The 272,244-nt window shown below is 50.4% G+C and overlaps 7 protein-coding genes across 31 annotated transcripts; 3 read left to right on the top strand and 4 right to left on the bottom strand.

Annotated features, from left to right (window-relative positions):
• Nucleotides 1-11,581: 11,581 nt before the first annotated feature.
• WDR31 (WD repeat domain 31) lies at nucleotides 11,582-28,939 on the bottom strand. Of its 6 annotated transcripts, none has more exons than XM_059142553.1 (10): nucleotides 28,841-28,939; nucleotides 22,265-22,411; nucleotides 21,668-21,800; nucleotides 20,117-20,191; nucleotides 19,209-19,353; nucleotides 18,380-18,480; nucleotides 16,449-16,516; nucleotides 15,298-15,439; nucleotides 13,517-13,679; nucleotides 11,582-11,780 (listed from the first exon to the last, which is right to left on the bottom strand). In XM_059142553.1, the coding sequence occupies exons 2-10, from the start codon at nucleotides 22,309-22,311 to the stop codon at nucleotides 11,620-11,622; spliced, it is 1,035 nt and encodes a 344-aa protein (XP_058998536.1). In that variant the 5' UTR covers nucleotides 22,312-22,411; nucleotides 28,841-28,939; the 3' UTR covers nucleotides 11,582-11,619. The 6 variants fall into 6 exon arrangements, with proteins under 6 accessions (XP_058998536.1, XP_058998537.1, XP_058998538.1 ...); XM_059142554.1 differs by having other exon boundaries at nucleotides 22,265-22,408; nucleotides 28,841-28,932; XM_059142555.1 differs by having other exon boundaries at nucleotides 22,265-22,408; nucleotides 28,823-28,892.
• Nucleotides 28,940-37,207: 8,268 nt separating this feature from the next.
• BSPRY (B-box and SPRY domain containing) lies at nucleotides 37,208-56,164 on the top strand. 2 transcript variants are annotated; one of them, XM_059141153.1, is made up of 6 exons: nucleotides 37,208-37,427; nucleotides 40,934-41,032; nucleotides 48,908-49,138; nucleotides 50,261-50,283; nucleotides 53,843-53,967; nucleotides 55,171-56,164. In XM_059141153.1, the coding sequence occupies exons 1-6, from the start codon at nucleotides 37,251-37,253 to the stop codon at nucleotides 55,695-55,697; spliced, it is 1,182 nt and encodes a 393-aa protein (XP_058997136.1). In that variant the 5' UTR covers nucleotides 37,208-37,250; the 3' UTR covers nucleotides 55,698-56,164. The 2 variants fall into 2 exon arrangements, with proteins under 2 accessions (XP_058997136.1, XP_058997134.1); XM_059141151.1 differs by having other exon boundaries at nucleotides 37,209-37,427; nucleotides 50,258-50,283.
• Nucleotides 56,165-57,145: 981 nt separating this feature from the next.
• On the bottom strand, nucleotides 57,146-60,031 carry HDHD3 (haloacid dehalogenase like hydrolase domain containing 3). Its single transcript, XM_059141158.1, has 2 exons — nucleotides 59,739-60,031; nucleotides 57,146-58,412 (listed from the first exon to the last, which is right to left on the bottom strand). Exon 2 carries the CDS (start codon nucleotides 58,249-58,251, stop codon nucleotides 57,496-57,498), a length of 756 nt encoding a protein of 251 aa, XP_058997141.1. The 5' UTR covers nucleotides 58,252-58,412; nucleotides 59,739-60,031; the 3' UTR covers nucleotides 57,146-57,495.
• Nucleotides 60,032-65,016: 4,985 nt separating this feature from the next.
• Nucleotides 65,017-80,819, bottom strand: ALAD (aminolevulinate dehydratase). Of its 4 annotated transcripts, XM_059141156.1 has the most exons (13): nucleotides 80,708-80,816; nucleotides 80,093-80,133; nucleotides 74,496-74,684; nucleotides 73,550-73,600; nucleotides 72,987-73,083; nucleotides 72,518-72,653; nucleotides 72,333-72,416; nucleotides 72,155-72,243; nucleotides 71,823-71,878; nucleotides 71,635-71,722; nucleotides 71,463-71,549; nucleotides 70,810-70,939; nucleotides 65,017-70,205 (listed from the first exon to the last, which is right to left on the bottom strand). In XM_059141156.1, exons 3-13 carry the CDS (start codon nucleotides 74,606-74,608, stop codon nucleotides 70,144-70,146), a joined length of 993 nt encoding a protein of 330 aa, XP_058997139.1. In that variant the 5' UTR covers nucleotides 74,609-74,684; nucleotides 80,093-80,133; nucleotides 80,708-80,816; the 3' UTR covers nucleotides 65,017-70,143. The 4 variants fall into 4 exon arrangements, with proteins under 4 accessions (XP_058997139.1, XP_058997138.1, XP_058997140.1 ...); XM_059141155.1 differs by lacking the exon at nucleotides 80,093-80,133 and having other exon boundaries at nucleotides 80,708-80,819; XM_059141157.1 differs by lacking the exons at nucleotides 80,093-80,133; nucleotides 80,708-80,816 and adding an exon at nucleotides 80,057-80,081.
• Nucleotides 80,820-85,581: 4,762 nt separating this feature from the next.
• POLE3 (DNA polymerase epsilon 3, accessory subunit) lies at nucleotides 85,582-88,034 on the bottom strand. Its single transcript, XM_059142784.1, has 4 exons — nucleotides 87,899-88,034; nucleotides 87,711-87,796; nucleotides 87,374-87,492; nucleotides 85,582-87,098 (listed from the first exon to the last, which is right to left on the bottom strand). Exons 1-4 carry the CDS (start codon nucleotides 87,962-87,964, stop codon nucleotides 86,926-86,928), a joined length of 444 nt encoding a protein of 147 aa, XP_058998767.1. The 5' UTR covers nucleotides 87,965-88,034; the 3' UTR covers nucleotides 85,582-86,925.
• Nucleotides 88,035-88,168: 134 nt separating this feature from the next.
• Nucleotides 88,169-122,443, top strand: C12H9orf43 (chromosome 12 C9orf43 homolog). Of its 7 annotated transcripts, none has more exons than XR_009346497.1 (15): nucleotides 88,293-88,591; nucleotides 90,466-92,138; nucleotides 92,241-92,391; nucleotides 96,165-96,243; nucleotides 98,259-98,359; nucleotides 100,008-100,074; nucleotides 101,009-101,163; nucleotides 102,284-102,434; nucleotides 102,806-102,866; nucleotides 103,151-103,221; nucleotides 103,449-103,536; nucleotides 105,461-105,540; nucleotides 106,224-106,290; nucleotides 109,895-110,020; nucleotides 122,320-122,443. XR_009346497.1 is itself a non-coding variant. In XM_059142783.1 (15 exons), exons 2-14 carry the CDS (start codon nucleotides 91,988-91,990, stop codon nucleotides 106,283-106,285), a joined length of 1,341 nt encoding a protein of 446 aa, XP_058998766.1. In that variant the 5' UTR covers nucleotides 88,293-88,591; nucleotides 90,466-91,987; the 3' UTR covers nucleotides 106,286-106,290; nucleotides 109,895-109,996. The 7 variants fall into 7 exon arrangements, 6 of the variants coding, with proteins under 6 accessions (XP_058998763.1, XP_058998766.1, XP_058998762.1 ...); XM_059142783.1 differs by lacking the exon at nucleotides 122,320-122,443 and adding an exon at nucleotides 105,894-106,017 and having other exon boundaries at nucleotides 109,895-109,996; XM_059142782.1 differs by lacking the exons at nucleotides 109,895-110,020; nucleotides 122,320-122,443 and adding exons at nucleotides 105,894-106,017; nucleotides 106,500-106,639 and having other exon boundaries at nucleotides 88,398-88,591.
• RGS3 (regulator of G protein signaling 3) lies at nucleotides 122,382-242,293 on the top strand. 10 transcript variants are annotated; one of them, XM_059142767.1, is made up of 23 exons: nucleotides 122,382-122,499; nucleotides 137,948-137,998; nucleotides 139,833-139,891; nucleotides 141,097-141,191; nucleotides 142,144-142,212; nucleotides 150,499-150,559; nucleotides 151,668-151,758; nucleotides 152,375-152,430; nucleotides 159,300-159,381; nucleotides 160,142-160,247; nucleotides 161,464-161,815; nucleotides 162,652-162,691; nucleotides 167,872-168,068; nucleotides 170,277-170,360; nucleotides 175,563-175,674; nucleotides 181,532-181,575; nucleotides 188,208-188,330; nucleotides 227,109-228,044; nucleotides 235,660-235,724; nucleotides 239,211-239,312; nucleotides 239,703-239,764; nucleotides 240,381-240,547; nucleotides 241,343-242,293. In XM_059142767.1, exons 1-23 carry the CDS (start codon nucleotides 122,397-122,399, stop codon nucleotides 241,526-241,528), a joined length of 3,243 nt encoding a protein of 1,080 aa, XP_058998750.1. In that variant the 5' UTR covers nucleotides 122,382-122,396; the 3' UTR covers nucleotides 241,529-242,293. The 10 variants fall into 10 exon arrangements, with proteins under 10 accessions (XP_058998750.1, XP_058998754.1, XP_058998751.1 ...); XM_059142768.1 differs by lacking the exon at nucleotides 122,382-122,499 and adding an exon at nucleotides 124,031-124,188; XM_059142771.1 differs by lacking the exons at nucleotides 122,382-122,499; nucleotides 227,109-228,044; nucleotides 235,660-235,724; ... (2 more) ...; nucleotides 240,381-240,547; nucleotides 241,343-242,293 and adding exons at nucleotides 123,972-124,188; nucleotides 192,723-195,799.
• The last annotated feature ends 29,951 nt before the right edge of the window (nucleotides 242,294-272,244 follow it).

Genomic DNA, 272,244 nt, shown 5'->3' with positions numbered 1-272,244 from the left:
TAAACAGGGGAGGGAAAGCAGTTTTAAAAATGGGGTGTGACGTGCAAGCCAGATTTTGTAAAACAACACAAAGGACCACGAGGCAAAACGTTGCATCTCTGGATGATAAGCTGGCTGGTATTGTCATTTTCTTTTCATTTATAGTATTCTAAATTTTTACCAATGAATATGTATTGTGGACTTTCATTAATAGGAAAATTCACTTGGAAAGTCAGTGTGAGTTTTCTGTGGCCAGAAAATCCAGAACTCAAAAAGGAAAGCAGCGAGGGCGTGTAAGTGATCAGTCAGGATGTTGCAAGCATTGAAAGAATAACGAAATAAACCATGGCCCTGTTCCAGGCCACCGATCGTAGAGTGAGCAAATGCATTATCACAGTGTCCCCGGGTGGTCAAGGCTAGGGAGGATTTTACAAACAGTGGAAAATTTTTTCAGGAAGATGCCCAGGAGAGATAGTGAGGCATCTCAGGAATTTGAATTGAACTAATTTAGTTCCTGCTTGGGGGGATGAGGTCAGCCAACCGGAAAAGCACCTCATCTAAGCAGTACCTGGGAGCCGGGTGAGCGAGGAGTCATGAGACTTGGAGCCCCGCCAAGGTGTGGAGTGGAGGCACAGGGCGGCATGAACCCGTTAGGGAGGAAGAGGCAGCAGAAGGCAGTAGAAGGCCAGTGGAGGATGGAGAAAAGGCAGATTTTAGCCAGGTGACGACCAGTGTTCAGCAAGGGCCGAGGGCACATCTCCTTGTAGGGCAGCACGTTGTCAGTACTCAGAACCTTGCCTTAGGCCCGTCCAGAATTGAGGACAGTCGCAGCGGCTACGACATCACCTGCAGATTGTTCAGAATGCTGACTCCACACCTACTGTGTTTTAATTTGGATCTTTACAAGATCCTTAGAAGATTCGGGGACATGTGATAAGTATGATGAGTCCAAATTTAGGAGAAATATCCCCAGTATATGCTCCTTAGCTCATCGTAATTGCATGCATGATTTGTTACATTCAGCTTCATGAAGACTTCGCAAGGACATGAGTCCAGGAGGAAAGTGTCCTGGACAGACAGGGCTGGGTGAATCCCACCTGGGAACGGGCCTTCCCCTGCCTTTGCCTTAGGCAGCATCTGAATCTGTTTTCTAAGGTCACAATCCCTTTCACAAAACCTTTGTGGCCAGATGTGTTTCTGAATTCAGACTTTTCATATTTTAGGACAATGATATGGTGCATTTACCAATATATTAAGTAACTCTCCCAGTGGGATCTGAGTTAGCATGCTAGGATCAAATGTTTTAATATTCTGAAATTTATGATACTGAAATATTAAATATAATAAGGCCAGGTCAATTCTGGTGCCAAATTTAATGAAAAAATTTTGTTTTCAGAGGGCAGGGATTTTATATATATTTTTTTATCTTTTATTTATTCGTTTATTTTTTAAAGTAGGCTCCATGCCCAATGCTCAAGTTCACAACCCTGAGATCCAGAGTCATGTGCTGTACCAACGGAGCCAGGCACGTGCCCCCAGAGTGCAGGGATTTTAGAATTGTGGATAAGCGTTATAAACTGTTTTATTATCTTGTGTTTAGAATGTATCAAACCATCAGAAACATTCAATGGTACCATCTCCCAGTTCTAGTTAACTTCAGACTTAGCAGGAACTGCAAGACTTAGCAAATCTTTCAACTATAAAATAGTTCTCATATTTCCTCAAGCAGGTCACACCTGGCTTTCTTATTCCCAGAACCCAGGGGTCTCTGTGAAGAGCAGTTGGATTTTGGTGAAGGGAAGAGTTGGTCCCAGCTAACAATGAGGTGAAATGTCACAGCAGTGGTGGGAACCCAGGGCCGCCAAGTCCCGGTCCTGTGCTTTCCTCCCGCTGTAGGCAGTGTGCACAGTGCGCATGCGCTCCTGGGCAGCGTCCCCCCGCCCCCACGTCCTCATGCAGAGGACAGGCTCCGGCTGGAGGCTGAAGATTAACACGCCCCCACACGTTCCACCTGCTGTGTGTACAAACAGAACGGAGACTGGTCCGTTCTTTCCCCAGCTGGACTGTGAATGACACCTCTCATCTTTCCATCCCCCAGACTTTCAGCCACGTCAGGCTGGAGGTGATGGGTCCTCAGAAAGTCCTCCGTGTGATTCCAGTCATCACACGTACTCTGAAGCCTTTCTCCAAGGAAGCCCAGCCAGGAAGACGGTGACAAAGAGTCTGCTGAAGGCTGTTGGGACAATGAAGGTCCAAGGAGTTTCTAGGAAAGTCTCAAAAGTCTTCTCCAAACTCCAGGGGAGAAGGCCCGCGGGCCAGGTTCCATCTAGGCTCTTGGAATGACACCCTGCTGACGCTGACAGAGGGACCCTTGTGGGCCTTCGAGTGTCGAAATCCGGAAACCGGGGACGCCTGGCTGGCTCAGTCAGTGGAGCACAGGACTCCCGATCTTGGGTTTGTAAGTTCCAGCTCCACGTTGGGTATAGGGATTTTTCAAAAATAAAATACTAGGGGCACCTAGGTGGCTCGGTGGGTTGAGCCTCTGCCTTCGGCTTTGGGTCATGATCTCGGGGTCCTGGGATCGGGCCCCGCATGGCTCTCTGCTCGGCGGGGAGCCTGCTTCCTCCTCTCTCTGCCTGCCTCTCTGCTTACTTGTGATCTCTCTGTCAAATAAATAAATAAAATCTTTAAATAATAATAATAAAATAAATAAATAAAATAAAATACTAAAAAAAAAAAAAAATCAGGAGGGGCACCTGGGTGGCTCAGTTGGTTAAGCATCTGCCTTTGACTCAGGTCATGAACCCAGGGTCCTGGGTCAAACCCCACATCAGACTCTCTGCTCAGTGGGGTGTCTGCTTCTCCCTCTGCCTCTCCCCCTGCTTGTGCTCTCTCTCTCTTCTTTCTCGCTCTGTCAAATAAATAAAATCTTTAAAAAATAATAAATAAACTTAAAAAAAAAAATCTGGAAACCAGAGGCCTCCTTCGTCTCCGGGGTCGCAAACATCATTTCTGCTCGTTTTCAGGCCGCATAGTCTCTCATTTTCGTCTGTGCTGCGGTCTGTGTCTGTGCGGTTTCCCTTCTCTTGTGGGAGTTTATTCTTTAACTCCTTTTGTAATACGTGTCCAATGTAAGAAAATGAAGAAACTGAGATGAACATAATCATCATGACATTTGGAAACAAAGCAAGGCGCTATTTTAGGGATTCTGCCTGAATCCTGTACCATTCCTGGTGACAGCTCTGTGGGGCGGTGCTATTATTGTATGATTCCTGTTCTGCAGATGAAGGTGTGAGACACAGAAGAATTAAGGCACTTGCCCCAGGAGCTGAGCAAAGAAGTGGCCACCTGGGGTTTGACCAGGCAGCGTGGTGTCGGAGTCCACACCCTTAACCACCACGCCTCTTTATAAGTACTTTTATTTTTATTTAAAGATTTTATTTATTCAACAGAGGGAGAGAGATCACAAGTAGGCAGAGAGGCAGGCAGAGAGAGGAGGGGAAGCAGGCTCCCTGCTGAGAAGAGAGCCCAATACTGGGGCTTGATCCCAGGACCCCGGGATCATGACCTGAGTGGAAGGCAGAGGCCTTACCCCACTGAGCCTCCCAGGCGCCCCTATAAATATTTTTAATGTAAATTTTTTTCTTTAATTACTATAAATACATGTGATATCAAACTGTTTGATGGCCTTTCTCCCATTTATCATGTTTTTTTTTTAAAGATTTTATTTATTTATTTGACAGAGAGAGATCACAAGTAGACCGAGAGGCAGGCAGAGAGAGAGAGGGAAGCAGGCTACCCGCCGAGCAGAGAGCCCGATGCGGGACTCGATCCCAGGACCCTGAGATCATGACCCAAGCCGAAAGCAGCGGCTTAACCACTGAGCCACCCAGGCGCCCCTCCCACTTATCATGTTTTGACATCATAAAATAGTCTTCTACAACCTCTCCTTCAAAATGAAAGTGTTCCTGCTTTTTTATTGTAAAAGTGATAAAGAAAATTTATGTATTTCCTTGTCTGTGCACAAAGCATCTCCTCAGGGTTACACTAGATGCTGGGAGCACTGGTTACCTCCGGAGGGAGCCAGATGGAAGGCAGACACAGAGGACAGGGAGACATTTTGTCCTATAAATTTCTGCACTCTTGACTGACTATGCGAATGTAGTGCCTATTTCCAAAAATAAGTAAGTTTTAAAAATAAGACTGATTCATCTTCATTGCAAAAAAAAAAAAAAAAACCAGAAAGGCATAAAATAGGAAATAAATTCATCTTTAAAATTCAATACCCAGAGATAACACTGCTAACATTTTTTGCTCTATTTTTTCCAGACCTTTATCGATGAATATACAGACACATCCAGATTTATTTTTACCAAAATGGGATGATGCTGTGTGGTGCTGTACTATTACCTGTGTTATTCCCTTAGGGCAAAACATGGACAACATTTTAGTTTAGTTTAAGATTTTATTTATTTGACAGAGATAGATACAATGAGAGAGGGAACACAAGCAGGGGGAGTGGGAAAGGGAGAAGGAGCCTTCAAACTGAGCAGGGAGCCTGATGCTTGATCCCAGAACCCTGGGATAATGATCTGAGCCAAAGGCAGACAGACACTTAACAACTGAGCCACCCAGGTGCCCCGCAGCCTCATTTTAAATGTCTGCATGGTTGTTAAGTCATGTGAAGTTGGCCAGTTCCCAAAAGATTATTTCTGGATGAACTGAAAAAGGTCAGCACCTGGACATGCAGTGGTCTCTGACACCCATTCCCATCACCCCGAGCCTAGGTTTTTGAATTTGCTGTATTCCAGACCTGGGGAGATCACATCTAGGAAAGGACTGGACGTTCTTTCTGTTCGTGATGTTTAACCGACGTCACTTATTCCATAGGTACAAATACTTTCTACCTGCCCCTGTCCCTCAGTCTTCATGAACCCCGCTGCCAAGACACCAGTGAAAGTAGAGGGCTCGGGCAGGAAGAACCAGTCAGCCTGTCCCAAGACCCGTGTGTCCCACCTGGACTGTGCCACATACCATGTGCTCTTTGGCAAGTCCCTTTCCTTCCCTGCAGGACAAAGGTAATAACCTGCACACTGCCTGTCTCACAGTGTTATTTTATTGGAAGACTCCAGTGAAATTATGATTGCAAAAGTAGTATGTAAGATATACAACACTGTATACATTCAAGCTTTTATTGTTCAATTGTGGCCTCTGAACCGGAGATGTCAAGAAGAAATGTAGACATCAAAACCAGTTGGTCCAGCTTCTAACACTGGCTAATGGAGCTAACAGTCCTGTGTACCTTCCAACACTCTACACACTCATCTTTCAAACCGAGGGTTGCAAAGCATAAGAACACAGTGTGGGCAAGTGTACAGAACAAGTGAGATCTGCCAGCTCCCCACCAGCGGCTGGGAATGGGAACTGAAACAACCTTTTTTTTTTTTTTTTTAAGATTTTATTTATTTATTTGACAGACAGGGATCACAAGTAGGCAGAGAGGCAGGCAGAGAGAGATGAGGAAGCAGGCTCCCCGCTGAACAGAGAGCCTGATGCGGGGCTCAATCCCGGGACCCTGAGATCACGACCTGGGCAGAGGCTTAATCCTCTGAGCCACCCAGGCACCCCTGAAACAACTCCTTTGAAGAAGAGCTGGTATCTACCCAGGCAGCCGCCCCTGGGGCCCAGAAAGGCCCTCTGCTGGTTATACAACGATCATAAAAGCATGCCTACATCACCACATGACACAGCGTTAGAATGTTCAAAGTAGCACTACTCGTTAAGACCTCCAAATTACCAACACCCTTATGCCCATCAGTAGTTAATGAATTATAACACTGGCCCGTGATCGAAGCTGTCCGGCCATGAGCTGGAGTTGTCATCAACTACATAGGACAGGCTGCCTCCATCCCACAGATGTGCTGAGCAAGAAAAGCCCGAGCCAGAATAAGAGCACATGATTCATTTCACTTAAACCTATTGCTGCATAACAGGCTACCCCAAAACTTAAGTGTCCTCAAGCACCAATTTGCTATTTTTCATGATGGTGTGCAGTTTCTCTTCTGATTTCATCGGCGGTGGCATTTGGCAGGCTCCGAAGGTGACCTTCATCAAACACCTGGCGCTGCTCAGTTCACCACGTGGCTGGGTCACCTCCCTGACAGGCAACAGCTTTCCAAGACAGTCCAAGGGAAGCCACAGGCCTGCTAAGGCCCCACCTACAAGTGCACAGTGTTTGTTCCTCTGCATGTATTTATCTTTAAGATTTTTATTTGGGAGAGAGTGTGAGCAGGGCTGGGGGGAGGTTAAGCAGAGAGAGGGGGGCACAAAGAGAATCTCAGGCAGACTCTGATGAACGTGGAGCCCAATGTGGGGCTCAGTCTCACAACCCAGATCAAGACCTGAGCCAAACTCGAGTCTGACTCTTGACTGACGGAGCCTCCCAGGTGCCGCTGTTCCGAGCTCTGCATTTCTATTGGTCAAACTGAGCCAAAAGTGCGAATTCAAAGGGTGGGCTAATAGGTCCAACCTAGTGATGAGAAATCACCTTGCAAAAGGCCACACGTATAGGGAAGGAAGAAATCTGTGGCTCTAATTCCCATCTGCCACAATACAGTATGACTTCGCGTATATAAAGAAGAAAAGCAGGCAAAACCGATTTATGCTGCTATAGATTCCTTGGCCGCTAAGCCTGGAGAGGAAGATGAGGGAGACCATCTGCGCTCTGGGATGTATTACACTTCCTCATCTAGGTTCTGGTTGCTAGAGTGTGTTCAGCTTGTGGAAAATCAGCAAGCTCTAAACTTAAGGCATCTGAAATTGTTTATGATTGTGATCGTTGAGTGAAAAGTTAAAATTATATATAGTGGCTTTAAAAGAATGAAGTTCAGGGGCGCCTGGGTGGCTCGTTTGGTTAAGCGTCTGCCTTTGGCTCAGGTCGTGATCTCGGGGTCCTGGGATCGAGCCCCATGTGGGGCTCTCTGCCCCTCCCCCATTTCTCTCTCAGGTCACAGTCTAGCTTCAGGGCTCCTCTCTTGTTTGTCCATCATCTTGTCCTTGTCTTCACAGCTGAAGCTCTTACTGGTAGTCTGCATTCCAACTAGTGGGAAGGGACCCAGAGGGCTAATCCCAGACAAACACATTCCTTTGGAGCTAATAAAAGAGAAGTTACACACATCACTTCCACTCACAATCCACTGACAAAAAGTTATGCTCATGGCCCTGCCTAGCTGGGAATGGAGGCTTAGCGGGACAGCCTGGGCCAAAGTGGGCCAACTTCAGGAAACGGGTAGCCGTCTGCTGCACTTTTCACGATGAAGCTTTTCTTCACTCATTCTGTTTTCACAAGGCTACCAGAAATAGCTAAGTTCTTTTTTCACAGTGTTGAAAGATTAAAAACACCAACTGACCTGAGTTCTATACTTGTAATTCCCGTGTCAAAATCAAGGCTGTTACAGACTGGAAATTTCTGCTACTGTCAACTGGGAGATCAGGAAGTATTTCTTCAGTGACTGTGAACTCAAAACCCCGGGGGAAGTTTCTTTAGTAATCATTGCTCAGATATCAAGTGATGAATCACTGAATTCTGTTCCTGAAACCAGTATCGCAGTGTATGTTAACTAGAATTTAAGTAAAAAAATCTTTAAAAATCATTGTTCAGAAAAATAATGATAATGGTGACTTGTCTGATACTTTTGTGATACCAGTGATATCCACTGTATTACAATACTTTAATAGCTCATAGCTATTGTATTTTTTGAAGTTTTTTTTTTATATTTTATTTATTTATTTGACAGAGAGAGAGAGACCGCAAGAGAGGGAACACAAGCTCAAACACAGAATGAGAGAGGGAGAAGCTGGCTTCCTGCTGAGCAGGGAACCCGATGTGAGACTCAGTCCCAGGACTCTGGGACCATGACCTGAGCCGAAGGCAGTTGCTTAATGACTGAGCCACCCGGGCGCCCCTAAAGTTTTTTTTTTTTTTTAAATATTTTATTGATTTATTTGAGATAGAACAAGAGAGGAGTACAAGAAAGGGGCAGAGGGAGAAGGAAAAGCAGACTCCCCGCTGAGCAGGGAGCCGAATATGGGGCTCCATCCCAGGACCCCGGGATCATGACCTGAGCTGAAGGCAGACATTAAACCAACTGAGCCACCCAGATGCCCCTGTTTTTTAAAGTTTTATTTGTGTAATCTCTGCACCCTGTGTGGGACTCGAACTCAGGACCCTGAAATCAAGTCACATGCTCTTCTGACTGAGCAAGCCAGGTGCCCCACCTGGTAGCTATTTTCAAGAAAAAAAAAATATTTTGAATACAAATTGGGACTTGAATTATAGACAGCCTGGATTATGTATGAAAAAGTGGCATTCAAAATGGTATCTTTTCCAGATCATTTTTAACCTTTTGGTAAAATCAAAGATCCTCTTGTAAGACAGTTTCACCCACCCATAAAAAGGTGTTAATAATCATGAAACATTTTCCTGAAATATATATATGTATATATGTTTTATATTTTTAAGTATCTCTCTACCCAATGTAGGGCTTGAACTCCTAACCCCGAGATCAAGAGTCATACGCTCCACCGACTGAGCCAGGCAGGTGCAAATATATTTAACTTATATAAGTAAATCCATAAATTTCTTTAAGTTTTAAATATATAATTGGCCAGATTCCAAGGGATTATATACTTTCCTGGAAAAAAAGGTCAACTGCCTTTGGAAAGTTCCTCTATATGATTTTACAGGGGTAGCCTTTAAAACGAAGTATTCAGGGGCGCCTGGGTGGCTCAGCGGGTTAAGCCTCTGCCTTCGGCTCAGGTCATGATCTCAGGGTCCTGGGATCGAGTCCCACATCGGGTTCTCTGCTCAGCAGGGAGCCTGCTTCCCTCTCTTTCTCTCTCTGCCTGCCTCTCTGCCTCCTTGTGATCTCTGCCTGTCAAATAAATAAATAAATTCTTTAAAAAATAAAATAAAATAAAATAAAATGAAGTGTTCAATAAATGTCCAATGAGCAAATTAATGCATTTTAGTAGCTGGTAACTTAGGTGCTGAGAGTACCTGATTAGGGCATGTAAGACTGAAAAAACCTATATAAATATTTGCATTTATTAATCTGTTTTCCACTTAAAATGCACAGAAGAGGAGGAGCACCTGGGTGGCTCCGTCAAGGGTCTGCCTTCAGCTCAGGTCATGATCCCAGGGTCCTAGGATCAAGCTCCTTGTCAGGTTCCCCACTCTGTGGGAAGCCTGCTTCTCCCTCTCCCACTCCCACTATTTGTGTTCCCTCTCTCGTTGTGTCTCTGTCAAGTAAATAAAATCTCAAAAAGAAAAAAAAAAGCCCAGAAAAGGAATTTTTACATCAAACAAATGCGTAGAGTTTAGGGAAATAAATTAATTGCTAATAGAACCCTGCTAATTTATTCGATTTTCTCACATGTACATTCCCTCTGTTCCCTTTCTCTGGGACACCCTCCCAACCCACTCCCTTGGATTTTCTGGTTACCGCCTGCCTCCTTGCTACAAGGGTCAGCTGTAGCACTAACGGTTCAGCATACGCTAGGATTTTCTCGGAGATATCTGTGTACTGTTTCTGGGCCCCTGGCCAGAAGGATCTCCTTAGAACCAAAAAGTTAATAATGGTCTAGAAAATACACAAACAGTGTCATGATCTATGAATTTCTAAAATGAACTCTGTGACATCATGCGAAGACAAAGGAGTGGGAAGGAAGGTATTCTGGCTTTGAGTCGGGCAGTCCCTGGTTCAAATCTCTCTTTTCCTCATTAGTACAGTGGTATCCCTGCCTGTCAAATCTCAGTTCTTCCCCCTTCCCACCTCCCCGTGTAACCTTGGGCAAAGGACTGAATGTCCCTGGGCCTCAGCCTCCTCCTTGCCCTCCTGGGATAGCCGAGGACTGTAGCGAGAATAAGCGTACTCAGCCGGCTGTAGGTTCTCTGGGAAGGAGCTCCTCTCCCGCCAACCCCTGTCCTTCCAGAGCTCAAAGATCCATAACCTAAGGAATCAAAGGGAAGCCGTACAAGGACTAAAGCTTTACAAGTAAGATCTAAGGAGAATGTGAGAAGGAATGTGTTTGGTGAGAGGAGTGTTTAGTCCTGACAGAGAGCAATAAACAACTATGACCAGCCTTTGTAAGCACCCACTTCCTTGCTTGGCATTCAATACACTTTTACGTAGGGGGCGCCTGGGTGGCTTAGTGGGATAAGCCTCTGCTTTTGGCTCAGGTCATGACCCCAGGGTCCTGCGATCAAGCCCTCTTGTCAGGGCTCTCTGCTCAGCGGGGAGCCTGCTTTCCCCTCTCTCTCTGCCTGCCTCTCTGCTTACTTGTCATCTCTCTCTGTCAAATAAATAAAATATTAAAAAAAAAATACACTTTTACCCAGTGATCAGGCAGTACTATGAGGAATGTACGATTTAATTAATATGGAAACTGAGATTTTGTAACAGCCAAGATCATTCAGCTGAATGTGGAGATTCAAACTCGGATCCTCCCACAGGGAAGCCAGCCCCACGAGGGGCACGAGGGATACAAGGACAATGGCTATCAGCTGCTGGTATCAGGGACAGGCAGGGGCCAGAGAAGACAAAAGTGCGGAAGTCTTTGGCTAGGACTCGCTGCTTTATGTGTGGCATCTCCTGAAGACGGGGCAGACTCTAAGTTCTTGGAAGGAAAATGGGCATGTGAGCACCATGCCGGGGACAGATGTCCTGGGGGCCGCACAGGCTGATCTGAGCACCGAGTCCCTCCTCACCAAAGAGCTGGCCTACAGTTGAGTCTGTCCCTCTGTTCTACATTCTTTTTTTTTCTTTTTAAAATCTTATTTATTTATTTTAGAGACTCTCCAGCAGACTCCCTGCTGAGCATGGAGCCCGACGTGGGGCTCGATCCCATCACCCAAGATCATCAATCAAGCTGATTGAGAGTTGGATGTTCAACTGCCCGAGCCCCCCAGGTGCCCATCTACATTCTACGGTTGTCAAAGACTCCCGTTGGCCTCATACTGGCTGTCCCTAAGAGAGTTTATATAAAATGACATAAAAAATACTAAAATGTACGAATGACGTTTTTGTAGCCTTAATCTCTAGAACCTCTCCACTTCCTTGTGCACAAAACAGGTGAGACAACTCAGCTTCAGGGCAAGGCCCTTGGTGGTCAGCATTTTCAAGCCCCCTGGGGTCTAATTTTCATGCACTGGGCTGGGAAGCACCACCTGCATTTGCAGCCCCTCCCCGTGGAAGCCTAGACTTCCTCACCTTGCAGAGGAGCAGTGACTGCAGCGGAATGTCACGTCCACAACCCATGTCCTCTATGGAGCGGCGCTCCCCTCTCCCGTCTGGGTAACTGTGAGGCCACCCAAACAGTCTCTCCCCCAGCAGCTTTTTCTTCTGTGGAGACACAGGTCAGTCTGATACACTCCACCCCATGTTCGGACTCTCAGACAGAGACCTATCATGTTTCTAAGCTGCACCTGGACTTCTGTTGGCCTTGAACCCTGACAGACCTTCTGAGTGGACGGAAGCAGAGTATTCCACATAGCCCTCCCCACAAGATCACAGGGAAACACAAAGCCACACAGAGAAAGGACGGGCCACGTTTGATATTGTCAGTGCGTGCCTCCTGGCCTCAGAAGGCTGCCACTTCCTGCAGCTCCAGCCCTTGGCTGCGCTCCACTCTGAGCAGGTGAATTCCTTTGTTGAAACTTGCACACAGTAAGGAGATGGTGTCACCAACAGCCAGAGAAGTCAAGGGTCCTGATCCATCCAGGGACAAGGTGAACAGGCAGGCTGTGGGGGGAAGAGGGAACCAGCAGCTCAGACCAAGGGCTCAGGGTCATGGGACATGAGGTCTCTGAGAAACCCGTGTAAGCAAAGCATGTGCTCTGTGTCCAACCCAGGTAAGAGCCTCATCGCCTGCTCCAGAGGACTGTGCACCTGTGGGGAGGTGAAAGTCCGGGCAGCCACAAGGCTTCAACTTCAGAGAATGGCATGTGGCCCAAACAAGGTGTGTATCCCTTAAAATCCTGTTCAGACAGCCGGGACCTCGCCTGCAAGGCCATGTGAACACACGGCCCTCAGTTCCCACCTGCCCAGAGAACAGAGCAGGGGGCCAGGGCAGAGGAAAACAGACAATGCTGATCTTCAGCTGCTGGCTTCTGGGGTCTTGCTCCCTTCAAGACAAAGGAGATTGGGACCTGAAGGGGAGTCTGTGGCCTTCCAGCTGGCCCGGTCTCCCTTGGTCCCTGTCTCCCCTGAGAACCCTACAGGTGCGCAGCTGGAGGGCAGGGCAACACTTTCAGACCTTGTTCTCCCTGGTGTCAGGCTTATGAACTTTGAACCTGACAGCAGCTGCTCTTCCCAGCTCCCACAGCTGTTCCACGGGGCAGCTGGAAAGGGCACCTGCAGCGGGCACAGCAGGGCTGTCCTCCCTAGGGAGGTATGGCTCACGAACCATAGACATGATCTCCCATCTTTTCTCTGAGTGGGCTACCCTATCCTTCCCTGCTGGGAGCTGAGTTTCTGTAACATAACTATAGGAGGGATTTGTTGTGAGATTCTTTTTTTTTTTTTTTTTAAAGATTTTATTTATTTATTTGACAGACAGAGATCACAAGTAGGCAGAGAGGCAGGCAGAGAGAGAGGAGGAAGCAGGCTCCCTGCTGAGCAGAGAGTCTGATGTGGGGCTAGATCCCAGGACCCTGGGATCATGACCTGAGCCGAAAGCAGAGGCTTTAACCCACTGAGCCACCCAGGCACCCCTGTTGTGAGATTCTTTAATTTAACACTATTCCTATGTCCAACAGAACCCCGGGTTCAGCACAAAGTAGTCTGAAGGCAGTGGGGTGCTGGTAAGGCAACTTTCTGGAAGAAAAAACCAGCCACCTTTACTCATAGCATTTGCCACCTTTTGTGGTGAAAATATTCCCACTATGACCATATTAGATATTCCTGAATATTTAACAATCAGCCAGTAGCAGTGGGCTCTGGCATACCTCACTGAGGACTTGGGGGAGCTGTGTTCCCTAAAACATCTTTTTTTCTGGAACTTTGGAGTTCATGACCTGACTGGGATCTCAAACCTGACCTGTAGCATCAAGACAGGGCAGTCTGGGTAGACAGTGCTTACTCTACCTCACCCCCACCATGAGCAGAGACTCTCATTTTTAGTCCTTAAAAAATCAATTTGAAAATGACAATTCTTGTCTCCTTTTCCAGGCATTTTGAGCATCACACATTAAAACCTGATGAAGAACTTTGGGTAGCAAGAACAGTAAGAACCAAATATATTTGAGTTCTCAGGAGTGAGTCTGTACAATGTGGTAGTGGGGCTCACGCAGTGAGGGCCTCTAGCAGGAGGTTCAACAGAATCCTGGTATCTTAGTGTCATCTCTTAACCACTAGGGGCCTGGAGAGTGGCAGAACATGGCTGTCTTTGTATTTGCTGAGCAATGGAAAGAGAGAGTTTCAAGGATGCTTTTAGGACACCATGTGTCTTTGAGAAGCACCACCAGCAGGCTCCTTACCTCCAGTGTCTTGGTTCCAAATCTTCACTTTGCAGTCATGGGATGAGGTAGCAATTATAGGCATCGAGGCCAGCGCTCTTGGTAGAAAGACACAGGATGCAACAGTCTGGAAATGCCCCTTATATTCACATATTCTGTTTCGTGTCTGCCTTAAGTCCCACAGCTGTAGAGGAATGACATAGGTTAGCTCATAAACACGTATTTCCCCAGCTTCACACATGCTGCCCTCACTGATTTCCACCCACCATCTTCTCATGATCCACCTGTGTCCCCCACTTACCTCCTCATGGAGCTACCCCTCATCTTCATCCATCCCATCCACACACCAAATCACTCACCCATCTGGTAATTATTTTAAACATCAACGATCTCAAACAACCCTGGGTAAGGGTGTGCAGGGAGGGTTGCTGCCTTCCTCATTAATGTCAGGGCCGGGGAAGTGAAAGCTCCAAGTTCTACAGCATGATGGGACAGTATGGCATTGCCTACTTTTTTTTTTTTTTTTTTTTTTTTAGTTTTTTATTTATTTAAGTAATCTCTACACCCCATGTGGGGCTCAAACTCACGATCCCAAGATCAAGAGTCTCATGCTCTTCTGACTGAGCCGGCCAGGCGCCCTGGGGGTGCCTACTTTCTAGCACAGCTCGGCCTCTTGGCCTGTGGGTTCTGTGGAGACCCCATAGTTAGGAGCACCTTCTCATAAGCACACAGAGGCGCAGACCTTCTGACTGATTGCCTCCACGCTGAACCTTGGTATATGAAGATGAGACCCTCCAACAAAGGAGGTGACAATGCTGCCAATTACACTCTTGTTGACACAATCAGATCACAGCTAGAGAACAAGGTTCAGGGAGGAGAGCAAACCGAATTGTGTCCAAAATATAATGAAGTCACTGGGCACCATGTTAATTCAGGAGAACAACATCCAGAGAGGAGAGTGATCTGAACTGTATCTGAGAAATAATGAAACCACAGGACACCGCATCAGTTGTAGGGGCTGGAAATGCTTAGCTTGGGGAAGAGGTGTTACATCGATAGCCTGGGGATTCCGTGCCTCAGTGCACCACTTCCTAGAGGTGTGGTCTTGTGCAAGAGACTTCAACTTGCCATGCCTCTGTTTGCTTATCCGTAAAATGGGAATTATAATAGAACCTAATTCACGAGGTTGTTGTAAGGATTAGATGAGACAGTGCATGTAATGTGCTCAGGCCAGTGCCGAGCATGGACTGTTTGGTACAAAGGGAGCTCTAATTGTTATATTTGGACCAGATGCTCCTCTTAGCCTATATTCTACAGTGAGGAATCCGAGGTACTTTGGAGATACACTGCAATGTAATCCAAAATTAGGTGCAAGGAAAGGTATATAGGTAAGGGTTGGGATGGGCCATCGACCAACACTGGTGCCTAAGACTCCCTGAAGAGCTTGAGCCTCCTGTACCTTGACCCCAAGTACAATGGGAAGACATTTGGCTCTTCAAATAGTCCCTCCCCTCTGTAAGCTCTGCCGGAACTAGGGACATTAGCAAGCTGGTTCTGTGTTTAGCACCTTCCTATCTTAACTCTCATCCCATGCCTCTGTCTACTCTCAATCGGAAAGCCCAAAGCTAATGGAGGTTTCTTGAGAGATGAATCCGGAGTGCAAAGGCTCACTTACAGTATGCACTCGGAATAGGCCTGAGCCATTAGCAGAGCTGGCCTGGTGGAGCCCAGGATTGGCCGGAGGTCAGAGGAAGCACTTTGCTCATCAGCAGCCGGGCCCCCAGACACCGACACTCACTCACCGTGGCTTCGCAGCCTTCCCCTCCAAAGCCGTTGCTGCAGGAGACACACTTGTGTCCATCCTCACTGACCTCGCAGTAGGTCTGAATATGCTGCTTTGCGGGAAATACGTGAGCCACCTGCAGCCCCCGGCTATCCCATAACCTGCAAGAAACGAAGCAATGAGCCTGTGGTAAATGTATCGGACAGACCCACTAATGTAAACTGCAGCCCTCCGCGGCTCTGGCCAGTCAGATGGAATGTCATGGTTCACCTAAAAACAGGAGTATGAACCAGATCAACCTTGGAGACACCAAAGCTGCCAGGAAATAGCCAAACTGAATGACATCTGAGTTCTTTCTGTTTTGAGACCCACTTAATAGGAATCTAGACCAAGCATCGTAACCGTACAAGTTAATTTGTTAATTTGGCCCTTTAGGATACTGCTTTCAAGGGACATGAGGATATTTCTGTGCCTGTGACTTAATTGCTTTAAAAGATAGTTATTAGGATCCAGAGGAGCCATCACCATTCCAGAATCAGATACAAAAGACTTGCAGGCCTTGGCCTACTGGGCCGCGGGGTCCACAGGGAGTGTCTTATTCCGCTTCTCGTCTCATTTTCCACCTCTTTACCTCATTCTTCCTGTTTTCTGAGTAGAACGAATCTCTTCTGAGATCCAGAGTTTCTCGTTGTGCTTTCCACTCAACAAGTCACTTCATTTGACTCTAATGACGAGGATCCGACCCCACTGGCCCAGACAAGGCTTCCCCTGAGGGCTGGGTGCTTGAGAACATCCGGCCCCCAGCAGGGGAGGAAAATGGAGCCAGGCAGGCAGCTCAAAGCGGGGGCAAGCCAATGACGGGGACTGAGCTCAGATTGAATGTGTTCAAACTGGGGGCGGGGGGGGGGGGGCAAGGGTGGGGTCAGAGTCAGCTGCTTCAGAACCATCCAGGACAGGGGCTCTTTCCTGGCCTGACTTCCTGCCATTCAGCCTCTACCCAGACAGTCCAGGGATCCATGCCAGAGACCCCAGCCCCAGCAAGGGGCAAAGGGGCAAAAGGCCCTGGGAAGGCACAGCAGTGTGGAAAAGCAGAGGGAAAAGGGAGTCATATAAGCTTGGGAATCACAAACCTTCACCAGAAACACCTTCATGGCTGCTCAGTAAGCCCACCTGATGGTTTTATCTTCAGAAGTCTGTAGTACATATGGTTCTTGGGGGACCCAGCACAGGTGAGTGACCTGGAAAAAGCAAAATTTTCAAAACTTCTCCATACCAAGTCGCTCTTCTATGGCAACTCCTGTAAACCGTGCTAAATGGTGTCTCTCCACTTCTCAAGGACGCTGACTCGTACACTCGACTTGGAGGGAGGCTGTGTTTTCGTTTTTTTAAGATTTTATTTATTTATTTGACAGGCAGAGATCACAAGTAGGTAGAGAGGCAGGCGGTGGGGGGTGGGGAAGCAGGCTCCCTGCTGAGCAGAGAGCCCGATGCGGGGCTTGATCCCAGGACCCTGAGATCATGACCCGAGCCGAAGGCAGAGGCTTTAACCCACTGAGCCACCCAGGCGCCCCAGGCTGTGTTTTGCAGATGCCCCCCACTCATGCTCTACTGGACGTCCCTGAATCAGCAGCAGCAATGGTAGTGGCCAGGCCAGTGGTGAGTACCAGAATGCATGCGGGCGCCCCCACTCGTGGTGGAGATCTGCTAGTGACTGGCAGCCACAGAAAGCAGCACCCCCCCCCACCCCGTTCTATGGTGGGACCACTGAAACCCTAGTCTAAGGCCTCACAAGGTTCAGGATGCATTCTTTCTTTCTTTTCATCCCTATGACCCCCTGCTGGACAGACATGAAACAGTTTTCAAAATAACCCAAGGAGACACAATTTTCTTCTAGCAACCTCCACAAATATGGAGGGCATAGAGTGAGCATACCATACCCTGCCAGGGACAGTTGTGTTCAAAACTGGAAAAGATGACCACGAATGATAGTTAATGACCACTGAAGGAACACCTATCATGTCAAATCATGATATAAATGAAGACACTGACACTCTAAGTGACTTTCTCAGAGTAACTCAGCTAAAATGTGATGGCTCTTGGGGCGCCTGGCTGGTTCAGTTGATAGAACATGTGACTATTGATCTCAGGATTGTGAGTTCAAGCCCCATGTTGGGTATAGAGATTATTTTTTTAAAAAAAGTAATGGGGGCGCCCAGCTGGCTCTGTTGTTAAGGGTCTGCCTTCAGCTCAGGTCATGATCCTAGGGTCCTGGAATTGAGCCCTGCATCAGGCTCCCTGCTCTGCAGGAAGCCTGCCGTCTCCCTTTCCCACTCCCCCTGCTGTGTTCCCTCTCTCACTGTGTCTCTCTCTGTCAAATAAATAAATCAAATATCTATTTTTTAAAGTGATAAATCCATAATTTGAAACCAGGTATGACTGACCTCAAAGGCTGTGGAGTTTATCTACCAGCCTACTCCCAGAAAACATTGGTCTTCATAAACACAGCAAATTATACATAAAGCAAAGGGTCCTGCTTGTTTCTCTGCACATCAGCTATGAGATCCTGGAGGACAAGGATGGTGTCTTAGGCCACTAACCCTGCTCCTAGCACAGCAGATATGGAAAAACACATTTTGAAGGAATAAATGAACACACCACTTAAAATTCCAGTATGAATTAGAAGAGGTATTCTCTGGAGCAGAAGACTTTATTTATTTATTTATTTTACGATTTTGTTTATTTATTTGTCAGAGAGAGACTGAGGACAAGCAAGGGAGCGGCACGCAGCGGAAGAAGAAGACCTCCCACTGAGCAAAAAGTTGGATGTGGGACTCAATTCCAGGACCTTGGGATCATGACCCGAGCAGAAGGCAGATGCTTAACCACTTGAGCCATCCAGGCGTCCCTGAAGCAGAAAACTTTAAAGAGATCACCCAGCCTGATAACCCTGAGAGGCCAGAGTCTGACAGAGTTCAGGGTGAGTAGTAATGAGGCGTCAAGCCTCTACTGCCCCATGTATCTCCTGATCTCTCTCACAGGCTCTTTGCCTCACCACATGCTCCCCTCTGCTGTCCCACTCTCTACCAACTTTGAGTTCCTACCAGGTTCCTGGAGATGGAAGCTCTATCCATACACTGTCCAGTCCCAACGTCCCATAGGAGCAGGGTGTTGTCCCGGGAGCCAGTGCACAGCTGTGACGAGTCTGGGGGAACAAGAGAAAGATGGTCCATGAGATGGGCCTGGTATGGGGCTTTTCAGAAAGTACAACGAGAGGGCGCCTGGGTGGCTCAGTTGGTTGAGTGTCTGACCCTTGGTTTTGACTCAGGTCATGAGCTCAGGGTGGTGAGATGGAGCCCTGAGTTGGGCTCCATGCTCAGTGGGGAGTCTGCTTCTCTTCTCCCTCTCCCATTGCTCTCCCCTCCACATCCGCTCACACACTCTCTCTCTAAAAATAATCAATCTTGGGGCACCTGGGTGGCTCAGTGGGTTAAAGCCTCTGCCTTAAGCTCAGGTCATGATCCCAGAGTCCTGGGATCGAGCCCCGCATCCGGCTCTCTGCTTAGCAGGGGGCCTGCTCCCCCATTCTCTGACTGCCTCTCTGTCTACTTGTGATCTCTGTCAAATAAATAAATAAAATCTTTTTAAAAATAAATTTCAAAAAATAATCAATCTTAATTAAAAAAAAAAAATAAAAGAGGTGCCTGGTGGCTCAGTTAGGCATCTGCCTTCGGCTCAGGTCATGATCCCAGGATCCTGGGATTGAGTCCCATATCCAAGTCCTTGCTCAGTGGGGAGCCTGCTTCTCCCTCTGCCTGCCACTCCCCCTGCTTGTATTCTCTCTCTCTCTGATAAATAAATAAATTTTAAAAAAAGAAAAGAAAGAAAGAAAGAAAATACAACAGTGTTGGGTAGAGCTCTCTTTGACTTTACCTGGACTCACAGCCAATCCAGTGACCACCATGGCATGGCCAGAGAACTGTTGCCTTGGCTGGGCGGGGCCACGCAGGTCCCACATCCTGGCTGTCCTGTCTCGAGAGGCGCTAAAGAACAGGCTGGATCCGTGAATACAGGCTATCTGCTCAAGAGAGAAAAAAGCCCGGGTGTGCTTGTTTGATTGGACTTGGAAATGGGCAACAGGCCCGGGGCTGCAGGTGTCAGAGCCTGAGGCTCTCCCCCGGCCCTGTTGGGGTGGGAATGCACTGCATGTGGGCATCAGTACCCTGCCCTGCGCTGGGAGCTGTGCAGGTGACGGAGTCAGTTCTTGAGGTGGATTTCAGGGAGGGGAGTTGTAGAGACCAGCATTCGCTATCATCTTGGCTGGAAACTTACTCTGCCCCGTAATGCTTTTTTAACAAATTAATTATTTAACTGTTGTTGGCTTTTTAAAAAATTCCCCAACTAGACTAGAAGGTTCCTGAATATAGGGATTTTTTCAATTTATTTATTTATAAATGAATTATTATATATTATTATATACATCATATATCATTATTATATATAATAAATTAGTGAATAAATGTTATCGTAAATGAATATTTATTATATAAATGAATAAATGTTATCATTTCTTATTTTCTAGCTACAGTAAACACACAGGCTGCCTTCAGCACCTGTCCCCATTGAGTCAGGATGGCAGGGAGAATTCTTTATTTACCACCTGAGCTATTGAGGGCTCAGTGACAAAATAAAAATCATGTCTATATGTCTCTAGCAATAGCTAAGGGAATGGTTCACTCTGCTTTTCCTTTACCGCATCAGATGAAGCCCTTGCATTTTCTTAAGACTGAATATCCAATCACTCTAACTTCCTTCCACAATAATGATCATTTGAGAATTACCTTCGTGACCTCTCGTTCATGTCCTCTGAACCTTTTCACCACATCCCCGCTCTTCCAGTTATAGGCCACCACTGTCTGTGGAGAGTCATTAGAGTCATTAGAATCTCTGTAATATTTTAAGTGACTTTTTATTTAACTAAAACAAGCCTTTACTTCATTATCTACCTAATGTCTCTCTCTCTCTGTCAAGGGTCTTGCATTAGGGCTTTATTTTGTAACCCTTATCCTGTCCCCTACACTGACTTTCTTTTCTTCCTCCTGACTAGTGCTCTGTCTCTCTCCAAGGCAATGGGCCACTGCTCTGAGCCTCATTGATGGGTTCAGGAGGACACTCCCCAAGGGGAACAGACTCAGCCTGAAGGTTCTGGTTGTCTACATGGGATTAGCGTTTTTCCCTCCTAATTGTATTGTTCTTCTTTTTTTGTGTATTTAAAAAATTTGTCATCTTAAAAAAAAAAAAAAATTGTCAGGTGCCTGTGTGGCACAGTCAGTTAGGCGTCCGACTCTTGGTTTTGGCTCAGGTCGTGATCTCATGGCTCATGGGACTGAGCTCAGCACAGTGGGCCCCGAGCTCAGCAGGGAGTCTGATTCTCCCTCTGCCTCTCCTCCTCCCCCCAACCCCTGCTCTCTCTCTAAAATAAGTAAAATAAATTAAAAAAAAAAAAATCCACGAAATACAGTATGAAAATGAGAGGAATTAAAAGAATTAACATTTCTGCTTCCAGTGTCCCAGCTGCGGGTCCTGTGATCGATGCGAATATGGGAGGGGAAGCAATCAGATGCAGCTGGTACTGGGAGAAGGACAGAAACACAAAAGAGAGAAATCATCATGTTCACCACTGTTGCAATTTTGACAAAAGAGCAGCATAAAAAAGACTAGAAGTCTCCTTTTTTAAAATCTATCTATCTATTTATTTATTTATTTAATTTATTTGAGAGGGGGAGAGAGAGAGCACACAAGCAAGGGTGGGGGCAAAAGGAGAGGGGGAGAGAATCTCAAGCAGGCTCCAGCTCTCCACTAAGCGTGAAGCCTGATGCGGGGCTCGATCTTACCACCCTAAGATCACAAACTGAGCTGAAATCAAGGGTTGGTTAGGGTTAAGCAATCCTAGAGTTAAGCAAGGGCTTCACCGACTGAGCCACCAAGACACCCCAAGGAAGTCTCCTTTTGTTAACAACTAGTTCCTGTGTCTGTGTGTGGGTATGAAAATGGCTTGGTCAGAATAATACTTGTCAATTATAAGAAGCATGTGGGCGGTCTGGCACATCACTGAAGATCTTACCACCGAAGCCTCACAGCTTCCCTGGAAGGCTGGCATTCTCATCCCCATTCCATGGATGTGGAGACTGAGGCTCACGAGCAGTAAATGACTTGCCCAGAGGAACAGGAAGAGGCAGAGCAGGGACTTAGAGCCAGCCTTCCTTAGTCTAAAGCCTATGGTTTTACACTACTCAACCTTGTTGCCAGAAATGCAGAACCAGCATTTCCTTCCCCAACATCTTCCCTTCTCCACAGTCAGCTGGTTCCCTGGGAAGCACAGCAAACCCCACCTTATCTTTTCCTCCAGAGACACACAGGTCTGAGTTCAGAGCAGCAACGACAGAGACACTATCCGCGTGGGCTGGGCCATACTCCAGACAAGCTTTAGTTTGAATTCTCTCCTCTAAAATCCCGTCAGGCCTGCTGAAGAGAGGATGGCAAATGAGAGGCCCCGGGGTACGGAGTGCAGTGGGGTAAGGGGAAGACGGGGCAGGCTATGGGAGAGGCCAGGCGGAGGAGAAATCTGGGCAAGGAGTACAGAAGGGCGACCCACGGCCATTGCCAGAAATGGATTATCAATGCTGAGCACGCTCAGAACAGCCGAAGGACTAGAATCCAATAAAGGGGAATCCTGAAGCCAAGAAGCCAGGAGTCTTTGCTCACCTGGAGCTTATTCCCAAAGATACCAGGCCAGGCATCCCAAAAATGCCAGGCCCCTCTCTGTGGGGCTGAGGACACTAGCTAATCAGCTACTTCTCACCCAAAAGAAAACAGACCGAACTGTTCAAGGAAGGTCATCAGGAATCGCTCTGGGCCTTCTCTTTCTTTAGTAGAGAGTTTTAATGTGACATGATAAAACGTGGGATGCCAGTGTCAGATGGCCATACCTGTATTTGTAAGTGCTGTGTTTGAGTTTGCTTTGCAGTTTCCCCATCGCTGCACAGAACCTACACAAAACCTTGTGAGAAGGAGCTCGTTTCAGATGCAGCTGAGCAGTGGCATCCCCTGTGGTTGCTGGAAGTTGTCTGTCCCTGCTTAGTGAAAAGAATACATACTGTTAATGTCGTTAGGCATGACAATGGGAGTCTGGTGACCTAAAAATAAAGCCTATTTTATTTATTTATTTGACAAAGAGCGAGAGAGCACAAGCAGGGGGAGTGGTGGAGGGAGAGGGAGAAGCAGGCTCCCTGCTCAGGCAGGGCTCCATCCCAGGACCCTGAGATCCCGACCTGAGCCGAAGGCAGATGCTCAACTGACTGAGCCACCCAGGCCCTACAAGCCTTTTTTTTAAAGACTAATCCATTGTACTCATTTGCTTTTCCTCTTTTCTTTGACTCTTCCCATGGCCCTGGGAATGTACCCTCCCATAAAGCATTAGCAGATCAGGAAAAGCAAAAACAAAACTAATTTTAAAACTATAGAGAGGTTTCTTGGGGTGCCTGTGTGGAGTGGCTACTTTAATAAGTAGAGAATCTCCTTTTTGGACAACAAAAAAGTTCTGGAACTAGACAGTGGACATTGTCTATGTACTAAATAAGAGTAAGTTTTATGTTATATGTATTCTACCACAACAAATACTAGGAATATGTATTTGAAACTAAGAAATAATTTTTACCAGTATAGCTTCTTGGAAAGGAAGAGCCTTAGTTATTCCTAGCTTGCTCGGTTTTTTTTTTTTTTTTTTTAATAATTTCATGTGACACTTTTCTAAATCAGTGTGCCAGGTCATTGGGTTATTCTGTAGTAACAATGAGTTAAAGGGGCACCTGGTTGGCTCAGTCCATAGATTATGCAATTCTTGATCTCAGGGTCATGAGTTCAAGCCCTATGTTGGGTATAGAGTCTACTCTAAAAAAAAAGAGAGAGAGAGAGAGAGACGTGAGAGCTGATACAGGTAATGATCTAGACCAGTACTAAACCAGTGTGGATTCCTGAGACCCTTTCAAGAAGTCTGCCTCTCCCTCTGCCTCTCCTCCCTGCACCCCCAACTGGTGCACGCATGCGCTCTCTCTCTCTCTCTCTCTATCTCGTGTGTGTGTGTGTGTGTGTGTGTGTGTGTGTATTCTCAAATAAATCTTAAAAAAATAAAATTATTATTTTGGGAGGTATAAGGGGTAGAGGGAGAGAAAGAATCTTTTTCAAAAAATATTTTATTTATTTGAGAGAGAGAGAATGCGAGAGAGAGCATGGGGGGTGGGAGGATGGTGGGGAGGAGGAAGAGGGAGAAACTGACTCCCTGCAGATAGGAGGTGGAGGCGGGGCTTGATGCCAGGACCCTGAGATCATGACCTAAGCCGAAGGCAGACACTTAACCAACAGAACCACCCAAACTCCCAGAGAGAGAGTCCTAAGCAGGCTCCAAATTCAGCACAGAGCCAGACAGGGGGCTCAATCTCACAACTCTGGTATCATGACTGAGCTGAAATCAAGAGTCGAATGCTTAACTGTCTGAGCCACCCAGGCGCCCCAGGAAAGAGCCAGCCCGGCTCTACAGGAATGACCAGAATGGTCTACAGGAACAACAGCAGGGAAAACTCCCAAATATTCTCAGTGATACCATGAAAAGACAGTTTTCCAGAAGAATTTCAGCGTACATTTTGAAAAGCTGCCAGAACCGACCTCCAGACAAGACAGGTAGCCGTACAGAAGCACAGTGCAGTGACAAGAACGGTGTGTCGGGAGCACCAACAGCCCTGGGCTCCAGCCCCAACTCTCCCTCATCCCACTGTGTGTCCTTGGGTTCCTCCATTCCCTGCTCTACACCTCAGCTTCCCCATCTGTAAATGACACCAGACTAAATACTTTTTAGCAGACTGTGTATTCCATGAGAGGAAGGAGTCTATCATATCATACTCCTCTTTGTACCTCCAGTGGCTTGCACAGTATGGCAAAAATATTTCTTGTTAAGTAGTGTGAATCTAAGGTCCCTTCCAGTTCAGACATTCTAAAATTCTCTATAATAAGTATATGATATGCTGCCAGAAAACATTCCAGGATAATTTTCAAAACTCTTGGGATGTTGTACTGCTTATAGACAGATGGAGGTTGCTGGGCTGCCTATCTGTAAGCATAGCCCATTTTTCAACATTACCATCAAACTAAGGACAGGTGCCATCCATAGATCTAGGTCACCAAAAACAGCAGATGCTATAAATGGACTGGCTTTACTTAACACTGATTGGATTCTTAGCTGATATCTTCAGACAGCCGCCATATTTCCCATCTGAAGAGCACTCACAGGACGCTCTAAGCAAAAGATAACTTTTAGAATTATTTACCCCCAAACCAATATGATCTTCTGGTGAGCTGCCATATTTAACGCTTTGTAATGTTTATCCTTTGGAAAATGGTTCAGGCAGCAACTTCCTAATCTCTGTAATTACTGAAAAGACGCTTAAATTAATCTCTTCTCTGAGCATATGTCTGCACTGAAAGAGATTCACAAGGTAAATAAAGACCTTGTTAAATGAAAGAGATTGTTAAGTGTAGCTTTCCCTCACAAAGAAAGAAATATCTTACAAAATTCCAAGGTCATATAACTGGCACATTTCCAACACTTAGGGAAAGTATACCATAATGTTAATTATACATCTATTTTTATTTTCACTTATTTAAGTAAGTTCTACACCGAACATGGGGCTTGAACTTAGGACCCCAAGATCAAGAGTCACACAATCTACCTACTGAGCCAGTGAGGTGCCTAGATATATCTATTTTTTTATGATATACAAAGTAAGAGGGCATGTGGCTGGCTTGGTCATTAGAGCATGTGACTCTTAATATTGGGGTTATGAGTTTGAGCCCCACATTTGGTGTAGAGATTATTAAAAAGAAAATTTTTTAAGATTTTATTTATTTATTTGACAGAGAGAGATATAGCGAGAGAGGGGACATAAGCAGGGGGAATGGGAGAGGAAGAAACAGGCTTCCTGCCGAGCAGGAAGCCCAACACAGAGCAGGAAGCCCAACACGGGGGCTGGATCCCAGGACCCTGGGATTGTGACCTGAGCCAAAGGTAGATGCTTAATGACTAAGCCACCCAGGTGCCCCTTAAAAAGAAAATCTTTAAAAATGTGTGTGTGTGTGTGTGTGTGTGTAAGTATAGGTATATATATGTGCTACTTTATTTTTTTAGATTTTTTTTTTTTTTTAATTTGAGTGAGAGGGCCTGTGTGCATGAGCTGGGGGGAGGGGCAGAGGGAGAGGGAGAAACAGACTCCCCATCGAACAGGGAGCCCCAATGGCAAAGTGGGGCTCGATCCCAGGATGCTAGGATCATGACCCCAGCTGAAGGCAAATGCTTAACCCACTGAGCCACCCAGGCACCCTATTATTATTATTTTTAAGGATTTTATTTTAAGTAATCTCTATACCCAGTGTGAGACTCAAACTTACAAAACCAAGATCAAGGGTCACACGCTCCACCAACTGAGCCAGCCAGGCGCCTCCAAAGTAGGATATATTTAAATACTTAAATATATCATTAAACATTTTTATTTTACTTAAAGTGCTTCTGTTCAAAAATTTTCAGAGCTGACTGCTACTGTTTTTCTGCGAAAAAGCCAATGTCACCTGCTTAAAATAGTACTTCAGTAAGTATGAATCACAGAATTTGAGATGGAAGAGCTTTTCAAAATCATCACTATTAAACCCTTAATTCAAAGATCTGAAGAACCAGGGCAGAAACATTATCTGTTCAGAATTCTAACTAGGTACATCTCTTGACTTCTGGTCTAGAGTTTCCCTTATAAACATCTCCAAAGAAGAAACAGTTTTACTGCATTTTAACAAATCTATTTTAAAAACTTGAATAAATAAATTCTAATCACCAACTGACAGTGTAGCTTATTCTATAACTGAAGAGCAATACAGAAGAGTCAGGTAGGGTTGCCTGGGTGGCTCAGTGGGTTAAAGCCTCTGACTCGTCTATGTAAAATGGAATAATATCTCTCACTGGCTTCTGGAAGGATTAAAGATAGCATGTACCAAGGATTATTCTAAATGCTTTATATTTATTAACTCTTTTGATTTATTCCACAAGCCTCTGAGCTAGATGCTGTTATTGTCTTTGTTTTGCAGATGAGAAAAGTGAGGTGCAGAGAGGTCACATAACTTGCCCGAATTTACAAATAAGTTGCAAATAAGTGGCAAGAAGAGCTTGCTCTCCATCAGCATAGTATACTGCATCTCTGCAAAAGCTTGTGCACAGACAGCCCTCAGCTGCACCTGGCCATTGGCATGAGTGACAGCAACTGAAAGGAGCAATTTCTGCCAACTTGACCCTTAATACCATGGTTAACATACACATATTAAACATACATAACAAATATACACAGAGAATATTTACAAATGGGTTTATGAGTCTGAAGGACATGAAGTTGAAGCCAATTATGTCTCCTGCCCAGAGTGATTGATCACACGAAGGCTAAGAATTCATTAAGTTGGGACGCCTGGGTGGCTCAGTTGGTTGGATGACTGCCTTTGGCTCAGGTCATGATCCCGGAGTCCTGGGATCGAGTCTCGCATCGGGCTCCCAGCTCCACGGGGAGTCTGCTTCTCTCTCTGACCTTCTCCTCGCTCATGTTCTCTCTCACTGTCTCTCTCTCAAATAAATTAATAAAATCTTAAAAAAAAATTCATTAAGTTATACATTATATACCAAGGCAATTTAAAATCTCAACAACAAAGTATACATACTGGGATAATATTCATATAGTTGTTATTTCTTTTTTTTTTTTTAAGATTTTATTTATTATTTGACAGAGAGAGAGACAGCAAGAGAAGGAACACAAGCAGGGGGAGTGGGAGAGGGAGGAGCAGGCCTCCCGCTGAGCAGGGAACCTGATGCGGGGCTCCATCCCAGGACCCTGGAATCACAACTTGAGCCGAAGCCACCCAGGGGCCCCTATAGTTGTGATTTCTTATGAGTAATCTAAGCAGTGAAATTCTACTCAGTTATCTTCCACTGTTTATACTATGAACATGTAATCTACTTTCGAGGAGGGACAGGGTCTTATTCATTTTTGTATCTGAGCTTAAAGCATAGTCTGGGACAATGGATGCAAGGCAAATATCTGTGGAATGAATGAATGGATGGTATATTAAGGTAAAGAGTCTGTTTGGCAAGAAGGCTTTTTTTTCTTTTAATGTAGGCTCCAGGGATGCCTGAGTAGCTTAGTAGGATTTAGCATAGGACTCTTGGTTTTAGCTTAAGTCCTGATCTCAGGGTTGTGAGACTGAGACCAAGTGGGGCCCCAGGGGTCTGGCTTGGTACCCAGCATGGAGTCTGCTTGTCCCTCTCCCTCTGCTCCTTGCACCCCTCCCCTCCCCACTCATGTTCTCTCTCAACAACAAACAAACAAGTCTTTAAAAAATAAAAATAAGGTAGGCTCCATGCCCAACCTGGGGCTTGACCTCAAGCTACGGTGAGCTCAAGGAGTTACATGCTCTGCTGACTGAGCCAGCCAGGCGCCCTGTAAGCTTTTGAAGGGCCCAACAACATAAGGGTCCTTCAAAATTGCCCAACAACAGATCATTCAGGGAACAGTTACCTGGGTTGTCCCAAATTTCAGGTCAGGAAAGGCTGGAGAGGGCTTAGAAAAGCCGTAGACTCAGTTATGGCTCTGGAATATCCTTGTTGGTTCCAGAAGAAACCTGGCCTAAATCTGAATTCCAAGACCCATTTCTGCCCGAATTTGCTTTCCATACACCGTAAGATACCCCACGGTCACCTTAAACATAACTCAGAGGATCCTCTTTTAACTCTCCAGTGCAGTATTCCTCGAAATACTCCAGCATAAACCCAACTGTTATTCTCCGCGAAGAAAGTGGGACTCGGAGGGTTGTGACTTGCCAAAGATCACACGAGGCAGAGCTAGAGTACCAGACCTCATTTCCCTAGACTCCTGGTCCAATCAGTGTTCACGTACATGCTGATTGCATATCGCCCTCCCTCCCCGCAAATCTTCTGCGCACAAGGCATCACACCCAACGTTTAGATACAAACAAAGCCGCACTGCAAGCACTGGAAGATGTTCTGATTCGACACTCTAATGGTGCAGATGGGGAAACTGAGGCTCAGAGTCTCCCAGGGAATCAGCACGAGGTCAGAACTTCCCAGGTTGCCCCAAGCTGGGGGACAGCCTGTGTAGTTTTTCCTTCCAGGCTCTTAGATCACAGACGTCCCCCGTCCTATCCATGTGGACTACCAAACCTTATTTTCTATATGGGAGAGGGGACGGGGGAGGCGGGGTGCGGCGCAGTTCACCCAAGACCGGGCTGGGACGAGGGTTGGGGGCGGGGGGGAGTAGGTGTGGCACCACCCAACCCAAGGCCAGCCCTCGATCGAACTCCGCGCTTTGACCAGGTGCGCGGCTGCAGGTGCGCGAGGGCTCCCACCCCTCCGCCCGCCCCCCAACCCCCCACCTGCACCCCTTACCCCCCACCTTGTGCTCCATACCCACCGGCGGGCTGGCGGGGCCGGGAGCTGAGGCCGGCGGGGGGGCAGAGTGGAGGGCGTCCGCAGCCACCACGCACCACAGCCTCCCGCGCCTCCGCCCCTAGCAACGAGGCGCGCGTCGCTAGGGCAGGAGTCCCCGAGAAAAGCCTCCGGACGCTCTCCCCGCCCCCGAACCCCAGTTCCGTTCGCGGGACGTCTCCCGGAGGCCGGGCCCAGAGCGCCCAGCTCTGTTTTCTGACGGGATCGATGCGGTGGTGAGGTTCCAGAGAAGGGGACGGTTGTGCCCCCAGACCGTGCCCCCCAGGGGAATCTATGTAATGCAAGAAAAGCGGTACCACCGTAATAGTCGCGGAGGAAGTACTGAATAAATGTCATATTTTAAATAATTATTCGCTCAGATGGAGTAATGTTATATTACTTTGGAGTTTTCTGTGATTCAACCTCGTGATGCCTCTTTTGGACACTTCCCCAAGTCCACACCCACCACCACACACCCACACCCCGGCGCCCCAGTCTCTCCCTTCCTCCTTCCTCCCTCCCTCCCTTTTTCTTTCTTTCTTTCTCTCCTCTTCTTCTCTCCTTCTTTCTTTCTTTCATCAGACTGTTACAGCCCAGGACCACAGCAGAGAACCCTCAATACCTTCATGATATCCAATGGGAAGACGGTCCCAGAAACCAACAGCAGCTGCGGGTACATTGCTTCCAGACTAAAGTCTACTCATTTCTGTATTCCTAGTGAACAGGGTTTGGTGTAGAGTAAGGGTTTGTTGAATGTTGAATGAGGAAATGAATGAATGAATGAATGGGATCTGAGCCAACATTTCTCTTGCACCTAGAAGGGACCTGCTGCTGCCTGTCTGATCTCCCACCAAAACTGCCTTCAGTGAAGACTTGTGGAGTTTCTGAAAACTGGGTGCCTGTGGGAACAGGAATAGGGTTGGTAAGAGAAAATTACCTTCACAGAATATTAGGGCTGGCTACTTGGTCTGTCTTCCCATGCAAAGAGGCAAAATCCTCACAGCATTCCTGATGGGGGTTCCTTTAGCTCCTGTTGATCTCCCTCGTTGATGACTCACTCATTACTTTCTGAGTCAGTGTCCTGTTGTTTCTGACAGGAGCTGGGATCTACCCCCCACACAAGACTGATCTTAGTTCAGAGCTGAGGGCTCACCCTACTAGCTTAATCTCTTTTGCCTACAATAACCTGGCAACATTCAACCAGGGGAGAGTGATTGTTTTGCCCTGAGACACTGGGCTAGGCTCAGTGCAGTTACAGATTTGACTTGTCTGATCCCTGCCCTCAAGATTTCCCAGCTCCGAGGATGCAGCTCTTACGGAAGATGCTTTAGGCTTAAGGCACCTGAGACTCCCAAACTGGTATCACTAGCCAGACTTCTCCTTACACCTGTATATCCACCTGCTTTCTGTCCATCTCCACCTGGCTGTGACTCATACTGAAAATATCATCTTTGTCCCCAAACCTGTTCTTCCTCTTTTCCCTCTGAATGCTGGGCACTCACCAGTCACCCACGCCAAGGATCTTGGAGTCATCTGTAACTTTATCCTCTCTTCCTTGTTTCAGAACAAACCCCAAGACTTCTTAATTCTTCCCCTGAAATATCCTTTAAAAAAAAAAAAAAATCTGTCCACTTCTCTCTACCCACCATCGTGGTTCAGGCCAACATCATGCCAGAGTGTGATGGCCACGAGCTCTCTGTAGCTTTTCTCATCTCATAACTTATTTTGACCAACAGAATGTGGTGAAAGTGACATTGTCTACTTCCGAGTTTAAGCCACAAAGAGGTTTGTAATCTCTTCTCTCTTCTTCTTGGAACACTGCCACCATGGGAAGAAACATGTCTCATCTGTTTAAGACACAGAGCCCACCCAATAGCTAACACCACATGGCAGACATGTGAGTGAGAATATCTTAACCATCCAGTCCTAAATGAGCCATCAAATGACTGCAAACACACAAGTAACCATCAGAATAGCCCACCCGAACCCAGCCCAATTGGCAACCCACAGAATTGTGAGCAAAGAAACAGCTTCATTTTAATCCACTAAGCTTTGGAGGTGGTTTATTATGGACCACAGATAACTGATATTCAAGATAAAATCCAAATTCCTTCCCTAGGTCAGTAAGACTTGGTCTTTATCTCTTTAGCCCATCTTCCCCCTTTGGCCCCCACACTCTAGGTTTCAACGGTCTAAACTACTTGGAGCTTCTTGGCTCCCCTTCTGTTGCCCTTGAATCCTTGTGCATAGTGTTTCCTCTGCCCAGGGCATCTCCCCTACATTCCCACACCTGCATGTCTAACTATTAACCACAGCTTAGAGGCCATCTCCCCCTCTACCTTCAGGTCTTCCCTAACTCGGTGTGATTTTCCATTTACTGGTTTCGCTCACTTGACTTTGAGCCCCATAAGGGCAGTGACCGAGTCTTACTTACACCCGTGTCTATTGCTGGTGTCTAACACAGGGTCTAGCCCAGCACTCCAATAGAACTTTCTGGGATGATGGAATGTTCTATGTCTGCACTGTCTGTAGATGAGCTGACCCCAAGTCACATGGGGCTATTGAGCCCCTAAAGTGTGGCTAGAGCAATTGAGGAACTGAATTTTCAATTGTAAATTTTTAAAAAGACTTGTTTATTTATTTATTTATTTGAGAGCAATAGTGAGATAGCAAGCAAGCACCGAGTAGGGGGGTAGTGGCAGAGGGAGAGGGAGAAGCAGACTCTCTGCTGAGCAGGGAACCCCCTGTGGAGCTCGATCCCAGGACCCTGAGATCATGACCTGAGACTCAACCAACTGAGCCACCCAGGCATCCCTAAATTGTATTTAATTTGAATGTAACTTTAGTAGCCACCTGTGGCTAATGACTATGGTATTGGACCAGACAGGTTTATCACACAGTAGATGCTCATTGATTATTTTTTTTTAATATTTTATTTTTTTAGGGGCACCTGGGTGGCTCAGTGGGTTAAAGCCTCTGTCTTTGGCTCAGGTCATGGTCTCAGGGTCCTGGGATCGGGCCCCACATCAGGTTCTCTGCTCAACAGGGAGCCTGCTTCCCCTTCTTTCTTCTTTCTCTCCCTGCCTCTCTGCCTACTTGTGATCTCTCTCTGTCAAAATAAATAAATAAAATTTTAATATTTTATTTTTTAAAGTAATCTCTACACCCAATATGGGGCTCCAAATTATAACCCCAAGATCAAGATGCTCTACCAACTGAGCCAGCCAAATGCCCCACATTGAATATTTCTGAATAAACACCCAAAAAGACGACAATCATAGACAGCCAATTAAGACACAAGGTAGGGGGTGCCTGGGTGCCTCAATGGGTTAAGCCGCTGCCTTTGGCTCAGGTCATGATCTCAGGGTCCAGGGATTGAGTCCCGCATCGGGCTCTCTGCTCAGCAGGGAGCCTGCTTCCTCCTCTCTCTCTCTCTCTCTGCCTGCCTCTCTGCCTACTTGTAATCTCTGTCTGTCAAATAAAATAAATAAAATCTTTAAAAAAAAGAAAGACACAAGGTAGATTGGTATGGATGGAAGCAACATAACTCTCATTTTTCATTCACTCGGCCTAACATTGCCAACACCTCCAACCCTGCCTTGTGTAATCTTAATTATTGGCTCTTTACCTCCTGAGCTGGTTATTCTCTCCCTAACCTCCCCAGTTTGATATTGTCCTTCCTGTGAAATGGGATGGTCCTAAGAGCCCCCTGGAGACTGATCTCATTCTGTCCAGACTGGTCAGACCCAAGCAGAGAAGACTCTCTCCCCGGGGCCCTGGACTTAATCACATGAGAACTGTGTGGTCTAAGTTTCTCCACACTGGCAGGTGGCCAAGCCCCTCTTAAAGGTGACAGTTGAGGCTGTTTCTGCCAAAGAAAGTCACACAGAAAAGAAGCCACAGTGTTGATAGTCCTCTTGCTACTCCTTATAAGAACTCGTACAAGCCCAGGTCAGATGACTTCCAGTCCTGTCACCAGAGACTTTGGCGGCCTCAGGGTCTAAGGAGGAAGGAGTCATGGGGACAGGGCGAGGTGGGATCAGCAACAGGCACGGGCCTCCCGCCGACGGGCAGAGGAGAGCTGGGTCTGCGGTTGAAGAGCAGGCCTGAGGGAGAATAAATGCCAGGGAGATATAGTCCTTTTCAACAGACTTTCCCCAAATATTCACTACCCAAAAAGTTAAAAAAAAAAAAAAAAAAAAAAAGGACAACCCAAACTAAATAGCAGAAATAGACAATTGAGAAGTCTGGTTACAGGGCAGAATGTACAGATGGTCCCAATTTTGTCAAAATAAACACATTCTGTGGGGTGACCGATTGGGTGGAGGCGGGTGGTGAGAGGGTTCACCCAGGGCAGAACAAAGGAGATAGAAGTTTTTTGAATACATTGCAGGGAGCAGCAGGCAGGTGGTGGTGGGAGGGGGAGCTACAGTTAATGGGGCGCAAGGAAGTATGGGAATGTGGGCCCAGTTGTGAGTAGCCCATTGGTCAGCTGGGGCCTAGGGGTCTCCTGAGGTGGGTCGCTTACGGAGCCTGTTTGCATTCAGCTGGTGGTCACTGTGGGCCCTTCTGCCTTGCTCAGGTTCCCACTGCTCAAGCCTGCAGCCTAACAGCCTCCTGGACATAGTCCCAGACACATTCCACCTACCTTATACATAAGGGCTAAAGGCTCCTCTACCATGTTTGTGAGGATCTATATATTTGTAGCACCTTTTCAGAACACAAATTCTGTATGGTTCCTTGGTGAGGGCGCGAGCAGGGTTCAGGGCATAAAAAAATTTTGCACTTCCTAGTTCCTCTGCTAGGAGAGCTCCTTCCTCAGACCTTCTCATGGTTTGCTGGCTGCTCTCTCCCGTGGTAGTGCTACTCTTCCCAGAGACAACCTCCATCGCTCTTTCTAGATCTGCACCTCCCTCAAGCCCTCTGTATGCCCGAGTATGTTTCATACAGCTTTTCTCACTTCCCAGCATTATATGACCGGTTTCTTTATTTTGTTTGCTCAAGAGAGTAGACTTTGTTCTCCTTTATGGTTGTATCCTCGGCATCTTAAATATGGCCTGGCGCATAGGTAGACAGTCAATAAATTTGTTGAATGACTAAAATGTAACAAAAGAGGGGCGCCTGGGTGGCTCAGTGGGTTTAAGCCTCTGCCTTTGGCTCAGGTTGTGATCCCAGAGTCCTGGGATCGAGCCCCACTTCCGGCTCTCTGCTCAGCAGGGAGCCTGCCCCCCACCCAACTCTCTCAGCCTGCCTCTCTGCCTACTTGTAATCTCTGTCAAATAAACAAATAAAATCTTTAAAAACAAATACAACGTAACAAACGTGTCCATTCTCTGTCCCCAGCTTGGGGTGTTCCGCCTAAGCCCTTAAGTTCAAGTACAGTTCTCCCAACTCCCACCAAGGATCCAGAGGTCACTTTAGAGCATCAGCTTTTAAACTTTTTGACCCTCTGAATAGGAAATACATTCCCCAGTGCTTACACGTGTACATGTTTATGAAAATGAAACAGACAAAAAAAAACCTGTACGAGGAGCAATTTTTTCTTTTCTTTATTTTTCCTTTTCTTTTTTTCTTTCCTTCCTTCTTTCTTTCTATCTTTCTTTCTTTACCTTTCCTTTTGTTTAATGCTGCTCTTCACTCCTGGAATAGATTTCACCACCTGCTAAAGGGTCCCCCTTGCCTTACAGCATTTCCAGGAGGGGTCAGAAACTTCATTCGTGGTCTAGCCTCAGGGCAACTGCTACACTTGCATATTCCTCCTTCCACCCCAGAATTAGTGGATGAGAATCTTATCAGAAAGTGTGAATGCTTAACCTTCCCTCTCCCCCAACAGTCCCCAGACTCTGGGTGATTCCAAAGCCTGACAAAGCCTAAGAGCCATCTTTTGGGAGTTTCTGAGTATCCAGAGGCTTCTGGTGGGGACTTGTGTCAGGCACATGCACATTTAAGGGAAGGGGCTGATGCTTCAGTCCTGAGTAGCAGTACAGATGACCTTCACTTTATTTATTTATTTTTAAATATTTTATTTACTTATTTTTGAGAGCACAAACGAGCCTGAGGGGGGGGTGCAGAGGGAGAAGCAGACTCCCCTGAGCAGGAAGCCCAATGCAAGGGCTCCATCCCAGGATCCTGGGATCATGACCTGAGCTGAAGGCAGACACTTAACCAAACCAGCAACCAATGATCCCCACTTTATAAAAGTAAATCCTTTTCCACCTAAGCCCCTGGCAATTCCTAGTCCTCTGCCTGGAAGTTCTTCTGGTGACTTTCCTGCTTGCCTGACTCCAGCCCTTGAGGGCCACTGCCTGCTCCAGGGGCACACCCAGTGAAGGGGCCCTGCTTTCCCTGAGGACCTTAACCCCTACTCCTCCCCGTGCTCTCCACAGTCTCTTTTCCTTCACACAAAATCACTTCTGTTTTCCCTGTTCTTACCAGAAGGTTTAAGAGCCCTCCCATGCCCAGCTCTTAGAACAAAAAATTCTAACCACAATTGCTGGTTAAGGTGGCCCATTTCCAGCCCCGCCCCCAGAAGAGAGTATGAAGCCTTCACCCTCCCACTAGAAACGACTTTTGATGCCAGGAATGCTGCACTCCCCTTGCCAAAGAACTTTACACTGTTTACATTCTGAAACCCTGCTACAAAGCCTCACACATACAATAAAACATTTTTTAGCCCCTACTGTATACCATACATCCAAACTCAGCACTTTCAGACAACACCTCATTTAATTTTTGAAGCAGCCCTCAGAGGTATATAGTATCCTCACTCCCATTTTAGAGATGGGGTAATTGAGGCCCAGAGGAACTAAATGATCAGACCCAGGTCCTGTGGTTTAAGGGGAGGAGCTCTGGGGCTGTCAGCCGCCCTAGCCCTCAAGGGCTGAAGCTGCAGGCGCTGACAGAAGGGAATCTTTCTCTACCGTTTGTGCAGTTGTCACTTAGAGGGACCTTGGGGTAGAGGTGCCTTGGCCCCCAAGTGCTGCGGGATGCATTGCTGCTTCTCTTTAGGGTTGGGTTTTCACAAGTGTCCACTCCTGGTGAATTTAGAAGAACTTCTGACCCCCAAGGCCTGGCCCCTTCTCCCTTTGGCTGAGTTCTCTCCTCAGGCCTCTGCCAAGACCTTCTAAAATAGAATTTGGGGACTGGGAAATAGCATTCTCCCTGTATGCCCAGGCTGGCTGGACTGGAGCCCCAGTAGAGGGTTTAATCTGGGCTTACACTGATTTATGAGATCCTAAGAAAAAAAAGCCCCAAGGCAGCTCCAGCACTTATCCACAGTGGCTTTTTCTGGGGATGGGTGTTACATCGATGTGTTTATTTGCATAGCCTCTTTTGTTCAATAAACATGCATTAGGTTTTTTAATCAATACTCGTTATTTAAAAAGTTTCAAATGAGGAAAATTTGACTGTAAATACTTCGGGGAAATCAGCCTAATACAGATGTTCCTCACTGGACCTTAATATGCAATTAAAAAATATTAACCATATTAGCTACAAATCAAGCTGCCTGAATTCCAATCTCATTGCTGTCAATTAGCAACTGTGACTCCCTGCAAGTTTCTTAACCTCCATAAAAATGGGGATCAGGGGGCGCCTGGGTGGCTCAGTGGGTTAAGCCGCTGCCTTCGGCTCAGGTCATGATCTCAGGGTCCTGGGATCGAGTCCCGCATCGGGCTCTCTGCTCGGCAGGGAGCCTGCTTCCCTCTCTCTCTCTCTGCCTTCCTCTCCCTCTATTTGTGATTTCTCTCTGTCAAATAAATAAATAAAATCTTAAAAAAAAAAACAAACGGGGATCATACTAGTACTTTCCTTGCGTTATTAACAGACGCTCAGCAATTGCAGCCGCTGTGTGTGCTCCGGGTCCTGTTTAATCATTTAAGTCACAGCACAAGTCTGTGGGGGCAAGTACCGACGCTATCCCCATTTTACAGCTGAGGCCACTGAGGGTGCGCTGCCTGTGAGCAGGGATTTGAGCCCAGGCAGCCTAACACCAGAACCTATCTGCAAGCTACTCGTCAAGAGCTGCCTGTCAAAAAAGGGCTGCTGTAGCCCATCATAAAACGCTTTAAGGCGCTTACTAAAAGTCTGGCGCTTAATAAGTGCTCAATTAAGTTTGCTACGGTCACATTAATACTCGGAGTTTTACGGTTGTCCTAAAACTAACACGCATACATGGCGACTTAATTCAGCAGAAAAATCACAGAGCTGGCTGAGGCCGGTGGACCCCGCGCGGGAGTCCCGGCGAGCGCCCACCCGGCGACAGCGAGTGCAGGCGGGCAGGAAGCCGGGGTGGCCAGCGCGCCCGGCCGCCTGCCCGGGCCCGGGGGCGGGGTCGCGGAGGCTCCGCCCCGCAGTCACCTGCGGCAGGTGGAGCGCGCGGCGCGGGGCGCTCGGCCATGTCTGCGGAGAGCGCGGGGCCGCCGTCCGGGCCGCTGTGCCCCGAGCACGGCCAGGCTCTGAGCTGGTTCTGCTGCTCCGAGCGACGGCCCGTGTGCGCTGCCTGCGCGGGGCCCGGCGGCCGCTGCCGGGGCCACCGCATCCGCCGGGCAGAGGAGCGCGCGGAAGAGCTGCGGGTGAGCGGGCGGGGGCGCCGGAAGGCGGGGCGGGGGGAGGAGAGGGGAGGCTCTTGAAGGGAGGGGACGCCGTGGCGGAGCGCCGAGGGGGACCCGGCGGGGACCCGGCGGCAGGTCCGGGGCCCAGACCCCGCGGGGGTGCTGGCCGTGGAACTAGGCAGTTAAGGGTGGGGCCTTTGGAGTCATGGGGACGTGAGTTCGAATCCCGCCTCCTCCCCACCTCGCTCGGAGTCTCGTAAGTCTCAGAGCCTCAGCGCCCTCATCTGTAGGGCAATAATAGCGCGCATTTATTGGGGTGGTTGTGCGAGAGACCCAAGATAATGGGGGAAATGCTCTGTAGTCTACCACATAGTGGCGGATCCAGCTGCCCACTCTTCCTCCGTTGCATCTGTCGAGGGGTGAGAGCCAGGCCTGGCCTTGGGCCATAGGCCGCTGCACGTCCTGGGACGACGTGTGCCCCACGTCCTGCCCCGGTGGAAGCTGACCTGAGATAAAGCCCGGCCCTCCTCCCTCCTCAGCCCCTGGGCTCAAAGCCCCTCCCCCCGTCCACCCTTCAGGTTTCCCGGTGAGGTGATTTCTTTTCCCTTTTGGGGTTGGCCTTGACTATACTCCAAACTGGCTCGACCTGGGTAAACGGAGGGGGTGGGGTGGATCTCAAGAGGTTCTTGTTGGATCTCTTCCCCTAGAGTTCCTCCTCACCTCCACTCCAGTTACCTCCAAGCTGTCACCTTCGTCACCACCTGCCCCTGATCTGACACTGGGGAGTCCAAATTACCCTGCGTCTTCGTCCCTCCTTCCATCCTAGTTGCGGTCCCTGGGGATTTCCTTGCAATTTGATTAAGCCGCTTGGTTTGCCCAACCTTACCCGAGTGCTCTGCCCACCTGTGAGGCCTGAGGGCTCTCCCTGGGGACTCAGACTGCAGGGTAATAAACTCACCTAGCTGACTGGCCAGGAGGGATTCGCTTACTCAGTGGCACACCCGAAAGCTCCTGGCTGGTCCTACCTGTCACCACTACCCATCATCCATAGTAGTGAGGAAAATAGGCTCAGATAATGTGATATGATAAACTTGCGTAATGGTGGAAACTTTGCAAGTGCCATAGCACTTCAACGTCCATCATCTCACTCCATTCGGACCAAACTTTGGAAGTGATAGCCTACCTCCATTTTACAGATGAGGAAACTGAGGCCCAGAGCAGACCGATCACTCCTCCAAGGATTCTAATATTCAGGAACTGGATCAAAGGAATCATTAACTTGGTCAGACAAAACCACCTCTTGGTTCAGCGGAGGGAGGAAGTGGTGCGAATGGGTGTGAGAATGCAATAAAAACTTAAAAAAAAAAAAAAAAAGTTGCCACCAGAGCAGAATCCTAGTGGTGGAAGGGCATGAAGGCTGGGGCAGGGTGTCGGGGCAGGTGCTTGATTCGGAAAGCCTCTGTCCAGGGTGTCTTCCCGGAACCCTACTGAGGTCCTAAGTATGTTCACCTCTTTGCGTGGAGGGAGGAATTTCTTTACTTCTCTTCTTTCTCCAATTTTGAGTATCTTATGACATTTACATACTCCTTCTGTCATCCCTCTAGTGGCAAAGAAATTTTGCCCCAGGGAAAGATGGTTAGCATTCACAACTTCTCTCTTACCTTCGTGGTTCTTGTCCTGTCGCTTTTTCTAAGTTACACTGGGTTTCCTTCGTACTCTGGTGTGTGCTGATCACAGCTTCCTCGAAGCAGCTCCGTTCTTTTACTCAGTATTTGGAGCAGAGAAGCATCAGATGGAATTCCTGACTGTGGGGCAGGAAGGATTTGCAAGGGTCTCCTAGAAGAGGAGCCCAGCTGCCTTTTGGCAGACGGAACCGGGGCAGAGCTCTGAGGGGAAGCCATGGAGGAGCTGTTGGCTAGGAAGGAGTCATGTTCACGCTCCTGGAGAAATGGAGTAGAAAAGCAGGCGCCTGGCAAGTCACCTCTCTGGGGGCTTCAGTGTTTTCATTTCTAAAAGTCTCCCCTGCTCTCCTGGGGGAACGCACCCAGCTCTGGCCGATGTGAACCGTGGCACCTCTTGTGGTCCCAGAAGTGGATGTTCATTCATTCAGCAAATATTTATCCAGGGCCTCTATGTGTAGAAGAAACTTTCTTCTAGGTAGTGGCCCATAGCGAACAAGTCAAAGGTCATGGTGCTCGTGTTCCAGCCATGCGGGGAAATATACAAAACAAGGAAACACACCCAGAAGATACAGGCAGAGGTGTGATAAATGCAAGAAAGAAAAATAAGCAAAGTAAGGGAATGGGCTGTGAGGGTGGTCAGGAAGGGCTTCTGAGGAGGTGACCCTGAATGGAGTGGGGGAGGGGACTTGCATATAAGTGGCTATACCCCTTTATATATCCAGAAGACTGCTGGCTGCCTAGGAAGCAGCAGGTGCAGAGATACTTTTGTCAGAAAAAGTTTGGTGTGTTTATGGGACAGAAAGAAGGCCAGTGTGGAGAGTGCTAGGAGGTGACATTGGCACAGTAGGCAGAGTCCCATCAGACAGGGCCTTGTTGGGTAAAGTGGGATGCTTGATCTCACTGTGAGTGTGCTGGAGAGCCATTGGAGGGTGTGGAGCAGGGACATGACTGGACCTAATTTCTCTCCTGTGAGAGATAATGGCTGTCTGGGCAGAATAATAGGAGTAGAGGTGACCAGAAGTGGCCAGAGGAGAGAGAGAGAGAGGAAAAGAGAGGAACTGCCGAGTCAGGGCTGATAGGACTCACTGAGGGATTAGATACATGCCGGTTTGGAGAGTAATCCCAGGGTGTGGGGTTGGGGTAAGGAGGTTGATGATTGCTAAAGAATGGGGACATCTTAGGGAAGGGCAGTTTGAGAAGCCATGTTCTTCTGCTGAGGTGTAGAAAGCCAGGGAGCTGGGTCAGAAGGAACGCTGAGAGCATGTGCAGGAAAGTGATTATGGTGATGGACCACGGATTTTAGGAGAAGGAGGGAACTGAAGCCACAGAGTGGGTGATAGACATTGAAAAGTGGTAAGACTAGGGGCGCCTGGGTGGCTCAGTGGGTTAAGCCTCTGCCTTCAGCTCAGGTCATGATCTCAGGGTCCTGGGATCGAGCCCTGCATCGGCCTCTCTGCTCAGCAGGGAGCCTGCTTCCTCCTCCTCTCTCTCTCTCTGCCTACTTGTGATCTCTGTCTGTCAAATAAATAAAAATAAATTAAAAAAAAAAAAAAAAAAACAAAGAAAAGTGGTAAGACTAACATTTGGGTGGCCTCAGCCGAGCTGAAGGATGGTTGGACTGGGGAATCTAGAGTTAGTTATCTGGAAGGATAGAAGTGGCAGGGTGTGGGCCCCTTAAATGAAGAATTTGAGAGTGCTATAGTTCTCAGTAATAGCAAGGTCTGGGATGTGACCCTGGGTGCAAGTGGCTGAGGTGGGATAAGAGGGGGGAAATCACTGGGATGGTGGGATGGAGTGGATGGATCAACATGGAACCAGACACCATGGGTGTCCTTTGCATTGCAGAACAGGATCGTGGACCAGTGTGAGAGGCTGCAGATTCTGAGTGCCAGCATCACCAAGTATGTCGCCGAGGTCCTGCCAGAGAAGAACCAGAGAGCGGTGGTAGGTAGTTCTCCTTCTCCTATGCTCCGGACTCCTCCTAGGATAAGACTCCAGCCTCCAGAGTGTGGACCAGTCTGGGATCCCTTCCCAACCTCACAGACTCACTGTGCTTGCTACTAGAAAAGCTGGATGCCCGGGAAGGTCGGTTTCCCATCTCTCTGAGCTGTGCTCTTACCATCCGGGCAGAGAAGACGATTCCTGGGACCACACTGGGGCAAATACTGCTGGAAAAGGACTTTTTTGGGGTAAAGGATCAGGAAGGGTAGCATTCTTCCACCATCTGAGTATGTAGTGGTCAGCCCCTAAATTAGAAAATAACCTCTGGACTTGGACGTGGAGTATTCTTTACGACAATCTTTATGCAGTAGGTGGCAGTTACAGTCCTATTGACAGATGGGGAAATGGGTCACCTAGAGGTTAACTGACTTGCCCCGGGTCCACAACCTCCTGCCAGAGTCAGATCCAGGGCCTGGATCTTCTGACTCCCAGGCCAGTGCTCCTTCTGCGACCCCCCTCTGCCGATCCTTTATCTAAGTGACCCCACTGCCACTGCCACCTCCTCACTCTCAGCTATGCCCCTCACGGGTCGGGACTGCGGATTTCTTTCAGGACATGCCATCCTTCCTTCCCCAGCATGGACAATGGTGCAGGCTTGGCACGGTCTTAGTCAAGGTTCTTTTGATTGTGTAGAATGAAACCCAGTTGAACTAGCTTGCGCAAAAACAGGGAATTTCCTGGCAGGATACAGAAGCCTCTAAGAACCTGAAGGAGAGAAGAAGCTGCCAGGAGGCCAGGCAGCTCTTCTGTGCTCAGTCCTGCATCTCTTAGCATGACCATTCCTCTCTCTCTCTCTCTCTCTCTCTCGCTCTCACTCTTTTTCTTCATCCTTTTTATTTTCTCGCCTTGATGGCGCTGGCTATGGCCCCAGTACAATATCAAAAGAAGTAAGGGTAGCAGATGCAGACTTCAAAGGGTACACTCACAGTGTTTCGCCGTTTAACGTCTGTGAGCACCCACCACATACCAAGCACCCTTGTGCTCTATGCTCGAGATTCCACAGTGAACAAAACATATGGAAATTCCTGTTTTCCTGAAACTTACATCGTTAGCCGGGGCAGGTGGATGGGTAGGGAGGGGAAGGCCAATAATTAAATACATGCTATGTCAGAAGGTCGAAGGTTTTATGGAGAAGTTCAGCACAGGAAGGGGGACGTGCTTGTTGGGAACGGGGTTTGTAATTGCATACGCTGTGATTGGGAATGACCTAAGTAAGGGTTGATATTTGCACAAAATTTACAGAAGGTGAGGGAACAGACCAGATATCTGAGGGAGAGTTCTAGAAAGAGGGAATGGCAAGTGCAAAAGCCCGAAGGAGGAGCAGCAAGGGGGCCTCTGAGCTGGAGGCAGAGTGAAAGAAAGCTGCAGGAGGTGACGTCCGAGAGGCAGGGTATGGGGGGAGCTGCATAGTATCCTCGCTGGCCATACAGGGGCTTTGCGTTTAGTTTGGGTAAAGTCGGAAGTCTTTCGAAATTTCTGTGCACAGTAAGATTATATGACTTAAGATTAAAAAGGAACACAGTGGGGCACCTGGGTGCCTCAGTCAATTAAACGTCTGCCTTCGATTCAGGTCATGATCCCAGGGTCTTGAGATTGAACCCGCATCAGACTCCTTGCTCAGTGGGGACCTGTTTCTCCCTCTCTCTCTACCAGCTAGCCCTCTCACTATCTCTCCCTCTCTCCCTGCTGTATAAATAAAATAAAGTCTTTAAAAATAAATAAAAATTAAAAATTAAAAGGAAGACTAGCTACTATGTTGAGAAGTGACAATAGGTAAAAGCAGGGAGAATGATTAGTAAGCTGGTGTCATAACCCAGATGAAAGACAAGAGTGGTTTAGACATGAGTGATGGTGAGAAGTGTCTGGATTCTGTGTTTGTTCTGAAGGGAGAAACAGCAGAATTTGCTGATGGATTGGATGTAGGCAAGAAAGAAAGGTACAGGAAGGGGGGCAGAATAACTGTTAACTTTTTTTTTTTTTTTTTTCTTAAAATGCCTTGATTTGAGAACTGGAAGGATGAGGTAGCCATTTACCAAAGTGGGGTAAGACCACATGTAGAGTGATGGTTGACAGGGGAGATTTGGTGTTCAGATGTGGACATGTTAAATTTGAGACGCCTGTTAGATATCCCAGGGAAGATGTTGAAGAGGTGGCTGGATATGTGTAAGTTGGGAGAGGGCTAGGCTGAAGACAGATTCCTTGAGTGTATAAATGAGTGATATAAACTGAAAGCCACAGGAAGGGATGAGATCACTAAGTGATTTAAGTATAGATAAGAAAAAAGCAGGGATCCAAGGACGGAGCTCCAGAGCACGGTTAACCATTAAGAAGATAGAAGGATAGAAGGAGGGTGCCTGGCTGGCTCAGTCGGAGGAGCCTGGGACTCTTGAGCTGAAGGTCATGAGCTGGAGCCCCACATTGAAATTAAAAAGAGGAAGAGGAAGATGAAGATAGGAGGAATCAGCAAAGTCGACCAAGAAGTCACCAAGTAAGGTGAGAAATGAGAGTGGGCCATTGGATTGAAAAACAGGTTCATCAGTGGAGATTATGATGGAGGGAGTGTCTTGTAGAGTGGTGGAGTGGAAGTCTGATCCGAGTGGGTTGCAGAGAAAACAGAAGAGTAATTCGCAAGAGTTGGCACAGCCAACACTTGAGGAGCTCTGCTGTAAGAAAGGAGCTGAGAAATGGGATGATAGTCGGGGGGGATGGTATTGGATCAAGAAGGTATTTTTAAGATGGGAGAAATTATTCTGTGTATGCTGGTAGGCATCGTCTGGTAGAGAGGAGACAATTAATGGTGAAGGAGAAAGGGGGAAATGGAGAGGTAGCTGGAGTTAAGAGCCTGGGCATTCACGCGCTGAAACGGAAGGCAGAGTGTAGGGGCGCACGTGCAGATACAGGGGTAGGTGATGGGCAGAGCTTGTGTAAGTTCTCTTCTGATTGCTTCTATTTTCCATTATTTATCATGTTTGCTGCAGGCTCTTAATGATGCCATTGGTCAGTTTATAGATATGCTTTATTCCCCATCAATCAATTGCCAAACATGACAATACATTAATACATGCTAAACCATCTTGAATTCCTTCTAGTAAGCTTGATCATAAGTTTTTTTTTTTTTTCACTTTAAATTTTGAGGTAATTGTAGATTCACATATAGTTGTAAGAAATGATCATAGAGCCATATCCCCTGTGCCCTTTGTCCAGGTTCCCCTAATGATTACAGGTTACCTAACTGTATAGTACAGTATCATAGCCAGGACATCGACATCCGTACAACCCACCTTATGCACATTTCAGCAGTTTAACCTGCACTCTGTCTCTGTGTGTGTGTGTGTATTTAGTTCTGTGCAGATTTATCTCATGTAAATTCGTGTGATGTCTCCCACAGCCAAGATAGAGAACAGTTCCATTGTAAGGGTCCCTCGTGCTACCCTCTTTTTTTTTTTTTTTTTTTATTTTTTTTTTATTTTTTTTTTTTTTTTAAAGATTTTATTTATTTATTTGACAGAGAGAAATTACAAGTAAGCAGAGAGGCAGGCAGAGAGAGGAGGAAGCAGGCTCCCTGCTGAGCAGAGAGCCCGATGCGGGACTCGATCCCAGGACCCTGAGATCATGACCTGAGCCGAAGGCAGCGGCTTAACCCACTGAGCCACCCAGGCGCCCCTCGTGCTACCCTCTTAACACTGAGCTCCCTCCTCTCCTTCCCCTTATGTTACCCTTATACAAAATTTCTAAGGTTGGATTGCTAATCTTAGTTTGGGGTTTTGGGTGTGTGTTTCAGGATTTTTGTGTCTATACTCAAGAGTGAGATTAGCGTATGAATTTCATATTTTGCGTAGTCTTTATCAGATTTTGGTGTTGAGGTTCTATAAATCTTATTCAATGAGTTGGGAGCTCTCTGTTTCCACTGGAGGTGTTTGTGTTAAGACTGGAATTATCTATGCCTTGAATAATTGGTGACACCTCCTGTGAAACTAGCTGGGATGGTGTTATTTTTGCAGGTGAATTTTTTTTTTAAGATTTTATTTCTTTATTTGACAGAAAGATCACAAGTAGGCAGAGAGGCAGGCAGAGAGAGAGGAGGAAGCAGGCTCCCCGCTGAGCAGAGAGCCCGATGAGGGGCTCAATCCCAGGACCCTGGGATCATGACCCGAGCCGAAGGCAGAGGCTTTACCCACCCAGGCACCCCTTTGCAGGTGAATCTTAACTACTGATTCATTTCCTACCATGACTAAAGGGTTCTTTCTTTTTCTTTGGTTTTAGTAATTTTTTTCAGATAAATTATGTATTTTGTCTATTTTTAAAGTTAATGGCATAACGTTGTTCTTAATCTTTTTTTTAGATATTTATTTAAGAGAGAGAGAAAGTACAAGTGGGGAGTGGGGGAGGAGAGAGAGGGAGAAGCAGGCTCCCCGCTGAGCAGGGAGCCTGAGGTGGGGCTCGATCCCAAGACCCTAAGATTATGACCTGAACCAAAGGCAGAAGCTTAACCAACTAAGCCACCCAGGTGCCCCCCTAAGTTTTTCTTAATCTTGATTAAAGTTGCCACTGGCTTGTCTATTTTGTTAGTCTTTTCAAAGAACCAGCTTTTAGTATGTTGATCCTCTCTTTTGTATCTCTTTTTAAAGTTTATTTTTTTCTAGTGATCTCTATACCAAGGGGCTCGAACTCACAACACCAAGATCAAGTCACATGTTCTTCCAACTCAGACAGCCTTAAAAAAAAATCTCATTATTATTTCCTCTTATCTTTTTTTTTTAAGATTTTATTTATTTATTTGTCAGAGAAAGACAGAGACAGAGAGAGCATGAGCAAGGGCAGTGGCAGGCAGAGGGAGAAGCAGGCTCTCCACTGAGCAAGGAGCTGATGCAGGACCCAAGTCGAAGGCAGACACTTAATTGACTGAGCCACCCAGGTGTCCTTTCCTCTTTTTTTTTTTTTTTTTTTAATTTTATTTATTTACTATTTACTTGACAGAGAGAAAGCACAAGCAGGGGGAGTGGCAGAGGGAAGGCAGATGCCTAACCCACTGAGCCACCAAGGCGCCCTTAGGCATCCATTCCTCTTATCTTCATAATTTTTTTCCTTCCGATTTTTTTGGGGGTGGAGATATATGCCATTGTTATTTAACTCCCTCGGCTGAACACAGTCTATTAAATGTAGTCTGTCTTCTTTCTCAAGGTCAGCATTTAAGCCGTATATTTCCATCACAAATGTGATACGATATTTTCATTCAGTTATAAGTATTTTTAAATGTCCATGATGATTTGTTATTTTACTATGTGTTATTGGAAATAGGTTTTTAAATCTCCAAATGTATGGTTTTACTTTTTAAATTATCATTGTTTTTTCTTTTCCAGTAATTTCTAACTTAACTTCATTGTAAGTCTGCATATCAGTTGTTTGAAATTTGTTGAGACTTGCTCTATACCCTAAAGCATGGTCACTTTATGTAAATGTTTCACATTCAGATCTTTTCCATACTTATTAATTTTTTTATCTACCATATTTACTGAACGTTGGCAGGGAGCATTTATAATTTCATATCATGCTGTAGATTTGTCTATTTTTCCATATAATTCTGTCTTTACTGGGCTCATAAGTTTAGAGGAGTGTAAAATTCTAAAATAAATGCCAAGCTGCATTCAGGGCAATAGAGTCTGAGCTCTGGATTACACCGGTTTTCAGTTTCCTTTCCACATTTGGACTCCAGGGGATTTCCTTTACTTAGCTGCCAGAGCAGCTTGACTTTTAAAAGGATGCTTTGGGCTATTTTTCCAGCATTTCTGTGCTTTGTTTTAGGATACCGTTTAGTTTATTCTGGCATATCTTTGGAAAAGGAAATTTTTTTTTACTCTGTCGCGCTTTACCAGGAATGAGTCGAGAAATGTGTTGAAATTGATTACAGTCTTCTCGTGAGAGAGTGTCTGCTGCATCTTGGGCCGGCGTCTGTTCTTGGTCCTGCTCATAGACGTAGTACAGACGTGGCTATGGACACCCACCCCTGTGGGCAAGCAGCAAGGTGGGATAGAGAGAACAATAGCTAATGTTGTTGAACACTTCTGTGCTGGGCTTTGTTCTGTTTACTTTGTATATATTAACTCATTTAATCTTCTACAATAATCTCATAAGGTAGGTACTATCATTACCCTCATTTAGCAGATTAGAAAACTGAGGCATAGGAAAGATTAGTGTTCAGCATCCTACGGAGAGTAAGTGGATTGGTTAAGGTTTAAATCTAGGCACTGTCTGTCTCTAAAGCCTAACTTCCTGGGGCGCCTGGGTGGCTGAGTGGGGTAAGCCTCTGCCTTCGGCTGAGATCATGCTCTTAGGGTCCTGGGATGGAGTTCCATGTCTGGTTCCCTGCTAGGTGGGGAGCCTGCTTGTTCCTCTCCCTTTGCCCCTCCGGCCCATGCACTGTCTCTCTCTCTCTCTCTCTCTCTCTCAAATAAATAAATAAAATCTTTAAAAAAATAAAGCCTAACTTCCTAACTCGTGTTTTATGTTGGCTCAGGGAACACTGAAGTTGGAGTCAGAACTAACTCGTGGGTTCACTGAGGCCACTTAGGTTCACTCTCTTCCTGTCCCCTGGGCAAATCATGGGTCTCAGTTTCTTCTGTAAAGCAGGGGTCATTACCCCCTTCACTGTACAGAGCGGGTGTGCATGGGCAGGGCACAAAGAAAGCTGTTGGCAGTCCTCGACATTCGGCACGAAAGAGACTGTTCTACCTCTCCCTTGTCTGGCAAGACTGCAGGTGTTTCATGCAACATTTGGAGAGGATCAATTGTCAGATGGCACTGGGGGAAAGAGAATCGTGTTGGACTGAGAGTCCAAACAGCTGGGTTCTAGTCCCAGCTTTGTCCCTGACTTGGCCTATGAGCGCTACCAAGAGATTTTTGACTTGATCAGAGGAAACTTTCCCCTCAGTCATTCAGTGACTGTTTGAGGACCTCCTGTGTGCTAGACCCTGTGCTGACTACTAGGAGGGCCATGTTAGCTAACCCGGAGGGGATGGCATACCTCTGGCATGAATAAGAAGTCTACCACGGAAGCCATTGGAATGGACAGATTTAGGAAAGAAGATTTTTTTCATTCAGACATAATCAGAATATTGACTGGACTACTGTTGGCATGGATCCTATTGATGGAGAAGACTTTGTAGGGTCTTTCACTCTGTAATTCTCTAATTCTCTGACCTTGATCCCTTGGCCTTGGTATTCTCGACTATGAAATAATTAGTTCTAGTTGGTCCCTAGACCGTGCCCAGCTCTTCCATTCTGTGATCCTAAATCTAAGATATGACCTGGTTGTCTGAATCTCACATTTCTTTACCCTAAACCATATTTGGGAACTCTTCTCTTTTTCTTTTCTTTTTTTTTTTTTTGAGAAGGTATAACTTCTTTTTTTTTTTAAATTAACAGATAATGTGTTATTTGCCCCAGGGGTACAGGTCTGTGACTCATCAGTCTCACACAATTCACAGCACTCACCATAGCACATTCCCTCCCCAATGTCCATCATCCAGCCACCGCATCCCTCCCACCACCCTCCACTCCAGCAACCCTCAGTTTGTCTCCTGAGATTAAGAGTCTCTTATGGTTTGTTTCCCTCTCTGGTTTCCTCCCATTTCATTTTTTCCTCTCTTCCATATTTGGGAACTCTTAAGGCTGGAATGGCGTAAGCACTGTTCCTTCCACGACTGTGCCTGTGCCAGACATGGCTAATCAATCCCAGCACTCCTTCCTACTGAGCCCAGATCCTCTTAATCTTGACTGGGGCTTGGCTAGGACCCGATTCCCTGTGTTATCCCTCACCAGAGCACGGCCAGCGCGGCGCGGGAACTGGTCATCCAGAGGCTAGGTGTGGTGAGGAGTTTGTGTGAGAGCGAGGAGCAGCGGTTGCTGGAACAGGTGCATGGTGAAGAGGAGCGGGCCCACCAGAGCATCCTGACACAGCGAGTCCACTGGACTGAGGCGCTGCAGAAGCTCGACAGCATCCGGACCAGCCTGGTGGCCATGCTCACCCATCTGGATGACCTCCAGCTGATTGTAAGTCAGGCAGGAGTGAGGACACAGCCAGTGGACCAGACACCCCAAAGTCTAAAACATCCAGAATGTGTATTGGTAGGAACTGGGTAGATAAGGATAATTCAGAGCAGGGATGAGGCAAGGAAATAAAAAGGGAAATAAAACTAAATGGATTTTTTTTTGGGGGGGGGGGCACCTGCTAACCATTCTTTCAATAGTGAGTAAATATTTGCTGAGTGTCTACTATGAGCCATTGTGCCCTGGGGTGGGGTGACAGGATACAGCTGTTAGCGCCTCACAGCCTTCCGAAGCAGAAGAATACCTAAACTGATAGCGGAGAGTTATGTGTTCTGGCAGAAGACATCACTGGGAGACAGAGACCCCGCAGTCCAGGCTTGTAGGTGGCAGGGGTGAGGGGCAGCTTCCTGAATGAAGTACCTTTGAAGCTGGTGCCTGACAGGTAAAGAGGAGCCACTACATTGAAGGAAGTGGGGAGCTAGAGACAGGGCTAAGAAGCAGAGGAAGGGAAAAGCCCGGGGATCCCTAATTGGACTGCCCAGAAACGACCGTGGGTCATACTTTCTATAGAGATAAGTACTGCAGAGTACTTTCTATAGAGATGCAGATGCTTGCGGTTTTAATGGGACAGTCTGACGTGTGAGGAAATATGCCAGCAGAGAAATCAGAATGTGGAACAACAGAGCTGTTCTGCCGTTCAAGTAGAGCAGTTTCCATTGCTGCCCTAGATTGTGCCTTCACCAGGTCCCACAGCTTCCGCGTCAGAGCACATTCTGTCCCAAACTGGGACGGTCCCAGGAGAAGAATCAGTAAGCGTCCCAGCCATCCCAGAGCTGGCAGTCTGCGGGGGTGGCAAGGAGTTGGTAAATACGGGGTCCTGTGAAGGAACCGCAGGATGCCCCGGGGTATGGGAGCCAGTGATCCAGGCGATCCATTCTCAGTGTGCAGTGAGAGCTGTGTGAAGAGCCCAGAGAGCTTTGCTTGGGGTCTTAAAGCAGGAACAGAATGTTTTGTCCCAGAGATTGCCCACATGGCACCCTCCTTGCCAGTCGAACATACTTAAGTTTTGACTTCCTGCTGAATTCCTGGTCCCCAGCCTGATTCTGTTTTCTTTTCTTACAGCAGAAGGAGCAGGAGATTTTTGAGAGGTGAGTATGGCTCTGTCATTTGCCTGGGCAGACGTGCAGACTGTTGCCCACAGGCCTGTAACTAGTCCGTGGCATTCAGGCTCTGCTGGTCTGGGGAGAAAGCCCACTGTGTGCCGTCTGGCTGCGCGCCTGTCCCAGAGCCATGAACGGGGGTCTTCCTGCGCCTAACTTGGAGACCTGGTTTAGATCCCTGGGCCGGGGTCATAAAAGAAACACTTAGCAATGGGAGGCTTGCCAAGGGCTTTCTGAATGTTATCCTGCTACAAAATCTCTAGTCCCCTGTTGGAGTGTTTTACACCGCCCCCCCCACCATCTACAGATGAAAATACCGAGGCTCAAAGAAGGGCAGGGACTTGCCTACGACCCATAGCTGGGGCGCAGACCCACACCCCACACCTGTCCCATCACCCTTTTCTCTGCCTCAGTCCCCCTTTCCCTGAGAAAAGAATCTTTGAAACCTAGGTGTGCATTACCACCGCTCACAGTTTGCATTTTAATGAAGCAGTATTAAAAGCATTTCACCAGGCTCTCCCAGGTCCTGAGAGGCTGGGAGCCAAGAGCCCGAGGAAGTGGCCAAGAGGATGTAATTTGCCAGGCAAAGAAATTAAATTCTTGCAGCTTCTGTGAGAGATTTCAGAGCTATATCTGGGGAGCACAGCCCATTCTTCTTAGCTGTTTTTATACTTAAATTTCAACAGTAATACATGTGCATGGGAGAAAGAGAAAACAATGCCATCAGTATAAAAACCACTGAAAATTTAAAATGTCTTGGGGCGCCTGGCTGGCTCAGTGGGTAGAGCATGTGACTCTTGGTCTCAGGTTTGTGAGTTCAAACGCCACACTGGGTGTAGAGATAATTTAGGAGAAATTTTTTTTCCCCCATTCCCTTCCCAATCCCATTCCCTGGAGGTGATCAGCTTTAACAGTCAGTGATGTATCTTGTGGGACTTCCCTATGTAAACAGGGTCACGGGAGAGTATGATTGGACTTGTCGACCTCTAAAAAAATATATATATTTTTTAACACACTAGGGATTGTTTTACTGCTTGCTGTTCTATAACTTATCAGGCTCTCTTGGAATCTCTCCGTGTCAGTATGTATAGATTTACCTCACTCTTTGGCAAGTCTGTGAAGGCTCCCCTGGTGTGGATGACCCCAGCTTTATTTTACAGTTTCCTTTAAAGGCTTGGCTTATTCCTACTTTTCCCCTCTTAATCTTTCCACACTTCTGCTAGTCTTCTCTTTCTCCTTTATCTTCTTCTGAAACCATCCTGTTTTCAATTTTAAGCTGTTCTGGTTTTTGAAAAAAAAAAAACTTAATCTTAAAATTTTTTTTTTAATTTTGGTATTTTGGTATGTTTCAAATGTAGAAAAAAATTGGAAAATAGTATAAGGAGTTTCACCTAGAAATTCTAATTGTTAGTATTTTGCCACATCTGCTCTCTTTCTTGGTCTGTTTGTCTCTTCCTTCCTTTCTATTTAACAAATGAATATGTGGCACTAACTGTTTCCACCCTATTTGAGAGTAAGTTGCAGAAAGTGAGACTTTTTAGGTCTAAATACTTCAGCATCTTTCTTTCAAGAACAAAGACCATCTCTTACATAACTATAGTGTCACTATTAAGCTCAGGAAATTACTGTTGATGTGATACTATTATCTAATACACAGTCCATATTCAAATGTTGCCAGTTGTGCCTGCAAAGTTCTTAACGGTGTTTGGTGTTGTTTTTTTTTTTTTTTTTTTTTTAAGATTTTATTTATTTATTTGACAGAGAGAGATCACAAGTAGGCAGAGAGGCAGGCAGAGAGAGAGAGAGAGAAGGAAGCAGACTCCCTGCTGAGCAGAGAGCCCGATGCGGGACTCGATCCCAGGACCCTGAGATCATGACCCGAGCCGAAGGCAGCGGCTTAACCCACTGAGCCACCCAGGCGCCCCTGGTGTGGTTTTTGTTTTATGTTTTTTGTTTCCTGATCCATCTGGAATTCCTGATTTAATCTGGAATTTATTCCTTAGCCTTTTAAAATAACAATAACGGCAAAATACTTTAAAAAAAAGATTTTAATTGTCAGAGAGAGCAAGAGTGAGAGCACAAGCAGGGGGAGCGGCAGGCAGAGGGAGAAGCAGGCTTCCCTGCCAAGCAGGGAGCTAGATGGGGGATTCGATCCCAGGGCTCTGGGATCATAACCTGAGCCGAAGGCAGATGCTTACCCGACTGAGCCACCCAGGCATCCCCACGAGTTTTCCCTTCTGAACCATGAGGTGCTGGACCACCTGGTTGTCTAGACTCTAGCGTCTGCAACTGGCCTCAGATTTGCCTTGGCTTGACTCAGCACTGCCAACATACGTTCCTCTTTTCTCCCCGCCTGATGGCTGGGGCTCCTCCAACCCCAGATGCAGTGCTTCGAGAAAGTGGCAACAGACCCTCTCTTGTCCTGACCACAAAGAGCCTTTGTTACCAGAGCCTGCTCTCAGCGTTTCTAGGGCTCTGTTCACCTTGCACTTCCCAATCCAGGCCAGCCACTGGCAGTCTTGCAAAGGGCTTGCATCCATGAGATGTGACCCACTCTCTCTCCCTGCTCCTTCATTATGGGCAGAGTCAGGAAATTAGGGAAGAGTGTGCTCTCAGAACCCAGTTCAGAGATCTGCAAAGCTCCTTGGCAAACCCTTATTTTGCCCTATTCCGCTTTGATCATTTTCATTTTAAATCAAGGGGAAAATTACGTTGAACAGTGCCTGGATGCCAGGCTGGATTTGTTCTGTTTTTGCCTGGAGTCAGAACTTGAACGCAGCTCCCCTTTTTAGCTGAGTGCTTTCTTTGAATCTTTTTTCTTTCCTGTCAAATGGGATAACAGCCCTCTCCCAGGTTATTGCAAAGATTACGCGAGAATAGAGGGAACTGGATACTTAATAAATGGTCATTCTCCCCTCCTAGGCATCTTCTGTTCCTATATTTCCTCCAGCCCAACCTAGTGCCTCTGTGAGCTGAGGAGAGGTGGCTATTGGGAGCAAAGCACTGGAACCAATTTATGGTTCGGATGATAATTGATAGTCCCTTCTTGTGGGATCCCTCAAGGATATTTGCATTTTAAGAGCAGAGGAGTGGCTGTACCTTCTTACTGAACCAGTAGGTTTTGGAAGGAGGCGGGGTTTTCACCACATAGGACGGGGGGGGGGGGGGGGGGGGGCTGGTGCATGAGTGGCTCAGGTCCCGTCCCTGCTCTGCTGCTAACTTCGAGACCTAGCAGGTTGTTTCTCCCACAGAGGGGACCAACTCCAAGTTCTAATACTGGTACCAAGTATTTACCTCCCTGGAAATTGTCTGCCTCACTGGAATTAAAGCCCCTGGAGGGGGTGCACAAGGGGAAAGCCCAGCTTCCTGTTTGGCTCAGGCCTCCTTTTAGGGGGCTCTTGTGTGGGGCCTGGCTGCCAATCTTGGTGTCACCCTCATGGGAAGATGATTTTACTCCTGTCCCTTTCCCATCATCCTATATTGATCCAGATCCTTTCCAGAACCTTCCTGAACCTGTTTTTTGTTTTGTTTTTCTCCCCTCCACAAGGACTGAGGAGGCAGAGGGCATTTTGGATCCCCAGGAGTCGGACAAGTTAAACTTCAATGAGAAGTGCATTCGGAGCCCACTCCTTACCCAGCTCTGGGTGACAGCGGTTCTTGGGTCCCTCTCAGGTTAGGAACTGTTAGGGCCCAGCGCCAATGGGAACAACTGGGTGGCTGGCTGGGGTGTGCTGCTGGGTCACACCGGGGAGCAGAACATTTGGCACGGCAGCTAAAGCAAACAGTGACACTAGATGAGGCTTGTCATTCGTAAAGCCAAGGTGCTGGACAGGCTTGGGGCAGCTGGGTCCTTCCTATGTCCAGACCAAACTGCTCTGAGGGCTTTAAGAAAAATCCGGTTCGTTTAAGTCCCAGCTCTGTCCTGCCCGAATGGGACAGCTTGGTATTATTTCTTGGAAACCGAGTTTCTCTTTAAGAAGGTACAAGTGCTGGAGGGCATGTGGAGTGAGAATTGAGCTGCCTAGGTTTGCCTCACTTACTCCCTCACCAGACACTGACTCAGGCCAGCTGTGGCCTGGCACCGTGCTGCGTGCTAAGGCCATGGGGCTGAATGCGGCCCGCCCTTCTACCTGCAGGGATGCCCACTCAGTGCGGAAGTTCTCCAAGCAGAACCCCCAAGCTAGGTGGCAGCTTCTGTGCCCCTGGTTGGAGTGTTCGCACAATTCACAGAGAGGTTAGGGTCATGGGTTGACTTGTTCCTCAATTTTTAGCCCTCCTCCCTTGTGTGTCAGCCTTCAATGTCGAGTTTAAGCTCTAGCTCGTCCTCTCTGGATTCTCTTATCAGAGAGTGCCTGATTTGCCAGCAGTCCCATTTCGTGAGTTGTTGCAAAGTACAGATCTGATGCTTCCTAGCTCCCAGGGGCCGTGCCCCAGGGACAGATCCCATCTGGGGGCCGCAGAGAGGCTCAACGGGAATGCTCTCTGATCAGTGCTGGCTGCTGGATATGGGAACAAAATGCCAGGTCTTCATTCTGCCCTGCCACCAACTAGGTGTGTGACTTTAGGCAACTTGCTTCCCTCTGGGCCCTCTTTCCAATTTACACATGAGGGTCTCAGACTAGTAAGAACTATCATCACGGCCACAACCTGGTGAGCACTTACAAATGCTCGGCACTTCAGATCCTCACGCCCACCCTGTGATAAGTCCGACTGATCCCCATTTTACAGATGAGGCGACTGGGGCTCAGAGAGAGGAAGTGGCTTGTGCGAGGTAGCGCACTGCCAGGGAGTAGGGAGGAAGCCCTTTGCAGCCTGATAGGGCCGGGTTAGGGCTGAGGGTGGGCCTTGGGTGACTCGGAGACTTCTTCCTGGCAGGCACGGAGGACGTGCGTATCGACGAGAGGACCGTCAGCCCCTTCCTGCAACTGTCAGATGATCGAAGGAGCCTGACCTTCAACGCCAAAAAGTCCAAGGCCTGTGCAGATGCCCCTGAGCGCTTTGACCACTGGCCCAATGCCCTCGCGGCCACGTCCTTCCAGGCTGGGCTGCACATCTGGATGGTGAACGTCCAGAACAGCTGCGCCTATAAGGTGGGTGTGGCCCTGGGCCAGCTGCCCCGCAAGGGCTCCGGCAGTGACTCTCGTCTGGGCCACAACACCTTCTCCTGGGTCTTCTCCCGCTATGACCAGGAGTTCCGTTTCTCACACGACGGGCAGCACAAGCCCCTGGGGCTGCTGCGCTGCCCCAGCCAGCTGGGCGTGCTTCTAGACTTGCAGGCGCAGGAACTGCTCTTCTACGAGCCGGCCTCCGGCACGGTGCTCCACGCCCACCGCGCGCCCTTCTCGGGGCCCCTCTTCCCAGTCTTCGCGGTGGCTGACCAGACCATTTCCATCGTACGCTGACCCGCGGCCACCAGGAGCCCCAATCTAGCCCCTGCCACGCCTCCAGGCCGTGTTCCTACCCAGCGGTCTCTTCCCCAAATGTTGCCTCTGCCCAGGGGGCTGCTTGCGGAGGGGGAAGGGTCTGTCCTGTTTCAGGTCTGGCTTCAGCGGGGACCTGCTGGCTATCTGTGGGGAGCCTGCTACCCCCTGGGCCTTGGGCTCCCAAATCCACCAGGCATTTGCCCCTCTGAGGGCATCTTGTTCACTGCGTCATGTCTGGCATCCAGCACAGGGTCCGGTGCCTACTGGTTGTGCAATAAATATTTGGCGAGCGAACGGCTGGATGGAAAGGTGCCTGGGTGTGTGGTAGAGTCTTTCGAGACGCACCGCAGGGCGACCTGGGGTGAGGCCTTCAGGCCCCACACAGCTAACGGAGTAGGAGGGCCCCACGTAGGGAACATGTATGTTAGTAAAGATTGTAAAAGGTTGAGTGTCTTCCATGTCCTCTGTGGGTGATCGCACAAATCCCCCAAGTGTTAGGTCACATCTTAAGAGATGCAACGGCTAGAAAAGAGAGCCCTTCCTCACCCTCTTCCGCCCGCCCAGCACAGCACACCCAGCCAGACGAGCCTTAAGACGGTCCTGGGCCCTGCATTGCTAGAACCAGGGCAAGCCCCTTCCTGCTCTCTGAGGTCACGTTACAACAGTGGTCCTCACCATTCCTGTTTTATCTAGGAACAAAGGCAATCTTACCTACAACTTCAGGCCCCTGGGCTCAAAGATCAGTGTCAGAGCCCTCCCCGCTCTTCAGTTTGCTCAATAATTTACTCCAAACACTGGGTAGATCAAATCCAGTCCACAGACCGAATGGCAGCTTTTTTGGTTGAGATGACTTCTGAGGCCCTTGCAGCTGTGACAGCACAGCTCACAACCCACGTCCCCACTGCCCGCTACTTAGGAATTAATGTCACCTGGGCTTTGCACCAAACCCAAGGAAGAGAGACCCGGAAGTATGGCCTAGTCTGAGAAGAGCCTCCCTGCCCTCACGTGGGCACAGTCTCTGCCCAGAAACCTTGGTCAAAGACCATCTTTTTACTCGGCACTTGAAGGCCCCCCTTATGCCTTGCTCCCCAAACTGCCCATCTAACTCAGGCACCCTCAGTCTGCAGTTCATGGCCCTCCTGCCAGGAATGCATCTTATTCCTCTGCCCACTGAATGTCACTGCAGTTCGGGGCCACTCTGGGCCCTCCCTGGCTGTTGGCACCAGAACACAACACCGTGTATGTGCCTGGCAGTTTTATGTATTAGGGCTCTAGTAAGATCTCCCATAACAAGGGAGGGCCCTGCTGCTAAAACAAAGTTTGAATGTGCCTGATTCTGAAGGTCATTGGGCCCTCAGTGAATCTTGTAGGTGAGGAGGGTGGGAAAGACACAGGTGTGATAAATAAACCACGGCAGAGGCGAGAAGCAGGGCTCAAAGGGCTTTTTTTTTTTTTTTCAAAGATTTATTTTATTTATTTATTTGAAAAACAGAGATCACAAGTTGCGAGAGGCAGGCAGAGAGAGAGGAGAAAGCAGGCTTCCCGCAGAGCGGAGAGCCCGATGCGGGGTTTGATCCCAGGACCCTGGGATCATGACCCGAGCCGAAAGCAGCAGCTTAATCCACTGAGCCACCCAGGAGCCCCTCAAAGGGCCTTTTTAACGGCTTTATAGTCAGAGCGCATTTGGACGCCGGAAGGAGAGGGGCAAAGGCCAGATCTCAGGAAGGAAGGCGCTCTCAAGCTCCAGAGTTTGCTGGAGCCACTTCCCTCATCAGACTTAAAGTTCCAGAAGTGAGCCCTGCAGGCGGTCAAGGGCAGGCAGGAGATGGGACAATGAGGGGAGGAGGCATTCTTGGGGTATAGAACCCTTGACTGCAGGGTCCAAAGGCTCTGGGCCAACCACCAGGAAGCTGCGCATACCTACAGCCTGTGACCCCTTATAATCACAGTGATAACTGTCCCCAATATGGGCTGCTACTGCCGGGTCCACTCGAGCAAGCCGCAAAGCCTCGTGGAAAATCCGGGGGTCAGGCTTGGGCCAGCCGGCAGCCTCAGAAGTCAGCACAAAGTCAAAGTGTTCCCGCAGGCCCAACCCCCTCAGGATGCCCTCCAGTCGCTGGTCGAAGTTGGAGACCACCGCCAGCCTCAGACCTCGTTTTCGGCACCCTCTCAGGGTGGCCTCGGCCCCCTCCAACACCTGCCAGGTGCCGGGCTTACAGAAGTCCTCGTATAGCTGCTCAGCGATGGGGGCCACAGCCTGGGCATCTGGAACGCCCGCGAGGTGGAAGGTCTGTGAGACCACATCCAGCCACCACTGGCGGGAGGTGAGGCCTTGGCTCAGGCCGTAGTTGGGGAAGCTGTGGCTCTGAGTCCTGTAGGCCTGCCTGAAGGCACGTCCCAGAGTGGCGGCCTCCACCTCCAGCCCGTGGGCCCGGGCCTTGGTGGCATATTCTTCTCCCACGGGCTGGCGCAGCCGGAGCAGCGTGTCCTTCACGTCCCACGTCAGCAGTCGTATCTGTAGCCGATGTGCCATGGGCCTATCAGAGGGGGGCAAGTCCACCCCGAGTCTGCCAGCGGCTAGAGAGAAACTGAGCCGGACGAGACCACGCCCCCACCCTGCACACCCAGCCTAAAGGTCCTCTCTTTCCATGCCTCGTGGGTCAGAGCTGTAGCACTTCCTCAGAGCAGAAGATCCTGCAAGGAGATGGCAGTGAGGTGGAAGTTCAGGCTTTGAAGTCAGAGACAGACTGGGTTCAAATTCTGGCACCACCCACTCACTGTGTGACCCTCCAAGTGTCACTCTCTGAGTCTCTGTCTCCTGACTAAAGAGGAACACAATGTGCCAACCTCACATGATTGTTGCATTAAATGAGATCATCCATTCATTCCACAAATTTCTGGGCACCTACTATGTGCCAGATGCTAGGGAACAGGATAGATTTCCAGCCCTCCTGCCATTTACACGCATTAAAGAATAAGAGACGCAGATATCAAAGAACTATATAAACACTGAAGTATAACAAAGTCAACGTGTGCCATAAGGATATAAACCCAGGGATCCCATCTAATTTGTGTTGAACTTCCTAAGTGAAATTTCAGTGGAGATCTGAAGAACGACTATGCAGAAAATGGAGGTGGTCAGTGTTACTGGCGTTAGAAACAGCAAGTGCAAAGGCCCTGAGGTAGGTCAATGGCAAGTCTGCTGCTTTGGGTAGACAGGGCCTGCTGTGGCAGGGCCTTGTTGGTCAAAGTAAGTTAACAATTATGATTGTTATTACTATTGTTAACGATACCAAAGACACAGGGTCCTTGCAGACCATGTGACAGACCCCTTGTTTATCAGGGAAGACTGAGCCAGAGAGGGGCAGATACTAGCCTAAGGTGCACAGCCAGCACCAGATCCCAAACTTCCAGACTGGCCAGTGCTCCCTTCTACTGCATCATGCTTAGACAGATTTGGTTTTTAAAACAATCTGATTTGGGTAGATCGGTACAGAACAAGGCCAAAGGCAGACAGAGCAGCCAGGTCCTGTCTCTAAGCCTCAGGTTTGTCTTTACGGGAGGTAGCAAGCTCTGCCTAAGTGGAGAGCCAGTAAAAGGATTACTGACTCAATGCCCAAGAAACAAGTCCTCAGCCTGTTGTTCAGGGACTGGATATAGCTTCTTGTCCCACACAGTTGATTCCAGACAATCTCAGGGTAGTTGAAATCTGAGGGTCCAGAACACAGCCAAGTTACTGCTAAGGAAGGGAGTGGCTGGTGAATCTAGGGGCAAGCCGTGGAGGAAGTCTGACAAGGAAATGAGTTTAAGTCAATCCGGAAATTAAGGAGAGCCATCCAAAAACCCTCTCACTTTCCTGGTGGGTAGATGGAGGCCCAGCGAAAGCCACGCAGGGAGTCACTGACACAGCTAAGACTAGAGCAAAGAGCTTTGGCTCCCGACCGACAGCATTTCCCATTTCTGGAAGCTGGGGCTGAGCCTCTGGGCTGCAAGCCTAAATTTCTCGGCCTCCCTCCTCACCTCCAGGGCTCGATGGCGACAAAGTCCAGGTAGCCCGCTGTTAGAGCGACATCTCTACAGCTGCCGTTTGCAGCGTGACCTTGGGCATGACGTGGCCGCGGCCTGCCTCCTGGGGCCCCTTCCCAGTTCCGGCGCGCTCCGACCGCTCCGCGCGGACCCCGGGCCCCCAGCCTCCCGGGATCAGAGCCCAGCTGGACCGCAGAGAAACCGGCCCAAAAGAAGCCGCAGCCGCACGCGGGCTAGAGAGAGCTACGCAGGCGCTCCGCCGCCCCGACGGAGCAGGAGGCCCGCCCCCTCGTGGCCCCGCCCCGGCCTCGTAGCCCCGCCCTGTCCCCGCCCTCCCCTTTCCTCCTCCCCCTGTTCCCTTGTCTCTTCCCTGCTACAGCCCACTCCGTTCCCTCCCGTCGCATTCTCACCTGCCACCCCGCCCCTGGCGCCCTAGGTCACCCGCCTTCCTGGTCCTTTCCGTCTCTTTCTCTGCCAGAGCGTGAGACCCACACCCTCTTGTTGCCTGTCCCGCCTCCTCCTCTCTGCACCCCGTATCTCTGGGTTACCTTGCACCCTCCCCTCCCTTTCTGCCTGCCCCGCTCTCGCCGTCTCTCTTTTTCCCTCCTTTCTGCGCTTCCTCCTTTGTCCTCCCAGACCCCTCCGCCCTCCTCGGATCCAGACACCCCTGAGAAGTCCTAGGCTGACTTGGGAACGAGGGAATCGGGGTCCCGGCCTGGCTTGCTGAGTGCTGTGTGGACTTGGGCAAGGCGCTGCCCCTCTGTTTTGAGTCTCCAGTTAGTATTGGAAATAATTACTTTCATTTGGAAACTTAGTAACCCAAGACATTCTGCTAAGGGTAGAGTCCTTTGCAGTAATCTAGCTTTTTTTTTTTTTCTTTTGATATGAAAATAATCATCTTCAAAAATGTTTTAAAATACAAAGTAAAAAGCGAAAGCCCAATCTCACTCACTTCTCATTGAGCATCTGTCTGCTCTGTGCCTGAGCGGGGGGGGGAGACGGGATTCCTGCCTTCATGGAACCCGAGAGGGGTAGACAAAGACCAAGTAAATATACAAGATTTCAGATAGCGATGAATACTATAAAAGCAATAAATCAGAATGGCGCCTTGAGCAGTGTGGCGCCTCTGGATCAGAAGGTTAGGGGAGGGGCAAAGATCTGAACCGCAGCCAGGTGAGGATTAAGGACGGGTACTTCAGGTTAGTAAATAAGAAGAAGAGCAAAGGTGCTGGGGCCCCAGCCCGCTTACTGAGCAAGGGCGGTGGACCCAGGAGGTGGGGAGATGAGGGCGGACCTCTGGCCCCCAACTCACTCCGCAGGGGTTGTTGTAGGGGGCACTTTGGGTCATTATGCCATTTTCCTAGGAGCACACAAACATGCATATATTTCTTTCTTCCTTCTTCCCATCCCCCCTCCCTTCCTTTTAAGCAAAACCTCCTCCTATATTCTAAGACTGGCCTGTTCATTTCATTCAAAACTGCCTCATCCTCAGTGGGCCCAGGCCTGGGAGAAAATACAAAGTGTGGAGACACAGACCTTAGGCCAGGAAAGGAGAGCTTGACTCCAAAACTCATTTCAAGCAGGATTCCTACAAGTGGGAGTGGAAAGGGTGAATGGGAGGTCAGAGGTCCAGCTGCGTTTCACAGAACAGGTTTGAGATGGTTCAGGTTCCAGGGTCACCTAAATCCAACTCCTCAGATTCTGGTCCCAGTTCTGCCATCTGACTCTCTGTGCACCCTTCACTGAATTCTTTTCCTTTCTGGGGCTCAGTCTCCAATCTGTGAAATGGGGGGATTGAACAAAATAACTTCCAGCTGAAGTCCAGGGCAGCTTCTAAGCTAATTTCCAAATATGATTAACTTTGTCCGTGGAAACTAATTTCCTCCATATATAAATAGAGCATCCTTACGTCAAGGTTAAGTGAGAGCGTGTCAAAAAGCTCTTTGAGAAGTAGATGATTCTTGTTTATTTTTTAAAAGATTTTATTTACTTGAGAGAGAGAGAGAGCACACAGAGGGAGAGGGAGAAGCAGACCCCTGCGGAGCAGGGAGCCTGCCAGGGCTGGATCCCAGGACCCTGGGGTGAGGACCAGAGCCAAAGGCAGACGCTTAACCAACAGAGCCACCCAGGTACCCCACATGATTCCTTAAGAAAAAATTTTAGGGAAACCTGGCTGGCTCAGTCAATAGAGCATGAGACTCTTGACCTCGGGGTCATGAATTTGAGCCCCACACTGGGCATAGAGATTACTTTAAAAACAGTAATAATAAAACAAATTTTTATGTGAGTATAGTTGCCACACAGTTTCATTAGTTTCAGGTGTACAACATAGTGATTCAACCTCTTTTATACATTCTGCTCTCAAGTATAGCTACCATCTGTCACCATACAATACTATTACGGTAGCACTGACTGTATTCCCCGTGCTGTAAATTTCATCCCTGTGACGTACTCCGTACCTGGATGCCTGTATCTCCCATGTCCCTTCACCTGTGTTGTCCATCTGCCCAGCTCTGGAAGATGATTCTTTTCAGATAGTCAAGTCTCCTGAGAGGTTAAGGGTTTGGTTTGGTCATATAACTATCTCAACCCCGGGCTCCTGTTGTACACAGCTGGCAAGTCCATTATAATCCATGCAAGTGTGCCCTCTGGAGTTGTGACCCTGATTTGACTTTCACAGGAAAGCCAATGACAGGTCCCCACTATTCTGAAAACAAGCTTCTTTCTGATTTGCCAGTTCAAATATGGGTACACTTGGGGAGACTGGCTGGCTGAGTTGGTTGAGTGTGTGACTCTCGACCTCAGAGTCATGAGTTCAAGGTGCACACTGGGTATAGAGCTTACTTTAAAAAAAAATGGGCACACTTAATGGGTATAGTTTATCCCCTACGTCAGATGACAGGAATTCTCCTTGGAGGTTTTTATCCCTTGATCTACCCTGTGTGGCCTCTGACATGACTGCTCCTGGAGACACCTGCCATGTCATTTTACTGAACACGGCCTTTGGTCCACTTCTCTTTGAGGAAGCCAAGCTTCTTATATGAGGCCTTTGCCCTTGAGAATCTCATACTCACATATAAGTACACATGGGCTGGGGCCAGCAGACACATCTTCCTTTACTTTAAAATCTTTCATTTACTTAACATATTAAAATGTATCATAGAGAAAAGTGCAAACAAGTTTACATATCCTTGAATTTTTACAAAGTGAACATACTCCTACAACCAGTAGTCCAACCAAGAAAAAGCATTTCTAGAACCCTAGAAACCTGGTCCACTGCTTGCTTTACCCCTACAAAGGGTAACCACCATCCTGACTTCTAATTACATAGTTTAACTTGTTTTTGAATGGATTATAAATGGAATAATACAGTATACACTCCTTTGCCTTGTTTTTTAAAAAAAGATTTTAATTATTTTTCTATTTGAGAGAGAGAGAGGCGTCCCTGTCTTGTTTTCTACTCAAATTTTATTTGTAAGATGTATTCATGGGGGCACCTGGGTGGCTCAGTCAGTTAAGTGTCTGCCTTTGTCTCGGGTTATGATCTTGAGGTCTTGGGATTGAGCCCTGCATTGGGCTCCCTGTTCCAAAGGGAGACTGCTTCTCCCTCTCCTCCCCACTCATGCTTTCTTTCGCTATTTCTGTCAAATAAATAGATAAATAAAATCTTAAAAAAAAAAGATTTATCCATGTTGCTATGTGTACTTGTAGGTCATTCTACCTATAACATACCATTATATGAATATACCACATTTTATTGTGTTTGGTTTTTAGAATTTGCTTTATTAAAAAATTTTATTTCAGAGACAGAAAGAGGGAGAGAAAGAATGAGTAGGGGGAGGGGCAGAGGGAGAGAAAGAATCCTTAAACAGACTCCCTGCTGAGCAGGGAGCCCCACACAGACTTGATCCCAGAGATCATGACCCAAGCGGAAACCAAGATCCATTTAACTGACTAAGCCACCTAGGTGCCCCATATTGTGTGTGTGTGTGTTTTTTTTTTAAAGATTTATTTACTTGTGAGAGAGAAACAGAAGTGGGAGAAGCAGAGGAAGAGAGAATCCCAAGCAGACTACACATTGAGCCCGAAGCCTATGCTGGGCTTGATCCCACGACCCTGAGATCACGACCTAAACTGAAACCAAGAGTTGGATGCTCAACTGACTGTCCTACCCAGGTGCCCCGTGTGTGTGTGTTTAAAGTAAGCTCTACACCCAACATGGGACTTGAACTCATAACCTGAAAATCAAGAGTTGTGTGCTCTGCTAACTTAGCCAGCCAGGCTGCCCACCACCTTTTACCGTTGACGGGCATTTGGGTTATCCAGTTTTTGGTTATGGCGAGTTTCAGAAAACGTCGATAGGAACGTTCTTGGGTATGTGTGTCTTTGGGTGAACACAGGCACACATTTCTATTGGATGAATTCCTGCATGTGGAATCCCTGGGTCATGAACTACATGTATGTTCAACTTCAGTGGACAGGGCCAATTTTCTGAGGTGGTTGTGCCAGTAATGTCTGAGTTCCTGTTGCTACACATTCTCAACTGTTGGCATTGTCTCTTTTTAGAATTTCAGGCACTCTGATGGATGTATGGTGGTATCTCATTGTGCCCTTTTTTTTTTTTTAAATTTTATTTATTTATCAGAGAGAGAGAGGGGGAGAGAGCAAGCACAGGCAGACAGAATGGCAGGCAGAGGCAGAGGGAGAAGCAGGCTCCCTGCTGAGCAAGGAGCCCGATGTGGGACTCGATCCCAGGACGCTGGGATCATGACCTGAGCCGAAGGCAGCTGCTTAACCAACTGAGCCACCCAGGCGTCCCTCATTGTGCCCTTTTAAAAAAGATTTTATTTATTTATTTGACAGACAGAGATCACAAGTAGGCAGAGAGGCAGGCAGAGACAGGGAGCAGGCTCCCTGCTGAGCAGAGAGTCCAGTGGGGGGGCTCGATCCCAGGAACCTGAGATCATGACCTGAGCCGAAGGCAGAGGCTTAACCCACTGAGCCACCCAGTTGCCCCGCTTTTTTTTTTCTTTAAGATTTATTTATTTAGAGGGGGAGAGAGTGAGAAGGAGGGGTAGAGGGAGAGGGAAAATCTCAAGCAGACACCCTTCTGAGCATGGAGCCCAACCCAGGGCTCAACCTCTTGACCCTGAGATCACAACCTGAGCTGAAACCAAGTTGGACGTTGAACCCACTGTGCCACCCAGGGGCCCCTCATTGCGGTATTAATTTGAATTTCTGTTGACTAATGGAGACAATGACTTTTCATATATGCATTGGTCATGTTTTCATTTATTTTTATTTACACAAACAGCATGAATACACCCTTGTTAGATATATGACTATAAAAATGCATCTGAAGCTAAGATAACACATGAAAAGCTGAAGTCCCCTTAAAATTGATCCCTTCCCCGGGTTTGAGCACTGGGCATGGAGTTTAGAGACCTGAATTCCAGACTTGGTTTGTCATTGGCTTGTGTGAATTTGAACAAGTTCCCTTTCTGGGTCTGTCTCCCATCTTCACAATGAGTGTTGAGTGTTGAACTAGACCTCTCTGAAGACTTCTTTGATGTTCTGACCATTGTTTCTGTAGAGGTTACAAAACTTCACGTGGTGGGGAAGCCATTTGGCCCCATCTCCATCTTACCCTTTTCCCTTTGTAACTGAACCCCTGAGTTTAGCTGAGCCCATGGCTGCCCCCCTAGACTCTAGCTCCCAACACCCCATATACAACTAGGTGTGGCCATGTGACTAAGGTCAGATAAGAGCATATGGACAGAAGTGTTATGTGCAACTTCCAGGTTGTGACCTTATAAAGAAGCATCATGTCCTCCACTTGGCCACTCTCCTCTTTCTGCTGACTGAAGAGAGGAGCTAGTGGTGGGAACTGGACTTGCTATCTTTGACCACAAGATGGAAGCCAAGATGTGTTGAGGAGGACAGAACAAGGCAGGAACCAGGACCCAGCACACCATGTAGCTGACACGATCTGGACTGCTTGGAGAGAAACATTTCCACTTTAACTATCATTATTTTTGCTTATTATGACTACTGAATTTGAATCCTGACTAATACAGAGTAACTGGGGACTCACTTTAAATTGACCAGGTAGGGTTTTTGAGAAAGCAATGAGGAAGCCACAATCTTAGCAATAAAAAGGAGACTACCACACAGATTTGAGGGAAAGGCATTCCAGGAAAAGGGGACCTGCAAAGCTTGGAGACTCCACCAGACTTCTGTGTAACGAGGTAATGAAGCAGACCTGGTCAATTATGGTGCCGTATCTCACATGCCAAGGATTAACAGTGATTAAGAGGCTGGTCATGTGACATGAGCAGGGCCAATCAGAGACCTCCAGACATTTGTCATGATGACAGGAAATGATCTTTCTTTGGGATTCTAAGTCATAAAGATCATGTGGCTGTCAAGTGGCAAAAGCCATCTTAGAATAAAGCCAAGCTGAGACAAATATGTAAGAACTAGGAAGGGACACAGCCTCCATGACAGCCTATAGCCCTAGACCCCACCACACCTGACCTTGCTGAAGTCCAGTTATAAAGACAATCATTTCCTTTTTTTTGCTACTCAACTGGATTTCTGCAACTTGCAAAATATGTGGAATGACAGAATATGGGGTATGGCAACTCACATGCCCTAATTCATGGAACCGGCAGAGTCCATGTGGGGTATGGGGCAGGTCAGGATTCCTCCTTTCCTAGTTGGGAAATTGGTAGTAAAGTGGTGGTTAAAATGCCTGTTTGTTGAGACCCTCAGCCGTATGCCCACCGAGGCTATAGTTTTAGGGGTCATAATAAAAAAGTGAGGTCGGTGGAACATAATGGCTATTTGTTGTGGCCTCCAGGAAGGTCCTATAAGACACAGACAAGCTACTGTCTAAGCAGGCACATCATAGGGAACTAGTCAAGTCTCACTGAGAGATCCTGAATGCTCCCCAGTTGTCTGTGATGCTTGGAATTCTGAGAACATGCCTTGCCAATTGCAGAAGCTGTGTCCTCTCTCTGCACAAGCATAAAAGTACCACTAGTGAGAAGAGGGCACGCAGCAAGAGACAGGGACTGAGAAGGAACAAGATCCCCCAGGACCGCCCACACCCTTCCAGCTTTCCTGCCTGGCCATTGTCTGTACACAAAACAAGGGGCTGGAACACTGACTGGCATCGCCAGTGACTAATCCAGACTCCAGAGGGCGCCACGTCACACAGACCATAATGCCTGAGGCAATTCAGCCCTTGGTGTACCCCATTATAACAGCATCATGTTAGGTCCCTAATTTGGCAACTGTTTATTGGGAGATGGTATGGCACAGGGTTAAGTGTAGAGGCCCTGAAGTTGAACTATGTGGGCTCAAATCCTAGCTCTGATGGCTCAGTGACAGGGTTCTGAACCCAATTCTGCCATAAACTAGTTGAGGGGCCTTAGGTGAGTCATAAGCTCTCTAGATACAGCTCCCTCATTGCAGACCCAGGCTAAATTTAGGACTCCCACTCTACCCTCTCTTCCAAGCTTTCCCATCTAGGATATGTCCTACCAGCCACCAGGACTCAAGCCAAGTTCATCCTTCCCATCTAATCTACCTCCTCCCACCCTAAAGTCACCACTGGAGTCCAGGTTACACATTTTCCCATCTGCACTTCGCCAGTGCTGTCAAATGTTTTCATAAAACGCAAAACCAAAGCGAGTTGTTCCACTGCTTAAAATCCTTCAAATGGCTTTTCTCTTGGAATAAAATCTGGAAAGGCTCCCCATCTTCCATAAACATGGCTTTTTGAGTCCTGCCTGGTTTGGGCCTGCTCTCTCTCTCCCTTTCCAGTTCAGGCCATCTCTTCCTTCATGCTTCACTCTGCTGCAGCCACATCTGCTTTGTGTTCTTCCAGCTCACTCTAGAGAGTTCCCTCTGCCCGGAATGCTCTTAGCTTGGCTGCTCATCCCTCAGGTCAAGGCTTCAATGAGAGCCTCTCAGGGAAGCATTTTCTGATCCTTCAAACCCAGTCAGGTCCTGGTGACCTCCTTCACAGCACCTGTCATCCCGTCACTGTGACACAATCTGCCTCCTGGTTCTCCTCAGGGAGACTCCTCCTCAGCCCACTTAACGTTTACTTCTGGGGGTCTGGTCACATGCAGCTGTCTGCCTCCCGTAGGGTTTATACCTAAAGAGCAAGGTCTGTCTCCTGTCTCTACGCCTACAAGAACCAGGCTCCACATTACCTTGGCAATGATGAGTCTGGGATGGCCCTGAAGAATCTTCCCTTCCCCACTAACCAAAAATGAGCTCAGGGACCGGGGGACCGAAGGGCCAGGAGACAAGAAGCTAAGAAGCTAACATGACCAAACATTCTGGTCTGGTCAGAGCCCTGAGGCCCATCAGTGACTCATCTCCCATTAGTGTTGGGGCCTTCAGGTGGGAGTTACAGGCTCAGGCTCCTTGGAAGGTGAAGCTTTATTTATGCCTCTTCAAGCCCTGATTTTGACTGGCTACCTCCCCAAATGCTGAGGACAGGGTGAGATCAGGTCCCCAGTCAGCTGCAGCGCTGAGGAAGACAACAGGGAGTCAGAGGGGACTGGTCTCACTAGAGGAGCTCTGCTGGGGGTTAAGAATTCTACATTTTAAAATGCATTGTACTGCTTAAGGTCGGACTTGAGCTTGCTTTGGCCCTAGATTTGGGATTTGTAACTCTGCAGGTGGGCCCTTTAGGTAGGGCCTTAACTTTTACTACGGGAGACATGATGTGAGTCTTGGAAGAAAGCACTCATCCAGGGGCTCAAGCCAGAAACCCATGAGGCCATCCTTGTTTCTTCCTGTTCCCTGGTTAACAGTTCAGGTAAAACTTGCTCATTCTGGCTCCAGAACATATCCTGAATACCTCTACTTCCTCCTCTCCCCACTGCCACCCCAGTCCAGGCCACTGTCGATGCTCTGTGGGGTCTCCAAGAGCCTCCCAACCAGTCTCTTTCTTGCTTACCCTTCCCTTTTTGCACAGCAGCAGAGCGTGAAAAAGTGGAACACACATAACTTCTAGTTAAGAATCCTGCAGATCGCTTTCTACCCAATGCCAAGTAAGACCGAGCTTCCTACAGGTAGGCCTGCAGAGCCTACCTTTCCAACCTCCAGTCCTATCACCCCCTCTGCTTCCTCACCCCGCTCCCAGAAGCTCTGCCAAGCTCCTCCCACCACAGGACCTTTGCACAGTTTGTGTAATTCTTGTGGCTTCTTCTGCCTTTCCCTCTGCTCTCTGGAAGGATCCTTTCTTGTCCCTCAACCTCAGGGAGGGCTTCTGGACCACCCTCTCAAGAGACACCCTTGGTTGGTTATTCTGTCAAGCCCCTTTCTTTCCCTCAAAGCACGAATTACAATTTGTAATTGCTTTGTTTTCTTATTGTCATCTGTCTCCTGTTCTCCCTGCAGTGATTCCACACAGAGAGACAGGCTGAGATCCATCCTGCTATAGCCCAGTACCCAGCACTGTGTCGAGGCACCAAGCAGATGTTGTCAAAAATTCTCTTCAACAGAAAAGCCTTTCTGGGGGCGCCTGGGTGGCTCAGTGGGTTAAGCTTCGGCTCGGGTCATGATCTCAGGGTGCTGGGATCGAGTCCCGCATCGGGCTCTCTGCTCAGCAGAGAGCCTGCTTCCTCCTCTCTCTCTCTGCCTGCCTCTCTGCCTACTTGTGATCTCTCTCTGTCAAATAAATAGATAAAATCTTAAAAAAAAAAAAAAAAAAGCCTTTCTGGCTTCTAGTTCTCCAACAGTCAGGAACTCTCTACTTGCTTCTCAATTTTGATCCTCAGGCAACGTTTGTGCTCATTAACAAGTTAAGTCTTCTTTGGGTCTATGGCTGAGAACAGAACAGGAGAGCTCAGGTAGCCTGCCAACATGGGCCTGTGTGGGAATCACCTTCCAGTGGAATTGAGGCACATCTCAACTCTAAACCTGGAGATGTCATTCTAGGCCTCTGTCCCGGTGCCCAGCTCTGGTGCCAGAGGCCTCGGGGTTTCTGGAGCTTTTTATGATACAAGATGTCACTTGCCCTCCTATACCCCTAATGCTCCAAGCCCCTCTGTGAGGCCCCACCAAGCCTGAGCCCTTACCTCCTGGTGGCTTTCAAGCTGAGGCCACACCAAGAGGAGGAGCTGGGGTAATGGAGGTGAGCCTCGGGGCTGAGCCAGGGGAGGGATGGGGAAGGCTGGGGGAGCCCGGGAGGCTCGCGTGGTGAGAGGGCGCAGGCTGACAGAAAGCCCCCAGGGCTGCTGGGCGCTGGCCAGCACGTGAGTAGGAAGAGGGTGTGAGGGCACAGTTCTAAAGCAGCATTTACTTTGGTTTTCACTTCTCCAATGCCCCGGGACCTTTGAAAAGTTCTAGCTATTGGTCTTGTGCACGGCCGCCATCACTCCTCCTTCAGCCACTGCAACAGCTGAGGCGTGTAGTAAGTGATGATGATGTCGGCACCTGTGGGGGGGACAGAAGCAGGAAGCGGGGAGGGGCCAGGCATCAGCTCTGGGCACACCTTCAGGGAGTCCAGGGCCAAGGAGGGGGCAGGCGGCTACCACGAAGAGGCACAGCCCGCGGGTGTCACAATGTTAAGGCTGAGCCTGCGTGCTGTGTGACCCTAGGCAGGTCATTCTCTCTTGCTGGGCCTCAGTTTGCCAATGTATAAAACACAGAGTGGGAGGAATGAGTATGTTGTAAGGGCCCTTCCCGTGCCACCCGCACGCCAACACCACCGGCTCCTGTCTGTGGAGTGATGAGCATAGGCCTGTGACCCTTATCATCGCCCGCAGTTCTCCAGACAACCCGCCTCGGCTATTTGGTCCCCGGTTTGCAGACAAGGACACTGAGTGCACGCAGCTGGCTTGGCTACAGTCTCAACACCAAAAAAGTCACCCGAGGGCTCTGTTTTCTTCACTGCTGCTGCACGTTTGCTCCTGCAGCTCCACGGCCCCTCCTGGTATTTCCAGGCACAAGACTCCAGGCTGTCTCATGACTTTATTTCCCCACAAAGTGCCCATCAGCCCCATGCGCAGGTCAGAAAACCCCGGCCCAGCCTGTTTACCTGCGCGGCGGAAGGCGGTCATGGCCTCCAGAACAGCAGCCTTGAGATCAAACGCCCCGGCCCGGGCTCCGTGCCACAGCATGGCGAACTCTCCGGAAACGTGGTACACGGCAAGAGGGAGCTCAGGGTGCTGCCGAAAAGCAGGGTGGGTGGACAGGTGGAACCTCCCAGAGTGACCCTTCCGCCTTGCCCAACCTGTGAGCATCTGGAGCCCCGAGCTCGGTGTCACTACGGTTGGCAGCCAGGCCCAGCCTTTTTTTTTTCTTTTTAAGATTTATTTATTTTAGAGAGGGGTGGGGGCAGAGGGAGAGAGAGAATCCCAAGCAGACTCCCCGCTGAGTGCGAAGCCTGATGCTCCATCCACTATCTTGAGACCATGACCCGAGCCAACACCAAGAGTCAGATGCTCAACCGACTGAGTCCCCCAGGCGCTCCAGGCCTCCCCACTCTTGAACTGGGAAAGCCCAGTGGTTCAAAGGCTCTGGCCAGCCCTGGGGCAGATGCCCATAGTGGTTCCTGGGCAGGGATGCGGTGGTAGGATTCCTGCTCAGGAACCCAGACAGTCTGTGGTCTCTGAGTCTGAGACCCCAGAGCCTGTGGACAAACTCACTCCTCTCCCTGGGCCCCGGCTTCTCTCTGCTCTGCCTGCTCACCTTGTCCTTCACCTCCCGCACGATGTCCAGGTAGGGCATTCCCGGCTTCACCATGAGCATGTCGGCTCCTTCCCGTACGTCCCGGGCCTAAGGGTTGAAATACTGTGTAGGGAGTGCCCAGGAGGCAAGATGGGAATGGCCCAGCCAGTGGGCTCAAGCTCTGGTCACTCACCACTGCTCGGAGGGCCAGGCCTCGTGCTCCCGGCGGCAGCTGGTAGCAGCGGCGGTCTCCAAAAGCTGGGCTAGACTGAGCCGCGTCCCTGGGAAGAGGAGGCATCAGCGAGTGGGCGGGGGTGGGGGTCCAGCTTTGGGTGAATGGGTGAGGGGTTTGAAAGCAGGCCCCTGCCAATCCCCACTCACCGGAAAGGTCCGTAGAAACAGGATGCAAATTTGGCACTATAGCTCATCACTGATACCTACGGGGAGACAACGGGGGTCAAGGTTCAGACATCCCAGGGTGGAGAGACAGGGAGAGGAAGATTGTACGCTGGGAAGCAGAATGCCTGTGGTCTAGTCCCATTAAAGCTCTGGGCCTTGATTTTCCCATGTGAGATGCAGAAGCTGAGATGGATCTCAAAGACCCCATCCAGGGCTGTTTTCACTTCCATGACTCTAGGCAGGTGTAGGGTCAGGGATGGTCCGGACTCTCTCTGTGCCTTCCCCCCACCCCTCGCCACACTCCCCACCCCTACCCTGTTGCCAAGTCCATGGGCCATCAGGGCCTCCTTGATGGCTTCCACGCGTCCGTCCATCATGTCCGAAGGGGCGACCACCTGACATCCTGAGGGGTAGAGGGTGGTCTTCAGAACCCCGGGAGCCTGCTATCCACTCTGACCCGGAGTTCCTCCTCTCTGCCCATGGCTCACTCACCTGCCTTGGCGTAGGCCAGGGCCACTTCTGCCAGCCGCTGGCGGCTCTCCTCTGCCTGGAATGCCCCATTCTTGCTCAGCAGCCCTGCAGGACAGACAGCTGGCTTTGGGGGAGCATCTCAGTCCCTGGCCCATCCACCCCGGAGGAGGACTAGGAGGGGTGGGAGGTGCAGGGAGGGAGCTCACCACAGTGGCCATGAGAGGTGTAGGGGCACAAGCAGACATCGCAGGCCACCAGGAGGCTGGGGAAGGTCTTGCGCAACAGGCGGATGGCTTCGATCGCCGGAGAGTCCTCAGAGTCGGCTGCAGAACCCCGCTCATCCTAGTGGCAGGGGAAGGACAAAGAGGTACGTCTGCTATGTGAGGCCTTAGAAAAGCAGGAACCAGACCAGGGAGACCAGCTCCCTACACGAGGACATAGTAAGGACTGTCCCCATTTTGCACAGGGCACTTGACCTGTCCAGTCAGGGTGTCACACCCCTACTTAGCTTTCTGTCCCTATGCGGGTGCTGTCATCAGGCAGGGGCCATGTCCCCTCATCCTCGCCCCAGGGCCAGCACAAGGCTGTAATGAGGGCACTGTCTGTACGTGAGCTCAGCTCACCCTCACCCGGCCCTCCCTGTCCTCCCCTCAAACTCTGCTTCTGATTCTCCACCTTGGGGACCCTGCTAGGGACTCCAAAGACCAGGACGCAGCGCAGGCCCTCTTCCACCAGGGGCTTCAGCATCTCTTCCAGCCGGTTCACCCCATACCTGTGTGGAGGGGGAGCAGAGGGGCTGAAATGAGCACGTGGCAGGCAAGGCTCCCCGCACCTCACCACCCCCCACGCTGTTAAGAGCCAAGTTGCACATGGCACCAGGAGAGCTCAAGTCTCACAGTACAGAGAGGGGTGGGAATGCACCCACCAAACAGATGGGAAAACGAGGCCCCTAGAAGCAGAGCTATGGAACTCAGCTGTGGAAGACTCTTACTGAACTCCCACTGGCAGCTCAGCTCTCCTTTGCAAGGGACTCGGCTATGACATCTCTGGTGATGAATGGGTAGCTCATTCCTTTATGTGGCTGTCTCTTCTAACTCGGGCCCTGAGAAAACTCTTTTCTCTACGGAGCTCAAGTGAGGTTCTCCAGATCTTCTACCTCTTGGGTCTGCTTCCTGGCACCTCCAGCTGGGAACTCTCTCCCTCCTTCCTCCCCTGGCCCTCCCCACCACGTCTCCTACCTGGCCACTCCTGGGAGGCTGTCGATGGGCTGTACATCATCAGGAACGTCCCTGCAAGAGCGGGGGGGGGGGGTGGGGATGGGGGTGGGCTATGGATTAGGAGCCGTGGGAAGGGCCAGTAGTGAGGGCGTGACTGGGAGGGATGGCTGGGGAGATGGGAAGGTGGATGGAGGGAGGAGGTTGGGGTCCAGTGTCTGGTTCCCTGCCTGGCCAAGCCCAGGGCCTGAAATAATAGGAACAACAAGAGTGACAGTGACAACAGAGGCAACGGGACAAAAAGAACACTAATCATATGAAGGAGTCCAGTGGCTATGGACTTGGGGTTCTGAAGTCAGAAGGTCCTCTTTGCCTGCGATCCCAGCCACTTGCTGGTTGGGTGACCTTGGCCCAGTTGTACCATCTCTTTGAGCCTCAGGCCCTTCATTTGTCTTTGGATGGGTTTGTTCATTCATTCAACGAACGCTGAGTGCTTATGATGCACAGGTACTATTTACTCTCTGGAGACACAAAGTGAGCAAAATGGACACAAATCCCTGCCCTCGTGGAGAGGGCAGTCTAGGGGACACTATCCATACTTTCTTCCCATGACAACTGTCAGGACTGGAAGAGATAATCCATGTACGCTGCTTAGCACAGTACTCAGTATACAGCAAGCACTCAGTGTCAGCCACTGCTATGATGAATAATCATGACTGCCACTGCGGACACGTACATAGCTCTTTGCAATCTACAGAACGTCTTCTCAGCTTCTGTCTTCTCGCAAAAGCTCAGGATGGCAGGCCAGGGTTAAAATCCTTATTTTCCAAATGGGAAGACTTGAGTTCTTTTCAAGGTTTGTTTGGTTCTGAAGACTGTTGTCCTGAACTCTCTCTCTCTCTCTCTCACACACACACACACACACACACCCCTGGCAGATCAGAGGCCTGGACCATTCCTGGGGACTCACGTGACAAAGATGGGGTAGATGAGATTGGAGGCACTGAGGGTTGTGGTGGCTGCCTGCCAGGCGCGAAGCAGTGGGTGGAAGTAGCCGCTGTGCAGAACTGATTGGGGCTGCATGGCAGCGGACAGGGGCAACGTGGAGGCAGGCTGCTGGGCACTGTGGGCTCCTGGGGCGTTGGCTGCACGCTCAGCTCTGAGGTGGGAGGGCAGAGAGCAACAAGAAGCATGTCAGACACGGCCCCTGTCCCCAGGAGATGGTCCCATACCCTGCCTGTGCTCCTCCCAACTCTTGTCTCCACCGTTCTCTGGCCTGCGCTGGCCAATCCCTGCTGGTCTGTGATAAGGTTAAGTACAGGAAGGGACATAGGCCCCTCTGGAAACTTTCTTAGCTATCAGAATCAAATAATCTAAGATTTTAGCTTGTATATTTTATGGTTTCTTTTTCTAAAATGACATTTCTCTAGCAATTCAATACATTTTATTTATTTATTTATTTTTAAAAAAAGATTTCATTTATTTACTTGACAGAGAGAAAGATCACAAGTAGACAGAGAGGGAGGCAGAGAAAGAAGAGGAAACAGGCTCCCCACTGAGCAGAGAGTCTGATATGGGGCTTGATCCCAGGACCCTGAGATCATGACCAGGGCTGAAGGCAGAGGCTTAACCCATTGAGCCATGCAGGCGCCCCAGTACATTCTTTTTTTTTAAGATTTTATTTATTTGACAGAGAGAGAGCCAGTGAGAGCAAAAACACAAGCAGGAGGAGTGGGAGAGGGAGAAGCAGGCTTCCTGCTGAGCAGGGAGCCCAATGTGGGGCTAGATCCCAGGACCTTGAGCCAAAGGTAGATGCTTAACTGACTGCGTCACCCAGGCACCCCTAACACAATTTTTAAAAAATATTCTATCAAAAAAAAAAAATCAATCTGTGATGGGTTAGAAATTAGTATGAGAAGCTGACACTTGAACTTTGTTCATTCCATGAAAAAATGTGTATGTGCTTGGCAGGAATTTTAGATAAGGAGCAAGAGAAAAATCGCCAGTAATTCTATCTCTAGAGAAAAAGGTAATTCTACCTCTAGAGAAAAGCACCGTTAACACCTGGTACAGAGACTTCTTGTACCGCACAACACACACTAAGAGGATTAAATAGCAAGGGCCTGACAGACATGGACAGACAGACAGACAGACCCCCTAGAGGGGGACCACAGGCAGCCCTTTTTTCCAGTCTGAGTGCCCCCTGCCGCTCCCCAAGCACCAGCCACACTTGGCCACTCTCTGGATCGCCCCCACTCCCCGGTTCGCACCCCTCCACCCTTTATCCAAAAGGTTCGTGCTCTCCGCACCACCTCCTCACCCCTAACTCCTATCTGGTGGCCCCCTTCCCTCTCCTGCTGAAGCTTCTCGTGCCCAGATCATAATCTCTCTTACATAACAGCTCTCTGTGGTGCAGCGTTGGTGGTATAGTGGTGAGCATAGCTGCCTTCCATAACAGCTCTCTGTGGATACATTTCAGCTCATTCCAGGAGACAGAGCTTCTGCAGGGCATGGTCCGCGGTAAGCTCATTCCTGGACTCCCCTGCCCCCCAACCCCGCCTGCGGGGTAAATATTTAACTACATGAAGTACAAGACAGTGCACCCTAAGTGCCAAACAAGCGAATGTAAGACAGAAGGAAGCTGGGGCGTGCACGTGTTTCTTGAGCACCTACTGCGTGCCAGGCCCTGCCAGGCACCCGTGCACGTGAGTTCGAAGCCCTACATGCCCGGGCAGGTAGGGCTGCTGGAGGCTGTCTCAGACAGGAGCTGCCCCAAGTGAACCATGAGTCCCAAGGCAAGTTTGGAGGTTGGAAGAAGCTTGTTGGATGAAGGCCGGGTGTGGGAGGGGTGGCTTCAACTTTGTTTCTCAGATGAGCGGGTTCGGCTTGGCAGAGGAAAAGGGGAGAGTGTTCGCTCAGGAAGGGAAGAAAGGGGCCAAGGTGGGGAAGGGGGAACGGGCCGTGGGCTACTGTGAGGACTGAGGAGGCAAAGGTGATGTGTATACCAGGGAGGGAGGGGACAAGAGGAGGCCAGACTTGAGGACAGGGAAGATGAGGAGGGGGTGGGGGAGTGGCCTGCTCAGAGCCTGGCTTTAGGCAGATAATTTTTTTTTTTTTTTTAAAGATTTTATTTATTTATTTGACAGAGAGAAATTACAAGTACATTGAGAGGCAGGCAGAGAGAGAGAGAAGGAAGCAGGCTCCCTGCTGAGCAGAGAGCCCGATGCGGGACTCGATCCCAGGACCCTGAGATCATGACCTGAGCCGAAGGCAGCGGCCCAACCCACTGAGCCACCCAGGCGCCCCTAGGCAGATAATTTTTGCAGGCAGAGCAGAGCTGAGCCAAGGAGCAGAGACACTCGAACAGGAGTGGGGAGGGGAGGAAAGGGAAGGGCCATCGTAAGGCAGCCAAGAGGCAGTCTCTTGGGGCAGAGGCTCTGAGCTTGTGTGACCCAGAGGGCAATGGAGACAGAGACAAGGCAGGAAGAGGGTGGTTGGGAGCTGAGCTTCTGGAGGTGCCTGGGGGAGATACCCAGTAGCCAAGTAGTGGGGAGAAGGAGCCACCGGTGTCTCCTTGTATGAATGGGACCTCAAGGCAAGGACTTTTTCGAGGTTACACTTAGTGAGTTAAGAGGCTAAAACAGCAGGCCTGTGAGCCTGATGTGTCATCTCCCAGGCAGGGAGTGGGGAATGGGGGTCCCCTAGCACACTGATAAGGCCTTTCTCTCCAGTCTCTCGGGCCCCTTTAGTGCCCTCCCAAGCAGCTCAGGGGCCCACTTTTATCCATCCTCCTCCTTGGCAGGGTTGGTGTTATCAGGAGCCACACAGGGACCCACCCTCCTACCACACCCCCCTCCTGGCGCCAGCCGCATCATCTGACACAGAGGCAAGTCAGGTCTCCCCAAAGGTGTCCAACCCCCAGATGAGCATTCAGTCATCTGGGAGACAGAAAGTCCTGAGTGCCCATTTTGTGCAAGGTTGGTGGTCGGGGTCTGCTAGGGGTTAGCTCAGCTCAGAGAGGTTATGTCCCTTGCCCAAGACCACACAGTTGGTGAGCAAACGAGCCTGAAATTGAATCTGTTCTAGACAATGAGTACAGGGTCTTATCTACCATACCCCATAATCCTGATGAAGACTTGGTTCCACAAGCATCTCTCTACGTCTATTATCCGCCTTGTGGGTGGGAGAGATGGAGAATACACGAGAGGAAAATATACTGTGACGTTATGTGCTGGGCACTGGACTAGGTACTTTTAGATTTTATTAATTAATTAATTTTATTTACTTATGTGACAGATCACAAGTAGGCAGAGAGAGAGGAAGGGAAGCAGGCTCCCTGCTGAGCAAAGAGCCCAATGTGGGGCTTGATCCCAGGACCCTGAAATCATGACCTGAGCGGAAGGCAGAGGCTTAACCCACTGAGCCACCCAGATGCCCCAGGACTAGATACTTTTATATATATTATCTCATTTCACTGCAGAGACTGTTCCAACTTTCAGTGATAAGTAAATGGAGGCTCTGAGAGGTTAAGTGACTTGCTCCATGTCATTCTGGAGAGTCAAGTTGGATTTTGAACCTGCCTCTGATTCACTTCCCGGAGAACAACCTCTATAGCAGGACCCTGGCTTCTGGAATTCAAAGCTACATTCTAGTGGCCTCAGCTCCCCATCTGTTTTAGAAGGCTGGGCAAGCACAGGCCTCCTGCTTATCAGAAGCAGCAGAGCAGGGCTGCCTAGGAGCTCTGCAGCCCCAATTTTACCATGGGGAACGGAGGGGGGCAAGGGAGAAGGGTGAGAGTGAGAAGGAGGCTTGACTAGGGCAATTCTACTTGCATCTGTTTAGTTTTAGGGTTTAGGGAGAGATCTGCTTTGAGAAACGGGTGTCAGTGCTGAGAAAAAATTTAAAACGTTGAAAATCACCAATCCTGTTCATTTCTTAGATTCTCAAGTGGAAAATGAGGTGCAGAGAGGCAACAGGACTTGACACTGAGCAGTCAGTCAGGTGCAGAGCTGGCCTTGACCATGAGTCTCCTGCCTTCTAGTCCAGTGCCCTGTCACCTCAACCACACACAGTCATTTTGTTACAACAGGCACTTAATAAATAAAATAAATAAAACGGTCCCCGAGCCAGAGCTACCTGTTTGCAGAGCCAAATCCATGCCAAGGCTCTGCTCTGCAAACAGTCCCTCAAGACTGGGAGATTTCCACACACTTGGGTTTGGGGGGCATTTCTTCCAAGTTAAGGGAGCCTCCAAGCCACAATCCTGTGACACCTCACTGAAGACATGCTCACCCACATGAGAACAGGTTAGCTTAGCTGGAAGGCAGGACAGGGCGGTGCAGAAAGAACCTTATTTAGGGGTCACACAATCCCACGTCTTTTCTGTGCTATGTGACTTTGGGCAAGGCTGCTGGCCTTTCAGAATCTTTATTTCATAATCTATAAAATGGGAATGATACTATCAACTTGCAAAGCTGTGGAAATCAGATTAGAGATAGGAGGTACGTGCCTGGCATCAGGGAGCAGCCCAGTGAACATGTAGCTACTTTTATCACAAGGAGCAGAAGGGAGCTGGAAATATCACCCCCTACCCCAAGTCCACACAGCTGTGCCTTCTGCTCCACTCCCAGGAGGGAGAACTTTCACTCAAACCTGGTCACCGCAGGGTCTTCCCAGATATCTCAGGTGGTGTCCCTGTCTTCCAGCAGCTTCTGTGGTGAGAACTAATCTGGATAGATGCAGAGGCAGAGGGGTGGACTAGATGCTATCTATGGGAGGGCCTGTGTCTCCAGGGGTCAAGCATGGCTTCCTGAGAAAGGAAGGTTTGCAGACTGATTATGAAGGTATCTCCTTCCTTAGAAGGCAACTTCCCCAATCTGGGAGTAACTATGTTGGGCCCCAAGAGCTGCCACTGTGGGAAGGAGGGTTAGAAGGAGCTGCAAGGCCTGAATGACACCCCCACCACCACTATCATGCTGTGCTCTGCTGAGGATTTCAGAGGCTGTGCTCTTGGTACAGACGGCTGGGAGCTGCTGCCAGCTCTGGCAGTCCCGGCTGCTAGCTGGGGAGGAGGCAGTCAGGAGGGCCACCTGTGGTGGAAGGTGACCAAGGCTGAGAAATCCAAAGCCCCAGAAGGGCCCAGGATAGCAGCTGTCAGGCAGTTCTGAAAGGGGACCAACTAACTCCCTGTTTATTCAACCCGCATTTCCTGAATCGCTACCCATTGGTCTGCCCCAATGCTAGATACAGGGGTTAAAGAGAAGCATGAGACCCAGGCCTTGACCTAGGGCTTTGAAGAGCCCAACCTTTTCTGGGTTTAGCCATCTGGAGCTATAGGGAGAATCTGCCAGTTCCAGACTCCTAGAACATCTTGGCTAAATGGATCCTTAAAGCTTGTTGATTACATCATTGAAATTGATGGTGAAACTGGTCTCAGAGAAAGGCAAACACTAGCTCAAGATCAGGCAAGAGGTCAGCGGCAGATCTGGGGCTAGAATCGGGGTCTTCAGAAGCCCAGTTCTCAGTACACACCTTGATACTTCAAGTAGATTTCAAAGCTGTGCTTACCAGCAGAGGTGGGCTTGTGGAGAACTCTGGCTGAAGGGGGGCTGGGGGAGGAAGGAAATAGAATGTTGACTCTGGACTTGGCTGCAACTGGCAGCCTGATGGCTAAGTATAGGTTTTGGACTCTGCAGACGTGTGTTCAAATTCTGATTCTGTCACTTTCTAGCTGAGCGATCTCAGTTTCTGCACCTGGTAAATGGCGATTTGAACGGACCGCAAGGTCTGCTGTAGACTTAATGGGCCAATGGATGTGACCTATGTTTAAGTCTAGCACAAAGCGTCTGTTACTGCCTTCACTTCCCTCCCCTGTCCTTCGAGGCACTTTGGGCTCTGTACTGATGGAGAATGCCCTAGGCGTCTCCAAGGGAATGGACCCCAGAGAGGGGAGGCAAAGCCCAGAGGCGAGCCCCCAAACGTACAGCTACGCGGGGACCCCAATCCCGACTGCAGCAGGGCAATCTAAGACTCCAAACGGGGGCTCCACAAGGACTCTGTCCCCGGCTGCACCGCCGGCGCTTCAGGCGCGCACGGCACGTTGGGACCTGGGGACAAGAGACTCTTGGTGCCACAGTCCCCTCCTCCAAGTCCGCCATCTCCCCGAGTCCGCTCCCCACTCACCTGGTTCCTCAAGGGCTCCCAGTTGCTGCTCCCGCCACCACCGTAGTGCGTTCTACTCTCCCGGGGCCCACGTGGGGGCGGGGCGGCTCACCCGGAAACAGCTCCCCCCCCTTGCAGCCCGCCCCGACCAGCGTGCAAGCCACACCCCCTGCGAGCACTTTGCCTGCGGGCTGGTCAACTCGGGCCGCGGCTCCGCCCACGCCCCCTCGAGGCCTGGCCAATCGGGTGTGCGGAAGGGCGGGCGGGTCCGCGCCCAGCCCCTCTAGGGGCCAGAACTTGAACGGCGGAAGGCCCACCGGAGCCCACGTTGGGGCGCAGGGGCGGTGCGGGCGGGGTCCCTGTGAGTCCGGCTCCGAAGCGATTACACTCTTTGGCGTCCTCCTCTTCCCAGCCTAGCGCATACTTGGCGGTGGTTAATTGTTGAAAGAATAATCGGGTGTCAAGGACATTAAAACAACACCTTAATACCTAACACAATAGCTAAGTTCATTTTTGCAGACTGAGTATTTTAAAGCTGTTGAGTTCAGCACCAGGCTGCCTTCCAGGTTTTCAGAGAAAATTAATTCCAGAGTAATTACTCAGGGCCAGCTCTGTGCCATGGATTGAGAGATGTGATGTGAAAGACTCCGGAAAAGCTCTTGAGTCTGATAGGGGCATCAATTTGACTAAAGGTCTGTGCAGGGGCCGGAGGGAACTGGTGAGGCTTTTGGGGCTTGGGTGACCTAGTAGTATTGGGAGGGTGAAGTAGGGGTGTAGATCCGTACCCTAGCCGAGGAATGCCTTTATAAAGATGCATCAGGGATTGGAGAAAAACTGACTCTGACTTGCTGAAGAGGCCAGTGGGCTGGTTATTACACTTCCTCTAAGATTTTATTTCTCAAAATTGGTACTCCAAACCTGTTTTATACCTCTTTATATTTCAAGTTAAAGCGGCAGAAAGGCTTAATGCGTGCTAGGGAAATATGACCTGTGTAATTTCCAGCTACTAGAGTTCTGATCTGTGGTCAAATAAGGGAAATGGTGGAAATGAAGTCATATTTTTTGTGCATTTGAGTCAGGGACAGTACCATGCGTTTTACATTCACTTATTTAATTTTGATGACAATGTTACTATCCTCATTTTACAGACTGGGAATACAGTCTCCAGGGAGATTAAATAATTTGCCCCATGTCACACTGGACTTCCTCTGCAATGCCTGCTAGTAGGTTCCTTCAACTCATAGGGGTAGTTTGGATTCCCTGCTCATTTCTTTTATGACACCTGTTCCATCTGAGTTTAACTAAGCGTAATTAGGACCATCTACCTCAAAGAACCCAAAAAGAATGAAAAATTTAAGAATGCTGCTATTTGGTGTAATCTGTTTTTCATATGTTTCTCTTATTCTTGGCAGAAAGACCTGTTTCCATTCTCTACCCGACCCCAAGTTGTTGAAAACAATTTTACCTTCGTCTCTCAGTCTTATCCACAAAAAGTATTGTGAATGCAACAATATGAACAAATCTTAAACATTATGTTAGGCAAAAGGAGTCAGACACAAGAATACATATTGTATGATTTCGTTTATATGAAATACAAACCAGGCAAAATTTACTTGTGCTGTTGGAAGTTAGGATAGCGATTACTATTGGGGAAGACAGGCAGTGCCCAGATGGGAGGCCACAGGGGCTTATTAGGGTGCTGGTCATGCTGTTTATTGATCTGAGTGTGAGTTACATGGATGCCTGTGCAAATTCATCAAGCTCTACATTTATCTGCACCATTTGGTATTTATACTTTAATAAGAAGTGAAAAACAAAACAAAATAACCCACAAAATTTAAAAAACCTACTGAACTATTGTGAATGCTTCCCAGGTAGGTATAGGGCATTGTGCTAAATGCTCTGAAGTGTATAAAAATAGAGATGAGGGGTTGCCAGGGGCTAGAGGGAGGAAAGCATGGGGAATAAGTGCTTGACAGGTACAGGGTTTTATTTTGGGGTGATGAAAATGTTTTGGAACTAGATAGAAGTAGTGGTTGTACAACATTGTGAATGTGCTAAATGCCCTGAATTGGTGATTTAAAAATGGTTAATTTTATGTTCTGTGAATATCATCTCTATTAAAAGATCAAATTGGGGGGTGCTTGGGTGGCTCATTCAGTTGGGCAGTTGACTCTTGGTTTCTGCTCAGGTCATGATCTTAGGGCTGGCGTCGGGCTCCACACTCAACAGGGTGTCTGTTGGCGATTCTCTCTCTTCCTCTCCTTCTGCCCCTCCTCTTGCTCATTTGTTTGCACTCTCAAAAAAAAAGATTATATTTTTTTGAAATAGATTGCGACAGATTTTGACACAGGTTACACCAAACTGCAGCATTCTTAAATTTTTCACTCTCTTGGGACTTAAAAAAAAAAAGTTTCACTTACTTATTAGAGAGAATGAGAGAGAGAGAGAGAGAGCAGGAGAAGGGAGAGGGTGGAAGGAGAAGCAGACTCCTTGTGACGCGGGACTAGATCCTGGAACTCCAGGATTATGACCTGAGCCAAAGGCAGTTGCCCAACCAACTAAGACACCCAGGGGCCCTCAGATAAATTAAAATCTTCTTCTTCTTCTTCTTTAAATTTTACTTATTTATTTGGCAGGCAGAGAGAGAGGAGGAAGCAGGTTCCCCGCTGAGCAAAGAACCCAATGTGGGGCTCGATCCCAGGACCCTGGGATCATGACCCAAGCCAAAGGCAGAGGCTTTAACCCACTGAGCCACCCAGGCGCCTCCAGATAAATTAAAATCTTAAAACAACAACAACAACAACAACAACAACAACCCTGATTTAAAAGAAAAGATAAAATCAGCTCACTGAATGCAACGTAGTATTCTGGAATGGCTCCTGGAACAAAAAAGCGTGTTAGCAGAAAACCTGGTGAAATACAAAAAGTTTGGTATTTGGTGGTTTTTTTTTTTTCTCAGTTTTGACTAATGTACTGTGGTTACGTTAAGACATCAACATTAGGGAAAGCTAGGTGAATTGCACGGGAACTCTCTGCACTCTGCAACTTTTTTGAAAACTAAAATCGTTCCAAAGTAAAAAGTTCATTAAAGAAAAAAATGAGAAGCAAGGCCTAGTGCCACTAGAACAGGATCCTGGCTTTCATAAGTTAGTGGTAAGATCTTGAGCAAGTCACTTCTCCCTGATGAGCCTCAGTCTCTCATCAGCAAGAATAGGATTACGCTCCAAAAGTAATTTCTTTTTAAGAAGATTTTATTTATTCATTTGAGTGAGTGAGAAGGAGTACATGTGCACAATTTGGGGGAGTGGCAGAGGGAGGGGAAGAAGCAGACTCCCCACCAAGTGGGGAACCCCATACAGGGCTGGATCCCAGGACACTGAGATCATGATCTAAGCCGAAGTTGGGTGCTTAACCAACTGAGCCACCCAGGTGCCCCAGTTAAATTTTTTTTTTTTTTTTTTTTTTTTTTTTTTTTGCTAAGTAATCTTTATACCCAACATGGGGCTCAAACTTACATCAAGATCAAGAGTTGCATGCTTTGCTGAACCAGTCAGATGCCCCTGCAAACATAATTTTGCATGGGTGAAAATGGTAACCTTCCCACTCTCCGAATTCAGATCAGAATCTCTAGGCCTGAAGGGCTGTGGCTTATAAAAGATGGTATTTTTGCCTTAACCTAGTAGGCAACCTTCAAAACTTCAGATACCACTATAGGAAAGATAAAGGTATGCTTGGGAAAGACTGGTTGATAACCTCAGATTCTTCCCAGTTTTTGTTTGTTTTTACCACCTCAAGGTCAAGACTCACAGTTTTCACCAACTTAACCAGCCGGGCACCTCCTAAATTTTGTAGTTTTTTTTTTTTTTTTTTTAAAGATTTTATGTATTTATTTGACAGAAAGAAATCACAAGTAGGCAGAGAGAGAGAGGGAAGCAGGCCCCCCGCTGAGCAGAGAGCCCGATGCGGGACTCGATCCCAGGACCCTGAGATCATGACCCGAGCCGAAGGCAGCGGCTTAACTCACTGAGCCACCCAGGCGCCCCTAAATTTTATAGTTTTAAGTCGTACTTCCCACTCTCAGGAAACCTGATTTTCTGAGGTAGACAAAGTTTGGGAAGATGTAAAGCCATATGGAGGGAGAGTTCTTTTGGGATTCATTGACAGGAAGCTTACAATGAAGTAGAAACAGACTGGAGTAGGTGAGAAGGCAAGCCTCCTGAGACAGGTTTTGCATACCGGGTCTAAGTATGGATTTAATGAGAAGCAGTGAAGGACTAGAATATAGCAAAGTTCCGGGAAGATCTGCGTGGCAAATGGTACACAGGGGAAGCTGGGGCAAGCAGAGATGTAGTAGGAAACAGTTCAAAGGAAGCCAGAGGAGTTGAGATGGGACTTGAGAGCTTAGCTGAGTGGTGCTTATGGGAATGAAGAATGGATGTTTCTGTTGTGGAGAAGGGAAAAGCCACCAGATCTAATGACTACTGGGGTTGCAACTGTATGAAATGTTATTTATAAATTCATGATTTGAAAAAGCTTTGTAGATTAGAGGTAATACAGCATTGTAGTTGACATCATGAAGGTAAAGGTAGTTCTCCTTGATAGGATTTCAGAGTTCATACCTGAAAGCATTTAGAACAGTTCAGACACATAGTAGGTACTCAATAAACGTTGAGTCATTGAGCAACTAGTAACGCAACAGAGTGCCCAGCAGAGCCATGGAAAGCTCTTGCTGTGTGTGAAGAGCGGCATCTGCTGGTCATCCAAGGCAACGCGGATCCTATATTTCCAAAGATCTGGCCCAGTCCACATTCTGAAAACTATATAATACAGGGATGATCGGTGCATCCTCCCCCAGACGCCTACCATAAACAAGCAGGATGAAACAGGAGTCATTACTTTTAACAAGAATGTTCTTTATTTTTACAAAGCATAATTTTCCTCAACATCTTCACTCATTTGTCAACAAAGTTTTGACTGTATTCATTTAACAAATTAACAGTGTCAAACTACACACATTTGACTACCTGTCACCCTCCAAGCGCTCAACTTAGAGACAAACAAAAAAGTGCTCGGAGCACCAAATATCAAGAGAAAGAAAAAAAACAACTAGAAGAAAGGTCAACAGAGTCACTTCAGAAGCAGTTAAACAGGATGGTTTTTTTTGCGGTGAGCATTAGATTCCTGAGCACCATCAGATTTTTGCACTTTGGGATGTTAAGCAGTTTATCAAAGTTCCTGGGTTGGCAGACGTGAGAAACAGAGGGAGAGAGAAAGTGGGAACTGGGAACAGAGGAGAGGCATAAGAGAGACAGGAAAGGAGAAGCACAGAGGGAGAAAGTTGTGCCTAGAAGAAATAAAGTTTGAAATTTGTCATGAATTGGAAGAATGAAAAACGAGAGCCACAAGCCTGGGAAATGGACTACAAGAGAAAGTCTGGAATTTTATACCTTCCAGGAGGTGACCATAAATCCTAAAGTCATACAGTGGTAGGCAGTGAGGTGCACCTAAGACTAAGCCATCTTTTGTTTTGTTTTGTGGTAAAAGTAAGATATTGGCACACTTGCTTGACTAATTCCGTTCTACACGGCTGATTTAAAAGCATATGTGCCCAGAGCACGGCCACCCCAGCAGGTCAAATGCCTATCAGGCAAGATAGAGGAGCTCTGAGCCAAGTGGGTCTGGAGAAATAAAAATTCAATTAATATTCCTGTCAAGTGAAGAGACAACAGATTTCATTCTTCTCCTGTAACCTTTTAGTAGTTTCCTAAAGCTAAACACATTCTGACCACTTTAATAAGCCAGTATTGCCAAATCTTGTACAATCAAAACAGGCTGAGCATGCTCAAAGCCCCAACTTTTTGAGCTTTCACTACCTCCGTGATCTGGGACACAGAAGGCGGCATGGAAGTCGTTACTCCTTTTTGGGGGGACGTTAGGAAGGGAACTGGGGATCAAAAACCGCCTAACCACAAGTAAACAAAAGAGATCAAACTGACTAATCAAATTAGCCATTCAGAATCCCTCTTGCCAAAAGTCATTACCTTCAGACGGATTCGGCAAAATGGGATTCCACTACTCTGATGGAAGCGCTGGTTTTGATAATTTTAGTCAGTTTTTATTTTGATCTTCTCAGGCTTTTCTGGCTGAGATTACTCTTCCCAGCGGGGAAAAGCTTCTCACAAACGTACCACATTTCCGGGTGGTACCATCCAAGGTGCCACAGTCTTCCCATCCCATTAGTTGTCCACTTCCTCCTCTTCATTCTGTTCCTCTTCTTCCAGCCTTTCCTCGTCTTCCTCGTTGTCCTCATCCCTGCTCTTGTCTTGCTCTTCTGCATCTGTTTTCTTGTCTTTGTCCTTCTTCTTTTGCTCTGAAGCTTCCTTTTTGCCTTTCTGCTCTCTCCTGTATGCTGCGAGGAGGAAGGTGGGGGTGAGGAGGCAGGGCCGAACCCGACCGACCACAGCAGCTAACGCCACCGAAAGGCTGGGGCAGAGAAGGGGCACGTAACCTGCTCAGCATCACAGATCAGATCTGAGGCGGCACCACCTGAACGGATCCTGAGTCACATGCAGTCCTGGCTTCCTGTTCTTACAGGGACGCAAGCTGAGCAGACTCAGGGCCAGGTGAGCAGGTCACAAAGGATGGACATCTTTTACTCGGCTCTACAAAGGAAAGGGTCATTACCTTCCAGAGCTTCTTTCAACGGGGTAACGAACCGCTGGAACTCCATCTCTTCCATGGCCGAGAGCACGTCACTGGCATTCAGGGTCTTGCGTTTCCCTTTCATCGCGAAGTTGTTGGCGCTGAAAAAAAAAAAAAAAAAAAAAAAGATGGAAGGCCGTCGGGGGCCTGTCAGACCCACTCTTGTCCGGTAAGGGGTGGGAAGCGGGCACCAGAGAACCCTCCGCACTGAGGTAGAGCACAACTGTTGGGGTGTGAGGGATTCCAGGCCAGGGGGGGTCTCTGCGGCTCCCTTCTGCCCCCGGCCCAGCTAAGCTCTGGCTCGCTCAGCCCGCCTCACCAGGAAGTGGCGTACAGCACGAAGACGCTGGCGGCGCGGGAGATGGCGCTGCGGGCCTCCTTGGAAATGTTGACACCGTCCGGGAGCTGGGAAAAGAGCGTGGGTGAGTAAAGCTACCAGCCCAAGACCTGCTTCCCCAGCAGCCCGCCCGGCCGCCCCTGGCCCATCCGCCAGGCAGAGCTGCCCACCGCTTCCTTGATGATCCTCGTGATGACGGCATTGGGCAGGTTTAGGTCCTCGGGCCTCTCCGCCATTGCCGACGGCGCCGAGGCCCGCGCCTCCGTCTCAAGCCGCTTCCTCAGGCCGCCACGGCGTCCGGACTTCCCGCGTCGCCACAGTCTGATCCAAACCGGCTTCCGTCCCGCCCCACGTCGCCCCCACTGTGTCCCATAATGCCCCGCGCGCCACAGCCGTCTTCTTCACCCAGCCCCGCCTCCGCCTCGAGTCGCCCATGCATCCAAACTTTCCACGTCGCAACGGTTTTGGCCCTCCCGGGCTTCCGTCCGATCCCACGGGGACCCAGCGAGCGTCCCTTCCCAAGCTCGTTTCCTCGCTTCTTGCCTTCACCACGTCTGGAGACGTCGTAGCAGCTCAAGTATGGCTCACTGGAGCTTCCGTCCCTTCCCCACAGTGCTCTGCGCCGCTGCCTGGCAACGGCCCTTGCCTGGCGGCTAGCGTGGGAGACGAAGGCGTGGACTGAGCGGACAGGGCGGAGCTCCTTCCAACGTAGAGCAGGGGCGGGATCCCACCACGTCTCTCAGGCGGCCCGAGGGGGTCTCGTTTTCCTAGTGGGTTTGGCTTTTCGGCGGTTTGGCGTGGTCCTTGCTGGCGCTGCCCGCCGAGGCCGAACTCTTTAACTTCACTCTTCTGGAACGAAGCGGGTATCTTTTTTCAGTTCTGCGGGAACTGACGTCCATGTTTAATCTTTTCACACCTCCCAACTTCGTAATAGTCGCATTAAGGATAATTGTCGCCTAGAATGGTTAACGCAGACGCCTTTGCCAGTACAGCGCTAATGCTGGTGACAGGAATGGGCATGACTAGACCTCGGGCCTCAGTTCGGGCTGGTCAGGTAGCGAAAGGGCAGCAAGCAGCCGGTTGTAAGGATAACGCGACATTGCATTCCATTAAAAAGCAAACCCTGTTAAAATTGTTTTTTAGTTCTTTGGCTTAATGCATCATACATCTCAGTCAAAAGCATTAGCATGGTTTTTCAGTGGCTTTGCAGCTGTATCATTTTCATGTATGTGGGTAGAAATTGTCCTCTATCCCACTGAGCATGAATCCTTTTTTTCTTGAAACATGCTGTCTCTTATCACCCTTAACTTTCCTGCTTTTTATTTTTATTATTTAAGATTTTTGTTTATTTATTTGACAGAGAGAGACACACGGAGAGAGAGAGAGAGAGAGAGAGAGAGAACACAAGCAGGCAGAGTGGGAGAGGGAGAAGCAGGCTTCCTGTGGAGCAGGGAACCCCACGTGGCACTGTATCCCAGGATCGTGGGCGCATGACCCGAGGCACTCCAGCACCAATTTCCTGCCCTTTTTTTTTTTTTTTTTAAAGTATTTACTTATTTTGAGTAGTTCTACAGGCAAGGTAGGGCTGGAATTCATGACCAGAGAACAAGGTCACAAGCTTTACCATTTGAGCCAATCAGACATCCCAATTTTCCAGCTTTTGACAGGAGACATGAGTACAAATTCTTCCCTATTAGGAGAAAAACAAAAGCAAACACGGTGATAAACGGCAACTGAAACTGCATTAGTTAGCGACTATAGGGTTTGGGGGGAACTCTCCATCTGGAGAAAACAGGTCTGGTTTAAAGATACCAGGAGAGGGCACCTGGGTGGCTCAGTGTGTTAAGCCTCTGCCTTCAGCTCAGGTCATGATCTCAGGGTCCTGGGATCAAGCCCTGCATGGGCTCTTTGCTCAGCGGGGAGCCTGCTTCCCTCTCTCTCTCTCTGCCTGCCTCTCTGCCTACTTGTGATCTCTGTCTGTCAAATAAATAAATAAAATTAAAAAAAAAAAAAAAGATACCAGGAGAGACTCCCCTCTATCCAATTGCTGTCTAGTTGGAATTGGGACCCCTGCATTGTCAAATATTTTTATCTTTAAGAAGAACCAGAAATCTGAACATGGACTATTTCCACTTTAAAAAAAAAGAGCTGAAAATGCAGGCCAAACAAAACAAGTCACAGGGTAGGTGTGGTGCCATACCAGTAGTTTGTTATCTCTGGTCTAATTTATAAGCTGTTTAGAAAAGGGACTTACTTTGGTCATTACTGTTCTCTATGCCTGCAACAGGTTGCATCTCATATGTGGTAGTCAATAAATGTGTTGAATAAAAGGAAGAAGAAATGGATACTGTCCTTAAAAAGGGAATCTGATGTCCATCTTTTATCTTTTCTCCCCTCCCAACTTTGTAATAATTGCATTAAGGAGCAGGTGGTAGGGATTGCCTAAACTATTTCTAGGGAGACAAAGATGATACTATTGAGCCCCTATCATTTTTTAAAAGATTTTATTTATTTATTTGACAGAGATCACAAGTAGGCAGGGGGTGGGGTGGGGGGGGAAGCAGGCTCCCCACCGAGCAGAGAGCCGGACACGGGGCTCGATCCCAGGACCCTGGGACCACAACCTGAGCCGAAGGCAGAGGCTTTAACCCACTGAGCCATCCAGGCATCCCACCCCTACCATATTTTATACATAAAAGTACATTATTTCTCTTAATGCTTCTACAATTCTACTTAGGGATTTCCTGTCCCCTCTTTATTTGTGGAAACGAGCTGAGAGAGGGGATATCACTTGCCTGCGACCATACAGCCAGTAGATGAAAAGCCAGAGGCCTCTAATGTCAGCGTAAGTCTACTGATCTACTGTTGGAGCAAAGCCATTCATTTCTGTTGGGTATTTTAGCTGCCTGTGTGAGAATTGGAGCGTATTGAAAAATGAAGTATGTTTTCCAAAGGCGTGAGCTATCTAAAGCCATCTTAAATGCTGTGATTACATTAGTTCTGATTTGGAGATGGTAGTATGTTCTCCCTAATGATTAATGAAGGGGAAAAGGAAAATGGTGCTAATACTTATTTTGAACTATATGCCAGACCTTTTAATATTCATTAATCTTTGTTTGGTTTTCTTTTTAAAGATTTTATTTATTTATTTGACAGAGATCACAAGTAGGTGGAGAGGCAGACAGACAAAGAGGAGGAAGCAGGCTCCCTGCCAAGTAGAGAGCCTGATGTGGGGCTCCATCCCAGGATCCGGGGATCATGACCCGAGCGGAAAGCAGAGGCTTTAACTCCCTGAGCCACTCAGGCGCCCCCATTAACTAATCTTTGTAATGATCCTGTGAAATAGGCTTATCCTCATTTTGCAGGCAAGGAACCTATAACTCAGATTGCTTAAGACTCTGGTCACTCGGCTACTAAATGGCCAAGCAGGAGACTTTATGAAGTTAGTCTGCTCCAAAAACTTGCTATTCTACTTCATGCTGAGATGTTTTCAAACTTGCTTGTTATCCAGTTCTTAAAAGATTTTAATTATAATATGGTCAACATATAGTATTGTAGTGTCAGGTGCACAACTTAGTGATTCAGCAATTCTATACATTTCTTGGTGATCACCACAATAAAAACATTTACCCCCATCACCTATTTCACCCTTCCCCCCACCCACGTCCTCTCTGGTGACTGTCAGTTTGTTCTCTATAGTTGAGAGTCTGGCCTGTATCTTTTTTGTTTGTTTGTTTGTTTTGTTTCTTAAATGCAACAAGAATGAAATCCTATATTTGTCTTTCCTCTGACTGACTTATTTCACTGAGCATTGTACCCCCTGGCTCCATCCATGTTGCAAATGCCAAGATTTCATTCTTTTTAAAGATTTTATTTATTTATTTGACAGAGAGAGAGATCACAAGTAGGCAGAGAGGCAGGCAGAGAGGGAGGGGGAAGCAGGCTTCTTGCTGAGCAGAGCGCCTATCCCAGGACCCTGAGATCATGACCTGAGACCATGACCTGAGGCTTAACCCACTGAGCCACCCAGGTGCCCCAAGATTTCATTCTTTTTAATGGCTGAGTAGCTTGTTACCCAGTTCTTAATTATCCTGTGACCATCATTTATTTATATGGGTTCACTAGAAATATTTTATGCTTTGATTTCAAATCAAGATCTGGACTGCATGACTGATGTGTAATACACTCTAATTGTATGGTTGTTACTTTAGAGGGTTAGAAAGCTACGAGATGGCTTTTGTACTAAACAATTTATAGCTATGGACTTGCCAGAGGAGAGCCAGTGGGATGAAACCACCTGCCAGCTGGCTGTTTGCCAGCATCCACAATGCTGGGCCACAATCCGCCGGATTGAGAGGGGCCACCCTCGAATCCTGGGCCCCCCGTGCAAAACAGCTCTGCATGATGAAGGTGAATTAGTTAGCCCTACTTCTCCCTTACAAGATTCTTGAACTCCTTGTGTTTGGCTTCCTTTTGACAGATTGTGTATTTTCTTCTGGTCTGTTTTCTCAGACAAACTTCCAGTGCTCACCACTGTCAACATGGCAGATTCCTGCCTCTGGGCCAAGAGACATGCTCATCATCATTTATCAGGATTTACCTTCACCAGACCACGTGCTCTACTATGTCCAGGTGCTAAGTTTGACTCCAAACTCCAAGGCAGGTAAATTAATCATGGAATCTTGTTTTATGAGCCTCCTATCTCAAAATTCTGGGTTGACTTCCTTTACCTATGTAGTAGACTTTGAGAGAGCTGGATTAAAAAACAGTGGTTCAGTTAGAGCAAAAGGAAAGCATTAGTAGTGTTGTAGGAGTTGTTAGAATAAGGGTGTATTAGTTTGCTAGGGTCACTGTAATAAAGTACCCTCAACTCTATGGCTTAAACAACACAAATTTATTTTTTCAGTCTAGGGGCTGGAAGTTCAAGATTAGAGTGCTGATAGAGTTGTTTTCTTCTGAATCCTCTCTCCTTGGCTTGTAGGTGGCCATTTTCTCCCTGTGTCTTAACATGGTCTATCTTCTGTGTATCTTTGTCCTAATTTCCTCTTTTACCTTTTTTTTTTAAGATTTTATTCACTTATTTGAGAGAGGGAGAGAGAGAAGCATGAGTTGGGGGAAGGGCAGAGGGAAAGGCAGACTCCTTTCTGAGCAGGGAGCCCAGTTGATGTGGGGCTCCAGTCCAGGACCCTGGGATCATGACCTGATCCAAAGGTGGATGGATACTTAACCAATTGAGCCACCCAGATACCCTTCCTCTTTTTTTTTTTTTTTTAAAGATTTTATTCATTTGTGTCAGAGAGAGAGAGAGAGAGCGAGTGAGCGCGCACGCACTAGCAGGGGGAATGGCAGACAGAGGGAGAAGCAGGCTCCCCATTGAGCCGGGAGCCCAATGTGGGACTCCATCCCAGGCCCCTGGGATCATGATATGAGCGGAAGGCAGATGCTTAACTGACTGAGCCACCTAACCATCCCATCCCCTTCTTTTTTTTTAAAGTTTTAAATTTTAAACCCTCCTACACTGTTGATGGGAAGGCAAGCTAGTGCAGCCACTCTGGAAAACAGCATGGAGGTTCCTCAAAAAGTTGAAAATAGAGCTACAGCAATCATACTACTGGGTATTTACCCTAAAGGTACAAATGTAGTGATCTGAAGGGGCATGTGCACCCAAATGTTTATAGCAGCAATGTCCACAATAGCCGAACTATGGAAAGAACCTAGATGTCCATCAACAGATGAATGGATAAAGAAGATGTGGTATATATACACAATGGAATACTATGCAGCCATCAAAAGAAATGAAATCTTGCCATTTGTGACAACGTGGATGGAACTAGAGAGTATTATGCTTAGTGAAATAAGTCAGTCAGAGAAAGACAATTATCAAATGATCTCCCTGATATGAGGAAGTTGAGAGGAAACGTGGGGAGTTTGGGGGTAGAAAAGGACTAAATGAAACAAGATGGGATTGGGAGGGAGACAAACCATAAGAGACTCTTAATCTCACAAAACAACCTGAGGGTTGCCAGGGGGAGGGGGTGTGGAGAGGGTGGTTGGGTTATGGACGTTGGGGAGGGTATGTGCTATGGTGAGTGCTGTGAAGTGTATAAACTTGGTGATTCACAGACCTGTACCCCTGGGGCTAATAATACATTATATGTTAATAAAAAAATAAAAAATGAAAAAATAAAATTTTAAATTTTAATTCCGATATAGTTAACACAGAGTGCAATATCAGTTTCAGGTATATGATAGAGTGATTCAACCATTCTCTACATTACTCAGTGCTCATGATGACAAGTGTATTCTTAATCCCTTAATTTCCTCTTTTTAACAAGAACACCAGTCATATTGGATTAGGGCCTGTCTCTATGACTTCATTTTACCCTCTTTACCTCCTTAAAGACCCTATCTCCAAATACAATGGGACTCAAATTCTGAGGTATTTTTTTTTAAGATTTTATTTATTTATTTGACAGAAATAACAAGTAGGCAGAGAGGCAGGCAGAGAGAGAGGAGGAAGCAGGCTCTCTGCTGAGCAGAGAGCCTGATGCAGGGCTCGATCCCAGAACCCTGAGATCATGACCTCAGCCGAAGGCAGAGGCTTTAACCCACTGCACCACCCAGGTGCCCCAAATTCTGAGGTATTGAGGGGGTAGGATTCAATGTAAGAATGTGGGGGGCACAGTTCAGCCCACCACAGGGAGTATTTCATCAGCCTCTGCAAGTCGTCTGAGCATGTTGTCCACACACACTATTTTCTTATCTTTTATTTTTAGGTATAAAACTATTCATAAGATCTTGAAGGCAGAAGCAGTGGTTTCCTTTTGAATCTCCTACAAAGCCTAGGCATCCAGTTAGAGCCGCATTGATATGAGAAGCTAAGGGACAGGGATCTGCAGAAAACTTAGACTTGAAACAGTTGGAACCCACGTGGTTTGGAAGCAAGGCACACCTAGAGGCTCTTGTACCAGATCCTTTTCTCCCATTTGATGTAAACAGCCTTTGGTGGTTTCCGCTAGGCTAAAGACAGTATGAGAAAGGATAGGACTACTTTCTGGTTCTCTGAACTTGAACCATGGGAAGAAGGTGGCTTCTCCCAGTCAGGGCCTATGAAGGCCAAGACCATCACTTCGCTCATGTCATCTCTCATTGAATTCACAAATGTGTCTTGGTGGGGAACAATTTGCTGGGCTCTGTGGTAAACAGATTATAGTCTTTACCCCCAAAGGGCTTTCAGCCTTGCTGGGGAGGCCGAGAACTGTCCCATGTGATGAGCATGGAGGGTGGGGGGCCCAGGTGTGTGGAAGCACATGGGATGGAGTCCTCACCCGGGCCACTGTCCTGAGTGCCGATGGCACATGAACCTGTGTACTGAAGTGGGAGCAGTCTGGTGAAGGGGCACTTGCAGGTGGGAGGTGGCTGTGAGGAGAGTTCTAGACTATCGAAAGAGCATATGCCGAGGCCTGGAGGAAAGAGGAAGTTCTTTAGGTGCCAGGAGAAGAGTTCCTTGTGCATGGAACATAAAGCAGGAACGGGAGAGTGGTCAGAGCTGAGTCTGGGGAGCTGGAGTAAAAAGCATATAAATCAGGCTAAGGAGTTGGATCTTTATCTTATATTTCTTTGCTATATTTATTTATTCCTACACTTAATACGGTTTTAAAAAAATAAATATAATAGCAAGTGATATGAAATGTAAGGAGACAGTTTTTTTTCCATAATGTAAAATTGACTATTTTCATTGTTTTTAAGGATACTGTTCTGGGGCATTAAACACATTACAGTGTTGTGCAACCATTCCCACCATCCATTTCCAGAACTTCTTCATCATTTCAAACAGGAACTCCATATCCATTGAACAGTGACTCCCCATTCCCTCCTCCCTCAGCTCCTCTTAATGTCTCTTCTACTTTCTGTCTGTATGAATTTGCCCATTCTAGGTAACTCCTGTAAGTGGAATCATACAATAGTTGTCCTTTTGTGTCTAGCTAGCTTATTTCACTCAGCATTATGGTTTCAAGTTTCATCTGTATTGGAGCGTATATCAGAATTAAATTCCTCATTAAGGCTGAAAAATATTCCATTGTACGTAAATAACTACATTTGGTTTATTTAACATGCTCTGCACGTCTACAGCGAAGGTACTCAGTCAGCTTGTCTTGGTGGTGACATATCTGTCTGTAGTTGGAGAGAGAGAGGCACAGGCCCTGCATTCAGGTTGGTGCAACAAATAGTTGTCAAGTGTTCGCAGTGTGCAATGTCTGTTTGGGAGCTATTCCAGAACAAACAGGCAGAACTTAAGCAAGTGGGGAGATCCTACATTCATTTGGAAAGTATTAAGCCCCAGGTTTTCTGTGGATAAGCAGAAGGCTTTTCCTTGTAGCACTAACTGCCATCCCCATAGCTCTTTTGTGTCTCAGTGTCATGTTCATTTTTTAGGCCTCGGAAGGACTTACCTGACAAAGATTTAATCGACCATCCCGATAGATCTCCTAAAGTAAATCACAGATTAAAAAAGGTACTTCTTCAGCATTTCCTCTTTACTGATGGGAATAAAACACTTGCCTCTGTTTAACATTCAGGATGACTATAATCTGAATAAGGATAATGGTAACACTCTAACATTGGGCCCTTAAGTGTATGCTAGTCTCTGTCCTAATGTCTTTACGTGCTATACTGTTTCCAGAAATCCCCGATAGCAGTGGGATTGATATGTTCCTGTTTAGCATAGGTTAAGACTTTTCTGTCTATATTCTGCATACAGCATGTTCAGCTGCTAAGTAAACCCTGTCATCATATGGGGAAATTAGAATGCTGGAATGTGACACCGAAAGTGGGCCTTCAGGTCATCTACTCTGATGACTGTCAGCCTTTTTAGTTATGACCTACAGTAAGAAATACATTTTACAACAAAATAGCATAGAACAATCTTTATCCTAATTATGAGTAATGCACTCTGATATTTTCTACATTTTCTGTCCTATTCTATTTTGCCTTTTTTTTTTTTTTTTTAGGACAGAGAGTATGTGCATGTGAGCAGGGGAGGGACAGAGGAGAGGGAGAAGGAATCCTAAGAAGGCTCCACACTCAGCATGGAGCCCAGTGCGGGGCTTGATCTCATGACCCTGAGATTATCACCTGAGCCAAAATCAAGAGTCAGACACTTAACCGCCTGAGCCACCCAGGTGCCCTGGTACCCCTCTGTTCTACATTTAAGCAATATAGGCTACAATTCACAAAATTTGATTCTATGATCTATGAATTAGTTGGAGTTGCAACTGAAGAACATTACTGTGGTCTGTCTCACAGGTCTTGCAGTCGAGAAAATTGGGGCCCGGATAAGGAAGTGATTTGCTAAAGCACATAGCTAGTTAGAGGCTGAGCTAAGTGAGAGTTTAGAAAGAAAAACCCTTCTACTTACCTACAATAAAGGGAGATGTACGCTTCTTTGCAGTCTTATGGATGCCTTTTATTTGTTTTAAGAGATACTTCACCTTTCACTGTCACGTGGTAGAGAGTGTAAGGGACAGAGAGAGGGTAGGTGTGTCCGAATGGACGAATGAACAAATCACTCTCCTCACTCTCCTTTGGCCTCTTTAGATTAAATTCGTTTTAAGATCATTATTTGAACGTACATGGCTCAAAACTCAAAAAACATAAAAGGGTAATTTACCATTCAAAGAAGTCTCCCCTATTCCTCCAAGCCAATTAGTTCCTTTTCATGGGGCAACCCTATTTTTTAAAAAATGTATTTATTTATTGGGGGAGGGGAGTGAACATATAAGCATGGAGGAAGGCAGAGGGAGAGGGAGAGAGAAAGAATCTCAAACAGACTTCCCGCTGAGGTCAGGAACTCGGAGCCTGAAGCAGGGCTCAATCCCAGAACCCTGAGATCATGACTTGAGCCAAAATCAAGATTCGAGCACTTAACTGACTGAGCCACTCAAGTGCTCCACAACCCTATTTTTATTAGTTATTTTTTCCCCCTTCCCTATATCCTGCCATGGGTAGGGACTAGATAATTTATAAGGTTTCCTTGAGCACCACTGTTCTGAAATCTTAAATGACTGAGCATGAGAAGTGTTGTGACTTTAACTTTCCTGTAGACACCTATAATTGTAGACAGTCTGTAAAAGCAGAAAACTTGCTCTGTCCCTGCCAATTCCCTCCCTGTTCCCAAATTGTATTGTGTTATCTGCATGGGATCTAAGTGTTTGAAGTGGAGGAGGCAGAATGAGTAGTGTTCCCTTAGGTAAAACCCAAGCTCCCCTTCAGGGGATGGGGTGGGGAGTCCCTCAGTGCTGCCCTAATGTCACAGGGAGGCAGGGGACACTAGTCTCTTAAAATGCTCCCTCTTGCAGAGTACCTCTCCGTGTCTGGTTTCTTGGGGAGTTGTTATGAAGACAATCTGGGGATGAGAAATGTCCTTTTGTCTTTTTCATTAGCGTGATAATTCAGTTCTTAGGCCTGTTCTGAATACCATCAGGAACTGGTACCTTCAAGCCATACATAGGCTTTCCATCTTTCTCTTAGCTTTCAGTGCTGAATTTGAATGAGACACAACTTCCCAACCCTCAAGATGTTAGAAATATGGTTGTAATCTGGATCCCAGAACAACCAGAGAGGCACATGAGGTGAGTATTGTGTCCAGAACTTGGGGGCTTTCCACCCTTGCCTTCTGCAAGTCCCTCCTGCCCCGTGTGGGGGTCCCATTTGTGATCTCCTTTTTAGCCACCTCATTGCAAGTAATAGGAGGCCAACTAGAGAAGAAGGTCATGGTCTCTTATATTTGCCTCTTGCTCCACTGGGGTTTGAGTTAATGCAATTTGTGCTTCCTGCAGCGGGGCTTCTCCATATCAAATCCTCCATGGCAGGAAATAGCATGCGAGGTTGCGCCTGTGTATTTGTGAGCTCTAAGAAACAGTTGCTTCCTACCAGTCTCTCTGTCTGTCTTTCAGATTTTATTTTTTTGAGAGAGAGATTGAGATAGTGAGAGAGGGCACAAGTAGTGAGGAGGGAGAGAGGCAGAGGGAGAAGCAGACTCTCTCCTGAGCAGGGAGCCCCATGTGGCATTCGATCCCAGGACCCTGAGATCATGACCTGAGCTGAAGGCAGACACTTAACATACTGAGCTACCCAGGAACCCCTTTCAGTTTCTCTTATTAGCTATCCCCAGCTCTTGAAAACATTTTCAGTGAAGCACTTGAATCTTTGGTCTCAGCCCCAAGGACTAGAACAGTGGCACAAGATGAATGGCGTGTAGAACTTGTGCACAAAGCAGGAGGAGCATTTGGTGAGGGCCCAGAGGCTTGCTCCTACTGAGAACCACTGGAAGAAAGCGTTTCGTTTTTCTTCTGTGAATGCTGAGGCTTTTGGATTTTTGTTAAGTGACTATGTAGATATGATGTGATTTAAGAATTTCTTCTTATTTTATTTAGTTATAAGATTTTATTTATTCATTCATGAGAGACGGAGAGAGAGAGAGGCAGAAGCAGAGGGAGAAGCAGGCTCCCCAAGGGGCAGGGAGCCTGATGCAGGACTTGATCCCAGGACCTTGGGATCATGACTCAAGCCGAAGGCAGATACTTAGCTATCTAAGCCACCCAGGCGCCCCCTTATTTTCTACGCTTCTGCGTATATGCATGTGTGTGTATATGTATTATATAAACAAAAAAGCTCCCAAAGGTTTACTTCCTTTCATGTAAATAAAAAAAAAGCCCAGACGTGGGTGGGTCACAGCTAGCACCTCAGCTCCACAAGGTCATCAGAAACCAGAACTCTTTCTGGCTCTCTGGTCATCATCCTTAGCCCGTGGCTTTCATTTTCTATGGTGTCTCATGGGGGCTTTGAAGGTCTAAGGGGACAGCTAGAGCTCCAGCCCTCTTACCCGGGAAGATGACAGAGCAAAAAATACTTAACACCTCCTCTGGGCTAAGCTGTGAGAATCTAGTGAAGAACCAGACTTGCTCCCTGACCTAGAGTGTGGGGGGGGGATCCAGGCCTTACAAACATCACCACATGGAAGTATATAATTACTAATATGGATTAATGCTATGAAAACAAGTTACTGGACTGTAGGGGAGAATGGCAGGGAACCTCATGTAGATGTGAGGTCAGGCCTTGTTTCTCGAAGCTTCTGGGCAGGTGGTTCCTCCAGGCTTCCAAACAGCTGTTTTTGTGCACTTGATAGAGGAGAGACCTCTCCATGGTCATCATTCACAGATATCCTCGGTGCTTCTGTGTGAGATGTCTGGAATAAGTTGTGGTTGCTCTTGTTTCAAGTCCAGCTGAGAAGAAGCCTGTTCTTCGCAGCCAGGACTGGATGAGGAGGAGAATGATCTCTACAACGGTAAGTTCCATGTTTTGGTCAAACCTTTATGGGATTACTCTGTAGAATTTTGTTTTGTTTTTCCTTTCAGGTACCTTCCCCCATTCTTTTTAAATGAATAACATTTGCAAGAGAAACCCTTTTTAAGGAATTACCAAAGCATTTTCTATCCAGGGTCTCTCTTCCCTACTTTCTCCCTGTAGAAAAGTTAGGAGGAAGCCCTTGGATATGCAGGAGGAATTTTTGACAAATTCCCCATGTGATAGAAAGAGAGCTTCAGTGGACTAGGGCTTATTTATTTATTTATTTATTTAAAGATTTATTTATTTATTTGACAGAGAGAGAGATCACAAGTAGGCAGAGAGTCAGGCAGAGAGAGAAGGGGAAGCAGGCTCCCTGCCGAGCAGAGAGCCCGATGCGGGGCTCGATCCCAGGATACCGAGACCATGACCTGAGTCGAAGGCAACGGCCCAATCCACTGAGCCACCCAAGCGCCCCTGGACTAGGGTTTATAGTGGACTTGGGTTTCTCATTCTCCTGCCACCATTTATGGGTAAATGTAACCTTGGGTAAGTCACAGTGCTGGGAGGTAGCTACATTCATGAGAGGAGTGTCTTGGTCCACTTGTTCATTGCTGAATCCCCAGTGCTAACCCTATGCCTGGCACATAGTTGGCCAACAAATATTTGTTCACTTTGCTTAGTGAATGAATTAATAACCTTTTTGGGAAAAAAAACCCCAAAGAATGAATGCCTATTTGATCTGAATTCAACCATGGGGTGAGGAGCCAGAGAAGGAAAATATGGCGGCCTTCTCAGAGCAAAGGAGGCATTGCTGCTGGAGTGGGTCTGGAAACAGGGAGTTTGGCCTGCCAGGGTTATGTTTGGGAAGCTGGGATGTTGATGGGAAGGAGTGGCACTGAAGAGAGTGCTTCATTTCCATTGTTCCTTTCTAGAAACATAGTTGGCTCTCCAGAAAGCAGAAAACAGAGACACAGTTGGGGCCTCCAGGGATGATTGTGCCTCCGCCCTCGCCCATACAATTTCTTGAGCAACAGTCTGTACCTCTCTGGAACCAATTTGACATGCTACCTCAGGATCTACTGAAGGAGTACGTAGTGGGAGAGCAAGGGTACCTGCTCTTCTCTGAAGCAGAGAAGCCACTAAGTAGCATGCTCTTTCCGACGAAGGAGGGGAGAAAAACTTCCCCCCTCCCCCACTTGTTCAGTGAGGTCTTAGACTTACTAATGTACAGTGGCGACAGTAATCACTGCCATTTACCAAGTGCTTATCACGTGCTAGGCCCTGCACTATAGAAACACAATACATCTGTTCTCTTACTGGGTCTCCGGTAGCTGCTATTCCTCTCTTCTCCTTCTTCTTTTTTAAAGATTTTATTTATTTATTTGAAAGAGAAGGAGTTCACAAGCAGGCAGAGAAGCAGGCAGAGAGAGAGGGGGAAGCAGACTCCCTTCTGAGCAGAGAGCCTGATGTGGGGCTCGATCCCAGATCCTGGGATCACGACCTGAGCCGAAGACAGAGGCTTAACCCACTGAGCCACCCAGATGCCTCTCCTTCTTTTTAAGTGAGCTCTATGCTCAATGTGGGGTTCGAACTCATGACTCTGATATCTAGAGTTGCATACTACGCTGACTGAGCCAGCTAGGTGCCCCCATGCTCTTTTTTTTAAGGTGAGTTTTAGATAAGTGGGAGGCAGGAGGGAAATGTGGCTTGGGGGTGCCTGGGTGGTGCAGTCAGTTAAGCATCTACCTTGGACTCAGGTCTTGATCCCAGAGTCCTGGAATTGAGCCCCGCATCGGGCTCCCTGCTCAGTGGGGAGCCTGCTTCTCCCTCTCCCTTCTGCCCCTCCCCCTGCTTGTGCTCTCTTTCTCCCTCTCTGTCAAATAAATAAATAAAATCTTTAAAAAAAAAAAAAGAGGAAATGTGACTTGGTGTGAGATAGCCTTTGGACTTCACATTGAAGCTTCCTGGTTTTGTGCATTTTGGTAATCTAGCATCTTTAATGCTTTAATGCACCGTTTGCAAAATAGGGATAAGAACACCTGTCCTTGGCAAATTGAAAGGTGTTACCCAATGAGCACCTGTTGGCATAGGCCTTTTCAGGCCTGGAGTGGAAATTTATTCAAATTTAGAGCCCTTTTCATCCCTTTTTCGTCAGCCACGCTCTCCAGGAGGAACTGTTGTTGACTGGCTGTCTCTGTCCCTTTCAGCCTCTTGCCTAATGAGGGGAAGACCATGCCTTCTCTGGAGATGAGGACACAGTTGGCCATGATGAAGAAGAAAGCTCCTCTGGAAAAGAGTCGCCCCGACAGTGCCATTTCTGCTAAGATGTTCTTAACCGTACACCGCCTCACGCTGCAGGTAAGAGCTAGGGAGCCTCAGAGAAAGGTCTAGATGTTACTCCAAACTCAATTCTCTTCGAGTCTGGAGGGGTTAACCCTTTCTTCTTTCTCTCTACCCTTCCATGCTGGACCCCACGGAAGGGCTGGGCTATTTGTAGGTGAAAGCAAACATGCAGGGAGAGGTTTGAGGAACGTTCTCATTCTCCTGCTCTTTGTTCCCCGCTCCGTTTCCTCTCTCCAGAGCCCCTGCTATAAGGCTGCGTGCACCTGGTTCTCAGACAGTGCTGGTTGGCTACGTGGGTACCTGCATTTGAGGGATTTGTTTTGGGAATAGGAAATACCTTTAGTAGAGCTCTTCTTCTTCTTCTTTTTCTTTTTTTCCCCTTCCAGAGACCAGCATTGAGATATCCTAAACATTCAAAGAAATTATATCACAACCTGAACACAGAAGGTAGGTCTTCTGGTGCTGCCAGGTCCTCAGCTACTGTCCTGTCAGCCCGTAGTTCTCATACTTGGTGTGGGTCTCAGTTTGTTGTCTGTGGTCAGAGTCATACAGGCTCCCATGCAGGACTCGGGAAACCGTGGGTTCAGGAGGCAGCCTCCCTTCCCCACCACAGATGGCTTGATTCTGTCAGAGAGGGTGTCACCACTGTGGAGCAGGGCCCAGCAAGCAGCCCCTGGGGAGGGTGGGCGCTGTCAGGGAGAAGAGGACCGAGCTGGTGCTCTGGTCACCAGGTCACAAGAAGCAGCAGCAGTGGCAGCAGAAGCAGCAGCAGAGGAAGGTGAAAACCCCGCCGAAGAGACAGGTAGAGAGGCCATGAGGGAGGCTGGAGGTCTGGCTGGGAAGGGTCCAGGGGGCGCAACCTGAATGGGAAGGAGTGGATGAGGCGCGAGTCTCCTGGTTCTCCGCCTAGTTCTAGATCCAGAGTTCCTGTCTGCTTGCAGACACTAGCTTCCTTCTTTTAGACTCTTTTTGAAATGTTTTCTTCACTTCCAAATATCCTAATTTGGTTCCTTCTCATGTGGGTTTCAGGAGGCTAAAAAGAAATCCAAGAGTGATCTGGGGAGTCAGGACATTTTTCATAAACATTCTGGTACCGTGGTGTATGACCCATGCTATGGTAAGGAGAATACAGGCTCGGGAGGAATGGGATCTCAGGATGTAGCTGAGGGCAGGAAAAGCCGCACACGTCCGTCATTTTGAGACCTGCCTTCATCAGGCATTCAGAATTCTTCTCGGAATGTTCTGGCTTGCCTGGGCTACAATGCATCATCCTCCATCAAACATTTACTAAGGAAGCAAGCTGGGCCAGATGTCTGCTTCATGTGGGCATTCGAGAGATGACCGTGAGCGGGAGTCAGAGTCATTTTTCCTCAGGTCTTACTTTAGGAAAGGCAGAGTGGTTTGAGAATGAAGAGCAAGCAATGAGGCAGAAAAGAGTCCAGCCCCCCAACCCCCACCCCAGCCACAAGTTAGTCCCTGGGGGCTCGGGTTGAGATCAGCACAGTATCTAGATCCCTTCTGGAGGCAGGAGGCTACTTCTTGACAGGCAATCCTTTTCCTCGGGTGTTCATGCTGAAGACCAGAATAGGTAGCTCCCCTTTTTGGAATCTTTATCATGTGTCTGAGCTGAAGGATATACTTATTCTTTTTCTTTTTAATTTTTAAATTTTTTAAATTAACATATAATGTATTATTAGCACCAGCAGTACAGGTCTGTGAATCATCAGGCTAACACACTTCACAGCACTCACCATAGCACATACCCTCCACAGTGTCCATAACCCAGCCACCCTCTCCTATCTCCTTCCCCCCAGAAACCCACAGTTTATTTTGTGAGATTAAGAGTCTCTTATGGTTTGTCTTCCTCCTGATCCCATCTTGTTTCATTTATTCCTTTCCTACCCCCCAACTGCCCATGTTACCTCTCAACTTCCTCATATCGGAGAGATCATATGATAATTGTCTTTCTCTGATTGACTTTTTTTGCTCAGCATAATACCCTCTAGTTCCATCCATGTCAGATATATTTATTCTGGTCCCTCTGATGTTGCTCAGGTTTTGTTGTGTGTGTGTGTGTGTGTGTGTGTGTGTGTGTGTGTGTGTTTGTGTTTAAGATTTTATTTATTTGTCAGAGAGAGAGCTCAGGCAAGCAGAGGGAGCAGCAGGCAGAGGGAGAAGCAGGCTTCTCAGTGAGCAAGAAACCCAATGTGGGACTCAATCCCAGGATCCTGGAATTATGACCTGAGCTAAAGACAGACATTAACTGACTGAGCCCCCCATGTGTCCATGATTTTGCTCAGTTTGAGTGCAGAAAAAAAAAAAGAAAGGCGGGGAGAAAGAATCCCCAAAACCTTAGGAGCTTCTTTGGCTCTACTCAGAGTGGACCTTGCTTACTGCTACCTCATCAGATTTTATTGATTTATTTGAGAGCAAGAGAGAGAGCACAGGAGATCCCAGGATCCCGGATCATGACCTTCATCAAAGACAGACTCTTAACTGCCTGAGCCACCCAGGCACCCCGGGAAGATGTTCATTTAGAGAAAGGAAATTGAGAAAGGAGAGGATGAATGCATTTAGGGACTAGTTGGGGAAATAGCCGATGCAGAAGAATCAGAGAACCAGAGCTTTTGGAAGGAAGGGGTTTCATTTTCAGAGGTCAGTATGGGGACATTTGGGTTGGTTGCAGAAGGTAAGAGAAGTCTTCATTAACTGAAAATGTAGGGTCAGAGTTTCTTTTGGTTCCCTGATGTACAGATATCTGCCCCTTCAGTTTCTTGGAGAAATCCTTTTTTTGTGTTTTGTTTTTCCTAAGTGTTTTAACATACACTTGACCTTAATCTCTAATTCTGTGATACATGTGTTCACAGTCCCAGGTGAACAGAGTCACAAAGAGAACTCAGAGGCCCAACTGCCTTTCACCTCCTCTAACCTCTCTTGTCCTGGATGTGGAGTCACTTGCAGGCTAGGGCTCAACTAGAAGCCCAATGATGGGATATGAAGTACCAGTAAGAAGAGAACTGAATTGACTTTGTGCTCACTAGGTCACAGAACTCTACCAAGCCAAGAAAGTGACAAAAAGCAGCCACAGCAGACAAAGTCAGAAGAACCCACCTTGAGAAAGGTAAGAGCACTGGAGCCATTCCGAATGGTTTCAGTTCTCCGTTACTGTATAGCACACCACCTCAAAGCTGACACCGCTGTAGCGGGTCGTTCTTCGGATTCTGAAGGGTGAGTGGCCAGATTTTCTACTGTTGCTTGATGTCACTCATGCAGCTGCCTTCAGGTGGCTGCTGGGGGTGGGGGGCTGTTAGCCACATTGTCTGAGTTCTCTTTCATGAGGTCTCTTCATTGTGCCTCACTTGGGGTTCTTGACAGTGTGGTAATCTCATGGAAGCATTTCCTTGAGAGAGAGGGCTGGAACTGAAACAATGTCATTTCTGTCACATTATATTGGTTAAAAAATCCCAAGTCCAGCCCAGACTCAAGAGGAGAGAAAACCGACTCCATCTCTTGGTAGAAGGAGCAGCATGTGCATTCAGGACTGAGAAGAATAGTTGGTGGCCACATCTGGAGGCCATCTACCTTCAGTTGACAGATGGTAATGGGGGGAAATGGGTTCTGGCTTTGTCTGGTCAGCCTGGAGGACAAAGAATCTATGATACAGCCTTTTCTCTTTTGTCTCAGGAGGTGGCATTTTGTCCTGTCGTAGATGTTAATTTTTCTAAGAGAAGCATCTCTTAGAAAATCTTTTCTTTCTTTAAGTCTTGTTTCAAGTTTCCTTACACTTACTCCATTGGATTTTAGGATTCCACAAAGAGGCCCCAGATGGAATACTTGGAGAATCATCTAGATTCCTTCCCCAGTAAGGATGGTAAGTTACTAGGGTGGAGGAACCTCAGTAAGTCACTTAGGCCAGGGAGAGCTGAACCTGTGTTGACAAGGATGGTTCACCACCCTGGACGCCATAATTCTATTCCCTCAGAAGGGTCCTAAAGACATGTAGCCCTTCCTTCTCTGTCCTCCATTTGTCGCTGTTGGGAGAGGGCTGCAGGTGCAGTTAATGGCTGGGTCTTCTTTTAGATCCCGAGTTATCCAAGACAGAACCCTCTAACAAGGACATCAGCGCTCAGGAGTGGGTTGTGCTGGGATCCCAAGACAGGAGCTCAGAGGACCTCTTGGATGATACATCTAGAAGGTGGAACCCTGAGCTCAAGCTCCTGAGGATTCTTCAGGCCACTGATAATGAGGATGAGGAGGACCAACTCTCCGAGTCACAGAGTGAAGAGTCTTTCTAGACCTCAGAGGACAACCTTATTCCAGAGAAAGATGCTTGAAATCCTGGGGACAGAGACCTTGGACATACAGACGGAAAGGAGAAGGGACTTCTGCTCCTGGGAGCCTTCATGAGGGCCTCATTGTAGGGACTCTGCTTTCTTCATTCACTTCTCCTTACCTCTAAAATTAGTGAGGGAGAAAAAGCCTCCCCGCTTTTAAACTGAGGTTGTTTCTTTTTCATTAGGGGCAGAAAAATTTTAGTGATTAAACACCACTGCTTAAGGAAAAGGCTCGTTCTGTTCCTGGGAGGATGGGAGAGATGTATCTGTGGATGTGTTTTCTGGGTCACTTTTATCTCCCCTCTGGAGCCCTGAAAGGTTTCTAGTCACAGGAAGATGAGTTTTGGGACACCTGGCTAGCTCCTTCCATTGGGCATGCAGCTCTTGATCTCGACGTTGTGAGTTCAAGCCTCATGCTCTGCATAGAGATTACTGAAAAATTAAAAAAAAAAAAAAAAAAAAAAAGGAAAGATGAGTTTGCCCTGTGGGAACCCGTACTGTGTTCCTAGCTTTTCCTCTCATTCTCTGGAAATGGCTTCTCTCGAGGTTGGCACCCAATGATCATTATCAAATGGTATTTCTATTAGCCCGAAAGAGTCTGAAGCTCCAGCTTCTACATTACTGAGTCTGTGGGAATGTTTCAGTGATGCTCATAAGGACTCAACATTTCAGAGTCTCAGTGGACCTTGGATTTGGTTTTTGTTTTTGATTTTTTTTTTAAAGATTTATTTATTTATTTGGCATAGAGAGAGATCACAAGTAGGCAGAGAGGCAGGCAGAGAGAGAGAGGGAAGCAGGCTCCCTGCTGAGCAGAGAGCCCAATGAGGGCTCGATCCCAGGACCCTGAGACCACAACTCGAGCCGAAGGCAGAGGCTCAACCCACTGAGCCCCCCAGGTGCCCCGGGATTTGGTTTTTGGAAAGATTTTTTTTTCCTGTTTCTGTCCTTGAAGTTTTTAATATAGAAAATTTTTTCACTTCAAGAGTCAAGAGAATAATATAATGGAGCTCTCATGTATCTAGTAGGTTAGATGCGGGCAATAAAGGCCCTTGACCCGGGCCTGTGGCCCATGAGCTTTGGTCAAGGCAGCTGGAGCCCATTATTCTCACCAGATCTGGATATAGGGTCAAGTCTCCTTCCCATAAGTGGGAGCTGGGTGGAAGAAGAGAGCCCTGACCACTGGTGGTACTCACTAGCTCTTAGCCTCAGCCACCAGTAGTGGCGGGCAGGATGAGGTATGATGACATCTGTCCCTCCTGAGGAGACCACTCCTCTGCCTTGGAGCAGGGGAGGGAGCCCTATGTTCTTGGGCAGCAGTGATCTGGAGTAGTTTCTGTCTCGTTGAAATTGGGGTGGGGTTGGAGAGAGCATGGCTCTAGGGTTACATAGCATAGACTCAGTTCCTACAGAGCTTTTGTAGATTTTCTTAAACAATTTGCTCTGTGCTCTTAGGGCCATTTTCAGAGGCATAAACATATATTTTAAAATAATTTTCACTAGTTTCACTGAATAGCAGTCTGTGAACTTCTTACACTCTTATGACGCAAGTGGAACTCAGGACTGGGCCTGACATCTTTTTTTTTTTTTTTTTTTTTGGTTAAGATTTATCTATTCATTTTAGAGGGAGAGCACACAAGCAGGGAGAGGGGCAGAAGGAGAGGGAGAGAATCCCAAGCTGACTCCTGGCTGAGCTTAGAGCATGGGGCTCCATCTCACCACCCTGAGATCATGACCTGAGCCCAAATCAAGGTCGTCTGGTCAACCAACTGAGCCACCCAGGTGCCCCCCCAACACGATAGTTTTTTATAAGACAAACTTATCCCTCATCAATTATTTGGTTCTGCTAAGTACAGTTTGTACAAAAGAGGCAGATTAAATGTTAACTCTTTTTTAATGTTGTCTCAAAACACACCAAATTAGAAAGCTGAAACTGCTGTCTACTCATTCCTCTCTCCCAAGCCAGATCAAAATTCTATGACATCATTTGTGTTACTAGACTGAACTATACTTAGCTGAATCTTGAGAGTGAGAGGAATCCGAGAGGTGTCACGTGGGTTGTTTTTCTGCAAAGAATTATTTCTCAAATGTGCATTACATTGTAGAATGACTTGTGTGGGTTAACCTAAAAATTACACTTTTTTTCAACTCCTTGGTCTTCTTTTGGACCTGTCCACTCAGGCAACCCCGATTTCCAGTGGTCAGTAGTGAGGCTGAGGAGGGGTCTGGGCTGAGCTTTCATTTGCTTGTTTTTTCTGAAGACTCAGAAGAGAAATTCTAACTATTACCAATCCAACTACACACTTAGTTAAGCAACTCTCAAAAATTGGCACGTTCTTTTCAGTTTTGTTGGTGAGTACAAAGTTACCTTTTGAATCATTTTTTAAAAACTAGTGCTCTCTTTTTCTTTTTAAAGATTTAATTTATATATTTGACACAAGTAGGCAGAGAGACAGGCAGAGAGAGGGGGAAGCAGGCTCCCTGCTGAGCAGACAGAAGGCCCCAGGACTCTGAGATCATGACCCAGCCAAAGGCAGAAGCTTTAACCAACCCACTGAGCCACCGAGGCGCTCCTTAAATCATTTTGAATGAGAAGATGTTTGCTATTTGAACACTGGCCTTTGCTTCTGTTTTCAAAGGGAGGAAAACCATTTGTGGGCTGAAACCTGTTTCACCTTTCTTACACCAATCCCTCCAATCACTAACAGAATTTAGGGCAGTATAATCCGCATGCCACAATACAGTCTTTAAGGCAGTGTATACCCACTATTTCAGTTGGTTCTCTGGCCAACTCTATAGATAATGTGGATTGTTTCCATTTTATAGATTAGAAAACTGAGGCTCAGAATCCAGGGTTGAGAATAACTCACTTGGGAATTGGTGAATTAGAAAAAAAAAAAAAAAAAAGCATCCTTAAAGACACTTTACTACCACCTGTTGAAAATTCTCTCAATGAATATACAAATCTACAATGATTACATTATCAGCGGCACCCGTAGAGTTGGTCCACAACCTTCACCACAGGACCTGATTAAGTCATTTGCCAGCAATCAAAGGCCAGCAAGGAAAGGGGGCTGGGCTTAGAACCTGGGTCCTTGCTCCTCTCATCCACTGAACTCTGATACCTCTTTGATTCCCTCTCAGTGGAGCCTGGGACATTGTTCATCAGAAAGGAAAGATGAGACCATGTAGAGAAGAATGGACTGAGGGGAAGAAGCACTCATGAACACTTTGAATTAGCCTCCCAATGTTCTGAGCGAAGAGGAACAGGTAACTGTTGCTAACTGCCATTTCCGCACCACCTGTGTCATGGGCATCAGGAGAAGGAAGGCCTAGCAGCCAGGAGGATCTAGCTAGAATTGCTTGGAGATCCACTTTACACATTAAAGCCGACAAGAGGTCTTAAGACTTAGCTAGTTTGAAGATTGTCCTAGGATACTTATAAAAAGCTCTGGCTTCTTTTCTTTTCTCTCGTTCTTTGTCATTCTTACTAAAGGCAGGCCACTTTGTTTGGATCACCATGTTTTCTGAGCACACTTCCCAATGACACCTGGCTTGGTTTGACCTGTGCGTGAACAGAGTCAAGGAAAGAGTCCTCAGAAAGTCTGTGTCCATAGTCTCCTCGCTGGAGGGTCAGCGATTCCTTTGTTTGGTATCAGTGCTGACATCTGGGGTAACAGACTCTGTTCTTCCTTGTTTCTGGGTTACAGTAAGCTCCCTTTGATGGGATGGAGTCCAGATTTCAGCCAGGGTAGCAGTGACTCTTAAGAAAAATCCATTATTCAGGGGCACCTGGGTGGCTCAGTGGGTTAAAGCCTCTGTCTTCGGCTCAGGTCATGATCTCAGGGTCCTGGGATAGAGCCCCACATCGGGCTCTCTGCTCGGCAGGGGGCCTGCTTTCCTTACTCTCTCTGCCTGCCTCTCTGCCTGCCTCTCTGTCTACTTGTGATCTCTGTCTCTGTCAAATAAATAAATAAAATGTTTATTAAAAAAATCCATTATTTAAATGTGCCTAAAGGAATTGTTTGCTAAATTAAAGACAGAAGTACCTCCGGCTGTTAGGTAAGAATGATTAGAGGCCCTTGGGAATCCAAGGGAATCTGGGAAAGACTTTCTAAATTGTCTCTTTCGGTTGCCAGAAGGTACCAGGGTATGAGATGATTTTGTCCTTCTGTTTATGCATTTATTTAACAAACCCTGAATACATATTACATGACAGCCAACCCCTAGTTATCTTGATAGAGAAACTAAAAGTTCTGGGGAGATGAAGTGTCATTCCTGGGAAGATAGCTAGAAATTTTTCTGGATCACTTGGCGAAGTTGTTTGGGACCACTAGGTGGTGATATTACATTGTGAAAATGATACTCTTCCAAGACTGGAGGCCTCTGGTACTTTTCTGAGGCCATGGTCTACACAACCAAAGAGATTTCCTTGTTGAGCACATGGAGAACCGCCCCCCCCCCACACACACTTCACCAATGAGATATATGACACAATTTAAATGCTCTAATGAATGAATCAGTCTTTGAACACTTTAGAACTATTTCAAGGGTGTGACAAATTCCGGAACATTCCCAGAGGCCTAGAATTTGGGAAAACCGGGAGCTATTGATGATCCTGACAGTTATCGTTGGGCAGAGACTGAGGAAGGCAGCATTTGACGGGTAGAAAAATAAAAAATTATCTGAGGGTCTTATGCTGTTTTCCGTCTCCTAAATTTATTTTGATCAGATTTTGCCTGTTTAAAAATTCAGGGAGGGTGAAGCACCGGCTAGCTCAGTCGGTAGAGCATGAGACTCTTAAAAATTCAGGGAGTGTGGGGCACCTGGGTGGCTTGGTGGGTTAAAGCCTCTGCCTTCAGCTCGGGTCATGGTTTCAGGGTCCTGGGATTGAGCCCCGCATCGGGCTCTCTGCTCAGCGGGGAGCCTGCTTCCTCTTCTCTCTCTCTGCCTGCCTCTCTGCCTCTGATCTCTCTCTCTCTGTCAAATAAATAAATAGATGTCTTAAAAAAAAATCCAGGGAGGGTGAAACCAACAAATTCAGATTTTTTTTTTAATCTATACTATTTCTAAGGATGGCCTTGTTTTGGAAGGGATCTGCACAGATAATTAAAACTCTCTCTCAGACTCCGGATCAAACCCAACCCCTTTTGCCTGTCTCACAAGCCTTACAAGGTAGGTTTGAGGCCTGGGTGGGTCCTGCTTGTCTTCCCAGTCCCAGTTCTCCCCACTTCCCCCTGGTGCTGGGTGCTCTAGCCATGATGTTTTCCTTTAGGTTAGAATGAGTCATGTCCTCTCTTAACTCCAGGCTTAAAAAAAAATTTTTTTTTTTCTGTACTTTAGTTTCAACCTGTACAATTCTTTTCTTCCCCCTCTGCCTGACAACTTTCTACCCATTCTGTAGATCTCAGCTCACATGTTACTTCTTTGGGGAAGCTTTTTCTGATCACCAGCAGGGTGAGGATCTCCTCTCTACCTTTCCTCTCCTGGCCTCTGTGGAGTTCACGGCTTATCCATCGCCACATTCCACAGCCAGACCGTGAGTTCCGTGAGTGGCATCTGTCTTCACTGTGAATCTTCAGTACCTAGTGGAGTGCCTGGCACATTGTAAATGCTCAGTAGTGTATGCTGAATGAGCAAATGAATAAAAATTGTAGATGACACATCTCTTTTCTTCAGGGTACATACAATGTAGTAGTGGGAGCTGAGTGGTACAGAGAAGGAGCTATAGTGACGAGAAGAGAAAGGGGCACTTTGGATGCTGCCATCTGAAGCTATTAGGTTTTGGCAAGTGGAGATGTTTGTGGAGGTGGCCTTTAGGTAGGTGGAGGGAAGTGACGCAGGTGAGAGAAGGCAGGGGGACAAGCAAAGACTGTTGTGTTCCAGTCTGGAAAGAGGGGAATGTAGGGCTGGGGACAGCTTGTGTCCCTGTTGTTCATGGCCTTGAATGCTGGGCTGGAGAGTGTGGGCTCTGTGTGATAGCCATCTGTGGCTTCTGACTAAAGGAGTGATAGGACTAAAGTAGTGCTTTGCGAAGTGTCAGTCTGGACCACCTGGGCGGCACCATCGATTGGATATCCAACTCTTGGTTTTGGCTTTGGTTGCAATCTTGGGGCCCTAAGATTGAGCCCCATGTCAGGCTCTATGCTCAGCACAGAGTCTGCTTCAGATTCTCTCTCCCTCTCCCTCTGTCCCCCCTCACTTGTGCACTCTCTCTCTCTCTCAAATAAACAAATCTTAAAAAAAAAAAAAAGAAATTGTTAATCTGATGACAGCAAAACACGAATTGGAGAGAGACCAGTAAGCCCATAAGATTAGTCAGGAGGCTATCCGTAGAATTCAAGATGGGGGGGTGACCAGGGCCTGGAGTGTGCAGGCAGCAATGGAACAGAGACAAAGGGGCCTGTCCCCATGAAAAAATTAACAAGAACCTGGAAACTAGAAAGCAGGAGTGAGGGAGAGGGAGGAGCCAAGGAGTTTTCAGCCCGAGTCAGAGAAGGGCTGTCGTTATCAGAAACCTGGAGGCCAAGAGGAAAAACCAGTTTAAGGAGAGAGAAAAGAATTCCTCCATCAGATCTTTACAATGGAATTATGGCTTTGTATGCTTCTCATTTATGGAGTTAAATCCATGTACAGGGCCAAAAAATGAAGCGCAAGTGGGAAGGAGTGACAGGGGAGTATAATGCAATGGGCGGGGGCTGTTCCAGCTCTGCCACTCAGGGAAAAAACAGCCCAGAGGGAGTGCGAGATGCGGAAGGCAAATATGCCATTCCCTTTCTGATTTACAATACCATGTGTATTTTATGGGTGATGAAGGACTTATTTGAAGGTAATTTGGTTATTCACAATTTATGCCTTGCATGTTGATTTTAGATCCAAATTTCCTGGCAAGCTCACTTTTTAAACTCTGTGCCAGATGCTAGGGTGGGTAGGAGGCAGCTACTAAGAAGACATATCTCAGTCACTGTGTTAACATTGCACACGATCTAATTGGGTGGAAAGATGTGGAAGCAGACAATGAGGGCTAATTTAGGTGAGCAGTCAGGGAGGAAGTGGGTGCAGAGAGGAAGAAGAGTGTTGCTTAGTGTGGCAAAGCGGAGGTGGCCCTGGGCCTGGGGTTGGAGAGAGATCTGAGTCCTCATCAGAACAGCCCAGAGTAGCAGCAGGAGAGGAAATCTTGGAGGGAGGGAATCTAGAGGTGGGAAGGGGATTAAAGGGCATGGCTGGGGAACACGCCTCCCTAGAACGCAGGAAGAGCTGTAGAATAGAGGAATTATCAGAGAAGTGGGAGGAAAACTATGGAGGTGGGTGAGGACTGAGAACAGGCACATGCTTTTCATAATTAGGAAGTCAGTGGTGACCTCTGAGTGAACAGTTTCAGTAGAGTGGTAGGAGGCAGAAAACGGGGTCCAGGAGTGATCAGGATGTGAAGACATGCTCCTTCTCCCAGTTACCGATCTAGTCAAACCCACCTAGATCTATTCCCAAGTTCCCCATGAAATTTCTCTGGAGAACATTTGGAACCTCTGTCCCTAGAGTTCTTCCCAGTATGCTCTGCTACTGTCCATGGGAAGGGTATTCCCCATCACAGGACACTGGTCCAGACATAGGTTTTGCTCTATACAAGCCTCCAGGTCCAGCTTGAATGCAGACACAGCCCTCAGCTGTGTTTGCTGCATTTGATATCTAAACGACTCTCTGCCCTAAGTAAGATCCACACTCCCATGTGACTGCAAATGTTAGCTTGCAAACTGCTCCCCTGGAGTTGGCTTCTTGCAATTCCTTTGTCAGAATTTAGACAAGGCAGCATAAAACCATTTGTTCCAGGATGCAAGGAGCTCTGGATGTTTTGTAGTCAATGGTTCCTTATCCCAGTTATATTGTTCTTTCCAAGAGATTAAAATAGGAGGAAATGTATGGACCCACGTAGTTTACCATTTCTAGTTCTCTACATTCCTTTGTGCAGATCAAGACTTCCAGATGGTATCATTTTCCTGCTGCCTTGGAAGACTAACATTTCTTGTGGTGCAGGTTTTCTCAATGATGAATTCATTCAGTTTTGGGAAGTCTCAGAAGATCTTCCTTTTCACCTTTTTTTTTTTTTTAAAGGTATTTTTGCTGGGTAAAATAGGTTGGCTTTTTTTTTTTTCTTTCAATAAAGGTGCTGCTTCACTGTCTTCTAGTGTGTGTTTCTGATGAGAAGGCTAATATCATCTTTGTTCTTCTGTAGGTAATTTTTTTTTTTCTGGCTGCTTTCCAGACTCACTTTATTACTGGTTTTAGGCAATTTGATCATGATGTGCTTTGGTGTAGGTTTCTTCATATTTCTTTCACTTGGGATTCATTGGGCTTTGTGGATTTGTGGGTTTGAAATATTCATCAGATTTGGGAAATTTTTACCCATGGTTTTCTCAAATCTATTTCTGGACCCTATCTTCTTCAGAGATTCCAATTATATATGTATCAGTGTGCTAGAAGTTGTCCTGTGGCTCAGTAATGGCCTTTGTGTTTATTTTGGGGGGGGGGGTCCTTTTTCTCCAGATGTTTTATTTTGGATGGTTTCTATTGCTCTATTTTCAAGTTCACTCATCTTTCTTTCCCCTAAAATGTCTAATCTGCTATTACCCTATCCTGTGTATTTTTGCCTGTCAGACATCATATTTTTCAACTACAGATGTTTGATTTAGGCTTTTTAATATTTTCTATGTTTCAACATGCTTTTAAGGTGCTTCTTAGACATAAAAACAGAGTTATAATAACCATTATAATGTACTGGTCTACTGCTTCTATTCATCTGTGTCATTCCTGGTTTGGTTTCTATTGCTTGATTTTTCTTCTTAGTATGAGCCACATTTTCCTGCTTCTTTACATGCCTTGTAAGTTTTTATTGGATACCAGATATTATGAATTTTACCTCATTGGTTGCTGGGTATTTTTGTATTCCTCTAAATATTCCTCAGCTTGTTATGTCACTTAGAAACATTTTGATCCTTTGAGGGTCTTTCTTTCAAGCTTTTTTGGATAGTACCAGAGTGTTATTCAGTCCAGGGCTAAGTACTCCCCACAACTGAAGCAAAACCCTTCTGAGTCCCTACCCAGTGCCCCAAGAATTAGGAAGTCTTCCCAGTGTGGCTGATGAATATAAGGAGTCTTCCTGGCCTGGTGAGCCTCAAAGATGATTCCCTCTAATTCTTATGAGTGGTTCTTTCCCTAGCCTTGGGGTACTTTTCTCACACCCATGAGCTTATAAGCACTTATCCAAGGACTTGAAGGGAGACCCTTTACAGATCTCTGGGGCTCTCTTTGTGCAGCTCTCCCTCTCCAACATGCTAGCCTGTGAACTCTAGCTGCATTGGCCTCCTAAACTCCTCAACTCAGGGATTTGGGGATGGCCTAGCTTCCCTCTCCCTTTTTGCAAGTCTCTCCAGGCAGTAAACCGGAGCAATCATCAGGCTCACCTTGTTGGTTTTCTATTTCTCAGAGACCTTGTTGTCTGAAGTCTAATAATATCTTAAAATTGTTGTTTCATATTTTTGTCCAGTCTTTCAGTTGTTTCAGGTGAGAGGGAAAATCCAATCCCTGGATTGGCTCCAGTCCCAAGATGTTACTCCATCTTGGCCAGAGGCAGAGATTTATGTTAAGTTCAGAAGACTTTGGGAGGCCCTTATGGACCTCTTGACTGTGCCAGGCCAACCTGCTTATTGGCAGGCCAGGAAGAGGCTGCCTCTTGGAAAGGGCTTTCAATATCACTACAAGGACACCGAGCCATTCTAGGAGAGGCTGGGGACCCTGCTTTCCTTCTCTGGACTTTAAATCTCTAGTTTTTATCCTTGGATTCAACCTACTATTTTACGATTCTCTGGTGGTGAGGGCTTTGGTCTCTTGTACTTTGAGAGCTTGTTTGAAGGTACTAGCAACGGAGCACAACTACTCATATACCCCTGACTGAATCCCGGCCCTCCTCTATCAAGGAAGGTGGTCCACTCTGCCCAAGTGTGCAACTTTGGGGGGATGCACATGGCACACAGAACAGTGAGGGAAGAGGGGGACACCCACATGGCCAACCAGGCCAAGTGAATCAACCCTGGAGACCAGTGGTGTGAGAGATGCCACAGCCAGATGGCCTTCACATCCTGGTTTCTTCTACTTTGCAACAGCACCTCTCAGCTCACTTGGAATCTCAAGTTTTTTACTTGGTTCCCACATAGACCCTGTTTGTGTTTTTAGGTCAACAAAGTCTTCTGCATCTGAGGCAAATTACAGTTTCTCAGTGGTGCTTACAGCGACCAGAGGTTGCTCTTGTAGAGAACCACTAATCCAAAGCTACTGTGTTCTACCTTGAAGACGAATTGCAGACATACATTTAAAAAGCAAATCCTGCATTTCAAGGGTGAATAAAATACCACTTTACAAAGCATTCCAGCTGGTTAAATTTAGGACGAGAAGAAAACATGACCCGAGAATATTCTCTGGCTTTGAGCCCAGGGTATTTTTCCCTTTAGAGTGAATTTGGTACATTTTCATTCATGCGAAGCTGTTGCCTCCCAGCATTTTATTCTGGGATAGAAGGTCAACAATGACTGCCTTGTTGCTAAAGCCAATGGACACTTCTCAGTTATTAACCTACTTGACCTCTCAACAGTATTTGACGTGGTTGACAATTATTTCCTTCTTAATACGCTCTCTGGCTTTCCTTACCCCTCTCGTGCCTTTCTTCCCCTGCTTGTCTTCTCCGTCCTTGGTTCTTTCCTGAGCCTTCTTCTCATATTAAATGTTGTCCTTGGACTCTCCTATCCATGCCCACAGCTTTCCTGGGAATTTCCACATCCATATGTCTAGCCTAAATGTTTTTCCTGAGCTTCATGTCTAGTATCTGCAACTTCTCACTCGATACCTCCACTTTGGTGGTGAGTGGGCATCTTTTCTTTTTTAATTTATTTTTTTAGTAATCTCTACACCCAGCGTGGGGCTTGAACTCACAACCTTAAGATCAAGAGCTGCATGCTCTCCCAGTTGAACCAGCCAGGCACTCCCAATAAACTGTACTTCTAAACATTGAATTTCTCAAGCCAAGATTCCATTTTCGCAATTTATCTTCCAACCAATCACCAAGTCCTATAGATTCTACCTCTTTCCATGCCTTCCAGGCACTATCATCTTCTGCATGGGCTCCTGGAGAAGACTTTACCTAACAGGACTCTGTTTACTTTGTTTTTTTTTTTTTGGTTTTGGTTTTTGTTTTTGTTTTTTAAAGTACTTAAGTACTTTCTGTTTCTATGTTTCCAACCTTCAGGCCACTCCTTTTCCCCATCATCCTTTTTTTTTTCTTTTTTTTCCACTCTGGCCAGAGTGATCTTTCTAAAGCATGAATTAAAGCCCCATTCTGGAATCTTGCTTAAAATCTTTCGATGACTGCTGCCCTGTGCTCTTAGGACAAAACCCCAGCTCCATTTTTTTTTTTTTTTTTTGGATAAAATATACAAAAATTCTTTGTTGTAAATTCCATATAATGAATTGATTGTCATAGGATGCCTCCACTGATTTTTTCTTAACTCTTGCATCCGTAGCCAACCTATAGTTTTAATTAAATGGTATTTTGGCAAATAGAGTTGCTTCCTAATCTAGACAATCAATCAACAAACCAAATAAAGCCCTGATTTGTAGTACTTGCCGATTTCTTTAGTGCAAATACTTCCACCATGGTTGGTTTCCAGCTACCAGTGTGACATCACCGCACATGGAGTTGGGGAGAGTTACACAGTAGTGTATGGATAATAATAAAAAATAACAAAATAATCAGGAAATGATGAGTTTTGAGAGTTTATTTTGAATTTGTTAGTTTGCATAATATAATTTTAATAATGGCTATGTTTAACAGCGAGCTTGCAAAATCCTAAAAATTTCACTATCTGCCCTCATAGGCCTGTATGAATTGTCTCCAGCATATCATTGGATTCCCATTATAAATATGGATTTCGTAATATGGGTTGAAGTTAAAAATATTAAAACTGTTCTAGAGACCTATAATTTTTTAGGCTCAGGTTTAACCCAGTCTTTAAATTTCCAGGGATAAAATTGCATAATTGCACATGGGCCAAACCCATTTCCTTTCTACAAAAATTCAAATTCTGAAACTTTCAAGAGGTACATATTTGATAGTTCCTCTGGGTAATGTCTAGAGTTTCTGCTCACCCGACATCCTTTCTGCTTTTCTTGGGGTGGGGGATCAGCCTCTGATTTTCATCTGGGGAAGCACCTTCCAAGCTCCTTTTAATAATATGTGAAGCTTGTATCTGTTTACCTTTTTGCATATTACTTCCACCCCCACACTTAAAGTTCCCTGCCACCATGTTTCCCATCCTGAGTTCCTCAAATGAACAATGCTTTGCTCTCCTTTGCTGGCCTTTGGGTATGTGTGTGTGTTTGCTGTTTTTTTTTTTTTTTTTTGTCCCTGGCCTGTAACCCTTTCTTCACTTCCTTTGCTGGGCTAAATCATCCTTCAGGTTGCTTTCTTTGCAAAGTCCTCTCTGACTTCCTTTACCAGCTCAGCCCACCCAGCTCCCCAGGCTAAATGGGAAGTTAATCTGTGTTGCCACAGGTCAACAAGATGGTTCCTCTATTGTAATGCCCACCCAAGTCTCTCACTAGATCATATGCTCCATCTTGTTCACTTCTAGAATCCTGGTGACAAGTGTGAGGCTCAGCACAAAATAGTGTTTAGCTTCATAAACATTGGTTGGATTTTATTTTATTATTATTTTTAATTTTTTAAAAGATTTTATTTATTTATTTGAGAGAGAGAGAGAGAATGAGAGAGATAAAGAGCATAAGAGGGAAGAGGTCAGAGAGAGAAGCAGACTTCCCGCCAAGCAGGGAGCCCAATGTGGGATTTGATCCTGGGACTCCAGGACCATGACCTGAGCCAAAGGCAGTCGCTTAACCAACTGAGCCACCCAGGTGCCCCTTATTATTATTTTTAAAAGATTTTATTTGTTTATTTGAGAGAGCACTAGCAGGGGAGGGGGGAAAGGGAGAGGGATAGGCAGACTTCCTGCCAAGCAGGGAGACTGAAGCCAGGACCCTGAGATCATGACTTGAGCCAAAGTCAGATGCTTAATCTGAGCCACCCAGGAGTCCCTTGAATTTAATTTAATTTTAAAAGATTTTTATTTGTTCATTTGACAGAGAGAGAGAGAGAGAGAGAGAGAGAGAGAGCGCGCACAAGCAAGGGGAGTGTCAGGCAGAGGGAGAGGGAAAAGCAGGTTTTCCACTGAGCAGGGAGTCCGATGCTGGAACTCAATCCCAGGACTGCGGGATCATGACTTGAGCTGTAGGCAAATGCTTAACCAACTGAGCCACCCAGGAGCCCCCCTTGAATTGGATTTTAATGCATCAGTAGCCACAGAGGTCTTAGTCCTCTTGTTTGTAACCGAGTCATCCTGAGCAGGAGGACTGGTAGGAAAGACGACATTCTATAGTGATTCTTTGGCTGGATTCTGATTTCTCCACTGTTTACTTGCTGCTTTGGCAACCTGATTCAGTTAACAACTCTGACCCTTAGTTGCCTCATTAATAGAAATACTTGAACTTCCTGGAGGCAGATGATTTTTTTTTTTTTTTAATTTCTCTGGTTTACCAGTATTTTATGCATTATTAGTCAATTACACTGCCTCTCTTGTGTGATGATTATTCATGTCTTTTGGTACATTTATGTTTTTCTTACTGATTTGTAAGACTTCTTGATTCATATATGCATATTTGTCATATATTGTGTAAATATTTTAAATTCTTTTTTTTTTAAAGATTTTATTTATTTATTTGACAGAGAGAGATCACAAGCAGGCAGAGAGGCAGGCAGAGAGAGAGAGAAGGAAGCAGGCTCCCTGCTGAGCAGAGAGCCCGATGCGGGGCTCGATCCCAGGACCCTGGGATCATGACCCGAGCCAAAGGCAGCGGCTTAACCCACTGAGCCACCCAGGCGCCCCTAAATTCTTTTTTTAATTTAAAATTTAGAAATTTTTTATGGCCATAAAAAACCTTTTAATTTTTTTCAACCATTTTAAAATGTAAAATCCATTCTTAGTCCACTGGTACAAAAATAGGGGGTGGGCCAGATTTGGCTTGTAAGCATAGTTTGTCAACCTCTACACTAATATGCTCATTACATTTGAATGATCTTTGCATTCCTAGAATAAAGAACACTTGATCATGAATATACTGCCAGCTTTTTTTTTTTTTTTTTTAAAGATTTTATTTATTTGACAGAGGGAGAAAGGAGAGCACAAGCAGAGAGAGCAGCAGAGGGAGAGGGAGAAGCAGACTTCCCACTGAGCAGGGAGCCTACCATTGGGCTCTATCCCAGGACCCCAGGATCATGACCTGAGTGGAAGGCAGGTGCTTAATTGACTGAGCCACCCAGATGCCCCATCTATGGTGTATCTGTGCACGGGTGTACATGGGCAGTGTTATGGTATGTATGTGTATGTGTGTAGAGTGTGTGCAACATGTGTTTGTGTTGTGTCTGTAGTATACTGCCTATGTGCGGGGTGTGAGTAAGGTGTGGGGGAGACATGGAGGCCCACTGCCTAGGTGTGCTGGGGTGCTCAGGGCCTGCCAGAAAGACAGACTTGGTCAGCAAACTTGCCTGTCTTCTTGGGGAGAGCAGGGCCTCAACTACGACCCTTCCTGGATGTCCCCTTTGGATAGTAGTGTGGGTGAACAGGCCCGGTTTCTCCTGCAGCGGCACTGCCTAGGCTCCCACTCACTTCTGTCCTCTTCTCTCCTGAGAAAACAGTGACCCCCTCTTTTTTTTAAAATTTTTTTATCCCCCCCCCCGCTTTTTTTAAAAAAAATATTTTATTTATTTATTTGATGGAGAGAGAGAGAGCACAAGTAGGCAAAGCGGCCTGCAGAGGGAGAAGGAAAAGCAGGCTTCCCACTGAACAGGGAGCTTGATGCAGGGGCTCAATCCCAGGACCCCTGGATCATGACCTGAGTTGAAGGCCTCTGCTTAACTGACTGAGCCACCCAGGTGCCCCAAGAATGACCTCCCTCTTTAAGAGAAGGAAGTGTCTAGTGTTCTACTAAGTAAAAGGGCCCTTAATGTTGATGGTGAAGGTGGTAGAGATGGTGCCTCTAGAGGGGTCAGCTCAGGATCAGAATGGCACTGGGTTCTTCCAACTGAATGGGTTAGCTGCTGAGTGGGCCTTTATCCTGAGTGGGGGTGAGATGCTAGTGTGGGCTTCAGTCTTTCCCCCCTCAGGCCACATTCAGATAGTACAGCTCCATCCTGCCCTTCGGGGTCCCACGCACCTGAAGGTGTGTCTGTACTTTGCTCACAGCTTCCTGAGCCCAGATTGTGCTCCCCAGAATAGGCTCCACAGTGGTCCGTGGCATAGCTGGAAAGGGACCACTGCCATCTTGGGCATATTGCTCTCCCTTTCCCTGTGGACCTTACTTTGCCTTGGCTCCAGAATGCCATGCTTTCTAACTCTTACTGGGAATAAACACCCCTCTCAGGGGGCATCCTCGGGTCATGCCTAACTCATGTTCCTATCTTGTTCCTGCAGCTCTAGAACAACTCCAGCCTCAGTGTCCTTTCTGCATCCTGTGGCTTGAGCCTGGGGTTGCCTTTATCCTTGGCTGGATGGAGCGGCAGGGCCAGCATACCTCCCTGCTCAGAAAGGATGCCTGGATGCGGATTCCCCCAGCCAGGAGGAGAATCAGGCACGTTCAAGTCAAGCATGCAGGTATGTCCACTGTCATTGGTTAGGGCCAGGGGAGTAGGCTTGCCCCTGCTATGGGCTGTGCTCATGGAATGGGGGTTGGGAAAAGGGCAGAACAGGGCTTTACAATGTGCCAGCTTTCAAACAGTCCACTGGCCTTTATGTGGCTCCTTTGCACTTGATTACCAGTTTGCTGATCTGGGGGCTCCTTCTCTAGCTTCTGCTCCCTGCTGGTAGCCAGCTGGCCCTGTAGCTTCAAGTTTCCTTTCCTGACTCGAGGAGGCAAGTCTGCAACCTGTACTTGCTGTTGGCCATGAGGCAGGATGGAGGCCAAAGAACGATGGAGGATGGCCTTTGGGGCAGACAGGCCTGGGTTCAAATTTAAGTTCTACCAACTGTGGACAAGTCATCTACCCTCTCTGCCTGAGGTTCAGATTTATCTCTGGTATACTGGGGTTGATACTTCCTAGGATCACTGTGAAGATGAGATGATATGTGTAAACTGCCCAGCTCAGCCCCTGGCTCCTGGTACGCAATACATATAACTTTTCTCCCCACTTTCTCTCTTGCATCCTCCAACCTTGTCTGGAGTGGATCCCTGGGCCAGATATCCATCTGGCAACTTCCAACACCTCCCATTTTTAGATTTACATAACACCAGCAGCTTTCCCTCCCACAGCAGCAACAGTCAGAGATTTGCAGAGCAGATGTCTTGGTGTGAAATTGTTCCCAGGAGGTGTCCCACGAATGTTTGCTGACAGAGACATGTAGGGACTGACCTTCCTTCCAGCTCTGCCTCCTGGCACCTGCTCTGGAGACTGAAAGCACTTAGCCTCCCTGCATCCCATGCTTTTTGTCCCCTCCGACGCTGCCCTGTTCCACAGGGCCAGGCTGCAGATGGGGGCCTGTGAGGTTGGCTGGAGCAAGCTGCTTTGGCCTGGACCTGTGCCAGGCTGCTCCCATCCAAAAGGAGGCAGAGTTTGGGAAAGCAGAGTTTGGGAAAGGGCTGCAGCCTGGTGGGGGCAGCCAGCCCAAGCACGGAGAACAGTTTTCCAAACCCTACTGTGCCAGGCCAGGAAGATGCTCCTTTGCGGTTGCTTGAGTCTGGTGATTACAGGTCTGAGCTTCAAAGCGTGTTACAAACCTGGCTAATTGCTGGCCTGGGGGAGCTGGGCGAGCAGGCCAGCCCACCTGCGTGGACACGCCAGGGGCTGAGGGCCTCACCTGGGGCTGGGACTTCCGGCCTGGAGCCGGGAGCCCTGGTGTGGCTGCCCGGTTACTTCTGGCTCCTCCGGGAGACGGGAGACTTACGGTAGGGAGCTCGGAGGAGGGGCCACCCCGGCTGCAGCTGAGGCCCATGCCCTTGCGGTTGGGGCACTGCCGCCTCTTGCCTCCTCCTCCCGGCCGGCGTCGGATCGGTCAGGTGGAAACCTCCTCATTCAAACCAGCGCGGGCCAATCAGGGCCCGGCGCGCCGGCTCATTCATTCAAACGCTCGCTGCAGTCGGTCTCCCGCTCCCGCCTCCGGGACACCGGCGCGGGGCGGGGGCGGGTGAACCTGCTGCCTCGGTTACAGGGGAGCAACACAGACGCCTCGGGTTGCAGGCGGTCCTGGCCGGCTGCGGCGGGGCGGCCATGGAGCGCTCCCTGCACCGTGTGTCCCTCGGGAGCCGGCGTGCCCACCCAGACTTGTCCTTCTACCTCACCACCTTTGGTAAGTGCCCACGACCGCTGGCTGCCAGCGCTGCTTCACCCTACTCCCAGCGCCTGGAGAGCCCCCTCACCACCCCCCACCCTCGTGATGTGTGGGGCTAGAAGCAGTGGTTGCTTCCTCTGGCCCCTTCCTCTAGGGGTGCGGGGGTGGGGGTGGGGGGCAGGCTGAGCAAGCCACCGGCCACCACCTGCTGCCTGCACAGTGGTGCCAAGTGCAGCCGCTCCTGCCTTACTGGGCCGGAATCATCACAGCTCCATCCGTCTTTCAGAGACCCGGTTTGCCCCACTGGAGTTTCCCATTAGCCAGCAGCTCATGGTTGAATCACCGTCTTGTTACTACATCTGGAGATTTCCTCCATCCTCTTTCCCTTAGGACAGGTGTGGGGCACACCTTGGCAACTGCACGGTGGATCACTGACCCGCAGCAGATATAGGAGAATTCTCTTCTCCAGGAGTGACCAGCCTCTCAGGAGGGTCACAGGCCTGCCCCGGAGGGCTTGAGGTAGAAAGAAATGGTCAGTAGGCCACCGCTCCCAAAACCCTTGCTAGCTCGCCTCGGTTCCCCCAAATAGCAGCTGGGCAGCAGCTGCCCCAACGGTCTGGGCAAGTCCAGCCTCCCAAGAAGCCATGATAAGGCTGAAAGCCCTGTCAGAGATCGCCACCGCCTTCACGGCTGTGTGTGTCCTCCCTGGTTCTGGCACTCCCTATGGAGAGTGGGTAATAGTTCCTCTGTAGAGACCGGAGATCCAGATCCTGGGGAGCCAGGGCCAGACTTGGTACCTGAGCTCAAGCCTTCTGAGAGGATTTGTCCAGCACTGCTTTTTTGTTGTTTTTTTCTTAAATTTGGATACATTTTCTTTATAAAAGTTGGGGTCGTTACTGCAACACACAGGACTTTGCCCAGATTTCACTGACAGAACAGCCCAGAAGTTAGGCCCTCCCTGGGGTTCTGGCTCTTCTGTTCTCAAGCTTACCTCTATCAGCACACTTGGTTCCGCTCCATTCTCTAGGAGCAGAGGGAGTGGTAGAAAAGCAGTGGCTTTGCCCCCAGCAGTGGCCTGTGGTGTGGCATCCTGGAAGTCACTGGTCTAGCAGGTGGAGCACCACAGTGGGAGGAATGAAGCCACCGCTGTTTGTTGAGCATTTACCATGTGCTGTGCCTTGTGTCAAGTTTTTTATGTCCTTTAATCTCCCCGACCCTTGCAGGCAGTTCCTGTTAATCCCACTGGGATGTGGGAGCCTACCAGACAAAGGAGGTTTCTGGGGTGGAGCTGGGGTCATCAGGAAAGAGTGTTTAAAAGCTTTGAGGTTCTATTACCTTAGCTGTGTCCTGATTTAAAAGTAAAGATATCGGGGTGCCTGGGTGGCTCAGTTGGTGAAGCGTCTGCCTTCGGCTCAGGTGATGGTCCTGGGGTCCTGGTATTCAGCCCCACTTCTGGCTCCCTGCTCACCAGGCAGTCTGCTTCTCCTTTCCCTCTTCTGCTTATGCTCTCTTGCATGCTAACTTGCTCACTCTCTCAAATGAATAAATAAAATCTTATTTGAAAAAAGCTAAAAATATAGCTCATTGTTTTTTCCTCCTTATTATCACTGTAAGATGGCTTCATTGTTGAAAACTTAGTGAAAAGAAGAAAGCAAAAAATCACCTGTTCTCTGACTCCTAGAAAAGATAGTTGTCAGTTAACAGTTTATATCCTTCCACACTTACTTATGTGTGTGTGTGTGTGTGTGTGTGTGTGTGTATGTAGGAGTGCGTTAATGATTTGAAAAGTATCAAGATCATATTATTTGTACAGTTTTAGAACTCATTACTTTTTCTTACTGGTATAGTGTGACTGTTTCCTAACATCACTCCATGTTCTTTATTGAATTAATCATCCTGCCAGATCTGGGAAGTCAGGAGTGTCCAGACCAGCAGGGACTGGATCCTTGGCCCCACGGTGGCCTCAGGGGTGGGTCGGATGGTTATCTGGGAAGGTTGTTTCTTGAACCAGTGACTGTGACCTGGGTGTGCAGCGGACAGGGAGGAACCTGGTGGGGTGGGGAGCCTCCTGCTCTTACAGTCTCCTTTCAGATTTCTCTGAGGGAGGACACAGATGGACACTGGAAAGTTCTGCCCTGTTTTCCTGCTTAAATCCTATTTCCTTGACAAACACTGCCCCTCTTTGAGGATGCTGATTTTTTTCATACATGGAGTCGTCTTTGCTTGTCTGTTCATGAATGAAGATTGGTATCAGTGGTTACCAGACTTGGTCACTTGGCAGAAGCACCTGCAAGTCCATTGAAAACACAGATTCTTAGGGTACCTGGAGTCGTCAGTTAGACATCCGACTCTTGGTTTCGGCTTAGGTTGTGATCTCAGAATTGGGAGATCGAGCCCTGTATGGGGCTCTTTGCTCAGTATGGAGTCTGCTTAAGACTCCCTCTCCCCGGACGCCTGGGTAGCTCAGTTGGTTAAGCAACAGCCTTCCACTCAGGTCATGATCCTGGAGTCCCAGGATTGGGTCCCACATCAGGTTCCCTGCTTGGCAGGGGGTCTGCTTTTCCCTCTGACCTCTCTCCTCTCATGCTCTCCCTCTCTCTCAAATAAATAAAATCTTAAAAAAAAAAAAAAAAAAAAAACTCCCTCTCCCTCTACCCCTTCCTCTCTTTTTCTCTCTTTCCCTCAAAGTAAATAAATTAATTAATTTAAAAAAAAAAACCTACCATAGATTCCTAGGATCTTGATAAGTCTAGCCTGGAGCCTGAGAATCTATAATTATAAGAAGCCACAGAAGTATTTTGGTGATTAGCCTGGTTTGGAAGCTATGAATTTAGGCAGCTTCGGTAGCCAGTGTGAACTCCCTTAACATGAAGGTCTTTGCTGAGTTTACTCTGATTCTCTGGCCTTTCCCTAGCATGGCAGGTAGCCCCTGGCCTTCAGGAGTGGGCTTTGCCCTGGTAGAACCAGATGAAAGTCCTGCCTAGCTGGTGGTTTACCCCGAGCACAAACATTTAAAGGGAGCTAAATTTCCAGGATTTTTGGAATTCTAAAGAGACAAAATTGTTTTCCTTCCAGGGAGAGTATTGTTGAGGTTTATGTATTGTGTGTGTGTGTGTGTGTGTGTGTGTGTGTGTGTGTGCGTGTGTGTGTCTATACACGCATGCGCAAGTATGTATCTACCACCTTGTCCCCCAGTAAGAGACACGTTCAAGTAACATTATTAGTTGGCCACATGCTGCCTTCTAAGGAGGTGTTCTGGCTGCAGAAAAGGGGAGAATGTAAACCGGGCCTAGAACCTAGCTCCTCCAGAGATGACAAGTGTGTTTTCTATAGAGCAGATGCCAGCCTGCTGCTTGGCATGTTGGAGAGTGGTGAGCGAGGCCCTGAACTGGAGGCTGTGACCAGCCCCGCCAGCTGCCCCTGGCTGGCTGTGCTGCTCAGAGCCTGGGCCAGGCCCTGGACTTAGCCAGGAAGCCCCTTCAACGACTTCTCAGGGGCTCATGACTTGCTGGTTGGGGGTCCTCAGCATTCATTGGCTTTCCTGTCATCTGGGGATCTGTTTGCTTGGGAGCATTCAGAAATTCTGTTTCTGGCCTATCGAGAGTCCTTTTGTTCTCTTTTCCAATTCTGTTCCATTTTTTAAAAAACCTTTTTATTTTGAAATGTAACTCACCGAGGGACGCCTGGGTGGCTCAGTTGGTTAAGCAGCTGCCTTCGGCTCAGGTCATGATCCCAGCGTCCTGGGATCGAGTCCCACATCGGGCTCCTTGCTCCGCAGGGAGCCTGCTTCTCCCTCTGACTCTGCCTTCCACTCTGTCTGCCTGTGCTTGCTCTCACTCTCTCTCTCTCTCTTACAAATAAATAAATAAAGTCTTAAAAAAAAAAAAAAAAAAAAAAAAGAAATGTAACTCACCGACAGAAAAGTGTCCCCCCAAATGACGTGCAGCTGAGTGCCTCATCACAAAGCAAATATCTGTGTGACTTTCACGGGGTAGGGGGTGGGCAGTCAAGATGGCCAATATCCAGAGACCTCGTGTTCAACATGCAGATTTTTTCTTTATCATTCAGTTCGAGATAGTTTCTAATTTTCATAGTCCTACTTTCTCAAGTATTTAAAAGATTTGGAAGTGTGTTTCTTAATTCCCCAACAGTGGGGATTTCCTGGTAATATGTTTATTCTTTGTTTTATATTTTGGTCAGTGGATATACTATGCATCCTTCCCCTCTTTTTTTTTTTCCTTAAAGATTTTATTTTTATTTATTTGACAGAGCGAGAGAGATCACAAGTAGGCAGAGAGGCAGGCAGAGAGAGAAGGGGAAGCAGGCTCCCTGCTGAGCAGAGAGCCCAATGTGGGGTTCGATCCCAGGACCCTGAGATCATGACCTGAGCTGAAGGCAAAGGATTAAGCCACTGAGCCACCCAGGGGCCCCCTCCTTTCCCTCCTTTGATGGCCCAAGATACGGTCAGTTTTTTATAAATGTTCTGTGTGTCCTTGAAAAGTTCTGCAGTGGTTGGGTGTAGTGTTCTTTGTATGTGTCAGATTTTGGTCAAGTTTGCTAATTATGTTGTCCAAATGTTCTACATCCTTGCTGATTCTGCCCTCCCCCATCTGTGCTATCAGTTACCAAGACAGTTGTGTTAAATTTCCTCCTGTGGTTGTACATGTGTCTTTTTGTCATTAGAGTTGTGTTTCTTTTATATATTTTGAAGTGCTAGAGCATACAAATTTACAACTGTTATCTTAGTAGTGAATTGAAACTTTTACTATTATGAAGCCTTCTCTTAATTTCTAGCGGAGAGAAAGTTTTCCTGACGTTAACATAGCCACCCAGCCTTCTTTTGATTAACAATGAATCTTTTTCCATCTTATTTCTGTCAATCTTTCTGTTTCTTTATGTTCTGGGTGTACTGTGTCCCTTACAAATGCCATGAACAGAGTTGTTGTTCTGTTTGTTGGTGCAGACCTAGGATGATATCTTCCTTCAAAAAGATACTTGCTTCAGGAGCCTGGGTGGCTCTGTTGGTTGAGTGTCTGTCATGCTTGGGTCATGATCCCAGGGTCCTGGGATTGAACCCCGAATCCAGCTCCTTGCTCAGCGGGGAGCCTGCTTCTCCCTCTCCTTCTGCCTGTTTCTCTGCCTGCTTATGCTCTCTCTCTCTCTCTCTCTTTCTCTGTCAGATAAGTAAAATCTTCAAAATTTATTTAAAAAAAGATATTTGCTTCTGTTAGGTGCCTGAAGTCACTAGTGTTCTGGAATAATCCTAACGTTAGGGATTGGGATTATTTGAGGTTGAGCTGCAGGCCCTTGAGGAACTGCATTTCATTGCGGCTCACATATTCCTGAGGAACAACCCTTGGGGGTTCCGATCCAAAAGGTCGGGACTCAGAAGGACCCCACTCTTGACAGGCCCTGGTCTCCAACTCCTGTTCCTCTTGCTCTGTGAGGCAGAGGGAAACTCTGCTCAGCCTCTCAGCTTCTCCGTCATCTCTCTGGAATTTGAAAACACCCCAAGGAGAGAATTAGCCCAGGAAAACATTAAACTTCATTCCATGAACCTCCTTCTCCCGAGATCCTGCTCTGTAGCGCCTCTCTGTCTTGTTGTATCTCCAAGAAGCTGCTTTTAAACATTATTTTTTTAACTTTTTAATTTTATTTATTTATTTGTCAGAGAGAGAGAGAGCACAAGCAGGGGGAGCGGCAGGCAGAGGGGGAAGCAGGCTCCCCGCTGAGCAAGGAGCCCAGTTCAGGACTCGATCCCAGGACCCTGGAATCATGACCTGAGATAAAGGCCGACGCTTAACCGACTGGACCACCCAGGCATCCCCACGAAGTTGCTTTTAAATATTTTGCCCAGCTCTTCTGGATTTCCTCAATGGGTCTGTCATCTCAGAAATAGAAAGTCCCCTATGCATGTTTTCTAATTTTTCTGAGTCGTTTTTTACTTTTTTCATCTCCTCTCCTTTCCTTCCACCCTTCCATCCTTTCTTCCCTTTTACTTCCCTCCATCCCTCTTTTTGTCCTATCAGTGGGAGTGCCTACTATTTGCCAGGCTCTCCAAGTACATTAGAGCTCAGTTTTACAAGAGCCCCCTCCCCCCCAAATGGTATGATTCTTCTTCTTTCCATTGCACAGACGAAGAGACAGAGGAGCAGTGATTCAGCACCATCGGTGGTGGACCCAGGATCCAAGCCAGGTCTTACTGACTCCAAAACCCGTGCTTTGCTCATGGTTCCTTCTTGCTTCCAGCCTTGTGTTTTCCGTATTAGACTTGTTCTGCTGGAAAACTTTGGTAGTGAAAAAAATAACACACTGTAAGACATGATGAAAATAAATCACTGACTTCGTGGTGTGGCTTCAAGCCATCGGTAAGGATGTCATAGGGGCTCATCATTATAAGATATGTAACTATGGAGAAAAAGTCTGTAATAATACGACATAGGTAAGGGTGGCGAGTCATTTATAAAATATAAAATATAAAGTGTGAAACTGACAATTTTGGAACTAAAATTACTATAATAAAATCTAAAGGGAGATTGTGAAAGGAAGAAGAATGTGAATTTTCTATATATTGTGGTACGGGACACATGAATATGTGTAAAAGAAAACCATTTGCTCTGCGAGTGAAGCATTTTCATGAACGTGCTGGGCTGTTGGTGAGTTAATGTGGGACAATTCCAGATTTTATAGTTGAATTGGTAACGAGTATGGTTTGAATCGATCAAAATTCTTTAGGGAGAACAATCAGGGACCTCACAAATGGAGGGCCTTTTGTTCCCTTAGTCATATTTATCTTAGAACCACATTTTCTTAACAATTTTAAAAATTGAAAAATTGTCCCAGAATTGAGATCAGGTTTATGTCCCCTGGCTGTAGAGGCAATATGGGGGTATATTAAGTAAAGCAAAGTATCCCAATACCTGTTGGCTTAAAAAAACCCAAAGATTTGGTATCTCCCCATTCCTGTGAGTCAGGGAATGGGGAATGGCTTTGCTGGCTGGATTTTACTCAGGGTCTCTGCTGCCAAGAGTTTAGCCGATGTATGCTGGCGAGAGCAACCTATTCCTGGAAGGAAAAGCAGCTTGGGAGGCCCCATTAATATCAGGTTGCAAAGGAAGTGGAGAATCAGAAGAGAAGAGTCACACTGACCCGCCATCATCTCCACCTCACCACTCAGCCCCCCACCTACCCAGCCTGGGCTCTGCAGGCCTCCTCCCGCTAGCAGGCACCAACATAAGCCAGGCTGTTTCTCCAAAGGGAACTCAAGATTCTCCCTCTTCAAAAGAACAGAAAGACCCCTGCAGCCTGCAGAGGGAGAAAGCAAAATTGGGAAACAGGTGTACCCCTCTTGGAGCCTCGGTCAGGCTCCCCTGTCGGTCAGGTGGTCCAGGATCCCAGAGAGAGGGGTGCCCAGCAGCTGGTTGTCTCCCTCCCTCTCTCCTGCACACACAGCTTTGAGGTACAGACTCGTCCCCACAAGTGCAGGGGAAATCTGTGAGTGCTGGTGGCCAGCCAGGCTCTGCAGAGATCCAGCTTCCTTTGTATGTTTGCCCTGACATCCTCCCCTTCCTGTGGCTTGCAACACATGACAGCTCCTAAGTGGGGAATTGCTTTTGAGGTGAACTGGGTTTTGGGATGACTACTCCTTCCTGCCAGCCAGGCAAGTCCCTCAGAGATGTATCTCCTGCACACCCCAGGGTGCCATGAGCTCCCTCTAGGACACACTTCTGCTGACCCCTGAGGCCAGCTGTGGTGGGCAGCCCCCGTCTTCTTGCTTCGTGTTCTGAGTGTGTCTCTCCCTGGCTGTGTCCTGAGAGTCTGAGTTCATCTTCCCGTGGCCCTCAGAGTAAGGTCTGCCAGATTGAATTTCTTTAGCCAGCTTCCATGCCCTTTTTTTCTGCAGGTCCCAGGGAGTCTGAATCCCCCTAGGTCCTGTGCCAATGGTGTCTTGGGGACATTTCATCGAACCTGCCCTCTTTTTGGTTTCCTCCTGGCTTCCGAAGCAAAGCTGTGGCCATGGTCCTGTGCCTGATGGCTTTCTGGGCTCCTGAAGCCCAGGGTGGCATTGGCAAATGCAGTGGTGTATATTAATGGCTCTGAAAGACCAGCTCAGAGTTATAGGCCAGAGTTCTGGAGTTGAGGCCAGCATTCTGGTCTCTCATTCTGGTCTGTCTTACCCATGTCACTCTGGGCCCAGGTCAAGTCACCTTCCATATCTGAGCATGACTGTTCTGCCTTCCAATTGAGGAGGTGGGACAAGATGACCCCAGGGCCCTGGAGATGCATTCATTGGATGGGATGGGCTAAGAGGGGAGGCAGAAGGGACAAGCGTGGTCAAGGGGGGTGGGGGGGTGGGGACACTTGTGTTTGCCCTTGTCTTTGAGCCCGCATATGGGCTGGGGGAGCGTGTGTCCCTTGAGGGGGGCGCTGAATCTGGTCTACCGGGCTTGGTTTCTCTGGCTCTCCCCCAGAGGGCCTGCATGGCAAGGCCTGCAAGGGGAGCTAGGCAGACTCCTCTGATTTCCAAGTCAGTCTTTGCTCCAGGCCCGTCCTGTGCTCCAGCTCCCCTTTTGAGCCTTGCTCATGCTCCTGCCCTGGTGGTCACTGGGCTGCCAGTTCCTTGCCATTGGACACCCGGGCATTCAGATCTGTCCTTTCTGACTCGGCCCTGTGCAGGTCCTGCCTGGCTAATTTGTCAAGTGGAACTAGTGACCATTTGTGCTGGGTGATGTCTCCGTCCTGATTTCTTTCTTTTTTTTTTTTAATTAATATCTAATGTATTATTGGTTTCAGAGGTTCAGGTCTGTGAGTCATTGGTTTTATATAACCTAGTGCTCATTATATCACGTGCCCTCCTTATGTCCATCACCCAGGTAACCCATCCCTCCACCTCTCTCCCTTCCAGCAACCCTGTTTGTTTCCTATGACCAAGAGTCTCTTATGGTTTGTCTCCCTCTCTGGTCTTGTCTTATTTTTTTCCCTATGATCCTCTGTTTTGTTTCTTAAATTCCACATATCAGTGAGATCATATGATAATTGTCTTTCTCTGATTGACTTATTTTGTTTAGCGTAATACCCTCTAGTTCCATCCACATTGTTACAAACCGCAAGATTTTATTTCTTTCTTGATGGCTGAGTAATATTCCATGGTATATTCCATGGTATGTATGTATGTATGTATATACATATGTATATATACATACCACATCTTCTTTATCCATTCATCTGTTGATAGACATCTGGGCTCTTTCCATGTTTGGCTATTGGGGACATTGCTGCTATAAACTTTGGGGTGCATGTGCCCCTTCAGATCACTACATTTGTATCTTTGGAGTAAATACCCAGTAGTGTGATTGCTGGGTCGTAGGGTAGCCCTATTTTCAACTTTTTGAGGAACCTCCATGCTGTTTCCCAGAGTGGCTGCACCAGCTTGCATTCCCTCCAGTGGTGTGGGAGGGTTCCCTTTTCTCCGCATTCTCACCAACATCTGTTATTTCCCAACTTGTTGATTTGAGCCATTCTGACTGGTGTGAGGTGGTATCTCACTGTGGTTTTGACTTGTATTGCCCTGTCCATCCTGATTTCTGTGAACAGTCCATTGGGTAGATGATGGTGTCGTGCAGCTCACTGGCTCCTACAGCTATGGAAAGCCAGATATGTTTGGGCCAAAGCTGCCTTTGCACTGGTAATAGTTTCAGAAAAGATGTTTGGCATTAAACACAGTCGGCTTTGGGTTCATGAGATGGGATGACTGCTGGCCATTTTTGTCTGTTTCAAAACTTTCTCCTACCCCACACTGTGTCCGGCACATTTTTGGTAGATTTTTCAGGTCTAGAGGGCCCCAAAGTGGTAATTGTTCAGCTCTTGAGTTTATAATGCCACGGATTCTCTTGGCGCCCTTTATGCAAGGACCTCCTCACCCTCCAGCATTATCTGATCTAAACACAACTTGGCGAGTGCAGTAGCCCCTGTTATTAGCTCCACCTGGCAGCTGAGGAACAAGGTGGCTCTGAGAGCGAGGACAGTAGTCAGGGCTGGAACTGGAACAGGACTCCAGGGTTCTGAGATCTGTGTTCTGGGCAGCAGAACAGCAGGATGAAGAGCTGGACATGGGTTTGCTGGAGTCTGGGTTGCCTGAATTTGCAGTTTAAACTCCCCCAAAATGTGAAGAGCAAGTGGTTTCCAGGTTCCAGGGGTTGGTGAGCTGCTCAGAATTTCCCTCCTTTCTGTTCTCTGACCCCTGCCTGGCCTTCCTCCAGCCAGCAGCAATGCACAAGCCCCAGCCACAGTCCCAATTTCATGGGGCATGTCCAGAGATAAATAGTTGGGATGATGAAGGGATGTCTCACTGTGCCATGAGGAGTGGTGGAAGAAGAGAGCCCAGAGACTGACAGCAGAACCATGTCTGGCCAATAAAAGCTATCGAGAGGCCACTTCTGGTTCAATATAAGATGGAGTATTGAAAAATCAGAGTTATTGCAAAAGAGAAAGGGCTCCCATTACAGAAAGTGAGCTCCCCATCAGTAGAGGTAATCAAGCAGAGGCAGATGACTATAAGACAGGGTTGTCATGGATGCAAGGGCTTTCTGCTTGCTGTGTGTGGTTGCTGCAGGCTGGGAGGCCCTGCCCTATCCTCCTTGTCTCCCCAGTATTTGTCCACCAGGTGGATTGAGTTCAGTGGTTTCTTAAGGTCCCAGAAAGCGTCCACTGGAGTGAGGAAAAATTTTGAGCATGTCATTGAGGAAGAGGAGTATGATCCTTCTCTCTTCTGTCCTTGCTGAAGGGCCACTGGGCATCTGTGAGGATGGCTTGATGTTTTGTTTTGTTTTTATGTTGTCTTTGAAAAAATTAGAAAAACCAGGGGGAAAAACCAACTCTTTGTTCTTCACCTGCTTTCCAGCCCTGGTCCTTCTGTTATGAAGGACCCCTCCCTCCCACTCTTCCTCCTTTTTCTCCCCTCTTCCCTTCTTTTTTCATTTCCTCTTCATATTTTTAATTTAATTTGTATTTTTAAAATATTTTATTTATCAATAAATAAAGTGAGAGCAGAGGGGAGGGGCAGAAGGAGAGAGAGAGAGAATCTCCAGCAGACTTCCCACTGAGCATGGAGCCAGACTCAGGGCTCCATCTCATGCAACATAATCGTGACCTGAGCCAAAATCTAGAGTTGGATGCTTAGCTGACTGAGACCCCCAGGCATGCCTCCTCTTCTTATTTTTTAATTATAGAAATGCTATAGTTCTTATAATTTGTATTGTTGAAACAACAAGTTAGATAGAATTAAATTCCTCTTGACTTCCCTTCCTCCAGTTCTAGACATGATCTCTGTTTTTCATTTGGTACCCTTTTACCACACACACACACACACACGTAGAAATATATGTCATCTGTATTGTTCTGCAATTTTCTTGTTTCTCTTAAAAACTTAACACAGCGTTCCCTCTGCCAGGACATGCAGAATTCCCCCATTTTAAAAAAAAATACGGGGCACCTGGGTGGCTCAGTGGGTTAAAGCCTCTGCCTTCAGCTCGGGTCATGGTCTCAGAGTCCTGGGATCGAGCCCCACATCGGGCTCTCTGTTCAGCCAGGAGCCTGCTTCCTCCTCTCTCTCTTTGCCTGCCTCTCTGCCTCCTTGTGATCTCTCTGTCAAATAAATAAATAAAATATTTTTAAAAAAATACTATTTTTTTAAAAAGATTTTATTTATTTATTTATTTATTTGAGAGAGAGAGAGAGAAAGAGCATTAGAAGGGGGAGAGTCAGAGGGAGAAGCAGACTCCCTGCCAAGCAGAGAGCACGATTTGGTACTTGATCGGGGAACTCCAGGATCATGACCTGAGCCAAAAGCAGTCGCTTAACCAACTGAGCCACACAGGCGTCCCTATGATGATGATGATGATGATTATTATTATTATTATTTGTAATAACACCTACCATTCCAAGCACAGCTAATGATGGCTCATTTAACCATTTTCATATTAACGGACTTTTCAGGTGTTTCCAATTTGTTCTTGTTTTAAACAGTGCTGGAGCTCCAGCCTTGAGCTCAGGCGTGTGGGTTTTTGTCTGTGATAGTTATGTCGAAGTAGAATTGCTGGGTTGAAGGACACGCACAATTGAATTCTGATAGATACTGCTACCAGAAATTTCCCTTTGTTATGCTTCCTCCCACAAGATTTGAGAGTACATGTTTTCTTACATTTTTAAACAATATTTGACATTATTCGTCTCTTTTAAAAAATACTTTATTTTATTATTGTTTTTTAAGTGGTGTGGAGCCCAACACAGGGCCTGAACTCAATGGCCCTGGAGATCAAGACCTGAGCTGAGATCAAGAGTGGGACACACCACTGACTGAGCCCCCCAGGCACCCCTAAAGATTTTATTTTTAAGTAATCACTACACCCAAGGTGGGGCTCAAACTTCCAACCCTGAGATCAAGAGTCACTGAACCAGCCAGGGGCCCCAACATGATCTTTAAATGATCTGCCAAGCAGATTAATAGAAAATGGTATTTTGTGGCCAATTTTGCATGTCCCAGATCTCTGTGAGGTCGAGCATCATCTCGTACATTTATTGGCTGTTTTGTCTTCTCTGAATTTGCAGTTTATGACCTTTGTCTATTTTTCTATTGTGTTGTCTCATAACCTTGTTTATGATATCTTTAATTGTAGTAGACATTTAAAAACTGTATGGACTTAGAGTTGTCTATCTTTTCCCTTGGTGCCCCTGCATTTGTGCCTTGCTCAGAAGGCCTTTTCCAAGCTTATAAACACACTCAGAGGCCCTCCAGCATGTTCTAGTCCAGGGCTCCTCAACTTTTACTTCCTCCCCGGGGAGCTGGTTAAATTGCAGATTCTGATTCAGCATGCCTGGGATGGGGGCCCATGATTCTGCATTTCTACCTTCATCCAGATGCTTCTGATGCTGGAGGTTCTCAGACCACAGGTAGCATGGCTCTATGCCAGCTTTTCTTTTCTTTTCTTTATTTTTTTTTTAAGATTTTATTTATTTATTTGACAGAGAGAGATCACAGTAGGCAGAGAGGCAAACAGAGAAAGAGAGAGGAGGAAGCAGGCTCCCTGCCAAACAGAGAACCCGATGCGGAAGTCAATGCCAGGACCCTGAGATCATGACCTGAGCTGAAGGCAGAGGCTTAACCCACTGAGCCACCCAGGCACCCCTATGCCAGCTTTTTTTAAGGGAGATCAGGATCCTGTGCAACGGTGGAGGCTGGTAGCATTGACTTTGACAGGTCTCTCTGCCCTGATCTCTTTTTTTTTTGCTTTTCCTCCGATTATTTGTTCCTTGTCCTTGTGTTGTTATTGCCTTTCCAGAACACAGCTAGCTGTCTGTCACAATGGTGGGCTTTCCCTGTCCTCCCCCTTGACCTCTTGGCTCCCATGGACTTCTGACCAAGGCCCAGGATCCTTAACTCTCCAATCTGGGCTTGTCTTGATGTGGATACAACAACTTTTGTAGCTGTCCAACAGAGAGAGTTCTGCCGCGTTAACCTGCGCTGCCCTGTAAAGTAGTGAACTCCCCATTACCAGAGGGGTGCAAGCCCAGAAGAGAGAACCACTGCGAGAGGTATTGCAGAAAGGACTCCTGATGTTGTGAAGAGGCTGCCCTAGGTGGCTTCTGGGCTCTCTTCCAACCCAGAGAGTGTTTAGGTCTCTGAATCACTTCACATGAACAAAAGAGCAGCCCTGTCACTGCTACCCTGTCTTTCACCCAACAAGGAGACGAAGTGAAGTTGCTTCTGTTGTTTCCTTAGGTCAGCTGAAGCTGTCAATTGACGCCCAGGACCGGGTTCTGCTGCTCCACAGTGAGTATCCAGGTGATGAAGGTGCCACCCAGAGGATTTTACACTTTACCTGTCCATTAATCATCTGTTTGTCCTTCCACTCAGTACACACGTAGTTCCTGAACTTCTGCCACAGCCTTTGTTGCCTGGACTCTTCTGTTTATCCCAGCAGGCCCTGCCTATCTCTCTAGCCTGCGTGGCTCTTGCTGTTAATATCTCCCTGTACCCCCTTTTCTGGCCAGTTACCTGTGCCCCCTTGAGGGCATCATGCTTGCCATGCCTCTGAGCCTCTGCTCCCAAGGTCTCTTGTGCCTGGAGTCGCATGCCCTCTTTTTGAATTCCTTTTGAAAAATAACTCTCCTTCCCTCTGATTTTGCAAGAAACATGCCTGCCTTCATCATCATTAAGACTCAGGAAGGAAGGCTCATTTTGCTTCACCTTTTCCCCTCCAGGAATCACCCCCGTGACCTACCTGAGTATGTTGTTTCCTCCTCTGTGTCCTTCTCACGGCCCTGACTACATGGGTTCTCTCTGAGTTGTCCCAGGAGTGCAGTGGGACAGCAGCCATGTCTGCTGCACCTGCATAGGGTCAAGAGGGGGTGGGGCAGGGAGACCCAGGGTTTCCTCAAGCCGGGAGCCTGCCCCCCTCCCTATGACCACGCCCTTGAGAGGAAGGATGCACACAGGAACCGTAGCTAGGACACCAGGCAGCATAGACCAGCAGGCGCCTGGGGTCCTCCGGTCCTGGCCTCCGGTGGGGGGGGTGACGTTCCCAAGGACCAGCAGAGGGGGTTTCTTTGTGGGCCAGAGCCGGACTCCAGCTGTGCAAACAGATTTTGCAAAATGCATCTTGGCCTCCACCACTTCATTTGTCCTGCACAGTTTGCTTTGGCTTCACCCCAGTCTTGGGCCTCTTCATCCCTTCCAGTCTGTTCTCTCTCTTCTTTGGCTTCTCAGGCTTCATGCCTCAGACTATGGGAGCCCCGTCCAAGCCAAACCCTCGGGCTCCATCCACACTGAACAGTAAAAAAATGCTGCCCTGTTTCTGCAGACCTCAGGCAAACAGGCGGGGCTTATGTCAGGATCAGGCCTTTGCCTCACCCGCCACCTGTCCCTTGCCTTTATTTATTATTATTTTTTTCTCTAGCAAATGTCCCTTGAGCAGATACTTGCTTGCCAGGCCCTCTCCTAAGCACTTTAGACACATTATTGCCTTTACGTAGCAGACCCACCATGTGGAGTGGATGTCGTGATCCCTAACCCATTATGATCACTCCCCCACTGAAAAACAGCGAATTCAGCTGCAGAGAGACAAAGCCGCTTGCTCAAGCTCTCCCATCTAGTAAGCAGTGGGACTGGCACTGGTGCTGGTCTGCAGACCCAGGGCCCGGGGCCCATCTCTGGACCTGGACTTTTGCCTGCCGTGCTATACCGTCCAGCAGCCCCAGTGCAGCAGATGCCTCAGGATGAGTTCTCTAGTCTTGTGTGGAGGAAGGAGCACTGGACCGGGAGTCAGGAGATAGGGATCCAAACCCGGCTCTGGCATTCCCATCGCTCTGATTGCTCTGTGACTTTGGGCAGGTTTCTCACTATTTCTGGGTCCCCTGATAGTCTCATCTTTCCTTTTAAATGAGGGGTTCAACTTGATAAATTTGAGGTTCTCTTTCAGCTGTAAGATTCAAGGAATCAAAAGGATCCTGCATTGTCTCAGTGAGAGTGCTGCCTGCATGTGGGGGATGGTGGGAATGGACTGGACCAGAGGGGGTTAATAACCAATGGCTCTCACACACATTAGGGGCTGGTGATAATCCTTCCCACCTAGCCACCTACCCCAACATTTTCATTCTTTCTTTAGTTATAGAAGGAAAAGGCCTGATGAGCAGAGACCCTGGCATCTGTGATCCCTACGTGAAGGTATTTGATGAGCTGGGGGGGTGTGTTTGGGTGGGGTGAGGGGTAGTGGGGAGCCATGTCACTAGACTGTGTCCCAAGGTCTCAGCCCATCTGTGGGCCTGGGGCCATTCGAGGTGGCAGGGACCACCTCCTATTTTGGTCCTTAGGGATTAATTAGGTCCAGTGATGAGGCGCTGAGCTAGGATAGGCCCTTCCCTTAGTCTAGCTTGGTCCCTATGGCTTCCTACAAGAGCTGGACTCTTTTTTTTTTAAGATTTTATTTTATTTATTTGACAGCTAGAGATCACAAGTAGGCAGAGAGGCAGGCAGAGAGAGGAGGAAGCAGGCTCGCTGCTGAGCAGAGAACCTGATGTGGGGCTTGATCCCAGGACCTGAGCTGAAGGCAGAGGCCTCAACCCACTGAGCCACCCAGGTGCCCCAAGAGCTGGACTCTTATGGGTGAGCTCGGTCATCCTCATGAATGTGTGTGTGACAGAAATCCACAGATAATCCCAAGCCCTCTCATGAAAAGCAGTATTCTCACTCCTCTCCCCGGCAAAACCGGAAGCAAGATGGGTGGTGGAGGAGAGGGAGTGTCTCTGAGGCCTAAAAGATCCAAATGAGTGGGGCCCTTGCCATGAAGACAGAGGCCCTATAGGGCGGAGGGCCTACTTCCAGCCAGAGCCGAAGGCCAGCCACTTCCTAGAGTGTGGCAGCTGGGATATACCCCTCTTTTCTCTCCCAAAGTCCCCAGGCTGGTCAGAGGTCCCTGTCGGTGAGGACTTGGTCAGAAGCAGGGCAGGAGCAGCTCGAGGGCGAGAACATGGATTTGGGGCCTTAGTGGAGGCTGACCCGGAGCCTCTGGGGAAGGGAGCACTGAGCAGCTGCGGGGAACTCAGGAGAGAGACCAGTGCTGAGAGGAAGACCGGAGATGGCCGAAGTACACTCCATCTACGGCCAAGCCTGTGGCTGCCTTGGTGGTGTCACCCACCGCAGGGACCTTTCCCCACTCCCTGTCCCCGCCTCTGACTCTTGTGCCTCGGCAGTAGCTTCTGTTTGTCTCCTGGCCTCTGACGGAGGACAGCACCCTGTTCTCCTCCGCAGAGGCCGGTTTGAAGGACACCCGGGAAGCCTTTCCCCTGGGAGATGGGCAGAGTCAGCTGCTGGGCTTTGGTGTGTCAGAGGCCATGAGCCCTCTTCTCATGCTTGCTTTTCTCCAATTCAAGATTTCTCTGATCCCTGAAAATAACCGCCTTCGTCGCCAGAAGACACGGACCGTCCCAGACTGCAGAGAGCCGGTCTTCCGCGAGCACTTCTTCTTGTAAGAGTCTGGGGGCCTCGAGGGAAGAGGGAAGGAGTGTTTATCTGGAAACAGCTCTGTCTGTCAAATCTAGAAGTGGATCTGAGCAGAAAAACAGTGACTTCTGAAGGATGTCTGTGTTTTCCCATTCACTCGCGTCCTTGCATCGCTGGCTCCGGGCCCAGCTGCGGGGTCCACGGTGATAAGGTACCACTTGGCTGGTTCTCACAACAAAGTGCCCAGCCTGAGGCTGGCAGCCCCTGACAAGTAGGCATTTTCCCACTGTGCCTCGGGCCAAGGCTTTTCCTTGGGTAGAAGAAATTTTCCAAGTGGAGGAATCCCTCTGCTTTGTAAAACTTGCTACCCTCCCCGGGCCTCAACTTCCATAGTTGTAAAACGGGCTGATGAGAGTACCGACCTCGGAGAGCTGACCTATGAATGAGACCATGTAATGCATGGTCAGCTGTTTAGTAGTAGTAGTAGTAGTAGTAGTATTGTTATTATTTGTTCCCCCTCCCTGAACTCTGGGACCAATGGGAAGGAATGGCCGTTTGGTATTCTGTTTCTGAAAATGAAGTACACTTTTTTTTTTTTTTAAACTGATTTTGTTTATTGTAGAAAAATAGATCAGCAAAGAGAAGAAAAGAGAAAACCGTTTGAGTCCTACATGCCTCGGGTTATTTCTTTTTGGGTCTTTGATTTGTGTGGGTGTGTATGTGTGTGTGTGTGCAGGTGTTTACAAAAATGGGATTGTTCTATAACAGTGTGCGGTAAGCTCCCTTTTGTCCTGAACAAGGTGATGTAAGCTCTTCTGTGTGTGTGAATACTCACCTCCCACCCTGTTGGGAGTTTCTTTAACCAGCTCCTTATGGTTGTTTTAGTTATTTCTAAACTTTGCAGCAGTGATGGACTCTGGAGGTCCAGACCGGAGCTCGGCCCTACTAACACCCTGACCATCTGGTTTGCTTTGCAGTCCTGTCCAAGAGGAAGATGAACAGAAGCGCCTTCTGGTCACTGTGTGGAATAGGGCGGGTGACTCCAGGTGAGGGGAAGCGCTGAGCTGGAGGGGAGAGCCTGCCCTTGGCCTGCAGGTGGCAGACAGGCAGCCAGCAGGCAACAAGTTAAATCTTGTGAGATGACTGAGTAGTAGTGGCCATACTCAACCTGAGAGACTAGCTCTCCCTTGAGTCCCCATAGCATCAGACAATGCCGAGGACCATGTTACCAAGCAGTATTTGCTGTACCCTTGGTATCAACAAGGCACTGCGTTGGTCTCCGGGAACACCAGCTAGTCTGCCTGTGGATTCTGTTCTCAAGGTGCCCACTTGCAGGAAGGGATACTAGCTGCTGCGTAGGCACTGATTACAGTAACATATAAACAGGCTCAGTTCCATACGAGTAGAAGCTCCTAGAAAAATAGGCCCATTTCTTTCCTAGACATCACTATACTCAATACCTAGCACGTAGATGTTCTGTAAATATTGTTTGAATGGATACAAGGCTGAATGAGTAATAAGGACAGTAAGTATAGGAAGAGAGAAGTTCCTTGTGGGCCACTGTGATCAAGGAAGGCTTCACAAAAGAAATGGGATTGTGTACTCGGGGCAGAGATCAAGAATAAGACAAGGAGAGAAGGGGGTGCTGGGGTAGTCAGTGGGTTAAAGCCTCTGCCTTCGGCTCAGGTCATGATCTCAGGGTCCTGGGATCGAGCCCCGCATCAGGCTCTCTGCTTAGCAGGGAGCCTGCTTCCTCCTCTCTCTCTCTCTGCCTGCCTCTCTGCCTACTTGTGATCTCTGTCTGTCAAATAAATAAAATCTTAAAAAAAAAAAAAAAAGACAAGGAGAGAAGGTTTTGCATGAGCAAAAGCAAGAGGCAGGGTTACGCACACTGGGCTCAGGCTGCTATGAGGAGGCTGCATGGCAGGTGCTGAGGTCTTTTGTGGGAGGAGCCAAACAGGCGGGTCTGGGGGCTGCCCAGGAGGTGGGAGGCCAGACGTGGTCCTTAGTGTGGGGTTTAGTCCAGCACAGGCAAAGAGTGTGGGGCGAGGGGGAGAATCGGCTGCCCGGCAGAGGGGTAAGAGCAGCTGGGCTGGGTGCCTTGCCTACCGTGAGCAGCAGGAGCTCTTCCCCTGGTGCAGCCAAAGGGATCTGGGGGACCCTGTGGTCATAGTTTTGTTGAACCATCATAGAACCAACTGGACAAATGCCTCAGTGAATGAACATCAGCTCCGTTCATCAGCTTAGACTGGGAAGATACTTTGGGGTTTGTTTTTTAGCATTTTACATGTTATAGCTGGTATGCTTTTTAAAATTGAGCCTTACTCAGCCTTCATAAGGAAAGATATTTCTTTTAATAGAGCATACTTTTTCTCATGGAAGTGATGGTGCTATAGACCTCATTCATTCAGCTGTCATTTCCTGGGTACCCACGTGACTACGTTGTTCTGGATGCTGGGGACACGTGGGGTCAATCAGAGACAATACTGCTCTGGTGAGGATCACTGATAGGGACTTAGAGGTGTGGGTGAAAAAGAGGACATCACATTGATAATAAGAACAACAGTTTATTGAGTGTTGACCACAAGCCAGGGGTTGACAGTATGTTATCTCATTTAATTCTTAACTCTTAAGAGGAGTAGGGTTTTGCCCGAGTTTTCAGAAGAGGAAATGGAAGGTAAGAAAGGGAGTCAGTTGCCCAAGGTCACATGGCCAGTAGGCAGTAGAGCTGGGCTGGGGATCCACGCACTTAGGCCCCAGAGTCTCACTCTCACTATACTGCCTCCTGGGGTGCATGCAGAAGGACAGAAGAAAGAACCAGCAGAGTATAGCGTGCAGGACAGGGCAGGAGTGGGGAAAGGTCTCCAAACTACCCAGTGTGGCAGGAGGGTCAAGTACAAAGTACGGACCGGTTAGAGATAAGATGAAGAGGTTGGTGTGAGCCAAATCAGATGATTCTGTGGTGTTCTTTGGCACCCTAAGGGGGGTCGTTCTCAGTCCTGGATTTGCATCAGATTCCCTGGGATGCTTGCAGAGAACACAGGTTCCCAGGGGCCACATCAGATGGATTCAGTCTGATCTTCATGGGCAGGGCTGAGAAATCTACGTTTATACAAGTTCTCGGGGGACCCTCACGCCGCCACCTTGGTGTTTGGAAAGTTGGCGGTGGAGAGATACTGAGGGGTGTTGAGCAGGGGAGAGGCAGGTGCGTGTTCTAGATCTGTCACCTGGTAGGGCTTTGGAAGGCTGGGGAGGAGTTAGGAGATCTTGGGGTGATCTGTGAGAGAGATGCTTTAGGGATGGAGGGGAGAGAAACAGACCTAGGCCAGATTTAGGAGATGAGATTAATAGTACTTAGTGGTGGTTTGGCTGTGAGAGCAGCAGGTGAAGTCAGGAGTCATTCCCAATATCGGGTGGTGTCCCCAAGCGAATCAGCATGCCATGGAGGGGAAGGGAACCAGCTTTGGGCCCCCTGGGAAGAAGGGGCTGGAGAGCAGCCAGATGGAGCTGTGGCGGGGGGGGGGGGGGGGAGCCTTGCTGACACAGAGCCCAGAGGGAGAGAGGTCCATGCCAGGAATATGGGAGCCACAACCACCAAGGTGGTAGGTGAAGTAGGGGGGACTGCCCAGGATGTGAGTGACCAGGCTCAAGGGTGAGAATCCCATCTTGACAGGAAAACCTGAAGAAGACAGAGGAGGGCATCAGGGGAGCCCACAGGATGGAGGCAAGGAGGAGAGCAGGTGCTGGAGGTAGGCGCCATCCAGGGATCTGCCACAGAGGTCTGCCCTCCTGTGAGACCAGGGCGAGTCCAGCAGAGGGCAGTTCACGGTTTTTGGAAAAGAAAGTGAGGTTGCGGGGAAAGTGAGTCAGCGCCCAGCGGGGCAGCATGACAGAGGCCGTGTCTCCACTTGTTGCCTATTTTGGGAAAGTGAGATTCCTTATTAAACCAAACAGAGTGGAACTCGTGGTCACGGTCCCAACCCAAAGCTCAAGAGGGACAGAGCAGGCACAGGCAGGCCCACTGGGGGACAGATGGCCCCTCTGAAGCTGCCAGCGCCACAGAGGCCCCCTGGGCCATGGGGAGGCGTGGTGTTGATCCATCTCCAAGCCAGAAGGCCTCTAAGCTGGGGGAGGCAGACCGAGCAATTGCAGGAAACTTCTGCCCTGCAGAATACTCTCAACACCGCATTGTGCTTCTCCGAAGGGCGAAGGACAGACATGCGACTTAGCAGCATCAAAGACCATCACAGAAGGAGGGAAACAAACATTGACTGAACTCTTCTCTGTGCCAGGCACTGAACACACGTTATCTCATTTAATCCTCATCACAACCCCAGGAGGCAGGAATTCTTACCGTCCCTCCCTTCAGAGAAGAAGAAACTGAGGCTTATAAAGGCGAAGGAGCCTGTGTGAGGTTTTTAGACACCGAATGTCCACTGTGTGTGGACATTGCACAGCCTGCTCCTCGTGTTGTCTAATTTAGTCCTCACAACGCTGTCTAAATAGGTAATGGTATTGTCGCTCTCTGACAGGTGAGGACACAGAGGCACAGAGAGATCAAGTAACTTACCCAAGCTAGCACAGCCAGGAGGTGGTGGAAACAGGATTCAAATTCAGGCAGCTTGGTGCCAAACCTGTGTAATTATAACCATGTTACAGCCCCACTGACCATCTCATGCAGGCGGTAAATGGCTCCAAAGCTGTACTCTTTCTGTGACACACTGTGTCGGTACCCTTGTTCCTTGGGGCCTGGGCTGTTTCCCACGGCATTTGTCGTGTGGTTTTACATAAATCATCAGGTAAATATGTGGCAGCTGCACTTTGCAACTGATAAGCAATAAAAGGGAAGCCTCTGTTTCATGACTTCTCACGATCCTGCCCGTGATGGCTGTGAACTCGTCTTAGGGGGACGAGATGGTCTACAAAGACGAACATCTTTGGGGGAAATGCTGGGTGATGTCACCTCATCATGGTGACAGAGTGGGTGCTGAGGGGAACCAGGCCTGAGGGCAGGAAATCTGGCTTCATGCCAACATCACTGGGAGACCTTGGGTATGTCCCTTCCCCACTCTGGGCCCCGGTTTCAACTGTGAAATTCAGTGAAAGATGCTAAGATTTTTTTCAGCTTTCAGGTTCTGTGAATTTTCAAGAAATTATAGACATTTTCAAACATGCGCAAAGGTAGGAAATATCATATAATAAGCCCTCGTAGAGTCACAGTCCAGCTTCATCAATCAGCACTGTATGGCGAGTCTTATTCCCTCCCTGCCCCCACACAGTATCCTTCCTCCAGTGGATTTTTTTTAAGCCAATCCCAGACATCATCATCTCATGTCCTCTCTACATATCTCTCTAAAAGATGGCTTAAGAAAACAACCACAGTGCCATTATCATGCTTGACAATTAATAGTAACTCCTTGATATCACTGACTATGGAACTCAGCTATTTAAAACTTTTGTTTGATGATACGGTGAAGGCCACACTGAAGCTTCTAGTATCAGTCATAGCACTTTCAGAACCAGTGGCCAGAGAACAGTCTTAGGATTGTAAGGTCACGCACCGCGCTAAAAAAAGAACAAAACACACATAGACTCTAAACACATAATCCTTTATGCAAAGAGTAGGAACATTTATGGAGAGTCTCTTTGCTGTGTGTCATACCCTGTCCTGTTCTCCCGCCTTTAATCTACTTCCCAAACAGGATCTCAGTGCCAAGCACAGTGCCATCATGTTAGAAAGCTTGTGACCAGACACGGGGAATGAAGAAAAAAAAAAAGAATGGAAAAAAACGTGTTCAATTTAAGCCACCAAAGTAAAAATAAATGGAGATTAACTGCTCTCACCCAGCAACAGAAATAGTTTAAGGCCCCTGCAGAGAGAATGGAAAAGCATTCCCTGAAAATAATGCGTTTTCATTTTGCAGGGGTCTCGTGCCCTCTGCTCAAAAGGTAACAGACCCAAACACTCTTCCCCATGAGAGTTCCATGAAGCCTTACCTCTGAGTCTTTGTACTGGCTGTTCCCTCTGCCCTTCCTCTTCCTCTCCCTGGCTCAGCTCTTCAGGCCTTCGTCCAGGATCTCAGCCCTCCCAGAGCTTTCAGCATTTGTTGCCTGCACTGTTCATCTGTCTGTCAATCTCGCCCTGTCAGTGAGAGGCCTTGTATTGCTGTCTTGAAATGCTATTTCAATCCCTGCATGTTTGTCTTCTTTCCTTAATGCTGCGGCTCCTTGCCCAGGGCCTGCCAACCAGCCAGAGGCATGATGGATTCATCCATTCGTCAAGCCTTCCCTGAGTGCACAGAGCCCTGAGCTCAGGGTTCAGCATTCAGAAGTCACCGAGGCTTGGCCTCTGAGACTTGGTGCTCGTGAAGTTTTCATGCAGTCTCCAGGGTAAGCACCTGTTCCCAAGTTTATAAGCTGACCGACCAGTACATTGCAGGTCAGATTACATGTAAAAGAAGTCTTTCTTCCTCCAAGGATTTTTCAAAAGCAGGCTTAAGGAGTAGCTAATTGAAGAACACTTAGAGAGAGTTTCCTGCTTATGGACATTAATTGTGACAATTTACTTGGCCTGAATTAGCATGAACTCATTGGAGGCCCCTTAACAGGAAGTAAAGCTCATGGGAAGCTATTAACCATTTAGCATTCTCTAAGCCTTAGGGAATGAAATTCCACTTATTGAAGAGCAGAGGGAAGAGGCAGCCTTTATTACAGCTAAAGCATTGTGCTTGGACATTTAGAAAGTTAGAGTCATACCCAGTGTGATAGGAAAGTGTGCACCAAGGAGGTGTGAGCACGCAGATACCAGCCGGGCTGCCCTTGAATGTGTTGATAAATAAAATTAAGTTCGTGGTGAGGACTTTGGCGAAGCCTTGAAAAGGCTTTTCTGGAATGGCAACTCAGACTAGTGTCTGCGGCTGGTGATGGTCCCTGTGGCTGGTTGTGCCTACTTGGCTACTTCCCAGGAGGGAGGAGTGCTTGCTTTTGCGGGTGGGCTGGGGAGAGGGATGTGGAAGGGTCCCTTTACTGGGGGTGAGTGCACTGTCCTCTTTGGGTAGATTATTAATCTGGTCTTGTCTGATGGGAAGGGGCAAGGAAGAGGGGGAACCATAGTGCCCAGGCCACAGGAAATGAGGGCAGGGAGAGGGAGCACGGGGAGTAGCCAAGTGACAGGAGGTGGGGAGGGTGGGGCAGAGTATGCCTCTGTGGGGCAGGGGCACCGGTTCTGAGGATCAGTCCCTGCCTTTTGGCAGCCCCGCCCCTACTTGACCTGGCTGCCTGTGAGAAGCCGTTAGTTTTATTCTGCCTGGGACAGTCTGGTGATGAGTTGCTACACTTTCCAGAGAATGCAAACAGTATGTATTCATTGAGACCTGGCCCACCGGTCCTAGACTGGAGCAGGCACGGGCAGGAGCCCTGCAGGAGTCCGGGATAGCTTCCTCTAGACTTGCACATCCAGATCCTCCCTTGGACTTGCTGTGTCTGTCCTCGGGAGCAGGCTCTGATGCACAGGACTTGGGTGGGCTCTTCAGAGGGTTCTGGGCTGAACCCTCGGCTAGAGCCCCTGGCCTCACTTAGGCAGCCCTAGAGCAGGTTCCGGGAGGCATGTCTCCAGGGAGTTCACTACCCGTCTGGGCGTCTCCTTCCATCTTTGGCTTTGCTCTTGTGTCTTCCACAGTATTTGCTCAATCCCTCCTCTGTGTGGGTCCCTCAGATGTTGAAGGGTTGATTATGCTTCCATCTAAATACTCATGTCATTTCTTGATTAACAGCTATCAAACCAGTCTCTGGGGCAGTCTGAGTTGGGGATGTGCTAAGAAAGAGGAGAACAGAAAAATGAAAATTGACTCTCGTGCTAGGCTAGAGAAAGATATGGGAGAGTAGAAGTATTTCCAAATGCTTTTATATTTTTTTTCTTTTCTGATTACAAAAGTAGTGCTTGTTGCCTATGAACATTTGAAAGCACTGAAAACCCAAAGAAGACAAAAACCTTTCTAATCCCATCTACCGGAGACAACCATTGTTACTATTTTTGTGGGTGTCCCTCTCATTAAACTACAGATTTGACAACTATTTCATTTTCTCTCCCAGTGACAAGATTATTATATTTTTAAGATTTTATTTATTTATTTGAGAGAGCATGAGAGGGGAGAAGGTCAGAGGGAGAAGCAGACTCCCCGTGGAGATGGAATCCCAATGTGGGACTCGATCCCGGGACTCCAGGATCATGACATGAGTGGAAGACAGTAGCTTAACCAACTGAGCCACCCAGGCACCCAGCAAGATTATTTTTTGAATTTCATTAGCGTTAGTGTATGCCATCATTACTGGAAGCTGCCTTCTATCAGTCAGTCCCTGATTGGACGTTGGGACTCAATGGTGATCAGTCTTCCAGAACTTTGAATTACTCTTAGCCATGGAGGAACTGACTGAACTCAGCCTCTCGCCACAGTGTGACCCCACCCACGTGGCCTGACCCTGGCTCACGCCTACTTTTCCAGGTCAGGTTAGTCTCAACAATTTTTGTGTTGACTGGGACCGTGACCTGAACCTGTCCTAGAACTGCTAAGGTCCTGCCTGTACCTGAGAAAAGCTTCTTGAACTTGAGGTCCCACAGCTTTTCAGTTGAGCGTCAGTCCGTGGAGATGGGTGCTGAAATTCCCGGCAAGGCGTGGCTCTTCAGATCTCCTCAGTACCAGAACTGTTCATGCTGAGTGAAATGAGTCAGGCAGAGATAGACAAATACTGTACGATTTCACCTTATGTGGAATTAAGAGACAATACAAATGAGCAAATAAAAAAAAAAAAGACAAAAAATCTGGACTCTTAAGTACAGAGAACAAACCTGTTGCCAAAGGAGAGGTGGGGGATGGGGAGGGGAGACAGTGCCCTATCTTCATGAGCTCTGGGAGATGTGGAGTTGTTGAATCATTATACTGTACTCTTGAAACTAATATAACACAGTATGTTGACTCTACTAAAATTAAAGAAAAAAAAAAGTCCCCAAAGCCCAGTAGCCTTGAGCTTTTGTGGTTGGTAGAGGGAGTATGGCTTTCCAAGCTAGGGTGCATGGCTTTCCCACAGGACCTGACTACTCACTTGTTTTGTGACCCTGGGAAGGGGACCAGCTCTGAGCCTCTCGGCCTTTTCCTCCATGAAATGGGGAGACTCAGCCCTCTCCAACCTAACTCACCAAGTTGGAAGGATCAGATGAGACAACGTGGGTCAAAGTGCTCACAAGGAATCAGGCAGACCTATGTTGCATGCGATAATTGGTCTCCCGATAGAACCCTTGGAGAAGGTGCTGACTCAAGCCTCCATTGTTCTCCCAGACAGAGCGGGCTCATTGGCTGCATGAGCTTTGGGGTGAAGTCCCTCCTGACTCCGGACAAGGTGAGCCCCAGGGAAGCTTCTGGAAGGATCATCCCATCAAGGTCAGGGCTAGCACGGCCAGAGCTCTTTGTCTGGAAGCCCTTGGGTGGAGCTTCTGACTCGTCTGCTTCCGGCCTGAATAACAACACTGTTGATCGTTCCTCCGACCAGGCTTTGGGTCCTCTACTTGGTTGGTGCTTGTCAGAGATCAGTTGTCAGGCAGCTTCAAAGCATTCCAGGGGGGCTCTGGGCCTGGAGTCAGCTACACCAGGACACTGGCAGATCCCTTGGAGTTCTGAGCCCTCCTGGGCTTGTCCTGGAGGAGGAAGGCTAGGGGGTTCTTAATCTTTTAACGTTATCCACTGGCTTTTGTGGTTTTGGGTCAAGCAAGTGTCAGGGAGGGAGGGAGCAGCACCATTGTCTGTGGAGCTTTCCTTCTGGCTGTGTGAGGACTGTGGAATCTTAAGACCCTTCCTCTGGGTACCCAGTTCCTTATCCACCCCTGCAATCCCCACCCTCAACCCCAAACTGGAGGCTTTTGGGCAGGGGAGGCAGAGAGATGTGGTGGCCCTGCTACTTTGTGTCCTGGAGTGGAGTCTGGGGGAGGTGGCTGAGGACCCTTTACCTTGCATGTAGGTCCCAAATATCTTCTCTTGACGGCAGCGCTGGCTTCATTCCCTCTTGGGAATGAAGTCCCCCCATGGGGACTGCTCAGGAGCCTCAGGATGCCTACTTTCTGGCCTCTCCATCCTTCTTTCACTGCCACCCTTCTGTTATGTCAACATTCATTGGGCTCCTACTGTATACAAGGCACAGGGCTAGGCCCATCAGAGAGCCTCTGCACAGCCCAGTGGGGAGGCAGGCAGGCAAGTCGACCGTTGTCCTCCAGGGACAAGAGGCTGTGGGGATTCAGCAGGGGGGAAGACCAGCTCTGCCTGGAGCATCAGGGAGAGCTTCCTGGAGGTGTAGGGATGGGTCAGGGCAGCTGGAGTGTCTGTCTCTGCTAAGATGATGCTCCCGGCAGAGGCTCTCCATGTGTTTTTTTTTGGGTGGGGGGAGTACTGGTGGAAGTCTGACCTGGGGCCTCTGCCTCCTCTGTCTGAGCATGTCATGCCTTCCCTTGTGACAGGAAGTCAGCGGCTGGTACTACCTTCTGGGGGAAGACCTGGGCCAGACCAAGCACCTGAAGGTGGCCCGGCGGCGGCTGCGGCCACTGAGAGGTGCGTGGACATCACCTTCATCTTCTGCCTGGACACGCTGTTCTACCCTTGTGTTCTCCCTTCTCTTTCTTCCTGAGTAGTGGCACCAGCCCTGTGTTTTGTGGCATCTGTCACCACTGGCTGCAGTCAAGTCAGGAGTCCGGGGGCTTCTCACAAGCCCCTGCTGGAATGCAGGCTGCAGGCAGCCTTTGCCCACCTTACCTCGTTTTTGTGGTTGGATTTTCCCACGAGAGAACTAGAGGCCTGACCCTATGTGATTCAGCTCCCTCCTCTCTAGCTTATGGAGAACTGGGTTTCAGGAGCTTTCTGCATGGCTCCTCTGTGATCAGGATCCTCCCTGGGTTGCCTCACTGGCCTTAGGGTGTCCACCTTGATAGGTAGGGCAAGGGGGCCCTGCTTGGATTTTGGGTTCCCTTCTGTTCTGTCCTTCTCACACACAGACCCGGCTCCGGATTCCCTGCTGAGCCTGAGCTCAACCACGCCCACATCTTGGAGGCTGGCAGTGATCTGGACAGACACATGGGCCTGGCACCCTGGCCTTGTCCTCTGGGTGGTCTCTGGAATGGACTCTTATGTGCCAACAGAAATTTTCTGACTCTGATCTGTAATCTTTCAGACACGCTGCTGAGAACGCCAGGAGGTGGGGATACTGAGAAAGGGGAGAAACTCAAGGTAGGTGGGGACAGGCTCCAGCAGGACTGACAGGACTTGGGCCTGGACTCTAACTTGCTCCTGATCCATCCTTTGGCCCAGGAAATCCCTAAACAGGACTGTTTTTGGTGCCTGAGACTCAGGTTCACTTGGAGCTCGGAAACTCAGTAAGTCATGAATTTTTAAGGGATTATTTTTTAAGCTTTTCTCAGGTTACTCATAGTTAGGACTATAGTGGGGAGAGAGCTGGGCCCCGGCTCCTGGAGATGGAAGAGTCTGAATCTTACTGACGTTCAGTCTCTCAAATCCAAGCCTCCCCTTCCCTCCAGGCCCCCTCGGACCACTTGCTTCTTGCGCTGTGGCCGAATCGCCCTCAGCTTAGGCCTGCTTGATGTCAGGGAGCAGCCGTGAGTCGGGACTTGAGACCCATGGGTTCTTACTCCTCTAGGGCTTCAAATTGAGAGAGGAATCTTCATGAAGGAATTTGGGGGCGCTCCCCCAAGTTCATTCTGTCTCTTTACGGGACCTGGTTTTCTCCAACAACCAAGAGAAGGAGAAGCGAACTCTCCGTGACTGAGACACCCCTGTGCCAAGTCCTGCTGGTCCCCTCTTTAACCCTCACTGCCGCCCCTGTGGCAGTTGTTACTTCCCTGTCTCACAGAGGTCAGGTTCAGAGAGGTTAGCTCACTCTCCTGAGTACCCTGAGCTACACAGCCTCCTGCATGAGGTCTGCTTGGGAAGATGCGACGATGGAGGATGATACCTTCCATGAGGTGTCGTATACCCTACAAAGTGTTCTCCCTCTCATCTACTCCGTTCATTCATTCGCTCATCCACTCAGTGTTTACTGAACATTCTCCTGGGCCAGATCCTGTGCTGAGGGGGGTATAGCTGTGAGCAAGTCGGCAGAGCCCGCCCTAGGCAATGTGACGGCCACTAGCCACCTATGGCCACTGAGCCCTTCAGATGTGGCTGGTGTGACTGAGGGCCTGACTTTTTCATTTTATTCCACTTGAACTAATTCAATTTACCTCATACATGTGTCTTGTCACTACCTTGTTGGACAGCATGGTTATTAAGTTGTTAAAATAACTTGCTGGTTACTGTATTCTGTGGCTTCATTAGAAGCTTAAAACCTTGTTTCAAGGGCACCTGGGTGGCTCAGCGGGTTAAGCATCGAACTCCTGATTTCGGCTCAGGTCATGATCTTGGGGTCATGGAATCAAGTCCCGCATCAGGCTCCACCTGCAGCATGGAACCTGGTTGAGAGTCTCTCTCTCTCTGTCGCCTTCTGTCTGCTTGCAAACACATGCACCTCTCTCTCTCTCAAATGAAGAAATACATCTTTTATTTTTATTTTTATTTATTTTTATTTTTTTATAAAGATTTTATTTATTTATTCAACAGAGAGAGATCACAAGTAGGCAGAGAGGCAGGCAGAGAGGGAGAGGAGGAAGCAGGCTCCCTGCCAAGCAGAGAGCCTGATGCGGGACTCGATCCCAGGACCTGAGATCACGACCCGAGCCGAAGGCAGAGGCTCAACCCACTGAGCCACCCAGGCACCCAAGAAATACATCTTTTAAAGAATCTTCTAGCTTCACTGGAGGAGCTACAAAGATCTTGCTCCCTCTCTCCCTGCTTACCGAGCACAGGGAGGACAGTGACCAGAGAGCATTCATTACTAGTGACTTTCGGGTATGACGTGACATGACATGGACATCAACACCACTAGTTTCCAGGTTGCTTCATTCTGGATCTGCACACAGGCCAGGACCTATGGGCGTGTTGTTCTGAGTCCTGTTTGATCTTCCTGGGCTTACACACTTGGAGATGTCCATAGGACCCAGCACAGTGCGAGTGCTTGTCAGAGGCTTGGTCAGGCTGGGGGAGCGCCTCCCGAGGTCCCTTGCTCAACTCCCCCATTGTGCACATGGGCAGAGGGAGGCCCAGAAACCTGCATGACCTGTCCACTGTCACAGCAACCAAAGCTGGGCTGTACCAAGGGATACTCTGTGGCCCCAAGGACACGAGCAGCTGGGTGGGTTTCCCCAGGGACGGTGAGGTGGGTATAAGGGGTGCTGGGCTCACCAGGAACTGCTCTACGAGGCAGGGAATGAGACTGGGGCTCTGGTCCCAGCTCCACTGTACCCCGCTGTGTGACCTTAACCACTGTGGTCCCCAGCTTCTTGAAGGGTAGATGGTGATTGGAATTCTCTCTTTGATGGGCCTTTAAGGTCTACATGTCATCAAATACCTGATCAGATGGCCACTGTATGGCCAAGGAAACTGACTTTTAAGTAGCCTGTGAATGGCAGGCTGTTCCGCAGACCCCACAAGTTTTATGGTCTCTGTTTTGAGATGGGATGTCTGTGAGTGCGACCCCCTAAGGCATCCATGAATTCTTCAGACGGTGTTCGTCCCCTGGATTTGCTCCCAGGGGACGCTGGGATTTGTAGGGGGAGGTGGCGCTGTTCTAGAGGGGGCCATGTTTTATGCCTGGGTTCTCTTCCAGCCAGGGGTGTTTGTGAGAACACTGGAATCACAAAGTGGCCCGCGGCGGAGAATGCAGCCAGAACAAAGGCGCCCTCTCCCCGCCGGGGGCCGGGGGAATACTAACTAGTTGACAGGAATTTTAATATAAAACTCTGCCTCTTCCTTGTCATTCTGAGGTTTCAGGAAGCCTTCGGGCTTATCGTGCAGAGGCACACAGCACAGACAGGGCCTGGGGAGGTGAGAGGTGATTTCCTGCCATTCTTCTGCGGGGCGGGCTTCCCAGGGCGGTCATGCCAGGCTGACGGGGCGCAGTGCGGGCTCCCACTGCCGGGGGAGAGCTGGGGTTTTATGGGGCGGCAGCCGAGGCGGGACCCGCAGCCATGAGCCGCCTCAGTGGGCTCTGCAAGGTGTGCTCGGAGCGCCGCTACCGACAGGTGGGTGCTCAGCCCTTTGGGGGTACCCGGGGGTGCCCGGGGGCGGGGTCAGTGTAGGGGCTCTGAGCAGGCCTTCTCTCCCCATGAGGCCATCCTTGCTTCTTCCTGCTCCTTGTAGGTTAACTGCAACCTGGGGGGAAGGCTAGAGGCTGGACTGGGCCCAGAGGTCCACCCTTTACCCACGGCCCTTCTCCGGGGGAGAGCTGGGGTTTCTCTGCGGGAGAGCCTGCGGGGTCCAGGCCCCGTCCGGCCTCATCCTAACTGTGGACATGGTGGTGGCCTTGGGGAGATTATCTAGTTGATTTTCTGTTATTTTTGTCTGGGGGCAGTGTGGGTTTTAAAACAAGCATTTCAAGCCTGAGACTGGAAATGGCTGAGCAGCTGGGTTTTGTGTTTTTCTTAACTTTATACTTCCATGAACTTTCTCTCCACCGAATGGGACAGGAATGCCTTGTCCTGCACCGTTTGTGTGGGAGCATGTGTTCCCACGTGTGCTGGTATGCATGTTCATGTGAAGATGGGGTGTTTCTGTGTGTATGTGTGTACACATGACTTCCTCCTCGGTAGCTGTGATGCCTGGAGCCTTCGGCTCCGGAGCCCATCCTCACAGAGGGGGCTCGGCTCTTAGCCTCCAGTGCTGGGATGTGGGGCGGGGGTGGGGGGGAGGAGTGACCATCTCTTGGCTTCAAGGCATTTCTAGAACCGTGTTGGGCACTTTTTCTTATAAATAAGGAAGGGGGTCAGGGAGGGTGAAGGCAGGGGATGCCCAGATTTGGGGACTGTCCAGGCTGATGGCAGCTCAGGAACTGTTCTGATTTTAAAAGTATGAAGAAACCCCTCTGTGTATTGTAATGGCCAGACTGGAAGGTGAGTCCTGACTCCTGCAGACAGGCAGCCTTAGGTCCTAGGGAGATGCCCAGAGTGGCCTCCTGCACTGCGGCTTGCTGCCATTGGGCCCTGGGGCCCTGGAACCCCACCTGTTCTCCCTGGCATCCTCCCTAGCCCTCGGGGCCCCGCCTGTGCTCCGCGCCCCCCTGGAGCCTGGCAGAACAGCTCCCAGGACACCAGCAGCTGGTTGCAGGGGAATGGGGTGGAGAGCTCTGTTTGAGAGGTGGGGAAATGTTTGGTCACCTTGGGCCTGTGGGCCACCAGGCACGGGTCTGGGCGGGGCCTGGGGCTGAAGTTCAAGACAGATCCTAGTCTAGGAACCCACCCTGGGTTTTGAGCACCGGCTTTTGGGCCTTCTTGAGCTGTGCCCTTGAGCTCGTCACTAGATCTCTTTGAGCCTCAGGATCCTCGTCAGAAGAGAAGGGACAGCGGTGTCCAGCCAGGGTGCTGTGGAGGGCACGGAACACTGTGTAAAAAGTGCCTGGTGCAGGGTCTGGGACATACATATAGGACAGGCTCAGGTAGGGAGGGGGATGGAAGCCTGGGTGTGACAGAGGAGCAGAAAGCAGGCATGAGGGCAGAGGTGAGGTACTGGCCTGGGTGAGATCTGGGAGCAGTGACCGTCCCTGCCCTGGACAGGAAAGAGCAGGGACCACCCCCAGGAAGGATAGCCTCTGCCAGGAGCTGCCGAGGTCTCAGAGTCTGGGCTGGGCTGCTCCCCTCACCTCCTGACACTGATGCCCTGGGTCACAGAGGAGGACTGAGAGCTGGGGGCTGCCACTTCCTCTCTTCAGGCTTTGGCTTCCTTCTCTGTGAAATGGGTATATTAAAACCAGTCCTGCATTCCACTCAGGGCGGCAGTGATGGTCCAGTTCTTTGGGCACTCTCCTCTCAATGCAGTGAGTGCTGTGATGGACAGAGTGTAGTCTCCTTCCTTTATGTGGTCCCACCCCTCACACGGAGCCAGAAGGGGAGCTTGCTTCCCGGCCCCCTTCCTCTTCCCTTCCTTCCCAGCCCCCAGCTGACTTGGACCATTGTCTGGGCTGGTTCTTACTGAGGCTGGTACCTTGGAAGGCAGAGGGGGCTCGAGGCCTCAATTCTGCCTGGATAAGGGGACCAGAGTGTAGGAGGAGAGGCTGTTTTGTGGGAGCACATCTCTTCTCTCCAGGTGCAGCTCTGGGGGCCAGTCCCCAAACTGCTAGCACTGAGCCCATGGGCGCTAGGACCTGTTTGTGGAGCTGGCACCCCAGGCAGGGGGGCTGTGGCCCCTGCTAGGATAGGATGGGGAAAGGTCTAGAAAGCCTCTGGAGTCCCAGCTTCTGCCTGGGCTAAGGATGGGTTGCGAGGCCCCATGAAGTCCTCCCTGGTCACATGGAGTGGATGGGGCTCCTGACAGCTTCCCTCAGCCTCAGCCTGGGCTTTCCACAGTCACTCCATAGTTTGTTTTTCTTTCTTTCTTTCCATTTTTTTCTCTTCCTGTCTTAGCCGCATGTTTTCCCAGAATTCTTATGGGAACAGGGTATTTTCCTGCCCCCTCCCCCTTCCCCTTGTCTGTCAGATTTCCTGTTTTACAAACTCGCTTTGAATCCAGGCCCAGGGCTGGTGGGAAGCAGGGCCTCAGGGGCCTTCCCAACAGCCTCTGAGGGCCTTGGTCACCCTGCGTCCCCCGGCCTTCCCCTTCCTCATGCCCGGCCTCTGGGACAACTGGTAGGTAAATGCCAGGCGCCCAGCCTTGAAGACAACCTCTAGAGGAAGGAGTCTCCTGACAAGGCCAATGGCCCTTGACCTTTTCCAGCTTGCTGAGCTGTCCTTTTCCTCAACCTGCCTGGGACACCCTCCCTCGTGCCTCACCAGGGTCCCCTCTGTGTCCACTTCTCCTATGGAGTCTCTTGGGACACCAGTGAACCCTTCTTCTGACTTTCCCTCCCCTAGGCTCTGAGCAGCCTAGAATCCCTTGTCGGGCAATCAGGGCCTGGGCCTTCTGTACCCCACCCACGGCCTGAAAGGCAATGCACAGAGGGCCAGTGTAACAAGGCTGAACTGAACTGAGCCAGCAGATTGCACTGCGCCCTGCTGTTTCCTGCTGCTGGTGGGACGGTGCAGGACTGTCCTCGCGAAGCACTTGCTCGTTTCCAAGCCTGCCATCCAAAGTCAGACACAAAGAACTGTTCCCAGCTCAGTGCTTGTACTTTGCTCCAGTGCATGTTGCATCCTTTGCCTCAGAGAGAGCTGCAGATTCTTGTGGCCCTCTAGGAGCCAGAGATCAAGACCTCGTGCCTCCATACCTCAGCAGAACCTGGCATGCATGCAGTAGGAGTTCGATAATTGCGTGTTACTTGCAAAAGAGATCCAGGTGGCAGGGCCCTTTCAGGGAATTTCTGGAAGTAGGGTTGCGGATCTGCCATGCAGCAGACACTGCAAGGTCAGTGGCTAGTTCAGATTCCACCAGGGGGCCTGTCTGTGCCCTTACCTGCCCCCTCCCCTGGGAGTCCTCCCTCACTGGATGCCTTGAGGCCCCAGCAATGGACTGCCCCAAGAACCTAGCACTTGTTCCCTGACCCTTGTCCTGAGGTTGTATGTGCATCCCCGTCTTCCCTCCCCTGTGCTCTGGGAGGGCAGTACCCAGGTGGACTTTGTCCCTGGGACCTCAGCACAGGGCCAGCCCTGGGCTGATACTCTGTGAACCCTTGGGGGAAAGAAGGAAGGGACGAAGGAGGCAGTGGGTATGGGCAAGGTGGAGGTGGGCAGGTCCAGGGGACTCTTTGGACTGGACCATGTTTCTATGGGGTCTGAGGAAGACGGGGTTTGCCCCGCCAAGGCTCTGTCTGTTCTGAACCCTTCTGCCTCAGCCTGAATTTACCTCTTGAGCTCTCAGCCTTCCTGCTTGGCCCACAACCCAGTGCTTAGGATGCCTCGACCAAGATGGGGAGAGCAAGGGCTGGCCAACCTCCTTCTTGGCTCCAGCTCCCTTAGAAAGGAGGGTGGGTCTGAGCAGGGCCTGTGGGCTTCCCGACCTTGGAGCAGAGGCAGCAGCCTTGTGGCATCTGGGAGTAACCGTGCAGGGCTGTGTCCTAGATCACCATCCCGAGGGGGAAGGACGGCTTCGGCTTCACCATCTGCTGTGACTCTCCGGTTCGAGTCCAGGCTGTGGATTCTGGTAAGTGTATCAGCGGATGCCAGCCCTGCTTGACCACCACGTGCCTGGCTTCATGTGGGATCTAAAAGGGGAGCCCCAAACTGGAGTGGTGTTCTGGATTTTCAAAACAAAAGAATAATATTTTTAAATGACCCCAGGTGAAACTGAGGTTTATGAAAATATATCCACAATTTTTTTCTTTTTATCAAAATGAAAATAGATTTTTATGTTTTGTTTCCCAATCACATTAAATGGGAACTAAACCTATATTTTCAGTAAGGGCTGCATGGGAAAATGAGAGTCATTTATGGACTTAATTGGGAATTGGTATTTTATTCTATTCCCAGCCTGATTAACACTTAAAAATAGGTATTCCGTCTGTTATTTTTCACAAAGACTTCTCCTTATTGTGGAGAAGTCAGAGCTTGGTGATCTGGGTTCCCCACCCCCGATTCCCCCGTGCCTGCATACGGACGGGCTCAGGACTGGTGCTCAGTGAACAGTGTTGAAGAAATGAATGAAGTATGGGGCAACAAGAAAGGGTTCTCCAGGGGATGGGAGGCCCTGGGGAGACCGAGGCAGGACAAGACTGGAAGGGCGGACAGCTGAAGAGTGAGTGGGAAAAGGGGTGCCTTCCTCCAAGACCCCTGAGAGCCACCAAGGTTGGCATTTCACAGATGAGGAAATGGAGAGGGCCAGTCTGCCCTGTGGTGAGGTCACTGTGGAAGCCTTGACTCTAGGCCCACGGGAGCCCTTGGGTGGCCTTTCTCTGTCCCTGCAGGAGGTCCGGCGGAGCGGGCAGGCCTGCAGCAGCTGGACACGGTGCTCCAGCTTAACGAGAGGCCTGTGGAGCATTGGAAATGCGTGGAGCTGGCCCATGAGATCCGGTGACAGGGGAGGTGGGGGGCTCCGGGCCTCGGGCTAATGGCACACCTCCCCCCAACCCCGGGCACAAGGCCTCACCCTCCCCTCCTCCACGTGGCTGTGAGCAATTCACTCTGCTCTTCAGGGAACCGTGTCTCAGCCTGCAAATGGAAGGTGCAGGCTCCGAGCACTTCTGCATCCCAGAGCAGACAGTGGGCAAGACACTCTCACGCGGGTCCTGCGGATCCTGCGGTTCCCGTCGCGGCTCCAGTGGCCGCCCTTTCTACTCCAGCTCATTATTCCTGTGACTTCAGAGCTCAGCCCGATGTTTTTTTGTTTTGTTTTGTTTTGTTTTAAGATTTTATTTATTTATTCGACAGACAGAGATCACAAGTAGTCAGAGAGGCAGGCAGAGAGAGAGGAGGAAGCAGGCTCCCCGCCAAGCAGAGAGCCCGATACGGGGCTCGATCCCAGGACCCTGGGACCATGACCCGAGCCAAAGGCAGAGGCCTTAACCCACTGAGTCACCCAGGCGCCCCTCAGCCCGTTGTTTTTAAAGGGCGGGTAGATGTTGCAAATGTTTCAAGTGCACACTTGAAAAATTATTCTTTAGAATGTTTGGGTCCCCTAAGTTTCGACCCGCTGGGGTGAAACTCTCATGACCATTTTAGGTAGACTTCTAGAATGGCTGGACCTGGGGCGCCTGGGTGGCTCAGTGGGTTAAGGCTTCTGCTTTCGGCTCGGGTCATGATCCCAGGGTCCTGGGATCGAGCCCCACATCGGGTTCTCTGCTCGGCAGGGAGCCTGCTTCCTCCTCTCTCTCTGTATATCTCTCTGCCTACTTGTGATCTCTGTCTGTCAAATAAATAAATCTTTAAAAATAAATAAATAAAATAAAATGTTATAGAATGGCTGGACCGTGGGGTTGCACGGAGGTGGCTGGCTTGCTTGTCCTTGCTTAGACTCTGCCCGTGACCCACATCACTAGTTGAGTTTGGTACTCTTGTTTAACCTGGCCTTGGCCTTGGGGTCCTTTTCAGCCACTGCCAGTCAGCTAGACTTGACTGGTTAAGTGAGGGACACTTCTGCTGTCTCAAGCTTATCTCCCTTATCTCCCTTCCTGCCCACCCACTAGGGGTCCTCTCCCCTTCCCCACCCCTCTTCTCTGCCCTGTAGGCCCCTGCCCCGGCTGACTTGGCCCAAACTCAACCTCTTGGTGTCACCCCCCCGCCACTGCAGGAGCTGTCCCAGTGAGATCATTCTGCTCGTGTGGCGCATGGTTCCCCAGGTCAAGCCCGGGCCAGACGGCGGGGTCCTGCGACGGGCCTCCTGCAAGTCGACGCATGACCTCCAGTCACCCCCCAACAAGCGGGAGAAGAATTGCACCCATGGGGCCCAGGCACGGCCCGAGCAGCGCCACAGCTGCCACCTAGTGTGTGACAGCTCCGACGGGCTGCTCCTCGGGGGCTGGGAACGCTACACAGAGGTGGCCAAGCGTGGGGGCCAGCATACCCTGCCCGCGCTGTCCCGTGCCACCACCTCCACTGACCCCAACTACATCATCCTGGCCCCACTGAACCCTGGGAGCCAGGTATGGACAGCTGGCTGGAGGAAGGTGAAGGGTATGGGTCCCCGGCCTTGCACAAAGCTGCGAAGGGAGGAGCCTGCACGGGGCTGGAAGGGTTCAGGGAGGAGGCTGGGTATGTGTTAGCTTTGGCTGCTTTTGGGGAGAGAGAGCAGATGGGTCTCTGTGGCCCAGGGCACAACTCCAGGCCCACGGGATGTCACAGGGAGGAAGACTTCACCTCAAAAGGAGGAAGAGCTTCTTGCAGGTCTGTGCTTTGTATACAGAGAGGCATGGGCTGTGGTGAGAAGGGTGCGGCCCCTGTCATGGGTGGGAATGCCGACAGACATGACAGCACAGAGGGTCAAGGAGTACATGCACCAAAACGTTAGTCCCATGGGACACTCTGGGGAAAAAGTGTCCCGAGGTCAAATAAGTTTGAGAAATACCCCAAACTCTCCTCCTCTTCTGGGAGATTCCCAGTGCAGAGTGGCCTTCTCGAGGCTCTGAGGGTGTCTTATGGGAGAGAGTGGTTTAAGCCAGCATTTCCCCAATTCCCTTGACGGTGCCCCCTTCGTGGTTGGGCTGGTAGGGTCCCACAGTGCCACGGATCCCTCGAATGCACTTTGGAACAAGCCACCGTCAAGAAAGTTGGGGACGCCAACTAAGAGTTCCACTAGATGAACATTAAGGCTCTATTCAACTCTAGCATTCTAGAAGATTCTGGGTTGTGTAATACCTCCAAGTACCACCCTCTGCTCCTTAGCCTGAGTGGCTGGGTTTTGTGCCCTGAGATGCTCCCTTCCTGCCTGGTTATCCCTCCCCATTCCTGGAGCTGAGGTGATTCTTGTCTTCTTTTGCAGTTGCTGCGGCCTGTGTACCAGGAGGATGCCATCCCCGAAGGTGGGTCTGTCCTCTGCTGCCATCCCCACCAAGCCCCAGAGAGATGTGAGCTCAGCTGTCAGGATCCCCAGCGCATTGACAGACTCTCTTCCCCCTCCATGTCTGCTCTCCCTCCCTGAACCAGTGTCTCTCCTCCTTGGAACCTGAACTGAGAAGGAAAAAGGAACCTTCCCACAGCAGTCTAGGACATGGTGTTCAGGATTCCGGCATTCGATTGGGACTCATTCCGTTTTACTGAGAAACCAAAATGTGTTAGGTGTCATAGGCCACCCGGTCAGGCCCGCCCAGAAGAGGGGCATGGAGGGCTCAAATCGGAGCTGCGTGATGGTGAACTATCCTTGTCCTCTCACTGAACCTCAGTTCATCTATAAAATGGGGCTGACAGTTCCCACCTCAGAGGGTTGTCTGGAGGGGTAAAGGAGAGACAGGCTGTGAGCAAGAGCGTGTCTACTGAGGGAGGCTACGCAAAAGATAAGTTATTTTCGACCTGCAAGGGTGTCTCTGGACTGGTTCTTCTCCTTTGGCCTTTGAATCCTAGCCCTATGTATTAAAAGTCAGGGAGAAAAGCTGAGCCTGAAACCAGGGCCTCCTCCCAGGATGCCTGAGATCCCAGTCTTGGTTGCTGGAGCTGGTGGGGCATTCCAGAAGGCCCTCCACATGCCTGACGGGGTCCAGCCGACTCAAGTCCAGCTGGTATCTGGAAGGCGGCCACCAGCTTTGCCTGGTGGTCCCATGCTCAAGCCCTTTTTCCTTTTTTTTTTTTTTTTTTTTTTTTTTTTAAGATTTTATTTATTTATTTGACAGACAGAGATCACAAGTAGGCAGAGAGGCAGGTAGAAAGAGAGAGAGGAGGAAGCAGGCTATCCGCGGAGCAGACAGCCCGATGCGGGGCTCGATCCCAGGACCCTGGGATCATGACCTGAGCTGAAGGCAGAGGCTTTAACCCACTGAGCCACCCAGGCGCCCCTCAAGCCCTTTTTCCAATGCCTACAGAACACCTGGTGACTTCCTTGAGAGGGGCCTTTTCCCAGCCACTGGCAGACTCACTTCCTTGCCATCCTCCCCATCCGTAGTGTGAAGTCGATGCTGGCTTCGAATGGATACTTGGAAGAGCGCCTATGCCTTTGAGGGTGGGGGGGGGAATAGGGCTCCCATCAGGCTCAGAGCTGCTGATGGAAGGCATCTTCATTCTCTCCAGGGTAGGCCATTTGGATGGATGAGCCTGGTCTTTTGGCAATGCGTCTATGCTCCTTCTGGAGAGGAGTCTGATAGTTATTCAACACTGAGTTCTTAAAAAGCTTTTAGTCAGCGCATTAGGGCAGAGCCGGGTGTCTCTGCTAAATGGTGACTTCATTAAGGCAGGGCCTAGGCTGGCTCCTTTCTGCAGATCCGGTGGTGGGCCGGGGTGTGGCAGGCAGCAGGTACTCAGAACTTCAGCCGAGTGACCGAGTGAAGGAAAATAACTCTGGCTGGTTGCTGCTGGGGTTTGCAGGCCTGTAGCGGAGCCCCAGAGCTGGAGAGGGCACCACTTTTGGTGGGCTAGTGGAATGGGATTGAGCCCTTCTTGGCCTGACAGATGCCTCCAGAAGTCCGCCCATCCTGGATCCACGTTTTGATTCCCCTCTGAGAATACAGTATTTTTTTTAATTAAATTTAATTTATTTATTTGACAGAGATCACAAGTAGGCAGAGAGGCAGGCAGAGAGAGAGGAGGGAGCAGGCTCCCTGCTGAGCAGAGAGCCTGATGCAGGACTTGATCCCTGGACCCTGGGCTCATGACCTGAGCTGAAGGCAGAGGCTTTAACCCACGGAGCCACCTAGGCGCCCTGAGAATATAGTATTAAGTGGACCAAGGACACAGTCATCTAAGCTGTGGAGAGAGGGACAGGTAAGGAGATGTGACCGGGTTAATAACAGTGGTAGCTTTTTGAAGGCATTGTACAAAGAACTTGACCTTCCTTCGTTTATTCTTCATTGGTAATGGCTTTCTTCAGTATGCAAGTGTAGCTTGGCTCTTTATCAGCGATCAAGTCTTCACAGCTCCCAGTCCTGGAGTTCAGAGGAAGGGGTGGAACTGAACCTTTCCTTAAACACACTTGGGGTTCCAGAGTCTGGGGCCGTAACCGCAGTGCCGACTTCTGCCTCCTCTTCTGGCTGGGCCACCTGGCTTCTGGCAGGGAGGGGTGAGTTGAGCCATCCAGAGTTGACTGGGGTCTGGTGCCCTTCTGAGGCCTCGGGCGTTTGCTGCTTATAGTTGGCATGTTCCCTGGGGCTGCTGGTACCCTCAGCATTGTCCCCGGCTCTGCGAAGGAGCCCAGCCTCAGATTTTCCAGGGCCAGACTGGGATGGCTGCCAGGGCTCACCTCGGGAGCCAGAGCAAAGCCAAGCAATTACTGTGTTTGGTCAGTGGAGCAGGTGTTGTAGCAAAAGGGTTGACGTGGGGGTTTGGACCGGAGGATGTTACGAGGTAGCAGGTGGGAAGCCAAGGAGCTTGACTTCCCAGAGCTCAGTAGCCGGGTTACAACCTGGGCTGGTTTTAAAATAAGATACTCGCAGAAAATCCGTTTTGGAGAGCCACGCCCACTTGCCGCAAGTTATCCAGGGCTGTGTGGAGATGGGGCTCTCAGGCGTGACCACTGCATGGGTTGGATTGATTTTGCTTTATACCCGACATTGGTTGAGTGTCCTTGGGCAGGTCACCCAGCAAGGCTAGGCCTCAGTTGTCTGGTCTATAAAATGGGGTTAAGCACACTATTCCCACCTGAAGGCACAGGTATGTCGTTCAGCTTATTTATGGCTCTGTAGGCCCAAGGCGTAGATGCTGTGACAGCCCCATGCCGCTGGGCTAGGGGAAGGGAAGATGGGGATTCTTTTCCCAGTCGGAGACTGAACGCACAGGCCCCAGATTTTGGCCTCGGCAAATGGTGCCCTTTAATTTTGATCTGTCTCAGTCCCCTACTTGTCAGTCCTGTGTGGTTTTGCCTTCTCTGGTCTAGGCTTGGTCATGTTCAGTTAGACTATTTAGTTTCAGCTGGACCGTGTGACCTCACTCACGGTATGGTTTGAGCCCCAGCAGCCCTGTCCTCACACCGGCCATGCTGGGTGGATGGTCTGTTAGCTTGGGTTTGTGATAATCCCTTATTCACTCCACTCTTATAAGCCCCTTCCCTTCAGGCCTGTGGTGAGAGCCCCCCCACCAGCCCCAGGGCAGACAAGGTGGCACTGTGTGTTGTCTCCACTTAGCAGTGGGGAAAACTCTGGCTCATAGTGGGAAGGCACCTGTTCAGGTTACATAGCCAGAGTCTGGGGGAGCCAGTGCTCATGTTCATGTGTCTTGTCCAGCTGAAATCCAGGGCAGGTCTGGAGACAAAGGATGGGTTCTTTCAGCAAAGGGGAGAGGGCATGGCAGCAAACACCCCTCTCTGGGACTGGGGTCAGGGGCCAGATCAGAGGAGGGGCTGTGGAACTGCTTCCATCCATCTGTCCCTCTGTCCCTGCTCCCTCCCCCAAGACCCAGGGCTCACATTCTTTCTACTCTAAGCCACTCCTTGAAGAGGCAGGAAGTGGTTTGAGTCTTGCCCCAAGATATGGCTGTGATCAGTGGTCACTTGTGATGGGGATCTGACTTGTTTTTCTCACCCGACTTGGTGAGAAGGGGCATGCGGTGGGCGGTGGGCGTGGCAGAGGAAGTAAGTGTGAGATCTTTTGAGCTGAGTTTTTCCTCTGAGGCCAGGACCTCGCGTTGGTGGGGAGCTTCCCAGAGATGTTGCTGGGCGTAGACCACCTGTTCACCCCTGGCTGCCGGGACTCGGGGTGGGGGTGGTGGTGGAAGGAGGCCTAGGCCAATTGCCCACCTGGCAGCAGCACTCCCCCCTCCCCCCCGGCGCAAAGGCCATCCAGGTATTTGCTGAGTCTGAATGCGATGCACTTGGCCTCCTACCTGCTTGCACCCAAGAATCCCTGATTTTTAGCTACTCTGTGTTTTGCTCCTCTGCCCAGTGGACAGGACCTGATGAAGACCTGCACGCTATCTCTTGTTCAGCGTGGGGGGTGTGTCCAGCAGTGTCCCCTGAAAGAGGAGCCCCTGCTGTGCAGCCTTCTGCTCTCTTCCCTGAAGCATCTCTCTCTCTCTCTCTCCTTTTTCTGATTAGAATAATGTGTGAGTTAGTGGTTGACCAGAGTGCCTTCTGGCTGGCAGTGAAGCCTGGGATTTTCATACTGTGCGGGGTGCCCGATTCACTTGCTTTTCTGAGTAGAGGAGCCACCACAACAAGTGCCACAATAAGTTAGCAGCTAACCTTTGTTGTGCTCATAGCAGGTCCCAAGGAATTGTTCTAGGGCTTTGCTTGGAGCGTCTCACTGAATTCTCATGGCAACCCACTGAACTCGGTTCTGTTACTGCAGTTGAGGAAACCAAGACTCTAAGAGGGCGAAGGGAGTAGCTGAAGGTCACCAAGCTAGTAAGCAGAGGAGTGGAATCTGGGCACAGCCACATGGCCTCAGAACTGGGGTTCTTTCCTGGGAACTGGCCCAGTAGGCGCCGCTCCTTATTTTAGACCGACACGGGTGAGCCAGGCTGCCTCACCTCCCACCGCTAATAGAGGGCAGTCTCCAAAACAGCCTGGGAAAGGCCCCTGTCTCTGCTACCGCTGGACCTCCAGTCCCTCTGTTTGTGGGACCCGGAAGGCGAGGGAACCAGTGAGCTGTGCTGGGCACGCAGAGGGAGCCATGGGGCTGGTGGTGGTGTGTCTGACACCCAGGGCCGCCCAGCTGACTGATGTTCTATGTGGGACTGTGGGTCCGGTGAGGTCAGATCCTCTGATTTTTCAAACATGAGAGATTTCCTGATTTTGAAAAGCATGAGGCCAAACTGATAGGTCTGACTTGGGCTCTGAACAGGAGGCGGGGACTGCTGCCTCCACCAGCTGGTGGTTCCCGGCTCCTTCTGAGTCCCGGAGTTGCTTCTCTATGGGTCAGTACCTCCCAGAAGAGTGTGAGGGATTTCCCGGCAGCCTGAGACCCTCCTGAGGCCCCCTTCCCTGTTCAGCACCTCTCGCAGGGCCCGGCATGTGGCACACGCTCAGTAAATGGTGAGAGACCGGCCACGTCTGTGTTCTGTTTCTGCAGGGGGGCTGCCTTTGCATGGAAATGCATCATGGTCCCCCATTTCTGTTCCGCAGAATCTGGCAGTCCCAGTAAAGGGAAGTCCTACACAGGCCTGGGGAAGAAGTCCCGGCTGATGAAGACAGTGCAGACCGTGAAGGGCCACGCCAACTACCAGAACTGCCCGGTCATGAGGCCGCACACCCCACATTCAAGCTATGGGACCTATGTCACTCTGGCCCCCAAGGTCCTGGTGTTCCCAGTCTTTGTTCAGGTGAGCTAGTGGCTGGTCCCAAGGGCTCCCTTGGGAGACGAGACAGAGGAAAGTCCTTTGCCCCAGGATCATTCCAGAAGATTTCCCTTTGGGGAAAGAAATAACTTCGGGTGCACAGGCTTCTGGGGGTTATCCTGAGGGAGCAGAGGTTCCCAGGGTGAAGATCAGGAGAATGAGGGCAGGGAAGCCGAGCAACGAGGGGCTCTTTTCCCCGATGCCTTTCTCAATTTTCCCTTTCTCTGGGGACAGGGCAGGCACAATACAGCTACTTGTTGGCACTGCCACGGGGCCTGCTTGCTGAGGCTCCTGCTTCGTGGCTCATCCAGTGGTTTGCTGTTTGTAAATGACCGAGGGAGAGCCTTGGAGTCTGGCATCTTGTGTGTTCTTCTTGGTCTTAGCCAACAAGTCTGGCCAGTATGAGCTGGTGCCTGAGATTCATTTCGATGCCCCTCTCCTACGCCTCCCTCTGCTCCTCCCTTCCTCCCCGTTTCCAAACCTCTGTGTCTTCCACCCCCAGATGCCATCGGTGTGAACATACAGGTGTCTTGTCTGTGTGCGTGCACACACTTCAGAAGGAAAACCGAACAGCCCCTGTTGTACATTTTCTATCCTTTTTCCTTTTTCAAATGGGAGTTGCAACAGGAACGTTCCCTGCGTCACTAAATACTCTTCCAGCCTTTGATCTGTAGCGGCCACACACGGCTCTAGCTCACGGACATGTATTTATTTAACTAGCTCTCTGTTCAGATAGACTTCTGGCTCCTTCCTTTGCTACTGCAAACAGCTTTGTGATGAAAATCCTTGTGCATGAATTGCCCCTTTGATTATTTTCCTTGGAAGAGAGCCCTGGAACTGACATGACAGGGTCATGGGTCATAAACATGTCAAAGGCTCTTTATATATATTGACAAATGGCTTTCCAGAAAGACCATGTTGGTTGGTCCTCTCATCAGCTACATAGAGGAGACATGGTCCCAGGGGCTTCATTTCTGACCACGCCTTCCTTCTCCATGAAACTCTGGTGGGTGACACCCTTCGCCCCGGACGGCTCCTGCCTTTCTTTTTGTCTCTTCTCTTTCTCCGGACAGGACTGCGAAACTCTTGGCATTCACGCGGGCTCTTTTTCATTTTCCTTTTAAAATCTTTACACAAAATGAAAATTTGTTTTCAGAAAGTTATAACAACGTTTAAATTGCAACGTACATAAACCCGAAATGGCTTAATGCATGTACAGGTGAACCAATCATTGTAAAGGTGAACCGGTCATTGTATCTGCTGAGATAAAGCCATAGACCGTGCTGCCCCTCCAGAGGCCATGTTTCCTCCTGATCCCAGTGCCCTCCTCCCCTCTGGGCCTGCCCATGAGCCCGACTCCTGGATGGTCATCTCCTTGCTTCCCTTTACTTTGACCACCTCTGTGTGCTTTCCTGGGGAACGTATTTTGCTTGGCCTCTTCTGGGGCTTGCTGCTTTAGCCTCACATTCTTGGTGATATCCACCCAGGGGTTTGTGCGTAGTGGACATTATCTTTCTTCCAGAACCTGCTTGGTGTTGGGTACCTAGAAGTCATGTTATAAATACGAATGCCCCCAGGATAAGCCCTGCTGGGTCATCCAGATCCTAGGGAGCTTTCTCTGGGCTGGGCAGGGGACGGGGGCTCCAGAGCAGACACAGGGTAGGGTGATGGGGTGGGTGAGAAGTTGGGGTGAAAATCCGTCCCTGGGGACTGCTTGCCAGGAAGGAGTCCCTTAATGTAAACGTGTTCTGCGTGGAGAGCAGGGACCAGCCTGACTCTGAAGGGACGGGAGAGACCAAATCTGTCACGAGGCTCTCAGGATCCCTGGCAGTAGGGACTTTCCCCGTGAGGCCAGAATGGGACAGATGGAGGAGAGGGGGGGCTGGAGGGCCCCAGGGCCCATTGGAGTCGGACTGTAAGCACCTAAACGTGTGGCTGGACTTCCTGCCAGAACATGGCTCTCACGGAGGGGCTTGGTGGGGAAGGTGGCAGCCACAGTTCCACCCAGCACAAGAGCATGTCTTTCTGTTTCCACCTGTGTGTGAGGGGGCGTGTGGGCTCTCGGGCTGGGGGGAGGCTGGAGGCTTCTCTCAGTAGGTCGAGAAGGTTCTCTGTGGCTGGCTCTGGCAAGCTTGCCTCTGCCCCACACTTCATCTCCCCCTGGCCTCTCTGAACTGCCCGCACTGTTTTCAGCCTTTAGATCTCTGTAACCCTGCCCGGACTCTCCTGTTGTCCGAGGAGCTGCTGCTGTACGAGGGGAGGAACAAGGCCATCGAGGTAAGGCTTACTTACACATGTGGTTTCACCAGCATCCGCCAGGCCCCTGACTTCTCTCTTCCTTGTGGTCTTAGAATTGTACAGTCTCAGGGTAGAAAAATCCTGAAGTCTTCCCCCTCCCTCCCCTGCCATCCCCCTCTTTACCGATTGGCTATCCAGCTTATTCTTGTACATTTCCAGTGATGGGGAACTCACCACCTATCAAAGCTGTTTAGTCCACCTCTGATGGTTAGGACATTTGCCCAGCCCTGCAAGACATCCCATTGTCCCAACTTCCCCTAAGGAGCAGGAGAGGTAGTAATTTACCCCAGCTGTGAGGAATGACTTTGTAGGTAAGAAGATTGGAGCTGTTAGCCAAAGAGAATTTTCTGAAGGAGCATCAGTTACTCAGGTTTTTCCAGGTCTGTATTAACCCAAATCCCAAATCCTTTTCGGAGGAATAAGCCTGTGATTTCTTCTGGGCTCTCACTCTGCCAGCAGAGGCCTGGGCGTGGAGATCACGCCGTTCGGCCTGGGAGCTGGCCTCTGCTTATCTCTAACTAGGGGAATTTCCCTCACCCACACAAGCCCCAGAGCCGGCTCTGGCCTGTGAAATCTTCTTGGAGCAGAAGCTGGAGCCTGGGGATCTGAGTGGCCTGGAGTGGCTGGAGCCTGGGGATCTGGGGGCTTGCTGCTGATCAGGTCAGCTGTGGGGCTTGGCAGAGCTGAGTGGCAGCTTGGGGGTAGAGGAATGATCGGGAAACCCGAGGCAGGAAGCATACAGCCAGTTTCTGCTCTGCTGCTGGCTCACTGTGACATCCCTGTCCTTCCTCAGTACTCTTATCTGAGTCAGCGCAGGGCGTGTGTCTTTGAGGTAGCTGAGGTTAGTGGCTCACTAAGGGCCTGTTCAGCTTCAGTCTTCTGGGGCCTTATGTGTAGCAGTGGCTAAGCGGGAGGCTGCTTGTGTTTTTTCTCAAAAAGGGGACCAGAAATCTCTCTTTCTCCCTGGGGAGACCACATGCTTATTCCCACCACGCTGGCATTGCTCACTACATTTCTGGACTTCCTCTTGAGGAGCTTTCTTAGGAACCTTGGCATATGTTACTGAGAGAGAAAGACTTCATCTTGGTGAGGGGCATTTGAGTTTTAGGAGCAAAAAGTTTCTTGGAGCGGTGCTTGATGAGTAAGTGTGTGATGGAGCTAATTCAGGTGGCCAAGGGTCAGGGAGTGAGGTGTGGCTGCAAATTCCCAAGACCGAGAGGAAGGCAGAAATGGCAGCTCTCCGAAATACACACATCTGTCTAAATTTGCTCCTTTGTTTGTCCTCTCGTCATTAGGTGCTCAGACACTCCGCACACAGTGTGTATTCTCTCGGTGTGGGCACTTTACATAGCAGGTCTTCACTTCGCTCCCACGGCATCCTCACGAGAGGCCCAGTTGTCCCCATTCTATAGATGAGGAAGCTGAGGCTCTGATGAGATTGGCTGGAACCCCAGGGCCTCCCGGCTCATTAGGGGCAGGGCCAGCCTTAGCAGTTGGCTCTTTGGCTTGGAGTTGCTCTCCATGCTGCCTCCGGCGTGTTTGTTGAAAAACGGCCTGGCAAGCCCAGACTGGAGCCATAGCCTGATTATATTTACAATCCATCCCCAAAATCTTTGTTTAGGGGCTCTTCGGAGTCTTAGAACTAAGATATCCTTTTTGAGGACTGAAAGAAGTGATTTGAAAATCCAAGTAAATATATTTCTTTTTCATGAGATACGCTAGGAAGCCAAGGCATGGATCTTGGGGCCTTCAGGTCAAATACATGAACCATTTCAGGAGGGGCTTGGAGAAGTTTGTAGAACCACAGCATTAGTTGGGACCTCCGAAGTCCTGTGTTCCTGTAACTTTCCAGATGATGGTTCCATCCAGGTTTTGATCTGGAAGAGGCCGCCCCTCCAGGCACAGGTTTTGTTACTAGAGAGTGCTAAATTGTCAATTTTCCCTTACCCGTAACAGAAAACTTTATTCCTGGAATGTTCCCCCCTTGTTCTTCCCCTCTCTTCTCTGAGCGTGCTCCAGCTGGCTAATGTCTGTGAGCAGATGCGGTCTCACACTGGGCTGCCCCACGTCACACCCCTCCCAGAAGTCCCACACTTGAGTAACGTGCCCTAAGATCACAGGATTATGGCCTAGCCTCTCTTACACGTTCAAACAATAGCTGTTGAGTATCCACAGGGTAGCCAGGCCCTGAACTCAAGGTCACAGGGGAATTATGGGGCTTAAGATGGACACACCCTTATTTATGCACTGACTCACTGAGTTTACCATTAACTAAGGCACCAAGGTCTTTTCTGCAAACTCTGCCTTTAGGCAAGATCTCCCGAGGAAGCTTGGTTAGGGCTACTTGGGAGAGGTGAACTTCCAAGTTGCAAAGATTTTCTAACCAAGCAAAACCTTTGACCCTCTGCGAAAGCAGATGTATCCTAGGAGCAGATGTGGGGAAGACACCTGGTGGCTCCCATGGCCTGTTGGGGAAGGCTGCAGGTAACTGGGTGGTGGAGAAGGGTGTCACACCACTGTGGGCTGCTACAGCTCCTTGTGAAGGAAGGCCGGCAGGATGCTGGTGACACAGGAGAGGGGCCCCCCTGGCACGCTTTGCCCCTCTGCCCTGCCTCCATCTGTGTGCCAGCTCTGTCCTTTCCCTGACCCGACCCTTGGGGAAATTCTCTATTCAGGCCTTAATCACTTCCTGTCTAGACCACATTCTCAGCTCTGGGAATTGGGGCCAGAGTGGTGGCCTGGAGCTTTTCTCACCTTGCCCATGGCTCTTCCCCAATGGCTGTCCACCTAGCTCTCTTTGAGCCTGGGACGTTTTTTGACATTTTAGGTTCCTGGCAGACTGTCCCCCCGCCCCGCCCTGCCCCCCGCCAGCTTCCCTATGAGTCTAGAGGTGACTGCCAGATTTCTTTGGAGTGGGAAAGCCTATAGGTTTACGTAGAGAATCAACCCCTGAGATCCTTCTCAGCTCTTAGATCATTTTCTACCCTTAGCTTCTTCCCTTAGCTAAGACTTTGGGTCTTCTTTGCGTTTCTGTTTTGGTCCCTGCTTGGATTGTTTCACATTCAGGGGCAGGACAGCTGTAGGCATCTTGCTACCCCTTCATATTGGGAGAGCTTTAGGGTCAGCCAGACCTGGGCAATGGTCCCTGGCTGTGTGCCCTTGGACTGGTCACTTAACCTCCCTGAGCTGCAGGACCCGCATGTATAAATGAAGGCAGTGATGTTATTTTTTTTTCTTTTTTTCTCCTTTTTTAAAATTTTTTATTGTATTTTATTTTTTTTAAAGATTTTATTTATTTATTTGACAGAGAGAAATCACAAGTAGATGGAGAGGCAGGCAGAGAGAGAGAGGGAAGCAGGCTCTCTGCTGAGCAGAGAGCCCGATGCGGGACTCGATCCCAGGACTCTGAGATCATGACCTGAACCGAAGGCAGCGGCTTAACCCACTGAGCCACCCAGGCGCCCCGGCAGTGATGTTATTTATAAGTCAGAACCCACTGAGCAGAAAGAAAGAACTTAACAGATGGGGGCTTCTTTTAATCCGTGTTGGGTCAGGACTGTGGTTTAGAAGAGGTCCAGAGAGAGTCACTGCCAAGATCCCTCCGAGCCCACAGTTTAGGAGCTCTTGTGTTTGGTCCCCATTGGAAAAGCTAGAGTTTCTGAGAGCCTCCTGCTCAACGACACCCCTGTTGTCTCTGGGGCCCAGCTTCCTTCAAACCTCTGCACTGTGCTCAAGAAGCCAAGGGGTTCTTTGAAAAAAACTTATACATTTTTAAATCACAAAAGTAATAGACTCTCTTGTCATACGATGCAAATGAAACAGAAATGTAGGAAGTGAAATTCTACTCATGAAGAGTGATATCATAGACATGTAAAAAATGTATACATTTACAGTTTTATTAGACAAAATTGGATTGAGCTGTAAGCATTTTGGCACATTGCGCTCTTTGGCTGTAGATCCTGTTGAGATGCTGTTGAGAACATCCTTATAGTTTCATATTAATTTCATGTGTAATTCATATTACATATCCTTGTAAGTAGAACATTAGAGGTGGGTTTCTTAGGTCACCTGGAACAGTCGGAGAGCTAAATGTCACCATGTTAACTTTCGAAACTGCAGCAACCCTCCCGCACACCCTCCCTGTGGCCTTTGGGGGTGCACGCCGAGCCCTCTGGCTCTGACTCTTACCTCAGAGTAGATGAAGTGTCAGGTTTTGACACCTCAAAGGGAAGTCCACAAAATTAATAACATTTTGTTTTCTTTGGAGACTCTAAAATTGGATTTTATTGCTTTTAACTAAAGGCCACTGCAAGATTTACAAAACAAAGAACAGTGTGATCTTCAGTGGCATTACAAGATCAAGCAGGTTTTTTTTTTTTTTTTGGCCTGAAACTATGCTAAGCATGCCTGTTGGTTTACCTATAATGTCTAAAAATAGCATTCGCCTTTTATTTTTGGAGCAGCTAGTGGATAAAAGAGATAAAAGTCACACACATGTCCGTTTTGGAGTGTAAGTAACTGGCTTTTTCTCAGGCTGATCATGCATTAATGCAGTTAAAATTATCCTTGAGGAATGTGATAAGAAGACCTTATACTGCTCAATGCTTCCATTCAGTCTGCCCAGGGCTGGTGACAGAAGCCTGTGAGGGACTGGGACAGCGACACTCCCCTATCTCTATAAACAAGAAAACCAAAGCTGAGGGTTCGGGTTCCCTAACCAAGTGTTCATGGCTGCGAGTGGGGAGCCTCAGGACCTCTGACTCCAAGGGCAGTGCTCTTTCAGCAAGACATGTAGAGAAGAATACAAGCAAATGTGCCAACATCCCGCAGCTCAAGGGTGGCGCCCAGCCAGCAGCTCTGGGAAGTCAGAAAGATGGCCTGGCGGGAGGTGGGCGGTGAAGAGGCCTGCAGGGGCCATGTGCCATGGGAGGTGAGGGTCGGATTTTATCCATCTCCCCGCCCCTCCTCCCGCCCACTGTGAAAGTGTAGAAAACACTAGAGCAATAGGGAAGTCCTCATTGCACATCATGTCTCTGTCCTTGGCGGAGGCCACACTAAGAGTCTGATCCTCGTTCTGCCCAAGATGACAAGGTCCCCTTACCCGGACCTCCCGGGGAGGTTGTGGCCACTGGGCTCTGGGCCAGCAGAGCGGCCAGTTCAGTGTGCTCCGTGGTGATGCAGGTGACGCTCTTTGCCTACTCCGACCTGCTGCTCTTCACCAAGGAGGATGAGCCGGGCCGCTGCGACGTCCTGAGGAACCCCCTCTACCTCCAGAGCGTGAAGCTGCAGGAAGGTAAGTGTGTGCCCCAGAGACGCCTGCCTACTTGCCCCGAGTCCCACTCCTCCCAGTGGCATGGATGCCCCGGGGCTTCCAGCCATCAGTGGGGCATCTGAGCATATGCAGTGGGGTCATGTCCGGCCCTCGGGGCTGCGGGGCTCTCGGAGGCCGGCATTCCATGCTAGGCTGTGCAATCTGAGCTTCTCTGGAGGCTTCTGGTCCAGGCAATGTTTCAGGGAGGTGGTGGGGTGGAGCCGGCTGAGCTCAGGCCTCCAACAGACCCATGTCTCCATCTTGGCCCTGCCCACCCCCCAACCTGTGACCTTAGGCACATCTGACTTAACCCCTTTGCCTTTGCTTACGTGTAAGCAGGGCTCCCGGTGTGGGGAAGACAGTTGTACAGATTTGGGAAGGTCGTGTGCAGAGGGCCCGGGCCACGCCAGGTCCCCAACCCCACTCACAGCACACAGCCAGGACCCGAGAGCACCGCTCGTATTCCTCCCAGCTGTGTCGCCCAGGCCAGAGTCCCGGGGAGCAGGGGCAGTGGGAGCCTGAAGACGATGTCCCCTGCAGACTTTCCACGGTGCCTCCTCCGCCGGGGACCGGGAAGCCTGCTGGGAATATCTGCTGAGCGGTTTGGTTTGGCGCCTGAAGTCTCTGCCGAAAGGGGCTTGATTTCCTCTCCCAGATTATGAAAACAACAACAGACCTGTTTGAGCACGGGTGACAGGGGCAGAGAGGAAAATATTACCCAGTGAAAGAATTCTGTTTTGACGGGTTTTGCTCCAGGAAAACTTGCTGCCTGTTTGCGGACCCGTCCCGGGTTCCTGAGTGTTGGGCGCCCCCGCTGTTCTTCCTCCTCAGAAGCCCAGGGAGTGTGAGAACCTCCACTCTGGCTGCCCCACAGGAAGCCACTTATAATTTCTCCTTCTCTGCCTCAAACTTTCTCCTGCCCACTGACCAGGGCGGCTCCTGAGGGGAAAAAGCCAGTCATCTCTCTTGGAGCTGGCCCCTCCTGCAGGGTGGCGGCTAGCAGCCCTTTGAGCAGATGCGGCTCTGACCCTGGCTCCCCGGTGCCCACCCGAGGAGGGGCAGGTGAGAGCTAGAGCGACTCTGCCTGGGGTTTCGCTGCCCCTCCCGGTTTTCCTCAGACCCAGCTTCCCCTGCAGCTGCCGTTCCCCTGTCCCTGCTGCACCCCTGCACGTGTCCTCACACGCACACTCATGCGGTATAGCCCCTTCCTCTGTGGCCTGCTCACCCCAGCTCAGACAGTCAGGACCCAGGCAGGGGTGGAGCTGATCGGTAACAAGTCCTGACTGATTATGAGAACCGAACCCTTACCCAGTTGTGCTCATCGCCCAGTCTGGGGCCACAAGCCCAGGACCCTCATCTGCTCAGCCTCCTGCTAGAAGGAGGGAGGGGAAAGAAGAGGGACTCCACCTCGCTATGCTTTGTTGGGGGTGGGTATTGGATGGGGGAAGAGAGCTGAGGGTAGTAGCTGGGACTCTGGGCTCAGCTCTGCAGCTAACGCGCTGGGTGACTTCAGCTGGTTCTCTCCCATTCCTGGGCTCTGGTGTCTTGGACCATGGAAGATGGTTTGGATGAGCCCTTGATGTTCTTTCCCAGCTCTGACACCTCCACATGGACCCTGAGGTTGCTGTGAGATGCTGGACGGTGCCCAAATGTCCTACCTCCTCCCCTTAGAGTGCGGTTGGGGGTGCTCGGCTGGGAATTAGCTGGATCTTCCCCTCCTGGAGCCCGCAGACCCAAGCCTTAAAGTTAGAGTCAGCGTGAGCTCAGCCTTCCACTGGGTGGCGACTGGTCAGAGTGGTGGTGCGGGGCCTGAGGTGTTTCAGAGAAACCTTCCAGATGCTCAGCTCATGTGAGCAATAGCCTTGGGCAGGCATGGCTTCCTGGAGGTGGAGGCCACATCCTCTCTGGGCCAATGGTGGGGTGAGGATGGCCGAGGCCCGTTCTCCTCAGGAGGGATAACCACGGCAACCTGAGCCTCCTGGACTGACACGGGTGTTGGGGCGTATGTGCGAGTAGGCATGTGTCCTGGGTGGGGGATGGTTGGGCGCTGATGCGTTGTCATGCCCTTCCTGGTCAGTGTCAGCCAGCCAACAGCGAATGTGGCTTCTCGGGGACATGGCTCAGTGACACTGAGCAGTCAGGTGCACGTCCCATCCCTGAGATTTTGCTCCAGGCATCGGAGGAACCCCTGCCTCCTCCCCTGAGACAGGCTTGTGGGTCCAGTGTCCCCCTCTGCTGCAGTCAGAGTTGGAGTGGTAGAACCCAGTGTCCTGAGTCCTGGCGCCCGTCTTCCAGCCCATGTCCCTGGCCCCCACAGACACCTGCCGCCGCAGCCAGGGCCTGAGTGAGGGTTTTAAGAGGTCCACGTGGGGCCTCCACTGGAGCTTCTCGTGGCAGAATGGTGACTGACAAATGTGGCTCATGCCTCCCAGCTGTGTCCCTTTCAAGTCAGCATGTGGGAAAAGTTCAGTCTGGGGCAAAGAGGATGGGAATGAGGAGCACACGTGGCCTTTCCTGTGGGCTAGGGCTGGTGAGGGCTTTTCCCCGGAAGGCGAGAATCTACCCCACCCAAGGACCTATGACTCCCGTGTGTGACTTGCCTGAATGGAGCTTAGCTCTGCCGGCCAAGCGTCCTCCTAGGGTCTAGCACGAGGCTCAGAACATTGCCGGTGCCCAGTGAATGTTGCTTGACTGAGTGAATGTGTAACTGACTAGGAGACTAGAAGCACTGTCCAGCTTGGGAGCTGGAAAGCACCCTTCTCCACGGCTCCCAGCTGCTGGCGGCCACTTAAACCTTAAGCCGGCCCTCCTCCTGCCCAGCATTCCCCCCAGCTTCAGCAGGTCTGAACGGCAGTGTAATGGGAACGGGTGGAGAGCTCGCGCTAACAATTGGGACATCTCCGGTCGTCCGGGGCCCATTGTAGCCTCTTCCTGTCTCTGTCGCCCACTGGCTTTGCTGGTCTTTGTGTTTCTCCCTCCCTGGGTGGCCAGCATCCCGCCCACAGGGTGTCTTCCTGGCCTCTCAGGATGACCTGGAGATGTCCAGCTGATTCTTGGGCTCTCCAGCCACCCTGGGGAGCCAGGTGCGCAGGCTTGGAAACCCAGTGGCTTAGGTCCCAGCTGCTGGAACGCTTGGAGTTAAATTTAGTCAGTTGGCATGTGCTGAGTGCATCCTCAGAGCCCACCTGAAAGCTAGCTGCCAGGTGATAGCAGGGGGAGAGACACGGTCCCATCCCTGAGATTTTGCGGCTGGCTGCCAGGTGATAGCAGGGGGAGAGACACGGTCCCATCCCTGCACTCTGGGGGTGTGCAGTTGTGTAAACCGGTGTGAGGGAGGGGGAGCAGAAATGGGACACGGGTCGGAACACAGGCTTTAGAGGCAGCCGTCCTGGGTTCAAATCTCAGCTCTGCCCCTCACTCACTGCAAGCCTGTATAGCTTGTTTTCTCTCCCGGGGTCTCAGTTTCTGCAACTGGAAATGGGAGCAACATGCCTCCTGGCTTGTCACACAGCGTAGGGAAGGCTTGGCCGATGGTTGAGTTTGGGACCTCAGACTAGGCTGGAGAGGGCCCTGGGAACATGACAGAGGGGTCAGACTTAGGTGGGGAAAACATCTCTGGGCATCTGGGACTCTCTCTGCACAGCCCACATTCCTTGGTAGGAAGCAGGGTTCACCCAGGGGCCGGTGACTTCTGTGGACACCCAGGGGCCGGTGACTTCTGTGGAATTTCAAAATGGTGACTGCAGTTGGACTGTTGGATGGAAAACCCAAATGTGGGCTACCTCTGTATCCCTTTTTACTCACCCCACATTTCCACACTCTGGAAAGCCCAGAGCCCAGACTTTTGTCCCAGAAGGGCTCCTAAAAGGGTGAGGTTGCTTGCCTGGCTCAGCCACCTCGTGGCCTGCTGCTCTGCAGCTGTGGCTCCTTCCTGCCACCCTGGGCTCCCGAGGCTTGCTGTCCCTTTGTGAGGCTCCGAGCCATGCTGAGCACTGCCCCCATTCCGTCCTTCTCTCAAGTGCTGCCAGCACAAGGCTGTGACATGGAGCAGATTTCAGGGGCGGTTCGGGGTAATGCGGGAGGGTGGTGGGCAGGGGGTGTCACAGCCCAGGAAAGTAGTCAAGCAGTCGTCAACCACCCCCTCGCTGTAGGGAATATGTCTGAGTTTCCCCCCAACCTCGGCCTCCTGTCTCCCTGAGGTTCCCTTCTCCTTGGCTTCCCCCCGCCCCTTCTAGAGCCTTCTATTCTCTCACTGCCAGCTTCTAAAACCCACATTTCTGTTATTTTCTCACATAGATCTTTTTGTTTCTCCCTTGGCACTAAGATCTGGTTCCGGAAAGTCAAGGAGACATCCAGTATGTTTTCTTAAACAAAAGAAACCACCTCCCCTTGTCTCCACCCTCAGCAAGGCAAGAAGTTGGCAGAAGCCTCCAAGTGAGAGTTTCTCAAACATGATGGACTTCATAGGTGGGGACTTCTCCCTCCCAACCCTCCTGTAGGTGGGGAGAAGTAGAAGGATTTCTTCTAAGTCCAGAGTGTACCCCCACCCCTGCACTTACTATTGGCCTGTTTTTCTCTGGATCTTGCCAGCACCCCTGGCCCTCGTTTTGTCCAGGGAACTGCCCACGTGCTTGCTCCAGGTTGGGGGCCTGGCTGTCACCCACACGAGGGTCCTCACTCATGACTTTTCTTAGGAATTGGCTTGACCCTCTGTCTCTGTTACTTTTTCACCTTTACTTTACAACACATTTTGGTTTATTGGACCATTTCTTTGATTCCGATGTGTGTTGAGCCCATTTCCTCACATGAATCATGGACGATAACAGCCCGTGTGTCCTAGGGGTTGTGGCAAGGGCTGGGCTTATACACGGACAGCACGGGGCACAGTAAGCGTGTGGGGTTTTCTGCAGGTGGAGTGGTCTTGAAAAGGACTACCTGGCCAGTGAGGTCAACAGCTTGAAACTCAGGAAGTTCCTAACCGTCCCTGGTCTGTGCACAGAAGAATGAGGCCCGGTGGGGAGCCATGCCAGGTTCCGAGGAGCAGCCAGCAGTAGTCAGAGAAGGCGCAGGGCTTCTTCCGCACACTTGCTAGCCGTCGAGCCACACCTTGTGCTTCTGTACCTCGCTGCCTGTGCCCATGCTGTGCCCATGTCCCCCTCCTTTCTTCCCCATCCTTTCTTTCTCCTCCTGCAAGAAGCCTCCTCCGGCAGCCAGGGTCATCTCTTGGTCTGTGCGTTTCCGAAGCAGTCTGAGCAAATACAGCTTCTGTAGCTCTTCTGCCTTCACTCCTCTGCGGGAGGAGCGGGGAGCCTGACGCTCCCGCCCAGTGGCCTCCCAGGTGGGAGGTGAAGAATGAGTGAATTTGGGATTCAAGACCGGGGCTCTAGGAAGACACACCAAGGAGCTGGGCCTGGGCTGGGAAGCCGTCTGTGGGCGACATCGGCCCATGACTGGAGGGGGATCTTGAATCTGTGTCCCTCTGGGTCCCTTAATACAGGGAGCATGGAAAAAGGGAGGCCTCCTGAGATGGACGACAGCTGGCAGTTTGAGGCCCAGAGGTGCTCCTGGATACCTGTCCTGGGGGTGGGACCACAGCATTCCTTGGGTGACACTGACCTGCGGGCCAAGGCCCTATTCGCCACATCGCCATCTGCTTAGTTACTTAGTGGACTTTCCTCCAGCGATTTCCCCGTCCCCTGTGCCTGCCTGCCTCTTCCTTCTCCTCCTTCCAGGAGGTACCACCTACAGGCTTCTGGACGAGGCAGCTGGCGGTGCTAGGGCAAGCTGCTTGGTCTCTGGGGCCGACCTTAACTCAAGTCTCACTTTTGTTCCCTCCAAGGTTCTTCAGAAGACCTGAAGTTCTGTGTGCTGTATCTAGCAGAGGTGAGTCCTTGCCTCTAGATCCACAGAGAGCTCTGTGGCCTGGCACTGGTGGGAAGACATTGGTCTGGGTGTAGTACAGGGCTCTGGGGCCAGGCTCCATAGCATCTCACACCGTGGTCCTGGGCAGGGTTGCTGCCCTGTGAAATGGGGACAGCAGTCCCTGCCTCAGTGCCTCTCATCTCTGTGTGGAGGAGCAGTGGGCACAGAAGGGTCTAGAAGGGGGGATGCCTGGGTGGCTCAGTCAGTGAAGCGTCTGCCTCTGGCTCAGGTCATGATTTTGGGGTCCTAGGATCGAGCCTGTGTCAGGCTCCCTGCTGAGCGTCTTCCTCCCTCTGCCTGCTGCTCCCCCTGCTTGTGCACATGTGCTCACTCTCTCTCTCTCTGTCAAATAAATAAAAAAAATCTTTAAAAAGTGCCTAGAGAGGACAGAAGGACACTGTGATCCCCTACTCAGGAGACCCTGGTCTCCAGCACCTGGCCGAGTCATCGTGAGGGTGTGGCCTGATACCCATGCCTCACCTGATTTACTTGGTTAGAAGTCTCTCTTCTGGAGATTGCCCTGATTCTTGTGCCGGCCCTTCTTCCTCTTTTTCCAGGCAGTCCCACCCATGACCCCTCCTACAGCATCTTTTCAGTATTTTATTTTATTTTTAAAAGATTTTTATTTATTTATTTGACAGACAGAGATGACAAGCAGGTAGAGAGGCAGGCAGAGAGAGAGGGAGAAGCAGGCTCCCTCCTGAGCAGAGAGCCCGACTCTGGGCTCGATCCCAGCACCCTAGGATCATGACCCGAACGGAAGGCAGAGGCTCAATCCACTCAGCCACCCAGGCGCCCCTCGTCAGTATTTTAAAGGGATGGAAGGTAATTGCACCTTTACGTGGGCCCCCTAATGCAGGCTAAAGAAAACATTAAGCATCTGTGTTTGGGGCTGGAAGGATGCCCACTTAGTGTGACTGGTATTCCTGCTTGTCTCGGTCTGATCAGAAGCACATATGGGCAGTGCTATGCTTTTGCTAAACAAAATCAGGCAAACCACTTACTGCCTGATATAGTTTGGGAGATCCCTATCGTCAGACCAAGGGTTTGATCACAGAAGTCTGTGGTGATAAAAAGGCTGAGAGCCACTGAGCCATCCAGACTCTTAAATTTTCAGCAGATTTTCTGTTCCCAGTCTCATGTCTGCTCCTAGGAGCAGGGGCAGTATCTGTTCCAAACAAGGATTCATTAACCCCGTTTCTGTCCTCTGCTTCTGCTTACATCCGTCCCTCCTAACAGTCCTGAGAACTGGCCAGTCTTGTGGGACAAGACACTCTGGGTAGGGCATGGTCTACACTAGCTGGCCAAAAGGAATACACCCTTTTGAGAAGGAGTGTGTATGTCACTTATGACTGAAAATCATTCATCTGGTTCCTGGCCATGAAAAGAGGTGCAGGCCTCCGAGAGAGTCCCCTGTGGGGACCAGATGCCTGGGGGAGAAGACAGAGTTGACCAGTTAGCTTCACGGTAGGACAGAGAGTTCCAAAGGGCAGTAGGCATTGTCCGAGCTGAGCTGGGGACCTTGGCTGCCCCCTGACCCAAGGGCCAAGAAGGCATTTGATGTCTCCCTCTGCCCCATGTTGGCACTCCTCTACCAGGCCCAGGAAGCACCTGGCAGAGGCCCTGCAGAGCCAGTGGGGATTCAAGTCCATGGAGCTCTGCAAACAGCCTAGCAGCTGTGAACAAGGCTGGGGAAAGTCAGAGCTTTGGCCCCTCAGCCTTGCCCCTCTGGCTTCCAGTTCTCCCTGGCAGGGCCTGAGATGAAGCTTCAGGTTCTTTAATGCCGGGGAGAGCTTCCTGCCAGCTGGTTTGTGTGGCCCAGAGAAAAGCACTTCTGCTCATTGGCTTCCAGGGACCTGGGACCTCCCGGCTCTCCAAAGACTGCCAAAGGGTATTGATCCCCGGCCTTTTAGTTCAGTTAAAGTGCCAGGAGTTCTGAGCCAGAGGGGCTAGAAGATGCAAGCTCACAGGCAGCCAGAGGCCTCTCTTTTCTCCGTAGAGGCTGTGGGAAGAGGCACATCTGAAACAGGAAGCCAGGGTGCCTGCTTGTCCTGCTTGCCCTGCTGGTTTTGGATCCCAGGGGGAGCCCCAAACTCAAGTCTTCATGGGACCTTCTGACAAGTGGTGTATCTTCATTGTCTAACACGCAGGTGGCTCCTGGAAAAGAAAGTAAGGCAAGAGAGTCAGGGGTTTGAAGGGTTTTCCGTGAAATCCAGAAAGCCTCAGTTGCCTGGCTGGCCCCAGCTTTGGGTATTTCCCCGCAGTAGGTCCTGGGTGGGATTGTCCTAGGCAGTGCTCGGCCTTGGGGCCTCTGTTCTCCTGGACAGGTGTCCCTCAGTCCCTGCAAAACCAGGGGACCAATACAGCCCCCTGCTACCTTGAGGGCACTGGGGTCCCTGGGACAAAGGGCATGTTGGTCAAGGACCGTTCGCTTAGAATCTGATCCCGCGCTCCATTCATTGAAGAGTCTATGCTCTGGGGTTAGGAAGTCCTAGACTTGCATCTGGCTCTGCCGTTTCCTAACTGAGTGATCTGGGCAAGTCACATACGCTTCTCTGAAACATGGCTCAAACAGGGCCTACCTGGCAGGGTTGTCGTAATGATTAAATGAGATTCAATAAGATACCCTGACCAAAGCACTTAGCACAGAGTCTGGCACACGGTGAGTGCTCCGTAAATGGGATTATTATTATTGTCAGCTTCATAACGGGGGGAGAGCTTTTCGTATTCATTTATTCTCCATTAGAGACATCACTAATGATTTATTGACCTTTTAAAAAGAAAGCTAAGAGGAATATCTCATGTTCCTTGTAATGTACACACAGAGTTATACAAATGTGGTCAGATTACAGGCTCTGGAGGAGGCAGAAAGCAGACTTTGACTCTCCTTTCCTGAGGTCTCCTGGGGCCGCTGACTTAGCCTCTCCAAGCCCCAGTGTTCTTGTCTGAAAAATGGTTAACAGCTGTGCCTTTCCTTCCTACCTGGGTCGTCAGATCATTTAGAACTAAAAGAGAGGTTCATCAAGGCGAGTGAACAAACAGTAGCAGAAGGGGTTTTGGTTCCTACAAAGATAATACTGGTTCAAGAACGAGGAGGTAAGGCAAGACAGGGTTTTTAAGGAGGCCAGGAAGACCTGGGTTTCTGGTTGGTTTTGAGGATGTTTGAATGCAGAGGCCCAGGCCCAGTACTGCCCCATCAGGAGCCCTGTCTCTGGGTGAGTGATGTGAGGATGCCTTCAAGGCTGCTTAGTGCCTCAGCCCTGGATTCTGGTATGTGAGGGCTCAGTGTGCAGTGGCATCAGAAGCAGTGCCTTAAATCACGTGGGGATTAAGAGAGAACATTCATATCGAGCCCTCAGGCAGGCAGTGGGGTCCCTGATTTGGATAGATGTATGCAGATGGGAGTTCAGCTTCCCTGGAGGGAGTTGGTTCTGTGCATTCTCTCTTTACCAGACCAGCCTCCAAAGCACCTAGAGAGAAGCCTGGGGAACAAGGAGCCCCTCAGATGTTTGCCCATCTAGGACAGCCAACCCCTGACCCTTGGCCAGGTCTGGGTTTAGGTCTTTGGTAGCTCAGAAGGCTTCTGGATTCCCTAGCCTTAGGAGGCTTTCTGCTTCAAGCTCTCAGGACCAGAGATTCAGCCTCAAACTCTTCTGCTGAATCAGGTCATATGGTCATCATCCCAGGCAGAGGGAAGTATGATTTTCTAAAAAGAGATTATCCACAGGGTAGGGAAGAGGAAGTGGTTCTTGTGGGTGTCAGTAAAATGGACAGAATCACAGCCTCTACCTGGCAAGGTTGTTGGAAGAAGGGCTGAGACCCCACTGGTGACGCACTTAGTGCTGTGAGGGGTATGGCATGTCGGGGGATGTCTCAAGATGGGGACCCTGGCAGCCCTGTCACTGTGAGGGGAGGCTCTCCTTCTGTCTCGTAGGAAGGGGCCACTGTCCTTGAACACAGAGCAGTGTGGAATAATACGAAACGGTTCCAGCGAGCTCTGTAGCTGCTCTGAGAGCCGCTGCTGGCATTGCTCTTTAAAGGCCTTCATGCTCGGGTTGCTTAGGGCCCAGTCTGCAAGGAGGATCATTCCTGCCAGCCCTCAGCATCCCAGCAGCCTCTGAGGGGGCCTCCTGGGTTTGGGGGAATCAAATCTCAACGGGTGTTTCTGCAAGGCTCTGAGCCTTCCTTCTGCTGCTCACTGGCATTAAGAGGTGGAGGAGGCCCTCAGCCACTCCGAGCCTTGGTTTTCCTCTTCCTTGGATTGGGAGTAACCATCTAAGCCCTCTCTAGCTCTTCATGGGATTGTCAAGGTCAAAACGAGAGCATGGATGGGTGGGAAAATTCTCTTTAAAATGAGTTAGATAAAATGAATTGTTATTAAGGCAGAATTCCTGCTTTGGCACAGAAAGGGAAGAGGAGGTCTGGCTCTGGGAGATTAAGGGATTTGCTGAAGCCGAAAGAGCTAGGTAAAGGCAGGGCCAGCTTTGTGGAGAAATGGCCTTTCTAAGCTGGAAAGGACCAGGGTCCTTGCCTCTCTCCTCACCTGGCAGGGGACCATGATGAGATGGAACACAAGGCCCTCGGGTCAGCTCCCGCCCTAGCTGGCTTCCCTCCGGGGAATCTTGGGGTCTTTTTTGCTGGGCTTGTCCTTCCCCTGTAGTGGGCTGGGGGTTCGGAGAAGTAGAGGAATCTGTTGTTAAGTGGGAGGATTTCCTCCCCATATCCGCCCAGTTCCCTGAAGCTAAGGAGAGGCGATTTCTTCCCTCCGATGCATTTAGGAAGATCTGCTTCTGAGCACTTTGGGGCAGGAGAAGAGTGGCTGGTGCTCTGGGAACACTTAGCATGGGAGCCAGCCCCGCCCCAAGAGTGGCATCCCTGAGGGTTGGCGGGGTAGTGGCAGAATTGAGACTGTTGCAGTTGGTAGTTGATGTTGCTGGTAACCCTCTCAGCTCAGAGCTCTCACATGTGCTGTTCCTTCTGCCTGGAACAGTTTCTCCCAAGCGCTTGCCTTGCTGGCCTTTAGTATTCCAGCCTTCACCTAAGAGCTGCCCCTGTAGAGAGGCCTTCTCTGACCACCAGGCTCAAGCAGCACCTCTCCCTTTGGGCCTTTTCCCAATTAGTAATGATATTATTTCATTGTTTATGGGTTTATTGTCTCTGCCCCAATCTGAGTGCCAGAGCTCAGTCTCTCTTATTTGCTTCTTCATATCCAGGACCTAGTAGAGTCCCTGACATGCAGCAGGCACTCAATAAATATTTATTAAATGAGCAAAGTGTGGCATGATAACAACGGTAGCTGCTGTCTGTTGAGGCCTCTGATTGTTCTCCTGACTTACCTGCTCACGAGCTCTGAGAGGGGGTGATGTCGTTACCACAGGCCTTCCCACTTGACAGCCTTTCCTGAGGTCCACAGGTAGGAAGTGGCAAAGCTGGAATTCAAGCCAGGCCTGTCCAACTGCAAAATGAGGAAGGACTGCATAGAAACACTGTCTTTTTCTCAGTTCCAAGCCATCCAGCTCCTGCTCTCAGCTCCCTGGCTGAGCTCATGTAATCACAGCCCTGTGAGGTTATAATCAAATTCCAGTGGAGTCGGAAAGAGCCTGCAGTCCCCTGACCAGAGTGTTCTAGAGTGCATGATAGCCCTGGGCCTGCTCGGCTGCCTCCAAACCCACCCCCACCCTGCCCCCCCAACATGTTCCAGCTCCCCAGGGCCACCTCCCTGGGTCTCGGCAGCACCCTGATGCTTGTGCCAAAGCTGGCCTGGCTTTGACCTCATCCCGGAAGTCTCTCCAGGAGCCAGAGCTTACTGAGGCCATTACTTGCCAAGGACTGTGCTGGGTCCAGATGGAAAAGGCCTTCCTGGAAGGATTTTCTAGTCTAGTTGGGGGGATGAGATGGCACTTGACAAGGTTAGATGGCAAAGTGGGATGGGAATGACAGCAGTGGCCGTGCTGGTGTCTGTCCTTGCACTTGGCTGGGTTGAAAGACCCCAGGTCGGGTCGGACCCAGCTCCTATGCCAGGCACTGGTGTGGCCACGTGACTATGCCTGCCAAAGACTTCCTGAAGGGACCTGAGTTTCTGTTTGAGTTCTGTTGTTATATCTGTCCAACTGCCCATCTAACCTGGGCTTTGTGATCAGATCCTGTGCCACGGTCGGGGGGAGGGGGGCTTTGTGAGCGGGAGGTGGGGTCCTGACTCCACAGGGCATCAGAGGGCTGGAGACCTTGGCCCTCTGGGTCCCCCATGTGTTCCCCCAGCTGCCGCCTTGTGCTGCCTGTCCCCGGGGGTGACCTCACCATTTCTGTCCTGTGGCTCTCCACAGGCCTCCACTGTGTTGGGAACTAACGCCTCCCCCCACACACAACCCGCGGGCGCACACCGCGCGCTCGCCAGCTGGCCCCCGATCCAGCTTCCCTGCTCCTCGGGCTGCCTCGATGTCACTGGGGATTAGTGTGCATTTGTGGCTTTTAGCTGGCCCTCCCCTCCCTGCTGCAGCCTCACCCTCTGGAATCCGGGGACGGGCTTGGGCCTGGGAGCCCCCGAACCAGGGAGCAGCCCTGACCATCCTCTCCTCTGTTTGCCCTGACGTCAGAAGGCAGAGTGCTTATTCACTTTGGAAGCGCACTCACAGGAGCAGAAGAAGAGAGTGTGCTGGTGCCTGTCGGAGAACATCGCTAAGCAGCAACAGCTCATGGCTTCACCCCCGGAGCGCAAGGTAAGGGCCTTGCTGGTGGCCGTGGCCCTGGCTGCCTGGCCTCCCCTCCCTAGCCCGGACCCTCAAGCCTCTGCATTGAGCCTGGGACCAGCTCCAGCTTAGGACTTGGACTTGAGCAACAAGCTCTTGGCAGGGAGGCCGGTGCTTGAATTTCTCTCCCTCTTGGCATGTCACGGGGTCCACTGAGTGGGTTCCGCTTGGCTCAGGTAGAACAACGGCGCCTAAGGGAGCATGGCCATCGCTTCTCGGCTCCATTAGATGGTTTGCCTCCGGCCAGGTTGAATTGGGGTTGGCCTTCTGCTGCCGCCTGGCAGGGAGGCCTCCTCTGCCACAGGGTAGGTCGTGCCTAGGGGTAGCGCACTGAATGTTTGATGCTGGCCAAGGGCTAGTATCATTGGGAGGCGATGTCCACAGTGGAAGCTGTTCTGGTTTGATGCAGGCCCTGGCCAAGTGGAGCCGAGTAGAGTTGGCTGGGGATGAGGGGCCCGCCAGCTGGAGCATCGGGGAAGATTAGAGCCTCCCTGCTGGGGCTGACTAGAGATGGGTGCCCCAAAGCCGGTCCAGTGCCTGTGGAGGGGATGGGAGCCAGGTCATGGCCTTCCTCTTTGTCAGCCGGAGGCCAGCCACCGGGCACAGATGTATTTCCCCTTTGTGAATCACGCAGGTGACTTCTCTCTACTGAAAGTGTTGGCCATTTGGGGGTTTGGTGTGGTTGGCTGCGGAAGGATCTGAGTGGGTGGTCCGCTGGCTCGGGGCGAGAGGATGAGCCAGTAAAGCTGGCGGCTGGGTCTTCTTCCCCATGCGTTTGGCGGGCTCACGGTGGGGGCTGCCGGGACGGGCCTGCTGTGGACAGGGGGCTTCTGGGCAGCCGCGCCTGGTGTGGCGGCAGATAGCAGCCCTGCGGCTATTCCCTCATGAAGGGAGTAACAGTCTGAGAATTTGGTCATCTCAGACTTAGAAGTTATTTTGTTTTATACCAGCCAGAGACAAGAGTAACTTGATGAAGGGGGACAGTGGAAAGAGCATGGACTTCGACTCACGCTCTGCCACTGGCTGACAAGTCACTTGACCTTGGGCAAGTCTCGCTACTGCTCAACGCTTTGGTGTCCCCATCTGGGAACAACAGTTCCTCCTTCAAAGGGTTGCTGGGAGAGGGAAATGAGATGGTACAGATGCAGTTCCTGGCACAGTGCCTGGCACGCAGTGGACGCTTGCTCAAGCACAGCGGTGGGGACTGCACTGCCGTGCTCCCCACCCCAGCCAGCTCCTTGTTGCTACTCTCCCATTGTCAGGCTCTTCTGCTGATCCGAGACCTGTCGATGACGCTGTAGGCTGCCTGGTATCCTTGATCCCGGCTTGGTCATGGTCAGAAACCAGGCCATTCTCTGCTCTGGGGCAGTCCCTGGGATGATTCATGGTTGAACTCATGCCTCCCTCCCCCAGCTTTCTTATATTTTGGGTTTAGCTCCTTCTGGTGGGTGACGGGGAAGAATTCTTTCTGCCTCAACTTCAGTGTTTGCAGACAGTGTGTTGACAACTGTCTTCTTGGTGCCTGGGGTGGTCTCTCCATCTCCGGTTGGGAGGGCAGTGTGAGTGGCTGAAGGTAGTCCGAGTTTCCGAGACAGGCTCTGGGCCCTGCCGGCTGTGGATTTGGCTGGTGGACACTGGAAGGACCCCAGAGTTTAGGGCCCAGCTTTTGGGCCATGCCAAGACCTATGGGTGCCCTGGGCTGGCAACAGTTAGAAAACTTTTCAAATCAAAACTCTTTAAATGTGTGTTTACTGGAGCAGCTGTGTGTTGGGGGGAGAAGGGTAAAGAAAGAGCACTGGGACAACCTCAGAACTGCCCCCTTGCCTGAGAACTAAACCCTGCAGTAGCCCTGCACAACCCATGCCCATCATCCTAAGAAGGGAGTTATGGAAGCACCTTCTGTTAGGCAGGAAGCCCCCTTGGGGTCTCAGGCCCAACCTCCCCCACCACACACACTTGAAGAGTCTTAGCAACTTACTCCTTCTGGTCCATTACAAAAAGCTCCCCGAGAAAAATTCTGGTAAATATGATTTTCTCCAGGCCAATGGAGTTCCAGGAGCACTCTACCAACCTTAACAACTTGGCCTGGTGGCCATCCAGCCGGCCCACTGGTCAACCACCTGCACTCAGGTCCACCAGGTCCTGGCAGCCTCAGAGGTGACCAGGAACATCTTTGCCAAGGGCTAGGCTACAGCCTTTCTGCTAAGGTTGCTGACCTCCAGGGAGAGAGAAGAGGGAAGGCCAGGCAGAGCTTAGGCCCCAGCTTCTTGCTTTTCAGGCAGAAAGAGTCCTGCTTGATTAATTTGTCCTGAGTAGCATGCCTTTATTTATTTATTTATTTTAAATGCCTTTTCTTTACTCTTTCTGAGAATGCTCCGCCTTCCGCCTTCCTCAGCAAAAGGGCAGCCTTTGCCCAGGCTGCTCCCTGCCCCACCCCAGATGCCTCTCTGCGGAGAGAAGGGTTTGCAGGGGGTACTCCCTGGAGTCCCATGCTGCCCCTTCTCCACCCTGTTCAACTGTGTTTGCTGATCCCTTGGAAGGGGGGGACTCTTCATACACCTCGAGGAACATGAAGTTCTTCCCAAGCTTGTAAACCGTAAATGGGATGTCCTGAACATGAAATGCTTGTTGGGAAAGGCAGAGGGCGGTGGAAGAAGATGGATTCCAAGAACAACAGAGAGACCGATGGGCCACCACCTGTGTGTGACCTCTGCAGCAGTTTCCTCAGTGGTCCTCCTCTTGCATTGGTCAGGTGGCTCTTTCTAGCTCTTTGAACTTTGGGATGGTCTTGAAAGCTTCCCAGGGAAGATTATCATGGAGGGCCTGGGAGTATGCAGTCTCCATGAGGGAACCCTGCCCTATAGATTTCCATAGGACTGGATTGCCCATGAACTCTAATGCCTGTAGGGGCTGGGTCTGTTGGGGCAGTCACAGGCTTTCTGTGCTGTCCCTAGAGCACCTGTGGGTTGCAGCTGGGGTTGGGGCCCTCCACTGGGGCAGTGTGGACACAACGAGGCAGGCAGTGTCCAGCCTGTACCCCTTCTCTGGGGGCTCTTATGCCTTTCTCCAGCTCCCTTGGAGCTGCCTGCGGTTAGGGAAGAGGCTGCCCTGGGTCACCCATGTGAGCTCTCCTTCTCTCTGTACAATTAAGACCCAGCTTCCTTCTGCTCCCCACACCTTCTTTCTCATCAGAACTCTCCCTCCTTACTTCAGTATGGATTCCTAGAGGGAGCCTGCCTTTCTTCTGCCTTGGATAACTTTCACTAGACTGCCCCCCATGGGGAGGGAAGCTGGGATGCTTCTAATTTAGAATAACTCACAGGTAGTCCTGCCTGGGGCCAACAGGGGCAAATAGGTGCATCTTTCTTTGGTTATTCAATCAAACACACAAAACAGATGACTCCTCGGTGTCAGACACTGGGTTAGGTCCTTTGGGGTCCCAGAGATGGATGGGACCTGTCCTATGGAACTTTCCTTTCACTGGGCAGAGGTGATTAGGAATGGCAAGCCACAGTTTAAAGGTGAGCCTGTTGGGGTCCTGAGAGCCATCTGGAGGGGTCCAGGCCGCACATTCAGCGTTCACTTTGGGAACCTCCTCTGAGCCCCCGCCACACACACAGCACAGGCCTGGGTCAGGGGAAGCCTCTGAGGAGAGCAGGCTGCTGATGGCCATCAGGTAGGAGAGGGGTGCAGGGCAGCAGGAACAGCTCCGTTCTCGGGGTGCACCCCGGACTCCACGGTGGGAATGCACAGATGGATCCGCCACGCTCTTGCCTTGCAAGATCGCAGTCCAGGGGCAGAGACAGATATGCCAACAGACTGCTCAGAAATAATCCTGCAAGTGATATGGGAGGCATAAACAGACCACCCTATGAGCTCAGGAGAGGCACCGAGCCTCGCTGAGACTCAGTGTTTTCGTCAGGAAAGTGGACGGATTGACAGGGTTCTCAGGACGATTAAGCTCGAGTCATGTGCACACAAGAAGAGCTCTGTGAACTAGCCGCTCTTGTTCTCACTTGAAAGCTATGTTTATATAGGAAGATTCGTCTAGTGGCCTTGCTTATTGAAGCTGAACGCTGCTGCTCTGAGCACATGGGATGCGTGCTCCAGGTCACTGCCTGCTAACCAGCTGCTGTATTTTGGGGCCCAGGCAGGGAAACTGAGGCCTCCCGAGTCTCCTCTGGCTCTGAGCCTTCTCCCAGATGGGACGCCTTGTCATCTCCACTGGTCAGCTAGAGCGGGACCAGGGAGATGCCAGGGTCTGTCCAAGCACCTTAGGAAGGAACAGGGGCAGGTCTTGGAGACAGGCAGCCCTGGCCTGAGTAGGCAGCGAGCTAATTCCAGTTCTGTCTGGTTCCACAGAAACTCCACCCCTATGGCTCCCTCCAGCAGGAGATGGGGGCGGCCAACTCAACCAATGCTACCCAGGATAGAAGCTTTACCTCATCAGGACAGACTCTGATTGGCTGAGCAAACCCAAGGGCGGGACTCTGCTTCTGGCAACTTAACCCTTTCTTGGGCATCCCCTACCACACAGTAACCTCACCTCAACTGGACCCAAAACGGAGGACCAAGATGGTGGGCCTAGGGTCATCTGAAGGGAGTGGCCCCACGGGTGTGTGTGTGGACTGGCTTCAGAAGGACCACAGTGGTGTGAGAGGCTCTGTGGGCACATGCCGACTGGCATCAGAAAGTCCCAGAGGGAGAGGACTCCCAACTTTTTCTCTACGACGAGAAAGGAGAAGAAAGAGCATCTGGGCTTCCCGTGGTGCTGGTGCCTCCTTTGGGGGCAAAGGAGAGGTTGGCGGAGGTCAGCCCTGCTGGAGAGCAATGTCATCAGCCTCCGCTGCCAGAAGACGTCTTGACGCAATCACTTCTTCATCTGTTCTCATTCATTCACTCCTTCATCCGGCAGATATTTGGGGGCCATCTACTTTATGCCAGGCTCTAGGCTAGGACCTGGGGATTCTGTGGAGAAGGAGGTGGATATGGTCTCTGCTCTTATCAAGATACCAGTCCTAGAAGGGGAGTGAGCGTTAAATAGATACACACACACACACACACACACACACGCACGCACACACATGCGTGCACAAGATGACAAACTGATCATCCATGAAGAAAAGGATTCCCTTAAGAGAGAATATTATTTAGATTGCTATGGGGGGTGGGGTCAGTGGGTAGGGATAATAACTTTTAAGTTGAGACCTGCAGGCCAGAAAGGAGTTAGCCAGTCAAGGATTTTGGAAGCAGTGTTCCAGGCAAATGGAACAGCCTGGGGACAGTACCTGAGACGGGAAAGACCTTGGCCTGCTGGGGCCAGCAAAGGCTAGTGTGGCGGGAGCTGCGTGACGAGGCAGACCAGGAGGGTGGGTGGGACCAGGTCACGCAGGGCCATGGTGGTTAATGTTTTGCTGATGTCACTCTACATACAGGGGGAAGCCACTGAAGGCTTTCAAGAGAGGGACAGGCTCAGGTAGAAGAGCCTGAGAGCAGAGAGCCCAAGGAGGCACCCAGGTGGTGTAAAGGGATCAGTTAAGGGGTCCGTTCAGTCTTCTGGGTGAAGAGCTGTGGTGGCGTGTCCTGGATAGTCTGGGGAGGTAGATATGTGACTTTCCAGACCTTGGGATACAGTGGAGGCTCTGGGCCGCGAGGAGAGAATTCCCTGGCCCCCATCCGCCTTTGTTCTCCTCTACTTTGTCTTGTTCTCTCAGTGATGCAAGTGAGCCCTGGAGCCTTCCTCACAGAGCCTCCTTCTGGCTGGGCCTGGGTGGGCAAAGTGCTGAGTTCTAGCAATGGCTGTGGAAGGTGGGAACAGCTGGGGCTTCGCCTGGCCCAGGTGGGAAGGTTCACAGCCCCCAGGCCTCAGTAGAGATTGCCCATCCTGTGCTGAATGGTCCAACAGGAAGTTGGGACACAGTCCTCTAGAAACAGATTTGGTTTGCTTTCTGCAGAGCTCCCAAGGTTCAGGGACTGGGGCTAGGTGTGGCTCAGCTAAAGGAAGACCAGTTGGGGGTGAGTGATTAGAGCTCAGCCTGGTCACGGCCTGGAGCTCAGGCTTGTACAGCTCTCCTACCCTTCTCTAACTGCCAAGACCTAGAGGGAGGGAAGTCAGAGGTCACAGGTCTGAGTAATACAGGTCGGACACAAAAGGTATATGTAGGACCACAATCACTTGCATAGAAAAACGGGATCAAAGAAGCTGGAGAGATGGCTCAGGCCAGAGAAGCCCCTGGACCTTGGATGGTCTCTGCGTCATGTTCTGTAAGAGCTCAGTGTCTTTAGAGAGGGCTCTTGTGCCTGGTGAGGTTGTTTAGCTGCCGTGGCCACTTGAACTCTACGAAGGATGGTCCAGAAGGGAATGCTATGTCCCTCACCTCCCATGTAGGCAAGATCAGACACTTCTTGAAGAGGGGATGGCATGTATCTGCCAGTGACCGTGCCGATGTCCCAGCCCAGCAGGGGAACAGGCTGGGCCTCGCGGCCTGGCAATACCCGTGTCTAGGGGCCTAGACTCCGCCTGCAGGGTTCATTCTGAGAGGCTGAGCAGCTGCCTCAGCAGAGACAGCAAGCTGCACTTGGATTTCATTTGATTCCCTTATAAAATAACATTAAGGGGAATGCGAGGCCCGGGAGGATCGCCTGTCTGGAAAGGCAGCAAGCTCGACTCCCCAGGACCTGGTGACCAACCTCCGCCCCACCCCCCGACTGTTGCCGAGGACAGGAGCTCTGGCCACCGGGAAATGGAGAATCAGAACATAACACGGAGCCCTGGGGACAGGGCTTTCCTCCCAGCTTGTCCCCAACAACCTGCTGACTTGACTGGTGCTCCCGTTGGGGTCCTAGGCCCAGCCAGCCGCTGGGGGAGCAAACATCAGCTCCTGGAGGGCCTGGGCCCGTCCATCTGGGGACCGTGGGGAGCCACAGCACCACTGAGGCTCTGCCTCTCAGATGGATGAAACAATGCCCTGGGCTCCACGGGCTCGAGAAGATGAGATAGGACGGAGCAGCTGCCGCTCTTCAGTGTCCTTGGCCGTCCCAGCCTGGGATGATGGACATGCCATGGAAATGGCATCTGAGAGTCATAATCACGGGAAACACGGCTGGGCCCTGCCCTCCACATAAATCATGCTAAGAAGCCTACACAATGGTCTCTTTCCTGATGGTCCAATTGTCTTCGTTTGGTGTCTGGGGCCTGGGAGCCGGGAGGATGGGAGCAAACCATTTATTGTTAAAAAGGCCATCTGTGCGATTTGAATACAAAGTGATCCTTTAAGTTCTCCTCACACCCTTGGATCCCGTGTTTTCTGAGTTCTCAGGCGCTGGGTCTTTTGAAACTCTGTCTCTCCTGGAAGGAGCCATGCCGGGTCTCTGCTGGCCTGGCCTTTTGACCCTTTGGGAGCTGGGACCTGTTGGAAATAAGGACATTTCTTTATGTATGTCTTGTCTGTTTATTTTTTTTATCTTTTATTTAAACATTTTTCATCCACCAAAGCCCGCCTTTCTCACACAGCCCCAGGTGGGGTTTGCAGAGTGAGGGTGGAGGCCATCTCTGGGAGGGTTCCTCACAGGGACAGCGGGGCCTTCCAGGGTGGCAGCCAGGGTCCCCAGGCATTATCTCCCCAGACCACCAGCAGCCTCGCTGTACGGGTAAAAGGGCCTGGGACTCAGAGACGTTAAATGATTTATCCCAGATCACACAGCTGGCAAGACAAGCCAGGGCCTTTCCATCTGACCCACTGCTCATCCCAGATGCAGAGGCTTGCTCTTTGCGGGCGGAAGCAGGGAAATCAATCATCTACTTCCGGGAGAGGCAGGAGGATGATATCGTGCATGTGAAAGCCGTGGCCCTTTCAGCTCTAGAGGAGATGCCTTAGGATAAATGAATCTTCTTCTCCGCACAGTGGAGACTAAGCTCCCAGAGTTCACGTGTCCAAGGGGTAGCCCAGAAAAGCGCAAGAGCTTCACACCAGATTTGATATGACGGACAAGGGAGAGTTCCTGAAGGCAGGCTGTGAGGGGGCGCTGGAATGGTCACTGAACGGCCCTTTCCCTTTCGACTCTGGCATTCTAGAGGATCAGCCGACACAGTACTGGGTACCCAGCAGCAATGGAACTGAGGCCAAAGGCAGAAGGGGATAGCTACAGGTTTAGGACCTGAGTCCTGGAAATAGGCCTTTGGCCCGAGCCCCATCAAGGGCAGGGAGAGAGTCGGCTCTGCACTCTGGGCCCAGATTTTGCTAATTGACTAGTTCTAAATCTCAACCCCAAGTGACTGGGAATCAGCTGGACTGGATTTCAGACATTCCCCTGAGGAAGCAGGCTCTTTTCCCCTAAATGGCTCAAGTGTTTTCCAGTCTCTGCAGCCTTCTCCTCTCCCCTGCTTGCTGCCCATCTGGCTCTGGACAGACTGCCAGCTTCGCCATCTTGCCCTTCTCCTCTGCCACGGTGGTCTTCTTGCTTTACCCCCCCCTTTTTTTTTAAAGATTTTATTTATTTATTTGACAGACAGAAATCACAAGTAGGCAGAGAGGCAGGCACAGAGAGAGGGGGAGGCAGGCTCCCTACTGAGCAGAGAGCCCGATGTGGGGCTCGATCCCAGGACCTGAGCCGAAGGCAGAGGCTTAAACCCACTGAGCCACCGAGGTGCCCCCTTGTTTTAGCTCTTAAGGAAGACAGCACAACCTGACTCTCCATACTGTCTTGACCTTATCTTCCCTCAAGCCTTTCTCTGAACAGGGCCACCATCCTGCCCTTGTTCCCAGATCCTTGGCTTAAGGGCAGAATGATAACATGGGGTGGTCGGGTGAGTATGTACACTATGACCTGTGTTGTCTCTTTAATCTGGCCCTCATGAGGTTCACTATCCCTGTTACACATCTACTCTCCTTACACCCAGCTGGTAGAGAAAGACGCTGAGTCTCAGAGAAGTTAAGAAACTTGCCCAAGGTCACATAGTGGGGGTGGCGAGGATTGGACTGTGGTGGCCCAGTGTCAGGGCTCTTGGATTGCTCTGCATTACTGCTTTCCAGCCATCACAGACCAGCCAAGCTGCTTCAGACCGTGAGGGAGGCTGTTGTTAGAATAAAGGCCAGGTCTCTGCTCGGCTCTCACTGGGTACCCTCTACTCTCATTGTGTGCCGCCAGTCTGACCGCCCTGGATTATTTCAACCCTTCTCCGAACTCTGTGCATTCGTATTTCAGCCATTCCACCTATGGCTGCCTGCGCCTCTTTGCGGCCCCTGCAGTCCTCAACCTTTAGGGCTCAGCCCCTCTCCAGAGACACCATTCTCAGACGTGCATCAAAAGTGCATCAGAAGTCGTTGCTTCCTTCTCTGTGGCCCCATGGCATTCACCCTTAACAGTGCGTTAGGCAGATATGTCTCTTCTGCAAGACTGTGAGCTCCTTGGCAGCCAGTATCCGTCCTATCTTGTCTAATTCTTTTTCTGTTACTGCCCTATTCTTGATACGCACTCAGGAGATGTTGTAGAATTGAATTGGGTCCTATGGTTTGAGACTCTCATGTTCTAGAATTTAAATAAGGAAACTGAGTCTCAAACCAGGTAAGTGACCTGGCCATAGTCATGGGCAAGTAAGTGGTCAAGCCAAAGCTCCTGACTATCTTGGCTGAGAACTTTCTCTGTTGTGCCTCCATCTGGTGAGAGCAGAGCCTGGATCCCCACGTGTTTTACTAAACAATCTGGCCAAGTTCATTTCAGGGTCATGGATACTACAATAGTCTATGCTGACTCCTTGCATCCTCAGAGACAAAGGAGAACTGACCAGAGCTGCTCCCATGGTTCTCTTCCCCAGATTTGTGGGGCTCCCCTCTCACTGAAACTCTTGCCCTCAGAGAAAACCTGAATAGGATTCTGAAGATCTTAGTTCAAATCCTGATGTTGCCGGTAACTCACTATGGACTTTGGGCAAATTACTCTCTCTCTCTGATTATCTGCTTCTTTACCAAGAAAAGTGAGACAGTTGAATCTAGATGAGCTCCAGGAGTCATCTTCAAAGTCTCAGAACTCTTAGTAGCAGGTTAAAGGGAGAAAGAAAACAGACAATTTGGTCTTCACATTGGAACAAGAGTGTATGCATGGTGGGTATATGCAAATGTGTGGCTAATATTCAATATTGGTTAATATTCACATTATTGTGTGGTTAATATTCATCATGTACTCACGATATACTTACAGATCTCATACTGGAAGGGATCCCTATCATAGGTACACAAATTATGAACATACTCCTGCCTCCTCTCACACAAAGATGCCTCCTTCCAGACTGGCCCCCAAGAAGCCAGTACAAAGAGCTTCTAACCCCAAATCCTCACCTCTTCCTTTTTCCTTTCTACTCACAGACTCTTGTTTGAACTTCACATATATGTGTTCTTTAACCTTTCCCATGACTAGGTCTATGACCTATGCTGACTTTCAAGTGGAATTTGTGGTAATCAATACTCAGTACCTTTCGTTTCTCGTGTGGTCAGAAATCTCCTTCAGACTCTTCCCCAGAAGTCACCCCTGACATTTTTCATTGCCTTTAAAGTATATCTTCTTTCACTCAAACACTATTCCAGGTAAATTTCCCTGTCTTTCAAATGGGAATGACTTTCTCTGATAGCTTTCGGCTGTTGCTCCTCATGGAAGAACATTAAGGGTTAATTAAGTAGGCTAGCCCAAGAAGCTGACCACTATTTAAAACAGAGTTTTCAGTGGGAGAGTGCATTCTGAGACCTGTCATCAACTCTCAGATAGACCTTGGGAACACAACTCAATACATACCCAAGAATCAATGAGTACAGTGTTTATTTTATGAATGACTGGAGTTTTGATGGAACCACTGAACCTTTGAATGGGGAACTGAAAATTCTCCCTCCTCCCACCCAAGATGGGTTGATGAACAAGCTGATTTATAGAAACCAAGACCAAGAGAGGGGCAAGAACCTGGCCAAGGGCCAAGCAGTTGGTGTTAGAACTGAAACTAGGCCCCAAAATAAGCTTCCAGTCCAGTGTCCCTCTTCTGTGACTTTTGAAGAGTCGGCTAGGTTGGGGGCAGGGGAGGGCACAGATGTCCTAGAGACACCCTCTTGTCTGACTCAGCTGTGTTGTCATTAGAAAAAGTCAGTCACCACTTTGGGCTGTAATGGAAATATTGAGAAACGGCCTGGCTAATGGTGTGGGGAGAGGTTGTCTAGTCGGCTGGCTGGTCTATAAATTCCTGGTGTGTTCCTGCTGGAGCATAATGAATGGGGCTGCTGTTCCACCTGGGGCTCTGAGCGTGGCAGGACTGGTGGAGATGCTCCCTGTGCTCTGTTCTAATAATAGTGGTGGGAATGCAGCTGAGGGGAAGAGGAGGGGGGGATCCTTTGGGAGCTGGGTGGGGCGCCTCCCCCCCTTCCTCTTCCTGCCAGGCTCTATGTGAGGAAGGGCCGTAGGTTCGGAGAATTTAGGTCTGGGAGGGTCCTAGAGCCATCATCCTTCACACCCTGTTCGCACACAGAAGAGGAGGCCCCGCGGGAATGGACTGGCCAGCAGTGGCTGGGCCTAGGAAGAAGGTCTCCCCTGGCAGGCTCTTTTGCCCCTGCTGTTTCAGCAGGGAAGCTGCAGGCTTTGGGAGGCTTTCTCTCACTGCCTCTGGGTGTGCACAGAGCCTGGGAACTCCTGGGGCCGGATGTGGTTGGGCTTCCTGAGAGTCGCCCAGCAGGCGAGGAGTACAGGCCAGTTTGCCCAGAGCCATGACCTCTGCCAGTGAGCCTTCTAACGCCACGCCTTCCCTTTGCTGGTGTCCCCACCCTTGCTAACTTGTTCTTCTGTCGCCTCCTGGACGGTCTGCGGGGACGGCAGACAAGGGCCTACAGGACAGAGGGCCCACTAGCTCAGGACCTTTCTCTGCCCTTCCTCAGGAACAAGGACACCTAGCTAAGGTAGAGGCAGGGGCCTGGGCCCAAACTCAGTTTTGCTTCTCAGTAGCTGTGCAATTAGTGGTAGGTGTCATCTTTGTGTCTACCTGTATGTCTACCACCTACCTAATGTTAGGTGTCATCTGTGTGTCTACCTAGTGGTAGGTAGCATCAGTCAAATGAGATGAGGACCCCTATCTCGCTGGATTCTTGGGAGCACTTGAGGGGATGGGCTGTGTGAAGTCCTGGCATGCAGAAGGTACTTAGTCAGTCATGGTAGCTGTCCTGCACACAGACTTGACTTTCTGAACCCCTCTCCTTGGGGCTTCTACCAATGGAGGCATGGCAGGTGTTGGTTTGTTTCTTAAAGGCAGTTGACTTCTGTCGTGTTGTTACAAAAGCGATTCGTGTTTATTATGATGAAAACATTTAATACAGTTGAAGCAGAAGAAGGAAATGAAGTTCACTTTTAATCCCAACACCCAGAGACAAACATTGTTAACATTTTGGGGTGTATCCTGTGAGGCATTTTTTTATACACATGAGTATCTACTTTGCAAATTGGGGTTACTGGTGCACACAACTTTCTAACTTGTTTCTTTTCTATTCAGCAATGTGTGGTGTATCCATATTTCCATATCAATAAATATTCTTCTACAGCATCATTTTTAGCATTTGGGGAGTATTTCATTGTGTTTATCTAAATGATCTCCAGTAGTTCAACATGTAATTTGTTTCCAATTTTTCTTTTCTTTTCTTTTTTTTTAAAGATTTATTTATTTGAGGGGCGCTTGGGTGGCTCAGTGGGTTTAAGCCTCTGCCTACAGCTCAGGTCATGATCCCAGGGTCCTGGAATCGAACCCCGCATCAGGCTCTCTGCTCAGTGGGGAGCCTGCTTCCTCCTCTCTCTCTCCCTCTCTGCCTACTTGTGATCTCTGTCAAATAAATAAATAAATATTCATAAATAAACATTCAAATAAATTTAAATAGATATTTAAATATTAGATATTTAAATAGATATTTGTTTATGAATGAATGAATGAATAAATAAATATTTATTTATTTATTTGAGAAAGAGTGAGCACAAATGGGAGGAGGGGCAGAGGGAGGGGGAGAGAAAATCTCAAGCAGACTCCCCGATGAGCAGGGAGCCCAACGGAGGCTTGACCTCATGACCCATGAGATCATGACCTGAGCTAAAACCAAGAGCCTGGAGCCCAACCAACTGAGCCACCCAAGCACCCCTCCAACTTTTCATTGTTACAAAACCCCGAGATAAAAATACTTATAGGCATATCTTTGTATCCCCTGGCATCATCCAGTATACATGTTCGACCCTCCACCAATATTTGTTAAATGAATTTTATGAGAATAAATTCCAGGTAGTAGAATTCCAAGCCAGAAAGTATATATTTGTAAAAAAGCTTCTTGATAACTATTTCTAAATGACTCCCTGGAATGGCTGTACAGATTTATGATCTGTACTTGAAATATTTTATTTATTTACTTTATTTGGTGAGGGGGGGGAGAGTGAGAGAGAGTGCAGGAGCAGAGGGGAGGGGCAAAGGGAGAGGGAGAGAATCTCAGGCAGACTCTGGGCTGAGTGTGGAGCCCAATGAAAGACTTGATCTCAAGACTCTGAGGTCATGACCTGAGCCGAAACCAAGAGGTGGACACTTAAGTGACTGAGCCATTCAGGCGCCCCAGGACTTTCCCTTTTTAGCACAGAAAGTCCTGCTTGTTGAGAAACCCCTTTTGTCCCAAGCAAACTGAGAGTCTGGGTGAGAGAATGCCCATTTCCTGGCACCCTCACCAACACTGCATTGTTACTCTTCAATGGGGGTTAATGCCTTTGATTTCTAGAGATGTTGAATATTTGTTTATATGCCTTTAGTCACTTGCATTGCCTCTTTTTTGAGTCCTTTCGCACATTTAAAAAATTGGGCTGCTTACAGTTTATTAGCTGACCAGAGCTCTCTATATAATAAAGATATTCGTGTTTTTATTATTCTTTAAAACTGTAGTTGTTTCCAATTGATAGGCAGTCAGTCATGTCTATAAATTGTTTTGGTAGCATCTTTTTTTTTTTTTTTTTGAGATTTTATTTATTTATTTGACAGAGCAAGAGACAACAAGAGAGGGAACATATGCACGGGGAGTGGGGGAGGGAGAAGCAGGTTTCCCACCAAGCAGGGACCCCAATTCAGGGCTTGATCCTAGGGCCCTGGCTGGGATCATGACCCAAGCCAAAGGCAGATGCCCAGTAACTGAGCCACCCAGGTGCCCCTAAGTAGCCTCTTTTCGAGATATTATTTATATGTCATAGAATTCATTCATTCATTGTGTTTCTTTGGTGTATCCCCCAGACTTTTGCAACAATCACCTCAATCAATATTAGAATCTCCAGAAGAAAGCGGACCCTGCAGCTGTCAGCCCCCACCTCCTCCAACCCAAGGCAACCACTGAGACACTTTCTTGTCTGTATAGACTTACCTCTTCTGGACTGTTCATATATATAAGTGGAATCCTGTAATATTTGGGGTTTGGTGGCCGGCTTCTTTCACTTCGTGTCATATTTCCAGGGTTCATCCAAAGCACGTGACTGTGCTTTGTTTCTCTGTACGGCTGTCTAATATTTCATGGAAGGGTGGATCCAGGGCTACGCCGCATTTCATTTTCCTGGTTATCCATTGATGAATGTTTGAATTGTTTCTGCCTTGCGGCTGCTGTAGATAAGGCTGCTGTAAATGCTTGTGTGCAGGTTTTTGTGCAGACATATGTATCCACTTCTCGGCAATATGTGCCTCCCCCAGGTCAAATGGCAACTTTATGTGTAACTTTTGGAGGACCCGCTAGACTGTTTTCCAGAGGGACTGCATGATTTCTCCTCCCCACCATCAGTGTATGAGGGTTCTACTTTCCCCACAGTCTCTCGGATAACACTTGTTATTTTACCATTTTTAAAAACGATAACCATCCTCCTGGGTCTGAAGTCGTATCTTGCTGTGGTTTTGAATTGCATTTTTCTGATGACTAATATAGCTATAAATTTTTAATTGTTTTTGCCTTTGGGGTTGTGGTATTCACCACAGGATTATATAATATTCACCCTCCCACCTTGAACTGTATGGTTTATTTTTCAAGTTTTACCCCCCTCCTCATTAACTGTCTATTCCTACAGCAGGTTGAGACTTAATAATTTTAGCTTTATGGTAGGTGGCTGTAGTCATCCCAAGGCTGCCCTCCCAATATTCCGCAAAATTTCCTCTGGAATGCTGTACCCTGATTCTAGTCTGCCAGAGTTTTACTCTTACCTTTTCCATAGACATATTTCCGTATTGGTCATGAGACCAGATCTAGAATAGTTTATCCTCACCTCCTCCTACCCACAATGAATGTGTCAGCTGACCCATACTTCTCCTTGCTTTCCTCTGCGCCTCCCAGGGATGGTTGAAATCATCTGGAATTTTAGTTTCTGATTATTATCATTTTTAGACTATCCGTCCTGTTTTAAGTGTCATTTATTTAAGCTGCATTCAGCTCCTCAATATGCTATCAGTAGTTCAGTGCATGTATGTTTCTGGATTCATTGCTCGCCCGTCTCTTGGATACCACACCATCTCGTTCTTGACTCCTTGGCTTGGACTTATTCTTTTTTTTCTGGAGAGCTCTCTTGAGTAATTTTTCCATAAAGCGTCTATGGGTGGCATAATTTCTTAGCCTTTCAAAGTCTGAAAATATTTGCCGTCATGTTTGAGTCATCATTTTCCGACGTTGAGAATTCTAGGCTAGCAATCCTTCTTCTCCAGATACTTGAGGGAGATGCTCTGTCATCCCAGCATTTATGCTGTAAGAAGCACAGTTCTCAGTTGATTCTCTAAAGTTTCTTTATGGAAACAAGCAGCATTTCTCTTTCTAGTCTTTGGAATTTGGAAATGTCACCAGATCATTACTGAGCTTTTTGCTCTCTATGGGTAGTTTTTCCTGGTACTAAGCGGGCAAGCTCTTTCAGCTTATGTTGGCTCCAGCAAGCAGGTGAATGGTGGTGCCCATTCTCGAAGGCAGAAACAGTAAAGAGGGACCAGTTTGGGTGACAGGGTCATGAATCCCACTGCAGTATAGGTATTGTGATGGGAAGACTAGTTGGTAGTTTCTCATGGAAACAAGAACATTTAGAGCAGGGCATCTTAAACCACCCATGGTGAAGGGCCTTATGCTTTTATAAAACTCACACTGCATGTGATTTCCCCTGCTGGTTTGCGAACACTCAAACCGGCCTTGTACCCAATCCATATTCAGTAACACCAGTACACCGATCTCGGGCTCGCGTACCACATCAATGTCAAGTGGCTACAAACGTTTCTTTTTTTTTCTTTCTTTTTTTTTAAATATTTTATTTATTTATTTGACAGAGGGAGAGAGAGAGATCACAAGCAGGCAAAGAAGCAGGCAGAGAGAGGGGGAAGCAGGCTCCCTGCCCAGCAGAGAGCCCAACGCAGGGCTCGATCCCAGGACCCTGGGATCATGACCTGAGCTGAAGGCAGGGGCTCAACCCACTGAGCCACCCAGGTGCCCCGCTACAAACGTTTCTAAACACTTGATTTTGCTGCTCATCCAACAAGAAGTTCGTGGATCAGTACAGTTCTGTAGACCATGCTGAGTAACACTGACCTCGTCAAACCCTGGTGCCCATTTTAGAAACACGGAAGCTGAGACCCAGAGAGGGGACTGGCCTTGCCCTAGATCTCACAGATGACCGCAGCAAAATCAGCATCTTAGACTGGTCTTTCCTCTGCTGACCCTCTCTTGTGGTGGCCTCGGCCCAAGTCCAGCAGGCCAAGCAGCAAGTAGACTCAGGAGGCCCTGTATCTAGCAGCCAAGGTCACGGGGCTGGCCTCCATGTATCTGAGTTGGTGGGTCTGTGCTGAAAGCTGGCCAAGAACTTGGGAAGTCAGGACCCAGTCTGACCCTGAAGCTGGCACAAACATAGTGGGTTGGGGATTGCTCCCAAAGTCTGAAATGCTAGGCCAGCATGTGGCCAGTTAGACTGCAGCCGGAAAGGGAGACGGTCTCAGCCCTTGGCCCCCCTGTACCTCTGCAGCTGCCTGAGGTCAGACTGATGTCACTGAGGTGGCAGCGGTGTGTGCCCGGGTTGTGGGCAGAAGCCAGCCAGGGGCAGTTTGCAGGGACAGCTCTGCAAGTGAACATTTGATCTTCTGGATTTCACTGCCTGTGGGCTTTTCCTCATTGTGCTTGGGAGATCTAGTTCCCGGGAGCAGACTGGGACTCGGCCTGGCTGCCTGAAGTTGCTGAGGAGGGAATCGCTTCTCAGCTTTTTGGCTAAGATTAAGTATAGTATCTGAAGTTGCTGAAGAAGGGGAAGATGCAAGAGGACAAGTGCTTAGGGAGCAGGAGCGGGGGGCAGAGCATCCAGGGGAAGAGCATAGGCCATGGGGCCATTTTACAGATGAGGCAACTGAGACTCCGAGACATTAAAATGACTTGCCCAAGGTAACTCATACTTTGAGTTTTTATTTTTTATTTTTTTTATTCCAAAGCCTGTGCTCTTTCTAAATTCCACTGACTGAATTCCACAGAATTCCTCTAGTGAGAGAGCCTGGAAGGGCCTAGGACTGGCCAATGAAAGCAAGGGAGCAGGGCTGGACCCACTGGATACCCCTCTCTGGCCTCGTTTTAAGGATGGAAGAGAGACCAGTAAGGGGGAAGGGACACCAGAGCCTCCCATGGACTGGAACTTGAGGATACCTGCTGTGTCCCGTCCCCCCCACACCACTTGTACACCGTGCCCCAAGAACAAGGCTAGTGCCACCAGGAAGAGCCAGGTACATGCCCTTAGCAAGCAGTGGAAGAGCAGGTCTCCTACCCTGGCATTAGGGTCATGGAAACCAGAACATGGCAGGACAGCCCCTGCCTGTGGTGTCCGTGCCAAGGTCAGATCTCAAGAGTGGGCTACTTCCACGTCTTCCTGTGTCCATAGCTGTGTCCACAGCTCTGAGCACAGGCTCCAGCACATGTAGTGATTCAGTGTTTATTGAAGTAACAAATAAATCTGTCTTGACTGACTCTTCTGTGGAGAGGCCCTTCCTGAATGGAGTCTGCAGACCTCTAAACCAGGGATGTGAGACCCAGTGAGTAAAGACCCAGAAATTCCTAAGTGTCTTAGCAGATTTAAAGCTTGGGCTGGGGTGGGTATGTGCAGATCATTCTAGTCTCCTAAACCCAGGCTCATCATACTCTTCTATAGAAGGTTGGAGCAGGGGCTGGGCTTTGGAGAAGGTTGGGAGAAGCATTCCTGGGCTCAGGTTTTCACTGCCCTGCCACCCAAGCACAGGCCTGGCTCTTTCATCCTCCAGGGAGAATGTTCCAGGGAGAAGAAAAGCCCGAGCAGCTGCTGGTGGGGACTGCAGTGGTCTCAGTCTGTCACAGGCTCTGGGATTCCTGAGACCACGCCTCTCTCTGGCTTGTGCCCAGTTTCTGCCCTAGCAGCATCAACCTCCTCCCCAACCTGGGACAAAATCCCAGTGGACTTAGGATCAGAAGGCAGGACGGGGAAACTTACTAAGTATTAGCCTTTGGCAAGTACCCCCCTTTCCTTGAGGGCATTGCCAGCATGTGACCTTCCTCAGGTAGAGTGTGCAGGAGGAAGGATGGTGAGTGTGTTCCCGTGTGCGCGGGGCTCGTGATGGGGGCTTGGGAGCACCGGGGTGGGCAGTAAGGGAGAGTGGCGGATACGTTACCATGAAATGGTATGTCCAGTTGCCTGGGCTAGCTCCCGCTGCTGCCGAATCTCTCTAGGGGCCTCTCTGGAGCCTTGGGCTCTGGCTGGGGGTGCTGCCCCCCAGAAATGGGAGGTGTGTACAGACTGGTTCCCTGCTGACCCTCGCTGGTCCCAGCCCTGGGAGCTGCTGGCGTGACTGGACCACAGAGCCAGCCAGCTTCCCAGGCTAGCAGGCAGCGGGGGTGAGGGGGGGGGGGCGGGGTGCGTCTGATACACGGGCTGCCTTGTGTAGTGGTGCAGGGCACAGTGGAGAGTGGACTGGCCTTGACCCATAGCTCTGCCCTTACCAGTACGTGACCTTGACAATGTTTCATCATCTTTCTGCCTCTGTTTACTCATTTATAAAGTGGGGACATTAGACATATCTGATGGGGCTGTGAAGGTTTCATGAGTCAACGACTGGGAAGTGCTTTGACCAGTGCTGGGGCATAGGAAGTGTCAAATAAATGTGTATCGAGTGAATTAGGTAGATTGGTAAATGCGGCCCAGGCCTTGAGTGCCCAGTGCCGATCCCTGTGGCCAGTGGGCCATCTAGATCTCACTGTCCTCTGATCCCAGCTCCCCCTTGCTGAACAGTGTTACCATTTATGTAGGTCCGAGGAACACTGGGGTGTAGTGGAAGGAGCTCTAGACTGGGAGTGAGCAAATCCTGGGTCCCAGCCCTGCTACTCAGTTGCTCTGTGTCCTTGGGAAAGTCACTTTCTCTCTCTGGGCCTCAGATTCACTCTCTATAAATGGGAGACAGCGGTGAGAGATCTCCAAGGGCCCTTTTGGCTTAGATAGTCTGAGTGTCCGTGACTCCCCCTTCTGCCCCAGTACACTGGGAGACCCACCTGCTTTGCTGATTTGCATCTGGAGCTATGGAGAGGCAGAGGGGAGCTGCGTGGGCTCCTCCAGGCACGAAGTGTTCTCCTGACCTGGCCTGGCAGGCTCCTGGCCCTCAGGGTGCTGAACTGCTGGGCCCTTTTGCTCTTTATCCTTGTGCTCCAGAGCAATGATGAATGCCTTCTGGATCTGTTCTGGATCCCGCCCCACGGACTGGCAGAGCTGCTCTGCCCATCGTGGCACAGTGTCTAATTACAGACTCGCTATTCTGGCTGTGTGGCTGATGTCTGTCTCCCTCAGGAACTTTGTGAGTACAGAGCCCAGGTCTGTCCATTCTCTTCCACATCCCGAGGGCCCAGCACAGAGCCTGGCATGTAGTTGGCACTCTAGAACCATTTGTTGATGGAGAGGTGAAGACCCAGTTGAAACTTAGGGCTTCCTCTCATGTCAAGAAACCCTCCATTCAGGCTCTCCACCCTAAGCAATCTTATCCCAAGCAACAGAAATTCCATCCCAGGAACCAGTCAGCCCTACTAGAAATCGGTCAGCCCCATTAGAACTGGACTGTCTTGAGACTCATCTTCTTAGTTTCTTTCTTTCTTTCTTTCTTTTTTAAAGATTTTATTTATTTATTTGTCAGAGAGATAGAGTACAGGTAGGCACAGTGGCAGGCAGAGGCAGAGGGAGAAGCAGGCTCCCTGCAGAGCAAAGAGCCCGATGTGGGGCTCCATCCCGGGACGCTGGGATCATGACCTGAGCCAAAGGCGGCTGCTTAACCAACTGAGCCACCCAGGCGCCCCAGCATCTTCTTAGTTTCCCAGGATAATATGGACCCTGCTTCCCAGGAGCCTGCAGGATGACAGTCAGGGGCAGGGAGATGGGCAGCGAGAGACATTCAGAGAGACATTCAGAGACAGTGAGACTGACACAGGGAGACCAAGACGTGGAGGAAAGCGCTTCAGCCCAGGGTGGGGTGAGGTGGGAAAGGGCTCAGGGGCTCCTTTGGCCCATCACTTCCCCCGTGTGACATCCCGGGGCGCCCGCTGCTCTGGTAGTAAGCAGTTTGGGACTGGAGCTGCTGTTGGATGGGCACCCCAGCTTGGGCCCCAGGCACAACCGAGGCTGCCTTTGTTGATCAGACAACCAACTGCAGCAACCATAGCCACAACATCAGACAGCTTGGCGCTGGCAAAGCAGCCTCTGGGGTTGGGGGGAGGCTATGCTGGAGTGAGGAGTGGCCACCCTGCTGTTAGCCCAACTGGTCTTCAGTCCTGGCTTCACAGCCAGCTAGCTGTGTGACACAACCATTCTGTACCTGAGATTCTCCATCTGTGAATAGGGCCCCTGCCTCACAAAGTGCTGGTGGGGATACAGTGACTTTACGAAGGGCAGGTTCTGGGAGTAATGCCTGGCATGGGATCCCTGAACAAGAGTTGTCAGCCCCATTTTGCAGATGAGGAAACCCAGGCTCAGAGGTAGGCAGGGACTTGATCAGGAGTGCCCAGCCACCCAGTGCTGGAGCTGGAACTGGAACTGGGGGCTCTTGCCTCAGAGTCCAGGACTCTTTCTTCTGCCCCTCCCACCCCCCCACTGTCCCTCAGTAGGGATGTCTCTTTCACTTGCGGCCCTAACCCTTGAGCTGTTGTAATGTGCTTCTCCCAGCCATCATATTGTGGGGGAGGAAGCCCCGTGCTCTCTGCCTATCTGATTCACCGGAGTTTGACACACACAAGTGCTAAGCTCCGGCAACACTGGATGGTGCTGCTATGCCACTCCCCCATCCCGAGGCGGTGACATTCTCAGAGTCAGTGGCTTCTGGGCTGCAGGACCCTGGGTTAAATCGCAGCCGCCCACAGGGATGTGAGCAGCGTGGGGTTGGGGTGTGACGGGAAGCCTGGGCGGGTGATTGGCTCCATCCTGCCCAGAGCAGGAGCCAGTGGCTTTGCACTGCCCCAGCCTGGGTGGGGAGCCCTCAGCATGCCTATGGGGTACATGGCTCGGGGATCCCAGCGCCAGGGGCTGCCACTGTCAGCGATGGCTGCCTCTCCCTCCAGAGCGGCTCTTGAGGGGCCGGGCCAGGCCCCGGGGACCGGGCACGGGGGAGCCAGGACCTGTGCATGCATGCGTGTGAGTGTGAGCATGTAACGGAGCAGCCGGGGCTCCTTGCCGGCGGAAGGACTGAGGACTGGTTGCTGGAGGAGGGGGACGCTTCCTGAGACATCGTGCTCTCCCCCTCCTCCTCCTCCTCCAATGAAAGTGACTTGGGAAATCAGAGTTTTCTTTGATGGAAGAAAGAAATCCAGAGCAGCAGCGTGGTGGCCGGCTAGACAGGGTGTGTATTTGGAAAGGAGGAAGAGGAGGAGGAGGAAGAGGAGGAGGGCAAAGAGGAGGAGGAGGAGGAAGAGGAGGAGGGGCGAGTGATGCAAGGGTTTTGAAAACGCTACCTAGATGTGGGAGGTGGAACCTGGTCATTTGGTTCTGCTTTTCCCAGCAGGTATCGCTCCCCTGGGGAACTTGGGTAAGTCCATAAATAGCTCTGCTGACACAAAGAAGCTCTGTCTGGGGACGGCGGCCGCTTGACACGGGCGGCCAGGAGCTGCCACAGCCACGGCCGCCCTCCCGCCTGCGGGAGGAGCCCGGTGGAGACCGGGCTGGCGGGCTGGCGGGCTGGCTGGCGGGAGCGGCCGGGAGTCTGCTGGGTCCCTGCTGGAGTGTGCTGGGTAGGTGCCTTGGTGACGGGGTGGGTGTGTGGTAGGCGGGGGTGGGGGGGGCTCTTGTCCAGGCCACCCCATGCCCCTGTTCCTATTGTTTCTTCCCCAGGGCAGCCATTGATAGGCACGTTGCAACTAAATCGTGTGTGTTACGCTGAGATAGCTGTTGTGTGTGTATCTGTCTGTCGGTCGATCTTTCTCCGGGTGGGGACCCACAGGGCCAGGGGCATGCTATCACTGTGTGCTGCTCTCCACTTCTAGGCTGGTCAGCAGGTTTTTCTTTCTGGGAGAAAGGAATGTTTAGTGACCACGAGTTGGGACATTGCATGGGGAGGGCGTGCTCCGCCAGCTATGCTGGTGATCATGTCAGGGATGCTGACTCTACTCCAGACACCGGGGCGGCTGCTCTCTCGCCTAGTTCCGGGTCAGGCAAGGAGGTGGTCTGGGGTGGGGGTGGGGTGGGGGGTGGGGAGGCGGGTCTTAGCCAGCAGGGGTGGGGGAGGGCAGGGGGAGTGTTTGCCTCTGATTCCAGAGACTTCTGCTGAAATGTCCACAGGAAGCACAGGCAGGAGTGCTCTGCCCCCTGAGCCCTTTGAGAAGCATCCTGCACCTGCTCCCTTGGCTCTAGATGAGAACTGTAGCGGGGCGGGGAGGGGGTGAATGTTAGGGACTTGCTCACCCCACAGAGCTAACCACAGTGAGGGCTTAGAAGCCAATTTTTTTTTTCGACTTGGAAGCCCCACATTTCTACTCTTGTCCTGAAATGTCTTGGGAAGACCCTTGGCGCCCTGGGACATCTGCGTCATGGAAGAGCCATGGTCCAGGTTGGGAAGGGACTGTGTCCACACAGCAGGTGTTTGTCCAGGACCAGGATGGAGGACTTCTGCTTCCTGGAGCAGTGAGGACAGGGTACATGGGTGCCGTTACCTTACCTGAGTCTCATAGTTCAACTCTGAATCTGGCACTCCTGGCTTGAGATGCCTAGTGGAGCCCAGAGCCACCAGGCCCCTCACTGAAAACTTTGCACACCCTGCTGCCCTCAGGCCCATGGCTGGGGGCTACTGTCGGGCTCCTCTGTCCAGGTGGCTGAAGTGGGTGTATCTCTCAGAAGGAAGGAGCTGCAGTGCCTGCGGATCCCAGCCAGGGCCCTGAGGCCATAGTCAGAGTTTCCACCAGGGCCCCTTGAGTCCTCCGTGGCCAGCCAAGGGCACCTCCCTTCTTCCCCAGCCCTAGCATGTGGCATGGCTTAGCCCAGGGCGGGCCCTTCAGGGAGCCAAGTTCCACCGCAGGGCTTGCAAAGGCCCAGCCTGGCATCTAAAACAGCCAGGGAGATGGTGAAGATGGAGGCGGCTGAGGCGAGGGACCTTCCCCACCCCCACCCCACCGTTGGGAAGTCTCCAGGGCCTTGAACCACCCAACATCCTTGATGGGACTGCTGATTCTAGTACTTGGTATCAGGGCAACCACCCCCTCACCCCACCCCCAGCTTGCTTGCCTTTGCACAGGTTCCCACTGCCCAGAAAACCCATTTCTTCTCTTCAGGTCTTAATGCTAGAGAGCCCAAACTTCTACAGCTAGAGCAAATATGGCCATGGGGACCTGTCTGTCCTCTGGTGGTGGCACCCAGGGTGGTTCCTTGATATCTTATTTACATGGGATCTGGGCCTTATTCATCTCTGGGTCTCCAGGGTCTAGCCTGGAACCTAGCCCATGGTGGGAAAGGGCCAGGATGGGCTTTCCTAAAGGATAAGCCCTGATGTCCCAGTCAACTCTTTCTGTCTGTCTCCTAGCTCTCTGTGGTTTCTACCACAGTGGTTTCTACCAACTCGCGGGCCTAGGGAGGAGACTCTTTGGAGGAGCCCTAGTTTCTGTGTGGGCCTGAGAGGCTATTTTGCTCCCATAGGGCCAAGTGGTTGGGGGTGGGGGGGGGGATTTGACAGGAGGTGAAACAAGGAGAAAGTTAGCTTCAGCCTGTCTGAGGTCACAGGGGAGCCTACTCAGGGGTCATGCTGGGCTGGGTGGTGTTCACACCAACATCGAGATGGAAGGGGCAGCTCCGGCTGCTTCGAATGCAATGTTCCTGGTCCTTTGCACGGACTACAGTGGCTTGGAACCCATCTTGGGCCCCCTTGGGATGCTGCCAACCATGGAGGAGGATCCGGGGTTTTGTGTGGGACTGATTCTCAGGAGGGAGTACCTTTGCCCAGCTGGGCTCCTGGGGGCCCTTAGAGCTTCTTCCCATTTACTAACCCAAGGGCCTGGAGAGGGCTGAGTCCATTTGCCTTCTGGACAGATAGGGGACTAAGGCCTGAGAGGAAGGACTTGCCTGAGGGAACATTCAACAGCCAAGTGGGGACGAGAACCCAGGTCTCCAATTTCCATCCCAAAGTCCTCTCTATCACACCAACTAGATGACTCAAAGCACCTAGCTTTCATATTGATGTTCCCTCTTTTTTGTGCTCCCCAGTGACACATTACTTTCTAGAACCCCCTGGCTTGCCAGCTAGAGCCTGACTCTCCTCTGAAAATCTGTAGGGAAAGCCCTTGCTTGGTCAACGGGCCAAAGACTAAGGCCCACTCTAGCTCCCACTCACTGACTGATCTCAGGTAAACATGCCCTCCACCCCCACACCGTGCCTCAGTTTCCCGTTTGGAGCAACCGGGAACTGGACCAGGTCCCTTGTAGGGATCCAGTTCTTTGGTTCTCTGTGGACTCTTCTCTTCCTGGGTTCTGTGAGTCACCGGTCAGGGCAAGGGTCTGGCGGAACAGGGAGGCAGCCCCTAACCTGTTACTCGGGCATTTTTGGTCAGAGGCTTTCTCCTGTAAGCTGGAGCCCAGGCCAGGGCTGGGAGCTTTGTTGTTTGCAGAGCCAGGCCGTTTCCACGATGTCATTGCCCAGGGAAAACCGTCATTCCTCCCAGGGATAAACAAGGCTGCTTAGGGCTCAGCCCTCTAAGCCCAGAGAGGCTGGAGCCACTCACAGCAGGCCAGCCAGGCTCAGCCCCCAGGCAGCTGCCACCTTCCCCTGCACAGCCAGCTGCGCCCAGGCATCTGGGGTGGGGGTGGGGGTGGGTCGGGATTGGGGACAGGGATGCTGCGCATATGACCTGCTGGGGAGATCAGAGTCTCCAGGCACAGAGGGGGGGCGGCGGTGGTGGGGGGGGTGGTTGTCCCAGGATTCCTTCTTGCTCTGGCAGTGGGTCTCTGTCATCACTCCAGATGTATGGATAGCTGCCAGGTGTGCTCTCTGTTCCAGGTGGCCTGGGGCTTGTCCCCTTTCCCTGCCTGCCATGGGCCAGCCTGCTCGCACTTGGTACCACTCAGGCTGCTGCCGGAGAACTGTCAGTGGCTCCCAACTTAGAAAGGCAGGGGGTGTAATAAGTTCCTTGGAACCCTGGGCTTGCTTTTCCCCATGTAGCCAGGGCTTTCTATGGTGTCCTCGGTTACCTTTTGGTAGGGTTAGCCTCAGGCTACTAGCAGGACCCAGGCATTCAGGGCAAGGTGGCAGAGGGTCGGGGGAGAGAAGAAGCTGGGCAGGGTTTCTGGGAGCCAAGTGGCTGGCCATAATCTTGGACAAAGGCTAGGGGCAGCCGGGGGAGGGCCATGGAATGGGAGGGAGTGTGGCCCTGCAGCTCCTTAGGTCAGGGGTCGAAAGTGATGCCCATCCTGGACACGGAAAGCTTCACTGCTCAGACCTTGATTGACGGAGTTCCCAGTTGATCTCAATAGCGGCTCTGAACTTGCCCTCTCTTCCTCCCTCCCTTCCTTCCAAAGGCCTTAAATATCGGCTGTGCACCACGGCCAAGGACTGGAGGTGTAGGAATAAAGGGCCTGGGGCTAAAGATGGGCACGTGGTGAAGGGGTAACAGCACAGCTCTGATGGGGAGACTCAGGGAGGGGGAACCCTGGGGAAGCTTCTAACCCAACCTGGGAGCCTCAGCGGAGCTTCCTGCAGGAGGTGAAGCGGAGTCTGGATGCATGGGTGCTTAGCCGTGGAAGGAGCAGGTCTCCATCCCTCCCCGTCTCCACCCCCCCACCCCTGTCTGCCCACCCTTCCATAGCGTGGACGTGATTCCTGCCCCACTGGAGAAATCACCTGTGTGTGTCCAGGCGCTGTTCTAATCCCAGGGGAGGTTTCCTAGTGTGTGTTGTGTAGGGGTGTGGGCTCTGGACTGGAGCTTGACAGCTGGGCATCCTTGGGCAAGACACTGACGCTCTCCTTGCCTCCATCTCTTCAGGCAGCGGGCCCGGCCTCATTGGGTTAAAGGAGAGGATGTGTGTGCATGGGAGCTTCCTGGGCACTGAGGCTGACTCAAGGCAGCCGCTGAGGGCCGCTAGCACCTTACCTCCCGGCAGCTATTATTGAACGAGGTGATCTGGGCAAACAAGGCGCTTGGCACAGGGTCTGACGTAGAGCTGGCTTTCCAGGAGGAGGTGCCTCGGCTTCTTGGCAGGGGGTGGGGATGGTGGGGGGTGGGGTGGGAGTTGGCACATGCTTCTGAGATGTGCACCGAGACGGCGGGGGATGGGGGCTCATGGTGGAAGGAGGGAAGGGGGGGTGGACCCTGAGATGAGGGCTTTTGTTTGTCTTTTAAATAAACTTCAGTTGAAATGCAACATCCTTAGAGAAAGATTAGAACTATCCAGCTGATGAGTTTTCACAAAGTGAACAAACTCCGTGGGTCAAGAAATAGAACATTCTTGGGGCGCCTGGGTGGCTCAGTTGGTTAAGCCACTGCCTTTGGCTCAGGTCATGATCCCAGGGTCCTGGGATTGAGGCCCGCATCAGGCTCCTTTCTCAGCGGGGAAACTGCTTCTCCCTCTGCCTGCTCCTCCCTCCTACCCCCCTGGCATGTGCTCTCTCTCTCTCAAATAAATAAGTAAAATCTTATAAAAAAAAAAAAAGGAAAGAAAGAAATAGAGCATTCGAGTACCCCAGAAATACCCCACACTCCCTTTTAGTCACCATCGCCCTAAAGGTGACCCCTATCTTGGCTTATCTCATTGATCAGCCTTGCCTGATTTTGAACTTGGCTTCCCCGGAATCACTGAGCATGTGCTCCTTCACGCTGACTTCTCTAGGTCCACAGATAGATGAGGAGAATGGTCAGCATTCCTGTACGAAGCTTTCTTTTGTTCGTTCTCACTGTTGCATTTCGCTGTGTGAATATCCTGCAACTTATCCATTCTACCGTGGAACCTTTGTGTTGTTGCCAGTTGGAGGTTATCATGAAGAGCACTGCTGTGAATGGTCCCATAGATGTCTTTCGATGCACCGTACATACTTTTCCGTTGGGTAAATACGTAAGGTTTACAATTGCTGAGTCATAAAGCGGTATATAATTAGCTTTAGCAGATAGTGTCATATAATCTTCCAAAGTGCGACATCAGTATGCCGTCTGCAAGCTTTGTACGAGAGCCTCTGTTACTCCACATCCTCACCCACGTTATTGGTATTAGATGTTATGATAACTAAATGTGCATTTAATTTGCATTTCCTGGGTGACTAATGAGTCTCAGGACTTTTCCCCGTGTTGATTGGCCACCTCTTAGTGAATCGCCTCTTCAAGCATTTCCCCTCTCAGCTTTCTCCTGGGTTGTCTGTCTTTTTCTTACTGGTTTGTGGGAGCTTAAAAAATATTCTGCTTGCGTTTTCACTGTGGGATGTACACATTGCAAAATCTCCTCCCGCTCTGTGTCTTGCCTTTTCATTCTTCTGAGGAGGGTACTCTCTGAAGAAGGCAAGTTCTTAATGCAGCCCAACCTGTCATCTTTTACTCTTCGGAGAGTGTCCACTGAATCCTGGCTTTTTGCCTAGTACAAAGTTGTGGCTATATTCTTTGTTATCTTCCAGAAGTTCCATTGTTTTAATTTTTTTTTCAAGATTTTATTTATTTATTTGACAGAGATCACAAGTAGGCAGAGAGGCAGGCGGGGGGGGGGGGGAAGCAGGCTCCCTGCTGAGCAGAGAACTTGATGCCAGACTCAATCCCAGGACCCTGGGATCATGACCTGAGCCAAAAGCAGAGGCTTTAACCCACTGAGCCACCCAGGCGCCCCCAGAAGTTCCATTGTTTTATGTTTTATATTCTGGTCTCAAACCCACTTGAAATAGATTTTTATGTCTGGTGGATGTAGAGGTCAAGATTCATTTTCTCGGGGTCGTTATCCAATTAACTAAAAAAAAAAATCCCTTCTTTCTGTAAGGGGTCATGGGTCATCGTCTTTGTCAGAAATCAACAGGCAATACACGTGTGGTTGATTTGAATTTGGAAGGATGAGAAGGAGTTTGTCCTATGGACAAGAGAGGGGAGGGTGTTCTAAGTAGGAACAGCGAGCAGAGGTTTCAAGGTGCCTGAGAGTAGAGTGTGTTGGGGAAGCTTCAAACAATTTAGACCAGCTGGAGGGAAGGGAAGAGAAATGGTGTGGTGGGGAGGTCAGCTGGCCAGGGCAGAGCACACAGCATAAGGAGTGGGGACTATCCCAGAGGGAAAGAATGGTTTTCAGGGAGAGAGGAATATAATCAGGTTCTTATGAGGGAGATGAGAGAAAGTCCCATGACAGGAGGAGGCAGGAGGATGGCTTAGAGCAGACTACAAACCCAGACGACCCCAGCCTCAACATCACCCCCTAGCAGAGAGCTTGTCTGCTTCAGGGAGGCAGTGGTAGACGGATCAGCATGCCTGGGGCATTGGAGGTAACCTTCGGCCGCAGGGTGGTGGCTGAGTCCAGTGGACAGATACCCATTCTAGTGTCCTGGGATGGAAGAGCCCCCACCCCCCAGACTCCCAGAACTGTGGGCCCCGACAGAAGAGTATTTTAGGGACTGGGGCACACAGACAAAGGTTGGGGCTCCTGGGAGAGGGGGTGCTTTCTGCTTTTCCTGCCCTGGATGTACCCAGAGAGAGACCTGGCCATACCTTGGGCTGGCTGAGACTCAGAGCTGGGCAGACTCCTCTAGAAGATGCGACCTAGAGAGGGAAGTAATTTGGCCCAGGCCAAGGGAGCCAGGCTGACCCAGCCTAGGGGAAACTGAGCGCAGGCTCTGCTGCCTCTCTAGCCTCTAGGGCCTTTGGTATGGGCCTCAGTTTCTTCCCCTTGAAATGTACAGATAAAAGTGCCCCTGTTTTAGGGCTGTAGTCAGAACGTGCCAAGTGTCATCTCCCAGGGATGCAGGGAGGGACTGATAATGATGACACTGATGATAGTAATAAGTATGATTACAGGAACTAGAAATGTTTCTTGAGCACCTGCTATGTGCCAGGCCGCTTTGTGTGGATTCTCTTCCAACAAGGCTGTGGTGTGTAGGTACTAGCTACTTACATCACTATTTACAGATGAGAAAATGGAACCTAGATCGTAAGCAGCCTGCCCAGAGATAACGGGCACCAAGAGGGGAAGTGGCAGAGGCAGGATTTGAACCTAACTCTGTCTCCAGATCTCAGTTCTTCCCCAGCATTCAGCTTCCCTCCGCCACCTCTGGCTCTGAAGGCGCTTTCTGTTCCCCCAAGCTGTTGCATGGTGTGAAGCTTTCGATTTGGGGTTGGTCCCTGGTACCTGCCGTGAGAGGAAGACAGGTGGTGGAGAGGAGAGGCACCCCAGTGGGCTGAGCACTGCCTCCCGCCCCACTGGGTGGGGGGTGTCACACTAAATCAGCCACAGGGTTAGGAAGTGAGATGCAACCCCAGGTCCGCCTGATTCCAAATCCCGGTCTCATGACCACTGTGCTATTTGTGCCCTTCCCTGGGGTCCTCCTAGCTTGGCAGAGCTTTTCTGTTTGATCAGTCTAGCATAGGACATCACAGAGAAGCCACACACTTCTGGCTCTCCTGCACATGAAGTGGCCCCTGGAGGGAGACAGTCTGGAAAGATCACCAGCTGTAGGGAATCACCACCCCTGTCCCCCGCCAGGTGAGTCGGACACCTGCCCCTCAGTGTCCATCCGTTTGGGCTATGAGCAGGGTCCCCTGTGTCTGGGATGGCTCACTGTGCCTCTCGGCACCTGCCCCAGAGGGGTGCTGGGTGGGGTCTTTTGAAGGAAGGGAGAGACAGGGGTGAGGAAAGGCGGTGAGGGGGCCAGAAAAGAAGCTATGGGGTAGTAGAAAGAGCTGGGCTTTGGAGCTCTGACTGTGGTTTCCATGTGATTCCTCTACTTTCTTGCTTGGTGATCCCGCACGTTGCTGACCCTCTCTGAGTCCCAGTCCCGCTTTCCTTATTTGCCAAATGAGGCCTGTGGTACCGACCATACAGGGCTGCTGGAATTGAGAGAGTGTATGGAGAGCAACTGTCTTGGTGCCTGGTGTCTGGGAGACCCTCAGTTCATGATCCCCCCCGCCCCGTCATTATCACTGTTTTCTGTTTCCATCATCTCTGGCTCCACCTTCCCTATCTCGACAGCATCATGCAGACACAGCTCTTGGGGTGAAGTCCAAATTCCTGAGTGTACCCATGCTTCTGCTTGTGGAACCACCCACACTTCCTTGAATGTTCCATGCTGTCTTTGGCTTTGGCCTGGGTATCCTCTCCCATCCCTGTCCCCCATCCTTGTCCTCCTCCAAGAGCCATCCCCATCTTTCCTGTACTTCCATAGCCCCCTGGGGTGGGGGGAAGTATAGTGGGAGAGTGACATGGGCCCCTCGCCTGCTTCTTTGCCCCATAGACCAGCACCTTCAGGGAAGGGAAGGTGTCTTGCCACTGTTTTTCTTGCACGGGTCCTGGCGCGTGACTGGGGCTCTGTCGGTATTTGCTGAGTAACACTGGGGATTGGTGGGGGGAATAAGTGAGCCAGGGACACAATCCTGATGAACCAGACAGGGCCTGCCCAGGGCCATGAGAGCAGGGCGGTCCAGACATTGGCAGGAGAGCAGAGAGCCCTCTAGCCAGGGCATCCCAGGGAGCACTTAGCTGGGCTCTGGGGGGTAGGGGGGGTGTACTTGAGAGGTGCAGACAATAGGGAAATGAGACAGTGAGTGGATCAGGCAGAGAAAGGGGGTGCCAGGTGGGAAGGGGAATGGTGGCAGAGCCCGCAGGGGGTGGTTCTGAGCAGAGAGCCCACAGCTGGGGCCCGAGAGGCCCTGGGACCTGGCGTTCTCCTTCTGAGGGAGGCTACAGTCGCTGTGGGGACAGGAAGCAGCGGGGACAGTACTGCTCTCCACTTTCACACCTTTCAGAAGAGAAGAGAGCTGAGGTATGGAAGGGGTCTTTGGGTCTTTGGGTTGTGGGGGCTCCCACAACAAACCAGGCTCCCACACACACATTGAAGCAGTGGGGTCTGGGTCCCGAGAGGAGTGGCTTAGCAAGATGGTGATGGTCCCGGAAACTCACACGTTGGGAGCTACTTTTCCTGTCTGGCAAGAAGCTGGGCATCCAGGGTGGTGTTGGGGCACCCCAGTAAGCTCCAAAGGCCAGGCCTGGGTACATAGCCTGGCTTACCCAGGTGGCGGTGCCAAGAGTAGGGAAGCCTCTAAGAGGGGTCTCCTCACTTCCCATTCCTTAAGGATCCTTCTTCCCTGTGTACTGGCTTGGTCCTGACAATTTCTGAACTGGAAAAGCTACTTCTCTATGCCTCAGTATTGCTTTCAGTCCAGGGGTATGGATGGTATGTTCCCTGCTGTGGGGCTTTGCCCTTCCAAGTCCCTGACAGACCCAGGAGGAGTCATGGGATCTTTTAGGAATAGAGAATTTTCGGTCTACATTCAAATTCCTCCTTCCTTCCTCTCCTGCAGTTGGGCCTCTGTGAATGGGGCACATGAGTGGGTAGCTGCCTCCAGTGAGTTTGCTAGCTCTGCATCTGGGGCCGAGGGGCGGCCGAGGTCCAGCCTCTTCTGCATGGACTCCCCATGAGACGGAGTGCTGTGTGCTGGAACTGGTCCCACACCAGGTTCTGGTTTGCATGCATGGCCTGATTCTTTTGTATGACCTTGGGTACATCACCTTTCTTCTCTGGGCCTCATTCACCCTCTCTGTTAACGGGGGCTGCTCCCCAGAATTATCTGGGGAATCAGAAAAAAGTCAAGACGCCAATTCCCTACTTGTAGGAATCTTATCCAGTAAGGCCTGGAGTTGGGCCCAGATACAGGGTATTTTTAAGATGCTCCACCGGTGATTCTAAAGTGTACCTCTCTTTTGAGAACCAATAGTCTGGATGAGTGCTATTTTTAATGTGCAAATTAGTCTCTTGGAATCTTGGTGAAATGCAGATTCTGACCCAGCAGCTGTGGGTTGAGGGCTAAGATCCTGTATTTCCTGTGGGTTTCCAGGTGCTGCTACTGCTGCTGTCTCAGGGGCCCCATTTTAGGTACAAGATGGCCCTGTGACATTCCCTGGATTGTCCATTCATTCATTCATTCATTCATGCCTCGTCAAACCCTTGAGATGGGGAATGGTGGAAGGCAAAGCCAAAGGGAGAGAGAGCCCAGACTCGCTCAGGGCTATGGAGTTGGAACTTCAACTGGAGGGCACTGGGGAGCCTTGTCAGGGCTTTAGGCCAAGGAGTGACAGAGTCAGATGTGCATAAAAGGCTCCTCTGACATGGCGACCGAAGGAGTTGGGGCTGCCGCTGAGAGGTCCCCACCAGTTCCAGTGGGAGATGACCGTGTCGGCAGGGAGGTGGTGGTAGTGGATGGAGACGGAGGGAGTGGAGAGATTTTTTTTTTTTTTTTTTTTTGCCCCTAAGTTAATCAACTTTGTTTTTAGAGCAGTTTTAGGGATTGAGAGGAAAGTATATGGAGTTCTCATATATTCCCTGTCCCCTTTCTTGCATCCCTTACCCCAATGGAATGATTCTGAAGATTTTCTAAGGGACAAGCAGGAGGTTTTGGTGACTGGCCAGAGTTGGGGGGGAGGGTGGTGGTGAAGGGACAGTGAGAGAGGATGATACCTGGGTCCCTGGGTTGGGCAGCTGGCGATGGCGTCCTCAAGGGAGTGGATTCATGTTTGGCTTGGGTGCATTGAGCTGGGGGCACTGGCGGGATGTGTAGAGGGCGGTCTCTGTCTCGTGGTCTGGGCTCTAGCCACACAGATGTCCCCTGATCCACCAGGGTGCTGGCCTCCCTGCCCACCAGCAGACCCAGGGCTCAGTGTCATCGCAGAGTGGCCTTCCCCACCTACCACTGCGTTCCCTCCCGACGCAACTTGCGGTTTTCCTGTCCGTCACCACCGCACTTTGTATCCATTACGTGTTTCTGTGGGTGACGCCGTGGCTCATGTCAGTCCTTCCTCTCTGGCCTCGAAACTCTGCCAGCACAAGGCTTGTGTCTTTTTCATCTCCTGTCATACTCAGCAGAGCCTAGGACAATGGGGGCAGCACTGTCGCACGAGTACTTGGTGAACACCTGCCCCTGGGATCTAGACTCAGGAGACAGGTCGGGGCTGGCAGTATGGGCTGGGTGGTGGCCAGGTGGTATGGATGGTGACGGTCACCTGGGGAGGGGATGGGGGCACAAGAGAGTGTGCAGGACTGAGATGGGCGAGGGCCTGGGATGGGTTCCCATCTGTGGGTCAGGAGGCCCTGGACCTGGTGAAACATGGGTCATCAGACGGGTTGGGGGAGATCCAGGGAGGGAGATGTCAAGGTTGGGTTGTCCCATGGTGGCCGTGGCTGCCATTCAGGGGCTTCATGTGCCCACACAGTTCCTGGCTCCCGGGGCACGTCAGCTCCGCCCTCCTCCCACTGTACTGAGGAGCTGTTAGGAATCCTGTGTTGTGGCTGATGGAACTGCTGACTGATGAGGCTCTTCCTGAGATTACCCAGCCGGTGCATGAGGAGGGGGTCGGTCTCCAGGGTGCTCTCCACTGGAAAGTGCTGGCCCCATGCCCCGTGTTCTGTGTCAGACTGTCATGCTAGGGACGGGGTTGGGGGCGCCGGGAGGAGAGCAGCCTGGAGGCTCTGAGCTGGCGGCAGAGGCAGGTGGTGGCTCCAACCTCTGGGGGTCAAGGAATGAGGCTGAGGAGCGGGACTGAGGCCAGGCTGGCGGAAAGAAGCGCAGGCCCGGCCGCTGAGGTTCCTGGAAGCCAGCCTCACACCAGGGACTCAGGAGCCAAGGAGTGGCTCAGGACCCCAGAGCCAAATGCAAAGGAGCCACCCCACCTAAAAAGTCAAGCCCGGAGGTCAGGGATTCTCAGAGCCTCTCCCTCTTTCCAACAGCATTCCAGCTCACAGAGTACTTTCCTGTCCTTTCTCGGACTTGGTCCCCTCAACCCTCTGGAGTGGGGGGGGGGGGGGGTGGCAGTAGGAAGTGTCCTCATCTCGGTCCCATTTCCACGGTGGAGGAGACCAGAAGTGACAGCCTGTCCCACAGCCAGCAGAGGATGGAGTGAGGATTCCAGCAGAGGTCTTCTGGCATGTCTGTCCGAGTTCTGGCCGTGAGATCCGAGCTGTGAGGGCCGCCCTGAGAGACGAGAGACAACGGTGAACCTCAGTTCATACTCCCCGCCCCCCCGCTGCAGTGCAGGAAGTGGTTTTTGAGGGCCGAAGCAGAGCCCAGCATCTGTGGTGGGTGTGATGAGTCATCTCGGGGTGAGAGCTGCAGGATGACCTGGGGTCAGCAGACCTGGCTCCACATTTAGTAGCTGTGTGACATTGGGCAAGTCACTTCCAGCAGCTCATTGCCCATCCCCTCTTCCCCTACACAGGGCAGCAGGGCTCAGGAGCTGCTCTGGGAGTCCCACCTAACCCCCTCCCCAGCCTCTTCTGAGCCCGTGATTGCAGTGGGGGCAGAATTTGATTAGATCCTTCGCAGCAGCTCCATAGAGAAGGCCTGGCTCATTTCCGGTGTGCTCCTAGCCAGCAAGACATGGACAGAATTAACACTGACCTGCCAAGCCAGAAAAGCAATGGATGGACAGGAGAAATGCAGATTCCCCCCGGCAAGGGGACAGCTGCATAGAGGCCCTGGGCCAGCAGGCAGATCTCTCTGGGCCTCTGTGACTGGATTCTCATCATTCCCACCTGTGGCAGAGCTGTCGGGCTTGGTGTTGCCTGTCAGCTGTCGGGACCCGCTTTAAGAGGCCACGGCCTCTTGATGGGCATCTGGGTCCCTGCAGGGTTTCCCTCAGTGCCTGGAGCCGGAATGAATGCATGTAGGTTAGGACATATGTGTGTCCCCGTAGTCCTTCCCCTGCCCCCACATCCTGCTCACAGAGCAGTGTCGACACAGCAGGGCCGTGCGCGTGCCATTCTGTTCTTCATAGTACAATCCTGTGCTCTGGCATCCCTTGTGACATAGTCTCATCTTTATCTCTTTTCCTGTCCTAATTCCTTCTCTGGTCACCCCTCCCCCCAGATTTCTGAGGTTTCCTGTATTTGCTCCAGAAGCCCCCTCCCCCCGGGCACTCCCAACCCCAGCTCACCCAGGAACACTGGCCGGACCAAACCCACGTGGGTACTTGCACGAGCCTGATCCTGGAGCACAGGGAAGAGCCAAAGAGCTCTGGTGGGTCCTTCTTTGCCTGTATCTGCCCTAGGTCCATGAGGGGACCTCAGGTAGTGCCCAGCCTCCCCCTAAGCCCCCTTCCCTCTAGACTCCTGGATCCATCATATTGTGTGGAAAGGCCCAACGAAGCCAGGAGATAGCCCTGGCTGGCGGACGTGAGTGCTGATACTAAGTCAGCCTGCAATTTCTTAGGTAACTCTCTGAGTTTCCGGGACCTCAGTTTCCCCATCTGTAAAATAAGACCGGACTAATGATAGCCACCATGTTACCAAGTTTCGCCTGGACTAGGCCCTGTGGGGAGCACTGAGAATAGTCCCTGTGAGTCCAGTGTGATACGATGGCCCTGTTCCTGATGAGGGGACTAGACTGAGAGTTTGGGAGGCTGGCCAGAGTCGCACAGCTGGAAAGCAGTACCACTGAAATCTGAACACTGATCCCCCGGCAGAGAGGGCCCGTGGGTCCTGGGTGGTTTCTCGGCTGCTGCAGGGCGGGGACCCTCTGGGGACAGCAGCACGTCTCCTCCTGGCTTTGTTTGGTTTGGCCTCAGTTTGGGGCAGGATTGGCAGAGGCAGGCTGACTTGCATTTCTGGTTTTGGGTCTGTGGCTGCACTTTCCCGAGGGTGGGGGAGGCGGGCTCAGGCTCAGTCCCTGCAGGCACAGGCCCTGCCCTACCCCCACCCCCCCAGCAAAGGGGAAATGCGGCCTGCTTCCCTCTGGGCCACTCAGTGCCAGGCCCCCAGGGCACCAGTTGCGCTGCTTCCTTCTGTGTGTTCTTCCAGGTCAGGGGTCTGGCTAAGGAGGGAGGGTGATTGAATGTGGGGCACAGGGAGCTGGCTGTTTGTTTTCCTAGAGGAGAATGCTCCCTGGCGGGTGGGGTGAGGGGCGGAGGACTGGGCTGCTTAGGAATCTGATCAGAAGCAGGCCTTGGAAGAAGGAGCCAGAGGCCCTGCTCCAACCCCAGCTGAGCCCCCATTTGGTGCTGGTGCTCTGGGGCAGGTCTCTAGGTCCCTCTCCAGGCTGGGCCTCAGCCTTGCTGTCTGTCCATCAGCAAGGGAGCCGTCTCTGTCCCTGGGAACAATCTGGTGGGGTTAAAGCACAGACCTTGGCTTCTAGATGAGAATTCTGCATTGAGAGGCCTGCCATCACAGTCACAAACTTTGATATGTGGCCGACCTTGCCTCCAGGGGTCCATGGGAAGGATGGGCTGCTGTTGGAGGTTTGAGGCTCTTCCCTCTAGACCCATTGTTCCAGTCACCACCACTGCCACCACCACCAGCATCCTGTTCAAGAACTTTAGACTTTCAGGGCACTTGGCTGACTCATTCAGGAGAACGTGCGCCTCTTAATCTGGGGATCATGAGTTCAAGCCCCCCATTGGGTGTAGAGCCTACTTAAGAAAAAAAAAAGAGCTTTATGCCTTCTGTGTTTATTCTCCTGGTTTGTCACTTTTGCGTGTTGGTTATCTCATTTAATAGGTGGGAACCTTGAGACCCAGAGAGTTTAGTGACTGACTTTCCCTGCCTCCCCCGCTGTGTGGTTTGCCCTTGGCTCCTGGCCCTCTCTGGGCCTCAGCCTTCCCCTCTGTGCATGGGGGATTTGGGATCATGGATGTTTCGGGGGCTGAGACTGTGAGGTGTGCGGGATCCATGGGTGGAGTCATCTCCCACCTGCGGGTACGATTTATAGGGCATGGAGTCCTTGCGGGTGGGCACCTGTGTTCGTCTGTGCCTGAGAAGGAACTCTGGCCAGATCATCCTAGAGTCCTCTAAGGCCCACTCTGCTGCCTCACTCAGCCATACTCTCTGCTGGGGTGGGGGTGCTCCCAGCCCGTGGCCTTTACCCACACCATACTTTGATATCCACTCTGGTGCTCCCAGATGCCAGTGGGAACCTTGCCCCATGTGGGCAGCACTCTGCTGCTGCCTTGAGCCATGGCTGTGCGGCAGACTCTCAGATAGGCGCCTGGCTGGGGCTCCCCAGGCCTGAAAGGAAGTCTCAGCTATGGACCCAGTCTTTCAGTCCCAGGCACGCATTCCTATACATCTCTATGATCCCCAGAGACATGTGGCCACTTTTCCCTTGGTGAGTTCTAGGTGGCCACGGTCTCTTGATGGGCATAGCCCGGACTCCAGGCAGTTCTTGCCCCAGCATTCTGAGTCCTTGGGTGCAATGAGGGGCGCAGTCCAGGCTTGAGACCTGCTTCCCCCCCATGTGGTTGTGGCTCTGTAGATACTCCTGCCTCCTCCCCTGAGCTCCCGTCTTCCTGTGAGCAAGCTCCCTCTCAGACTTCATCAAGGGCACTATTTTTCCCTTTGCAAATGAAACCTGTAGGAATCCAGCAAGAATGCCGAGGTGAGGTTCAGAGGGTTTCGTGTCAGGTAGACAAGGCTTTCTTCTGTCTGGAGCCCCTGAGGTTCGTCCAAACCCAGCTTAAAAACCCCTGGGTGGATCATCCCTCAGTGAGATCCCCATGTGCTGGGACATCGGTGTCACCCGAGGGTGGGCAGTATTTTGAAGTTCTGGTTTCATTCTAGTTTGCTGGTTTCAAAGAGATGCTTACGTATTCAGAGCAAGTTCTTGTTTGAGGATTTTTTAGAACTTTAGTTCAGGTAGAAGATACCCTTTGGCCAGATCCAAGGTTCTATCAGCTTGTGATTGCTCAGGCTTGGGACTGGCTTTGGTTCTGGTCCACAAAGGCAGAGACTCACGGAGACACCAGAGGGCTCTTTGGAAGATCATACAAGGAGTGTTTAATTTGGTGCGGTCCTGGCAGGCGATAGGATCCAGATAATAGTGGTTACCTTTCCTTCTTTTCCTAGATGACCAACCGTGCTCTTGATGGAGTAGAAAGAAGATTCAAGCCAGAAGACAAGGGTGGAAACCCATGTGCAGCAAAGCCCAAGGGGGCCTTCTGTTTCCATCTCTCACTTCAGCTTTCAGACTGTGGAGTGTCGGGTGTGGGGTTCAGGCCATTGCCTGATTTATTTCAGCCTCCAGGATGTTGGCTCACACACAGTGACAGAACATCTCATAGCCCTCTGTTCTGAACCTTTCTTGTTTGCTTTTTGTTTCCCAGATGTCTGAGCCAGAGGCGGATGAGAAGCGAGAGATGCCCTTGGAGGAAGGGAAGGGTCTGGGTGCCGAGGACCCACCACCAAGCAAGGACCCCTCTCTGGGCCAGGAGCCTCCTTCAGGACAAGACTTGCCACCCAACAAGGACCCCTCTGCTGGCCAGGAACCTTCACCTGGCCAAGAGTTACCATCTAGCGAAGACTCACCTTCCTGCAAGGAACGTCGTCCAGGCCAGGAGCCGCAGCCAAGCAAGGACTCCCCACCATGCCAGGAACCCCCTGCAGCCCTGGCCCTCCCTCTCTGCCAGGACCTTCCTGCTGGGCCAGAGCCCCCTCCCAGCCAAGACCTCCCTGTCATCCAGGACGCCCCTGCTCAGGAGCTTGCTCCCTGTCAAGACCTGCCCCCTGGCCAGGTCCCCCAGCCAGCTGAGGAGACAGAAAGCTCTGGGGAGCCCCCAGCAGCCACCGGAGACCCACCTGCGGCCTCCAGGCCAACCTTTGTGATCCCTGAGGTCCGGCTGGACAGTGCCTACAGCCAGAAGGCGGGGGCAGAGGGGGGCAGCCTGGCTGATGAGGAGGACGGGGAGGAAGCTGAGGAGGGGGACGAGGGTGAGGAAGAGGAGGAGGAGGACACGAGCGATGACAACTACGGGGAGCACCGTGAGGCCAAGCGCAGCAGCATGATCGAGGCGGGCCAGGCTGAGGGCGGCCTCTCCCTGCGGGTGCAGAACTCCCTGCGGCGGCGGACGCACAGCGAGGGCAGCCTGCTGCAGGATACCCGCGGGCCCTGCTTCGCCTCCGACACCACCCTGCACTGCTCGGACGGGGAGGGCACCGCGTCCTCCTGGGCCATGCCTTCGCCCCGCACGCTCAAGAAGGAACTGGGCCGCAACGGGGGCTCCATGCACCACCTTTCCCTCTTCTTCACAGGACACAGGAAGGTAAGAAGGCTGAGGGCAGCTGGGAGCCGGTAATAAATGGAGAGATAGAGAGGAAGGGGGTGGGTCTGGGAGCTGCAGGGGACAATGCTGTCCCACCCCGGCGCCTCCTGAAGCCTTCCAGGGAGACTTCTACCCATTTGACAGAGGATCCAGCCAAGGCACGGAGAGACCGAGAAGGCCTTGCCTGTGTTAAGCCCGTGACTCTAACTCCAGCAGCTGTGCTCTTATAGCTCCCTGGGACTGGGAGTCCCCACCGAAGTAGAGCAGGTGTGGCCTTGCCCAAAACATGGTCTTTGGATCTGAAAGGTCTGAGTCCTTGGCTGGAGGACTGTCTTCTGTGGTAGAACAATTTAGACTCCATCCAGACCTAGCTAGACTAGAAATCCATCAGCCAACAGTGACAGCACACATCTATCCTGGGCTAAGATGCTACGCAACTTATTTTTTGTTGTTTTTAATTTTTAATTTTTTGACACAGAGAGCACATGACTTGGGGGCAGGAGCAGAGGGAGAGGGAGAGGGGAGAGAATCCCAAGCAGGTACCATGCCCAGCAGGGAGCGCCCCCTGCCACCCTGACGCGGTGAGATCATGACCCTGAGATCATTACCGGAGCTGAAATCAAGAGTTTGACGCTTAACTGACTGAGCCCGCAGGCGCCCCAAGTCTAAGCAGTTGAGCTGACCTCACTGACGTTCACGAAAGTCCTATGAAGGAGAGACTGTTGTGGTTCCTCGCGAATGAGGAGACCGACGCACTCTGGGGTTATCTCACTCACCCCAGGCCACGCGGTTTATAAATGTCTGCCCCAGCACTGGATCTGGCTCCAGGGCTGGAGCACATCCCCTCCATGCTATTTACCTCTCACAAATATTTATAAATAGATGAATAAGTGTTTATTGATTTCCTGCCATGTGCCAGGCCCTGTGTGCTGTGCCACTGCAAGGCCGCAGGGATGTGTGCAGCGGCTCTCAGCCTGCGAGCAGTGAGCCATCTGGGGGGGAGCAGCTGGCCCAGCAGTGAAAAGATTGCGTCATGGCCCCAAAGCCTGCTGGCCAGCTTGACCCTAGGCTCCATCTCTCACTTACTCTGTGACCTTAGGTGAGTCACACGGCTCCTCTGAGCCTTAGTGTTCTTCTGTAAAAAAAGAGATGAATTACACTCATGTCCCAGGGCGGTCAAGGATGAACTGGAAGAGCCTGTTGCCTGGTGACCTTAGTTCCGGCCCAAGGCCAGGTGCGTGGGGTGGGGATGAGGGGTAGGGTAGGGACCTGGGATTTTATGGAGGAGAGACCTCAGGGCCTCAGTCTCTCAAGGAGCGTTTCTGGAGCAAGAGGCCGCTTGGCTGGGGTGTGATGGTTGAGCAGGATTGGAATAAAGAGCAGATGAGACAGGCGCTCTGTGAAAGTGGACATGACCTGGGCACACCGTCTGTAGAAGCCTTTGGCTAGAACAGGGGATTCCTAAAATGCAGGGATGGCAGAGACATGGCATGCATGCTGCCCTTCCTGCCTCTACACCCAGGGCAGACATGACTAATGGATTCCAGTGCATTTTTCCACTGAGCTGGGCCATGGCTTCAGAGGCCTTCTTCACCTCAGGCACTAGTGCAAAGGCTGACTTCACTGCTGCAGGGTGTTTGGGCTGGAAGGACAGGCTGAGAGACCCCACCCCCACCGAAAAAGGCCTTAAGCTTTGAGCCTGGAAATTGGAACTAAATCTAAAGAACTGGCAGTGGATCTCAGTTTCCTCGTCTGCAAACATGTGTGGTTCTAAATTTGATGTGCTCCGTAATGACCAGGAGGAGCTTATTAATACAGAGATTTCTGAGTCTCCAGCCCCAGGCTCCTAGAATCAGGATTTCCAGCAGGTGGTGCCCAGACCCTTGCATTTTAGACCAGCCCCCAGGGACTGTGCTGTTCCCCACAGCGGGAATATCACCATCTTTGGCCATTTCTTGATGCAACTAGAGAGAGTCTAGAACTCTGCCCTACCCGGGTGAGGCCTCAGGCTCACTCAGACCAGGCCCAGCCATTCCTGTCCAGGGGGCACTGAGATCCCAGGGCTCACTACCCACCAGGCCTCTCTATCCTGACTCCACACCCATTCCCCAAGACCCTTCCATGTTCTGTTCTGTCTGTAAATACAAACACCTATATGCAGACACGCCCACACCTTCACACACACCCTTCTAGTTCCCCCAACCCAGCTGATCTGAGAGCCCGTTTGGGGGCAGATATGCCTGGACCAGCTCTGTCGGGTTTCAGCTTCCTCCTCTGGGAGCCCTGGGTTTTCACTTGCCTCCCCCACCCTCTCTGGGCCTCTCGTTTCCTTTCTTGGGCTTGAGCCATAGCATTGGCAGGGGCTTCAGAGGCTGCGCCCCCATGGTTTCCAGTGGCCTGGCTGCCAGTCCATCCTCATGGACACCCTGCTCACTGAGGCCATCTGGCTTCGCCGAGAGCCCTGCCCTGCCCTGGAGGTCGAGGCTGGACTAGTGCCTGACTCTGTACCACCCCTCATGGCCTATGGGCCCGGGGTAAGTCCCTGCCCTTTCTCTTAGCCTCAGTTTCTTCATCAGCAAAATGGGTATGGTAGTGATACCTCCTTTGTGGGACCTCAGGGAAGGTTAAGTAGCCCCACGTGAGTGGAGCGTTTGGGGCAGTGCCGGTTCTCGGCACTCAGTGGGTGCTCCAGAAATGGGAATCATGTTGATGACGAGGAGGAGGAGAGCGGTAGCACGTGTGACAGCAGGCATGCCAACATTCACAGAGTGCCTCCAGCTCCCTTTCCTGGAGTGCACAGCACCACTGCCGGGTGGGCACCCTTGTCCTCGTCCTCCAGTAAGGAGACTAAGGCTGGGGGAGAAGTGTCTTGTCCTAGGCCACACGGCAAGTACTGCAGGAGCTGGGCTATGGCCTCCCCCTGCCCAGTCCTCCCTGGCTCGACCCCAGACCCTGCATATCTCAGGCTGGTGAGGGACTGGATGTGGGGGGCTGTGGCGGGGGGGGGAGGCAGTGGCCTCTCACATGACTTCCATCTCCCTGGCTTGGGTATGGTATGGGCCTGGCTTTCTCGGGAAGGTCAGCTGCTACTTACAGGGCACTGTTTCTAGGCTGTGCCAGGCAGGAGGCAAAGAGGAGAGGGGCGAAGTCTAGGGGAAGTCAGACAGACCTGAGTTCAAATCTCAGTTCTGCCTCCTCCTTCCTGATCCCAAGTAAGACGTTGGCCAAGTTATGTCTTTCTTTGAGCTTTTCATTTTCTCTTATAAAGTGAGAGTGTTAAGTCTTCCTTGGATTTGTCCCAGGGATTCGAGAGGATTGCAGTATTTGGAAAGCTCTGTGCCCGTGGCAGGGATCCTGTTACGATGTGAGAGCTAGGAGAGCCCGACAGAGCTGGTGTGGCCCTGGGCTGGTGGTTGTGCTGCTGTGTGGCTAAGCTGAGCTGTCCCGAGGGCCGGCTGCCTGTCACAGGGGTGACAGTCCCTGCATTACCGCTACCCCCCCCCCCCGCCCCGTCACCTTGCCCTGTTGGGTGTGGAGCGATTTCTTTCTACTGGGAGCAGGAATATCTGAACCAGACAGATCTGAGAGACGGCCCACTCGCTCTGGTCATTTTACAAAGGGGCTGCCTGAGGTCCAGAGAGGAGACGACCTCTCCACCAAGGTTAACTCCTGGGCCATCCCCCGGGCCTGGCTCCCGATGCTGAGTTGAGTTGTCTCACAGCACCCTCTGCTGTCAGACCCCTGCCTTGCTGGCTGCCCCTTGGCTCCCCTCAGGCAGAGCCTTCATCTACCCTTTTCCTGGGAGCCAGAGAAGCCCTGAGCACAGCTGTGTCTGGGTCCAGGTTGCTGCCCTTTAGTTCCGCCTCAGCCTGGCCTGGCGTGGCCCAGGGTCGTGGGTCGACTTTGACATTGAGGAGACAGAGGCTGCAGCCCCTCCCTGGCCACACTTCCTTCTCCCCTCCTCCTGCAGGGACTGGCTTGGGCAGAGGCTAACTGCCACAACAAGCTCCCCACCTGGGCGGGAGGTCAAACCAGAGCACCCCTAAGATGCCTTCCAGCTTCAAGCTGTGACAGTACCATATAGCCCCCCATTTACAAAATGCTTAGAGAAGAATTATTGCCGATGTCTAGACAAATACGTGTTGCATTTAGACCCAGTGTTTCCACAAGGTTCTACAGGGTCCACCAGGCTGGGCCAGGTCAGAGAGGGGCGGGGTTTCGGGGACTAGTGCCAGGCATAGCTGGGGAGTCCCAGAAGTTGGGTCGAGACCAGTGAGAGGAACCAGGTGAGGCCCCAGTTGATAGGAGCCCTTGGTCATGGGTGGGCTTTGGAGCTAGGCCTGAAATTCCTGGCGTCTTGGCAGCTCGGGGAGCTGAGATCAAAACGTTAAAGCTCTTCATTGAGCCCCTGGCACGTTAGTGGGGGCTCAGTAACCAGGCACCATACCCACCACAGCTGGAGGTCGGCGAGTGCTGGTGCATACCAGGCACTGGGCTAGGCTCTTCCTGTGTGTTCACTTAGTTAATTTGCACCACACCCCGATGTGCTGGGTCTGGTTATTATCCCCATTTTACAGATACAGAGACTGAAGCACAGAGGGAGGTTGTAGCTCAGCTAAAGTCAATGAGCTCAGAAATCACTGAGGTAGGATTCCAATCCAGGCAGTTTAGAAGCGACATTCTTAACCACAACTATTATTATAGTTATAATTACGGTAAGAATTATAGTTATTATTCCAGGGGGAGGGAGCTCCCAGTGCCTGGAGTGGCCGGGTGGGGGCCAGGCGGGCCCCAGGGATTCCTGCCTGGAGTGAAGGGAGGCTCCCCTCCATTTCCCTTTCAGCAGGGAGGGCCCCGTAGAGTGGCAAGGCGGTGGGGAGCAGATGGGAAGGAGAGGCCTTTAGTGTGCTGGGTACTGGGCAGGCCTTGCTGTTGCTCCCGGAGAGGGGAGCCTTGGGGGACACTGTAGGGCTGGGAATCAGAGCCCTGACTTTCTGACTCAGTTTTTTCTCTGTCTAGCCTGCCGCCGCACCCTCCCCCACAATGCCTGGGTTTCCCCAGATGCTCTGGGGGTCAGTGCCCAGGGCCTGGGCTATCAGGCTGATTGGTGTGGGTTGGTCTCTGCTGAAGATGACCCCCTCCCAGCAGTGGAAGGAAGAGCCCATTTCCCAACAGTGCAGAGGCTGGGGGTGTGGGCGGGGCGGGAGTGGCCCCCAGGCCCATTGTGTGGGCTCGATAAAGTACGGAAGCTGAGGTTAGAATGGGAGGAAGCCCAGCGCCTGTGGCCCTTTCCCACGGGTGGGGGCTTCGGGCACTGCCTAGCCCGCCAGAGTAAACGCAGCAGTAGGCACACCGTTGCCGCAGTGGGAAGACTCACTGAGCAATGACCTGGGCAGCCCTCATTACAGAGAGCCCCAGCATCGCGCCCCAGGGGCTGAGACTTCATAGTGGTGACTCTCCCGACAGCCAGGGGGCTGTCACCCCACCTATGCTGTAGCTAATGAAGCTGAAGCTGGAAGGCTAAGAAACTCGTCCAGAGTCAGCGGAAATAGGACCAGTACCTGCTTCCTGCAAACCGGAGCTCTGGAGTCCCCACCATAGATGGGTGTGTGCCTGTGTGTGCACGTACACACCCGTGTTTACAATCCTGGCAGGGCAGTCTTCTCAGGAAGGAGGTGGCACTTCCCCAAGTCTTTTACTGAAAACATTTAAAATGTGCCCGATCCTTACATTGGAGTAGCAGCATCCTCTGGTGGAGAGATGCGGGCTTTAAATACACATACCCTTAGAGTCCCGCTGTCACTTCAACTCCGGGTATCTTTGGGCAAGTGCCTTTACTTCTCTGAACCTCCGTTTGCTATATGGACTTACAATGAAGATTAATGAGATAGCACAGAGGGATGCTCTGTGCCCATCCCATATGCCCATCCCAAATGCCCATCCCGTATGCCCATACAGTATGAATTCATCCTTACTTCCTTCCATCCATCCATCCGTCCTTGCATGGGTGTGTATTCCACCGATGCTAGTAGCTCCCCCTGCTGGCTATATCTGGAATAAGGCTACTTTTCTTTCCAGAATTAAGGCCACTTTAAGAATTAGCCCATCTTTATTTTACAAATGAGGAAACCCGAGACCCATGGTGGGGCTCATGAGGAGTCAGAGCTGAGATCCACACCGGGTGGTATTTTGTCTTGTCTTGGGGCGTAGTGTCTATACCTCTCCCATCTTGGAGCATTTCCTGGGCTCCTGCTCTAGAGTGGCACTGTTGGGACCTTGGATTTCCACTGGAGGAAGGGGACAAGTACCAGCAGGGCAAGGGAAACAGAGGACAGCCCTGGTAGAGACGGTGGGAATCTGGAGTGGTCTGGAGAACAGGAGTGGAAGACTGGGGGGAAGAGGAGAGAGGGCATTCCGGGAAGGGGACATGGCACCAGGAAAGGGGAGGGGAGAGAGAGGTGGGGGAGGTGCAGTCTGCACTGCAAGGGGGCGGTGGGGGGATCCAGCTGCAAGCTGGGATTCAGGCAGCAAGGGCCTCCAGACTCGTTCCCAGTCTGCTTTCCCTCTCTTGATGCTTCCATTCATTTGACAAATATTTGCTGAGCTCCTAGTCATGAGAGTGAGATGCTCACGTAGTGAGGGGGACCCAGGCAGACAGAGGCCTTGCTCGTGAGAACTCACAGTCAAGCAGCGGGGACAGATTTAGAAAAAGCTCTTTTGAAAGTGGCGGGGTGTAAGGGGGCATGGCCTTAGATCTAAGGGTCTGGGAGTGCTCCCTAGGTGAGGAGGAATTAAAGTACCTTAACTGAGGCTGGGTTGTAAAGGGAGAAGGGAGGGTCACAAAAGCATCCCCCGCGGAAGGTACAGCACAGGTAAAGGCCTGAGGTGACAGGGCAGGTCAGGCAAAGACCTTCCATCTGGCTGGAGGGCAGGGTCAAGGAGGGTGCTGGAGCAGGGGTCAGGCTGAGAGATACATGAAGGGGTTGGAACTGATGTTCAAACGCAGCTTTCTGCCCAGATCCCAAGACAGCAGACCGTGTGTATCATGTCACGGAGTTTGGGTGTTACCCTGGGGGCACTGGGGAGCCATGGAAGACTTTAGGCAGAAGAGGTTCTCTCTGGCCTGTAGGACAATTCACTGTCCACCCTACTGACCAATCCCAGGTCTCTGCCAAACCTCAGAAGCCTGAGTTAGTCATGAGGATCTCAATTTCGAAATTAAGAAATCGAGGCTCACGGAGGGATGGTGACTGGCCGAGTCACACGGCAGAACCCCTCCTGGAGCCCCTGCGCTCCGGTCTGCGCTTCTGCCTGCAGCTAGCTATCTGTCTCCAGATCAGCCATCCCTGCTCTGTCTTCGGCTTCTCCCTCGCAAACCAGTCTCCTCCTTGCACCAGGCAGAGACCCCTTTGGCTGGGGGATCTGCTGAGCGAACCACACTTCATGGACAGACTGTTCCCAGTAACGGGCCTCCCTGTCCCTCGCCTGAGGGGTAGGAGCTATGCAGGAGAGGGGGTGGGCCTGTTTGGAGGCACCGTTGGGTCCCTAAGCCCCTCTTTGCTCAGGCAGCAGCCTTCGATGCCCAGGCTATAAAGGGTCTGTCTTTCTTCCACAGATGAGTGGGGCTGACGCGGTTGGAGATGATGATGAAGCCTCTCGGAAGAGAAAAAGCAAAAACCTGTACGTTGGAAAGTTCCCTGTCCTCAACCTTGCAGTCAGGGAGGCACCCCATGCACCCATCCTTCCTCCTCGGTCCTCGGGTTTGTCTCTCCTCCAGGGGTACGGGTGGGGAGAAGGGGCTGTGTCAGTCCTGCCCTAGACCACCAGTGAACAGCAAGATCTTTTAAGACTTGCCCGTGGCCCCGGGGTGGGGTCACTAGGGTCCTGGGCATCTGTCCCTGCCCTCAGCATTCATGCAGAGCGAGGCAACGTGTTGATTCAGTACCTGGAAGCCCCAGGGAACCAAGCAGAGGCAACCAGCCAGGTTGTCCTGGCCCTGGCCCAGCCTCTTGAGACAAGCAGTGGCTAAATGATCTTGACGAGTGCTTTGCGCCCTCTGGGGAAGGACAGGGGATTCCCTCTTTCTCCTCTTGAGCTCTCGAAGGCTCGCAGTCTTTGGCATTGCCAGGAGGTGGCACTGCTGGTCCGGGTAGTGCATCCCACCCTCCCAGCCTTTTTGGCCCTGAGTCTGGGGCCTTATGCACCTGGTTTGGACGTTTATTAGAGGTGCCAATTAAATGAACAGGGCGTGTGTGGGTTCTCCTTAGGTGTCCTTGTATACCTGGGCTCAAGGCCCTGGAGACTAGGGGCCGGATGGAGAGGAGGCCATGGTGAGCCCCCGCCTCCCCTCCAGGCTGTAGAGTACCCACCATTACTTGCCAGTTGGGCCTGGGGGAGGAGAACAGGAGTCTTCCCAGACGCCTCCTACAGCCATTTCCCTGGCCCCTGTTTTGGCTAGCATCCACTCCTCTAGAAACTCTTTCTCCCTCAGCTCCTCTGCCCTCTCCAGGTTCCTGTGGCAACTATAGGCTGCTCTCCCTCTGCAGCCAGGAGCCGTCCTGCCTTCTAGGGAAGGTGACATGCTCCAAAAATAGCCCTTTGCACTATCGCTGGGTCCAGGTATCACCAAAGCGGTCACTCCCAGGGGTGCAGCAGTGGGGGGCCGTGGAGGGTGGGCACCTGGGGAGCTGGAGCTCTCCCGGGCCGGGCCCAACTCTAGCCTCGCTTCAGGATGGGTTCGGCCTTTCGAATGCCTGAAGCTCACGTTCTTTTTTTTTTTTTTTTTTTTTTTTTTTAAGATTTTTTTTATTTATTTATTTGACAGAGAGATCACAGGTAGGTAGAGAGGCAGGCAGACAGAGAGAGAGGGAAGCAGGCTCCCTGCTGAGCAGAGAGCCCGATGCAGGGCTCGATCTCAGGACCCCGAGATCATGACCTGAGCCGAAGGCAGCGGCTTAACCCACTGAGCCACCCAGGCGCCCTTGAAGCTCACGTTCTTAAAAGCTTCATCAAGGACCCTTAAAATCTGGGGTGATAATAAAAATAACTAATGTTTGTTGTGCCAGGCACTGTTCTATGTGCATTCCATAAATTGTATAATTTAATCTTTACCATTATTTTATTTTACATTTCCTTTTTTCTCTCACATACCCTATTTGCCCAACGAGTAAACCGAAGCAGAAAGAAGTTACTTGTCTCCGGTCGCGCAGCAAGCATGCGGCAGTATGGAGATCGGATACTGGAGTGCTGGCTCTGAGAGTATAAATACAAATATATGTATTTTTTCTCTCAGAACCTGTTCTGTTGAAGCTCAGTGTAGGCTATTCTGAAGGAGGTTTGCCGAAGCCCTGCTAGGTAGGCTTTGAGCCCCTCGTGATGAGAGTCCTTTCCCCAGAAGCCACTCATTCCATTTCTTCATGGCTCTGATTGGAGAAACGTGCTCCTTTAGCTTCCTCTTGTGGGTCGCTGTTCTGCCTTCTGGACCCACAGGGGAACACCTGGGGCCTGTCTGAGCTCTGCCATCCTGTCAGATGCTAAGCCCCAGGAAGTCCGATGCTGACGGCCCAGTCACCCTTGGGCATTCCAAGGGCCCCAGTCCTCACCCAGAGGACTGCCCATCCCTGGACTCCTCGGCCTTAGCTCATTGGCTTGGACCTTCTAGAGCAGGGTCCCCATCCCTGGGCAGCTGCCCCAGACATGCAGGACAGGATATCTGGGCACTTTTGCCCCAGGCAATGTGCTAACACTTTATGTGCATTTTCTGCTTGCTTCTCAGAACAGGCCCAGGAGGGGTTGGATGGTTGGGAAAATTTGACGTTCTGAGAGGTGAGGTGGCTAGACCAGGAGCACACAGTTGGCTGCTGCTGGAGCTGGGATTTGAACTCCAGGCCCCCTGGCTCTAGAGCCTCACACTTAACCTCCACGGGGTACCGCCTCCTTCACTGACTCACCCAGGGCGTCCCAGAGGTCTTAATGCCGCTTTAAGCCCGAATAACTTCAGAAGCATAAATACTACAAATTCGACAAACACCCATGTGAAAGTTGAATTATTCAGATTTCTTTTACACTTGCTTAGCTTTGTGATTTTGCCAACACACTTTGGATTTTTAACTTTGGTTATAGTCAGCGGTTTTTATCTTTAATCGGAAGAACAGAGACCAAAACTTAAGAATAAAAAAATGTGTCATTCAAAAACCACAAAACTCAGTGTGCATTAAAAAATTGCATAATTAAAATTCCAAATGACGTTTTGGAAAGGTTATAGGACTTGTACTCCTGCAGTTCTCTGAGCTCAGACTTGTGTGAACTCGGACTTGTGGGACGCCGTACATACTCATGGATGCGTGTTTCCAAAGCCAATGACAGGCCCAGGCCTACTGCCAGGAGCTATCCTGGAGCTGCCCAGGGTAGGGGGTCTAGAGACAAGGGGAGCAAATGTGGCCATGGGGCATTTAACCCCTTTCTGGCCACCAGCTTTGCCCAGTCCTGAAAAGGGCTGCCTCCTGGGGGAGTGGCAAGGCTAAAAAATGCTTCCTAGCTAAAAATAGCCACTCCTGCCACCCTGGTGGGCAGAGCCCTCCCCCCTTCCCTCCTAGCAATTTGCTGACTTGTTTTCTCCTCCTCCCCCTGGCGCTGCCATGGCAACGGAGAGGCCGGTCACAAATAACTGGGCCTGGCTTTTTGCCGGGCAGGCCCCAGAGGCCGCCCCTTGCGGACACTTGCCCCTTTCACGGGCTCCCTCTCTGGGTTGGCCAGGAGGGATATTTTCCTCCTCCCTCCCCCTTCATACCCCCCTCATCCTGGTCCCTCCCATTTCCTGGCTCCTCCTGTCTGAGTCCCAGCCCGGCTTGTGCCTGGGAGCCCCAGTCATCCGGTGGGGATCCCGGCAATCGCTCGGCTGCAGCACGCGCCGGCTGCTGCCTGCCACCCCGGGACGCAGGGTGAGGAGCTGGGGGTGCTCCCTGCAGACCGTCCCAGGCCCCAAGGTGGGGGGCCCTACAGAGATGCTCCGAGGCATGTACCTCACACGCAACGGGAACCTACAGAGGCGGCACACGATGAAGGAGTAGGTGTCTCCCCTCCACTGCGCGCAACCTTCCCACCCTGAGGTTGCAGGGGCTGAGCGTGCCAGGCTGACCGACCCCCCTTCTCTGCTTCTGCCCCCAGAGCCAAGGACATGAAGAACAAGCTGGGCATCTTCAGGCGAAGGAACGAGTCCCCTGGGGCCCAACCAGCGGGCAAGGCAGACAAAATGGTGAAGTCATTCAAGTAGGTCCTTTCTGCATCCCTGGGACCCCTCAGGCACCCACTGGTCCCCAGGGGAGCAGGGCTGGTGGTGGGGTTAAATGGAAAGGTGGGGGGTTTTTTTGGCTTGTTCTGGCTGTGGGTTAGACGGAGGCTCTCTTTGAGGGAGGCTGGTACCTGGCAAGCAGCAGCCCTCATGGGGAACGGCTGCCGAGCAGGGGCAGAGGTGGGACCGAGAAGGGATGCTGGTCCAGAGAGAGAGGCTGAGCCCCCTTCTGGGCACCCCCCCTCCACTGGACTCAGCCACTGCCCAGGTCAAGGGCAGCTAACAGAGACCCCCACCCCTCTAGCCCCCACCACTGCACTTCCCCAAACCTCATGGTGCCTCACTCTGCCCCTTCCCTCACCTTTCAGGCCCACCTCAGAGGAAGCCCTCAAATGGGGGGAGTCCTTGGAGAAGCTGCTGCTTCACAAATGTAAGTGGGGGCCGGTTCCCCTCCCTGTGTGATCTCCCCCTTCCCCCTTCCCTTTCCTTCTCTCCCAGACCCAGAGAGCGTGGCTGGTCCCAGAGGGGTTGCCTTTCCCTCTTTCCTGGGTCCCATCAGGTGTCCCTCTGTTGAGAGAGGCTGGGGCCCTTGGGCTGGCCTTGGAGCCGGCTTCTGCCAGCCCCTCCCTGTCCCTGGGAGCTGGCACTGCCTGCAGGAGGCCACTGGGACCTGTGCGCTCAGACCCAGAGATTCCCAGAATAACAATAAACATTTCCATGTACTGAGGGCTTCCACTGGGTCAAATGTGCCCCGCGTCTCATGGGCAGGATCCCTCTGGTCCTCACAGGGCTCCAGGAGATAGTCTCATGACCCCCATTTTACAGATAGGGGAACTGAGGCACACACATGGGCGAGACATGGCCAAGACCCACAGAGAGGCTGTGCAGGGGGTGGGTCCACATCTCGGGGCTCCTGGCTCTCCAAAATGGTTATTTTACTAAGCTCCCCACATCTGCACCCTAAAAGGCCCCTAGAGGGGAGGCTGTCCAGAGGGCAGAAGGGGCTGGTTCTGCCTCTCATCCCAAGGCCTGGGCTTCTGTCACAGATGGCTTAGCAGTGTTCCAGGCCTTCCTTCGCACCGAGTTTAGTGAGGAGAACCTCGAATTCTGGCTGGCTTGTGAGGACTTCAAGAAGGTCAAGTCACAGTCCAAGATGACAGCCAAGGCCAAGAAGATCTTCGCTGAGTACATCGCCATCCAGGCCTGCAAGGAGGTAAGGCCGCGGGCTGGGCCCTCAGGTCCCCACGCCCCACCCCCAGCTCCACTGACCTCTCATGCCACAGGTACGTGGCAGCCTCAACGAGGAGCCCAGGAAGGGGTGAGGCCAGAGTGACTCTTGGGGACCGTGTGTCTAGGGTGGAGAGGAAGCAAGCTGGGGCCCTGGGAAAAACAGAAATTCATCAGTAACAGAAATGGCCACCATCGAGGCATGGGCTGCTGGGCACCCACCAAGCCCTTTATGGATGCACTCTTTTATTGGATCCTCACGACAACCCGTAAAATGGGATTATTATTATCTGCATTTTAAAAACGAGGAGATGGTCTCGGAGAGCCCAGGTTGGAGTCGCTACCATCTAGTGAGTGCTTACTGAGGGCCAGGCCCTGGGGACCGAGTCCCAGGGGATGACCTGTGGACTGACTCCCTATCTGCTTACCATGGATGTGTAGTCTGTGGCACTCTTAGAAGAGTATACCATCCTTCCTAGCCTACAGATGTGACAGTGGGCCTCAGAGCACTTAGGCGGTCTGTTTGGGGCTACATGCCTCCGTCCAGCCCTGCTGGGATTCCAACCAGGCACAAGTGGTCTTTCCAGGCCCTGTAAACTCTCCACCCTCCAGTGAGGGACCGAGCCAGGACTCGAACCGCTGCCCCGAGGGTCTCCACTCTATGACTTAAGATGGGGAGCAGAAGGGCTCAGAAGTGAAGGGCCCCATTCCTGGCCCCCCCCACCCCCAGTTCAGCCCCCTGCAGGTGAACCTGACCCTTACTGCCCTCTGCCCACCACAGGTCAACCTGGACTCCTACACGCGGGAGCACACCAAGGTCAACCTGCAGAGTGTCACCCGCGGCTGCTTCGATCTGGCGCAGAAGCGCATCTTCGGGCTCATGGAAAAGGACTCCTATCCGCGCTTCCTCCGCTCTGACCTCTACCTGGACCTCATTAACCAGAAGAAGATGAGTCCCCCACTCTAGGGGCTGCCAGGGTAGAGTTCCGTGTTCACACCAAGTGGGCTGGGCCCCCTTCCCACCTGCCTCTCTCCCTCTGCGACGGAGGGGGCAAGCGAGCCCCTGGAGGCTGCGTCTCCGGACGGACAGACAGATGGACATTCGGATGAGCAGCCTGGAGGAAAAGGACTGGCCCTGTTGGGTCCCCACTGGCCTGGTACGAGGGGACCCAAGGGCCCTGGCAGGTCAGGGGCCCCGGCTGAGCCGGATCTGGAGCTGCTGCTCCATGCTGTGTAGACTCAGCAATGACCAAGTTCCTTAAAGAACTGGCTGATGGGGCAGGAGGCCTAGTTGTGGGCTCCAGGGCTCTCCAGGGTGGGGAGTGCACTGGGGCTCGCAGCTCAGACCCACCTCCACCTTGAGTTTTATTTATTTAAACAGTAGTCGGATGCTTGGCACGTCGTCCTGTAATAGGAAATTTTTGCCTCATCGGTTTTCCTAATTTACAAGTGCAATATTTTAACCAACGCCTTGTGAAAAGCCACCTCGCCGAGAGGGTGGACACCACTTTGCAGTTTCAGGGGATTTGCTGGTCCCAGGCACCAGGGGCGGGTGGCTGGGCCTCCCGGACTGATGAGGCCTGGAGGGGCGGATGCTGCGTGTGACCTCGCACAGAAATCCCGCACCCCCCACAGAGGGAGGTGCCCCTCGGGGGCCCTGGGAAAGCGTGGCCCCCTCAGACCACACAGTAGCCGAGCTCTGGAGCAAATAAAAGGCCTGTGTTATTTCTCATTGTTGACCCTTTCTGTGTGTTCCTGGGTTTGAGCTCTCCCAAGGTTGGCTGGGGCGCAGGGTGGGGGGGTCAGTGGGCCGCTTCTCTCTTGCTGTCACCCGCCTCCCAACCCGGAGCTACACACACAATACCCTGGGGCTCAGGCTCCTAGGCAATCTGTCATGCTTGTTCCGTGTAGCCTCTTATCTTCCCCACCAGCCTGGGAGGCAGAGGTTATGCCCATTTCACAGATTGGGAGAGCGAAGCACAGACAGGGTGGGTGACTCGGCCAGGGTCATATGACTGGCAAGTGGCAGAGACAGGGTTCTGCCTAAGCCCCACTGGCTTCCAAGCCTGTACTCTGGATTGCTGTCCCCTGCTTGCTACAGGCAGAGTCCTAGCTTGGCTTCCCACTGGCTACATTTCTTTCATTCTTCTGCCCACAGCACCCTGAGATTCTAGCAGGACTTTCAGGTGACACAGGACTGGTTGGTGGAGGTGGACAAGGCCAGACTCTCAGGCTGCAGATGGGTGGGCCCATGGATGCTGGTCAGAAGGAAGGAAGAGCCAGGCAGGTGACAAGGAGTAGGGCTTACAGAGAATCCCTCCCTCTCCCTGGAGAAGGCTTCCCACTCTGTGCCTAACCGGAGATGCAAATTTAGGCAAGGCCTGGTCCAAAGTCATGTTTCCCAGGAGGCTCCGGACCACTGACCTGGAGGGCGTAGAAGAGAGCCTGGAGCCCAGGCCAAGCTGATGCCAGAGCTGGACCCCGGTCTCCCCACATGCAGCATGCCAGTGTCTGGGGGTCAGGGGCCTGGGCATCGCCTGGAGTGGGACCTGACCCAGCTGGGCTGACTTCCGTGACACTGGGTGGAGTTGGTGCAGGAGGGGCTGGGCTCCGTCTCCCTGGATCTTGTTCCTTACCTGGGGTCCTGGGTTCGGGTCTGCCCGCCATGACTTGTAAAGGCAAAGGACATGGGGCTTTGTAGACGCTCGCCTCTGTGCCTCCCCTCACTGTTTGCCCTGGAGGCCCAACCTAGGGCCAGGCATACAGTAGGTGCTCAATATGTGTTACAGCCTTTTTTGTTAGCACTGGAGTGTGAGCTCTTCCAGGAGTGGGGCTGGGTCTGGCGCTGCCCCTGGCCTGAGCCCTGCTGGGCCTTGTAATCAGTGAAGGACTTTCCCACCACGGAGCCACCAGAGCCTCGATGAGGCTGGAGGGACAGCGGGGGGCAGAGAAGTGCCCCTAATTCAGAAACAAGGGCACCTCGCAGGGGTCATCCAGGCCTGAGAAGTGGGGACCTGAGAGCTGGGAAAACGGACCCAGAGGGGACCACAATACCATTCCTGTTCCTTCCAAAATGGCTAGTGGCAGAGAAGGCGGTGGAGCTCAGAACTTGAGTCCCAGCCTGGCCCGGCCTCTCTGTGATGTCTTCCCCTCCGAGGAGAAACACTGTGGGCCTGAAGAGGCTCACCTTGCCCTTTCTTCAGGTGCCAGGGATTTAGCCTTGAGCCAAGCCCTTCACCTTCCCGCCCCCCACGTTGCCACGGAAACCAAAGTCTTGCAGAGCCAAGTCAGGCAGATGGAATTTCCATTTTGGAAGGCCCCCACTGCCGGGTTTCCATTACTCACACTGGGTCCCCTGGCCCAGAGTGGCTTTGGTTGTGTTGAGCAGCTGGAGAGCAGATTGGAGAGGTGCCGGGATCCTCCTGCCCTGGGCCCTGCCTGGGCTCCCTGGGGACCTTGGCTAGAGCCCTTCTCCTCGCTGAGGCCTCAGTCCTGTCACATATACAGTGGCTGGACTGCTCCCCATTTTCTTTTTTTTTTTTAAACAAGGAAGGAGCAGCCCCCTTGTGCTCTGTCTGGCAATCCCAGGCTGGTCAGTGTAGGATCTGATGGCTGTGAGGTCCTCCTGTCCAGGTCCCTTCCCATTCTACAGATGGGAAGACTGAGGCAGAGGGAGGGAAGCAGCATGGCATAGAGGTGACAGGCTGGCTCCACTGTCTCTGACAAAATCACATTACCTCTCTTCGCCTCAGTTTTGTCATCTGTAAATGGTACTTACTGGCACCTTTCCCAGAGCTTTGGTGACTAAGTGAGGTTGTGTGGGCAGTGAATTTAGCCCTGCACCAGCTGCCGTTAGTGACCTCATCACACAGGGTCACAGGGAGGTGGAAAGCTTGTGCTCAAGTGGTCCAGGCCTGGGCTCTACCCTGATCGCTGTGGACAGAGAGCCTCTAGACTCAGTCCCCAGCTCCCTGTCCTTCCAGGAACATTTCGCTAGAGGACAAAGCCAGCCTGTTCCAGGGAGTGTCAGAAACAGCCTGTCCTTGCACCACTGCCCAGTCAGCCTGGCTGGGAGCAGTTGGGGTCAGCTTGCAAATAGGGTGTGAAGGGTTGAAAGGGGAGAGGGCATGGCTGTGGCGCTCGGTTGGATGCCAGTGGGAGGGGACTCAGCACTGGCCTGCCTGTGCCAAACTTTGACTCCTTGTTAGCTGGGCTGGTCCAGTCCCTCACGTTCTTGGCCTCTTGGCTTGGCTTGGGGCAGATACGGGCTCCCAGACTCTAGCCTGGAAGAGACTACCTGATCTAAACTTCTGTCTTGTGCTTGGGTCCCTTCTTGTGTTCCTGCTTACATCTCTCCTGTGACAGGAAGCTCATTCTCTCCCAAGGTATCTCAGGAGGGCCTGGGAGCCTCTGGGGGCTCTAAAACTCTTTCCCTGTGAAATCAGGATCCTGGGGTGGGGTGGGGTGAGGGGGACAGGTTAGCAGTAGCCCCTATGGGTCTCCCACCTAGGTAGCCCCCTACAGGCTCCCTGATTCTCTGGTTTCACTCCTCTTTTCTCCGCCTACCCACCCCAGACTCCTCTGTGCTCCTCACCCCCATGTCCCTGCCTGGCTCCTCTGCTCCCTTTGCCTACTGTCCCCTCCCTAGGTCCCTCTCACTGACATCCTACTCTAGAAAGTCTCCCTGATTCACCCCTCTGCCCCAGCCTCTCCCTCAGGGCTCTCTGGCCCTCCGGAAACAAATCCCAGGGCCGCAGACAAGGACTCTTGTTTTGCTTACCATCGGCAACATCTGTGAAACATCTGACTCTGCCTAGCCTCCTCCTGGCAGGGCTGGACAGGAGGAAAGGGGGTACCCTGGGCCCCCTGCTGCCAGGGTACTCCTTCCTTGGGTTGGAGAAAACAGTGGGAACGAGGAAGAGCTTCAGGGCTGGTCTAGGCCTGCTCAGCAGAGATGGGAGTGTGGCTTCAGGGAGGGCAGGGCCAGTTGCTGATAAAAGGTCTGTACTACCGGGGCATCAGGGTGGCTCAGCCGCTAGGCACCTGCCTTCAGTTCAGATCATGATCCCAGCGTGCTGGGATCGAGCCCCACGTCGGGCTCCCTGCTCAGCGGCGAGCCAGTTTCTCCCTCCCCAGCTCCCCTGTGCTTGTGTTCCCTCTCTTGGTATCTCTCTCTGTTATAAATAAATAAAATCTTTAAAAAAAAATATATATTGTTGCTACAGCCACACAAAGGCACGCACCAAGGGCATTCCATGCCTTATCTCCATCAGTCCTCGCAGCAGGCCTGGAGAGGTGCTGAGTGTTGTGCTCTCTTTACCAGTGAGAAAGTTCACGTTCAGGGAAAGTGGAAGAGTATGCTGTGGCTGAGCAGAGACTGGGACTCCAATCCCTAACATCCAGGCGGCCTCGCCTCCAGCCGCTCAGAGGGAATTAGTGGAGAGCACAGGTTCTCCTGGGTCTCCAGGGTGAGCTTTTCTAAGGAAGGTCATGAACTTCAGCATGGGGGGATGTGTGCTCCTGGGCCGAATCTCAGTTCTCAGTAGCTTTTGATAAATTGCCTTACTTATCTGAGCCTCAGTCATGTCACCTATAGAATGGGAATAATCCCACCTGATAGGTCTCGGGTAGACTCAGTGAGATAAGAAATAGGTATAAACCTCAACACAGGGCCAGCCTCAGAGGGGGTGCGCCATGGAGGGGCAGACGGGGAGGTCTGGGGCTATCACCAAGCATCCAAGGTGAGTTCAGGCCAAGCAAGCAGCTGGCCAGAGGAAGCCGCCCCCGCATTGGCTCCACAGCCAGTTTCTAAGACAAGGCCACCAGGGGCTCAAGGACAAGGGCGGAGCCCCAGGAGGGTGGGATTGAGCTCCAGGCCTCGGGGGTTCAGCAGAGTCCTGCTTGCTGTTTCAGGGACGCCTGACCATAGCACCCGTGCTGTCAGGCAGCCGCCTAGCTCTCAGATTCGTCCCAAACCTGCGCGTGATCTTGGATGAGGCCCCTCCCTTCTCTTGTTGGTTTCTTCTAGAAAACAAGGAGAGCCAAGCTTGCTTTCTGTCTGAGGACCTTCCGAAAGGGCAGATGGTGCTTTGTGTGATGTGAGGCGCTGGGATCCAGGCCAGGTGTGTCTGCATAAGCGGGATGTGTGTGTGTGTGTGTGTGTGTGTGTGTATGTGTGTGTTGTGTGTTGTTAGGACTAAAAAGAGAGTTTCAGCTCCTTCCCCAAATGACTGGAGGGGCCTCGGGACACGGCCTTGCCTGTCCCTTCGTCAGGCTGGACCAAGGAAGGATGCGCTGGTTATTCACATACTTGCTCCTCTGAGGTAAAGCCCGCACCTCCCTGACCTCTGCTACAAACCACCACCCCACCCCCCCGACCAAGCCCAGGCTGAGCAGCCCCTTCCAGGCGCCGAGCTTAGTTTGCAAAGGCAAAGCTGACCGTCCCTGGACTTGTGGGAAGGAAACCCACACCCACCGTCTGCTTCTGCTGCCAATTTGCGGTAAGTCCCTTCCCTCACTGGGCCTCACTTGGCCCATCTGAGAAATGGGTGATGGGGGGGTGCTTTCCAGGTTCTCTTGAGGAGCCTTTTGGTTCTGACTGCTTAGGTTGCGTTCACTTCTCCCTCTTGAGCGCTCTTGCTGCAAGGACTGGCTCGCTCCGTGGAGTCTGTCCCTTGCAACGTAGTGGGGGATGGTGACGAGGAGCGCGGGCTTCAGAGGCTGACCGACCGGAACTCGAGTCCAGGCTCACACACTTACTCACTGTGTGGCCATGGACAAGTCACGTCTCTCTGAGCCACTGTGTCCTTATCGAGAAAGAGGGGATACTAACGGTTCTCACTAGTAGGGTCGTTGTAGAGAATGAAACAGGCTGTGAGCTCCCTGCCTGGTCCTTCAATACACCACGCTCCCTCTCTGGGTTCAGATCTGCTCTGGGCAGAAGGGTCAGCGTCTCTCCAGGGAAAGGTCTCACTGAAATGGAAGCGGTTTGGGTTTTCTGTTTCATTTTTAATTTCGAAATAATTATATGTTCACAGGAAACTGCAAAGAAATGTCCCATGTCCCCTTCACCTAGTTTCCCGCAGTAGCTACGTCTCCCATAGTTATAGTACAATCTCCAAACCAAAATCGGACATTGGAACAGTGTGTGTTTCTATGTTCTTTTGTTACATGTGTCGATTATGGAACCACTATGGAAATGGAAACACAGAACCGTGTCACCACAAAGCTCTGCCTGGATACTCGTTTAGTCACACCCATCCCCCATGCCCCCATCCCCGTGCCTTTGCAACCACTCATCTCCTCTTCAGCTCTATAATTTTGTCATTTTAAGAATGTTATATAAATGGAAGCATGCACTATGTGACCTTTCGAGATTGTCTTTCTGCACGCATCATAATACCCTCGAGATCCGTCCAAGTTGTAGTGTGGACCAACAGTTCGATTCTGTTTATTGCTGAGTTGTGTTCTGTGGTATGGAGATACTGCAGCTCGTTTCGCCATTCACTTCTTTTTTTTTTCAAGGTTTTTTTTTTTTTTTTTTTTTTTTTTTTTTTTTTGTCAAAGAGAGAGGGGAGAGCATGAGCAGGGGGAGTGGCAGGCAGAGGGAAGAGCAGGCTCCCCGCCGAGCAAGGAGGCCGATGCTGGACTCGATCCCAGGACTCTGGGATTATGACCTGAGCCGAAGGCAGGACCTAACTGACTGAGCCACCCAGATGCCCCAACCAATCACTTATAGAAGGACATTTTGGCTATTCCCAGTTTCCAAATGAAACTGCCATGGGAAGCTGTGTAGAGAGTTTTGTGCGGACTCAAGTTTTCATTTCTCCGGAATAAATGTCCAGCAGTGCAATTGCTGGGTCGTACAGGAAGTATAAGTTGAATTCTAAGAACTGCCTCACTGTCTTCCCAAGCTGCTGCACAGTGAGAGATACAGCTTCTCAGCCACCTTGCTAGCATTTAATGTTGCTTCTTTGTTTTTTACTGTAGCTCTTCCAATAGGTGTGGGGTGCGATCTCTTCAGGTTTTAATTTGTGTTTCCCTAATGACTAGCGTGACTAGTGACATTGGGCGTCTCCCCGTGTACTCTCCATCTGCGTATCCTCTTTGGTGAAATGTCTCTTTACGTCCCTGGCTCATTTTCTAGAGTGTTTGCTTTTTCTACCTTTTTGAGTTTGAAGGTACTTTATATATTCGGCGAATGAATCCTTTGTCATGTATGTGATTTGCAAATCATTTCTTTGGGTCTGCAGCTTGTCTTTCCATGTTCCTAATGCATCTTTTGCAAAGCAAAAGTTTTTTAATGTTGACCAAGTTCGATTTATCACTTTTTTCTTTTTCTCTTTCTTTTTTTTTTTTTTTTGTAGTTTTTTAAAGTTTTTAATTTTAGGTAATCTCTACACCCATCGTGGGGCTTGAACTCACAACCCTGAGATCAAGAGTCACATGCTCCTCTGACTGAGTCAGCCAGGTACCCCCCCTTTTTTCTTTGGTTTTTTTTTTTTTTTTCATTTCTTTTTATTCTCTTCTCTTCTCTTTTTTTTCTCTTTATTTTGTTGTTGAGATTATAGTTTTCTCACTTTTTTTTTTCTTTTAGATCATGTTTTGGGTGTTATGTCCCGGAACTTTTCACCAATCCCTAGGTCTAAAGATTTTCTCTGGGGCGCCTGGGTAGCTCAGGGGGTTAAGCCTCTGCCTTCAGCTCAGGTCCTGATCCCAGGGTCCTGGAATCGAGCCCTGCATTGGGCTCTCTCCTCAGCAGGGAGCCTGTTTCCTCTTCTCTCTGCTTGCCTCTCTGCCTACTTGTGATCTCTCTCTCTGTCAAATAAATAAATAAAATATTTTAAAAAAAAAAGATTTTCTCCCACACATTTTATAGTTTTACCTTTTAATCTATAGTCCCCCATTAATTCTTGTGGAAGATGTGAAGTTGAAATTGAGATTCTTGGTTTGTTTCTTGTTTTGGGGTTTTTTTGAGGGAGGGCACAGGGATGTCCATTTGCTTTAGCACCATTTGTTGGAAAGTCTATCCTTCATCTACTGAGTTGTTTTTTTAAAAACCCCAGCTTTATTGAGATGTAACCACACATCATGTAATCTACCTATTTAAAGTGTGCAACTCAATGGTTTTTAGTATTTTCACAGAGCTGTTCAACCATCACCACAATCAATTTTAGAACATTTTTATCACCCCCTAAAAAATCTCCATACCTATTAGTGGTCACTCCCTTCTCTCTGTCCCTACCTTCCCAGCTTTGGGCAACCACTAATCTACTTTCTGCCTCTACAATTTGCCTATTCTGGACATTTCATGTAAATGAAATCATACAATATGTGGTCTTTTCTGTCTGGCTTCTTTGACTTGGCGTAACATTTTCAAGGTTTATCCTGTGATATGGACCAGTCCTTCTTTTCTTTGTACTGCCTGGTGATATTCTATTGTATCAATGTAACAGACCACATGTAATCATAGACTGCATTGTATTTATCCATTTGTCGGTTGATGGGCCTTCAAGTCATTTCTGCTCTTCGGTTATTATGAATAGTGCTGCTATGAACGTCCATGTGCAAGGTTTTGGGTGGACCTTGTATGTTTTCAGTTCTCTCGGGTGTATATGTAGGTGTAGAGTCCTAAGCACATTGCCGAGTTGTAAACAAACCCTATATGCTTAACCTTTGGAGGAACTGCGTTCCAGCCTTCACCGTGTACTCCCAACCAGCAGTATGTGAGGCCTCCGATCTCTCCACATTTTTAGTAAATGCTTGTTATAATGTCTTTTTTAGTTCAGCCACCTTGTGTGTATAAAGTGTTATCATTAAATTGCTTTTGCAAAAAAAATCAGTTGGCTATACTTCTAGGGGTCTATTTCTTGCTTCTCTATTCTGTTCCGTTGATCAGTGTTTCTGACCTTCCCCCAATGCTGTATGATCTTGATTACTGTAGCTATACAATAAATCTTGAAATCAGTAGACTGATTTTCCCATTTTATTCTTTTTTTTTTTTTTAATTGTTTTACCTCCTCTAGTTCCTTTGCCTTTCTATATGAATTTTAGGGTAATCTTGCCTCGTCTACAAAAAGTCTTCCTGAGATCTTTTTTTGAAGATTTTTATTTATTTATTTGACAGACAGAGATCACAAGTAGGCAGAGAGGCAGGCAGAGAGAGAGAAGGAAGCAGGCTTCCCGTTGAGCAGAGAACCAGACCTGGGACTCAATCCCAGGACCCTGGGATCATGAATGAGCCAAAGGCAGAGGCTTTAACCCAATAAGCCACCCAGGCGCCCCAGTCTTCCTGAGAGCTTGAGAGTAATTGTGTTAAACCTGTATTTCAATTTGTGCAATATTCCAATTCACGAGCCTGCCATGTCTCTCCATTTATTTAGATCTGCTTCGATTTCTTTCCATCAGCATACTGTCGTTCGCAGCATACAAGTCCCATTTTGTTAGATCTAAACATAAGTGTCTCGTTCTTTTTTTAATGATTGTAAAGGATGTAAGTTTCAGTTTCCATGTTCATTGCTTGCACATTGGAATGCAGTGGATTTTTGTATGTTGACCTTGTAGCTTGTGACCTTGCTGAATTCAGTAGTTCTGGGAGATTTTTTTGTAGATGTCTTAGAGTTTTCTGCACAATCATGTCATCTGCAAATAGATACAGTTTTATTTTTTCTTTTCTGATCCATATATCTTTTACTTACTTTTCTTCTCATCTTGTTGGGTTTCACTCTTTCATCAGTAAGAATGATATGAGCAGTGGGTGTTTTCTAAATGTTATTTACTAAGCTAGTTTATTTATGTAGCCCGTTTATATGTATTTATGTTTACATATATTTATAGAGGACATTTTTTATATGCAAATTTCTCTCTACTCCTAATCTTCTGAAAAAATTTTTCCCTGCATAGGTGTTGAATTTTGTTAAAAACTTTTTTTGCATCAATTGGTATGATCACACAATTTTTCTTGGTTAGCCTGTGGATATGGTGGATTACATTTTCAAGTATCAAACTGGTCTTGCATCCCTGAAATAAACTTCATTTGGTAATGATATTTGATTTTTTAATATGTTGCTGAATTGTCTTTGCTAATATTTTGTTAAGGATTTGTACGTCACCTACAGAAGAACTATTGGTCTGTGGTTTTTCTTTTTTGTATTGTCTTTGGTTTTGGTATCGGCTTCCTAAAATGAATTGGGAAGTGTTCCCTCCTCTTCTGTTTTCTGGGACAGATTGTAGAGAATGGGTGTTTTCCTTTCAGATGCAAGCATATGTTAGGCCTCTGTTTGAAACTTGTCTGCTATTGTCCCATCGGCCAAGACAAGGCACATGGCCGCGCCCCACATGGAAGGTGGCAAGGATGGTCTGCCTCCAGCAGGCAGAGCTGGAACTCTGCCAGCAAACGGAGTGAGTGCTGGGAGGGATGAAGAACGGGGACCAACAGGGCAATCACAGAGGAGCTCACCTCCTTGTCGGGTATTTGGACCCCCAAAAGCTCTTCATTCCAGGCTGTAAGCACCCACATGCCTGTGCATGTGGAGCCTTCCTGAAACCTTCCACATCTGACTTGCTGGACCTCCCAAAAGGGGCTTGTGGATGCTATCTGTGTGATATAGGGATTCCCAGTTTAAGCACAGCTTATAAATCAAACCCCCAGTGTGGAAATGACAGAAGACCTTCCTTACAGAATAATCAGTGATCAAAATCCCAGACTCTGTAAGTGAGCTCCAAAAACAGGATTTAATCCACTCTATTTGGTTTATTCCCATTTGTTTTCTTTTCTTTTTTAAGAATTTATTTATTTGATTTTTTTAAAGATTTCTATTTATTTATTTGACAGAGTTCGTAAGCACACGGAGAGGCAGGCAGAGAGAGAAGGAAGGGAAGCAGGCTCTCCACTGAAATTTATTTATTTGAGAGACAGAGAGAGAGAGCACAAGCCGGCAGAGAAGCAGAGGAAGAAAGAGAAGCAGACTCCCCACTGAACAGGGAGCCTGATGTGGGGCTTGATTCCAGGGCCCTGAGATTATGACCCAAGCTGAAGGCAGACGTCCAACTGACGGAGCCACGCAAATGTCCCATTCTCAATTTTCCAACTACATACTGTTTCATTTGCCAGTCTTTCTGTTGGTAAGTACTATGTTTGCATCTACGGGGAATTCAGAGAAGGATGAAATCTTGTCCCCGAAGACCTCCACAACCTCGTTACCTGCACACCAATCTCTGCTCTGTATAACCCCCCACCCCAGGACCTTTGCAAATGTTGTTCTCATGGCTTTCCTGCCACCTCTTTACCTGGCCATCTCCTTCTTAACCTTGAAAACTCAGTTTGGAAGGTATGTCCTCCAGGGATTCTTTGCCAATGTCCCAAATCAGGAAAACCCTTCTCTGAGCTGTCCCAGCACAATGCTCATGTGACTCAGTCCTAGAGTTGCCACTTACTGCTTTCTTTCTGAACTGTGGAACCCTCAAAGGCTAGAGCAGAGTGGCTGTCTGGGTCCCTGGCCCAGCAGGAGCTCGAAGGCTCACAGTTGAAGGCCTGAATGTGTGGAGGCTGAGTGTGGCGATCCAGACCCACAGAGCCTCTGGGGTTTGCCTCATGTGTCTCTGATGGGCAGCCCTCTTCTCAGGGCTGGAGGGGGCTACTAGGAGCATCTTTCTGTCCTCCTCAGCCCTGGACTCCTCCTTCAGGACTTCTACTACCCCTTAGGGAAGAGCTCAAAGGAAGCCCTGGAAGAGAGGATGACCACAGACCCAGCCCAGTCAAGGCATGGCCTGGACCATCAGGAAAGCCTTGCCTGGCATTTCAGACCCTGCTCCACGGAACCTGAGCTGCCCTTCAAGTTTCCCTTGGCACAGCCTCTCACTGTTCTGCACGGCCTCGTCTCTCCTCCCTTTGCTTCTGCTGTTCCTACTACCTGGAGTCCTTCCCTCTTTCTCTTTGCTTTGCCAGTCACAGCTTGTTCTTCCAGGGTTTTCCTCTGAACCAGCCACAGGCTGAGTCTCAAAGTCCGCACCAAGGGTCTGCCCTCAGGGAATTATAACTGGCCTCAAATTTTCCACTAAGTATTTTGCAAGTGTGAGTTTGGACTCTCCCCTGAGGGTGACCTGGGAGCTGGCCAAGCTGGACTTGGCCCAGAATAGTGGCCAGGAAGAGCGGGGCCGCTCCTGAGCCCTGCGGTGAGATAAGCAGCTGGACCCCAGCACTCCGGTGGGACTATTTTCAGCGGCTGGATCCCGGCAGGCCCGGCCTGCTCTGGGCCTGGAGGGAGAACAATGGGCCATTGAGCCTTATCCAGCCCTGTGCCCTGTGAGGCCTGCGGGAGGGCAAGTGACCGCGGGTGTGCTGGGGATGGTGGTGGGGGGAGGGCAGGGCTCAGAGGCCGGGGGAGGACAGAAGTTGCCTGCCCCCCAACGCCGACCAGCCCACAGGCAGGAAGAGATTCTGTTGAGCGCTCTTTGTCAGACTTCCTGTGGGGCCAGGTGCTGGCCCAGCTGAGTGCTCCAGAAGACCATTTTCAGAAGCCACAGCGTGAACACTTCTTAAGCCCTTTGTGTGGGCCAGACCCCATGCTGAGCACCACACAGGCTGTCTCATCTTTATCAGCCTCATTGTACAGGTGTGGAAACCGAGGCCCTGGCTCACACAGCAAGCAAGAGGCGTAGGTAGGGCTTAGACCCAGGTCCTCTCTGTCTCCTTCCAGTGGGCGGGACACTGCAAGGCTCTCCCGCCCCTGCCTCCCACTCTCAGGTCCTCCTTAGAACTTGTGGGCTTTCCTTGCTCCTGACTCTGACTCCATGAACCCTTGGGCACACCTGCCTTCTCTGGTCCTCAGTTTATTCATCTTTACACTGGGGGCAGCCTCTCTCTCAGGGTTGCTGAGGGGGGAACCAGAGGCCACGTGGAACAGTGCTCCACAAATGGGGAGTGGTGGTGACTGGTGGGGCCTCCCTCCTTTCCAGCATTCGATGATTTAAAGAGCCATGAAGTTAGGTTCTGTTCACCCAGGAAATGCTCTCTGCATTGTGTGGCCGGGTGTGGCGGCTTTGCGGCTCTGAAGGCTGGGAAGGGCGGCTCTGTCAAGTGCCTAAAGGGAATTTGGTCTGGAAGGGGCAGCAGGCCCATAAATCGGTGATGGCAGTGCAGTAAGTCACCCGCAGGAAAACAGCGGCACTTAGGCGAGCCTCTGTTGGCCACCATACCTGAGCGCCACAGAACCACTGGCCTCGACAACAGAAGCGATTTCCTCACTGTTCCGGAGGCCGGAAGTCTGAGTTCAAGGTGTTAACCGAGTCATTTCTCCGGATGCCTCTCTCCTTGACTTGCAGGTGGTCACCTTCTCCCTGGGTGTCCACACCATTGTCCCTCTATGCACGTCTCTGTCAAAATCTCTTCGTGTAAGGACACCAGTCCCATGGGATTAGGGCCGCCCTAATGACTTCATTTGGACTTAATCACCTCTTCAAAGGCCCTATCTTGCCTACAGTCACATTCTGGGGGCTGGGGGTTAGGACTTCAGGATAAGAATTGGGGAGTGGGGTACACAATTCAGTCCAGAACAATGGCTCTTCAAAATAACTGACAGCAGCTGCTTTGCCTACTGGCGCAGAATGAATCTGTCTCTGGTAAGGCCCCTCCTGGGGTCTCTGAGGAGCCAGCCCGAGTAGGTCTCCAACAGAACATGAGAAGGGGGAGGGACGCAGAGAGGGAGGAGTTTCCAGAAGATTCTCAGGGGGCAGGTCCCTCCCCCACCCCAGCTGGTTAGAGATTCTCTGGCTCAGGGAGTGTTGACCAATGCCCAGGGGTTGAGGTGCCTCCGAAGGGCAGTTTGTTTGGTGCACTGGAATCGCTCTCCGCCATCTCCACGAGGCCAGTAAACCCTGCTGTCCAAATTCAGTCTGCATTGCAAGGCCTTTGGGATAAGATGGGGCGTGGGGTCTTTCCAGACTGAAGCCCAGTGGGCCACTGGGGCAGAGGGCAGCTGTGAGGGCGGAGAGCAAAGAGGACCAATGAGGACATAAGCCTGCCAAAATCCACAGGAACTCTGGGGAGGATATGTCAGGCCAGAGGGTGGGCACTTGGAGTTATCTTATCATGTAGGACAGCAGTAACAGGAGGATATGGGGACCCCAGACAGTTCTCCTTGGGAAGAAGACACCTACTTTGGTCTGGAGCGGTAGGCATCAGGGAAGGCTTCCTGAAGGAGGAAGACTAGGGTGGGTTTTGTTTTGTTTTGTTTTAATTTGAGAGAGCGCGAGTGCGCACGCGCACGCACGAGGGCGCATGCGTACGCACGAGAGCGTAAATGCCCTGGGAGGGTCCGAAAAAAGAGTTTTTCAAGCCGGCCGTGCCGCAAGTGTGGAGCTGCACACGAGGCTTGATCCCACGACGCTGCGATGACGACTCCGGCCAAAATCAACAGCGGGACCCTTCACCAACTGCGCCATCCAGGCGCCCCAAAACTAAGGTGAGCCTTTGTGCATCAGAGATCGCCAGAGGAGGGCGAAGGCGTTCCAGGCAGAGGGTCCTGTGAGGCCATCTGCCCGTGGTCTGCGGACGCCGAACCCCCCTTGCTGAGCTGTTTCCCATGTGCCTGGCCACCAACCAAGTTCTTCCCATAGGTAATGAAGCAGGAGGCCACGGGGGACTGGCCGGTGTGACAGGCTCAGATGAGAAGGTGCGGGGGAGAGCAGAGAGGGTGCCGGCCTGCCCGAGGGGGTCTGGAATGTCGGGACTGAAGGCTTCGCTGCGCTGGGGGAGCGGGGAGAGGCTTTGAGCCGGGCTGGTCCAGTGACGTGACCCCAGGGAGGGAAAGGCCCGATGTCCTCTGCCGAATCCCGCGTGCTTGGTGTCGGGGTAGCCGTGGGGGTGGTGAATGGGATCCCGGAGCTTGATGTGAGGGGACCAGGAGGTCACGGAGGGCCACTCCGGGCTCAGCAGTTGGTGTGGTTGCTGGATGGCCTCTGGATGGATGGCCAGCCTCTTCCAAGGAGGGCTTGGTGGTGGCTTTCCAAGAACTGCTGTTTCTTTCTCCCCTGCAGCTCCTGCTTTCGGGCCAGGAGGGGACGGGCCTTTGAGCCAGGCAAGCCTGGCTTGTAACCCACACTGGCCAGGGTGGCTGAGCCCCGCACAGGGCATGCGTCAGGCGCCTCCAGCATGCCTGGCCTGGGGCCAGCGCCTCACAGAGCTGCGCGTGCTCCCCTAGCCTTCCCAGGAGGCAGCTCCCGCGCTATCCCCACCTTACCCTGGAGGAAGCCAGGACTGAGGGAGGAGGAGGTCTTGCCCAGTGCACCTGGGCCCTATCAAAAGGCCGTGAATCTGGGTCTTTCTATCCATAAAGCCCATCTCCCAAGAATATCCCCTTGGCCCCACCCTAGCCAGGTTGCCTCAGTTTCCAGAAGTAGGAAGGAGCTTCTACCAACCCTTGCTGCCTGAGGATCAAGGGGATACATGGGTGGGAGGGTGCTTGGCCTGGCTGAGCCTCTGGGATGGGGACAGATGGAGAGGTGGGCAGGGGGAAGGCCCATATCCCTGCTGCGTCTAGCTCCAGCCACTGCCTGCCCCTCCTGGCTCCCGTATGGACAGGGTCTGTGTCTCTGCAGACAGGGAAGAGAAGCCAGTATCGCTCACGGAGCTAAACCCTATAATCCCGCAACTGCCACTGACTCCCCTGTCTGATCCCCAAAGCCAAGAGGCTGTCCTCCTGGCTCCAGAGACTTCTCCTCTCCTTGTGGCTGCCAGGGGCCTGCCTTCACCTCTGTCTCCCCTCTGAGCTTGTTTTCTCCTCTGATAAAATGGGGCACTGATTCCCCCTGGCTGGGTGGGTGTGAGAGAGAAGCAAGGCCATGTTTGTGGAGACCCCAGGCCTCTGAATGCCCAGTCTGAGCACTGTCCTGGGGATGGCTGTGTCTTTGCTCACTGGCTCTTCAGCACAGAAGGCTAGTCCATTGTTAGGAGGGACAAGGGGACTGGGCTCCGGCTACTGTTCTGTGGGTAACATGCTTCTCTGAACTTCAGCCATGTTGCCTGTGACCTGTTGGATTGGGGATTTTAAGACTGGTGTCTCCAGAGGCAAAGTACAGTTCTGACATGAAGGGCAGTGTCCCATGGGGTACAGCTCTGTCCAGTGGTCTTTCTCCCTTTATACCTGTTGTGATTTCCCCCAACAAATTGCCCTGGAAGTGTCTTGAAAGGGTGTCACTCTGGATAGTGTGCTGGGGAGAAGCATAGTCCCCAGCATAGTCCCCCTTCCAGTTACGCTGCTGGCCTGATGATGGCATCCGCACACAGCAGACCTCGAATACCCACTGTACACACGAAGGGTATCAAACACACATAACACACACACACACCGCGCCCTCTTCAGAGCACACAACCAACATACCGCACGTGCATAACACATACTGCAAATACAACACACATAAACACACAAACACACACATACACAGTATACATACACGGATTCCACCACGCGTGTCCCATACACGGGCCGTAGTTATCTATCAGACACAGATTTGCACACACGCACGGATGTCTGCAGAACTCTAGTATATTTAGCATCTTTTTAAAAAATATATTTTATTTATTTGAGAGAGAGCACACGTGCATGAGCCGGGAAGAAGGGGAGAGGGGGCAGAGGGAGAGGGGAAGGTAGGCTCCCCGCTGAGCAGGGAGCCTGATGCGGGGCACGATCCCAGGACCCTGAGATCATGACCTGAGCCAAAGGCAGACGCTTAACCAACTGAGCCACCCAGGTGGCCCCATTTAGTATCTTGTGTTGAAAAAAATAACAAAAGCTTCAGGGGCCCCATGATGCTAAAAAATGGTTTGGCATTTCATTCATCCCCACAGTGTCTTTGGACAAGTGGAAACGAACCATTCAGAGCTACACCAAACACCTTTTTTCTGGTCCCAGACAGTGCCCAGGTCATATGGATCTAGACACCCCAGTGGGGATGCCGCACATGCCAGGGCTCCGGGGTGCCCCTGGTTCGAGTCCCCCCTTGGGGAGACTTTGGACTCCACGTCTCTTGCTCGTCCACTCTCCTCATCCCATGCCTGGCTTCTCTGTCTGCATATCACCGGCCAGAGGCTCTGTGCATGAGTGTGTGTATTTGTGTTTGTGTGTGTGTCAGGGGAGGGAGGTGGGCATCGTGCCGGGCGGCCTTCACCCTCCCATATCTCTGAGCTCATGAACCGTCGTCCCCAGGATCCTCCTGCAGAGAAACTTCCCAGTCAGCTCCACCCAGAAGGGAGAGCAGATGGAAAATTGGATCAAGCCCTCCTCTTGGGTCAGGGAAGAAAATATTCTTTTTCCCCCTTCTCTCTAAAAATATGCTCAGACCTTTTTTGAGCCTTGATGCAATAGAAACCAGCTGTGGCTTAGAACGGCCCCCGCAGCTTTTGCCCAGGGAGAAGGAAAACAAAAACAGCCGTTGGAGGCGGGGTCCGTGCCTGTGTCCGGGCGCGGGGCCCAGCCTCCAGCCACCTCCGCCCTGGAGTTGTGTCCCAACTGGGTACCGAATAGTCCCCGCTTGTTCGTCCCGGTATGGGCTCGGGGCCCCGGTCACTTAGCCCTTCTCAACTCTCGGTTCGAGGATGACAAAATGAAAGAGGCGGGTGTCATCTGTGACTTGGATTCTGCCCCTAGGTACTCAGCTCCTGGGACACAGACGGGCTCTCGTACCCAGAGCCAAACTAAAGGAGTCCTCTAGTGGCCTAGGGGCAGTGAGAGGCCACGTCCTATATGGAGAACAGGAAGGCTTCCTGCAAAATGGGACCATGAGATTTGTCCCTTTCTCTGGAAGATGTGTTCTGGGCCAGCTCATGGCAGATGACAGATGCGAAAGGGACAGTCCTCCGTCACCCAGCAGACCAACAGCCAGTAGGGTGAGCACCCAGCCTCTGGAGGAGGGCATCCGGGTGTGGATTTGTGGTTTGGAGAGCCCACTGGGCCCAAAGAGCCCCCAAAAGCAGCCTCTCCATCAGCCTTGCTGCAGGTGAGGAGCAGGGGAGGCCTGTTCCTCCTGGGAACAGGACTTCAAGTGAGGCCTCACGGGGACAGTCATGTCATCCTGTCTCATTCCCCCACAGAACCTGTGAAGGTAGGTTTGTCACCCTTTCACAGGAGACAAAACTGAGGCCAGAGAGGCGAATTGACTTTCCCCAAGACCTGCAGAAGTTACAGAGGAGAGCTAGGACCTGAGCTTCTTCTGCCATGGCCTCCCCTCCTTCCTGTCACCCCTGCTCCCTCTAACCGTCAAGGGATCCCAGGCCCTGAAAGGCCACACAGTGGAGGGTCCAGGAAACGATTGTGGGATGGCTGGATGGCCTGGGGGGAAATCCAGGCGGAGGGGGGGGGGGAGTGGCAGGGCTTTCTCAGCCAAAGTCTTTCCCCAGCCTGGAGAGAAGCCTCCTCTTCGGGCAGCCCCAGTGCAATGGCCCTTCTGTCCTCTCCAGTTTCCATGAGCCACTGAAGGAGGCCTGGCTGCCTGAGGGCTCCTTCCCCACCAGGCCCAGCCCAGCAAGGTGAAAGGACACCAGGGCAGAAACTGGCAAGTGGAGGTGATTGTCAGTAGTCACCTAAAGGCTGCTGGGGCTGCCCGGAGTGGTTGGTGACCCCTGAAAAATTAGAAGGGGCCCCACACGGGCAGATGAGCTAAATGTCGTTATGGGGTGTGTGTGTGTGTGTGTGTGCGCAAATGTGTGCCCACTGCAGGCCATGGTGCTTCCTGGGCTAACTCTCCCATTGGCCTTAGATGCCCCACAGTTCCAGGAGCTTCTGAGTGGTGCCAGCTGCTGGCAGCAGCAGCCCCTAGAGGCAGGTGCCTCCTGGCTTCATGGCAAGTCTGCCCTCTTTCTGACTCGGGGGTCCTCACCGTCTTGCCCCCAAACCTCCCAGCCACCTTGCAATCCCTACTTTTCTCTGCTTCAGCCTGGACCCCTCCTACCTGCCGAGAGCTTGCCTGTCTTACTTTAGCTTTTGTCCCAACACCCCCTCTCTCTTCCTCGGGAGCTTCCCGGAGAGCTACAGTAATCAGAGAAGTAATGACAATGCTTTAGAATAATGTGATCATCATAAAGCCAAAGACGTTCTTGGTGCATTTGATCGAGCACTAAGTACCGGTGGCTGGGCTAAATGCTTTTTGCCTTCTTTCTTGCCTTCAGTCCTCTCAGTGCGCCTGAGAAGTAATTCATGGTGCTGACTCCCAACAAGAAACACAGGGCCTAATCGAAGGATGGATTCAGTGGGTGTCAGACTTGAGTCTCTGGGGGCTTCGGGATCCAGGTGCTCGTGTCCTGCTTCCAGTTGTTGTGATGTCATTGGTCTGGGGTGTTAGATCTTTTTAAAAGATCCCAGAAGGGGTGCCTGGGTGGCTCAGTGGGTTAAGCCGCTGCCTTCGGCTCAGGTCATGATCTCAGGGTCCTGGGATCGAGTCCCGCATCGGGCTCTCTGCTCAGCAGGGAGCCTGCTTCCCTCTTTCTCTCTCTCTCTGCCTGCCTCTCCGTCTACTTGTGATTTCTCTCTGTCAAATAAATAAATAAAATTTTAATAAAAAAAAAAAAATAAAAGATCCCAGAAGATTCTAGTGTACTGAAAAGTTTGGGCACCACGGGCTTTCAGGAAAAGTGTAATAAAGGGATTTTTAAAAAGAGCTTTATGGAGGTATTGTGAACACACAGTCCGCTGGGCTTACTTAAACTATATGATTTGATAAGGGTTTTTTTTTTTCTTCACCATCTTAATCATTTTTAAGTGTATGGTTCAGCCGTGTTAAGTGTATTCACATTGCTGTGCAATGGGTCTCCGGAACTTTTTAATCCTACAAAATCGAAGTTGTGTGCCCGTTAAGCAGGGCCTCTCCTTCCCATCCTCCCTCCCCAGCGACCACGCTTCTGCTTTCTCTCTCTGTGACTTACCCACTCCAGGGGCCTCATGCCTGGGATTCAGACAGTATTTGTCATCTTGTGATTGGCTTATTTTGCTTAGCAGAGTGTCCTCGGGGTCCGTCCGTGTTGCAGCAGGTGCCGAACAGCCTTCCTTTTTAAGACCGGATCGTCTTCTGTGGTGGGTGTGAACGGCATCGCGCTCATTTGTTCGTCCGTTTATGGATGCTTGGGTTGCTTCCACGTCTTCCTGGCTTCTGTACATAATGCTGCGATGAACGCGGGTATACAGATACCTCTCTGATACCCGGCTTTCGAGGCCCAGTGTGGGATAGCTCGATCATAGGCTAGTTGTACTTTTAATTTTTTGAGGAACCACCATACAGTTTTCCACAGAGGCTGCACCCCCTTCCATTCCCACCCTCAGGGCACTAGGCTTCCAGCTTCTCTACATCCTCACACGCATTTGGTATTTCCTGGTTTTTTTGTTTGTTTGTTTGTTTGTTTGGTTTTTGTTTTTTCGATAATGGCCTTCCTGTAGAAGGTGCTACCTGACTGGGGTTTTGATCTGCAGGTAATGAGTAGTGACAAGAAACGTCTTTATCTTTCCATGGGCTTGTTGGGCATTTCTCTCTCATCTTGGGAGATGAGTGAAAGGATTTTTCACTGAAGTGTGGTGAGCAGTTAAGGACCCAGTGGAGGATGAGGATGACCCAGAGACTAGTGCCAACAGGAAGCTGTAAGCACATGTGGGCGGGAAGGGGCAAGAGGTGGGCACGGTGTGGCCAGAAACTCCCAGAGCAGGAGGTGTGGGATAGAGGCTGCTGAGGAGTGTTGACCCCCAGAACTATGGCCCGGCTGAGGGCGTGTGGAAACTCCCCGACCTCTCTCTCCTCCTGGCGTCCTCGGACCTCCAGCCCGGGTGAGGTCAGGCTCTGGGGAAGCAGGGCAGGAAGAAGTGAATCTGAGGGGCAAGGGGCAGGGCCAACAGAATGACCCCTGAAAGAGGTGTCTGTCACGAACTCCATTTTAAGAGTTGAGGAAACTGAGTCAGATTCCACACAGCTTGGAGGTCATCAGACCAAGATTTAAACACTGGTCTGGGTGATGCCAGCCTGAATATTCTAGCCACTGGCCGTGCTGTCTCCTGGCAGTATGCAGTGCTCGCGCAGCGTGGGAGGGGCTCCTTCAGCCTCGGTGCCAGCCCTGCCCTCGAACTTGGCCAGGCTGACCTGCCTCCTTCTCCTTCCTTCCTCTCGCACTGAGAAAGCAACCAGGTTAGATGGCAAATGTTGTTCTTGAGGGGGCTGGGGACAGGGGAGGGACCGGTCACTGAAGACATCCAGCTCTGCTGAGCTCTGCCCCTATGGGAGGCTCCGACCTTAGCTTCTTCTGTTCTGTTCCTGGGGCCACCAAATCCTAGAACCGAGAGAGACCCTGCAGGTTCTCGGGACCAAGCTTCTCCTTGTTCAGAGGAGAAATGGAGGCCCGTCTCCCCACTAGGACTCGCCCCTCAGCCTCCTGCCTGTCATCCCAGGGTCCCTCAGTGTAGCTGAGCCTGCTGTGCCCATTGCTGGGTGCTCACCTCCTCGGAACCAAAAGACCCGAAGATGTGGATCATGGATTGTTCTCGTGCAGCTGTTGAAGCAGGCCCCTGGCACTCTACTGTTTGAGGGTGTTCCTCTAAACTCCAGACCAAGAAAAAACTGGGCTGTTGGCTGAGACACGCAACCAGCCCTCTGGAGGGGAGTCTGTTTTCAAGTTCTTTGGTGGCAACAGTGGCCTCTCTGTGGCTCAAATGGGCAAGGTGGCTGCTTTGCTCTTCTTTCAGCCCCCCAACTCTGCACACCCTGTGTCTGGAGGGCCTCCCCTTGTGCACCTGCAGCCCAGAGGCCCTCTGAGACTTAACCTGGGAGTCACAGGGTCCTGGGCTCTCCCCAGTGGAAGATGGCAAACCCCTTCTGCAGTGCAGAAGTTGAGGGACTGGTCCTGGGCTGTCCTGAGATACACACAGGTGTTGGAGGCTGGCGCTGTCTGGGGTTGGTACGCTCTGAGCCCTTTCTTCCCGCCCCTTCCCTGGAGTTCTGCTCAGCAACCACCCGCCAGCATTTTTACAAAGTGATGTCATCTGCAGATAATGGTTTTTCCGTTCCTGGTGGAGCCGGAGTTCCAGATACTGTGCTGTGGGGGAGGGGTTCCTGAGGGCTGATTATCCACCCCCCTTAGTCATGGGGAAGCTGGGTGTCACCCCCCACAAACACCATGAAAGACACATCTGAGGTGCAGAAGGCCGAACCTCCAGAGCCATGAATGACCCAAATCTCAAGGGCCCCCAGAGAGAAGCCTGTCCTCCTCTTCTTTATACAGATAGGAGTGTGAGACCCAGAGAGGGCAGGGCTGGGCCCAAGCTCACACAGGATTTAGAGGAAAAAACCTGGACTCACACCCCAACTCCTAACACCCTGGGCCAATAGCCCATAGTTCAAGGTCTCCCAAACTCAGCACTCTCAGCATTTTGGATAAAGGGGGCTGTGCCGTGGGGACTGTCCCATGGGCCATGGAATGTTTAGTCTCATCGCCGGCCTCTACCCTCTAGATGACAGTAGCACCTCCCCTATGTTGTGACAACCAACAAACACATCCAGCTACTGCCAAATGTCCCTCCCACCCCAGGAGAGAGCAAAATCGCCCGCCCTCGGAGCACCAGTGCCATGGCTGCGGAACCTGGCAGCAATTGCATATTCCACCACCCTCCATTTATAGACTTTGTTGCAATAGGAGAGGCTGGGAAGAATTCCTTTTGTCCCCAGGAAGAAAGTATCCCTCCACCTCCCAAGCCGTTTCGCGGCCACTGTGGGCAGGAGAGGGTTCTGGAATCTGAAGCCTGAAGGTGCTTTGTCTGAGGACCAGACTCCATGATGGACACCCTCAGGATGTGAAGGCGGCCCTGGAGGGGGCCACGAGGGGGCTGGCCAGGGTCCAGGACCTCCTCCTGGCTAAGAACACTGCTTCCTCTGACCACTTTTCTTGGAGCAAAACTGCCGTTTTACTTTCTTGGGGAAATAAAAATAAATGCTGGTTCTTGTAATCTCATCCCCAATCCCATCTGGAAAAACCAGGCTCACGGAGCTTGGCTGCCCGAGCTCTGAGGGGCTGTGTCTGGCGGAACCTGGAGTCACGATGGGAGCTTGAACATCAGAACAGGCACGGCTGACATTTCCTTTCCTGTTACAAGGTTGCTTGGAATGTTAGCAGCCCCGGGAGGCAGTCCGTGGGCAGGCGGAATTTGGTGGAAAGGAGCCCTGGGACAAGCCAGAGGCCAGCTCATCTTCTGACTTGCTGTGTGACTTCGAGCCATTGCTCTGATCCTTTCTGGGCCTCAATTTCCCCATCGTGAAGTGGGAGGAGCAGGGTTTCTCAACATGTGGTCCACAGATCTCAGGATCAAAATCTTCTAAGGAATGTAGTTAAAATGCATATTCCTGATTCTTCCCTTAGATATCCTACAGCTTTGAATGAGCTTCCAAGTGATTTCAGTATGCTTAATTTTGGGGATCTCCTGCCTGAAGAACCCCACATTTCCCCCACCAGGTCTCAAGTTTGAACACCCTGGAGCTCTGCAGGGTCTCCTGTCTCCCGCCTGATCACCAAGTGTGAGGGTCTCAGCTGAGGGAGGAGTACAATTATGTGGTGGGTCGGGACTGGGCATTGCTCCTGAAAATTATCTGCTTTCAAGCTCTTGGCAGGGTCGCCAAGGTCCTCAATCCAACTGAAGTCACTGGTAAAGCACTTTATTCCTCCAATGATGAAACTTGAGCTGCTAGTTACAGAGTTTGGTTTCAAAATTGTGCCATTTATTATTTTTGTTGGATTGGCTTATAAACCCTTCTATAGTCATACATCATTTATAACTGCATTATTCCACAAGAACGCATTTTCCAGATGAGGTCTGTTCCTTCTGTGAAAAACTTAAAAAAAAAATCTTTTTCTATTAAATGGAAGTCTTTCAGTATGTGTTACCTATTTATATCATCTGAAATGGAGGTCAGAGAACATAATTTTACTCCTTTTGGATGCCCAAAGACTGTCTTTGTGAGCTTCAACTCTTGTATGCACAATGCTTTTCGGGACTCCTCAACTGTGTGGTCGCTGTGCCTGGGCTCTGAATAACCACCCCCCCCCCCAAGATGCTAACTCCTATGTTTGCTTTTTAAAATTTTGTTTTGCTATTATTATTTTATATTGAAGTATTTCTGCCTCCCAGCACCTGGACAGTTACTTCTTACCACGCTCATGACGACGCCCTCTAGTGGCAAGATGGTAACCTACACTCGTTAGAATTCTTTGTATGGTAAAGAGTTCAGAAACAGAGAAGATTCTCTGATGAGTTGAGGGCATCGACTTTTTACTTTGATTTTGGCAGCTAGGAATAGAGGGTCACTTTTTGTCTTTCTAATTTTAAGCCCAGTCCCAAAGACCTCTGATCATTTTCTGGATAAATGAGAAATTAGTGCTGATAAGATTTTCCACGAAAGGGATTTACATTCCAGGTAGATTTGTGTTGCTTCTGAATTAGAGATGCTTTCATTTCCTCCTTATTTACACTCTGTTCTTAGAGAAACTGCTCCACCTCTAGTACGTGACACAAGACCCAGCTCATTGGCCTGCCGATCTCATGCGGGCCAATCAGGTTCTCTGGACATTGGCTACTGGGACTCAGAACTGGAAAAAGTCACCCACAGGGAGCTGAACTTGCAGGTTGTGTGACTCAGGGGTTGAGACTGCCACAGGGAGCTGCCCTCATGGCTCATGGGCAAACCCAGAGTGAGCCCGAAATCTAGTCTCTGGAGCCCCTTGAGCAGAGATGCAGGGCAGGTTATGTGGTGGTGATGGGGCGGGGAGTGGGGAGGGGGTGAAGGGCGAGACACAAGTGAAGGATCAAGTCACAGAAAATTGGGGCCATGAAAGCCCTGAAAGAGCCCTAGCCTCTCTACATTTAGGAGATTGAGACCCTGGGAGGGGTAGAGACAGACCCAAGGTCACCCAGAGGGGATGTGGCTAAGCTAGACCTGAACTTTGCCATGCCTGCTCTGCTGCTTATTTGGGCAACTGGCTGAGAGGCTGGAAGGCTGTGTTTCCTCTCTCTTCTGCCATAGTCTCATCAACTGGGAATCTGAGGACTAGGCAGGTGCCTGCATGGCATGATTTGCTTCCCCAAAGCTGGTCAGAGTGTCTACAATTCTTCTATTTCCAGAAGTAGCCCTGGGCAGGTAAATACTATGTGTCTTGTTCACAGGAAAGATTAATGGTTTGAAAAGCCCAAGATAAGGAAATCCACCTGTGTTGACTCCCCAGCCAATCTATACCTGCCACACAGTGTCAGGAAGATATCCCAATCCCTCCCACTTTGCAGGAGGTAACGGAAGCTCAGAGAGGTGACTTGCCCAAGGTCACACAGCAAGTCAGGAGCAGGGCTCAGATCTACTTCCAGATCCAGGCTCCTTGCTCTTGGGGCCTAAGTGCTGAGTTCTGGAGCCACAGAGAAGCTGAGGAGGTGGGCAGTTACAAGATGAACAGGTCCCATGGAATCATTGAGAGAGAAGGGTCCTGGCCTGAGCGTCATAGCCAACTGGCCCTATAGCCTTGGACTCCTTTCTGGGCCTCCATATCCTCACTTCCAAAGGAAGGTTGGACTGGATGTTCGCTGCAGTCCCAGAGAACTCTGTGAGCTAAGAGTGGGGGCCGGGCTCTAGAGCCTGGAGCAGGAGAACCTAGTGGCCGTAGCTGACTGTCCACCCATGGTCCAGAGTCTAAGTGACCAGAGGGTAAGAGCACAGACTCCGGAGCTGATGGCCCTGCTCCACCTTGTGGGCTCAAGCATGTTACATGAATGACTCCAGCCTTGATTTCCTCATCTATAAAATGGAACTGAGCACGATACCGTTTATCTCAAAGCAAGGATTAAATGAGCCCTGTGGTACCCTGTGCGGGGGAGGAGGTCTCAGCTTCCAGTCCTGCTGACCCTCTACCTCTTCCCAGATGCAGCGGCAGCCCTGAGATCCAGCAGCTGGTCCCCGTGGGCCTGTTTCCTGGGCAGAATGAGTCCATGATCACTCAGACATGACACATGGCCTGGCTGCCCCCACTGGGACAGCAGGCAGCCAGTCCTGAGCTAAAAATACCACTTTCATGAATGGAGCCAGGGAGGGCCATTCAGGGACCCACAATTAGTGTTTGTGTTAAAACTGAGCCTTTTCCTCTCCACCCCTGGGCCTCAGCACCGCCCCTTTAGTGCGTGCTGCTTGAGGGGAGACTCAGGGTAGGGGGGGATTGTGTGCTTTGAAGGAGGGCCCAAGGGGAGAGGTGGAGTGCACTGATGGATCCTTTAACAGGCAAGGAGCCCAATTCCCCTACAACTTTGTGAGGTAAGATTGAAAATCCCCTTTTGGGTGGAGGAGATGGAAGTTTCCAAAGTTCATAGCCAGAGGGTGTAGAATCAAATTTAGACTCGATCTGTGTCTTCTCCCCAGATCTCTTCCCTTTAGTGCTGCCGCCATGCGACAGCCCCTTCGGGATGTCCTGATGGCGGTGAGGGGCTGGCCTGAACAGATTTTCTTCTCTCCCTGAGACCGAGAGGTGTGGTCATGTCCTGAGGATCAGGGACAGAAGTGAGAGTCCAGTTCAGGGAGCAGCAGAACCAGAGCTGAGGTTGAGTTGAAGATGCCCTGATAGGGCGTGAGGTAGATGACTGGACTTGGAGTGGGTGGAAAGAGCAACAGGTCCAATCAAGCAGGAAGCCAAGGTGGGCAACAGTCTTGGGGTGCCCACCAGCCTACTGCTAACTAGACCCTCCAGGAATCTTCCTCCTGTGGCAGGAACCAGGGATTGATGGGACCTGGGTACAGCTGGCAAGATGGGAGGCAGTAAGTGGTAGGCCAGGACCTCAGACCCCTCCAGAAGGAGTTAGGCCAGACCATGCCACTGCACTGCTAAAATCCTTCTGCATTTTTTTACTGCATGAGCATCTGAGGGCAGAGCACTTAGGAATAAATGAGGAGGTGGGACTTGGGGGCCTAGACCAGTCAACACTATCCTTTCCTAGAGAAGGATTAGGGACCCCAAGGGCAGAAAGAACAGCAAGGACCAAGGTCATGGAGACCCCTCTGAACTCAGAAAACACCACCACCACCCCCCTGATCCTTGGAGATAGCCATGAACCAAAGGGGATGGCCATCCCCATTGGCTGGAGAAAGAGCAGATCAAGATGGCGGCCCTACTCCTTTCAAGTTCCTCAGGCCAGATCCCATGTGGGCCCAAAGTAGGTTTTGGGGAGCTTTTAGAAGTCAGGAAGTTGAGGCCTTTGGGACTTTGAAAATCTTGGAGATATGACAGCCTTCGGGATCTTCAGAAGTCTTGAAATCTTAGAAATTTTCTAACCTTTGGAATGTTAAAATCTGGAGCACTTTTGGAATCTTGGACTTTTCTGAACCTTCTGGGATGTTGAGGGATTTAAACCAAGGGTTTTTTCGATCTTAGAGTGGAAGATGCCCTTTCTGTGTAGGGATGGACAGTCACCAGGAGACAGGGCCTGTCTTCTCCCACCAGCACTTGGAGCGGGTATTTCAAATACCCTGATCTTATGCAAGTTTTTGTTTCAGATTTTAAAAATAAAATCCTGGGGATCATCTTAAATTTTGTAATGCTGTGTTTCTTAAGCAACTGATGACAATATTTGTTGTCTTACTGGATTTTTAAGATTCCCGTTTATTGTTTTTAAGATAATTTTTGCCTCTCATGTCCTGGGCTCGCCAAATATTCTCTCTGGGAGAAGATGTAGAATTCAGCTACTTTCACAGATGGGGAAAAGAGGGAGAGGGCACAGGATCCCTTGAGGGTCCTACCATGATTCAGAGTCAGATCTGGGCTTTCTAGCCCCCATGTCCGAGTGGCACCCGCTGCCTTCCCCATGCACTGCCCCGCTAGCACCCCTGTTCTCGGTAGCTGCTCCGTCACTCTGGTTGAGGATTTTCAGTGCCTTTCCACAGAGCTTTCTCCCACTTCCAAACTCCCGCTCTGCAAAATGGGGCCACGACTCTTGAGCCAGACCCAGGCCTGTGTGCCTGGAACATGAGACGCGTGTAAGGAGCAGGGGTACCCGCCTCCCCACCCCCCCAGTCACTTCCAGCAAGCGGGATGCTCGGGTATATCAGGGAAACAAGCCCCGTTGCAGCTGGGCCAGGGCCGCAGGGCTGGCAAGCTCATTGGAGAACTGGAGAGCCGTTCAGATCTGGGTACTTTGTCTTCTCCTGCATCCTTCTGTAATGTCAGCCGGTGAAGGCTGCTCAGTTCCTCTCTGCGGCATCCTTCACCTGCCACTGTTGCCTCCTGCCTCCTGGCCTCTCCATGCTGTCTCGGGGTTTCTGTTCCTTCGTGGACTCTGCCTCCCCCTGGTTTCTGCTGCCCACGGCACCTGTGAGCTCAAACCCTCTGCAGCCCTGTGGCTTCCCTTTGCCTCCCTTCCCATAGCTCTCAGCTCCAGCTCTCACTCCCAACTTACACTAAGTGTCCCCCAAAGAGAGGACGTGGTTGGCTTGGAAGTCCCTGACCTAGACAAGCTGTGGATTAAATGCACTCCTATACACGGGCTCTGCATCTGTCACACCAACAGGGTGTCCAACAATTCAATCGTGAGGCTACCTCCCCATCGTTAGGGCAGACCCCAAGGTTTAGGGCTCAGTCCCACAAGACTGTCCCCGCTCAGATGCCAGTCCCAAGCCCTAGGGCCCAACTGTACTCCTGACCAACTGGCCATGAATTCAGAGGTTCCCACAAACCCGTCTTGAGATTCCATGCTTTGCTGGAATGACTCACGAAACTCAAGAACATGCTTTACTTGGTATTAATGGTTTATTAGAGAGGGTGCAACTTACAAGCAGGTGATGGGATGAAATATGGAGGTGGTTGATTGGGATGGCACAGTGTCCTGTCCTCTCCAGGCAAGCCACTCTCCCACCAAGTTCATATTCACCAACCCAGAAGCTCTCCAAACCCTGTTTTGGGGTTGTTAGAGAAGTTCCGTTCTGTAGGCATAACAGATTTCATCTCTGGCCATTGGTGACTGAATTCCATCCCAAGCCTCTCTCCCCTCCCAGGAGGTTGGTGTGGTTCAGCCCCCAACCTGAACCTATCCAGGGGCCCCCTGCAAGTCACCTCATTAGCATACAAAAGACAATCACCTCCAAGGATTTAGGACCTCTGTACCAGGAACAAAGACGGAATGTTTACTTTTTCTTTTTTCTTTAAAGATTTTATTTATTTATTTGACAGACAGAAAACACAAGGAGGTGGAGAGGCAGGCAGAGAGAGAGAGAGAGGAGGTAGCAGGCTCCCCGTGGAGCAGAGAGCCTGACCTGGGACTCAATCCCAGGACCCTGGGATCATGATCTGAGCTGAAGGCAGAAGTTTGAAACCATTGAGCCACCCAGGTGCACCTCCCCCCACTTTTTTGAGAGAAAGAGATGGAGCAGGTGCATGATTGGGGGCAGGGAGGGGCAGAGGGAGAGGGAGAGAGAGAATTTTTAAATTTTATTTAATTGAGAGGGAGTGAGTGAGAAAGAACATGAGCAGGCGAGTGGGAGAGGGAGAAACAGACACTACTGAGCAGGGAGCCCAATGCAGGGCTTGATCGCAGAACTCTGGGATCATGACCTGAGCCGTAGGCAGACACCCAACAAGCTGAACCACCCAGGTGCCCCGGGAGAGAGAATTTTAAGCAGGCTCCATGTCCAGAGCAGAGCCCGACATGGGGCTCAATCTCATGGTCCTGAGATCACGGCCTGAGCCAAAATCAAGAGTCAGATACTTAACTGACTGAGCCATCCAGACGCCCCCCAGGATTTTTTTTTTTTTTAAGATTTTAGTTTTAAGTAATCTCTACACCCAATTCAGGGCTTGAACTCACAACCCTGAGATCAAGAGTCACATGCTCTGACCAAGCCAGCTAGGCATCCCTCTCCTTTGCTATTTTATTTTATTTTATTTATTTTTTTAAATATTTTATTTATTTATTTATTTGTTTGTTTGTTTATTTATTTATTTATCAGAGAGATTGAGAGAGAAGCGCACAAACAGGCAGAGTGGCAGGCAGAGGCGAAGAGAGAAGCAGGCTCCCCCCAGAGCAAGGAGCCCGATGCGGGACTCGATCCCAGGATCTTGGGATCATGACCTGAGCCGAAGGCAGCGGTTTAACCATCTGAGCCACCCAGGCGTCCCAACTATTTTATTTTTTAAAGTGTGTTGTTTTTTTTTTTTTTGACAGAGAGAAACACAGCAAGAGAGGGAACACAAGCAGGGGGAGTGGGAGAAGCAGGCTCCCCACTGAGCAGAGAGCCCGATGTGGGGCTCGATCCCAGGACCCTAGGATCATGACCTGAGCCACCCAGGCACCTCTTCTTTGCTATTTTATTTATTTTTTTTAAAGATTTTATTTATTCATTTAACAGAGAGAGGTCACAAGTAGGCAGAGAGGGAGGCGGTGGTAGGGAGGGGAGGCAGGCTCCTTGCTGAGCAGAGAGCCTGATGCGGGGCTCTATCCCAGGACCCTGAGATCATGACCTGAGCCAAAGGCAGAGGCTTAACCCACTGAGCCACCCAGGCACCCCCTTCTTTGCTATTTTAAATGACACATTGAAAAGAAAACAATTGTCTACAGATTTGATCATCCTGCAGCTGCCTGTGGATCAAAGGCCCATTCTCCAAGTCCATGCTCCACCTCGCCCCCAGCCCCTTCTCTCCTCACACCC

Source organism: Mustela lutreola, chromosome 12 (genome assembly GCF_030435805.1).
Source record: "Mustela lutreola isolate mMusLut2 chromosome 12, mMusLut2.pri, whole genome shotgun sequence".
Lineage (NCBI taxonomy): Eukaryota > Metazoa > Chordata > Mammalia > Carnivora > Mustelidae > Mustela > Mustela lutreola.
Note: the sequence above shows the minus strand (reverse complement) of the source record. Positions and strands in the feature narration are given on the sequence as shown.

Excerpts from the sequence above, each read along its gene's own strand:
- HDHD3 (XM_059141158.1), bottom strand. The coding sequence starts at position 58,251 with ATGGCACATCGGCTACAGATACGACTGCTGACGTGGGACGTGAAGGAC.
- ALAD (XM_059141154.1), bottom strand. The coding sequence starts at position 75,999 with ATGTATCCACAGAGAGCTGTTATGGAAGGCAGCTATGCTCACCACTAT. Across the intron at positions 71,879-72,154 it reads CCCATGGACTTGGCAACAGG|GTATCAGTGATGAGCTATAG; the intron begins GTAGGGGTGGGG and ends GTCTCCCCGTAG. Across the intron at positions 70,206-70,809 it reads GACCGCCTTCCGCCGCGCAG|GTGCCGACATCATCATCACT; the intron begins GTAAACAGGCTG and ends TCCCCCCCACAG.
- RGS3 (XM_059142767.1), top strand. The coding sequence starts at position 122,397 with ATGGAGCGGCAGGGCCAGCATACCTCCCTGCTCAGAAAGGATGCCTGG. Across the intron at positions 122,500-137,947 it reads CGTTCAAGTCAAGCATGCAG|GTCAGCTGAAGCTGTCAATT; the intron begins GTATGTCCACTG and ends TTGTTTCCTTAG. Across the intron at positions 168,069-170,276 it reads TGTTCCCAGTCTTTGTTCAG|CCTTTAGATCTCTGTAACCC; the intron begins GTGAGCTAGTGG and ends CACTGTTTTCAG.
- C12H9orf43 (XM_059142780.1), top strand. The coding sequence starts at position 91,988 with ATGGACTTGCCAGAGGAGAGCCAGTGGGATGAAACCACCTGCCAGCTG. Across the intron at positions 102,435-102,805 it reads TACACCGCCTCACGCTGCAG|AGACCAGCATTGAGATATCC; the intron begins GTAAGAGCTAGG and ends TTCCCCTTCCAG. Across the intron at positions 103,537-105,460 it reads GGTGTATGACCCATGCTATG|GTCACAGAACTCTACCAAGC; the intron begins GTAAGGAGAATA and ends TGTGCTCACTAG.
- POLE3 (XM_059142784.1), bottom strand. The coding sequence starts at position 87,964 with ATGGCGGAGAGGCCCGAGGACCTAAACCTGCCCAATGCCGTCATCACG. Across the intron at positions 87,797-87,898 it reads CGAGGATCATCAAGGAAGCG|CTCCCGGACGGTGTCAACAT; the intron begins GTGGGCAGCTCT and ends CTCTTTTCCCAG. Across the intron at positions 87,099-87,373 it reads GTTGAAAGAAGCTCTGGAAG|CATACAGGAGAGAGCAGAAA; the intron begins GTAATGACCCTT and ends TCCTCCTCGCAG.
- WDR31 (XM_059142553.1), bottom strand. The coding sequence starts at position 22,311 with ATGGGGAAACTGCAAAGCAAACTCAAACACAGCACTTACAAATACAG. Across the intron at positions 20,192-21,667 it reads TCTCTGGAGGAAAAGATAAG|ACAGTGGTGGCCTATAACTG; the intron begins GTGGGGTTTGCT and ends GACTCTCCACAG. Across the intron at positions 18,481-19,208 it reads TGGATTGGCTGTGAGTCCAG|ACTCGTCACAGCTGTGCACT; the intron begins GTAAAGTCAAAG and ends TTGTTCCCCCAG.
- BSPRY (XM_059141151.1), top strand. The coding sequence starts at position 37,251 with ATGTCTGCGGAGAGCGCGGGGCCGCCGTCCGGGCCGCTGTGCCCCGAG. Across the intron at positions 41,033-48,907 it reads AGAAGAACCAGAGAGCGGTG|AGCACGGCCAGCGCGGCGCG; the intron begins GTAGGTAGTTCT and ends ATCCCTCACCAG. Across the intron at positions 50,284-53,842 it reads GAGCAGGAGATTTTTGAGAG|GACTGAGGAGGCAGAGGGCA; the intron begins GTGAGTATGGCT and ends CCCCTCCACAAG.